The sequence below is a fragment of the Pelobates fuscus genome, chromosome 8 (genome assembly GCF_036172605.1).
Source record: "Pelobates fuscus isolate aPelFus1 chromosome 8, aPelFus1.pri, whole genome shotgun sequence".
NCBI lineage: Eukaryota > Metazoa > Chordata > Amphibia > Anura > Pelobatidae > Pelobates > Pelobates fuscus.
In genome coordinates, this window is record NC_086324.1 from 36,990,524 (window position 1) to 37,278,881 (window position 288,358).

General features: G+C 38.7%; 1 protein-coding gene across 1 annotated transcript; it reads right to left on the reverse strand.

The window, feature by feature from the left end:
- Positions 1-9,780: 9,780 nt before the first annotated feature.
- On the reverse strand, positions 9,781-164,636 carry LOC134571440 (sodium channel protein type 2 subunit alpha-like). The gene is made up of 27 exons (XM_063429692.1): positions 164,273-164,636; positions 88,873-89,192; positions 84,934-85,054; positions 77,394-77,481; positions 75,897-76,025; positions 72,495-72,586; positions 69,750-70,022; positions 69,368-69,431; positions 68,473-68,614; positions 66,756-66,962; positions 65,791-66,084; positions 62,616-62,963; positions 59,594-59,729; positions 59,111-59,349; positions 57,396-57,569; positions 56,357-56,713; positions 55,023-55,502; positions 43,366-43,504; positions 42,091-42,245; positions 41,069-41,242; positions 35,753-35,875; positions 30,875-31,156; positions 30,228-30,281; positions 19,167-19,304; positions 16,973-17,077; positions 15,275-15,545; positions 9,781-13,777 (listed from the first exon to the last, which is right to left on the reverse strand). The coding sequence occupies exons 2-27, from the start codon at positions 89,137-89,139 to the stop codon at positions 12,582-12,584; spliced, it is 6,048 nt and encodes a 2,015-aa protein (XP_063285762.1). The 5' UTR covers positions 89,140-89,192; positions 164,273-164,636; the 3' UTR covers positions 9,781-12,581.
- Positions 164,637-288,358: the final 123,722 nt, after the last annotated feature.

The following is a 288,358-nucleotide window of genomic DNA, read 5'->3' on the forward strand; positions in this document are numbered from 1 at the left end:
AAATTGTAAATACATACTAATATTCACTTCACTAGTTCCAACGATTATCTTTTCTTTTGCATTTAAGGAAAATAATTGCTTTCAGTTTTACAGCAGAGACTGTTTGAAGGTCACTGTTCCTATCCCCTTAAACTAATTTTCCCTTTAACAGTCAATATGGTATATTTTCACTGCATGCGTGTACCTCACATGACTATTCAATTAATTGTATTTTATTACAAATTTTAAACTAAAATAGCCAAACTGTAAAAATACTTCTATTTACCAGTGTGATGCTTAGCTATTCTGGTCTAAAATTTGCCAGGAAATATCCCTACATTTAATGGTTTACTAACAACCCCGTTAGACTGGGATGGTTGTTTCTAATTTGAGATTGACCATCATCACGGACTGTTTTTGCCTGTACTAAAGGCAAAGATAGACTCAGACCATATTCCTTCCTATGATATGTGGGATGCATTACCACTAGCCTGCAGAGGTATTAATTATTTGAGTTTAATAAATGTCTAGGCTTGATAAAAAAGTAATAGGCTTAACATTAGAACATGGAGTGCATATATTAGAATCACATTGAAAAGGGCAGGAATGTTCATATACATATATATGATTAACAAATGCGAGGCTTAAGAACAACAAGAATACTACAACTAACATCACAAAGAAAAAGACACATTAGAGCAGTTCATTGTTTGAAGTTGCTCACATTCCCACAAAGTGTAGATTGCAGATATTTTCTATTTTGCAAGCGACACTAACATCAGATTTATCGATAGCATTGCATTTTGGTAAATTCTATAGCTGTGTTATGCGAAGCTGTGCTGTGTGAAATAGCTGGCTTTAGCCAACATGCAACAATCACCAATAGTTTTGCATTTTTACTACATTTTCTTTAAAAAAATGATTTCTAAGCTTTTGCTTTTTTCAATTAAAATGCATGAGCCACCACCATTTTTAACATAAAGCTCATTTTTAGACTACAACAGATATAAAATATACCCACACTATTCTCTATTATAACTCTGGCTATAGTACAGTATCTTTTTATATGTCCACATATATTTTGCATCTTTGTTTCTGTTGTGTCCGCTGTGACAATTTATCTGATATGTTATTTTATATATATATATATAAATTTGAAAATATTTAGATTTTTAACATTTCTCTCTATATCATAATTGAATGATTCGTTATTGCTGTTGCTTAGGCATCATTCAAGAAAGCTTGCTAAAGAGTAGGATTGTTGAGATTAAACCAATTTGTCTTTCACTGTAAGAGTAAAACACACAATTACATACAAAATACAATTATTGCAATTTACATCCGAAATACTATTCAATAAAATTGCCTTGCAATGTATTGTTATTGTATGTTACAGTGTCTATGCGTGGATTTGGAAAGCGCAGCTATAAAGAGACACTCTAGGTTAGATTCATCATTGCTTTATATCAATAATAAAAATATGTCTTACAATAATAATTTTAATCAACTCTTAATATCTCAGGTTTTCCCAGGGATTTGAGTTGCTTCCTCTAAAGATCACTTGAACCAGGAAATGGCTGAGATTTTTAAGCCACCCTTTGGTATCCTTAATATTCCTGTGCGCAAATAACCGAATATGCATACATTTATGACGTACATGCACATCTTCAGTAAGTGAATGTGCACACAAGTGTAATGCAGTTACTTACAGGATTTAATTCACATGGAAAAAAAATCTTCACTAGAAAGTGAAACAATGGGATTTGCACATGCAAGAAGTTTGCAAAAACAGGAATTTGTAATTTTCAATTCGTGCTTGTTCAAGTGTGCCTGGTAGTGTTTTACAATTTTTACAAATTTATTGTAAAATTATAGAGTACTGAATTTCATGTACACAATGCACTAGTGGACTTCCTAGCAGCTGTATGCATATCTTTCTATGTTGAGAAATGAGTGACAGAAGAGGATAGGAGAACACTTCTATAGTCCTTTCTCATTCATTTACAGTCACTCTGAGTCACAGCAACTACAGCAAATACACTGTGGCTACTGTGATTATTCCTCTGGAGAGTGTCTGACTTTGCTAGAGGAATATAGGGAAGGAGTGGCAGATGTCACTCAGTTCAGATATGCATAGGCCGACAATGAAATCAGCAGCGGTCATGAGCACATAGTCCCAAGAAGGGCTAATTGTATTGGAGTGGGACAGAAGGAAAAAGGAACACGGGGTACATTACACACAAATTCCACAGCAGAGGTGTGTGGACTGAAGTGAATGTAAATAATGCACTAACATCTCCTAAAATATATAATTGATATTTATGATAAATAATATATTTATTGTTTGATTTATCAATTCAAGTGAACCTGTCATGACAATATATTGTATTTATGTATACCCTGTCGCCTGCAGAAACATATATCTCTCACTTGAACAACGAATATTAATAATTTATATAGTATTCTATAATTACCTATGCTTGAGGCCCACATTTTGTATCAGAGGCACTTCAAATGCCATAATCTATGTTAGTTGCATAGAATATTGTGCATGGCATTTCTGTTGTCTTAATCGCTATTACTTATATTAATTAGATCTGCAGTGATTTGCAAACATTACTGCAGCTATATGCCCACCTCTCTCCTCTATGTCACACAGTCCTAAGTGTTTCTAATACTTTACTTGAGAAAGTCTGTAGACCAAACATTTACATCAGCAGCCATCAAAACATTATGGAAAAACATCAATGTAGCTATTCAGTAAGTTAAAAAAGCTTTAACCCCTTAAGGACACATGACATGTGTGACATGTCATGAGTCCCTTTTATTCCAGAAGTTTGGTCCTTAAGGGGTTAAAGGGACACTATAGTCACCTGAACAACTTCAGCTTAACCCCTTCCCGCCGTTACGGCGTCCTATGCCGTCCCGCTTTAAGTGGGCTTTAAAGCCATTGCGGCGGCATAGAACGCCGTAACGGCTTTGAGCCCTGGAGCGCCCGGTATACTTACCTTACTGGCGCTCCACTTCGGGAGGACTGCCTCACAGCCCAGGCAGCCACCCCACGGCAAAAGAAGCCCCCGGGGGCCATGTGATCGCTCTCAAAGAGCGATCACATGGCCCCCTATAGCTGGCTGTGGATCTGCCAGCAGGGGGACTGTCTAAAATGTCAGACAGTCCCCCTGCTGGTGGGATCTGTAAAAAAAATATATAAGACATGTGTAAAATTAAAATAAATATATTTATATATATATAATATATGTATATATATTATACATATAATATATATACATATTATATATATTTAACGTCATACATAGTGTATTTTAATACTAATATAAGTACATATATTAGTATTAAAATACACTTAGAATGACATTACATATATAAAATATACATATATTATATATATATAATAGATATAGACACATATATTATATATATAAATACGTATAATTACAATAATAAATAAATAAAATAATACAATTAATAAATAAAATATTGAAACAAAATTTAATATAAATTATATATACATATGTAATTTCATTCTAACTGTATTTTGTTATTAATATATATATATATTGGTAACAAAATACACTTAGAATGACATTCTATATATATCTATCTATATATAAAATGCAAATAACCGTAAATATATATATATAGATAAATACATATAATTACATAAAAGATTGCATTAGTATACACGTAGAATTTAAATACCTATAAATCCATATATATTAAAATTCTACGTGTATATTTAAGTAATCTTTTAACATAATTAGGTGATTTGATTAATTAAAATTTGATTGACATACCTGACAACACAGGGAGAAAGTGCAGAGAATTTAATCCGCAAGCACTATATTTGACCCTGTAACTCTCCAAGACACCATAAAACCTGTACATGGGGGGTACTGTTGTACTCGGGAGACTTCGCTGAACTCAAATATTAGTGTTTCAAACTGGTAAATTGTATTACAACAATGATATTTTAAGTAAAAGTGACGTTTTTTGCATTTTTTACAAACGAACGGCACTTTTATGGACTATATTATTGTTGTAATATGTTTTACTCTTTTAAAACACTAATATTTGTGTTTAGTGAAGTCTCCCGAGAATAACAGTACCCCCCATGTACAGGTTTCATGGTGTTTTGGAAAGTTAGAGAGTCACATATAAGGCTTGCATTTCATTTTTTTGACATTGAAATTTTCCAGATTGGTTACGTTGCCTTTGAGAGCGTATGGTAGCCCAGCAATGAGAATTACCCCCATGATGGCATACCATTTGCAAAAGTAGACAACCCAAGGTATTGCAAGTGGGGTATGTCCAGTCTTTCTTAGTAGCCACTTAGTCACCAACACTGGCCAAATTTTAGTTTTTTGCTTTTTTAACACAAAAACAAATATGAATGCTAACTTTGGCCAATGTTTGTGACTAAGTGGCTACTAAAAAAGACTAAACATACTCTACTTTCAATACCTTTTGTTGTCTACGTTTTCAAATGGTATGCCATTATGGAGGTAATTCTCATTCCTGGGCTACCACACCGTCTCAAAGGTAACATTACCAATCTGGCAAATTTCTATTTGAAAATGGAACGTTCTATATTTGACCCTGTAACTTTCCAAAACACCATAAAACCTGTTAATGGGGGGTACTGTTGTACTCGTGAGACATCGCTGATTACAAATATGTGCATTTTTGTGCAGTAAAACCTAACAGTATTATGACATTCACAGCTAAAATGTCAGACGGAAATACAAATTTAAAAAAAATCTTATTTTCTCACATTTTTTTATAATTTTATTCATAATGAATTATGTTCCATATATGAATAGTTAATGATAAATTAAAGCCCTGTTTCTCCTGAACAAAACAGACATATAGCGCAAATTCCAGTTTTTGTTTACGTTTTGTTTTGATCAGAACGTGCACTATTGACTCCGTCCTGACGGGGTTAATGAGGTTGTTCAGGTGAAAACTATAGCTCCCTGCAGCCTTTCTCATGTAAACACTGTATGTTCTGAGAAAATACAGTGTTTACATTGAAAGCTAGGGACACCTTCAGTTGCAGTCACTCAGAGTGAACCAGAGGGACTTCGGAGTTCATGGAGGCATAATATGCCTCCATCCACTCAGATCTGCTGTCAGCAGAGCACAGGGCAGCACTGTGCACAGCATCCTGTGATTCAGTATATCATCCCTCTGCATGCAGACACTGAACTTTCCTCATAGAGATTTATTGATTCAATTCATCTCTATGAGGAGATGCTGATTGGCCAGGGCTGTGTTTGAATCATGCTGGCTCTGCCCCTGATCTGCCTTCATTGTCAGTCTCAGCCAATCCTATGGGGAAGCACTGTGATTGGATCTGGCTACCACATGTCAGCAGACTGCTTGTTTTTCTAGGTCTAACAGCATGCAGATTTACAGCTTCTGGCTTAAATACAGTAAGATTTTTACTATATTTATGGAGGCATGAGGGGCCCAGGGGGGCTAGATGGTGGTGTTAACACTATAGGGTCAGGAATACATGTTTGTGTTCCTGACCCTATAGTGATCCTTTAAGGCTGTTTCTATAAGCTAGTTTCATTTATGTTTTTTAATGAATAATACTACTTTAACCAAATTATATATCCTATAGACTCCTGCTCAGCCAGTGTTAAAGAACCACTAAAGTGACCCAGGCCACTTTATCTACATGAAGTGGTCTGCGTGCTGTGATCTTGTAGGCTTAACCCTGCAATGTAAAATATTGCAGTTTTTAGAAAATGCAATGTTCAGATTGCAGGGTTAAACACTCCACCAATGGCTGTTACAGGAACAGTCACTAAAGGTGCTTAGTGCTTCAGTAACTGAGTAAAACTTGGTCACTTGACTGCAGCCCACATTGATTCTAAGTTTTTCTATGCAGCAACTTGATGCTTGCTGTGCAGGCACATTAGGTCCCCAATGCTCATCTATGCAATACCTCTGTGACACCATGGGAGGAGGAGAAGTAAGCAACGTTGAGGGTGCATCCGCGCAAAAAAAAGTTAATGCTTTTTTTTCTTGGCTTCTCATTCTAGTGGTGGGGGACACATCCTATCAAGAGACAGGACAACTAAAGCATTAGGAATACACATTTGTATGGATTATGCATTGTGGTTACAAGATCCCAGCCACTGTCGAGTCCATGCAGGACTTGTACTGGACATGGAAAATTCAGACGCATCTCTGTTATTTTGTAATTTACTTATTTGTTTTGGCCTTTCTACATTTAGCTCCAATATGTATTAAGCAGACCTTAGGGCCAGGTCTACTTCAGAGTGTCTATTTTTTTTTTTTTACATGTATATGAGAATATTGATGAGTATGTCAGTATGTATTTGAAGATTTTGAGATTTATTTACTAAACAGCTAACACGAGGGTTTCTAAAATTTGTTTATTCAGCTGTTACATAACCAAAGTAGACGGAAAAATACTTACTCTATGTTGGACCCACAAATAAAAAATAAGCAAAACTATTTGAAAAAAAGTACTGTGCTGACTACTAACACAATTGTATTTATTTTTTTAAATTTCCTTTAGTTATTTCTATTTAATTTCAGGGTTATTCACTAAAGTGACTCAAAGTGACTTTCAAATTTAAGTTACATAGTTGAAAAGAGACATGTGTCCATCAAGTACAGCCTTTCTCACAAGTGAAAATAGTGGCATAGCTAGAACTTTTGCAGCCCAGGGCAGTCCCCGAGTTGGAAAAAATAGTTTTTTTGTAATAGGCGCTCACTATAATAGTTATTTTGTAATAGGCGGCGCTGCACCAGTCACACTGTAAGGAATCCAGAGCCGGCGGGCTACACGGAGGTGCTGGCATAGCTCGGCCACGCTATATAAATTGACTGGCAGGAGATGAGCGATGTGTGCTCCTCTCCTGCTGGTCACTTGGACATTGGGCATTAGGGCACACCATCTGAGGTACACAATGTCCAAAATGACTGGCAGGAGGGGAATGCACATCACTCCTCTCCTGCAAGTCAATTCATGCAGTGTGGTCAGCACTTCCATCCATCCCAACAGCTCTGGAGCATGTTCGGCTCGGTCCTGTGCTGTCTGGGGCGGACCTCCTCCTCCAGCTTTGTCACTGACTCAACTGTGTTTCCAATTCAGCTACTTTGGCCTTATGTTTGAAATCCACATTCAATTCTCACTTTAGTGAATAACTCTGGTAATGTTGAATGCTGTTTTCTTTGTTATTGTGACAAGATATAAAGAAAATTAGTAAATGGTGTTTGGAGATTATTAAAGGTCCATTTACTCCAACCATTCAACGAAAAAAAATGTCTTTATGAAAAACATTTGTTTTAGTTAGAGTAACCCTTCCTATCCTGTTTTTCCCCGTTCAAAGTTTTTTTGTTTAGTTTTTTTTTTAAAAAGCATAAACTTACTTCTGTTCCAGTGCTGAGACAAAGTTCTCCCTGCGTCCTGATCCTTCTCTGGTGACGTCACTCCTAGCTGCTTGGGGGGGAAGAGCTGATGCACATATTTCAAATGTAAGGCCAGAGTAGCTGAAGTGAAAGCAGAGCTGATATAGAGACATTTTCCAGTTCAGCTATTTTGATCTTAAATTTGAAATTCACTTTCAGCTCACTTCGAATGAACAATTTAGCAAATAAACCTGTGTAATAAAATGGACTGTCATCGTACCATCTGACAAGACCAATACACTCCTGGAGCAATAGCCACTAAATTAGGCAGTAGTCGTTATGATCCTTAGAGTGTTCCTTTAAGCTATAAATGTGGAGATGATTTTGCCAGCAGTGTTATAAGTTGTGGATAATAGTCTAACTTCAACAATTCATATAATAGAAAACACATTCATACTTGTATAGAATATGGGGGAACCAGAATGTTGAGCCACGAAGAGTGCATCTTTTCTTTCAGAGTCATATTTAACTTTTCAGAGAGAAAATGTTATGTATTACACATATTAGGGAAACATATAAACCAGAAGAGGTGCAAAACAATAGACACAACATTTTGTACAGAATAACTGATTGGAAGACTATAATCAAATGTGTCTACAGTGGTTTCTTTTTCTTCAATCCTATATATGGTAGGATATGATTTCAAGTAGACCTGTCACCAACGCAGTTTACAGCACCACAAGTTAGTTATCAGAATGTTTTATAGCTTGGGCTTTTGTTTTTCTATCTGTATACTATGTTTTTAGAAATATTTATTGCCTATGTTATTTCACCAGGGTCCAGAACAGAGTTCTCCTTTAACCACTAGTCACAAGACAAAAATGATAATCTCTCCTTTTCATATGGTGCAAGCTGATCTGTTTCGGCAAACTTAAACTCATAAATGAGATTAAGAGCAGTAGTCCCATTTTAAACCAAATTTAATTTTAGCAAAAGTCGGTGATTTACCAGAAATCGCAAACAATAAGTAACTTGTAATCATACAAAAGATGTTCTCATCCTTGTAAAAACAGAACAATCACAGATGCCTGGAAACCTAAAAGAGTTAATAATTAAGCAGGTATTCAACACATAGTTAAAATATACATATTTAGTTACTTTAAACCATGATGCTCAATACATGGGTTTATTGAACTGTAAATGAACAAACTGAGTTTTAAAGGATGATTTATGGACTATAGCAAAGTAATACTTTATGTTCTAGTAATTCTAAAACATGCAACATTTTTTCATTTGCTTTATTTAAGAGGAAAACAAATAATATAGTATCCATTGGCATTTTTCTAGATAAAGAAAACCGATTTAACAAATACATATTGCATGTTTTTCTTAGTTATTCTTATCCACTTCAACAACAAGCTAATGCAATATGTTTTAATTGGAAAAGGGTCAGCTGTAAGAATCCACTGAATCTCCCAGCTCTAAAAGCTTCCTAAGATATACATCAATCATCCTCGCACTCCTATTGGCTGCCGGATTTACCATCATGTTACTATTGGCAACTGTATCACAGACAACACATTAACTGCCTGCAGAGATAACTTGGGTTTCTCGGCAACCTTTCTGTAGAGCAGATTTGATGTATCTTATCTATACTGATTTTGTTTCCAGAAGCAGCACAAACAATAGTTTACGTAGAAACACTTTAACCCCTTAAGGACACATGACACGTGTGACATGTCATGATTCCCTTTTATCCCAGAAGTTTGGTCCTTAAGGGGTTAAGATAGACATAATTATTCTATATTTCATTTGTCATAGACAAGAATTTTGCAATCGCAATTATATAGTTGTAACCATGAATTAAAATCCCTGCCCACAACATGAAAATTGAAATATATTGTATTTAAAAGACACTCTAAGCACCAAAACCACTACATCCTAATGTAGTGGCTTTGGTGCATAGATACTTTACCTGGGCAAAGTAAAACAGTGTTGTTTCTGGGAACATTTGTATGAAAACATGCCCGTTATGGTCCCACAGCATGATGACACTGAACACGTCTAATGCTTTGGAATAAAGGCTTCTCTATGGGAAGCACTGATTAATGGATTGCGACAATTGGCACACGTCCTCAATATTTCACTGTGAGAAGCATCTGATTGGATAAAAGTAATCAGAATCACCGACTTCACAGGAGGCGGATAGGCTACAGCTATGGGTCTGTTCTGGCGTTAGAAGAACGGTAGGTTTTAATACATTTTATTGATTTAAAATAAAAAATAAGGGGTGAAGTAATCTAATATTTCTTAATATCCAAGTGTTCTCCTGTGGTGCATTCATTGCACTGGTTGTATTCTTTATACCAATATGAAGTTTCTCTGGCAAATTGCAATAATAGTGTTGCAAACAATGATGAACAGCAATGCTCTCTGAAGTTTGCTGGGAGTAGGAGTGAAGGCTTCTACAACAACAAAAATACATAATATTTATTATGGCACAGTACTTTGTCAAGCCAGCTCTAAGCCTGCTGTAGATGGGTGAATAATCCAGAACTGATCATTTTAAAATCTGAAGTATCTGTTACTTCTGCAACATGATGATAATGTTTTAAGTGAAATTGTATTACACATGTCCAATGACAAAACAGATATGAAACAAAAGGACTGAAATCCCTGTAGCTATAATGGTTTGGATTTTGTAAATTAATTTAATCTGTCTAGCAATACATATTGTGAATAAAAGACAAACAAATGTGCATTATATATCTGCAAATAAGGTTAAAGCAAGGTTCAATCTGTACTTAATGTTAATCCCAATGGAAGGTAACAAATTTAAAATACATTAATGATGATATTATAAAATGTTTGTGTAATAACAGTGCATCAACACTTACCTAGAATTCATGAAAATCTATTCGAATCCCTAGGATGAACCATTAGTTTACGGATGTCATTTTACCAATTGTTTGGTCAAGTATATGAGACCAACTTTGTCATACGTTAAATATTAACATTATATGAACTAATGTGGCATGTACAGTTAGATATGACATTATATAAACTACTGTGGCATACACAATTAGAAAGAACTAGATAGATGTCCCAGAACACAAAATAAAAAAATGAAATCCTATACACAATGTTAAGACTGAGAAGATAAACTATGAGAATGATTGTACATTATTTTTTAAATATATATTGATAGCTGTAATATGAAATCTTATAACTATTTTAAAGGTCAAACTGTATTCATTAGGTTTGTATCAACCTGTATATACACTGAACGAGAATAAAACAATTTGTACAAGTGTGGCGTATAGTGTATGTCCAAAGGAATATGATTGATATTGTATCTACATTCAAAACTTTTTTTTGTTACATTAAATGAAAACAGACACTGTCATTTATCATAGAGTAGTTAACATTTTCAAGATACTATCACTTCTCTTTTTTTTTATCACAGAAATGTAACAATATTTGGTAACATGTTAACATTTGGAATTATGTTAGGTTTGTTCCTTAGCCAACCAACAGTTCTTGTGCATGATTCCCGATGTCCAAATAATTGCAATCATATAGGGAAGACACCAATTTATTGGTAACATTTTTCTCACTGGTGATGTGAATAAATAATGTATTTGTTAAAGCATAATCGTCTATCATAAAATCTCCATGGAATACAGAATCAAGTATCAGTCTGTGATCAACATAATAAACATTATCTTAAGGAACAGAAACTATTTCCTGTGTGTCCTTTTGATTTTAATTCATCAGTCCATATGATAGCAGACTTGCTGCAAAGTGACTACCATATATGTCAATAAATGGGATCCGATTGGTGGCACATGTTATGTGCTTGCTTGATATTAGTCAAGAGCTAGGGTTGCAACTTTATGCACACCTTTGCTGAGAAGATCTGACATTTCATTCTCCAAATTGTTTTTTCACTTTTAACAGTTGCAGGGCATGTTTATAGACTTTCCCATTAAAATACAATAATTTTCATATTATAAGGATTTTAGTCATATAACACCATACATTTACCATCCATTAGACCCATATCTGTGTCAATAAATTTACATATAAAAAATACAAGAACTTCTTGTTAGGATAAATTGTTTATCATAAGTTCAACCATTAAATATCTTTCGCATTCCTGTGTACAGTATACTTAAAGTGATCTCATCTTAATATATGCACTCCATTATTATTTAACCTTCTCTATTGCCTCATACGTATATTTATTATTATTTTACAGTAACCTTCGTTTACTTTGATATATAATTTCTCTTTTGTACAACTTGAACTTGTAAGATGTGGCTTCATTATAATAGCAACTTGGCATACTGGACAAACATATGTGACCTAGTGCTTTCCCATTCCCCAGTCATTTAACAGTAACAAAACAAACAAACAAACAAACTAAAAAAAAATGGATGTAAGCACACCATCCAATCTGTTGCTATTAGTGGCATGTTGATCATGTGAATATTTTCTTTTAGTGACTGAAATTAAGGGTTGCTGAAGGGAATGATGATGCAGAGACATTTTTTTTTTTCATCACGCACACACAGATTTATAACCTTAAACTAGGTTGGATGTGACTCTTTGCTTCCGGCAAGTGACATTGGCTGAATGAACTGATGTAATTTACATCGTCGCATATACAGTGTGTGGTCGTCTCTGTATTTCTTTGACTTTTAATATTTCCTTTCAAAATTTGTACTACATCCCCAACATACTGTAAAACCCATTTACAAAAATAGTCACATATATATAAATAAACAACCTACAAATGAAATAAAAATGGTTATTCCACTAACACATTTTTTGTAAACATATGGTGGTTGAAATGCAAACAGTGGACACAATTATTGTACTACAGTGTTTTATGTGAAACACACAAACATTATAGGTTTGCATTCCTTGACTGGTCCCAACAAACTGAGAAGCCATTATGGCTCTCTGGTTAAGAAGTGTCAACTGATTATGAAAACAGTAACCACCAGTCAAGGTTGTTATACCATCACTTGACAAGAGGTCACTGTCTTATTATAGGCACTGACCTTGAGTACACATATGCAAGAACTGTCAGTTTGGCATAGATCTCCTAGAGGAGTCCTGTTGACACAAACGGGTCATCTTCACAGGTTGTAAACAATTTATCACACAAATGAAAATGTGCAGTTTTATTTTTTGTTCTCCCTGGCATCTTTGCTTTTGTCCTCTTTTTCCGCTTTGTCCTTTTCATGTTTCTCTTTTTCAGGCTTTGTTACACTATCATAAGATGGAGGTGAAGTCGTTGAAGGAGTCATGTCTGTCTTCTCTGTGGTTGAGTTTCCATTAAGCTTGTCAATACCCATGTCTTCTTTTATAGGCAAGCTATTTACTTCTTTTAGTTTCTCTTTCCTATATAAATATGAGGCTTTTTTAATTGTTTTTCTTAAAAGATAGTTTCTGAAACAACGCTGAATAATAAGGGCAGATAATTCCTCTTGCTTTCGCCGTAAAGTGGAAGTAATCGGCTCATAGGAGACTTTGGAAGGGTTGGATGCCATAAACCGTTCTTCCATTGGCTGCCGCAGAGCATCCATTTCATCACCTTCACCCAAAACACGCTTTGTAAATGCGAATAGGATGTCAAGGCAGTGAATTCTGTCACCACTTACCATAGGGAGATCCATCGCAATAAGCTGGACTTTGTTTGGTTTTGCTATACGAAGGGGTGGATCAAGTGCATCAGCAAAATCAGATAACTTGCTGTACTCTATAAACTGGGTTGCGTCTGGGTCAAACTTTTCCCAAACCTCGTAGAACATTTCAAAGTCATCCTCTCCCAATGGTTCTGCACTTTCTTCAGTAGCAACACTGAAGTTTTCTAAAATAACTGCAATATACATGTTTACCACGACCAGGAAAGATATTATAATATAACTAACAAAAAAGAAAATCCCGACTGATGGATTACCACAATCTCCTTTTACAGAGCTCCCCGGGTTATCTAAGTATGGATCACAGTCTGGCGCCCCACTATTGAGAATTGGTGCCAATAAACCATCCCACCCAGCAGATGTTGTAATCTGGAACAAACAGATCATACTATTTCCAAACGTCTCAAAGTTGAACATATCATCAATTCCAGCTTCCTTCTTAACATAGGCGAAGTTAGACATTCCAAATATGGCATAAATGAACATCACCAAGAAGAGCAGGAGGCCAATGTTGAACAAAGCTGGGAGTGACATCATCAAGGCAAATAGCAATGTACGAATCCCCTTTGCTCCTTTAATCAGACGCAGGATACGACCAATCCTAGCAAGTCTTATAACTCTGAATAATGTTGGTGAAACAAAATAATTTTCAATCATATCCGCAAGAAACATACCTGTAATAAATGAGAAAAACACGTTAAAGTAGCATAAAATGTAATGCAATGTACATAATGCAGATTTAACAATGTATACATACATTCATATATTTTAGATTAATCCAGGTAATAGGTTTAAAACATCCACCCATGTTTGTGCAAACTATTTTTCTTATTTTACCTTAGAATTTTACAATTGCACAGGAATCTATGATTCTGTTCTGCACGGGTCTTGTTTTGTCTCATAGAGCTTTGACCAGCAAGATTTTGTTGGATAAGATGTATATCCTCAATATCAGTTCTACTCATTATTTGGGATTAGTGTATGTGCCCTATATTGTCTTATCAGTGCTTTTTAAGGTATTTTTCTTTTTGTAACGTAGACTTGCATACTTACTTTTACGTGGACGCAAACATTCATAAATTGATTATTATGTGTTGCAATTGTCAGAATAAATTGATATATGAACAAACTGACCAAACAACAAATTGTAAGGCCAACAAACTTCAGTCATGCAATTTATTCCTCAGTAAATTTTTAATTCTTTTGATCAGAGTTGTACCTAAGTCATATGTATATTGGCAGCACCTTCAATGTTGAACTTTTGTTTACACAGTTAGTTGTAAAAAGACACATGCACACACACAGACAGACGCATGCAGTCACATGCATACCCTATGTCACATACAGTCACAAGCACACCCTATGTCACAAACAGTAACAAGCAGTCAGTAACACATACAAAAACACACTGTGAAACACAAAGTCATGCACACAGCGACAAGCACACAGTCACAGGCTCATAGTCACACTCAGCCACAGGCGCAGACAGTCACATAGTCAAACATGCAGTCTCAGGCACACACACAGAATCACACACGGTTACATGGCACAAAGGCAGGTCAGCAAATCTCCAAGGAGGCGGGGAGGGCATGACCAGAATTAAAGTCCCTGGATTCTAGTAGTTTGGGAAACAGGGATTCTATCCTGCTTGCCTATAAGCATGGTTATCAGCCAGCGGGTGTTGGTAGCATATAACTCCATCCCCTGCCTGTATAATTGTTGCAGCTGGGCTCCATTCCTTTTAGACCTGAGTAAAGAAAAATGAAATCCTCTACTTGAGTCCTGGGCTGCCACCTTACAAAAAGTGGCCTGCGGGACAAGGTTCTGTGTTCACCCAACTCTTGCTCGTGTACTTTGTCACCACCGCCCCCCCACTTGGTACACTACTGCCCTCGATAATCAGGAGGGTATCTCAAATTTAGCTGAAATATTTGTCCTGATAGTGGCAATATATACGTATATTTAGGTTCCAGGAAGCAGGGCATATGAGAGCCCACAGTAGGGTACAAAGTCATATGCTTTACATTCCAGGATGATAAAGTAAGGAAGAGAGTTGCTTTTGGCATTTTGATATCAACTCCCCTAGACAACCTTACTCCTTGCTCTAGAAGGTCTTTGCAGTGTTGAAAACACTATTGTATGACAATGTTAACATTGTATGTTATACATACCCACAATAGAGAGAATTACAACCACAAAGTCAAATATGTTCCAGCCAATGGTGAAGTAGTAGTGGCGGAGCGAAATCAGTTTTAGAAGAAATTCACCAGTGAAAAGAATAATGAATACCAAGTTTATCCAGTACAGGTTGTTTTCCATCTCGTCGCTTTGCTCATCAGTTTCAATCATCATGGTTACCATGTTAAGGCAGATTAGGATCATGATAGTGATGTCAAAAGCTTGTTTTGTCACAAAGTCAAAAACTATGCCTTGATATTTGTTCTAGCAAACAAACAAAATAAAATAGAGGTAATGTTGTTAGTGTTTATTCCAAAAGTAATGAGGATAGTTAACCAATATAAACATAAACCACACAATATCATTTATTTTCAGAGTTTGATCTCAACAATATATTTTAAAGATAAGCAAAATAAAAAGGATTAAAATGCAGCTAAACCAACGTAGAAATGTTTAGTTTTATTTTATCTACATGTAAATTGATCACTAAAAACAGTGAGTGCAAGCCTTGGAACAACAGATTCGTCAATCTTACTGGTCCTAAGATTCACTTGAAGTGACTGAATGGTGGAGGTCCTCCTTTAGCACTCATTATTTAATCCTTCACAGTACACATTTTACTTGTAATATAGAGGAGCAATATGTCTTATTCCAGCTGACCAATTTACACTACTGAGCTACCATTTCCCTTAAATACTTTGACAATTTACAGAAAAATAAATGTAAACATTTATTTTCATTCCTTATGGTTGTGTTTATTTTAGGATTAAAGTTGAATTTGTGTCTCATACCTTTACAAGTCCACTAATGGCTTAAAACAGGTAACACAAAAGCTATCCAAATGAGTGTAATTCTAATATTAGGGATCTACTATAATATTTTTGCCGACATTTTTCACATATGGACTAAAACATTTAGTGTACTTTGTCTCGTGGTTAATTGTTTTGTGTAAAGAAGTGCTGCGAATATGTGTGTGTAGGGAAGTCTGAGTTTGGGTGAATGTTGTGTGTGTTTGTAGGATCTAAGTGTGTCTGTTTTGCCCCCCACCCCCCCACCCCCTCCTGATTACCTTTAGTAGTGAGTGTAATCCCTGGAGGGTCCAGAAGCACCAGGGGGAATGCAGGGGAACTCTTCATGTGACCTGTACTCTATAAAGGGGGCATAGGACTGAACAGGGAGATATTTTGACCTCCCTGCTGACTCAATGAGGACCCCTCAGAGCCAGAGCTCTATGCCCAGACTGGGGCACAACTGACGTGTATGTTGCCTTATGGGTAATCTGGCTCTGAATGTATCTCTACTAAAGTAGAGCTTGGAAAAAATTGATAGGAAGGAGTTTCAGAGTTCTTAGAACTATGGGATTGGTAGACCAGCTTGATACTAAATCACTCGCAAACCCCCAATTCCATCCGAGTCCATCATTATGAGCTTTATTGGCATCAGACCAAGTTCAAATTTCCAGTCTAGCAGAATCATAGCTATGTTATAATTATGTTAATAATGATGTCTATCCAGCAGTTACCAACATGTGCGGAAACATAGCCTATGTTTAGTAAATGTAACTCAAATATGTCTGGGCTTAAAATCCTGTATCGGGATCAGGATCTGAATCAATGTAGTATCAGCATGTTTGGAGAAATTTTACTCCTGCATTAGATGGAACAATATTACTATTAAGATAATATACTTACTGGTGGTCTTGGAATTGGTTTTTGTGGTTTTTTAGACCCAAGTTTTTTCATTGCGTTGTAGTATTTTTTCTGTTCCTCTGTCATAAAGATGTCTTGACCTCCAAAGTAAAGGATAAAAAGAAATACAGATCAAAATCTTGTAAAGGTACTAGATATATCAATAATCACAACATATTTTCCTTTTCAAAGGTTACTTATATCATTAACATATAAGAATATTATCATTCATAAGGGCAGCCCTGAGCTGAAATGCCAAGCTAGTTTCCTCTGGAGGGAGGACAATTTAGAAAAGAAATACAATAATCACTTTGATTTCTAATATGGCACTCTCATTCCCCAAGATCCCCTATAGTGATATGTCTGCTCACTATATGGCATCCAAAGGAATGAACACAGGTAAGTATATCTGTTATTTCCTGACACCTACACTTGTCAATAGTGCCTCCATCACTATTGTACGTTTGTGTGTGCACAAAAGCACAAGGTATAGTGGGGAGTTGCCATAGGCTCACAAAATGATGATGTCTGTTTTGATCAGCCAAGGTAACTGGTGGGAAATGGTGAGAATGTGATGCCCATTGCCACATTTCAACAGAATGTCATTGTAATCATTGAGTTTTCTATAATGAATCCATTTTTAATGAAATCTCACAAGGCAAAGCATTACTTTAAAACCTTTCATAGGCTTTATCAGTTTGATGCACTTGATATCGCAAGATATCTCAAATACATTCTAGGTCACTAATGCCTCTACAAAGGGAAATGAGTAAAACCCATTGGCAAGCTCTTATGAATTTGTCCATTCTTGTTGTGTGCACTCTGGGTATTTTATTAGAAAATTATAAGCATCATTAAAAGTATAATCTAGACACCCAGTATAATCTCCCTCATGCAAAAGTGACCAATCTTGAATTTTGGTTACAGACTACTTAAATGGGTGGTGCAAGGGTCCTGTGTTTATGGTATTGGTTCCTTTTGTAATGGCAAATGTATATTGAAACTTATGTGAGACCTCCTGAGTCAGAAATACTCACAGGACAAGATATTAAACTTATGTTCATGTTTTTTTTATGTTTCAATAAAGAATTTGAAGCACACCTGCTTTATCTTTTTTGCCTTCATCAACAGCTTATAAATGACACATTTACATAAGGCTATACTAGAGAGGTATGCACATTTTTTTGACAAATTGACTACTTCATTAAAAATGATAATCCAAAGTTTAATGCTGGCACTTATTAAAACCATATCTTAAGGACTACATTCAATCTACTATAGCCCTAAAGTTAATAAGCTTGTGGCACCCACTCAAGTGACATAAAGTACACTTCTCTTTCCTCCATCTTAATGCTTCTTCCAGACTACTTTCCTCTCCAAAAACTTGCATCACTCGCCACATAGTACAGTTTCACTCTCTGTTATAGTCTGGACATGTCACAAAATTATTTTATCTCATACCATCGCCCTGTCTCTTATCTTTGCCACTCTTCTCTAAACTACGTGTTTTCACATTCCACTCTATGTACCTTCATTTTAAAAGCTTGACGTAGTTGTTCTGGTGAGTATGGTCAGTCCCTGTAGGCTTTTTTCAGAAAAAAAGCAGCGTTTACATTACAACCTAGGGACGCCTCCAGTGGCTACTCCTCACATGGCTACTAAAGATGCTTTCTGGGGCAGTGCTGCTCAGTGTGCCGGACTTACATTCAGTGTCTCCACCCTCTGCATGGATTCAATGCATCTCTATGAGGAGATGCTGATTGGCCAGACTGGCGTTTGTCTCTGCCCTTGGCCTGCCTTCTTGGCTGAGATCATCACTTCTGATAATGTCAGTAAAGGAGGCAGATCAGGGGCAGAGCCAGCACCAGCACCAGCACCAGCAGACTGGAATAAATATAAGATTTTACTATATTTAGGGGGGCAAGGTGGGTTAGATAGTGATTTTAACACTATAGGGTCAGGAATATATGTTTGTGTTCCTGACCTTTTAGTGTTCCTTTAATACTTAGCTTTATTATATTCTCTCTACCTTGAAGAAAAAAAAAAAACACTTATTAAAGTAAATCTATAAGTCTCACAAGGCATAAGAACCATTAAGTATCCACCTTATTTGTCATCTGTCTCCAAACTTAGTTTAGATCTTTAGAATAGAAACTCTCAAAACAATATGTTATAGCTGATAGAATAGAATACTTATCTTCTTTTTCTGCTGGTTGAAATTATCAATAATGACACCAATGAAGAGGTTTAATGTAAAAAAGGAGCCGAATATAATGAAGATGACAAAATATAAGTACATGTAGAGGTTGTCCTCATACTGGGGCTGCTCTTCTAACTGGAAGACAGGTTAGAACACACACATTAGAGATTTATGGAATGTATTTACTGCAGGTGTTAAACATACACTTTATAAACATTCTATTCTGCTGTAATTTTATTAGAAATTATTTTTTATAAAGGATGGTATGTACTAAGACTATGTAAAAGATTACTCCAAAAATGCATGCATTTTTACTATAGAAAAATCTGGGTGAAATTAATTAAATCATTAATTAAGATGATAAATTCTAGACCATTTCTTTGCCAATTTTCTAGAATTTCAAGTTTAATCTAACAGTCAAAAAGCCAACAGTTATCAGTATGACAGGCATGTTCATTGTGTGTTCACAGTGTGAACTGTCACCTACTCAAAGTTAAATTAAAATTCTAGGCCAAATTAGCCAAGGTAAGAACAAAGCTGATTTGGAGAATATTTCCAATTTTTACCTTCTTGGCTTTAAATAAAACAAATATGCGTGCTCCATGGAGAATCCAAGTACACTTCAATAATAACTGCACTAAAGCCTTCTTAATAAAATACAACATTTTTATTATATTCATAAACAGAATCACAGCATAAGGGGGTAACATGACCTACGGCATTTTATGCGCTCTTAATCATAGGCCCATAGACAATGTGCATGTTGGACAATGCCACATGGAGTAGACATTCCAGTAGGAAACACTGACAGTGTGAGCTAAATTTGAATTATGGTGAGACAGTGTGAGTCTCCTTAAATTATTTTGCTGTTTTTCCTTTCATGCCACGTCAATTTTTAACCTCTTGCTCACCGGTAATGAGTGAGTGGTTAAAATTTAAACCGGTTCGCCTGAATTTTGTATGAAATGAAGTCCAAATATATTTTTATTTACTGATGAACTTATTCAGATGAACCAAAACTTCTGTTTGTGCAGAAGTCTAATATTTATTGTAAACATCCACAGGTATCACATTAGCATAGAGAAGAAAAACACAAATTTTGGGTACAGATTGCTGTTCAAGAATGAAATAAAGGGGGGCGTGGCCTGGACGCTGAAGAAGATGGCAGCATAGACCTAGAGCTCCCTGTAAGGCTCCGCTAAATCACCGCCTAAAGCACACTTTCACCCTGAAAATGGGCAAAACAAATCGACCCTCTCAACCCCCTAAACAAGCGGACACCCCCAGGAGGTCTCAAAACCCCTCCATGAGGCACTTCTTGACCGCACAAGCGGACGCAGAACCTCAGGCCTACACGAGCCAAACGGCCCCAGAGGACCCGCTCCCACTTACACCAAGCGGAGACGGGATCATGGCGGACAACCTGCCTACCGATCCAGCCGCCCACCACCCAGACTGGATGGAAATGCTACGCAACTTGCCCACAAAAGCCGACTTAAAAGCGGCCAACTCGGAACTCCGCACCTCCATCTCAACGGAGCTCCAAACGCTCAAGGAGGAAATCCGAGGCCTACACCAGCGGGTCGCCCAAGTGGAGGCGGACTGCGACCACATGTCAGCGGCGCAGTCTGCGAACACGGACACGCTACGACTCCACACCCTCCAACTACAGCAAATGGCGGGCCATATGGAAGACCTGGACAATCGCGGCAGGAGGCAGAATATCAGAGTCCGGGGGATCCCGGAGGAAGCGGACAACTCCGCCCCAGTACAGACCACGCTGACCGGTCTTTTCAATTCCATACTGGGCCGCACACACAATGATCCCATTGACTTTATACGGGCACATAGGGCTCTACGGCCCAAAGGTCCGGAAGGGACCCCACCGCACGACATCATATGCTGTTTGATGAGCTACCAACTCAAGGAGGACATACTCAGAAAGGCCAGGGACGCAGGAACGGTACACCTTGGTGATACCGAGGTACAACTCTTTCCCGACTTGGCACCAGCCACGCTGGCTTACAGGCGAGCATTACGCCCCTTCACCAAACAACTACAAGCAAATAAGCTGCGCTACCGCTGGTGCTTCCCCACGGGGCTACAAGTACAGACACCAAACGGCCCCTTCCTGATGAAGGACAGACAAGACCTAAATGCCCTAGCAGCAGAACTCCATATCACGCCGGCACCCTTACAGTGGCCGGACCCGTTAGCACCATACACGCCTGCTCGAGGGGCTCCACCCCAACCACAGAGTACGCAGACCCGGAGAACTACGCGGCAACAGGCGCTGAGGCCCTCGGGGGCCCAACTTTGAGGGGATCGACGACACGCGCCAAGATGGCGGACGACACCGGCCGACCACCACCAGTAGAGACTCCCCTGACACAATAGCAGAACTCTAACCAGACACGGACTATCACAACTCACACGGGCTCCCCATACCTGGACACAAGGAATGCCCACCTTGTAGATTATACCTCATGTTCTATCTAGAACTTTGACACCCCTCCTCCGGAGACACCCGCCTTCGGAACTACGAAACCCCGGGTGCGGCCCGGACTTTGCAAATCATTCGATATATCACAGGACTGCCGCCCCCGGCCACAACCGAGACGGCGCCCATGCCGAAAGACTCGCAAGTATATGCTGGACTCTTAGCACGGGACTGGCTCAACCACCTGGGGAGGGGGCGAGGGTTGAAGGGTAGGAAGGCACAGCCCAAAGGTAACAGATAACGCAAGGGCCGAGAGGGAGACGGGCACAAGATGGGGCCGACTGGGCTGGGCAAACGCTTCTCCTACACCGACCCGTGATGACCCCAGCAGGAGCGGGCGGGAGAGGAGAGGTGTGAGCCCGGTTCACTCGGGAGCTGACAGGGCCGCTATCGACCCGTAGAGGAGGAGGATAGAGGAGGGAGGAGGGGGGGACATTCCGTAAAGCCTAGAGAGCAGATGCACAGGAAAGGGGACCGCATGTCACCCCATGCGGACCACCTCACACATAGGCTCCAACACATGCCCAGACCACTCAAGATACCCATCCAGAGCACGGAAGAGCTGGCAGGGCACAGGGACACCTCTCACCACGAGCTAGGGTTACTGGGAACAACTGGAGGCAGGGGGTGATATATAACCAACTTTGTAGGTATTAGCATTAGCAACACTAATGTATTACGGCACCATCATCTTACTGTGGAAGGGGAGGGTGAGCGGGGGGGTCGGCCGGCCCATAAAGCCGCGCAGAAATAACTTGAATGTTTATGAAGGTTTACTTGTGTTATCTGTCTTCTCCAATCACTTCAGAACTTGCCGCCTCTCTGACCAACCTCTAAAGCTTTGTATAGGCATAATTCTATAGCGCGGCATTGGTTTTACTTATTGAACAGACATTGCAAGCTTGAGGGTAAATAGAATCGTTTAATGTATGATTTATTGTTTCTTGTTCTTGTGTTACTTGAAGATATGCCCAGGGTGACGATTCGACTGCAGAGACGTCCATAGGCGGAGACAGCCACCTACGATCACGACTTGAGCCACTGAACAGGGAGGCATGGGAGGCAGACGTCCCCAGACCACCCAGACTAGGAAAAGATCGAGAACCGGACCACCTGGGGGAGGAGTTTCCCACGTGGTCACGACACTTCTCGGTGTTCCTCCCACACCCCGACGGGATAGGCGCCACATTCAGGTGAGAGGGGCACTGGGCGCGCAAAACGGCCCAGGCCCACGCATACAACTAGACGCCATAACCCTAACGTCACCCAGGTGACGGTTATTTCCTACACCTACTTATCCCCTCACTCCCCAACACCCTCCCCACCTTCCCCACCCCCCTCCCATCCTACGCCCCGAGACCAACCGACTGAAGACATAGACACACACACAACCACACACCAAACATGTCACTCACACCAGCAAACCTCACATTAGTGTCCATCAATGCCAAAGGGCTTAATAAACCTGAAAAGAGGTCGACTACACTACGCGAACTCCACACTCTAAAAGCGTCCATAGCCTACATACAGGAGACCCACTTTAGAGAAGGGGCACGACCCCGCTTCCACGACCACAGGTTCCCGAAGGGGTTTTATAGCGATTTCCAGGGGGGAAAGGCACGGGGGGTCGCGATCCTAATGCACAAAAGAGTCCCCTTCATAGAAGAAGAGATACTGACGGACAGGGAAGGCAGGTACTTATTCGTGAAAGGGAAGATAGTAGGCCAAACTTACACTTTTGCCAACATCTACGCCCCCAACCAGAGACACTATAGGTTCCTATCCCACACGTTGCGCAAACTCCAGAAATTTGCGGAAGGGGTACTCATCCTAGGGGGCGATTTCAACGTAGCTATGGACCCAAGATGGGACTCCTCATCGGGGACATCTCATATCCCGACCCAACACTTAACAGCACTTAAAACTCTCCTATCTAAACAAAAACTGATTGACTGCTGGAGGGCTCACCACCCTGATGAAAGAGATTATACTTTCTTCTCCCACCCCCACAACACCTACACCAGGATTGACTACTTCTTTATGACTCACTTCCACCTCCCATTAGTGGAGCGAGCGGAGCTAGGCACAGTGACGTGGTCGGACCATGCACCAATCTCCATCACGATAACATCCCCGATGCACAGACCAAGGGTGACCAAATGGCGCCTGAATGAACACTTGCTAACACAACCGGACATTAAGGCGGACATTGGCACCGTACTAAGAGAATACTTCACCTTAAACACACCCGAACAAACGACACCGACTATACTATGGGAGGCTCACAAGAGCGTAGCGAGAGGTCACTTCCTCCAAAAAGGAGCCTTGCTGAAAAAGCGAAGGGAAGCGGAGATATCCGCAATACTCACCGAAATCCAGGAGATAGACACACAAAACAAGGGCACCCAAACACACGCACTACAGGACAAACTTCTTACACTCCGCAGGGCACTGACCCAACTCCTACTGAAGAGACATCTCAGGGACGCATTGCGACACAAAGCGTTTTTTGCACTACATGGTGACAAGAGTGGCAAACTACTCGCTAGGATGCTAGCAAAACGCAGACAGCAGACATACATAGAGCGCATTAGAGACGATAAAGGCACACTACACCGACTACCCACGAAGATCCAAGACATAATTAGAACATACTATGCCAACCTATACGATCTGCCCCGCCCACCGACACAGGCTGCCGACGAACGCCTGACGAACAAAATAAATGACTATCTCACTACACAAGACCTACCCTCACTAGACAAAAACACCGCAGACCTCCTAGAGGAGGAGATCACGCTGGAGGAATTGGCCCTCGCAATAAAACAGACGAAACCGGGCAAAAGCCCAGGCCCCGACGGCTTACCCCGGAGCTACTACAAAACATTTGCGGACATACTTTACACCCCACTAGTAGACACATACAACGCTATCAGGGCGGGACACCACTTCCCCAAACAATCACTCGCAGCTCACATCACCATCCTCCTGAAAGAAGGTAGAGATGGGGACCACTGCGGAAACTACCGACCCATCTCTCTCATCAACTGTGACCTTAAATTTCTGGCCAAAATACTGGCCAACAGACTGCAACCACACGTGCCCCACCTGGTACACCCGGACCAGGTGGGATTCGTGTCAGGGAGAGAGGCACGGGACAACACTATGCGCACCCTCACTCTGATACACAGCCAGAAACACGCTCACAGGGGCCTCCTCCTGCTGTCCACGGACGCGGAGAAGGCCTTCGACAGAGTCGGATGGTCATACATGTTTAGAACACTAGCACGAAATGGCATGGGCCCCAGAATTAGAGGCTGGATAGAGGCCCTATACACGCAACCATCCGCACAGGTAGTGGTGAACGGGGCACTGACAACGGCATTCGATATTCGAAATGGCACCCGCCAAGGATGCCCCCTATCCCCATTACTTTTCGTCCTCGCACTGGAACCACTCTTACAGGCCATCAGGACAAACCCAGACATCACAGGGGTGACGGTGGGAAAGACCCACCACAAAATCGCGGCATATGCAGACGACATGCTGTTTTATGTATCGAACCCGGAGGTCTCTCTCCCCAACATCTTGAAGGCACTACATGACTTCGGGGCCATATCTAATTTAAAAATCAACAACACAAAATCATCCATACTTAACATCAGCATACCGGAACACAGGACAACACACATGCGACAAAACTACACCTTAAGGTGGGCAGCACACAAGATCCGCTATCTGGGCATCTGGCTAACCAGAAAGGCAGGGGACATGTACGGGGAGAACTTCACACCGATGCACGCACAGCTACACGCAGACATGAGGGAATGGGCATACCCACACATCTCCTGGCTGGGCAGAATACAGGTGGTCAAGATGAACTTCTTGCCACGCCTGCTGTACCTGTTCCAGACCATCCCCATAACAATTCCTCGCACATTCTTCACCACATTACGCTCCGCTCTGGGCAGATACGTGTGGGACGGGAAAAGACCCAGGATAAGCCACAACACACTTACACTTCCCAAAAACAGAGGCGGTCTAGCTCTCCCGGATTTCCACTTATATTATAGAGCCTGCCACCTCCTGCGGATACTGGAATGGTCCAAGGAGGGGGTGCACAAGCTCTGGAAGCAAGCAGAGGAGGGGGAGGCAGGGATACCGACAGCGATAATACCATGGATACCACCAGGATCAGGGAGTAAGACGCTCACCCAATCACAATATATGAGGGCCACCATCCAGGAATGGCAGAGGGCGAAGGGTAAACACAACCTGTCAACGCACCCCTCACCCATGCTGCCTCTGACATACAACCCTGAGTTCCCCCCAGGCCAAGACCCGAAAGCTTTCAGGGACATAATTCCAAACCCCTTACCCAGGCTCAGACATATCTCTAGACACGACGGCATTAAAACCCTGAGGGAGCTTAGAGGAGAGGCACCAATCACATTCCTGACGCAATTCAAATACCGACAGCTACGCCATTACATAGCCACACTCCCTCAGGGCACATCGCTCACGAGAACCCCCACAGCATTCGAAAGGGAATGCCTGGAGCCCCAACCATTAGCACATGGAGTCTCTTTTCTATACAATCTACTACTGACTCACACACCAACGACCACACCAGGCTTCATGGGAAAATGGGAGGAGGCACTAGGGCACACACTTGACGAAGTGGCATGGGGAAAAATCTGCTACCTCACACACCACTGCGCTAGCTATAGCAAGACTCAGGACACGGCATACAAAATCATGACACACTGGTACCGCACGCCAACGACTCTACACGCGATCTCCCCGACACACTCTCCACAATGCTGGAGATGTGAAGCGGCGAGGGGCACACACATGCACATTTGGTGGGAATGCAAGGGAATCATCCCGTTCTGGCAGGGAATCCACAAAATGCTGCAACTGTTCTCAGATGACCCACCCCCCTTTAAACCTGCAGAAATGCTCCTGCACCATACTAAGATACCAAGATCCGCATACAAAAAATCACTGTCCATACGAATACTGAACACGGCCAAATCCATTATCCCAAAATATTGGAAACAAACCACAACTCCACCACTGACCACTTGGTTCGCCCATATGGAAGACCTCCGAATCCTAGAGGAATTCCAACACACAGCAGCAAACACACAACAGACATATTTTAACACGTGGACACACTGGATATTACAGACCTCGAAACCAGACTTTATGGACCGCTTGAGACTGATAGACAGTAACGAACCATAAGGGACTACAGACGCACCCGACACCCCCCCTAATTCCACGACCCCAACCTTCTATCCTCGACCTCTCCCACACACCCCGACCAAGAAGGACCAAGTCTACGACCTGGAAATAACAGACAGGCCTGACGGGAGTAGCGGACCGACCTAGAAGCTAGCACAGGTAACGGTTGCCATAGGCAGGCTGGCGCTAACCGACACCCCTAACCAGACACTCTGAGAGAGCACAGAGGGGACTGGGACAGGCACGGCCAAGCCGCGCGAAAATAGCTGTTCCACGAGCATCTTGGAACAGAGTGTTTACCAAGCCAGGGGTGGTAAAGGTTTTCCTATGTGCTGCCGTTCCAGAGATTTGAAATGTCTAGATATGTTGAACATAATAGCATCTTAATGAGATCGGTCTGTCTCTCTCTTAACACTTTACTTATGGAGATCACTTGAGGCCTGCGAGCCAAAATTAAGAACAGACGATAAACGGGCCTGCGTGCCCATGTATACATGTGTGAGCTAGAGACCTGCGAGTCTCCATGTTGAATTTCTACGTTTGACATTACTTATTCCAAAAATAATAAAAATTATATTTACAAAAAAAAAAAGAATGAAATAAAAATGATGTAAATTAACGCATGTATTTACAATAATATTTTGTGGGGATAAAAAAGTGTTTGAGATTATATCTAGACATATTGCAGATAAGATCTGAAATATTAGAAAATCAACAGAAATGTAATTATTGTCAGATACAGCGGGTGTGACGCAAATAGATAAATAAAAATGGTAAAATATCAAGAACTAAATTACATTTCTTGCAATGCAATTTTCTAAAAAGTTCTCCTGAATGCACAAAAAATATATCTGATTATTATTATTATTACTGGTATTTATATAGCACCACCATATTTTGTAGTGATTTACAATATTATTAAAAGGGGGAGATTTAACAATAAATTAGACAATTACAAAAACTTACAGGAACAATAGGTTGAAGAGGGCCCTGGTCAAACGACCTTACAGTCTATAGGAAGTGGGGTGTAAAACCAAACAGGACAGGAGGTAACAATCAAACAAGGTGGAGTAAAGCAGACCTGGAGGGGAGAATAGAGTGTTGCCCTTTAGGAGAGAGCAAGGGACAGGTATGTGAGGTAGTGGATACACTGGGAGGCTATAAGCTTTCCTAAAGAGATGGGGTTTGAGGCACTTTTTAAATGATTGAAGACTAGGGAGAGCTTGATGGTCGTAGGCAGGCTATTCCAAAGGAAAGGAGCCACCCGCGAGAAGTCCTGCAAGCGTGAGTTGGCTGTACAGGTGCGAGTAGCAGACAGGAGAAGGTCATGGGCATAGCGGAGAGACCGAGAATGGGCATACCTGTGGATCAATTAAGAAATATAGGAGGGGCTAGAAATGGTTAGTCCTTTTTAGGTGTGGGTTAGTTCTTTGAATTGACTCCTACAGGATACAGGAAGCCAATGTAAGGACTGACAGAGGGGAGAGGTGTGAGAGGAGCGACAGGAGAGGAAAATCCATCTAGCTGCAGCATTCATTACAGACTGTAGCGGGGCAATACCACTTGTGGGAAGACCTATTAGGAGAGAGTAACAATAATCCATGCGAGAGTTTACTAGAGCATGAACAAGCTCCTTAGTAGCATCTTCTGTGAGAAAAGGGCAGATGCGGGCTATGTTTTTAAGGTGGAATCTACAGGATTTGGTAACAGACTGAATGTGAGGCTCAAATGTGAGGCCAGAATCAAGTATAACAGTGCACTTGCAACGAGGGACTGATGTGGGTACCCCTCACTTGAAGGGAGAGTGAAAGAGGGGGATCAGTATTAGGAGGAGGAAAGACAAGGAGTTCAGTTTTAGAAAGATTGAGTTTCAAAAAGCGGGAGGACATCCAATCAGAGATGGAAGAAAGGCAAGCAGTGACATGTTGCAGGACGACAGGGGAGAGGTCCAGGGAGGGGAGGTATATCTGAGTGTCATCAGCGTACAGGTGGTATTGGAATCCAAATGAGGTAATAAGTTTGCCAAGAGAGGCAGTATGAAGAGAAAATAGAAGGGGATCAAGTACAGAGTCTTGGGGGACTCCAACAGAGACAGGACGAAGGGAAGAGGTTTCATTGGAAAAGGAGACACTGAATGAACATTGGGAGAGATAGGAGGAAAACCAAGAGAGGACAGTGTCACAGAGACCAAGTGAGTGAAGAGTTTGGAGAAGTAGAACATGGTCAACAGTGTCAAAGGCAGCAGAGATGTCAAGAACAATTGGTATGGAGTAGTGACCTTTGGATTTAGCTGCGATTAGTGACTTTAATAAGAGCAGTCTCAGTAGAGTGGAGGGGACAGAAGCCAGACTGAAGAGGTTCAAGGAGAGAGTTGGAATTGAGGAAGCAAGTCAGACGAGTAAAGACAAGTCTTTCCAGAAGCTTTGAGGAAAAAGGGAGCAGGGATATGGGACGATAGTTATAAGGGGAGGATGGGTCAAGAGATGTTTTTTAAGATGGGCACTACAGTAGCATGTTTAAGGGCAGCAGGGACAACACCAGAAGAGAGAGAACAGTTGAAGATATGTGTTAAGGAAGGCACAAGACAAGAGGAGAGAGATCTGATAAGGTGAGAGGGGACAGAATCTAATGTCACTCAGGCTGCGCGTGGTCAAATCACAGACTTCTCATAGCGAAGACTGTGATTGGACCATTTTGCTGGCTCATAGTGCATGCGTGTGTGCACTCTGGGCTGGTGAGGGGAGTGAGGCGGATTTTAAAAAACAAAGCAATTTTGAACAGAGGGAGGGGAGTGCTCCCTTACTTTATGCACAAATTTGACATTGCCAAGGTTTCTGAGGTGCAACTAGCCCCCAGCACACAATTACAAATATCTCTGTATGTGCACTGCATCCAGTCAACTTCATCTCAATGCATTGCCTCTGTTGTTTTAACCCTGCAATGTTTACATTGCAGGTTAAATACACCTCTAGTGGCTGTCAGTATGAAAGCCACTAGAGGTGCTTCCACATGTGCCATGAAAGCCCACGAAAGCATTGAATACTTGTGCATGCACATCGGGTCACCAATGCTCCTCTATTAGGAGCACTGGATTGGACCATCGCTGAGCTCGACAACATTGCTGGATGTGGAGAAGTGAGCAGCTCAGAGGGAGCCTCGCTGCTGGAAAATTAAGTAAATCATATAATTTTCTTCATTTTTATGGCAATTGGAGGGTGCAGAATAACTTGTATTTAACTCTGGACTCGGGTTTGTAATCCTGACAATATACTGTTCCTTTAAATTCTATAATAAAAAAATGTACTAACCTTTCGAGAATCAACTGCTGCATACATAATGTCCATCCAACCTTTAAATGTAGCCTGTACAAAAATAAATCGAATTTAAATAAAAATTAAACTACAGACAATTTGTTATAGGGACACTCAACATCCCAAATACAAACAAATAAAAATCACTGTTTAGTATATACATACCGTGATTTTTATTTGTTTGTATTTGCATATATATACACATTTTTTTTTCCCATTGGGGGTATATCTCTTGTCTGAATCCTTGGCTGTCCAATCACAAACTTCGAATCACAAACAAGCTTTGAGCAATTAAATTTAGCTCCACTGATGCACTGTAGGTTCTGACACCTGTCATTCACTTCACCTGTCAGTAGTTTTAATATTTTATCTAAACAGTGTAAATCACTTCAGAAAGCTGAAGTGCTTAAGGGATTTGAAGTGTCCCTTTAAAGGAGTGCCCTAAAATTGAAAATAAATATTTTTATTAAATAAAATGTTAATATAACAATAATAGTATTAGAATTTTCTCTCATCTTGTGATCGTAAGCCTGCAGTCAAAATACCAGGAAATTTGTATAACCCTGGTCACATAAAGGCTAAAGCGGTTTGCTGCCTTTTGGTGTGCTACATTTAGCAGTTTAGGAGGTGCAGTTTGTACTTACCACTTGTAGCAACGCAAGATACCCAGCTCCAACATTATCGAAATTAACTTTGACGTTCTTCCAACGGGCCGATAAATTTGCTTTCATCAGCCGCTCGCAATCTGTTTTGTTGTTCACTATGCTTAGAGGCAGAATTTCACCAGATGTAGTGTTTACGCAGTGATAATATTTTCCAGCAAACAGGTTTACTCCCATTATGCTGAAAATTAGCCAAAATATAAGGCAAACGAGAAGCACGTTCATGATAGATGGAATGGCTCCAATTAGGGCATTCACAACCACCTAGTATAATAGATAAGGCATAAAGACATTAGATCCATCCAGTATGCATATTGTTGTGTTCATTCTGAATGAAACACAGATACATGATACGAATGGGTTAAAAAAAAAAGACAGTTTTGCAAACGAAACAGAAATCATAAGGATATAAAAAAATTAAAGACCTGATAGTGGAAATATGAAGTCACAGAAAGTAAACTGTAGAAAAAAAGAGAAAATAATAATGTTAAAATAAATCAAACAAACAAACAATGTAATTCAACTGAAAATCCATTAAAAACTCATAAAATGATTGATGATTGAACAAATAAACTGTAACAAAATAATATAAAATATAATAATGGAAGAACAATATTTATCTTGCAAACAGATATTTTTATATAGCAACATATAAACCAATTTCATTCCAAGTCATGCACAGTAATGGTATATAAAATTGCACATGCATTACTCTAAGTGTTTTTGTCTATTTCTATAGTGTAAGAAGATGCCATAGTCCTACTATGTAAACTACCTTAAAAAGTCCATCTACCGATGTTATTTCTAAATTCAAGGGACACCAAAGCAGAAAAACACATTAAAAGTAAACACGTTTAATCAGATTTGCCAATTTTTCACAAAAAAAGCTTTTTTTTTTTACCAGTAATCCTAACTTTATTATCAGGATTTTGTTTTTCTGAACAAACACGGACTAGGAGCATCCTGGGAGGGATGAGAGCCCACGCCAAGGATTCAGGGATATACAATATGTTTCCCACGTTACACTATGCACATGTCTTGAACACTTGGGGGAGGAGGGAAGAAGTTGGGGACGGGGAGGGGAGGAGGAAGGGGTGGCTAATGTGGTACATAAGAAGTTTAGGGCTGAATCCCATGTCTCTCTAGAAATGTTTCTCATGTAATTTGAATTCATCCTTATGTGGTTTAATTTCATGTTACAAACCCATCCCGTTTCTGCTAGATTAATGCCTTGCTTTTTACTTATCTTTTTTTAGAGGATTACCTATGGGTACCTCACATGCAAGTCTGGCTCTATTAACCACTGAATAAGATGATACTGTGTCTTCAGGGAATACGGAGTCTGCTGTTATCTATTATACATTGTGACGCTGCAGGAACTCCTCAAGAAAGACCTGGGAGAATCTTAATTTTTGATTTTTTTTAACCCCTTAAGGACACATGACGTGTGTGACATGTCATGATTCCCTTTTATTCCAGAAGTTTGGTCGTTAAGGGGTTAAAGCAGTCCTACAGTGCCATTGGCAGAAAATTACAGGCATAAAAGACTTTAAAAATGTTATGAAACTGTCATCAATACATCGATGCATAGGGGTAATGTAAGCAGGCATAAAATAGGGAGACTATGATCAGATTCAAAAAGCAAACTCCAATAAAAATGGTGCTCTGAGTGAATGCTTAGTTTGTTTGTTTTTTTATGAAAAATGTAATTCTCAAGTTACACATCCTAGTAGTCTTTTGAGATACTATTTACATAATTTTCTAACAGCTGTGATAAACATAAATGTCTTTCCACAAAACAGCTGAAATTTATCTAAACAAAAAAACAAAAAAAACAAAAAACAACGTGTTTACATATATTATTAAATGCATTGTTCTGCTTTAGCAACACTTTATAGTTAAGAAGAAAACATAGATACCAAACTTATATTTAGATTTCAACATTTCTAATTTGGAAAAAAGTTAAATATAATATTAAACATTTTTCACTTTATTTCTTTCCTTTCAACAGCACTGAATAGGATGGTTGTACATTGTACTTCTCTAATATATCTAAATATAAGACTGGCTCTTATAGTGTATTCTTTTATGTGACTTATTAAATGTATTTGAATGTTGGCATCGGGTTAAAATTGGTTATGAAATACATTTCAAAATACTTATTGGGGAAAAGTGTAAAATGTTACTAATGGTTCTGCATCTCTATTTCAGAAGACTCTTGCACATTATTTTTAATTCTTACACATCCTCGAATTTAACTATTTAGTCTCAAGGAGTGTATGTACATATATGAAGTATATCTTATGCAGTGCTGTGATGTGATTTCTTTTAGATAGCATTATGAATATATTTGTGCTTCTCATTTATCAAGTTTAATATTTATCGTATATGTAATATTTAGTTGAATTCAAAGGTGTTTTATGATGTTTGCAGTACATATCTTGCCATGCTATTATTCTGTATATTAATAGCTTATACAGATTATAATAACTTAATTATTATACAAGTAGAATGCCTGGTTCCAAATTGGCTGTGTAAATCTTGCCCCTATTGTGCATGCTGTAATCTGGGCTGTTTATGACCGGAGAGCAGCTATCCCCAAAAAGCAGATCCGTTAATCACATATGGTCTGGTGATAAAAACAAAGCCCATTTACTAGAATGAGATGCTATCAATTGAATTGTCTCATCTTGGTATGAGAGAGGTCCCCCTCTCCCAACTACAGACAGATCCACTAAGCATAGGGACATTTAAAAGGTCAATAACCTTTTGTATTTTATTTAATTTATTCCACATTTTTATATTATGCATTAAATATATGTTTACATTTTAAGGAGACTTTGACAATCCCTTTAATTCAGGTTCAAAGCTTATTTTTCAAGTTGGCACCCAAACCATTACTGAATAGTCTTAACAACACAAAATATAAATAAAAATATCTAATTATTGGGTGTTTTCAAATATCCTCTGGACTTAATAAGAATGCAAGTTTTCCAAATTCCAGTGCAAGGTAAACATAGTGTCTGCATGTCTAGATACTGCAGACTGTAATTGTAGCTTTCCAATAGGCTTTGAAATAATATTCTACCACCAACCTCATCACTTTCTTCCTGTACAGTATGGGTACATAAAACATATAACATAGGACTACTGACTGACTACACCACTAACAGAGCAATATGTTTCTCCTTTGTGTGTTGTCCTGTTATTCTGTCACAAAAATACTTGTCCTTGTTGAAAATATATATGGCAAACTGTTTTAGTTATAAATATGAGTTTATATTGCAAAACTGAACAAACATCTTTTGCATTACAATCGGATTTTTAATGTTTAGCTGAAAGAATGATGAGAAGCCCAATATATATATATATATACGTATGCGGCAAATAATTGTAGGTTGTACAATAATTATAAGTAAAGAAAACATTTTCATATTAAAGTTAAATATTGTGTTATGTACAACTGTTTGAAAGCAGAATTTATTCAACAAAATGCTGACTAAATGCTACTGAGGGTAAAGGAGATTGGCATGTGTATGTTGTGGCATAATGCACGTTGATTTTGGCAATCAGGCTGGCAAAGTGTAACATAGGGATCAACATAAACGGGTATGTATCAAAAAAGACTTTAGAAAAAAGTACATAAAAATGCCAGTTATCAGGTAAGAAAACTAGGTACAGTGCTGGATGCATCTTCTACAACAATGGTTCCCAACCCAGTCCTCAAGTACCTCCTAACAGTCCAGGATTTAGGGATTACCCAGTTGTGTCTAAGATGTTTTTAGAAAAAAAGAAAAAACACTTTAGACACAACAGGGTTATCCCTAAATCCTGGACCACTAGAAGATACTTGATTACTGGGTTGGGAACCCCTGTTCTACAATATGGTCTATGATGTTATATAAGAAATTTCAAGTATAAAAAATAAAGTTGTTTAAATTATCTAAATCAGAATATCATACTGGGTTACTGTTCATATGCTCATTTTGACAGCCTCACTTTTGGTGTACCTTGTATACGTAAGTGTAGTCTAAACGTTCACATGCACTTAGAAGATCCCATTAAAAGTTCCAAGATTGGCCCCCTCTGCAGTTGATGCTCAGTCAAGTTATCAAGAATGTCTACATTGTTTTAAAAAGTCAATGAGATAAACCAGTTACCATGCTAATGCATGCACCACTCATCTAATTGTGTTCTTTCCAAAGGTGGTAAAACCACTATTTTGTATATATGGGCCATACATTCAACATTTAAGTTGGTGCTGTTTTTATCAGCAAATTCAGTTCTATTTTTAGGTATTGTGATATGGACCGAAAATCATGGACACAAGAACAATTTTTTTTTTTAAGTGAATGAATATGAGGATAATTTGTCCATGTATTGGGTTCTAGTAGGAAATCCAGTACTGAGTGAACATGGTTTATCTGTGCATGCCAGACATCTTGGGTAACTTTGTTAAACGTTGAAGAGTATTTCACTGTTTTAGTCCTTACAAATACAGAATATAATTAACAATAAGAAAATTAATTGAAACCTCTTTAATGTAATTTTACATCTGAAGTGTACTAAAGCTCCATATTTTGGAAATGTAATCCCCTGCTTACAGTTACTGTAAACTCTTCAGTTATTTAACCCCTTAAGGACACATGACGGAAATATTCCTTCATGATTCCTTTTTATTCCAGAAGTTGTGTCCTTAACGGGTTAATACTGAAAGGCAAGCTGTATTGAGTTTCAGGTGACGTGCTTGATGTTTTTGGTTTGTTAGGCAATCTTGCAGCATTGGTGCATCATTCCTTAAAGCATTTCGCATGCATGTCTTCTACACATGCATTAATAGAAACTCCTAATTCATCTTACCCTCATCCCTTCAAACCGTGAGAGGGCCCTCAGTGGTCTCAATGCCCTCAGTGTTCTAAGGGACTTTATAGCCCCTAATTCTGAATATCCCAAGGCATTAGCTACTAAGCTAACGAGAGATACCTAAACAAAGACACAAAAGCAAGAATTCTCATTGGTCTCCAACATTTTACCATACATTCATTTAGGGTACTTTGGTTTTCAGAAAGAGAAAATTAATTCCATTTCAGCAATACACCTGAAAGCCAAATCATGTTAAGCCTAGAAAAAGAAAATATGTTAAAATCCACCTGCTGACACTGACTCGCATCCTACCAGAGTCTTACCCTTTCTCATATTTTGTTGATGATCCAACAAGAAAAAATAAGCCTACTATGAAGAAAACATATAAATCTGTGTTGTTTGACACCGCATTTCTTAGCCTTACCCTTATGCCTTCAAATCTTGATAATGCACGAAGAGGTCTCAATGCTCTCAAGGTCCTTAGAGATTTAATAGCAGCTAGTTGATCATACCCGAGGGCCACGGCCAACAGGGAAATTATTGAAATCTGTTTAGAGCCAACAGTATGTTTAATGAATAAATCTAAAACTGGTTAAAAAATAAAAGATGATTTTCTATTTTTATAATAATTCAAGGGTAGTTTATCCTTTTATTTGATATAGAAAATATGATATGCCATTTTAATTGACAAAATTATTATGTTGAAGCCTTGTTGTCCTTGATTCTCTATCAGAGTAACTCACCTTTAAGTACAGTAATTCTCTTCACAGAGTAAAAATAAAATAAAGTTAACTGTACTATAGTCTAGATATTCCATGGCAAATGAAATGAAGTCCATGAAACCTGTTGGGGGCCTCCATTTGCTTTGGATAGATAATTTGGGAAGACCTTTTTATAGTCAAAGAACAACTAGACAACCTTATTTTTTTCTATAGGAACTATTTAGACAGTGGGTCCAATTATCTGGGCAAAGGAGGCAGAAACTCTAAAGAAAATTAGTGTTTCATTATAATGATTGATCAATGCTATAGGAAACACAAAATATTAGTAAGACACCCTAAAATACCTTATTAACTACAAAAGTAGATAAAGATATAAAAATCATTAAGCTTTAGGCCATAAGTGACAATTAGTATTGCCTAATGACAGAATGTCTGTAACACTGCCTTGTCCATCCAGAGATTCATCGATGATGTATGTTGTATTGGAAAGAAAAATAGAGACAAATAGTTAACATTATAATTTTTGGATACAGCAATTTAAGCAGGATAACCTATACATAAAAGTATGTTTGCACAGAAACTCCACATTTTGTTGCTCTCTTTAAATCAATCTTTAATGCTGTTCAGAACGGTGACACAGGTACTATAATTTTACCAAGTCATATCCTGAGTAAGTAAGGAAGGAGGCATGTCAAAGTTGGGGCATGCTTGTTATTTGGCCTTGCAAGTCCCTCAAACTCATGGCAAATGTATATATGTGCTGTATCATTATACTAGAGAACAGTAGCAGAATACAAATATGGGATTTCTACAGTAGTGGGACACACATGATCTCTGAAATTCACCATGAAAATAAAACTTGTGGAAAACACACAAAAAAATAACTATAACCAGCAGGTTGAAACAGAGTAGGTGATACAATGGTTGAACAAAAATACACTACTAGTTAAAGGGACACTATAGGCACCCAGACTACTTCATCTCATTGAAGTGGTCTGGGTGCAGTGTCCCTGTCCCCTTAACCCACCAATGTAAAACATTGCAGTTTTAAGACTGCCTCTAGTGGCTGTTTTTGAGGCACTTCCTACCCTCACAGCGTTTAACTAGAGATTAGATGGGGAGCTGGCGATGATAAAACATAATAGTATATAATAATAAGAGCAAAGTATATAATAATAAAAGCAATAAAAAAAACCACACAGGATATAAAAAGAGTCCACAATAAAACTTGAAAGAATAAAAAATACCAAATGGTACGGCATAGTCTCAAAGGTGGCAATAGATCTTCTAATACTGGTATGGGACTTTTTTGGTTGCTTCGCTTAATAGCAGAAAATGAAAAGGAAGCAAAAACAGAGGGAAACCAATAGTGCAATATGGTAATACGTAGCAGGACAAATGACACTTAGATAAGAGGTCAACTCACATATGGTAGTGCTATAACCAGCTGTAGGTAAAACAGCATGCAGTGGTATGCAATCCCCACTTGCAGGATATCCCTCTGGTTTTGGTACACAGTAGAATGATAGTAATTCACAACAGGATAACGAAGAGGTAGATCATATGGAATGACAAAAAAGCAGCCAATAGTGCTCTCTCTATAGATAGGTAAATGTCAATAAGGGTGAGCGAACTAACCGCTCTATGTATCAAGCCTGGGTGGTATAACTCACACCAAGGATTTCTTTGATTGGTTGTCCGCAGTAGGTGATGGGTCCAAATGTCAGGTAAAATTATAAAAATAAATAATAATACATTAAAAAAATATATGGCTAAAAGGCAGGTAGTGAGGTAGCCAAAATACTTTATTTAACAACAGCATAAAAACCACAAGGCGTTTCTCCCTTTGAGAAAGCTCTAAACCCAACATATGTAAGTTGACATCTTATCTAAGTGTTGTTTATCCTACTAAATATTACCATGTTGCACTATTGGTTTTTGCTTCCTTTTCATATACTGCTATTATGCAAAGCTACCACAAAAGTCCCATACCAGTACCATCTTTGAGACTGTGCCGTACCATTTGGTATTTTTTATTCTTTCAAGTTTTATTGTGGACTCTTTTTTTAATATCCTATGTGTTTTTTATTGCTCTTATTGCTTTTATTGCTTTTATTAGTATATACAATTGGGTTTGGAGTATTTTTCTTGGCGCTACCTGTATATTTTTGTTTGACTTGTTCTAGTTTTCTTGGGGGGGTTGGAGAGATTCCACTATTATCAGGTGTTCTTCCTCGCATCCTAGTGTTCTTAGTTTGTTTAGCACTGATCTATTCCTTGTTCAGTTTTGATTATAAAGCATAGTGTGATGGGATGATGGGATTCAGCTGGTATTATTGCATTCTATAATTGAACTATAGGAGCCTGAGATGGAGGAAATACTGATGCTTTAGTAGAGGAAATGAGACTGGAGCATTCAGGATTTGGGAGTAAACATTGTTATGTCAGTTCTCTATAGGACAGACATTTATCTCTAACAAGGTAGTTTGACCGTAAGATATACTTGAACCTCCCCTGGCTTCACTTTTAATCTGTGAGTCTTTACCAACTTTATGGGCAGCTCAGTTTTCTTTTGTGCCAAGGATGCCATAAAACTGGCAATATAGAAGGCAAAAGTTTGGATTTTCTGACTTGGTTGTCTTTATCTCCTAATTTGGCACACTACCTTATATTCACATGTCTGTTGATTTTGTACACAAATCAGTTCTACGTACTCCAAAATTCGCTCTCTACACCACCACCCTTACCTTATAACAATGATTGGATTTTTCAATACCACCAATATGCATCTGGTCTTTGATGGCCTACTGCTATCTAAAACTCAGCTATGAAAAGTAGACATGTGCACCAATTAAATTTTCGTTTCATACAAATAATTTCGTACTAGATAAAAATGTAATTCGTCAATCCTGAATTTCGTCAGCAAACCATTCATTTTTCAATGAAATTCATTAAAAACACTGAGTCAGTGTTGAACTCAATGCACCACTATATATCACCAGGTAACCTATGGTAACCTATTAGGGTGGGAAATATTTATGGTATTTTTATTGGGGGGGGGGAGGAGAGGGGAGTGACTAGGGGCTTGTAAATATCTTCAGTGGCTAACTATCCCATCCTAAAATAAAATGAAAACTCTTTATCCTGTGATTAGCAACAGCTACATTTACTGCTGTAAAACACTCTTCCTACTCTCTGAAATCTGACTTTTCTTCACCCTTTTTAACTTCCTCAAAACTCAATGTATGATTAATTTCTACTCACCCCTTGCACTAGTTTAATAATGATTATCTCCCATATCTATAGGACAGTTGGTTTCCCACTTTGCGCAATGCCGAGGTAAAAACATATATCCTAGAAATGCAATAAAGATATACACTAGTGTAGTTGCTTAATATTCATGTTTCTCAAACTTTAACAATCTATATTATACACTAAATCAAGTACTGCTACAGTTACACTGAGGAGAGGTACCAAGTGAATCTATTGTCCGTGAATTCTATTGCATTATATATTTAACTGTTTCATTTGGAATAAAATGCATTTGAAGTTGGAATGGAAAATTGTCTAGTTATGCCACACTCTGCAAGAGTTTTTTTTTTTTTTTTTTTATCAAGCAGCATAATATTTGATAGAAAGATAATAAGAAAATCTGTTTTATGCCAAACAATATTGAATCTGTAATAAAAGGGTAAGTAGAATATCATAAAATGCACATTTCACACATGGCTAAAATAAGAAACATATTAAACAAAGTTCTACAGTGTTTCCAAGAACATTTATGCCAAATGAGTGGCCTACCTGCTTCATGTAGAAACCTGTTTCCTGTTGACTAATTGATGTGTGTCAATTAAGACTGTCTGCGCTTCGAATTATAATGAAAAGTTAAAGTATTTGTCACTATTAAAAAGTTATGAGGGATATTACTAACACACCGAACCTCACTTAAAGGGACACTCTAAGCACCATATTCACTATAGTGCACTGTACTGGTTATAGTGCCAGGTGTGCCCCTTCCCTTCCCCACATGTAAGTAGTCAAATCATTTAGTAAGGGATTGACGTCTTACCACACTTCCTCTTATTGGTTGAAAAGCCTGCTGCTCTTAGCTAAGCAATAAGTCAAACCATTGCCAAATCCTTGGAGGGTGCCAGGGCACTGCTGGCACCATAACTACTACCATAGTGGTTATGGAGCTTCGAATGTTCCTTTAACGTCAATGAAAATTTTAGGTTTTTACACCTGGTGACCAGGCGTGTCTCACACACGCACACTAAGGGCTACATCCATATAACAGAACACTGTGATTGACGAACTATGATCATTTGGAAGTTGTAATTGCTAACAAGAGACTCTATTTTGAACAATGATATATCAAGATACTACTTTGGACTTTGCTAAAATGCAAATCTAAACTTTTATAATTTATAAAAAATATGTTAGGGACTTTTTATGTAGTTTAAAAACAATAATTTTGTTTTAAGATAATTATGTAGATATAACACATATAGTACATATGTATTCTAATGTGAGCAAGTCATTTATATTAACACCAAAGAAAGCAGTCATATGAAGAAAAAAAAATACCTACATCAACAATCAAGAAGTCCAGCCAACACCAGGCATTGGTGAAATATTTCACAAATCCATAAGCCACCCATTTCAGAAGCATTTCCAGGATAAAGATGTAGGTAAAAACTTTATCAGCATATTCTAACATGGTCTTTATGGTTTTTCTTTGCTCAATGTAGATGTCTTCAAATGCCTGCAATTGGAAATAATATTCGAAGAATATAAAGTAACATCTGCCTGAAACAATATTGTTTGTAAATGTGAGTGTTTTGTTAGAAAACTAGTACATATTAAATTGTAAAAAGTAACACTGAGCTCATACGAGCAACTCCTTAAAGCTCCTATACATCTAATGTAAATGGAATACATGTATACATAAAAAGCATCAAAGCATCTCACTCTGAGATTTTGTCACAAAATCAGCGAGTTTCTGGGGATCTAACAACAGCAGAATGTTGGAGGGGGAGTCTGTGCCCCCATTGGTTGTTTCTCAAAAATCATGCAATATCATGTTAACCATTTTGTAAAGAATGGTTAACATAGCAGAAATATTCAAAATTAGTCTTTATTAGTACACTGACACTAATATTTATTTAATCTATTATAATATACAAAAATGTAGATAAGGAATCATAAAGAAGAAATGTGTTCATAATATTTAAAATGGATCTGTCTCTAAATTTGATTATGGCAAATTTTATTTTTTTTTTATTTTTTTTTTATATAGTTATCGCTTTAGACATTACGAAGGAAACTTTTGGAATTACTGTACCCAATGGAGATTCTTGCTGAAGCTTATCTAAGGCAAAATCTGATTTACAATTAGTTTCTATATCAAAGTGATTTAATATACAAAAAATGTTAATGGGAAATGTAGTCATAATTTTAAGCAACCCATATATTTATATAATAACTTTAAAAATGATGCAAGTAAAATAAATTAAACAATTTAAAAATAAGGAAATAAAAAATATATATCTAAATATCCTCTATAATGCACAAATTACTACACTGCTACATATACCATTAATCATTACTTACCAAAGCTCCACTACTCAGAAGAATCATAAAGATTATAAATGTTTCAAACCAGTTGTGCTCGACAATTGTGTAGCAGGTCTTCCTGAAGGTCCACCATAATTTTCCTTTGTTTTCATCAATGTTGACATAGCAAATTGGGAAGCTCTTTACACAACCTGCAGAAATATTATCATGTTAAAACACAAATTGTATCTGATGTGATTTAAAAAAAAAATGTTTTTTAGTTCTTGAGGTTTGGAATTGTAAATAAATATTATATTACATACTGATTAATATGAAGGTGTAAAAATAAACAATATTAAAAAGCATCTTATAAATAGTGTACCTAATCATACTGTAATTTAGAAAAAATGCACAAAAATAAAATCTATAAGTAGAGTCCAGGGCTTCGAAATGCTGTTTCCTTCTGAACATTAAACTATACAGTTTAGTCTACGAAGCGGAGGTAGACCGATAGAAAACAAATGCAACCATAATAACTCTCTTGGAAACAGTTAAATTGTTAATTGTTTGTGTTACCGGTTTAAAAGAATCGAGAACGAATTAAACCGAAGTCGTCAGTACGCAAGCTACCTCTCCCAGGGTCAAAGCAACACAACACAGTGAATGTTTATGATGACCTTCTTATTGTATGTATTGCGTATGTGATCATAACAAATGTATAATGTACCACACCGACTTACCAAAAATAAAGAATTAAAAAAAAACAAAAAAAAAACTATACAGTTTAGAAGTTGAAATAGAAGGTGGGTTATTTTACATATGCAAGTATAAAAGATAGGAACACACTAAATTCTATATAAACTGGAAACAAATACTAACTGAAACCACAACAAGATCCTTTCTTAATTAATTACAACATTTTACCATTTAAATCTTTGTACCTTGTGTAAATAACCTTCTGAAGGGCAGATGGCAGACAAAACAATGCATTTGTGCTCAATAAGTTAGCTGTCGTGTTATTTTAACATACCACTGTATATACAAACAAACAATATTTTAAAACACACACACATGCAAGCAAAGTGCACAGATTGCTATAATAATTGTTGGATTAGGAGGAAAAAAAAAACAATAATTAAAAAACAAAATCTACTATCGATTTTTTGTCTAATTTTTTTGAAGAAAGACAATGCGTTTTTTCACAACATGTGTGCTTTTGCGATTTACTTGGAGATTTTAAAGTTCATATTATTACATAATCTTGCTGTATAGGCTTACTGCCAAGTAAAAGCCACACACGCAGGCTTTAATGAACTGTGTTCTCCCACTCACCTTCTGTGAAACAGGCATCTGGCTCGAGAGCCTCCTCGCTAGGGTCGACTTCTATGATTTCCCCCTCTCCTTCTGCTGCTAATCCTGGAGGTCTGATGTCTACGGTGCTCCCTTCAGACGAGCTGGTCATGTTAATTTTCTGTAAGCGGATGTACAGTTAAACTACTTTAAAAACACACCTTGTGCATTATACCTGTATAAGTCATGCTATCATATGTTGGTAACTTAAAACATTACTGTTGTTTGTAGATTGTTTTAATATTCTCGACTAAAAGTGTTGTTTGTAGATTTTGTTTTATATTCTCTACTAAACGTGTTAAATCACACACAATCTTTTTAAAGCAATATACATAGTCCCCTTCTGTAAAAAAAAAGAAAAACACATTGCAAAGCAATGTGCTACCAAGACTTCAAATTCCACCATCAAAGAACATCATCATAGCACATTTGTCAGTAGTTGCATGTTTGTACTGTTTAATACCTCTAATCATATGATTACCTGTATATAATTTGCCACAAATATTTAAATATACAACAATAATACAAAGATATAAAAAAGTGCAGTATATCTGTTTTCAAGCAATTGCATTCATTTAAGTAAGTCAATGCACCCAAATTATATTTACTGTGCATTTTAAACTACTTGTCATCCTGATATTCATACTTATTCACTGAAATGCTAAATATATCTTCGAAGATCTTATCACTTTAGAAGTTTTTTTTTGTGTACCCCTCTTTTGTATTCTCATACATATAGAAATATATGAAGCAATACAATTTAAATTGTCAAATTAAAATTGGAACAAGTATGAGTACCAATCTATATCACAGTAGTTTCACTTGTAGCATTCACAATCCGCATTCTCTGATCAAGTGTAATGTTTGTAATGTTATCACTGTGTAATGTATAACATCATTAATGGGAGCACTGAAAATAGCAAATGTACATAAGTAATGATGGAAGCATTTAATATATTACAAATTACATATAAAGTACTGTAACAGCTAACAGTGTAATGTGGAATATCATCTGATAATAACTGAGCAACAGTTTAGTGTTTTATTCTGTAAAATTGATAAAATACTATGTCTTTAAAGCTATAGAGAAATATTCAACAATTTGAAAGATACTGAATGCAATACATTTTACAATACAGAATTTCAGCTCCTTTTAAACAAGTAAACAGAGCTTTTTAAGAAGTCAGCAAGTATGTTACAAATTGACTTCTAAAGAATTCTAGACCTGAAAGTGTATCAGTTCTGTTAATTGATTTAAGATGGCTAGTTTTATTAAAAAATGTTTGTTTGTTTTTTAAAACACCTAAAGCAATACCTGATTTCCTAACAAATATTGGAAACTAATATTATTACATACAAATACAATTTATGTCTCTCATGAACATCTACAGCATTGGCATAAACAAACAATGTATGTGTGTAAACTTTTGTGTTGTTCTTTAATTCTTAATAACATACAAAGGGTCCCAAATTACTGTGAAGGGGACTCAGCTATTTCTATAACTCTTTTGCATACTGTATGATATTTGAAGGGAGATCTCCACACCACCCCTATTAACTTACCATCATTTATGGAATTGTCACAGGAACATTTAGATAGATGTAAGTGTATGTCTATGACCTTTCTAAATACATTCCTTGCAATTACACCTATGAAAGTTTTTTTTTTTGCTTTTTTTTTTTTTTTTACAAATTTGGTGTTTGCATACTTTTATGGGGACTGTACACATACTTCTATGTTATATATAAATAGCTAAATCTGCACATTTACATGCAGCTGACCTATTTTTTTTTTTAGATATTTTGCAATATTATATTTCAGTCTGTTGATAAATAGTGTTGATTCTGTGCAGATACTGATCTTGTGACGCTATATCCTATTGGAACATTTTCTCCTCTATCTCACTTTAGTTTGTGAGCTGAATTTATGAAAGACTTTATCAAATGGAGAAGCATACCATTTTTTTCTAAAACTGGATTTGCTCATTAAAGTAATACAGAAAAGCTATTTATTAGTGTATTTATTATGGCAACAATGTTTTCTTTTACATCTGAAGCACTGATGATTTTTGCTTTATGGTCTCTCTCTCTCTCTCTAGCAATCTATCCACCTCTCTCTATCTACCTCTCTCTAGCAATCTATCCACCTCTCTCTATCTACCTCTCTCTAGCAATCTATCCACCTCTCTCTATCTACCTCTCTCTAGCAATCTATCCACCTCTCTCTATCTACCTCTCTCTAGCAATCTATCCACCTCTCTCTATCTACCTCTCTCTAGCAATCTATCCACCTCTCTCTATCTACCTCTCTCTAGCAATCTATCCACCTCTCTCTATCTACCTCTCTCTAGCAATCTATCCACCTCTCTCTATCTACCTCTCTCTAGCAATCTATCCACCTCTCTCTAGCAATCTATCTACCTCTCTCTAGCAATCTATCTACCTCTCTCTAGCAATCTATCTACCTCTCTCTAGTAATCTCTACCTCTCTCTAGCAATATCTATCCATCCATCCATCCATCCATCTACCTATCTATCTATCTATCTATCTATCTATCTATCTATCTATCTATCTATCTATCTATATATCTCTCTATCTCTCTAGCAACATATCTATCTCTCTAGCAATCTATTGAGTGATCTATCCATCTTTCTGCCTGTCTATATTGGCATAACAACTTTAAAATGCAGATGTTTATTAAAGGGTTAAAATAAGCCATTTTTTAACTCAATTCTGTACTAATGTATTTTCGTATCATTTTGCACCCTCACTATATATAGTCAATGCTTCCATCATTCCCATGTTAATACAGATTCTGGCAAAATGCTGTAGCAAAAAACAAATGCAAAAAATAAAACAAATTAGGGGAGATTTTACTCCACATTTTCCTAAAACAAGTACAAGAAAACAATGCTGGTTAAATGTTACATGAGATAGAAGGAATAAATAATGACTATAGAAAAAAAAAATCACATTTACCAAGGCATCATGGGGAACATAGTTCACAAACATCTGCAGTGCCAACCATCACTGCTCTATGCTATGTAAGTCTTGAGATTTCAATAACATGTACATTGGTCAAATGAAAGTACGCTGATGTAGAATGCACATAAAAAGGTCAGTTTTGGGGATTTTAATTAGTTTATTCTCATATATTTGAAAACTACTACTAATATTTTTTTCACTAAATATTATGCCATGGTGACATTGCCATTGATATGCCAAATTACAGTCAAAAAAGCCAAGTTGAAGAACTTATCTCTATCTCAACCAAGGTGGATCTATCTCTCCACTACTCTCTACTGGTATTTTGCTCAAAGGTTAATGGTTCCCCTGAACTCATTGTTTTTAGGGAATTAACTACTAACAATAAATTCTGTGCAACATTTTTTTTTCTTTTTCACTAATTTAAGGCAGATTTTCCATAAATTACATTGCATGAAACAGAAAAGGACAAAGTGTATTTTTCAATTTAGAAAACTGCACGAGTTGTGAAAATTAGTGGTTTACACAAAACATTATCAATATAATAATGTATGCATTTCCTACATATTATGCATTTCCTAATTTTCACAATAGTAAACATATGAGTTAGATATCCCACGCTTAATTTTTAAGCAAGTGAAAAAAACCTCACTAAAATATATATTTGACTTAGAAAACCTTCCGTGGCACAAAGGTAGCATTGAAACAATTGCACTAAAATTTAGAATCTCATTTTAAAGGGACATGCATCACTTTGAGACAGCTTTACCTTTGAACAATATAGCTATCTCACTCTGTAGGCTGAAAAATAAGTAAATATGTTTTTTTTTTCCATTGTTAACTCTCTATTTTTTTAATTTCCTCTTCTTTATTTTCTTTCCATATCCACACCAAGAGAGACACTCATTTAACCTGTGTCCTATCCCTAGGAATGCTGAAAAAGTTTATTGGGCAAACCTGACTGATTTAGCAGATCCTCTCACGGCACACAGTCACAGCATGGGGGATGGGGGCCGGGAAGCTGCACTGGCTAAGTGGAGAAAGCTGAATTTATATTTCAAACTCTTTTTTAGCACAGATTAGAAAACCACAATTTAACTGCTGATACAGAACACATTTACAAACAGATTTACAGGCCACTGGGCTACATCCGTTATTCTAAGTTGAAAAATGAATTAACAGTTTTATTTCCAATGAGTGTCCACAGTGACTGGGCTATATTGGTTCTCAGTTAAAACAATGTAGCAACAAATGCTACTTTCCCTATTCACAAGCTTCCTGTCCCAAAAACCTCATTATTTGACCTTGATCTGTGCAGAGAACAACTTACAGTCACTTGAAAACGAAATACAAAACAACATAGTATTTTCATTAACTGTTCATGTTACTGTTAATTTGGTTATTAGTGTTAGTATTTGTACAATACACAGAGTATTTCCATGGAGATATATTTAATCCAGGGAGATATTTTTAAGCCACTGAGTGGAAGAGACATTCAAAGACTAAAAATGTACAAATGTCACAGAATAGTTAAGCCACACTAATTTGAAACACATTCTTATCCAGGATTTCACATCAAAAAGTTATCCGCTTCATTAAAAATATAATCACTTCATATGCACATCAAAAGGGTGAATGCAGACAGTGTTCCTTCCTTGATACATTAAAGATACATTTACAAGAGGCATTCATCTCAACCTGATTGAACTGATTATTTCTTTCAATTAATTTGTCACACCCTTTGGGCAGAAGCTGGTCTGTGCCCTGGTAGAAGCAGGAACCAAGGTGTATAAAGAGAGTGCTAAGCTCATGATATATATATATGTATTTATATTTTCATGTGTATATACATATACAGGGCTTGCTCATAATGGGTCTAGGTGGGTCCTTGGGCCAAGTCAGCACTATGGGGGGTGGCGGTTTAGGCACAGTGATGGGATGTTTGATCCTACTTCAAAAGCCCCAATGAGGCAGCCACCATGGCCCTTTAACAATTTTCCCTTTATTGGCACTGGTAAGTGCCAATTTCTGCCACTTAGTAACCCCAACCCCTTCCAGAGAGATGATGTGTTCCACCTTTTTTTGTGGCTAGGGTTTTCCAATGTTATGTGACCAAACTCGGCTGACTCAAGGAAAATAGGGAGGTACTCACTTCCAGGATACCACAATGTGAATTTATAGATTTAATTTTGTTTTTCAGATCTCAAAAGTACATATTTGTTAAGGGCCGGATTTCCAGTTGGGCAAAATGGGCACCTATACTGGAATCTGTTGTGTAGGGAATGCCTTTTTTCCAGCATTTATAATGTGCCTTTTTTGAGTTTTTGGTGAGTTGACAGCCACTGTAGCCTTGCCAACCTTCTATGCTTGACAGTGGAGCTAAAATAACAGATGTAGATGGTGTAAAACGTAGTGCTGTCCCAACTCCTCCAGTGTCTGTGTTTGAGGCTGGACAGGAAGTGGAAGGGATCACTTCCCATCTGCCAGACTCTCATACAGGAAATGCCTTGCAGGAGGAGCAGGGATCTCACTGAGTGATACAGATTGTATAACAGCTGAAGCGGCTTCACAAGCAAACTATAAAAGTTATAAAAGTAAATATTTTGAAATTAACTCTTCAGACTCCACATTCCCTAACATCTCATTTTCCCTAACCATAAATTTAACCCTTCTGAAAACTTGAATAAAGCCTAAATCATTAAAATACCTTAATCATAGGTTTAACTTCTCTCAAAAACTAAACAACACATGTACCCTAATATTAAATTTAAACAAATGCTAACTGTAGCCCTGAAAATCCCAAACATCCCAGTACCGAAATGCTAAATTAAATTTCTAACCCTAAGCCCAGTAATTCTACACATCCCTTATACCACAATTACAACCCATCTAAAGCTTTGAAAACACTAAACATCCTATGTATTAAACTCTTAAATTTACCCCTCTCAAACCTTGAACCCCCTATACCAGGCATAGGCAACCTTTGGCACTCCTGATGTTTTGGACTACACCTCCCATGATGCTTTGCCAGCATTATGGGTGTAAGAGCATTATGGGGGATGTAGTCCACAACATCTGGAGTGCCAAAGGTTGCCTATCCCTGCCCTATACCATAACCACCTCTAATTTTAAAACTGCATATGTTTACACAGCTGCACACATGCCTTATACTCACAGATATACACCTCAGAATGCTGTACCTACAGGCACCTAACATGTAAATCTGGCCCTGTATTTGCTAAATGTAGGGAATTAGTAAACATAATTTCCACCATCCTGGTAAGTAACAGTTCCCCTTTAAACTACCTCTTTTTACACCTCTATTTGAGGTATTATTGATATTTTCAGATGATATTGTTGAGAAACCAATGCTATGAGGGATATTGTACACTTCATGTGGTATTAAGCTGCCCAGACCATTCATCATATATGTCTTCTGTTTTGATACATTTTTCTATTGTAAACTATAAGTTATTAATATAACATATTGTATCATTTTTTTCAACTATCACTCAGCACACATTGTATTTATTACAGTCTGAATTATGTGTCTGCTTTACGTTAATCATTCTATTTTTTTTTTCTCACAGCTTTACAAAGACATAACTGTGATCTTGAGTAATCGAGAAATGTGGACATTCCCTAACATTTTTCCATCTTTCTAAAAAATAAATAAATAAATAAAAACCAGTAAAGACTTTCCACATAGAAAACATGGGTTTATAAATATAATTAGTTAATTGTTCACCCAAGATGTTTGTAGATTACATTTCCCATAATGCTGTACCAGATAAAAATCGGTCTGTGTATCATGGGAAATGTATATTAAATGAATCAGAGGTGCGAAGGGCTGTCAACTCGATACTGGTAGAAAAAAAGCTTATAATGATTGGGAAAAAACACAAACTATATTCAATATTATTGCATTACTGGTTAAATACAGTACATTTCAGTTGGCTACCCAATGGTAAATTTAGTAATCATAGTAAAAAGATATATATATATATATATATATTCTCTTGTTCAAAATCAAAATGATGCATGCTCTTAAACTTCTGTAAAATTGTGATTATTTAAGCAAGGTCTAACACATGCATTATATGCAGAGAAAGAACAATACATTACATATCTAAGTAAAACATTATTGTCAAGTGACAAAATAGAAAAACAAACTGTATTAGAATTATCATTGCCACATCTTAAGACCATGCTGTGACTAGAGTCACATGACTCAGCCTAAGCCTATTAGCTGTGCATGTTTTCTATTGGTTTGCAATGTACAGGCAAGGGACACAGCTCAGGTGCATGCAAGCCAATCAAAATTCATTATAATCAGATATTATCGTGGTTAACCTTAGTAAATGTGGTTGAAACGGTGCTCTGCCTTGTTTAAAAGCACAAGAGCTGCATTCTTGATTATTCCTGCTTGATTTTACCCCTGTGAGAAGTAAAAAAAAAAAGGGCAAGCAAAAACAAAACAAAACAAAAAAAGATAAAATTAACAATATCCCTAACATTCTAGTTTAAGAATAATCATTTAAATCACAGAGTCTCAAACATGATTCTCTGCATATCCAGACACTGGCAATGTTTATATGGGTGTGGAGTATCACCATATTGGCTGTGGGAAAAAAAATGGCAAATTTGGTAAAGTTGGTATTTTTTGATTACCTATAGATATTGATAGATCATATTTACATAATCTGCCATTTCTCATATGAGTGCAAATCCATCAGTCAGTGGCTCACACACATCCATATCTTACCCTACACCATATTAACAAATCTCAACAAACTTCACTGTTTGGGTCATGTGCTTCAAGTTTGAAAATCTATGGTGTTATGATCGACTTTACTCTAAACATAAAACACAGTTGTCTACAAGTTCTTTTCCCGAAGGCATGTCTTAACTAAAACATACAAGTAGTAAAAAGGATTCAGTTATACAATCCAGCATATCGAAATAACCAGATTATTAATTCATCCAGTCGAAAAAACGGAATTACATCATCTCGGTTTAGAAAAATAATCCTTCATTGACATTTATATTTGTAAAACATATATTTATACAACATGGTTCCTACATGTGATGAATCTCATTTCAAGTAATTTATTTTGCATATTCATAGTTAATCATTCTGCACCTTAACTTCTGTTTAAACAATGAATGAAGTCAAACTGAAGATAATTTGTATCTCTTCCACTGTCTGCAGAATGTGGAGGTAACTTTACACTTTACTGCAATGCATGCATTCTCTATTAATTGTACAGTTAACTATGTATAAGATGTGGTTAATTTACAAGCTCTGAAAACCCAAGATGATATCTAAACCTCTTAATTCAGTTCACAGTCATACTTATAATATCTTACTTTTTACAGTATGTCCACTACTTTAAATCGTGGTTTTATGTTTATAAACATTCACTGTGTGCCAGTGGTATTTCCTCAGTTCTGGACAAAATGATGCGCAGTGTCATCAGTCTGTCTGCTAAGGAGAGACAGTGTACTCTATGATTCTCTATGGCAGTATCACAAGTGTACTGTGACATGGGCCTCTGCTCCTCTACCTCCAGCATGACACCAGAAGAGGAGTAGGCCATGGAGGCACCCATGACTCAATGTACCATAAGCTCTCCAATATGCTGCAGCTAATTCAGCAAATAAAAAGATCAATTTTATTTACATATAAACATAATACTGTGTATATTTTCTTACTTACTATTTTCTTATGTGCTTTGGTTTTTATAATTTAACCGTACATTTTTCTCTCCAAATTGCAAAAAAAGGACAACATATATTTTTTACTTTTACTTTTAAGCTTTTACTTTTAAGCTAAGAGCAAATGAACTACTTTAATAAAATAAAATAAAAATACCTCAGTCTCTTTTTAAGACACACTTGGTGATCACCTAAATTGGATTTCTATTACTTTTGGACCAATAGCAAATAACAGTGATATGATTGTTAATGTCTTGAAGCAGTTTTTTCAAACCTGTGTAAAATTTTAGCCCAACTGATAATGTAACCGGGTAGCATCAACAATACAAAACGTCCGTCTCCTGAGCTATAACTGATTGCAGTAATGAACGGTTATGACCAGAGTTTGTTTCCCTCATCTCACTCCAAAATTCTGATAAACACTAAACACACAGGTTACCGTTAAAAAGCAAAACAAAGATATATATGACAAACCAGAAATTGTGTAGAATTGACAAGGGAGTTCCAAATGTTAGTCCAAAAAAGCTACATTAAAAAGAATCTTCAAACAAAAACAGTTTACAGTATAGTCAACACACCTCTAAATGTATCTTTTTTTAGTATTAGAGGAATCTATGCTACAAGGTAAGGGTTAAATCTAAGTTAGAACAAATGGTATGAAATATGTTTAAAAATGTCTGCCGTTATTTTGTTTTGCTACTTTTATATACATTTTCCAGCTGTTTGCTGCAAGAGATGTGTGCAACAGAATGGAACATTTATTTTAAATGGTGATGGTGGCTGACTGGTTGTAAATAACATTGTTTCCATTAATTCTTAAAGGGACACTCCAGTGCCAAAGTAAAAAACAAAAACAAAAACAAAAAAACCACAAACAGAAATCACTTTTTAGCAGAAATACCCATAAATAAAACTTGCATCTTTTGTCTGGAGATTTAGCAAGTCATCCCCTTCTAACCCCACCAAGACTTTCCGTGGCTGTCCAATCACAGACTTCCCATTGCAGCTCAACGAGAAGTCTTTGCAAGGCAGATGCTCTGGGCAATTGCTGGCTATTGAGTTTATCTCCACTGAGCTAACTGAACCAGGAAGTCAAAGGACTGGGTGTCTGATAGCCAGGGGGGAGGGGGGATGTGCAACAAGGTTAATATATAAAAGTGACAATTTCTATTGAAATATGCACTTTTTGTAAAATAAAAAAAAAGATAACACAATCTTCATGTATAAAGCACTTTAGCAAGTGTCCCTTTAACTCTGAATGGATTGAATTCCATTAAAGCATTTTAGTTGACTAGAAATTGAATTAAGACTTCCTACAGCAATCACGATTTTTATTGGTTCACTTAATTGAATTCAAATAATAATTTATTATTAAGTAATATTCCATTTAGAGTTCTACCACATTGTTGACAATTTGCAACCAGACAACAGGCACATTATATTTCTTCTAAGTAAATTGTTTCCTCTGAGAAAAATCAACTTCTTAATAATTGTGTTTTTTTTTTTACTTTTATGATAATTCAAATCTGCGAAATGTGTTTGTGAACAGAATAATGAGCATGAATAGCAAGAACGCACTGCATTTTACTGAGTGTTCTTGGCCAGTGTCATAGCTTCCTAGATTCTCTTATTTCATGGAAAGGATTTCAAACTGGTGACATGATCTTGCTTTTCTTTTTGAAATTCTCCTATGTGATTCACCTGCTCTTTATACAATTACAGTGTTTGCACTGTAGTTGCTGTGATTAACCTTCTGGCAAGCTGGGTCAGGCTCCTCCCACGCTCCTCCCCAGCCAGCTGGGGAGACTTAATGCGCATGCGCGGCAATGGCCATGCTCACATTAGGATTTCTCCCATAGGAAAGTATTATTCAATGCTTTCCTATGGGGAAAAATCTGACGCTGGAAGTCTTCATGCAGAGCGTGAGGACGTCCACCATCAGAAACCGGACCAAAGGTCCATTTCAATTCAGAAAGTCCCTCTAGTGGCTGTCTGGTCTGAGTGCCTATAGTGTCCCTTCAAGCACCTCATAACAGTTCAGGATTTAGGGATCACCCAGTTGTGTCTAAGGTGTTTTTAGAAAGGAAAACAAAACACTTTAGACACAACAGGTTAATCCATAAACCCTGAACTGGTAGGTGGTACTTGAGGACTGGGCAATATGCTGGCAATGTAGTCATCATATGAGCATCATGGGGGCGCTACACTCTGTTTGAAAAAGTACCCAAGTAGGGCCAGTTGATACAGAGGTAATCAGGATGTATTATTTTTTGATATTTTGTATCACATGTAAAAGAAGCAAACTTGTTAGAAAAAGGTTCTTTACCTTTTATTGTCAGAGACCAACAGTATATAATGTGCATGGTATTAGCCTTCAGATCCATTCTATAATTAAAAAAAATTCTACAAATTGCTTAAGTAAGTCTTTATTAAGCAATCATTCAGTGATCAGTGGAAACCCACGCGTTTTTTTTATCACTGACTCTCAGTACTGTGTGTGGGGTGAGGAATGGGGAAGAAGCACGAAGTTAGCTTCTTCTTGAGTGGAGATCCTGGGGACTGACTTTGGTGTTCTAAGCTATTTGCAGTGAACGACCAAAGACAACTGCCAGTTGGATCTTTGTGAATTTATTTCAAATGATATGAAAGGACAAGAAGACTCTAAGGAATCACTTTTTAGTGCTCTTGAGTAATAAATTCCATGTAAACTAATATCATCATTGTCAACGAGATGTGATTTGAAGTTGTCATCCACAATTCCAGTTTAAAACGGTTGTTTAGTTTGATTCTAGAGTGAGCGTGAATGAAAGAAACATGTATGTTACAAATAACTAAGGTGCTTTGATTAACCATTGCTGAGCAGATACAAATGCAACAACAGACACAACAAATCCAAATACATTTACAAACTAAGTAAATACAGATTAAAGCCTACCTCTTTGCTTTCCTCCAAGTCGGATTCACTGCTAAAATCTTCTGTGTTTAGATTTTCGAAATCAGATTCCCCAACAGCAATAGGCACAGTTACAGTGAGGCTTGGGTTATGTATGAATGACATGTAATCATTCTCATCGATAATGTATTTTTCGACACTGCTGCCTACGCCACTGGTTGTACCATTCCCACCTTTGTGATAATCGAGGTCCTTATGTATATCCACTGCATTGTGGTTAAAAAGACAGCTTTCTTTTCTGTTGTGCAGCTCTTCAAGCGGTTTGATTTCATCTAGACCTTTTTGTTTCCGAGTAAAGGCATTTTGACAGCATTCACCTACTGTTATTTTAACAAAATCTATTCCTTTTTGTATCCTTCCCACAGCAATTTGAAGATTGTTCATTTCATTGTCATCGTCTGTAGCAGTGAGATTGTCTGAACTAAATGAGCTGAGCAACAAGGCCAGGAACAAATTCAAAACCTATGTAGTGTATAAAAATATGCGTTATTTTATCTCCAAATATTCCTATGAGCCATGCATAGATTACAAAATAATAAATTATTTGTAGTCAAACAACATACATTGTAGTAATAACTGGACATTATTATATTTAGGTTTGTGTTGGGGTTGTCCTGGGGATTAAAAAAAGGACCATCAGGCCATTTTTACCAAGGCAAAAGAGTGGTATTGAGCTCTACCATCTGGATAGTGTTCATCCTATTTCATAGACTGTCCTTTTTAAGTAATTATATTGCTTTTTTTTCTGCCAACTCTTGTTTCATGCATGGTCTAGTTCTGTTTTACCTGACAGCTGAATCTGGTAACCCCTGGTCAAGATCTCCAAGGAAACATATCTAAGAAATTGAGATTCAAAGCTTCCACATGCACAATTTAGGTGGCAGTATATATTGTTACTATTCTCCAGATAAAACAAAAATCTAAGAAATATCAGATTTATGACCTAGTGACCACTACCCAGAAAGACTACAGGTATCACACCCACAGCAAAAAAAAAGCATCTGAAAAATAATGTAGTACCCATTTTTGTTGATGCCCACAGAGGTTGGCAAGAAAAAATGCAGAATATGCCCAATAAGTAAGTGAGGCACCATTTGAAATGAAAGAAGTTAACTCAAAAGTGGAGTTAGCTACTGCTAAACTGTGAGCCTTTTGAATTTCCATAACCTTCATTACAAAAGTGTTAAACTATGCACTTAGTACTGTATTTCTCTCACTAGCATATTTAAATGTCTAAAAGCCAGATGTCCTGGAGTTCTACTTAGTGGCCACACATTAACAATAATTTGAATGAAACAAACTTGCTCTGCACTTACCACCAGGTTTCCAATGACCATTACTAGCATGAACACAAGGAGGCACATAGATTGTCCTGCAACCTCCATACAGTCCCACATGGTCTCTATCCATTCTCCGCAGAGCACTCGGAACACAATAAGGAATGAATGGAAGAAGTCGTGCATATGCCAGCGAGGAAGCGTGCAGTCTTCAGCTATTTTACAGACGCATTCCTTGTAGCTTTTCCCAAATAACTGCATTCCAACCACGGCAAAAATGAAAACAATGATTGCCAACACCAAAGTCAAGTTCCCCAAGGCTCCCACAGAGTTGCCGATGATCTTTATCAGCATGTTGAGAGTAGGCCATGATTTAGCCAACTTGAAAACACGAAGCTGGTGAAAAATGTTAAAAAGATTCTGTAAGTATTAACAGTTTAGAAATTCTTGAAATTTTTTGGTGCAGCTATCAATATAACCTCTATTTTTTCTCTTTCCACCTACATGCGCTAAGGACATTCCAGACTGAAAGCGACCACAGTTTTTAATGCATTATAAGACTTAAATACGACAATGGGATATACATAGATTGTCCTTTTAATTTCTACTAGCAAAATGCATAAATTATTATATTCCATATGTTGTTCATACTGTTAAGGACAATTTCGACATGTTTCCCAAGTGTTCATGATTCTTTCATAATAATGGCAACCTACATAACATAGTTGTCACCATGGTCTTGTAAATGATAGACAAAGTTATTTTCTAAAGTGAGAATTGAAAATGAATTCCAAATCAAAGATCAAAGCAGATAAACTGAAAAGAGAATTGACCTTTATAACAGTTACAAATGCATGATGCCAAATTTGAGAGTGGAAGATGGAGGAAGATATTCAATTACAAAACAAAGAAGTAAAAGCAGTGAAGGAACCCAGGGTTGCATAGATGTCTTTATGGTAGAATGCTAAAACACAACCGATATTGGATGCATTTTGTACAATCTCATAAGCTACCTTTAACACAGTAAACATTGTATGTATTATTCAAAACACTACATAAATGTAATACATTTTCTTACCAATCTGAATGACCTCAAAACTGATAAACCTTCAACATCAGCCAGGCCTAATTCCATCAAACTTAGACTTACAATAATACCATCAAAAATATTCCAGCCTTCTTGAAAATAATAGTATGGGTCCAGAGCAATTAGTTTAAAAACCATCTCCGCTGTAAAGATGCCCGTAAAGACCTGTAGTAAAATGGAAATATAAGCCATTAGTCTGATTTCTCTCTAATGGTTTGCCATCATATTTAGACTTTAAAGCATTTATGAATTACCACTGAAGACATGAAGAAGCCCCTGTGCATTATGTAAGTTCAGTAACCTCAGCGATAAAAAATATGACTTTCTTTGTATTCATCCTTCTATGTATCACAATGCTACAACATGCAGAGTTACAGCTTCAGGCTTGAATACAGTAAGATTTTGCTATATTTATGGAGGCATGAGGGATCCAGGGGGGCTAGATGGTGGTGTTAACACTATAGGGTCAGGAATACATGTTTGTGTTCCTGCCCCTATAGTGATCCTTTAACTTAAGTAAACTATATATGACAGAACATTTCTGATGCCCCAAAAAAACAACAGATTCTGAAGAACTCAATATCAGGTCCTAGACCCTACTACTGCTTTGGAATGAATAGATGCTGCCTGGAAATCTTGGGCCAAGCCAAGACCTCAATTGAATATTTTTCACAATGATCACAATTTGTTAGAAACTGTTTGTTTTAATTTGTTAAAACTTTTCAAATGATTTATGTGCACAAATGCCCAAGAAATCACTTACAATTTTTTTTAAACATATTTTCACAATTTTAAAAGCTTATACATGAATAGTAAATCGAAGGACAAAGAACGCAAATTAAAGATGAACACATCTGTCCAATAGCTTCATTACCAACTTTGGCTATTTTTATTTTATTTGAAAAAAAAACCAAAAAACATAAGAACTTCAAACGTTTATGTTATGTGCTAATCATGTTGCAAATGTATAAACAAATAATAGAAGAGAATAGTCTAGTTCAATTTTTCAGACATGAAATACATATTTGTACCACTTGCACCATTTATGGATATGCTTTTACTGTTTACTGTGTGACAGTGTAGAAGATGCAATCTGTTAATGGATTCAACTTTACAGACAGATGTGATAATAGAAATTGAATAATGACCACAGAGTTTATTTCTGGTGCTCTTATAAGCGTACAATTATACTCAGATGCATATTATTCAGCTTGGCCAACCAAGTCACAAGTGAGTATCCTTAGGCCAGGGGTAGGCAATCTTTGACACTCCAGATTTTGTGGACTGCACCTCCCATAATACTCTTAGAGACATAATGCTGGCAAAGAATCTGGGGAGATGTAATCTGCAACATCTGGAATGGACGGTTGCCTACCTCTGCCCTAAGCTTTAGCTTTGATCTGGAAAATTCATTAAACTTGAGTTTATGGTCAGTTTTACAGATTTTACACCATATAAGCTAGTTTGCCAAGTTTAGTCCTAAAAAGCTGGCTGCATAAAGTAGAACAACAATATTTTCACCAAAAACCTTTTTGCAAAGTGAGTAAGACACAAGCTCTTCTATAATAGCACATTTTCTTGAGCTGTTTAAGTTTAGCATACATTTATTTATAGATATATAGACATTCAACAAATTAAATATGCATACATCTACTTTTTTTGCATAATTATAATTTAACTGTTATATGAATTAATTTTGAACTTACCAGGTTTCCAGCAGAGAGAACGTAGGAGAATTCCTCGGTCATGGGGTAGTGTTCCATTGCCATGAACAAAGTGTTTAGTACGATGCAGATTGTGATTGCCAGATCCACAAATGGGTCCATAACAATTAATTTCACAACCTGTTTTATTCTCAACCACGTGTCGCTACAGTCCCAGATTAAAAAGGTGTTTGCAAATTTATACCAACATGGCGGGCACTTCTGTCTGGATTCTTCGAGCTCTGTTTAATAGTTGTAGGAAACAATTAATTTTCATAGTTAGATCAGCCGACAAAAGAGTCATTAACATTTCATTATCTTTCTGAATTTATGGAGGGTTTATTTACTAAAGTTAGAATACAAAGTGTATTCAAATGAATTTCAAATTTAAGGCCAGAGTAGCTGAATTAAAAGCAGAGCTGACTTTTTCGTTTGGCTATTTTGACCTTAATTTGGAAATTGGAAACGATATTTTATGCAGCATACCTTCCATTGTGTTCGTCAAAATACTGGCGACACTTAGTGCTCTCTGTCTTGTGGTTGCTGGGTCTTCCAACAGATCTGCCGACAACTGGAAAAAACTTGGACGTCTTTTTCTAACTTCTGTCTCCGTGGTAGTACCCTAAACATCCATAAAATTTAGAATTGTAATTCAGGCAAATGTTACTTTGTTATCTAATGATAAATAAACTTTATCTTGATAATACAAATATAGTATCTCAGTTATTGCACTATAAAGAAGTATAGAATGAAAAAAAAAAGAAAGAACTCATACACAGGATTAAGGGAGCATTGTTGTGATTTCAAAGTGAATTCACTAAGAGTTTCATATGTATGCCAAATATTTGAAATGGAAAAGATCTTCAAGTCTGCTATGCTTCCAGGTCAGCTTTTTGGATTTAAACTCGAAATTTACTTTAGATTCCCGACGATTATCAGTTTAGTAAATGCATTATGTATGTAAAGGGCCAGAAATATGAAAGCAAAGTGCAGAAATATTAATATTTGTGCATTCAGTTTCAAACAAATAGCATTTTTTCCGAATTTTGGGTGAGCGCTCGCTTGTCTGAATTCCGTAACTGAATTGCCATATTGACCAAATCATGAAAAATACGAAATGGACAATGGACAAACAGTTTCATTGTATTCGTGATTCAGAGTTCCGTCCAAAAAAGATTATTGATTGGAGAAATACGATTGATGGTTAGGGGACAGCCTCTAAATGTTATTCACAGGCCAAGTGACAAGTCACTAATAGAAGGCAAAAAAGGAGGAGCAGTGATAAAAATCGATATATTTCTGAAATATTTAATATATGAAGATAGATTAGTTTTAATTACTGCCCCTCCTCTTTCTCCTTTTATTGGTTATTTTTTGTCACTTGTCTGTAAACCAAATAGCAGGAAAAAACGCTTATTAGTGTATTATTTTTGTGCCCTTTTGGTTCATCGAAATTGTTTTCCCAAAATGATTACAAGGGCAAACTGAAACACCATATAGACGAACTGGTAACTGCCCACAACAAAAGTTTTTTTTTTTACCGAATTGATTGAGCCAAACCCCATTTTTCTGCCTGCCCGGCATAAGTCTAAAATGCTTCCTTCTTCTTCAGGACAACATTCGACAAATCTGCTACTAAGAAAAGGGCAAGAAGAGTGTGGAATGCATGCTCAAACAAGAAGCATGGAGCTATTGACACAAATTTAGACAGATATGCTTCCAACAGCGATACTGCATGGATGGTGACATCATCCATGCCATTATTCTATATAATGAAGGCAAATAATAATGGTGACTTGCCTCCATGCAGATTAGTGGGAGTTACACTCCCTAATTTCATCTATGCCATGTCCTTACCCTTTAATCCCTACACTACATATTAACCCAAAAACTACTCTATGCTATACATTAATATCTCCACTACACTATAAATAAACATTAAACCCTACACTACACATTACCACCTGCAGTGCCCAACGGTAACTATTATCTATAAAAAATACATAACAACTAAGTGCGTATTATGGGAAAATAATACCATCTTCGAGTTCTACAGATATTCAGTTCTTGCCATTCAGATTATAATTAGCACAATTCAGTATGTTGTGAATTACACAGAAAATGGTGTTGATTCCAGTTCCACATGTGGTATATAAGAACTAGGGCAGTGAAATTGGAATAAAAAGGGTAAATGATAAGAGTATAACAAAGAGGAAATTCATAAAACTGAATATATATATATATATATATATATATATATATATATACATACACACACACACATTTAAAGTTGACATACCTCCCAACATTTACAATGTCAGCAGGTGGCATTGTGATAATGAGCTTGGCACTAGGATTGGTTTCAGATGACAGACTGATATGTAATAAGGAAAGAGTTTAAAAACATCTCAAAATATATAATATTTTTAAACTTATTTAGTATCACATATAAACACAGTAAGAAGGGAAAAGGGGGTTGTGCCTCCTTAAATAGGATGCTTGGGAGGTATGCTTTAATAAATGAAGCAAGCATAATATAAAAACATAAGAATGTAAAGCAAAGAAATACAAAATGATAAAAGAACAGTGGATTATAAAACTACAGCACATGGCAAAAAAACAAAATGTTTTCTGATATTATGACAGCTCTGCTACATTAACCCCTTAAGGACACATGACATGTGTGACATGTAATGATTCCCTTTTATTCCAGAAGTTTGGTCCTTAAGGGGTTAAGCAGTTGATTGCAGTGAATTGAAAAAACAAATGTGTGACTTTAGCTGAATTTGAAATAATTTTTATTGGCATATATCAAAAAATGTAATTTAATTGCATAACAATTCACTGTTTCGCGCATAAACCTGTTTGTGTGTTTAATTGTTTTCTCAACAATCTATGAGACCGGAGATCAATGCTGATTAATCAAGCCAGATAAATTACTTTTTAATAAATTATAAATTGTGGTAGAAAATTATTTAATTTACCTATTTGTATTACGGTATCATGGGATTATGGCCTAATAGTACAGTCAACCATAATGTAATCTTTAATAAATAAATCAGTACATTTATAAAATAAAAATTATAGTAAAATGGATAATTAGTATAATACAATAGTTAATGAAAACTTCTTAGTTGGATGTGATTTTTAAAATGATAAGCGAACACTAGCCTATTTGTTTGCCAAAATCACATTGATTCAAATGTATAATTATTCTAATTTACATTAATTAATGGGATTCTGCTGAATATATAGCCATGGGGTTGAGGATTATGGGAAATGTAATTCAAAAGTGTCTAGAGTGCTATGATTACTCATCATTGACACATTTAAATGCTAAAAATGGCAGCATGGTTGTATCTCCTTAATATATATATTCAACCGTTCTGAATGCTCTTGGATCCAGTTCTGGAGAGAGAAGTTTGGATGTGGTAAGAAGACACCACCATGCCTAAACTAATGAAAACATCCTTACATTGTCATCAGAAGTTGGTTTATCTATTATCACCTCTGGCAGAAGTAGTCCAGCAGGCGAAGTCGGACCAGACGGACCACCAAACAGCGAGACCACTCCATTGCAATCCACTGTGCTGTGCTTCATCCCATTTGCTGGAAGGACAGGTAGGATCTTAGATGTCTTACTGGTTTGACTAATGTTACTGTTCCGTCGTTCCCCGTGTCTGTGCGGAACAAACAATGAACCCCTTCTGCTTTCATTGTCCTCAAAGGTGCTGTGTTCATCATCTGCAAAGTCATTTTCTGAACCCATGTCCTTTGCACGATTTCGAAAACTAAACAAGCTGGCTCTACTATTACGCCTCGGGGAAAAGAGAGATCCACGAATGCTGAGCAAAGACTGCAAGGAAAAGAGAGAAACATTTATTTAACACCTGTACTATTCTCATGATAATTAAACATACAGCAAAGAAACAAAAAATATACATCATTCTCTAGGGGAAGTGTATGTGTAGATGATATATACCTAAATCACATCAAAGGTGCTCAACTGAGAATTATCCCCTCTATATATTTTTAGTATTGGATTTAAGTTTTATAAAAGCTTCAGGCTTGTGGAAGAGATGTATTGTAATGCACTGTAATAAGTGGAGGACCTGGAGGGGGCAACGGGGAAACTCCCTCCCCTCCCCCCCGATAATATAGTAAAGCGCAGAGGCTCTTCCTTGCCAGCCCATGCAGAGCCGACGCTATCCAAGTGACGTCCCTGCTATGTGACTTCACAGACTGGAGGGGAGATCAGAGACCTCCCTCACTGGCCCTCTGGCTCCACTGGGTTCTCCTCTCATGAGCTTGAAGTGTTGCCATGGTTACCTTGAAAACACTCTGGATCTCGCAAGAGTAAACTCTAGCCCCAGGAGCTGTAGGCTAGACTTCACTCCCCACCAGGACCACCAGGGCTTGTAAGTTATATTTCCCCTCCCTGGGCTAAGGTAAGAAGGGACAGGGTATATGATATATTTATTTTAATTAAAACATTATATATTTGCTTTAAATCTGCCCACCTACCCCTTCACACACACAATAATTCCCTATACATTCACACACTTCATCCCCCCCACACACTGCCCACATACACACACACTGCCCCCCCCCAAACAAACTGCCCCCTCACACACACACTGTCCCCACATACATACTGCACCCCTCACACACACTGCACCCTCACACACACACACACACACACAAACACTGCCCTATACAAACTGCACCCCTCACACACACTCCACCCCTAATACACACAGACTGCCCCCCACGCACTCACTGCATCCCTCCCTCACACTGCACCCCTCACATACAGCACCCCTCACATACATAGATACTGTACCCATCACACACACATTGCACCCCTCACACACAAACTGAACCCCTCACACACATTGCACCCCTCACACACACACTGAACCCCTCAGACACACACTCTGCACACCTCACATACACTACACCCCTCACACACACTCACTGCACTTCACACACACACTGCACCCCTCACACACACTGCACCCCACACATACTGCACCCCACACACAGACACGGCACTCCTCACACAAACTTCAACCCTTACAAACACACATACACTTCACCCCTCACACACATTGCTCCCCTAGCACACATACACGCACACAAACACACACACACACACTGCACACTTCACCCCCACACATTGCACTCCTCATACACACACACACACATACTATTACCCATCTAGAGGCCCTATCCCTTACTACAGCCCCTAGCCCAGCACACCCCAAGTAAGTTGTCAAACTGTTCTTAAACGGTTTGACTACTTACTCTGGGAGGGCGCCATGGCACTGCTTGCACCATAATTGCTACAGAGAGTTGTAGTGGTTATTGTGCCTGGATTGTTCCTTAAAAAATAATCTACCAGTGCCCCTCCTGAGATTAGGTTCTGGATCCACCCCGACTGTAATGCTGAAATTATGCCACACAATTTAGCTAGGATTTATTGTTCTAGTTAGTGTGGACACAGAGCTTTCTAGTTTACAGGCAAAATAGCCAAACAGACTTTTTGCACCTGGACAGGTAATTAAATAGCCACTTCGACCACTGCCTTTTCTGATGGCACATGATGGCATAATCAATCGGGCAGAAGAAAGAAGGCATTATCAACTTATGGATGATTGGCAATACTGCTGCAAAAAAAATTAAAATTTTCCTCTATAAATTCTCTCAAGCAATAAAATCTCTGTTCTTATAGACATGCCCTACACGCATACTTGCACACAAATAAATAATGTATAAAATAAAACAGTGTGTCTTAATGGGCATGCAGGCTTCAGTGATGTTATTTTCAAATATGGAATGCAATCTTTTTCTCCCTGATGGATATTAGATCCATTATTTTGAACAGTTGCTATTTTCAATGAATTTAAATTTTTTGTTTCAACGCAAACTAAAACCACAAGGATATACAAGGAAATTCTTTGCACAAAACATCAACTATGATTTTGTTAGTCTACTAGTCAGCTCACACTAACTTCATTTTGCCAAACATTTTGCATTAGAAAAATGAATAATAAATCCTTACACTGACTCTGTAATATGTGTTTGTAAAATATCTCAAATTAGAACAGCAGCATAACGTGCTGCTGAACCATGTATGATCATCATGGATCATCATGCATCTATAGCGTTATCTATATTCTCTAGAATTGTGTGTATCTTCTATTGCATGTTTCTATCATGCTGTAGGTGAAATGTATAATAGTGGTAGAAGGGAAGCTAAGGTATGGAAAAGGGTGCAGTTGTTTGCAGTCCTGAGCATATGGTAAAATAGACTGTGGAGACTGGAATATTGCACACTTAGTACTGCTACAAAGAAGCATAAATATAAATGAACGATTTGTGTTATTACTGCTCCTTCACACTAGACTGTATGGCAACTGTAATACTGGAAGGTATGTAAAGAAGGGGTGTTACAGGGCATAGTGGAGGACCACAGGAATATACAGATCTATGCACTTATCATACAGAAACATTAAGATGTTTGTACTTATATGACAATATTTTTTGTGTGTCATTTTCCTTTAGTTGGCAATTTACATCAGGCTGAATTTATGCACAAAAATACATAAGGATAAAGATTGACACTGAAAGGGATCACCTATTCTTGTATCACACTCAACCAGCATCATTATGGTACCTACCTGGTGTGGAGAAGAAAACTTGTTTTCATATGTCAGACGGTTTCCTTCGATAGAGAAACGGAACCCTTTCCTTTTGATGCTTGTTTCTGATTCAGACTTAGGAAATTTTTCATCATCTCCCTTTTCATCGCCTTCTCCTAATTCTTTTTGTTTCTTTTTCTTTTTCCGGTTCCTTCTGTCTTTGGCACTTTTTGAGCTCAGTTTGGAAGCTTCCGAGGAGCTTTCTGATAGTGGACCAAACTCACCTTCTTCACTGTATTCTCTGGATAAGTTCAAAGCTGCAGCGGCTGCCGCCTACAAATGTTAACATAGGTCAAACACTTAATATAATCATAAGAAACGGGAATCTAACATCAAGATAAGATTAATATAAAGTAACATATGCATATTCAGTTGATGCCTTGCCACTGCCTGCATTCCTTGGTATTATATCAATACATTTCTTGATTACAAAGCTTTGCGTATACTCCTTTCACCTTCAGAATAATGCATGTGCTTAGCTAAAAAAACTATTCCAGGTCTGGTTTATTATACAGCTTGAGTTCATCAGCACATTATTAAAAATAAGCATGCCTTTAATGAGGTTTGTACCAAACTAAAACTCTGGTTCAGTGACTTGTGCATAGGTGGTGTTTTCTCATGATCAAACTATCGTTGAGTGATCCACAGTAGTGGCTTGAGACCTATTTGCTCCTTGAAGAAATACAACTAGATGTAGGTATTCAGAAAAAATGTTCAGTTACCACTTTCATAATGAAATTAAGTCTAACCATCTTCACTCAAAAGATGTGTTTTACTGATAGTGAAGGTGGTAGTATTGTAGTATTCCACACTTAGAAGACCTTAAATGTAAATTAGTTCCTGAGAAATAGAACATTTTAACAATATATATTAACACAAAGTGCATTGCCCAATGCCACAGACATTCCTGGAAAGAATCTATAAACATCTGGTTTCCAGTGTACCTGAGCTTCTTCCTGTTGCTTCTTTAGTTGTTCGAGCATCTGCTGAAATTCGGCTTCTTTCTGCTCGGCTTCTTCTAAAGTTGCCTGGTTTTGTTCCTCATATGCCATAGCAACCACAGCCAGGATCAAGTTTACCAAATAGAAGGAGCCCAAGAATATCACCAAAACAAAAAAGATCATGTAGGTTTTGCCCGCAGCTCTCAGGGTCTACAAGAATGTATATATAGATTGGTGGTCTGTATCGAGCAAAGTTTCAAAATGGATTTTGCATAAAACAGCATACACTTAGGAAATATCAAAATACAGAGTTGTTGCTGTATTACTACCATATTGTTGATGGTTAACATCCGACTCTAGAACCAGTGATCGTGGATCAGCCATATCTTCAGATAAATAACTTACTTGCTCTCTCCTGGGAAACACATATTGCTATTAATACTCTGGAGCAGAGCTGTATCATTTTATCAATTTTGAGGACAAAGGGCCTTTATAGTATTCTATCCTGACATCCACCATCTGTAAGCATTTTTTATATAATATACATTATATGATTGCCACACATTATGTGCTGATTTATTCACATTTCAGTTACTGTGATTAGCTACATCTTGTTGCCATGACACGGAATGTTTTTTCAATCACTTATTTTCATTACATACTTGTGGATGAACATTCAGGCTTGAGAGAGGTCTTTGTTGGTTCTAAACAGAATCTGTGCCCGGTGGTGGATACTGGATAGTGTTACTTCTTGTTAATTTTTGCCTGGTTCCTAGTTGTCATGTAGGGAGTAGTTAAGCCCTGCCCTGTGAACACAGCTATACAGGAGATATACTGAAGTGCAGACATGCACATTTCTATTTTATTATCTAGAACAAACTGCACACCAGTGATATTGCCAGGGCAGAGGTGGAGCTTTAGGTACTGAAGGAATTGGGCCTGTAATCTTTGATAATACAACTGAAACCATCAACTCTGGACCGAATTCTTGCTCCTTTAAGTTATGTTTTTATTTATGTATTAAAAACTACATATATCCATTGCCAAGGCTCAACACAGATTTCTGTAGCTGTCTCTACAACATTTTTCAGCCTACTTGCATGTCATAGATCTCGTTTATGTGACTGCAGTAGACTAAGCTAATCAGCAGTGACATTGTGAAACAGGAGTTTCACAATGCAAGACATGAGATGGAGTCTAGGACAGGTAAGTACTTTCTTGTCCCCTCCACCCTATATTCCCATCTTGGACCCTTCATCATCATCATCAGGAAACTGTTGGGTAATGATTGGAGGTAGAGGCACTGATTTAGAGTGGTTAGGTTACAGAGTAGAATTAGAAGCATTAGATTTATGAAAAACGGTTGCAGGTATTCCTTTCCTAATAACTCTCATTAGTCATGCTCATGCTAAAATGGCAATTCAGAAACAGTGGTGCCATAGCAGCATCTCCAAAATATCCTAGACACCACGTATCGTAGTTTATGTTTGTGGAAAAAAGTGGGGGAAATAGTTTTTCACCCATCCCTAATTCAATCAATCCACTGGCACCGCCCAGCTTGGCGTGAAACTACACAAAACTGTACATGGGATGAAAAGTCTGTTTTACCACCATCATTCTCTCAATACAAAAATATTTTCTGTATTGAAGTAAAAGAACATTATAAGACTTCTCCAGGTAATGCTAACAATTTTTACGTTTAATCTTCAAGACTACTCACCAGTTGATATAAATTCTCCCAGTAATCTTGTGTCATTAACCGAAAGAGGGATAAGAATGCCCAGCTGAATGTATCAAAACTTGTATAACCGTAATTTGGATTTTTTCCAGTTTTTACGCACATATATCCTTCTGGACACTGACTAGATAAAACCAATGAGAAATTATAGGATTATTACAACCATCTTCAGTCTAATGAACATGTTTTTTATACGTAAGATCAGAAGATTTACTTGTACAACTTGCATAAACATTCAATGGTTTACCGATTAAAAATTATTTCTGAAGCCTAGAAAACATCTATAGATTTGGATATGTTGGAAACATTGCTATTTTGGTCCTAATTTAGCAATTCAGTTCTAAAGTTACAACTCATTTTATAGTGAAAATGCTCATTAGCATTTTACTGTTGATGAAAATTAAGATTCTCGTTATGACTGGCTACACAGTAGGATACATTGGTGCCCAAGGATAATTTAAAACATACACAAATTTGTGTACAGTTTTATTTTGTTGTCGTCCATTACACTGATCAATGTAAAAGATAAAGGGGAGTGTGACTTAATTAAAATAAATTAATCTAAACAAGCATTAAAAATAAAAAGTTTAATCCTTTTCTGTATTATACAGGACTTGATGAGTAATTAAATTACGGATCATGGTTATGCTAATACACTGAAAAGAATTAACGATATCCATAATGTTAACATCTCACAAATCCTATAATTCTGTTGCAACTCATCACAAAACAAGAAAGGTCAATCGTGGAATTCCTTATATCAACACAAGGGAATAAGCATGGCTTGAATTACACTATGTTGCATCAGATTGCATCATGTAAATATCCCCAGTTCTCATTTGTAGCAATGGACACAAGTAAAAATGAATAATCTTACCCAGAATCTGAAGAGTTGCCACACAACAAAAAGTCTCTTTGACCTTCCAACTTGTACATGTGCTCTGTATAGAAAAAAAACATTATAATAAACAAAATCCAGACATAAACACGTATTACATTACAGGCATTGCTATTTAATTTAGTAATCGGTGTAAAACATTATTTACAAAGAATATGCAGAAAATACCTAAGAAGAACATTTGATAAGAAAGGATGAGTGGTCAAGTGACAGGTGAAAAATTTGGCTGTAAACAAAAAACTGTTCAAAGCTATTTTCTCCAAATCTTCAGATACATTTTGTTTCAGAAAATTCTACTGACGACATCATAAGTCTCTCATCTTTGCGTTACAAAGGTAAAAATTCAAAAGATTTTGCTCACCTTCATTTGCAACATATTCGTCCCAATTAACTGAGATAACTGTTGAGTTAAAAAATGTACCATTCGTTTCCATGGTGCCATTAAAGTAAGATGAATTATGAATTTCATAGGTTGGATTAAGAGGGGGCCAAAGTAAACATTTATTCCTTAAATGTCCCATGAAAAGTTGGAGCCCTATAAGTGCAAATACGCTCAGACAGAACACTGTAAGAATCATGACATCCGAAAGCTTCTTAACCGACTGTATCAGAGCCCCCACAATGGTCTTGAGACCTGTGATGAAAAATAAGCATGCTCTCATTCGTATTACCATCTCACCATAGCTTGAGTAAATCACATAATATACAAATATAAATTAAATTACAGTGATGAGTTAGTTGCATGCAGAAAGCTCAGACAAACACAGTAACATTGACACAAAGCAGTTAACATAATGGACAGCCTGAAGCTGGTGAAAAACAGTGAAATGAGTTGAAGAGACGTAAACAATTTTGTGACTGTGGTTTTCCGGTGCATCACCACAAGCGATGCATTTTATTGGTACTTGTGAAAACAAGTAGGTGGGACACTAATTAAAAACTGCCTTTACAGTCACCCACACAATGGGAGGGAGACCTAGTTTCAGTGAATTCCACCTGCCATAGAATTCTAATGCAGTCTCTTGTATCACATCACATTAATAACTTTGCATAGATAGATTTAAGCTCGCCAGTTGTTGAGTTTCCATAAATGGTTATTTTACCCTTTGGAGTGCAAACAACTTGTGCTCGATGGTTTAAATGAGATCCACGAGAATTACCGTTTTTAATGCTAATCAGTGTAACTATACAGCATCAGTGTACAGCTACATCATTAGCGAGTTGCATGTAGTCTTTCCTTCACCACCCTTTTCATACATTATTTTGTAGTACTGCGTTTACTGTATTTGAGATAACTAAATGTGTTTAATATTTAAGTTTTACACTTTTGGATCCAGGGTATTGAAAATCACTGCTTGCTGGAAGGTTTAATTAGCTCAAATATATATTATTTTATAGAGAGGAATATGTATGTGTAGGAGTGTGAGTGTTTGTGTACAATGTGGATAGCAGTATGTGTGTGTGTGTGTGTGTGTGTGTGTGTGTGTGTGTAACAGTGTGGCTAGTAGCAGTATGTGCAGCAGTGTGTATAGTAGTGCATGTGTGTTGACAGTGTGGGTAGCAGTATGTGTGTATAACAGTGTTGTGAGCAGTATGTGTAGCAGTGTGTGTTTGTGTGTATATGTGTAGGAAGCAGAATGCTTAGCTCTGTGTCTGTGTGTGTGTAACAGTGTGGGAAGCAGTATGTATAGTTTTGTCACTGTGTACAAACTGAGGGGCAGGGGCCATGCACATATCTGGCTCCCCCAGATAGTGATCCCAGAGTCCTGGGGCATCTGTTCTAGTCAGCAAACAGCAGACACTGGGCAGGGAGGGAGCAGGCTTAGGGCTGGATTTCATATCAGGCAGTGTAGGAAACTGCCTACAGGAGTTTGACCACTAGGGGGCGTGAAAATGGACCACTCCTATATTAAACTTTTTTTTTTTTAAACTAAACACCTTATGTGCCCCAAAACAAAATTTCCCTAAATCTCAAAAATTAGGCAACGTTTTGACTTGAACAGATTTTTTTCACGTCCCATATTAAAAATGCATCTGCATTAAAAGTTGCATTTGTTATTTTAAGGTGATGAAATACACCAGTAAATCATTTTACCATATTAATACTGATTCATGTCCTGTATGAAATAGTCCTTTGTTGATGTATGAAATAAGTGACATTTTGTTTTTTTTTTGCTTTATCTTAAAATATTGTAGTCAATGCAACTGAAAAAAAGTTGGTGACAAGAGACAATACATATTTTGGAAATAAAATGGTGCTCTGTTTTTATGAGTGCATAATTTCTCCATAAAACAACCAATTATGGAAGACCCAACCACATTGTCAAAGTTTTCTGTGAAAACAGACTTTATCTATATTGGAAAGGATGTGAGTTTCCAAATAGAATTCACATGCAGCTACCATGCAATTGTCTTTAGCTATAGTGCTTCTATATTTGAAAGTAAATTCTAGAATGTTTGAGCCGCGTGCAAATTGACACACTCACTTTCAATAATGTATAGATTTGTTATAATTGTATGCGACACTTCAACGAGAGCGTCAAATAACTAGTGTTACCTATTTTTTTAAAATAAAGTTCAACTACTTTGAATGTAGGAAAAAAATAAATCTTAAAATGCAAATTACACAGACCAACTATACAGCAGAGTCTCATGCAAGAAAGTGGGTCAAACTTGAAAAACTGAGGTAAATTAAAAACGGAAAAAAAATAAAGAAAAAAAATTTAAATGCTAAAAAGCCAGGAATCTTTATGAACTTGCTTGCGTTGTCTCATGATTCCTGCTTTTTTATTATTAGAATTTTTTTTTTTTTAATTAGCAGCATGAGAGGCAAACGACAAGGCTTGATGCTCAAAAGATGTGACTTGGACTTCAATGGAGCCAAAAAAATCAGCCTGCGTGTTTAACCTAGCTCTCACCTGGAATGACTGAAATTGTTTTCAATGCTCGGAGAACTCTGAATGTTCTCAGTGCTGAGACATTGCCCAGGTCCACAAACTCTGTCACATATCTGCAATAGGGGAGTTCACACACAAACACAATGACAGACACAAAGAAACAGTTGGATGTACAAGGGGCCTAACACCTAACATCAATTACCACCTACCTGGAATTACAGAAATAGTTTTCAAAGCTCTTAATACTCTGAAAGTTCGAAGAGCTGAAACATTGCCTAGGTTTACAAATTCTGTTACATACCTGTAGGATTAAACCAGAGTTATTCAGGAATTAAGAGTATTTAATTCAATCAATGTTCTTGTATAAAGAACATTTTGGTGATATTGGTTTGATACGTGCAAATCTACAGCTCAGAAGGAAGATGTGCGAAAAGTTCTGGGAGAAATCAAAACTGTATTTGAATATGATGTTAGACTAGCACAGACTGAAAACCATGGCTAAAATAAATTTCTATTCTGGATGTAGAAGTTATTTGACTTTCAAGAGGTGGGATTTAGGTGCAAAGGTGACATCCACTGTAGGGAGATACAAAAACTACTTACAGTTGAATGAAAATTTAGGGCCATAATGTTTGGAAATCCTTTCTTAAAAAGTATTGCATATACATAGAGTGTTCCAGCAAATGTTAGAGAGACTGTTTGCTGGAACACCCCATGTATATATACAGTGAAAGAGTTCTAAAAGGCTTAAAATAGACATCCAACTATCCTTGCCAGACTAGATGATTATGTTGCTTTTTTGGTTTTTTTTTTAGAGCTGTTTAAACATTTGTAAATTTTATTTACGATATATTAACTTTGCAGAATCTGTTTGCGTTTCATATTTCTGTTCCTATGAGACATTCTATAAAATTCTGTTTTGTTCATAAGCGAAAGTACAAAAGTGAAGAGGTCTTCTGAAGCATACAGTGTCAGGAGCTGAAGATGAGTTCATTATGAACCCCAGAAGGGCTTCTCCTCTGGATCTCAGGTGAACATGCCATTTTGGGGGTATTTGCAATTTATCTAGGCCCCAACAGGGACAAAACCCCATTACGTAATTGTCAAACTGGGAAGTAAAACAAAAGTTGTAATCAATGGAGATGTTTGCCTTAAGCATGATGAATTAAGTTACTATAAATCTAAAATGATCACCATCGTTAGTTTTATATTTTAAGGAAAAGTGTTGTGATATTAAATTATTTCCTCTTCCATTGTATTTACGTGTTCATAGAAATATTTATCTCACTTTTATATAGAAAATAAACACAGCGATAATGGAAGTTGCCATGTAGGTTAGCAATGCAAAATGGGAGAAAACCCACACATATAACATATTTTTTTTGCTATGTAGTTGGACCTAATCCAAGTACAAGTACATTTTTATACACTCTATATACACTTTATACTTGCTGAGTGTACACATGTATATATTTGGGGTGGTTATAAAATATTTCTCCATATTCACTAATCCCCATATCTACATTCTGTAAGAGACTTAGGGCTCAATTTAACATGGTTGGAAAAGTTATTTACATTATATAATATCTTTGGATAATATTTTAAAATTATGTTATAGTATCAAAAATATATTAAAGTTTTTATATAATATTTTAAATATTGATATATTTTTCTAGATACGATATATAATTTATATTTTAATTTAAAAAAAACATTTAAAAGCCTATCCAAAAATATTTAATAGTTTGAACATGTATCCAACAATATTAAATTGAGGCCCCACAAATTAATTTTATGAAATCATTGAAAATAAAAACAATTGAGCCTTTAAGCATATTAATAGGAAGTATTTTATGTTAAATTTTTGAGAATATCAAGAATTGAGCCTTTAAGCATATTCATCTAAAATAATTTCTTTCCAGTCTATGTAACACCCAGAAGACATTGAACCAGGAACCTTCACAAAGGTAAGTGCACTGATTTGTTAATGGGACACTCTAAACCACTACAACGGGGCTCATTATTTATTTGATTAATAAACTTCACTACAAATTGCCTGTGAGACCAATCCCTTCTTTTATTAACATGACCCAAATTAACTGTGTACGATTTTTTATTATTGCTGGTAATTAACGCTTTCTTTTTGATTATAGGAAATTTTAATAAAAGGAAAAATATGGCCCTGAAATAATACTTTTTAAGACCCCCGATCTCTTTTTCTCATTATATCTGAAATTTTCGCACACTTCAGTTCTGTAAAACTCCAGCTGTAGTTTTCCGTATTCTTTATTCTGGTTGTATTTGTTTAACTCTTAAGCAAATTTAATGACTAATTTTTATTAGAATGATTAGAGCTAAAAAATTTGGACCTCTAAAATGATCTAAAGCTCTTTAAATATTGACTGTAAATATTTTTTTGTTTTATTTCTGGCTGCTTTGCATGACAAAAAAATTAATCTACCTTTAGCTGGTTGAGACAATTCTACAACTTTGAATATGACTGTATAGCTTTACATAAGCAAATAATTACATTTAAATATTTAAATATATATATATTGGAATTTGCAGGCTATTCATATATGTAGAATCAATTATTAAAAAATTAAAATTTGCTAGTGGCATATTACTTACTATTAAGTCATGGTATGAATAGGGTTTCTATCGCATTAGCAATGTTTGAAAATTCTAATACAAAACTTCTCTCTTTCCATTAGCACAGCCACAGTAATGGTTTCTTCAGATGTGACAGAACAAATTTTTGATGCCTTTCTTGGTACAATTGGCAAGTTAAGTAATAACTGCTTAGTTATGAAGAGATCCCACTTACTTCTCAGAAAACTTGGAAATGTCAGACTTGATAGCGACATGCAAAGAAGTAGCAAGTTGGTTTTGAATTAAACCTAGATTAATGGGCAATTTGTCATATCAATTGGCAATTGGACACTCTAAAATCTGAATAGACAAAAGTATATTTAAAGGTACGCTCTTAGCAACATAACTACTACAGCCAATTTTTACTATTTTTTATTTGTGTAGTGAGTCTTTGAGTGGTATCCCTTCAATTATTGGCATTACAGTTTTGCTACTATAAAAAGATAACTGTCTCTCTCTGCACCTAGAGGTGGCTACCTCTGCTGTTGCCAAGATATTATGGAATTTCCCTTTCTGATTATTCCTGTAAATTTGGGTGTTCATGGTAAGTAGTTTTGATGTCGCCTCTCAGTCCATCATTGCTGTCCAATTTTGAACATATAAGTATAATGTGAGGTTCCTCATCATCTCAGCAACAGCAGAGAGTGTGGGCTTTTTGTACCAGGAGTGACCCAATTTCTGGCAATCCACTTGAAATTAGAGGATCTGCATTCAAAGGCCCTTTGTACCATAACAACTAAAAGTGCTGATGGTGTTGAGTGTTGCCCTTCAAAAGTTATTCAACAGGAGGCTTGGACCCACTTGGTATTAAGTAAATAGACTGAAGTTGTAGACTCCAAAATGAAATATGGGGGAATGTGCAGCCACTGTATTAAGCAATATAAATTATGCAGTTGAGGGGGCTTAGTACATAACTACACATTATTAATTTGTTAAAAATAGTTTAGTAAAATACTTACGCCATAACAATTACACTAAAATCGAGCCAGTTCCATGGGTCTCGCAGGAAGGTAAAGTGTTCTAAACAAAAACCTCTTGCAAGAATTTTTATTAGCGATTCAAATGTGTAAATTCCAGTGAATGTGTACCTGTTAAGAAGAATCACAAACAAGCATCATTTATCAGTTCCTTAATCTTCTGTGATTTTCTGTACATATTATATAGCTTCGGAACATGGCATGATTTTGGTTTGACGCAAAATTGTAAATTGTAATTGCGACTGCTTAACCCCTTAAGGACCAAACTTCTGGAATAAAAGGGAATCATGACATGTCAAACGTCATGTGTCCTTAAGGGGTTAAAAGTAAAATTTTCAAAAGCATTTATTCAGTTGAGATTTGTGGCCAAAGAGTAAATTCCTTAATGTAAAGTACAATTTCACTAATGCTTTACCAGCTCCCCTGATGCTTTGCCATACTTAAAAGGACACTCCAGGCACCCATAGACATATAATTTCACAGAATTAAACAATGTGAAACTGCAGGAAGCACCCCTAGTGGATGTCTGGTAGACAGCCAATAGAATGAGTCCTAACAATGCAATGTAAACATTGCCGTTTCTCTAAAATTGTTTTAGATTGCAGGGTTAAAGGAACAGGGACACTGCACCCAGACCACTTCAATAAGATGAAGTGGGTTGGCTGCCTATAATGTCCCTTTAATAGATTATGGAGCAAATGCAAAAAAAAAAAAAAAAAAAAAGGATGCAAGATAAATAAATGTTTTATACAAAAAAAAAAAAGAAATCTCCAATTTCAATGTCTGCCTGTAGCTTTTGAAACTTCTATAGTCTAACAACATTTATTTTCTGAATAAACATATACATAATAATGACATGAGTAATTTGTGATATTTACACGAATGGACCCATGCAGTATTTCTGATATAATTATTCACACACTGAACAGTTAATATTGCCATTTTAACACAAATAAATAACAGAAATAAACAATTATTAAAATTACATGCAACCTGTATTATCAAAAGAGTTTTAGATTGTGGCCTTCAGCCTTCAGCATTGAGTGAGTCTGGTGTTCCCTACATCTGTCTGCCACTCTCCCTAATCCCGCCCTGTGTCTGTGAATTTTGTATCAGAAGAATTTTAAATGAATCACTTTAACTGCTTGCTTAATGTACTGTGCTTCCACAAAATTGCCATTTGCCATTGAAGTGGCTTTGAAGGGCAACAAACTTTATTGAATCACACACCACACATTTCCTCACAGTTGCCTCGTGAAATGACAGAGTGCGGAAAGCCAGTTAAATTAAACGGACAAAAGCACTTACAGAATTCTCTAGGGAATCTCCTCTTGATATATCACTAAGCAACTGGTGTAATTATCTGGCAGTGTACAATGCTTGAAGGCTTTAGAAGCACTCTTGTTAAGACTATGGAAGCAATACAGAAACATACATGTCTTTCAAACCAGAAGAAGAGTATAGAATTAACATACTTACTCTACATTCTTTGCCCAATCGGGAGGATTGCTCATGGTCATGAACACGCAATTGGTCAAAATAGTGCACATAATGAGCATGCTGAATAATGTATATTGTAGTTAAGGAAAATATACATACAGAACTTTTTACACCTTAATGTATCAGAGTAACTCACAAGAACAGCATGAATCCATGCGCAGGCGCTGGCAGTTAAATAGTTACTATATTGCTATTTTATTTAATCCATGCACATTTCTAATAAACAGTTATTTTATTTTGTCTATATTATTATTATTATTATTATTGCGGTTTATATAGCGCCAACAGATTCCGTAGCGCTTTATACTTTAATTGAGTATCTAATTTAATGTAAATCCCCTGCTCTCAATGTGTGATGCCATAGAATATTTCACCCGTAAAGTACTGCGTAACATGTACATAAAAACATAGTAAAGTACACTTGTTTGAAAATGTGTAAAAAAATTCAGGTGGCATTAAGTGCATTAAACTAATTAATTTCTTGAATCCAATACAGTTGTAATGATCCAAACACACTACACTCCAGGCAAATCCATTCCCTTGAGACTTGGAGCCTAGACATACCCTAGGGCAGGTTTATTGTCCTCTTTTTCAAATGTCTATGTCTCTTTGGACAGTTTTGGGTGGGCTTGGGTGGGCCTATTATATTTTTTAAATCTGACTAAACACCTTGTTATCACTGGAACAAAGGTGTGTATTTGGCATCTCTGTTTTTTTTTTTAATCATGTTTTTGGGGTGCATTAAACAATATTATCTGACTTCCGTAGATGTGGATGGCATAATACCTGTTTACGTAGCTGAAAAAGGTTAAACTGTAGGTTGTTAAATCTCATCTTAAAGAAATCAATACACTTCTGAAATATCTTGAACTATGCTTTTAGATGTCAGTCAGTGTAGGAGTTAGACCTTCTACTTTTTAATATTGGCTAATAATCCTTCAGTAGAAACCCTGAGATTGGTCCTAATCTCTGTCTTAATCTCTGTCTAATCACAAGATTTTTCTGAAGATCTATGTTGAAGCTAATCAGGATTATATGTAATTAGCAGCTAAACAACCACACGATAACTACTCTTAATTCTAACTTGGACCTGGGAAAGCTGGCTGGCAGTAAATAGGTTAATTTATTGATATTTGGATTCTTTAAACAAGTGATATTCAGGAAATACGTAGAACAGTCTGATACTCATACAAAAATGTGAGGATTTATTGACTAAACAGTGGGTTGTGGAGAGATGACAAATGCCATGCATAATTTAATGGTTCTACATTGACAGTCAGCACACAAGAACTCAATGGGGTTAATTCCTAAAACCTAGAATTGTTTAGAATAGACAATGGATCTGCAAATTGTACACAAAAGCAGAGATATTCTCCAGTTCAGCTATCTTCTCAATTTAGTGAATAAAACTCATTGTCAGTCAATAATGTTCATTTCAAAGATATTTTGCTTTGCAAAGCTGGTAAAGAGAACCTTTTCAGCATTTATCTAAAAGACAGGAAGGAGTTCTTCAAAGAGGACAATAATCTCCAGTGACATATTGTATGTAAGTGATATGCTTTTCTATTATATAGTACCAACTGTATAACAGTGACCTCTGGTCCATTGTGTGACATTAGTTCCCTGTAGGAGTTATATTTTGATTGCTAGCAAACTTATATCTTTTCACAATATCAGGCTTTATCATGGTTTAGGAAAATATTATTTTAAAAATATTGCATTAACAGTGGCACATATTTATTAGACATATTTAACTATGTTTTAAATGACTTTGTAAAGTCATGCTGCTTTACAATGATACAGACAGAAGGAGTGACATTACATGGGTGTAATGTTTAAGTTTTACAGTGATTTAACATGTTACCTGGGTCCCCCAGGTGACAAGGCTGCATTCGGTCTCCTCCTTCAGGTGAAGCTGGATGACCGATCAAGGACTGTGCTCATTAGCTGAGAGTGTTCTGCTGACAGAAGTGGGCAATGTGGTAGTACATGCCAGGTAAGTTTTCAAACCATATGACAATTGTATTACTAATTAAATTTGGATGGTGCCAGGGCACGCATAGCACATTAGCCACTATAACAGGTTTTAATGGTTATGTTGCTTGGAGTGTTCTGTTAAAGGGACACTATAGTCACCATAACAACTACAGCTTATTGAATTTGTTCTGGTGAGTAGAATCATTACCTTCAGGCTTTTTGCTGTAAACACTGTCTTTTCAGAGAAAAATGCAGTGTTTACATTACAGCCTAGTGATAACTTCACTGGCCACTCCTCAGATGGCTGTTAGAGATCCTTCCTGGGTCATGGCTGCCTAAAATGCATCCACACATTCAGTGTCTCCTCCCTCTGCATGCAGACACTGAACTTTCCTCATAGAGATTCATTGATTCAATTCATCTCTATGAGGAGATGCTGATTGTCCAGGGCTATGTTTGAATCATGCTGGCTCTGCCCCTGATCTGCCTCTTTGTCAGTCTCAGCCAATCCTATGGCGAAGCATTGTGATTGGATCGGGCTACCACTTCTGATGATGTCAGCAGACTGCTTGTTTTTCTGAGTCAAACATCATGCAGAGTTACAGCTTCAGGCTTGAATACAGTAAGATTTTACTATATTTATGGAGACATGAGTGGCCCAGGGGGGCTAGATGGTGTTTTTAACACTATAGGGTCAGGAATACATGTTTGTGTTCCTGACCCTATAGTGATCCTTTAAGAATAAAGCATGGTCTACTTAGAAAAGAATGGAACTGTTATGTGATGTTGATAATTAACTGATACTAAAAAGTATTTAGAGCAACCAATAGAAAAATTTATTGGTTTCCAGGGTGATTGCTCACTGGTGAAAGCTATGTATCTGAGGAAGTTCCTAAAGCAGAAGAAACACGTTGGATGACTAGTGGTGATTCTGAATTACTAAACCTGCTGTTTTAAACTTGAATGTAAGTCTAATAAATTGTTTTAAAATGGCATTGCCTATTTGCACTACAATTCCATTTTTTTCTTTTGAGTGGATGACCACCTTATACCAGTGTGAACCTTGGTGATTTAGGCAAGAATATATTTAACCCTTTGGGGAAATTCTATACAAGGCATTATTACAACTTCTAAATTGTGAGTGGTCAATTGGAACACACATTTCTGGCGTTTTATAAACACAGTTAAACGCTATGTTGTTTTGCATTCTGTTTTTTTTAGCAGAATATTTCGCTACTTTTGTATATACAAGATTTAGCACTGCTATTTATACATAACCCACTGTAAGTATATTTTGCATCCTTGAACACAGCAATATTCTGAAATAGAACGCTCTCTGGCCACATAATGGTACTTTATACTTATAGATTGCACTATATCAAATCTTTCACTCTTTCAAAATTCTGAACATATTTAGAATACTCATTGATAGGATACATCTATCTCTGTTCTGAAGCTTGACAGGTCTCATCAGCCCAGACTGCATAGGAGCACATTTGACTAGTAATGCCAGTTTATCCTGCTAATCTGTGTCATAGCTTACAAATCTTGGGTCCCCAGCAAATTTCTGCCACACAGCCAACTTCTGTGCAGCTATTTATTATATCATTTTAACCTGGGCACATCCCTTTCATAAGGTGTTTACGATGGGAATAATTAGCTTTAAAATGTCAAATCTGCACTTGGGGATTACACGGCCTCAGATGATCACTGTGCATGGCCTATGTTAATGAAATAAAATGAACACGTGCTGGGAAGAAGATATTATTTTTGAACCAAAAGAAGTGTGATACTTCAAGTTTTCTAGTTAAACGGAATAGAAATGCTTATTTTTTTCCGGGGAGAACTTCTGTGAGGCTGCTCAGAAATATTGTGGAATTATGTTTCTTCCCTTCAGTAAGCAAATGGACGTAGTGTAATAGGGATTGGTGCTAGAGGAAGTACAGATCTTCATTTGTTTTCTGCTAACCTACCAGTAATGTGATATTCTCCAACTATCCCTTGTGGCTGGACAGATGTTAGGGGATCCCATTTTACAGTGTCATATTCTTACAAAATATATATTATTTAACACTTTAGGTTCCGTCTTAAGCACCAGTGGACCTACATTTAGGGGATTTTACAGTTGTTTCAGGGGTAATGTCAATGAAACGTGTCCCCTTAAAGGACCACTACAGGCACCCAGACTACTTCAGCTCAATAAAGTGGTCTGGGTGCCAGGTCCCTCTAGTTTTACTCCTGCAGCTGTAAACATGGCAGTTTCAGAGAAACTGCTATGTTTCACTGAGGGTTAATCAGTGAGACAGCCACTAGAGATCGCTTCCGTGATTCTCACTGTGAAAATCACAGTGAGAAGACGCTGTTGTACATAGGAAAGCATTGAGTAATGGTTTCCTATGGGCGGTTTGAATGCGTGCATGGCTCTTGTCGCGCATGCGCATTCGGATCTGACATCGGCAGGGGGAGGAGAGGTCACCAGCACCGAGGAAACCCGGCCCTGGAGAAAGGTAAGTGGCTAAATGGGGTTTTAACCCCTTCAGCCCTCGGGAGGGGAGCCCTGAGGGTGGGGTGGGGGGGGGGGGGAGGACGACGACGACCTAATAACCCTATTGTGCCAGGAAAACAAGTTCCTTTAATGATACTTGTGAAATTATTAAAAGTACCATAGTAACTTTGTATCCACTCTGAGATCTGCAAGTGGATTATAACTGCCTCACTTTGTAAAATCACAGCATTTACAGTCACGGTAAAAAGAAAGTACGCCCTCTTTGAATTATATGGTTTTGCATATAAAGAGATAAAAACAATCATTCCTTAGCAGGTCTTAAAATTAGGTAAATACAACCTCAGATGAACAACAACAAATTACATATTGCACCATGTCAAAAATGGAGAAGACAAATGTGTGAAAAACAAAGTACACCATTACTGCTTCCATGGGGATTCAGAGGTTAAGTAGCAGACAGGTGCTGCTAATTAAATGCCCTTTATTAATTAATCATGACCCAGTGTGACCACTTCTAGAAAAGCCGAGGTTTTAGCAGTTTGCTGGTCTGCAGAATTTTGGTGTGTTTTAATGCAATGCCAAGGAAGAAAGACACCATCAATTATCCCAGAGAAGCAATTGTTGCTGCTTATCAAACTAGGAAGGGTTATAAGGCCATTTCCAAACAAGTCCATCATTCTACAATCAGAAATATTATTTAAAAGTAAAAAAACATTTAATACATTTGACAATATTCCCAGGAATGTATGTCCCAGCAAATTCACCCCAAAGGTAAGACCATGCAATGCTCAAAGAAATCTTAGATCTTAGACTCTACAGGTCTCAGTTAGTATGTTAAAGTAAAATAAGTACGGTTTGTTTGAAAGCGTTGTCAGGAAAAAGGCGCTTCTCTCTTAAAAGAAAATGGCAGCATGGCTTAGGTTTGCAAAGTTGCATTTGAACAAACCACAGGACTTCTGGAACAATTGTCTTTTGGACAGATAAGAGATGTTTAGCCATAATGTGCCACGTTTGGCAAAAAACAAACACACTATATCAGCACAAACACCTTTTACTAACTGTCAAGCAGGGTGGTGGAGAGGTAATAATTTGGGCTTGTTTTGCAGCCACATAACCAGGGAACCTTGCAGCCATTGAGTCGACCATGAACTCATCTGTCTTATAAAGTATTTTAGAGTCAAATGTGAGGCCATCTGACCGATAGCTAAAACTTGGCCTATTGTCGGTCATGCAACAGGACAATGATCTCAAACACACCAGCAAATTTAAAACAGAATGGCTGAAAAAGAAAAGAATCAAGGTGTTGCAATGGTCCGGCCAAAGTCCAGACCTCAACTTGATTGAAATTCCATGGCGAGACCTTAAGAGAGCTGTGCCACAAACAAATGCCAGCAAACCCTTAATGAACTGAAGTAACTTTGTAAAAAAGAGTGGGCCAAAAGTCCTCTACAATGGTGTGAGAGACTAATAAAGTTATACACAAAACGATTACTTCAAGTTATTGGTGCTAAAGGTGTTTCTACAAGCAACTGAATCATAACGTGTACTTAGTTTTTCACACATGGCTTCTCCATTTTTGTTAAATAAATCATGACACGGTGTAATATGTCATGTGTTGTTGTTCATCTGAGGTTGTATTTACCTACTTTTAAGACCTACTAAGGAACAGCTGATTGTTATCATATCCTGATATGTAAAACTATAGAATTCAAAGAGGGTGCTCTCTCTTTTTCCATGACTGTAAAAGACAGAGCAACAGAGAAATAGAGAAATACCCTTAATCCAAGAACAGGATCATTATTGCTTTAAATTAAACGGTTTATTCACAATCAAGGTTATTCCATGAATTGGCAGTGGAACATATGAATCTGAAAAATGTGGAGTTAGAATATTGTTCTATTTTCAATATTTTGCCTCAAAATGTTCAATCTCTGTGTCAGTACTCCATAATTCCAATGTTAATGAAGAACCCTGAGAATGTGTTTTAAAGGGAACTCTTTGCACGCTATCAGAAATAATGACAACGCACTCATTTGGCAGGATATACAGACTCCAAAAATAGATCACTTTAATACACTGAATTCTTTGCAAATTGGTACCTCTGAAGAACAGAAGATTACCCTACCCTACATTAGGGCTGTATTTAAACATGAAAATGTATTTTACAAATGTGATTAATAGCTTTTGTTTCACATCTATCTTGCTAACCATCTAAAGATGTTAGATAACTGCCATATCTCCAGAGAGGCACAGGATGTTGAGACTCACAGTTTCAACAGCATCTAAAGAATGATAGTACTTGGATCAAAGCAGTTGATACCAACTCAGGCCTCAAGGCACACACATGGTATAGCATTTGTCAGTATTCCAATGACAAACCTCTCAAGTGTCCATAGTTAAGAGAGACAGTCCTTATTTTCGTCCCAAATCACGCTGTCCCTCTTTTCTAGGAGCTCGATATTGTTGGTTCGTTTGAGTCTATAATAGAGCTCCACAGCAATAATAATTACAGTAATGTGTCTTTAAATTACAATTCATTTGTTAAGAAACCAGTCTGTGTAAATAAGATACACAACAAGTCTTGTTCTAAATTAAATTTAGTTACATTGATTGTTATTAGTAAGTCACCTACCATTGCTCAGAACAGCTCCACCACTGGCCACATCCCCACTAACACCACTAAAATTATAGTGTCCCTTTTTGTCCATTTGAAATGTTGGGAGGTTGGAACAGGATTTGGAACAGGAATTGCCTAAATCCTGGACTATTTGATTCACTTGAAGATTCATTGAGGATTCGGTTGGGAACCACTTCTGGGCATCCATTTAATAAGCATTCCAAATGATTCAATACTGTTAGAAAACTTTAAAAATGATTTATCTACATGACTCCCTTTTAACGTCTATGGTAGTTTTTGCAGATGAATCATTCGGAGAGTTTTTCAACAGCATTGAATCATTTGGAAAGGTAATAAAACGTATAAACAATATATTACAGTTAAACAGGATTCAATGTTAGTAACACATTGTAAAGGATATGAATGTACCAAAACCTTAATAGCTACTTTTCTAACAGGATTGAAAGGGGTTAAAATGTACAAGGCAGATGTGGCACTGAAACGGAAGATTGCCTTCCCTCTGTTCAATACTATAAAAGTCTGAAAGAAAAAAAAAAAAAAAAAAGAGAATTAGACAACAATAGTAATTAGAAATACCATAACTATATGCCTGTTTAACACTTTTCTTCCTTCAATTTATAATGCTTTGTACTCTGTTTGATTTATTAGCTAAACATGGAATTGCAATGAAGTGAAAACAGTGAAGTGAAGGGACACTATAGTCACCAAAACAACGTTAGCTTAATGAAGCGGTTTTGGTGTATAGATCATGCCTCTGCAGTCTCATTGCTCAATTCTTTGCCATTTAGCAATAAATCATTGTTTATGCAGCCCTAGTCACACCTCCTTGCATGTGACTTATGCAGCTTTCCTAAACACTTCATGTAAAGAGTCATCTAATGTTTGTACTTCCTTTCTTGCAAATTCTGTTTATTCAGAATGTCCTATCTCCTGCTCTGTTAAGAACTTGCTAGACCCTGCTACACTTTTAAAGTAAGTTACATCTGATTAAATAGGAAACCATTTTGTCATGCAGGATGTGTTAGTCACAGCCAGGGGAGGTGTGGCTAGGCCTGCATGGACAGAAACACAAGTGATTTAATTCCTAGACTGCAGAGAATTAACAAGTCAGACTGTAGGGGCATGATCTATACACCAAAACTGCTTCATTAAAGGGACACTATAGTCACCAGAACAACTACAGCTTATTGCATTTGTTCTAGTGAGTAGAATTGTTACCTTCAGGCTTTTTGCTGTAAACACTGTCTTTTCAGAGAAAATGCAATGTTTACATTACAGCCTAGTGATAACGTCACTGGCCGCTCCTCAGATGGCTGTTACAGATCCTTCCTGGGTCCAAACATTCAGTGTCTCCTCCCTCTGCATGCAGACACTGAACTTTCCTCATAGAGATTCATTGATTCAATTCATCTCTATGAGGAGATGCTGATTGGCCAGGACTGTGTTTGAATCATGCTGGCTCTGCCCCTGATCTGCCTCTTTGTCAGTCTCAGCCAATCCTATGGGGAAGCACTGTGACTGGATCAGGCCACCACTTTTGATGATGTCAGCAGACAGCTTGTTTTTCTGAGTCAAACAACATGCAGAGTTACAGCTTCATGCTTGAATACAGTAAGATTTTGCTATATTTATGGAGGCATGAGGGGCCTGGGGGGTGGGGGCTAGATGGTGGTTTTAACACTATAGGGTCAGGAATACATGTTTGTGTTCCTGACCCTATAGTGATCCTTTAAGCTAAAGTTGTTTTGATGACTATAGTGTCCCTTTAATAACTGTGTGGAGAATTTTACAAAGTCATTACCTTTTAAATTACATTTGCAATGTACAGGGTTATTAATTGAAGTGGGAATAGTCAGGCATTCTAATTGAATTTCAAATCTAAAAGCAAATAGCTGCACTGAAAAAAAATCCAAATCAACTATGTTTCCAGTTTTGCAACTCTACTTTTAAATTTGAAATTCACTTTGAATTCCTCACAGTTCTAACTTTAGTAAATAAGCTTGTTAGTTTTCAACTCATTGCAATTTGGCATTCTGTGAATAAAGAGGTATCATCCACAAATGCTACAAAAATCCATTACTTATCAACGAGGTGTGACGATAACAATTATTAAATGGTGTTAAACACTTTAAAACTATACTATGGGTGCATTACCAATAACTGCAAAAATAATTCCAAGTTTTAGACCAAAAAATGTAAATAGATTCCCTGTCTCAGCAATTTTTCTAGCTAGTTTTTTTTTTTTTTTTGCCATTCCCCAGTTTCCATTTTATTAAGTACTCCCTGTGTACAATGTTGTGTTCTGTTACAAAGAATGGATTGATTCCAACGTGTAATGCCCATTTAATGTTTGTTATTGATTGTTTCTTGGTCTTCTCGGACTTGCAATCATTTGCTAGGCACAACATGGAAGCCAGTGCAAGGGTTCGACCTGCTTCGAACTGTTTAACTGATCCTGAGCTCCAGTTACCATTATTTAATGCCCGGCAGGGTTATTTGTATTACCGTAAATTCTCAATTTAGCAAAGTGAATTGAAAGTGAATATTACATTTAGGTCATTATGGCCAATATAGAACATTTCTCCAAGTAAATTCTGTGTTCAGTTTGGTTATTTTGTCCTTACATTTGAAAATCACTTTGAATTCCCTGCAATTCTCAATTTACTGCATAACCCTGACAGATTTTCATCACATCTTACCTTCTGATGTTATAGCATGCTAATTTGCCACTACTCTATCTAAACCGAGTCTCCATACCTCCTTAGTGGCCTTTATCAATTCCGGTAATCCCCCAATTATTATCAAAACCCCAGTGGCTACAAACTCGTGAGCTCAACCATATGTTGACAATGGCCTTTGAAATAAAGACTCTACTGAGTATCTATCTCTATAGTTGACCTGCCACGTTTGGAATTCGGCATATATGAGATCGGGAGAGGCAGGAGGGTGTTTATGTAACTTTGCCTTGTTGGGGACCCTGAGGACTATATGAAGCTTGAGTCTGCTGGTTTGACTGGATTAATAAACTACACTAATACAGCAGTCAGCATATGGATGTATGAACAGAAGGACTCTCCCCATTCTGTGAAATTACATGCAAAATATATGCATTGGGGATTGCCGCTAAGATACTTCTCATTTAACAAGAGACAAAGTCGTTTGATTAAACCACCTGTGCCAAAACAGTTATATCCTTTACAACCTGGCTTGCTGGGCTACCCCAAGGAACACTTAGAAGAAGAACAACCAGAAATTACTCTTCTGGAGAATCCTCTCTAGAATATGTGTTCAACTCTATGTCTGCACAAATGAAGACACAAACAGCTCATCGATTCTCAAAGGAAATAATTATCCTTTTCCTCATTTTGTTATTTTAAGAGTTGATACCTTGAACACACAACTATGTCTTCTGTTGTTTGATAGAGGAACTGAGACATGATTAGTTTATTATTTAATGACTTTTTTTTGCTCTGAATTTTGTAAGACAGTGGCTAAAACGCAATAGTTATCACTGCTTTTTAACTACTGTGATCGGGGATCATGACAAGTAAAGTACCCATTCACACTACGTGGGAACACCCATGAGAACTGCATAAAATCCAAGAGTAGAGATTTTCAGAGGATGTTTTGATTTTTTTTTTTTATTGAAATGTTTTAGTTTATGATGCATGGGAAATCAAAAAAGGGAGTTCACATACATCCTATGTGGTAGCTGAAGTGGTAGAAGTTAACACAGTAAGGAAGTTAAGCATGCGTGGGCTAGGCATAAGGCTATCCTAACTATAAGATAATGCCAGGGACTAATGAAAGTATTTAGAAAATTGGGCAGACTAGATGGGCCGAATGGTTCTTATCTGCCGTCACATTCTAGGTTTCTATGTTTATCCTCAATAAGATGGACAGTGGGTCAACGATGTCCAATCAGATTATAAGTGAGAATTCTGGATACAAAATCTTGATCCTAATAGTATGAATGGCTGACTTCTAACAACATAAAAATTGTTCTCTTTTAGGAGGGGTGTTGCAATCAGGGGTAAAACTGGGCAGGGAGTGGAAAGAGGTAAATTGCAATAACTAAACCTGGAGACTAGACTGCTCTGGAAACCTGTCAACAAGCTGTCGACTCTGGAATCTCTGTAGACAACACGTCATATTTACAGGAATGAAATTCAGAAGTGTCTCATTCTACTAACAGTCTCTCTGTACACTTGTTCTAAAGTATTTTGTTTAGTTCACTTGAAAATGTTACAATTTGTCACCTAACAGTAAAATATTACACAGTCTTCAGACTAACACATCTGTATGTGCAAAATATAGTTTTTAAAGGTGAACCTTACTTTCTTATTCATGTAATAGGGATCTAGGTCCTCCAATGGTGTTGACACCATTCCTGGTGGGATGTCGCCATATATAAATGGCAGACTTTTGCCTGCTTCCAAGTCACTGCTCGGTTTTGGGCCATTATCATCGTCGTCATCCCTCTGTTCTTGTTTGGGTTTCTTAGCTTTTTCCTCTGCAATGCGTTGCTCGATAGCCTCAAGAGATTCCCTGGTGAAATAGTGGAAGCTGTCAGGTCCTGGTGGTACAAGTCGTGCCTGTGCCATCTTTTCATCCTGCAACTTTGAATTCACTGCTTAGCACCTTTCATAATGGAAGTCTAAAAAGAGAGGAAGGAAGATAACAATATTGAAGTAATTGCATTTTCTCTTCTTTTTTTAAATCATTTTTGTTTCACTTTGGATGGATGAGAAGCAGAATTTTGAAATAAAAATAATATAAATTATGATATGCTCTACTTTCTATTATTCGTGGGGTTTCAATAACAAACACTATTCTAAAAGGTACAAATAAATGAACTGGGTCAGTCTCAAAATATAGGTTTAAGAATTGGGCACTATTATGCCATAACATGAAAGCTCACACCTTTAGTCAATTTAGAATGTTATAAAGCAAAAACTGAAAGAACTACTCCCCTTTCAGAGTATTATATAGATTAGATGTCGGCAACCTATAGTACAGACATAAAACACCACAGACATCCCAGACACAAACATATACCTACAGCCCACACGTATGCACACAAATACATATAAACAACCTCACACTACTCATGGGTTGCTTTCACAAAGCATCTGTCACACCCACAGATAACGCAAGCCGAATTCTTCAACATACATAAATGTTACTTATAAAGAGAGACAGCACCGTAAAGTACTTCAGAGTTTTACTTTGGCCCAGCACCGCCAAATATTGACTACCCCCAAAATAAATAAAAATTTGAAAAGTATTAATATCTCTCCCTTCCCTCAACTGTATACATTTTGACTTTTCCTGTCAGAGACACACGGAGTCCCTAAGCTTAAAAGTTGTCACATAAACATGTATCTTAAACAAATTACCAGACCACAGGCCATAGACAATATCATCGTTGGGTACTATCCCAAAACTCCTGACAGTATGTTCCTTTTTAATGTACATTTTCTACCTTTTCGTTTTGCTATTTGTGTTTATGTATTATCATTATACAACAAATATGTGTAATGTAATGTATTCTGTAAAGTGCATATATCTGTTGATCCATCCTTAAATAAAGAATGAAAAATAATATGCATATTATAATAATATAGATGTGTGTGATATATTAAGTTGCATTTTTAGCTATCCATGAGAGTACTCAGCTACCACAGCTGTGAATGCCCACAATAAATTGTGACAAAATCATAGATGTTGTACCACGAAATCTTTTACCGTGCACTAATAACTTAATTCATGTTTTTCGAATTCGAAAAACATGAATTAAGTTATTAGTGCACGGTAAAAGATTTCGTGGTACAACATCTATGATTTTGTCACAATTTATTGTGGGCATTCACAGCTGTGGTAGCTGAGTACTCTCATGGATAGCTAAAAATGCAACTTAATATATCACACACATCTATATTAAAACAAGTTAAAAACAAAACACAACAGAATGAGAGTAAGCAATAGAAAAAAACACATTATGTTAAAAAAAATATTTCTAAATAAACATTATCTCGCCTGTTTTAAACATTCAGGACAATTAGCAATTCAAGTTCCAATGTTTAAGTTAAAATAGCCAAATCTGAACAAATCTGGTAACACGTTTGTAAGTCTCCATCAAGGTGGAAGTGTTTAACAACCACTATCAGCAGGAGACTGCAATGAGGTTGAAAGCCTATGAAACAGATTTAGTGTGCATGCAAAATTATGTTGGTACCCCACTCACATGTTCTGGGGTTTTGAACCATCTCACGCTGTTTTGGTTTTGCATAGAAATTGCTTAGTAAAAACTTTAAGTTAAAGTGAAGTAAAATAAAACTTCAAACTCCTTAAGCATTTTAGCTTGGTGGAGGTATTTAAGGGTTTTAAGAGAACGCAGCACTTTTATGAAACCTTTGGGTTGTCCCTCCCAGCTGGCCAGGGGGCTCTCTTTCTCACTTGCATTCTGTCCTAGTGCAAGGCGATTGTGAGGGCTTCTATGAAAAGCATTGCAGACTAGCACAGAGACTGCTGTGCGTGCACCCTGTGCCAGGAGATTGCCAGTGCTGATTATTTCTCAGAAGCAAGAGACCATCTCATTGCTGGATTGCAAGCACGTTAATGCTTTTTTTTTAGAAAAACTGGGTGAGGACAGTCATTTAACCCCTTAAGGACACATGACGTGTGTGACACGTCATGATTCCCTTTTATTCCAGAAGTTTGGTCCTTAAGGGGTTAAATAGGATTTTAAACTCTGCAACATTATAAATAGCGCTGCAGTTGTCCTTTAAAGGGACACTATAGGCATCCAGACCACTTCATGTCATTGAAGTTGTCTGGGTGCATTGTCCCTGTCCCCCTTAGTCCTGCAATGGTAAACGTTGCAGTTTTAGAGAAAATGCAATGTTTACATTGCAGTACTAAGATTGCCTCTACTAGACAACCACTAGAGGCACTTCATGGAGTTTTGCAAAGTTTGACTCCGTTAGATGATGCTAGATGTCCTCTCGCTAGAGGCAATGATTTTCTATAGGGAAGGCCTAATGCGCTCACAGTGCTTTCCATGCATGCAGATTAGGTCCCCCCATCAGATGACATCGAAGGCAGCGGAAGTGAATAAAGGGTTATGTAACATGTTACAACACGGGAGGTGTGTGTGTGTGGCGGGGGGGGATAGGGGGGTGAGGGGGAGTACAGGGACTGAGGAGGCTGAGGAACACAAAAAACAAAGCAGTAAAACATTGATTGTTTCTGTAATAATTTATGTAAGATGTATACCCTCTCAGGTTTTGTAGGAAATTATTAAATAAGCTGCTATATTACATATAAAGAGCTTCTAATATTGAACTTGAATCTTTCTATTGAAACAAAAAAGCTTCACAAAGGAACGGCTCAGTGACTTCCTATGGCATAAAAAAACACAACAAAAAACATTAGGCAAATATTTAAAAATACAGAGAACACACTTCACATTGCTATAGTGAAACCAGATTCCAACATTGGACCCATTCCAAAAGTCCCGATCCCGATAAATCAATTAGTTAAGTTAGATTTCAAATATATAAAAAAAATTTAAGAGTTGTAACGAAAAACACAAAAACACAAAAAATGTTATTATTTTAACACCCTTGTGACATGACACATGGAAATCCGACACTAAAATCGAATGCGTGCTCCAGATAGCAAACTCGCTGTTGCTGCACAGATTCACAGGTTGCTGCCCTGCAGCAGTTTCTATCATGCATATACTAATGCACCTCACTGCTCAGTCTTGAAGCTTTAATTCAGTCTTGGACCAGATAGCCCCCTTCTCCCCCCTACAGAGTTAGGAAACCCTGGCAGGCAAAGTGATGCTAACTACTATCCCCACAATGCTGAATGACACTCATAAAAATATTAGTCAACCGCGTCTATACTGATGATACTTTAAACACTTGAATTTATTTACGAACTCTCAACATATGGAAAAATGACAGAGGTGTAGCATATTTAGGCCAAAATAAATGAAGTGAAAAAAATTCTTTACCTCGACAATCTTTCTGGCTCAGGCATTTTGACCTGAATTCTCCAATTCCTTTATAAATTTTCCAAAAAAATCATAGTTTACAGAATTGACCCTCTGCCTTCTATATGTCACTGTGCTGGAAAACTAATCATAAGCCAATAGCAGTTAGCTGATACTAATGGGAGTTGCACTGCATTCTGTAGGATTCATTTTTTCATTAGTTGTCCACCAGCAAGAATTTGTAAGTCTTCATTGTGGACTTGCCACACTACGAGTTAGAAACATAGAATGTGACGGCAGATTAGAACCATTCGGCCCATCTAGTCTTCCCAGTTTTCTAAATACTTTCATTAGTCTCTTATATCTACGACAGCCTTATGCCTATCACATGCATGCTTAAACTCCTTCGCTGTGTTAACCTCTACCTCTTCAGCTGGAAGGCTATTCCATGCATTCACTACCCTCTCAGTAAAGTAATTCTTCCTGATATTTTTAACCTTTGCCCATCCAATTTAAGACTCTCTCCACTTGTTGTGGTTGTTTTTCTTCCCTTCTTTTAAACATACTCTCCTCCTTTATAGAAACATAGAATGTATAGCTATTTAATAAATGCCAAATTATAGGGAATGACTTCTAAATTGCCAAATCTTGGCAAAAATATTTGCTCTGAAAAATACTCCAACTCAGCTCTACTCACAATTTACCTGTTTTACAGTGTTAACCACTTAAGTAATAATTCAAAGTGAATTTCAAATTTAAGGATTTTCCAATCTGAAAACAATCATCTCAGTCAGCTAGTTTGGCTACACTGGCATTACATTTTAAATTCACTTTCAATTCTCAATTGGATACAATGTAGAGATTTACTCACCAAACTATAAAATGCAGTAAAATAAAGACTATATTGTCAAATTTAAAATAGGGTAAAAAATCCTCTACTCCCCAGTGTGGCATTTTGTTTTATAGACACAGCTATTTCAGCTTTATATTTTTCAATTTAGACCATACATACTTAACTCACAAGAACACGCTTTTTAGTACACAGTACATTACTCTCCTATGCATCTAAAATAATTTACTGTTATCAACTGAAAGACGTGGAGATGTTTGTTCACTGTGATGTTATACAACTTATTGCGTGAGACTCTTCGATGTAAACCAACTTTCATGCACTGTCCTACAGCGTGTTGAAGTGATGATCATCCAGGAAAAAACATGGTAGGTCTGGGAATATTAAATTTGGATTTCAAACAGGAAATGTTTATAAAGAAGAGCAATTTTGACTGAGAGGAACAATTTGTACTTACATTTGTATATACTTTCATTTACTTTCGCTAATACCAATTTTGTGTATATACTCATGCACAGAATTGCATTCATTGGTTGAGAGCAGTAATGAAGGGTCGTGGGATTGCAGGGTCAGGGTACTCCTGGCATCACATTTTGCATTTTTCCATTGAGGTATATCTAAAAACAGTTTGCAAAAGTTGCAGTTCTCTTGTCTGCTGCCTTTGCACTCCCTCCCCTTCTAACCCCGCCCAGACTTTCTGTGGCTGTCCAATCACATACTTCCCAATGCAACTCAATGCATTGCAAATCAGATGCTCTGAGCTTCTGCTGCTCCACTGAGCTAACCAAACCAGGAAGTAACAGGGCCGGTTGTCTGCTTGAAAGCCAGGAGGGTGTAACCAGTATAATTTATAAAAGTGTCAATTTCTATTGAAATCTGCACATTTTGCAAAAAAAAAAAAAAAAGGACACACTCTTCACACATAAAGCTTTTCAGCAAACTAAAGTGCTTTAGGAGCCTGCAGTGTCACTTTAAGTACTAGATTTGTATTGTATTCGGTGCATCATATTCTAACATTAGGCAGCAAAGGGTTAAATCATAATTTGAGCTCTATTCTTACTACAGTCATTTGCTGGTGGGTTCTTTGTGATAAAGTATCCCTTGCCCACACAAAAGGAGATTACATCCACTTTCTTCCACTTCAAATGATTTGTCTGCTCACCAATGCAGAAAATTAAACTGTCGTTTTGGGTTGCCATAAGTTATGTCCCTTAAAAAGAGGCATAAAACGAGGTAAAATACAGGGAAATTATGCTGTACATTCCTGGATTATCATTTTCAGATGACAAAGGCCATTGTATCCATTGTGCGATTAGTAACTTTCATAATGACAGCCAGCAATTCCCTCTCTTGTTGTCTCTTTTTCCTATCTGCTTTTTTTTTTTTTAACCCAATCTCTCCTCTACGCTCTTCTAATGATATTCTTATCAAATGCTGTGAACTGACTTTACTGGACTGCAACTCTGATTATCCGGCTAAAGTTTTAAGTAAAAAGGAAGAAAATGAAACACTTTGAGGCAATTTCTAATTGTGCAGAAAATAAATAAAAATATTGACTACAATGTGGCCATCAATTTTCTCCTTGGATCAACAAGCTGTTAAAACTCCAAGTATTATCAATTATAGTCCTGAATGTCTTGCTTTTCCAACAATTATTCCATTATCTATTATACCGTATATGATAAAGCAACCTCTCAAGGCACAGAGTTCAATATCTTAAGTGCTCTAACTGTGAAAAACCTTTTCATTGCTGTAGGTGAAATCTCCATGTATCATGTTGCACTGGAAGTCATCCTTTGCACAGTAGTCTTAAAGAAAAGGTGGAAGGTTGAGTGAGTAGAACGTTGTATTTACAGCTAGATACTTTTTATGCTCCTGCTATGTTCATATTCAGTAATTGAGTTTGTCAGATTACCGTTGGATAGTTTCTTCTTCCAAAGTATCGTCCAAGATATTTTGGGGGTTTAAAATCCCCTTTAGAAATACTGTAAGGATTTTATGTCATCTTGATTTACCCTAAAAATGAATAAGCTCAGTGAGAGCCTATCGGCATTGATTGGAGCTTGCAAGGTGGGTCCAGGCTAATATGCTAATAGTATAGGCAACCAACCTCTTGAGTTAGTGACTACAGATATGTAACACTATTAAATGAACACTAAAGGGGCAGGGATACAAACATATATTCCTGAACCTATTGTGTTAAATCTCTCTCCCCCAATGCACCCTTAAATACAGTAAAAACACACATTTGTTCAAGCGAAGCACAGGTCGACATTATCAGAATTGATGATGACAGCCAATCCAATGCTTTCCCATAGGAAAGTATTTGATTGTGTGAGAGCATCAATTCTGATAATCTCAGCCAAGCAGGATGGGTCGGAGAGGAGGTAAACAAATCAATGCATCTCTATGAAGAATGGTCAGTGCCTCCATGCAGAGCGTGGAGACGCTGAATGTCAGTGCTGCACGTTGAGCAGCACTGACTCAGGTAGCACCTCTACTAGCCATCTGAGTAACTGCCACTGGAGGTGTCCCAATGCAGCAATGTAAACACTGCATTCTATCTGAAAAGGCAGTGTTTTTACATGAAAAAGCCTGCAGGGACTGACTATACTCACCAGAAAACTATATTAATCTGTCTATAGTGTTCCTTTAAGCTTTTTGTCTATTCTCAATGTCTGACAATATTTTTGACTGCCAAAATGTTTAAGCATAACACAAAGTTATTTTCTTATTTATGATTAATAAAATGGATCATGGATTGTGATACTTCATTTTTAAATGTTGCTACTTTTTTTAAAAAAAATAAACAAACCTTTCACAGAATTTCTCAGAATGCCTCTATACTGTCCCATGGTTCTCTGTCAAACCTTTGTTCTGCAGATTAACAAAAATCAATGGACTCCAAGGCATCCCTCTGGGCTGGCAACTTGATTGCATACTGCAGCAAGTTATACTTCCATATGATCATTATCACGCTTGACCAAGTTTGAATGAGATTGATTGACTGAGCATTTTAGCTGATGCATTCAACCAATGAATGCTTACGTGGCAGAATGTATACTGTCGTAGTGGTTATGGTGCATAAAGTGCCCTTTTAAGGAGGCAGTACATTTTGTTTTTCACTTATTTTTTACCAGATGACACAAGAATCATAAAACAATTTAAAATGGCATTCTATGCATTTTCAACAGGTTGTTGAGATATCAGAGAATAATCTGAATCATTTTTCAAAGTGTAACTTCTGTAGTAACTATGTTTATGTCTTTACTCAAATACAACCAATCTGCTTTAACTCTTTCAGTTCCAGATCTGTGACAATAATGTTACAGAAAGTTAGAACTGATTGAAGAGCTACATTGCCCAAATTGTATTAATTGGGCAAATAACCTTTTTTTTTTTTTTTTTAAATATGGGTAAATACATTTGGCCAGTCATCTTTATGATGCATTTTGTGCCTTTAGCGAGCAGAGAGAAGGGATTTCACAGACTGCTGAATAGTAGCCGTTTATAAACATTTCGCCTAAGGCTTTACTTTGCTCGCTATTACAGGACTTTTTCTAAATCACTGTAGCACATAATTAGCAATAGAAAATCACTTGGGCATTTATGCAAATACAGCCCTGTTGCATACATAATAAAACAATGTTGGACACTGTACAAAAACGGCAGATATAAGTAAGATATCCATCCCACCGTGCATAAGAAAGCAACATTTTTTTTAATTATCTACCAGGAATTAATCATTGATATTGCATGTCTTTATCAAGCATTAGTGATGTCCCGAACAGTTAGCCGGGAACCGTTTGCCAGCGAACATAGCGTGTTCGGTCCACCCCCTATTCGTCATCATTGAGTAAACTTTGACCCTGTACCTCACAGTCAGCAGACACATTCCAGCCAATCAGCAGCAGACCCTCCCTCTCAGACCCTCCCACCTCCATGACGAATAGGGGGCGGACCGAACATTGCGCGTGTTCGCGACCGCGAACACGCTATGTTCGCCAGCGAACGGTTCCTGGGGAACTGTTCGGGACATCACTATCAAGCATGTTTTGATATAAAGACGTTAATATTTCCAAACTCAGTAGTATTCATTTTATTAACTTAGGAAGACAAAAGCCTTAGATGATGCTGTAGGGATGGACCATTCAAATTCAAGGAATACAGGTGAAAAATCAATGCAAACATCATTGACAAACGTATGTTTATTGCCTCCTGTACCTACTCATAACTGACACTTGCAATCCTAGACCTGGTATAGTGATAGTAACACTGCCTTTTTTCCATGTAGAACTTTCTGTGAAATCTATATCGCAAAAAAAATTTAAAACAGTTAATATAATTCAAAGCGGAACAGAAGGGCGCGCCTGAGAGGTAGGGTCACAGGTGACTTGACTGGGTGAAAAAAGGGTCTGGTCCCCATTAGATCACTCTGAAAAGGTGTTGAAATTCACCTTTTCTATCATGTCGCGCCAGTCTCACCACGGCTGGCTCCACCTTCATGACTGAGATCATCAAACTTAAAAGAGTTTTTAGTGTTCCTTTGGGTCTGGGTTGAGGACCACTGAGATAGAAAGGATCATCCTAGAGCAGAATAAATATTATGGAAACATTATGGAACGTTCTAAAAAATTAATGATGCGTGCATTCCAGTCCTCCTGGGACACATGGAGTGTGATCATACCAGGAACAATGCTCCGTCAGGAAGAATGACTCAGATAAAATATAAAAGTTTTGGTTTGCCAGCCAGTTTAAGGTCAGTCAATGAGAGTTAAGAATACAGATTATGTTTCGGTTTCACAGATCACCCAGGAAGAGTGCAAGGAAAAAAGCCAGAGGGTCATCAGTTTCAACTGAACTGAAAATGTATATCAGAGATTTAACCCAGGAAAAATAGTTCAGCAGCAAAATATTTTTTCTTCAATTATTTCTGCAATGCTGTTTTTATGAGCATCATTCAATTTATTAAATGAGAGAAGTGGAAATAACATGGAACTATAGGAATAACCTAGAAGCAGTGCAGTAATCCCAGAGTACAGCTGCTGTTGCTACACTCAGCTCACTATTATAAATAATTGACAAGATTTTCCAGGCAAATGGACAAGTAATCACCAGTGTCAGTCCTTATTTTATGTGCCTGACAACCTCTTGCTGTTTGATTTACATTTAGCACTTACAGATACGATTGTGACATGTAGGACACCATCTTTCAAGGAAGACTCTTTATCGTCATTATGGAATATTTTTGAATCAGTCATTTTAGCTTTTCATATTTTTTTCTTAAGATACACGCTATTTATATTTTAAGGTTGATTAAAATAATACAGAAACTATATGTGTAAAAAAAAAATGGGTGGATTTTATTTGGGTTAAATTTATGGGTTCAAAACCTAAACGAAAACTTGACTACTCTTACAATTACAGAGAGTTTGGAATGTCCCATGGTATATCTGAATTTCTCCCCTCCGTCCTGCCTATAGACAGTGTGATGCTTGTGATCACCAATCTCTCAATGCAAGCATATCCAGAAACATGCATATGATGTATTTAATGTTATCCTTGGTACTGGGCAAGTTCCTGATGTAAAATTGAAAATAATAATAATAATAATAAAAAAAAATACTAATATATTCCTCCTGCCCCATCCACAAACTTTAGAAATCCAGGGCTAAAGAGCCCTATATCTGGGGCGTTATTTCCCAGCAAAATCTATGGATAAAATCATAGCGATGTTAGATATTGTTCCATTGTTCCATTGAAGTTGTTCCTTGTTCCATTGAAGTTGCATAACTGATCAATAACCAAATACACAACTAACAATGCAAGTATGCTGTATAAAGAAATCTGAATAGACAAGATAAGAAAATGTTGTGATAATCCAATTTTCAAAAGCAAACATATTGGGGAAACATGTTGATCCAGCTGTTCATTTGTTTTGAGAAACTGATTTTTTTTTTGCCAAATTCCACATACGTATGCCAAAAAAGTTGGCTAATATTTATTTTTTTGCTTGTCAGTAAAAAACAGCCGCATTTGTAAATACCAACAGCAGGTACATGGTTGTAACTAACAATAATCTTCTTCCAGTGATACTAACAACTATTTAAAGTTCATCATTTTACAAAAGTACGTCAAAGTACGCTAAGACAAAAAGAGATTTTGAACTCCACTGAAAGAGTAAGTTCACCAGGACATTACAAAATAATCACTAGGAGTGTACGCACTACAACTGCATCATCTGAACAACGTGCTTTTTCAGGCCTTCACAGGTTTTCTGCAGCACAGTACCAATTTTGGGGTCCTGTCTCATTTCAGTTCCCTGGTATCTTACATCTGGAAGCACTAGAGGACTATCCCCAGGCAGTACAATACTAGTGCACAAGTGCTTTGGAGCCTGTCAGTGGACAGACCCTTCCCTTTCTGTGTGGACCCGCTCATTATGGGCTTCATCTCTGGTGGCATGCATTACATCATTGTGATGTCCTCTCATGGTCCCACTCCATCCCAACTGTCCTCTCCTACTTGTTGGTATGCTTTTTTCTTTTTTTTTTTTTTTTTTACTCCTGACTTGCGTACATCATGCTTGTACATATAATTTAATTCTCAAATTATGCATTGAAATGTTGCAGTTAATAACTTTTTTTTTACAACTGAATGAGTTAGGTATAATTTTCAGTAAAATAGAGACAGGTGACAGGTTTGCCATGGAAACCGGATGTTTAGCACCTTTTATTAATCCCTGCGAGACAATCATTGCAGAGATTACCGTCTCGTTGTTGAATAGTTGCAAGAATCTTGGAAACGAGTTCCACGTAGGAGAACAACATAGGCATCTAGGGCACTAAGGCATAACTTTAGTGCAACTTGCAGGTCAAGAACACCAAATGAAATTTAAAAAAAACAAAACAAAACATGGCATACTATGTAGCACATGACAGATTGCTTTGCTATATAAATGTATCTGAAATACAAAATTATATATCATATATTTGTTTAAGGGCACCATCAAAAGGACCCACTTGGCTACATAATGCAAACATGAAAAAGAAAATTCCATCTAAATTCACTAAAAAAAATTGCCATTTTGGTTATTTATTCATTGTATTTCTTTCTACAACTGCTAACAGAAGAAGTTCAACAGATATTTTTTTTAATGAATTTCAGTTTCTCTGATAATTCACTTTTTAACTATTTAATTGCAATCTCCTTTCCATCATATTTACATGCTGTTTAAATGCTGTTATACATATGGCAATTTGTTATATTCCCCCCAATCATCTTTATGTTTAATCTACTCACTTAATCGGCTTGTGCCCTTTTAAAATAACACTCCTGGGTAAATTTGTTTTGCATGATTTAATGGTAAAGTTGAATTTTTTCTCTATGTAGATGACTGTCAGCATGGCTGTAAAATGCAGGGAGAAATGTATAATTGAAAACCAGCTCTGGTAACATGCTTGAATGAACTGCATAATTCCCTTAGCTATTCCGGCCAAAACACTTCAGAAATAAATATATAAAGTAAGTTCCATTGAATGAATGCCCCTCTTATCCAACCTATGTCTTCGCTGATTACCAATACATAAGACAGAAAGTACTGTCTCCCTCTATATGTTTAAAAACTGTTTTGGTTTTAAAGGTTATGTAAACAGCAATGGAAATCTGTCAATCAATACACAAAAATCTTAATCACTAGTTTATTGGGTTTTTTTTTAGACTTTATATAGGCTGGTAAAACAGTACACTTCGTAAACAATAAATACGCAAAAAATAGGCACATCGGGCCACCAGTTAAAAATGACATCTACATACTATAAAGGGGAAGAGATTTGAGAAAAAGCAGAAATAAAGGTGTAAGGGAGTAACGATGAGTAACGATGTGACCCACAGCTTGCTAGCTCTAAATTATACATATGTTTTTTAACAACAGTTGGATACATTCTTGCAATAACATACTATTCAGGAATATATTTTTTTTTAATTAGTGGGCTAATAGCTTCTTGATCCAAAGAGATATCTGACTGCCATTCTGGGGTTAAGAAGAATTTGTTGACTAGTTTGTTGCAAATTGGAAGTGTTTCAAACTGTTTTGTTTGCCTTCTTTTGAATCAACGGCAAAAACAGATGTGAGAAAGGCTAAACTGTATGGACGCATTTCTCTTTTCAGCTATGTAACTATGTAACACATCTTTTCAAGGCTTTCTTATTTGTATAATATAATATATAATCTATTTATACATTAATGTGTGTGTATCTGTCTGTGTATGAGTAAGTGTGGAGGTAAAATATGTGGACTAGACAACCAGGACCAATTAAAAAAAAATAAAAAAAAAATCTCCAAATGATGCAAAGTATCCATTTTTTTTTTTAGAAAAGACAATAGAAAATACAGCATAAATTGAATTAACAGATCCATCAGTCTTTTCAGGGAAATCATAATCCTTTATTGTGTTTTCATACTTAGTAGTTTTTCAAACCCAAAACAGGATCTTTATCATGCTGGTGAGATAGCTTAGTGGGCTAATGCATCAACAATAGAATGTGTTCAACCCTTGGTGATTGGAATTTTAAAAATACTGGCAGTGTTGACTCAGCCCTCCATCCTTCTGAGGCAGATAAAATGTTAACCATTAAATTGGGTAATAGTAACATCCCCTAGACGTTGGGCAAAAGTAACATCCCCAGTACGTACTTTGAAACCAGAGTAATCTGAATGTACCTTTCCTGGCTAAGTATAAGGCTCGGTGAAGACCCTCCTGTAGGGTTGAAACATTGTTGTGTGTGTGTGACAATATAATAAAGAGATCTTGATTTGATTAAAAAGTACTGGTGACACATTCTTTCAATTTCTGATGAAATTTGGACTTTCTGTTAAATACACTATTTTAATCCCTACAATAGTGAAATATTATAATAATATTAAAAGGGTCAGGATAAACTATATATTTGGCATGGGGTGTATTTGTATAGTAATTATAATAATGGTCAAATAGGAATTGTCAGCTGCTTCGAAATAGAGATGTCCTGTGGAGTTTTGTAAAGTAATAAGTATTTTTTCAATATAAATAATCCGTTTTAATGTAATATGTTCTCAATTTACAACAATAGGAATCCTTTCTTCGGATTTCTTTCTACAAAGCTATCGCTTCTACAGGCTTCTACTAATTCCTAAATTGATCCTGCTCTGTTGGCGTAGTGTATATGCTAATTATAGCAGTGGGATTTCCTATTAATCCACGTTTCAATGAAATAATACTTAGGGGAGAGTTACAAATAAATAATGTTTTGCTGGCTGCATGTAATTGCTTAAATCTTTAAGAGTTAAAAAAAAAAAAAGCAACATATTTTGATGAATAAGAACAAGTCATCATGCCAAGTCAGCTAACTGAACTCATAGAACCTTCCTGCTGGTCAAAGATGTATGGGATACGTTCAGGGTTGCCACAGAAATTTATGGAAGGCTCAGTCACTTTTAAGCCTGGCCAAAATTTACTGTGGAAGCTGCAAAGTCTGTGGATTTACATCAAGACTAGGAACTTCAAAGGCGAATATCTTTTTTTATATTTATGATTTTTTGTTTTCTCATTTACTTTAATATTGGAATGGCCCTTAACCCCTTAAGGACGCAGCTTCAAAAACTGGACTTACCCTTAAGGACACAAGCATTTTTTGCATTTTTTGCTGTTTGTGTTCAACCTCTGTTTGCATTTTTCTTATTTATTAAACCAACACATGTTATATATCGTTTTTTAAAGGACAAAAAGGGCTTTAATCTGATGTGACATATACATATATAAATTCTTATTTATTATTAAAAAAAATCCAAAAAAATGAAAAAAAAATGAAATAAATTGTTTTTTTTCACAGTTTAGGCAATAATAACGTGTGTATAATAAGTGCAGCTTAAGGAAAGTAATTTAAAAAATATTCAATTAGTTGTTCTGATTTTCAGAGTACATAATATGTCTAGGATTTCAGCTTATTTTGAAAGTTACAGGTCACAAAATACAAGGAGTAAAAACTTTTTTTAATGTGGAGCAATTTTAGAATTTGGCATGTTTGTCTTGTAAGCTTAATAGCCATCACAGAAAGCAAAATTGCTGCACAAAAGTATATATTTATATAAAGCACACATCACAGGCTATTTACCAAAGGGTATTCTGACACTTTTTATGTAGCCATTTCGCTGCCAATCTCTGCTAAATCGTGTAGTAAAATTGTGTTTTTTTCAGATTTCTAACATACACACATAAAACAAGGATTTTTAATGTGTATTTCATAAAGTTGATATATACTACTGCTGTAGAAAACCCCATATTGTTTTCAGCCATATCAACAGAGTAAAATGATACCCCCAATCTATGTCCTTGCCACTATCCTGTGAAGTTATAGTGCCATAAAAGAGACCTGACCATTTCAGTTTTCACAGTGATAATTTTGATAGATGAATTTGATGGAGCAAGTCTCATTTTGGGGCATTGTAGCAGTTTAACTGTTGAATTTATCCCTCAATGACCTACCATTGGTGAAAGTAGACACTACAGTGTATCTCATATGGTATATATTGTGCCTTAGCGTGATGCCATTTTTTCACCAGTTTATGTCAAACTTTGTGGTAAAATATTTTTTTTTGCATTTTTTACATACACATTACATTTTTTGGGGTAATTTTTCAAGTCTGGTATGTGCCACTGTGATCAAAACCCCATAATTATGCTCAGCAAACTCTTCTGAATAAAACAATACCCCCAATGTATGTCTTTGACACTATCCTGTGAAGCTACAGTGCCTTAAACGAGTCCTGACCATTACAGTTTTTACAATGAGAATTTTGATAAATGGATTTGGTGTGTCTATATCACATTTTAGGGCATTGTAGCAGTTTGACAGTTAAAATTACTCCATAAATGCATACCATTTGTGAAAGTAGACACCACGGGCTATGTCATATGGTATATTTTGAGTTTTATTATACAGTTATGTTAGCACCAATTACTTTCAAATGTTATCATATTGTTTTATTTTTGCATTTTTATACACACATGTTGTATTTTAGTAGTTAATTTTGGAATCTTGATATATGTTACTGTAAATTAAATCACGAAATTATTCTCAGCTATATTTCCTGAGTACAAAATTACCCCTTTGTACACCTTAGCCAGGTTTTTGTGAAAAAAATACAGGGCTAAAATCATACCCGGCCCATTACAGTTTTTTTTAAATGGCAAATTGACGAATGGTCATCGTTTCATTTTGGGGCATTTTAGTCGCTCATATATTTAAATAACGCCACCAATGCATACCATTTACAAAAGTGGACAACATGGGGACCCTCATATAAAATATTATAAGCTTTATTGAAATGACATTTTGTTACCATTTTGTTTCAAAGTTTGTGGTATTCATTTTTATTTTAACATTTTTACATACACATAGTATTTCTGATGATTATTTTTTAAATATCCTGTTTCCCACTGTCATAAAATTATCTTAGCTGTACTCAGCAACATCTTCTCAGTACAAATATACCCCATATGCATATCTTTGGAAAGTAGCGATCTTAATATTAATCTAAATCTCTAATCCCAAACCAAGCCCTAATTCTAAACCAAATCCTAATCCTAAATCTAACCCTCAATCTAATAATAAACCATTACCACAATCCTAACCCATAACGTAATCCCATGTGTAACCCTAATTATAACCTTAATCCAAATCTCAATCCTACCTTTAGCAATAGTGTTAAAATGATTCCCCCTGCTGGTGTCAGCCGAGGAATTCCCTTGCTATATTCAGCAAGGGATGCCCGTGCTGACCCTAATCCTAATCTGAACCATAATCTGAATCCTAATCTGAAACATAATCCCAATACTACAATTAATTATAAACCTAATCTCAAACATAAATTTAATAATAAACCCAGTAATAAACCTGATAATAAATCTAGTACTTATGCTAAACCGAATAATAATCCTTAATTGTAATCCTTAATTTAATTTTAATCCCAAAGGTTTCCCTCTACTAATATCAGTGCTGATATTAGTAAAGGGATTTTAAACTAAAACACAGTGGTATGTTGCTGCCATTTACTGGCTATTTTCAGTATTGCAGTCTCCCATCTCTTACATTGAAGACATTATTCCCAATGCAATGCGATCTGTGCTGGGCAACTAAAAATGCCCAGCACTGATCAGAATGGCATTTGGGCATAGAGGGTGATCCTCCAGGGTTTGTTCAGACCCTGGGGGTCTCCCAAGCACCAGATCACTTGAGAGAATGACTGTAGCTGAGCTTGATCGCTCAGCTGCAGTGTTCTTTGTGGATTTAAATGGCTACATGCAGTGCTAACTTTCAGCACTGCATGCAGCTCATCAAAAAGTCTGGGGCCACTAAAAATGGCCCCAACTGACAGAGGGGACCCCCAGGTTTCTAATGATACCTGGGTTTCCTAGTGTGAGCAGGGATTTAACCCTGCTCACACTACATTACTGTCTATGGGGATTTAAATCCCCATTAAAAGAGCTGCTTGCCGACCTCACTTTGAGCTCTGCATGCAGCTCATCAAAAAACCTGGGGCCACTAAAAATGGCCCCAGCTGACAGAGGGGACACCCAGGTTTCTAATAATACCTGGGTTTCCTAGTGTGAGCAGGGATTTAACCCTGCTCACACTGCATTGTGCTCTATGGGGATTTAAATCCCCATTTAAACAGCTGCATGCCGATCTCATTTTGAGCTCTGCATGCAGCTCAGCTGTCAGTCTGTGGACATTAAAAATGGCCCCAACTGACAGAGGGGAGACCCAGGTTTCTAATGATACCTGGGTTTCCTGGTGTGAGCAGGGATTTAACCCTGCTTACACCACAATCTAGATATAGGCATTTAAATGCCTATTTAAGCAGATACATGCCGCGCTGACCATACATGCCGCGCTGACTTCCAGCACTGCATGTAACTCATCAAAAAGGCTGGGGTCACTAAAAATGTCCCCAGCTGATAGAGGGGAGCCCCAGGTTTCCAATGATACCTGGAACTCCCTTGTGTTAGCAGGGATTTAACCCTGATCACACCAAATTGTAATAGTGGGGATTTAAATCCCCATTTAAATGCTTGTTTGCAGCGCTCACTTTGAGCTCTGCAAACAGAGCATCAGTCAGTCTGGGGACACTAATTCTGGCCCCAGGTGAGAGAGGGGAGCCCCAGGAATCAAATGATACCTGGGGCTCATAGTTACCAGCAAGGTAATAGACCCTGCTGGAAAAATACTGCATGACGGAAATGTTCCGTCATGCGTCCTTAAGGGGTTATGAATAAGAACAAGTCATCATGCCAAGTCAGCTAACTGAACTCATAGAACCTTCCTGCTGGTCAAAGATGTATGGGATACGTTCAGGGTTGCCACAGAAATTTATGGAAGGCTCAGTCACTTTTAGGCCTGGCCAAAATTTACTGTGGAAGCTGCAAAGTCTGTGGATTTACATCAAGACTAGGAACTTCAAAGGCGAATATCTTTTTTTATATTTATGATTTTTTGTTTTCTCATTTACTTTAATATTGGAATGGCCCTTAATCCAAGCAGTAATATTGCTATATTTTTTTTTTATAATTGATAGATTCCATAACATCCCCTATTATAAACGACATTTTGAAGCCAACATTTAGAAGCTGTTTACACAATATGTGGTTTATTTTTACGCAGTGAATTGTAATCAATTGAAAGCCAAACTACAGCAGAAATTAACCAAAATAAGACGTGTAGACTAATACCAAGAGAATATTCTTTTGCCAAAAATAGAAATGTGATTTGTAAATCACTGCAATTATTTGAATAGTATTAAAGGGATACTATAGTGCTAGAAATACAAAGTTATATTCAAAGTTATTGTGCCACCCCCGTAGTGTAAGGGTTAATATACCCATACTGTACTTACCTGATTCCAGCGCCAGTGCCCCTTCGACATCAACTGACGTCACCCAACAGGCCGACATTAGGCCTTTCCCTTAGAAAAGCATTGTTGCAGAAACTTAGAAACCATTGTAGGGTTGAGGGGACAGGGTCGCTGCACCCAGACGACTTCAATGAGCTGAAGTGGTCTGGGTGCCTATAGGGTCCCTTTAAGGCAAATGTCCATATGTGCTCAGTTCAAAATGTATTCAGCATTTTGATGAAGGATGATATGATAATGAAAGCGTTGGGTTATCAAGTGTTTAAATATATGGCCTCTAGATGTTTTTGGACTGCTATCAATTTGCGCTCTACAAGCCTATTTGTTGACAGAGAATTATAGGAACTGTAGTTTACCAACATCTAAAGGACACAGTTCAAAACCCTATTATGGAATTTTATGGAGTAGAGGGGAAAATGTATTTTAATCCTTGGGTTCCATAACCTAGATTAGGCTCCGAATTATTTTTCTGTAGGTCATCAGTGGTTTAAAATAGGCACATAATATAATATCCATAATATAATATGCCTCATGTAACTGCCCACTATAATGTGATTACTTTCTATATATATCCAATATATTAGACAATTAAGATATTTTGTTGAATTTATTATATGAAATATTGTAATATAATTGAGCTAATTTAAACATTTAAGAAAGAGTCATCAAACTAATGCTATGTATCTAGCTTGCTCTCTGTCAACAAGGTTAAGAACGCTTGGTGTTGTTTATTTTATTTTTTTACATACAGTGCATTTAAATACACCTTAGCTTTTGTACTGGCCGATTATCATTCATGACTAGGATTATTGGTAAATTACTATACAGAATCCATGTGATGGACTAACAAAAAGCTACGTATCCCCAAGGTCAATGTCTGATCATTTAGAATGTTCCCTTGTATGGTGATAATTGGACTCTACGTGCAAAACAAAATCAAGCACAAGGCAAGTAATGACTCAATCATAATGTAAGAGTACTTTGTATTATTTGGGGCCTACAATGAGGAACAACCCACACAACCAAGGCACTTTTTATTGTATCTCCTTGACTGCTTCTTTTTAAAGCATCATCACCCACTCAGGAAAAGATAGTGACACAGCCTTTAAACAAGCCCTAATGAATTACATAAAAGCATTTGATCTTGTTAATCTTCTGCTGATAGAATAACTGTTTAAACTATGGATTATTTTAAAAATTAACTGTTCAGTTTCTTTACATAAAAAAACATGTATGAGCTTCTGCAGCATAGAATTTCCATCTAAAAGGAACAGTTAGTTAAAGATGGGAAATGGCATGGGTTGGAAAATAATTCCTCTTCCAAAAACAATCAAATAAGGGAACAATGTCTTCAAAAACCACTAGCACTTTTCTAATACAATTATAATATGCCTATATTATCACACAAATTTAAAATAGATAATTAAATCACTCTTTGAGAATCCAGCTTGGGAAGGGAAAGTCCTCTCGGACTCTTATGTAATGTTGGTTAAGTATGTGTAATGTCTAATAAGGATGTATGTTGGATGTAATAACTGTATTGTTTGTATATTTATGCAATATGAAACATTTATTTAAAAAAATAAAATAAAAGAAACATTTAGGACAAACAGAAAAACAGAGAAAAATACAAACAGAAAACAAAAATAAAATATATATTTCCCTACAGCCATATCCTTTATTAGCGAAAATATTTCGATTAATTAGACTTCAATGTATATTTCTTTTATACGAGGATGTGAAAATCGTTATTTAAGGGTTACTACGAGCATCATAATCACTATTACCCACTGTAGTGGTTATGATGCCAGGAGTACCCTGACACGGTTTACTGTTAAAGGGGCAGAGCACTTACTACAGAAGCCGTAAGCAAGGTGAATACGCATTCATTGGCTTATAGCTTCAGCTGACTGATCTCAGCCAATGATCGTCATTTTGTAAAACAAAAGTTGCACAGATCTGACATTAGCCAGCCCGGAACTGTAATGCAGGTCTGGCTGATGACACCCCTATGACACTACTGTAGGTGGAGTTACATATATATATATATATATATATATATATTACAGTACACTGATTGGCCCATTTTCACAAACCTTTTGGTTTGTTTGATTTGTATACCCAAATCTTTTTTTTGTTTACAAAATGCAGACGGGCCAAATCTCCGTATGTCCAACTTTTTTATGATTTTTGGATAAAGTGATTCAGCCAAAACCAATTTTTCCACGATGCACAAGTCTATTGTACAGCTGTTTTAGATTACTGGGCCCCTCCTTTTACCTAAAATAAAGAATTACTTACTTAAAATTCAGAACTGAGAAGACCTTCTTGTCACAGCTCCACTCTGCCCACTGGAACATCATCACAATTTCCTGGCCTATTTTCTAGGAGTAGCATGGTTTCATATTTCCCTCTTTTATCGGTGGCACGAAGTGATCAATAAGAGTCTACCTGATAGCCCAGAGGGGACACGTTAACATCTTTATGAAAGTGTTCTCTCGGAAGTGCTTTAGGGATGTGGATAATTCCTGTGTTTGTAATAAACCAGCAGGCATTAGCAGGTCCACAACAAGGTCTTATCAGACCAGAAAGTGTTAGAAACATTCTTCTCAAGGGGAGTGCGGAACATGTTCCACATACAGCTGCCCTACACTTGGCACAAATAAAATGGTACGAAAAAGGCTACACATATAAAAGGCCACAATGACACGGGTTCTAACTGTCTCCTGAATAGATCAGTTCATGCTTTTCATGAATTGAACAATAACTTAAAGGAACACTATAGTCACCTAAATTACTTTAGCTAAATAAAGCAGTTTTAATGTATAGATCATTCCCCTTGCAATTTCACTGCTCAATTCACTGTCATTTAGGAGTTAAATCACTTTGTTTCTGTTTATGCCGCCCTAGCCACACCTCCCCTGGCTATGATAGACAGAGCCTGCATGAAAAAAAAATTGTTTTCACTTTCAAACAGATGTAATTTACCTTAAATAATTGTATCTCAATCTCTAAATTGAACTTTAATCACATACAGGAGGCTCTTGCAGGGTCTAGCAAGCTATTAACATAGCAGGGGATAAGAAAATCTTAATTAAACAGAACTTGCAATAAAGAAAGCCTAAATAGGGCTCTCTTTACAGGAAGTGTTTATGGAAGGCTGTGCAAGTCACAAGCAGGGAGGTGTGACTAGGGTTCATAAACAAAGGGATTTAACTCCTAAATGGCAGAGGATTGAGCAGTGAGGCTGCAGAGGAATTTTCTATACACCAAAACTGCTTCGTTAAGCTAAAGTTGTTCAGGTAACTATAGTGTCCCTTTAAACTATAACAATAAACAGAACACATTACAAGGAACCTATACGTTTATTCCAGAAGAAGAAAAATATTATCAGTTTAAACAAAAGAGAATACTATAAGTGTTAGAGGAAAAACACTCAGGGATTGATTTGCTAATCTCATAACTGGGTTTACCGTAGCTTAGTATGAGATATTTTTCCTTAGTAACTAATTTTAGCATCAATATTTCCACTCAAATTTCAATTTGATGTTTAGTAAATAAATCTCTTACTGCTACTAAAAGTGTTAAGTAAATATGACCACCAGTAACAAAAAGGATAACACAGTGAGCTTTTATTACATAATGTGTGCTTTATTGAGTATATTTCACTGTGCCCTATCTTGTCGAGTTTCAGATTCATAGAGTGACACTCATTGTGAAGGGATCTCACAGCACTGACTATAAACTAATAGGAAAATCTGAAGAATGTGCACAGTTATTTCTAGATCAACTCTTTAATAATGATCTAACATGATGTGCTGCAAAATCAGCACAAGTGAGAAACTGCACAGTGGGCACTGTTTAAACCGTGTTTGGTGGTGTCACGGATTGAAAATGTCACACGCGACATTGTAAGGTCGTGTCAGATTGTCAAGTTTTCAGTGCTGAAATAAAGGCAGATTATTTTTTTCATGAATTAGATTCTGGATACAAAGTAGAGGGAGTGAAAATATCAAATGGAAAAATCACGTGAAAATAAGGTGTAAATTAACCCCAAGTAGTGCTTCACTGGTTGTGATGTCACTGCGCACCTTTCTAATGCCACTGTGTATACGTCAAGTGACATTAGTGAGAAGTTGTTATCACGGACTGACTCTTACATTTACAAAAAAATTACAGAAGGAGTTTAGCGGAAGCAGGTGTTTCTCCAAGGCATTTACTGACTATGCGTACACCACTGATATGAAGGGGGTAGAATAACTGGGGCAGTGATTATTATAATAGCTAGATTACAAACCTCACAACAAGGGGACATGGGTTGGGAGGTCGGATAGAGGAATGTCGGTGATGTAACTTTGAGTGCCCAGAGTTTCTTGCTACAAATTATCCGCTGTTTACTTGCCCTTCCTTCCTGGCTACATTTTAATAGATTTGTCCCCTTGAAAAATCTCCTTTTTGTTTTTTTGCACGGACACCATTTACATCACTGGCGATGACTCAAATATGTGATCCTGCCCAAAAAACGAGCGGGGCTTTCCATATATGCAAGGCTGACTGACAGCATCCATGGCCAAGCCCACTGACAGCAGAAGTGCTCTCTGCATGGTCCTAGTGTCTGATGACGTGCTCATACTGAAGACAATTCCCTCATGTCCTCAGATGCAAGACATCAGGGAACAAACACAAATTTGTGGCACTGGAGGCCAAAATAAGGATGACCCTGCTAGATCCTGGACTTTGTGAGCTATGCAGCTATAAGCCAAACTAAGCTAGAAGACTTAAAGGAACACTATAGGGTCATGAACACAAACATATTCCTGACCAAGTAGTGAAAACCCACCATTTAAGTGGCTCCCCCCCCCCCTTAGCCCCTTTAGAATGGGTTAAAACTCACCTTATTTTTCTCTACAGGTCTGCCAATTGGCAATTCTGATGATGTCACAAAGGGGGCGTGGCCATCACTGGCAGACCCGTAGAGAGCTGAAAATAAGGAAAATTGAGGAAAATTCAGCTTCCCCATGCAAAGAGTGGAGACGCTGAATGGCACTGCTGTCTTCTTTGCAGCACTGAGCCAGGAAGCATCTCAAGTGGCCATCTGAGGAGTGGCCAATTGGAGGTGTCTCTAGGGGGCAATGTAAACACTGCCTATTCTCTGAAAAGGCAGTGTTTGCATATAAATGCCTGAAGGCAATGATTATACTCACCAGAACAACTACATTAAGCTGTAGTTGTTCTGGTGACTATAGTGTCCCTTTAAGCCTGCTGCATAATTTATGCATTAAGCACAGCTTGTTACTGTGCTTAGAATGATCATTAAAATAAAATACGAGTCATTAATTTAAAAAATAAATTACATCTGAAGAATTGTATGTGTTTCTATTATTCTTGACATATTTAAATACCAGCGTTTTGAACATTGCTTTATTACATCTAGACACTTAGCTTCTTCTGTCACTGTGACTAATATCAAATTCTTGTTACCCTATTGATGATTCAACATTGGACAGATGGTTCATGGTTTTGGGAAAAAAAACAACAAGATCAGCAGCAGAAAAGAAGGAAAATGATATGTGAACATTTCATATCTAGAAATATCCAATCATGTCTGAAAATCATAGGAAATGTTTTACTCTGCTAGGCAATGACTTATTCTGATATCTCATAATGAAGTGTCATAAACTCATAAGTTCTAATGTGAACCTTTCTCCAGAATCAAGACATCACTGTCCAAATTGAGACATCTACAGAATAACTGAATGTTTATCAACAGTAATGTCACAGACAGACTGAAGGTCAGAGGTTTAAGACTAAAACCAGACGTCTCTTAAAATTGGAGAAAAATTGCATATTTGATATTGCATGGACCTGTAGACCCATCACTTTTTTTTTTTGTAAATATGTTTTTATTGAAGATTTTTCAACATAAAACGTTTTAACATGGACTCGCAGGTCCCTTTGTTTATGTGTAGTCGCATATACGTTGTAAGGTACAGTCTTTTAGATGTGCATTGGCGACTCGCAGGTTGCATTATGAGATATATGACATGTTCATAGTGGACCCGCAGGTCCGGTAGTACATAGTTGTAGGCAGTACTCTTTTATGTCTGATGGGTACCATTTTTACATTGGGTTGGGTTTTATCTCCCGCAAGTTTTCTTCTGTACCTTATTTTTCACTTTCCCAGTGCCCACCTTATAGCCATTAAGCATTAGTGAGACTTGCAGGTCTCCTTTTGTTTAGGATCCCTTCAGGGTATGCAGGTCCCCAGTGACATTGTGTCTAGTGTCCTATGTGACAGTGTAATGATGTGTTGCCTCCCCACACTGGTTCTATTAGTCAATGCTTTGCGCTACATATATTGTTGATGGAGATAACCTTGGGGACGTCCTGCGATTCCATCTGAACTGATAAACTTTGTAACTAACTACACTGATGGGCTTCCGCCCCATTTACTATGGTGTTTAAGTTTCTGTCCGCCGGCCAGGGCCATCTCCCCGGTTCAGGCCGTCTCCCCTGTTCGGGGGATGAACCGAGGGCCAGCGGTACCCTGCGTGTTTCGGGAGGGCACCCTCGTGTCCCCACATAGTCGGTGTAGGTGCATGTGGCCATGAGCCATTTTGCGTATGGCAGCCGACTGCACCCTGACGAGTATAATGGTGTGACCACAGCAATCTGGCTGGGCATTCATTCTGCCTCTTGCGCGCCCTGATATGCCTTCACAGGGTCAGTTTCCGGGCCATGCCCCAGGCTCCAGGGCCCACGCTCCGGCCCGGGGGAGGGGGGAGAGGGTGGGGTGAGACGGTGCAGTGGGTTGCCGTGCTTTGAAAGCGGATGTGGGTCAGGGTAGCTGGTGACAGGCCTGGGAAGAGTTGCAGGTCTTGATTCCGGTAGGTGAGCGTCTGCTGTTCTCTTGCTTGTTTAACCCCTTAAGGACACATGACGTGTCTGACACGTCATGATTCCCTTTTATTCCAGAAGTTTGGTCCTTAAGGGGTTAAGGATGGTCTCCTTTAAGGCAAAATTCACCAGGCAGCAAATGGCATCCCTGGGTGGGCTATCTGGTGGTCCCTTTGGGCGGAGGGCTCTATGTGCTCTCACAAATTCTATTGGTGCCTGGTGAGGCCGCGCAGCCTTATGTTGTTGTGGTGCCCCCTGTTTTCCAAATCCTCAATGTGTAGGGCCATGCCACGTACCTGTTCAGAGCAGGTGTCTGCAGCCTCTGCCAGTGTGTTCTTGGCCGCTCTCAGGCTGTCACAGGCTGCCTCCACGTGGCTCACGCAGTCTGACAGGCCCTGCATGTCAGCTCTCAGTGCCTGGATGTCCTGCCTGATTGTGGCTCCCAACTCTTAGGTGGCAGAGCGGAGGTCTTCTTTCGTGGGCAAGGCTCTCAGGAGGTCAAGCCATGGAGGCCTCTCAGTGCCTCCCGTTTGCAGGTCGAATGCCGGAGATGAAGGGGCAGAATCCTCCAACGCCATTGATCCGTTGGCGCCATGCGGCTGTGTCGCGAGGTCCGCGAGGGTCACCAGGAACTGGCGCAGGGACGGGGTAAGCTGTCCCTTTTTTGGCTCTAGGGTCTTCCCGGTTTGTGGGGCTCTGTGTGATCTCCCCATTTCGGTAGGGTATGCAGTCGGTTAAGTGTTGACTTGTCGGGACCCGGGCGGAGGAAAGAATTATGCAGCCATTTTCTTCGGCTGCCAAGCCACGCCCCTTCAGACCCATCATTTTTATTTCTATGTCTTTCTTGTGGGAATCATCATGGGGCATGGGAAATTACCAGTGCTATAGGAATCAAAGAAAATCTAGGGGGGACAACATATAGAGTAAAAGAAAAAAACAATGTTTTACACCTCAAAGGAACATTTGCACCATAAACACTATAGTGGTCTTTAGTGGTTATGGTGCTCAGAGTGCCCTGACACCCCTCACTGTAAGTATTGAAACCTTTTCTAATGGTTTGTATTCTTACCTGGGGTCTGCTAGGCACTGATTACTTCCTAGTTGAAAGTAGAGAGTGTTAGGCTCTCATTATTGTTTTAAAATTTATTTGGCTATCCCCCAGCATTCATCTGGCTTTTTGCCTCGCCATATTGTGACGCAAAATGTAATCCAAAAACAGATGGAGAAATGTGGAATGACCATCACAATCCAATAATATATAATTTGTCACCACATATGTATCCACCGAAAATGACATCCAAGTCAAATGACAATTTGACAGTCTATCACAAATTATCATGTTCAGAAGTTTGCTGTTGGTAGTCGCTTTTATTACAAGTAGAATGCATTAATACCTGAATCTTTAATGCTTCAACAGGAAATGGTTGTGGGAGGTTGAGAACCTGGAGGAGGACAGAATAGTTATGATAGCTTGAACACATATTCCACTTAGTGATAACTCTGCTGTGAAATTGCATTTCTATCATACTGTAAGAAATTGAGAAAATACGGACATATCAGTCTTCACGACCTTCAACACAACAGGTTTAACACACAAGTCAGTCCACATCTTACAAACCTGACCTTCCCAAAATTTGCAACTCACTTCACAGATTAGATTGCTGAAAGTAAGCATAATGTCTCAAAACTCTCTCTTTTCCCCACTCATAATCCCTTAAAGGGACATTTTAATTTAAGTGGTAATAGTGTCTGAAGTATCCTGGCACCATCTTTAAATTCAGTGTTAAACTATTATAGTTTTAATTACATATGAGAGTCCACAGCAGCTCTGCTGTTCAGGCTAATAAGGGAGCATTGGCTTGGGCACCTGTGATTGTGTGAGAGTGTCAGCTGACCGCTTTTGGCCTATCACGGTGCCTATTTAGCTACAAATTGGTATGGCTCCAAGGAAGTGCATACTTTCTGCCTTAGCCATACCTCCAGTGGGGTGGAGCTATGAGAAGCCAGGGACCAGCATTCAGTATTAAACTGCTCAAAATGGTTGACTTGGGGGCAGTGCCTCAGGACTTCAAACACTATTACCAATTCAAGTTGAAATGGTTATAATGCCTAGAGTGTCTCTTTAGACCATTAAGTCCTCTATCTTGGCAACTGATGTCTCTCGCCAGATAACTTAAACACAGAAATTTTTTCTAAAGTCCATATTGAATATAGCTCTTACAAAGAATGACTTTTGTATTAAGACAATACTCTAACAATACTATGGCTTTACCATGTATTATTGCTGTTGTAAGGTGTCCATATTGCTGGGCTCTATGTAAACCAAGACACTCACTACATACTATGCCTTGGAAACCATATGCATTCCCAGGAGGAAGCAGAACCATAGTACACAATAAACACAGTTACCAAAGGATAGCCAACAGTGGTAGAAACATATTCTAGAAAAGTGGTCATGTCAGACACTATGTAAAAAAAATAGGATTAGGGTTTGTTTAATCTTAAAGTAGCACCATCTCTGTCTGCCTGAAATCGGTGCTAATTAAACTCTTGGGCAGTCACTGCTATTTAGGTATGCTATCCTTAATTCGGCCTCTGTCCTGATAACGATTTGCCAGAGACACAGTCTCTGTCTCCCCAGGCCCTCTTATGGAACATCAGGCTGAATTCAGCAGCAGCTGCAGAGATCATTTAAATCAGGGGCCATCATATTGTGCAGCAAAGAATATGAAAGCACCGTCTGCCTACTAAAATAATAAGCAATATCTCCCAACATTTTACATGGACAAAAAAGGGCACTTTAATTTTAGGTCTGTGAGTGGGGGTATGGCCAGGGGCCGAACTGTTCTGAGAAACTTACTAATAATAATTGTAGTAACTAAAATATAATTTAGAAGAACAATGTATCTTATATGCACAGACTGATTTATAAACTTAGTTATTGTAGTTTAAAAACATAAATTATTATTGCTGTGGTGCTCTATTAAACACCGAGACACACCAATATGAAGTTCATAGAGAAGAGGGACATTAGGAGAAAAAAAGAGGGACAAATGGATTTTGGCAGAAATATTGACTGTCCCTCCTAAATATGGGATCCTGTATCTGTATAATGATTATCTGTGTTTTATTTTCTTATATTCTCATATTTGGATATTTCACTGGTTCCTGAACAGATGTATATACAGTGACTGCTCCATAAGAAACATGTCTCTTAGTGTTAGTAAGCACAGAAAACATTGACCTGAGCTGGCTCATGATCAGCCTAGGTCAAAATTCTATGAAAATTATGTCATGGTTCAACGTAGGTGGTAAACCCAGAGTCTGTTGCTGTGATTGCTCTGTGTGTACCTGGATCAGTAGGGAAGTTAGGTTGACCAGCAGATAACAGTAAACCCAACATGGCTGAGAAAAATTTCTAATAGAAAAAAATAATTAGAGGGACACTCCACTGCCCAAATAAAAAAGAATACACAACTATCAATGTTTAGTTTTTACTAAAATGACACATTTGTTTGCATTAATTTTCATTTGGGGTACATCTAAACACAGCTTGCAAAAGCTTCAAATCTCTTGTCTAAAGCCTTTGCAAGCCCTCCCCTTCGAGCCCCGCCCAGACTTTATGTGGCTGTCCAATCACAGACTTTCCAATGCAGCTCAGTGAGGTGTATTTGCAAAGCAGGTGCTCTGGGCGATTGCTGTCTCTTGAGTTTCACTCTGTCTGATTGCAAACCTAGGGATGTAACATGGTTAATTTATAAAAGTGCCAATTTCTATTGAAAGCTAAAGTGTTTTAGGTGTGTGGAGTCCCTTTAAGTAATCTCCATGCTACCTGCAATGTTTAGTCAACTAACTCACTGGTCTGAGAGTAACAGAATTGTTCTTTATTACAGAGGCATTTGAAAACAATGTAACGCCTTTCACTAGTCAACAATCAAATTAGAAACATTAAGGACATCATTTAATTTGTTCTAGTGCTAGATTTCCTTGAAAGCGTTATTTCACTATAATCTTGTCACTAGCTAATATTTACTGATTGATCTGTCAGTAATGAAATTGAACAGCATCTGAGCTATTCTCTTTGGCTGTATTTTGAAAGCATTTAGCACGAAGTGTCAGAAGTTTAATTAAACAAATAATGTAATGAAATGTCATGTTTTACCAAATATTTTCATTAAGTCTACAAAAGGGGATCTACTAGCATTGTTGTATAAAATGAGGATGAGTCAAACTTCTGAAACCTCTCTTAAAGGGAAACTCCAGTGCCAGAAAAACGATCCGTTTTTCTGGCACTGGAGGGTCCCTCTCCCTCCCACCCACCAATCCCCGGTTACTGAAGGAGTGAAAACCCCTTCAGTCACTTACCTGGGACAGCGGCGATGTCCCTCGCCGCTGTCTCCGCCTCCGCGACGCTCCTCCTAGTGATTACGTCGGCCGGTGGGCGAGACTAATCTCGCTCACCGGCCGAGGAGACCTAATGCGCATGCGCGGAAATGCCGCACATGCGCATTACGTCTCCCCCATAGGAAAGCATTGAAAAATCATTTCAATGCTTTCCTATGGGGTTTTGAGCGACGCTGGAGGTCCTCACACAGTGTGAGGACGTCCAGCGACGCTCTAGCACAGGAAACCTGTGCTAGAACCCAGGAAGTGACCTCTAGTGGCTGTCTAATAGACAGCCACTAGAGGTGGAGTTAACCCTGCAATGTAAATATTGCAGTTTATGAAAAACTGCAATAATTACACTTGCAGGGTTAAGGGTAGTGGGAGTTGGCACCCAGACCACTCCAATGAGCAGAAGTGGTCTGGGTGCCTGGAGTGTCCCTTTAATCAGGACATATTAAAGAGATACCGTATATACTCGAGTATAAGCCGACCCGAATATAAGCCAAGGCCCCTAATTTTACCCAAGAAAACTGGGAAAACTTATTGACTCGAGTATAAGACTAGGGTGGGAAATGCAGCAGCTACTGGTAAATTTCTAAATAAAATTAGATCCTAAAAAAATTATATTAATTGAATATTTATTTACAGTGTGTGTATATAATGAATGCAGTGTGTGTGTATGAATGCAGTGTGTGTATGAATGCAGTGTGTGTATGAGTGCAGTGTGTGTGTATAAATGCAGTGTGTATATTATGAGTGCAGTGTGTATGAATGCAGTGTGAGTGTGTATGAGTGCAATGTGTATGAGTGCAGCGTGTGTGTATGAGTGCAGTGTGTGTGTATGCAGTGTGTGTATGAGTGCAGTGTGTATGAGTGCAGTGTGTGTGTATGAATGCAGTGTGTGTATAAATGCAGTGTGTGTGTGTGTATGCAGTGTGTGTATGAATGCAGTGTGTGTATGAGTGCAGTGTGTGTGTATGAGTGCAGTGTGTATGAGTGCGGTGTGTATGAGTGCAGTGTGTATGAGTGCAGTGTGTGTGTATGAATGCAGTGTGTGTGTATGAATGCAGTGTGTGTATGAGTGCAGTGTGTGTATGAGTGCAGTTTGTATGAGTGCAGTTTGTATGAGTGCAGTGTGTGTATGAGAACAGTGTGTGTGTGTGTGTGTGATGCAGAGCATTGGTGGGGGGTGGGCATTTTTTATTATTATTTAATTATTATTATTTTAATATTATTTTTTTTTCTTATATTATTATTTTTTTATTTTATTATAATTTTTTGATTATTTTTTTTGTCCCCCCTCCCCGCTTAGCTGGCCAGGGAGGGGGGCTCTCACTCCCTGGTGGTCCAGTGGATGGGCTGTAGGAGGGGGGCTGGCAGAGAGCTGTTACTTACCTTTCCTGCAGCTCCTGTCAGCTCCCTTCTCTCTCCTCCGGTCCGTGCAGCTCCCAGGTCAGCTCCCTCTGCAAGTCTTGCGGCCGCGCCATGGTAACCCGTGGCAACGCTCTGACCCCACGGCTCTCGCGAGACTTGCAGAGGGAGCTGACCTGGGAGCTGCACGGACCGGAGGAGAGAGAAGGGACCTGACAGGAGCTGCAGGAAAGGTAAGTAACAGCTCTCTGCCAGCCCCCCTCCTACAGCTTCCTGTCAACCCCCGGTCCTTGTCTGTATTATGGCAATGTACATTGCCATAATACAGACAATTGACTCGAGTATAAGACGAGTGGGGGGTTTTCAGCACAAAACGAAAAACGAAAAACTTGTCTTATACTCGAGTATATACGGTAGTTAAAATAGATTATAGCTTAATATGGTATCTTGACTATCTGTTAATGGTTAATGAAGGACCCACTATTCTGGTTCAACCTAACTTACCCATGTGTTCCCCTAACCTTAAAGTTTCACCAATATAAGTATTTTTGCCAGACAGTGATTGCATATGCCTGTGTATTCATCTTGGGTACAGTGGATACTTCATACATACCATTATATCTTCCCCAAGCCTAAAGTCCTTCAAGAGATCCCTCTCTACATACCTCAAAACAGAATGCACGTGTTATGGTTGATATTTCCTACCTGTTCTATGTTAAAATGTGTGTATATTGTGTATTAATATTGTTTTTGTATTTTATTGTACCCTAATGTATCAATGCAATGTTTTATGGACCCAGGACATACTTGAAAACGAGAGAAATCTCAATGTATCTTTCCTGGTAAAATATTTTATAAATAAATAAAATATTTTATAAATAAATAAATTATACATGCAAGTTTAAAACCAACAAGCTACATGGCAGAAAAAGACAATTAAAATGAAGATATTGAAGATAGCAACAACAATCAAGTTATATACATTTATTCACTAAATGGAGAACAAGGTGAGCTGACAAGGAAATTATACAATTTAATTCTTCTCTCAATTTTCCATAATCCCACAACTGAAGTGAATAACCTCATGATTATCTAACTAGGTAATACAGATCCTGCAGCCATATATTTACATCTGCATATCTCTCTCTCCCTTCTTCCCTGCACATCTCCTGTACGAACCCAAAATTCCTGTTCTGCCAAACCTCTTTTGCCTGAAAACTCCTTTCTTTTACCTTCTACTCCTGCCTCTGTGGACTTCCTTATCCAACCATTTGCACCAGTGAATTAATTGACCTTGTTTCTTTATGGTCTGTACATTCTCTCTTAAAGTCTCTGTTATGACAAAATTAACGTACCTAATATCGCTTCCATGAACACTGAATACACTTTATATCACAGAGATAAATGGTGTATCAATGTAAAATATAAAAATGTACACACTTTTCCTCCATTCCAGCGCTCCTTTGTGTATGTTACTCTGCATGTAACACTCACTGGTAATTCTCCATTCCACCTGCACTTATTCCAAGGTCTTCTTTGATTTTTTCTGCTTGGGACGCATCCCAAGCAAGGCATATCTTGTCTGGGATGTCGGCACGCTGGCTTTGTCACGTCACTCCATTCCTATACTCCTTAGCCGGCACTAGAAGTGCTAGCTAGGGAGTTTCCATTGTAACTGCAGTGCATGTGCTGTGGTTGCTACGAGTGAAGAGTAGAGGGACCTCCTGTGGGAGGTCTTTTTTGTTCTCCCATGTCAATCAATGCTTCGGCAGCACGTCAAGGCATAGACTGACAGCTGGGAGCTGGGAGAAAAAAACAATTTATAAAGCAAAACTGCTAGCACAATGTATAAATAAAATCTTATGCTCAATCTAAAGAGCATAAGTTGTATGGGGCATGACAGGTGCCCTTTACCTTCCCTATTCTTCCCTCTTTCTAACACAACTTCTAGAATCTTTTAAAGCCTATCCAAAAATGTATCTCAAATGTACACAGACCTCCATGATGTTACCCACAATAACTTAGTAAAATAAATGTTGCGTTAATGGTACCCCTTTATTTTCCGTTCAGTCACCTGTAACCTTCCTTATAGTTTACCTTAAAAGCCTTCTAGGCTTGCCACCTTGGTGTTGCATTTGCTTTCTCACTTTAATTTGTCTTTAACATCCAAACACGGAATAAATCCTGGGACTTTAATTTAGCGAACCATAATATTAGATACAATTAAACGTTACAGAAATTACACCTTAATATGATGCCTATATCCTCTAAAATCAACTCAAATAAGTGCATTTATCTTATATATTCATTGTATGCATCTAACTCATGACTACAGAGAGCTAAGAGCCACTTCTACGTATCTGCGTTCTTATTTCTAAATACTTTTCCAACCTCTTTCATCTTCTACCCACAACATACATCCCTCTTCTTCTTTCATCCAGGATTCCTCTGGAATTCCTTACTTTGTACTGTCCTTCTCTCCCACACATTCCACACTATAAGTGATATCACACAATTTAAATGCTCAACGAAAACCCAACTATAAGTATTCTTACTATTTAGTCTTACTGATTACTGAAAGTTATCAGTTTCATAATTTGGTTTCCACTTGGCAAGTCTGTATCTCCAATTAATTTTCCATAACATTTTCTATGCAGTCCCTCACATATTGTGGCATCTATTAACCCATCTCATCTTACATTGTCAATTTGCACTAGAGTGGCCCTTAAATCTTCTGAATCAGTATGTATACTGATCAGCCTCAACATTAAAACCACCGGCATCATACTTTGTAGTTCTCCCTCCCTGCACTCCACATAACCTCGGAATGTGTCCGGTGGTAACTGACACCAAGACATTAGCAGCAGATCACTTGCCAGGTGGGGCCTCCATGGATCAGATTTGTTATTCCAGGACATTCCACAGATGCTTAATCAGATTGAACTGTGGGGTATTTGGAGGCCAAGACAACTCTTTGTCATGTTTACCAAACTATTCCTGCAGTTTGGCAGGGAGCATTATCCTGCTGGCAGAGGCCAATTATACCAGGGAGCACCATTGCCATGAAAAGATTTAAATGGCTTGCAACAGTCTCTAGGTAGGTGCGTGTCAAAATTACATCCACTCTTTTCGCTTGCCCATTTTTACTGCTTCACTTGCTGCACAATATAAGATGTCATTGTAACAATATAATCAATGTTATTCACTTCAAATGTCAGTGGTTTTAATGTTGTGGTTGATCATTGTAGCTTTCTTGTTGATATGCTTGGTTGTAAGCCTGTTATTTTGAACAGTGGTCTAGCACAATAAAGAATAATTGTTTATTAATTTATTTATCAAGGAAGAAAATTATGCAATTTTTTTTACCTACTGTCAACTTCAGGAATCGGCATACGTATTGACCTACTGACCATTTACGTAACTGCATATGTAATGTAGAATAGGACTAAGGAATGTCATCACATGCTAATTACATTTATTGTAGCTCACAGGCACACTACTGTGAGTTTTATTACTGGTAAGCTGATATACACTCTCCTATTCTGACCATAAGGAGCACCTAGAAAATAAGGACATTAGGACATTAAAGACAGACAGGATTTAGCTCCCCTTAAAAAGAGGTGTATATATAAAGAGTATACTCTTTAGTTTTCGAAAGCAAATGTTAGTACTGTGTACTCTTGAAAAATGGGAGAAAGAGCTGACAATATTGCAGTTCAATGTAATGCTAGAAAGAGCACAGCTTTCAAAAGCATCTATATTAAAAAGCCTATCTGAATATGTCGAAATAAAAATTATAAATATGGATGATACTGCTCTGGGTTGTCCGAAAGCTTGACTAGGTTTCCTTGAAAGCTGTACTTTAAGCTAATCTAGGCAGTAGTGACTATTTTCTGATTGATCTGTCATGTAATGAAAACAGAAAAGGATATAAATGATTCTCTTTTGGTGTATCTAGGCAGACGCATTTGCAGTAAAGTGCCACACGCTTCAATTAAAAGAATCGGCTACATGAAAACATGCACGCACTTTTTGCAAAACTGCTATTTCATACAGCAAATGTATTTTCATCTATTTTACAAATGTTTATGTGCCAGGACTGTGAATAGTTCATTCCTTAATACATTTATACTTTTGACACCCGCTTTGCTTTGGTCTGTAGAGTGTTGTAAACTGGCATACTTCCCAAGTGGCCCTACATACTCTGGACATTCTGTAGTGTGTTCCAGAAACCTTCTGTCACTTTTTTACCGTAATATTTCTCTTTCTAGGACATCGTTTTGCAAAAAATAGCTTCACATTAATAAAACTTACACAATTGGTCTTGCACTAAGTTATATTTTCAGTAACAGAAATAGAAATTAGTAGGTCATATAGCCTTTTGAAATGTCCCAGAATAGCAACATGTTGGCCAGAAGTGCACTTAGATTAAATGGCACAGTGAGTGGAATTGTGTGTTGGACAACCCCTCTAGAATTGCATTTTTTGTATGTGTGCAGCACCACTCTCCTTTGTGCCTCTTCCGATCCCTAATTTGACCCCATGTGTCTCCTACCCCCTGCCCACCCCTTACCACTAGTTGACAGAGTGGGCTCAACTAATAGCCACAGAAACTACACCAACTAATGAATTAAAACATACATTCATCTTGGTAATTTCTCCAAAATCTTTTTTAATTTAATGCATTGTGCTTGGTTTGTATTGTTGTTCTGCATGGGCTTTTGTTTATTTTCTTCTGTTTGTGTTTCATTTTCGCAGGTTTTTCACTAAACCGAAAACTGAAGAGAGAGAGGTCAACTGTGAAGCCCGCCTAACGAGAAAACTGATAGGTTAGCACAAAGTCTTCTCGGTAGGTGGGCTTTACAGATGTGGTGAGTGAGTGACACAACGCTCTTCCTGATTGGTCTCTCTTTGAAAGAGTGACCATTCAGGACATGCACTGTGTCACTCTCTCACCATGTTTGTCACTCACTTGCTCAGTTTACTACAGTCTGTAATCTATTAGGACTGTAATAGGTGAATTGGGGCTGCAGTGGGGGAATAGGGTGTAAAAGGTGGCTGTAGTAGGGGATAAGGGCTGCAAGTGAGGGGATAGAGGCTTTAGTGGGAGGGATAAGGGCTGTATTGGGAAGGATAGGAGCTGTAGTAGAGGAACTGGGGGCAGCAGTAGGGTAGTTCGGTGCTGTTGTACTGTAGTAGGGGAGTAAGGGGCTGTATAGCATAGGGAAGAAAGGGACTGCAATTGGAGGGAAGGTACTGTAGGGAAGTATAGGGGCTGAAATTGGGAGATGGGACTCTTGTGGGGCATAGGGGTTGAAAAGGTTAATTACTTTCTCAGTAGTAATGCCACTGTCGGGAGGGTTCACCACACTCGCTTCTACTGCAAACTGCAGTCTCAGCCAGGTAGGTAAGGTGTAGTCGCACTGTCTACTTCACTAACCCCTTGTCCCTCTGCAATCTCCAGGCAGAGTAAAGTGTGGCTGCACTGTCTGCTGCATTTGGTTCTACGCCCCTACCATCCATGTCTCTTCTCCACCACTTCACCCATGTCTTTTCCACCCTCCCTTTCATCCATGTCTCTGTTCCCCCTCCATCCATGTATCTCCCTCCCCTTCCGTCCATGCCTCCACCCTCAACCCATGCCTTCCCTTCCCTCCTATCCATGCTTCTTCCCCCTTCCATCCATGTCTCTCTCCCCCGTTCCATCCCTGCCTCTCCACCCATACCTGCCTCCTCCTCTTCCATCCTTGTCCCCCCCTCCCCCTTCCATCCATATCTCTCACCCTTCCATCCATATATCTCCCTTCACTCCCTCTCCTTCACCGCCTAGGTAAAGGTAGCACTGGCTCTGCTCACATACAGATTGATGCCCCCCTCCTTGCTGTTTTACCTGTCATGGTCCAGTGGTATGCTGTTAGACTGAGCGCCGGTTAGTCATGTGAAACCTGGCCCTCCTACGCAGAGCATGATGAGGAGGAGTTCAAGCTGGTATAATGTGCGTGGTTTCCTTATGGAGCCGCACCATAATACCCTGGAAAAAATCAGTTTCCGGGATAGTTTATACAATTTGCAGGCATCCAGGAACCACAATTAAAGCTTCCAGGAGAGTTGGGATGTCCGAGTACTACCACTATTCTCCCATTCAGGTGTAAGGTATATGTACTGATTCATTCATAACAAAGGAGAGAATTGAACCAAGTCTAGATCATGCTGGCAGTCTCGAAGAAGGATAAGAAGAGAATATTTAAACAAACATAGCTTTTTATAAAGAAAAATACTTTTTTCATAAAAATCCCAAAACATTTCATAAAGATGATGTTTTGAATGGTAGTGTAATTTCTAATACAGACAGTACGAAGCAATCTCCAATGCCAAACATGAGCAGCACGAATTTGTCCTCTGAGTCACCTTCTCAACTGCTGATTTACATGAAACGTGTTCTTTTTATCTTGCGTGGCATATTTCAGAATTTGTCTTCACGTATTCAAGAAGTGAGCTTGTTATCTAAACTCAGGATTGGGTAAATATTTAAATAATAACGATAAATATATAATTTACATGGTTTAATAAATGCTTAATCAAAATGTTGCATTATTTTCCCATTATACAGACGTAAATGTACTGTCTCACTCTCTCTCTTACTGTTTTTTTAAAATGAATCAAGTAACGGCAAAACTCCTCTCCAAACCACGCAAAATCAGTGCATTCCTGACAAAAGCAGGGTATTAACAATGACAGCTTTGCATTTGTTTTTAAACAATTCCTACAAAGCACAACAAGTAATCAACTAATTTAAATATATACAATAAATAACCAGCCATTAAAAAAACAGAGATGACGTAGAAAATGCATTAAATTTTTTTTTTATTTTTTAAATACAAACTTTATGTTATTAGTTTAACCTGATGACTGAAGCAGATATGACCAGAACATTGCAAAGAATTGTGAGAAGCACACTCCAGGTGCAGAAAGGGTTAAAACATGTTATGTATTACTTAGTATGCAGAAAATTATTACAATTGTCAACACAGAAATATCCAGTTTAAAAAGAAAAGAAGACTCGAGGGCACAGGACGATACAATAATGGAACTGTAGCTGGAAACCTGGGATAGTCTGGCAGCATGCTTCAACAGACACACACTGTGTGGTGGGTCTAGGGGAAACATTTCCAGAACGCAGACAGTGCTGGGATTTGCAGAACACATTTTCATCAGACACACACAGAGCTGACATCAGGGAGACATTTCTAGAAGGCACACAATGTTCCTACTGGATGAGACGATATCAACAGACACACACAGGACTAGTATTGAAAATGAGCTTTGCTACATAATGTCTTCACTGTAAACCTAGTGGTTAATAAAGTCTTTGTCCTTTATGCTACTGACCTGAGTTCTAATCTTGTTATTGACAAAAAAAATAAAAAATTAAAATGTTTGCTAAATGAGTTAAAAACATACATTGTTTGCGGTATTACATACAGAAACACAGATCAACACATGATATGAATAGTAAAACTATTTACTTTGCATGTTAACACCACATAAACTCAATAAGTGAAATTAATGTAGCTTGTTCAATTTTCAATAAGGATATTCATAAACATATAAAGATAATATAACTACGTGAAACTTTTGAAAACATAATGAGCTGAGCAAAAAAAAAATCACAATGCAGTGATTGAAATCACAACCCCTGAAATTGATGGGCACAGAATGAGCAGAAAAAAAAAAAACTTCTCCCGGTGCAGCAATTTAATTCACATCCTTTGGATTGTAAACTCAGTACACAACCTCTAGGCTATCTTGTACAAATTAAGATTTTAAAACTTTGTTCACTTTGTTCATGCACTGGGCACCCTGACGATTACATGAGACCTGTCAAAAACTACAACTGAGCATGCCTGAGGTCCTCTCAGATTGGACAGATTTAAAAAACGGCCAGAATTCTACACATGCCCATTTACCGTCAACAACTTATCCAAATAGACATCATTCATTATCTGTATGTGACTGCAGTGCTGTATGGTGTATGTTTACCATTCATAATGGGAATTTGCAAGTTCATCATTTTCCAAAGGGAAACAATGTTAGTAATACACTCTTTTCCAACTGGCAATATTTCGGGGATCTGGTTGGGGCTCTGTTCCACTGCCTGCCCCTATGTACGAGTCTCCACTTTCATAAAGTAAAAAGAGATGTCTAGCTAAAATTGAGCATATTGCATTTAGTCTTCACTTCTTACCTTATTCTGTTGCATAATCAGTAAAATGACACTTATCTCTGCAAAGCTAAGATGTCGTTAGTAAAATAATAACAAAGTATTTAACCAAGAAAAGACACATTCAGATTACTCTGGTTTTCAAGTACGTCCTGGGGATGTTGCTTTCACCCAATTTAATGGTACTCATTTTATCTACCTTGGAAGGATGAAGGGCTGAGTCAACCCTGCTGGGATGATGCATTAGCCCACTGAGCTATCTCACCAGCATATGAAAATGAAAGTAAATACAGGAAAACCTTACCTTTATGCTACTCAAATAATAAAACAGAATTGTTAGTATACCTAGAATTTTGTTTTGGTCTTAAATGCAATTTGTCCGAATTTGGGCCATTCGGGAGATTGGTCAAATTCCTAAACTCTGAGCTGAAATGTACCTGAATCCCAAACCAAACGAGCCACGGAATTTTCAAACATGTTTGTATTGATTTGTGATTCTGAATGGCACCAAAAAAAGAAGACCTTGTTTTTTTGTTTTTAAGTACTTAGGAATCCATGTATTAGGTGTATAGCAGTACCCTGGAGACTGTAAAGGTGGCGCTGGATGTGAGTGACCATTAATCCCAATTTTCTCCATTATTCCTGAATTATTTTCTGATATCTACAGTTAGATTGTACATGAGACACTCACTGTGACCATTCATACCCCTTATGTGTTTGCTTCTTTGTTGTTAGCAGTGAAATGTAGATCAATTCTGGACTGCTAGTGTTGTTATTATTGATGTTATGCATCATATACATTAATTCCTTTTTTTTCTATTAACACAAGATATAGATACAGATAATACAACTGGTCCTAGTCCATTTTCTTAATTCTGGTCAATGTAAATTCTTAATGCGTGATCTGTGTAGTGATTAATTAAGTGATTATTAATCAAGAATCAGAAAACTACAGATATTTTTACTATTTATTATTATTCTGCTAGATAGGCAGAAATGTTAACAGTGCTGCAATTCTCATGATTAACCCCTTAAGGGCCAAACTTCTGGAATAAAAGGGAATCATGACATGTCACACATGTCATGTGTCCTTAAGGGGTTAAAGGAACACTTTTGGGACAGGAACACTAACATGTATTCCTATCCATATAGTAATAAAAACACTATCTAGTCCCCCTGATCACCTTGCCTTACTAAATATAGCAAATTCTTACCTTTATTCCAGTCTGTTGCTGCTGCTGGCTTTGCCACTGATCTGCCTGCTTGGCTGACATCAGAAGTAATGATCTGAGCCAATCACAATGCTTTCCCATAGGAAAGCATTGGAGTGTCTGAACTTGTCAAGGAGGCAGATCAGGGGCATAGCCAGCACAAGCCAAACACAGCCCTGGCCAATCAGCATCTCCTTATAGAGATGCATTGAGTCATGATGTCCCGGCTCACAGAGATCCTAATCTATAGTGTTCGTTTGAGATTATTTGATAATGTTTAAAATTAATTTAAGGGACACGCCATTGCCCAAATGTTTTTTTTATTACTATTTAATACATATACCCCCATTGAAAAGACACATGCGTTTAAATATGCATTTTTTCCATTGGGGTATATTTAAACACAGCTTGCAAAAGCTGCAGATCTCTTGTCTATAGCCGTTGCAAGTCCTCCCCTTCTTCCCCCGCCCAGATTTTCTGTTGCTGTCCAATCACTGACATCACAATGCAGCTCAAGGCAGGTGCTCTGGGGAATTGCCTGTTAGACTTGGGCATGCATTTCGGAAAATAATTGACTCTTTTGTCCATGCATCTGAATTTTAAATTGCACAATGAAAGAATGAACTAATGAACAAATCACACAAAACAAAAATTTTCATTTGATTAGTTCATTAATTCATTCTTGTGAATAATTAATTAAATTGGTACCCTTATGTGGAATTACCATACTTACCACTACCCAATTAGGGAGCTGTGTTTAGTTGGTAGCTTCCTAACTTGGTGTCCTTACAAATGGCAATCCCACATATGGGTCGTAAATTAGGAAGCTATCTACTAAACAAGTCACACTTTATCACACTTTATCACCCATAGGAAAAATACACAAGACAAAGCTGTCCCTGATTTGTCTTATGATATTTGTTGACTTTATTAGAATTTCAGAGCCACGTTAAACTTTTTCTGAGCGTGTTGAAATGTTTATCTTTATAAAAATACACTTCTTTAAAGCTTGTTGTAAACACTATTTTTCATGGTTTCCTCAGAGATGAAGACTGAATATAAAACAAGCTGACTATTAAATCCCCTACACTGAATGAAGAAGCAAAGATGAGCTGGAAAGCTGGAGATAACTATTCTATTAATGTCATCAACCTGTCATACCTGTGTTATGATGTCACAAATGGCCATGTCACCAACAGTTTTGCATTGTGAATTGGGCTGAAAAATCTCTACATCTCGAGTTCAAACCTTTTTTTTTTTTTTTTTATCGATCCATATAAAGGGATCATCAAACAGAATGAAAATAAGTAAACAAAGAAAAAATATTTCATTTGCATTATTTCCCTTAAATGGACACTACAGTCACCCAGACCGTTATCTCATTGAAGTGGCCTGGGTGCACTGTCCCTGTCCCCTATATCCTGTAATCTACAAAACTGCAGTTTCAGTTAAATTGCAATGTGTACATTGCAGTGTTAAAACTGACTCCTATGGCTGTTTACCACAATATCACTCAGTGCCACCGTCAGGGGGTGACAACCACGTCTAGCATTTAGGGCTACCCGATGGGTCCTATATCTTCAGGGGCCCGTTCAGATCTGCGGCCATGTAATAGCGCAACCGGGTCCCTTTAAAATGTTAGCCGCAAGTTGTGCTGGGAGGAAGGGACAGCCAGTCACTTCCTCCCAGCTCACTCCGCACGGGAGGTAGGAGAGATAGCCAGTCCATGAAGAGGGTGAGCCACGCCGACTCCCATCACCCCCTTTCAACCTCCTGCAACAAAAAGGCAAGAAACAGGAGGGTGGCTGAAAAATAAGCTGTGTGTGTTTCTGTATGTCAGTATGTATGTATGTGTCTGTATGTCAGTCAGTATGTCTTTATGTATGTCAGTATGTATGTATGTGTGTATGTTAGTATGTATGTATGTCTGAGTGTATGTCAGTATGTCTGTCTGTATGTATGTCAGTATGTATGTTTCTGTATGTATGTCTGTGTGTATGTCTGTATGTCAGTATGTATGTGTCTGTATGTATGTCAGTATGTATGTATGTGTCTGTATTTCTGTCAATGTTTATGTATGTCAGTATGTGTGTGTCGTTATCTCCTTATGCATGTGTGTGTGGATGTATGTATGTTAGTATGTCTCTGTGCGCAAACAATATAGGAGATAACAGTGTAAGGTAAGTGACAATCAGAAAATACAAATCGCCCAGTTATACAAACACAATAATATATGGGTGAGGAAGAAACTTTCCCAGCAAGAATGAAAACCACACTGTGGCAAAGTATGAGACGTTAAGTGGCAAACAAACATATATACTTGCACTCTCCCTTAGTAGTAGGTCTCAATGATCTAGAGAACTGGTCTGGTAATTATTGTTAGACCCCTGTATAGATTCTTCTCTTCTTGATTTAAACAGTCCCACTCGTCCTCGGAGAAGTCAACAACAAATTCCTCAACTAAAATTGTCCCCTCCACTCCCAGCGACTCAGCCAGCTCTGCACAGCGCACACTGATGACGTCATGGAGACCCGGTCATAGAAGGAGGCGGAGCATAGTTATGTTTCAGTGACGTTCGTTATCCTCCGCACCCTTCTATTACCAGACCCTCCGTTCTCTAGGAACAATTTCAGTTGAGGAATTAGTCGTTGACTTCTCTGAGGACGAGTGGGACTGTTTAAATCAAGAGGAGAATAATTTTTACAGGTTTCTAACAATAATTACCAGAAATATTAAATCATTTGAGAAGCTTATCCAAGAAACATTAAATCAAGTATTACATTTTATAAAAACAGTGTGTCCAGTTAATTATCCTGGGTGATCATCTAAATTTCAATTTATAGCTCCTCTGGACTTTTAAAATTACTTGATTTTTCCCTAGAATAAATTTCTTTCCCCTTTTCCTTATCAGAAATGTTAAAGAGAACCTGCCATGGGTTATCAAAGTTATGTTATAAAAGGCTTAATTCCCCCAAAATACTTTGAATACATCAAAAAACAAATAGTTACATGATGTAATCAATGTAAAATCTGCAGATATCCCTCACCATACCTCTGTTACAGTGCCACAATTTCCTTGTCTTTGTGAGTGCTACTCTTCATGTAATACCCACCTTTGGTCTCCCAAGCTCCACTTGCTCTCTTATTTAATTTCACCTGCTTGGGGACACTTTACCAAGCAGGGAATCCTCTAGTGTGACGTTGACATTCTGGCTTCATTGCCAGCATTCTGGAAACTGAACGGAGTGTGTCACTTTCCATAGCAACCACAGCTCATGCACTGTGGTTGCTATGCTTGGAAGAGCAAAAGGACCTCCTATAGGAAGTCTTTTCTCCTCTTCCTTGTCAGTCAAATTGTCAGAATAGTATGTATGCAGAAAATTTGACAGAGAAATGGGAAAAAAAACTATTTTAAATGGGTTTTCTCCCAATCTATATATTTGCTAGCACAACTGCTAGGACAATGTATAGATGAATTCATATGCTCTTTAAAAATAGCATAAGTTGTAGGTTACAGGTACATTTTAAGCAATGTTATACATAAAACTACATGACTTAAATATCTAACCTACTAATCTAACCCCCTATTTATTGAGAACATTTTTGGTATTTAGTCTTGCAAGTACAAGGATCAATATAATAATTTTGTAGAAAACAGAGCAGAGGGATGTGTATATTGTTAAGGCTGCCAATGGACTGTTTTGCAATTGGCTAGAGCACACTAGAATGTGATTTATGTTCTTGAGAAGACTTAAAGGGACACTCTAGTCACCAGAACAGCTTAATGTAGTTTTTCTGGTGAGTATAATCATTGCCTTCAGACATTTCCATGCAAACACTGCCTTTTCAGAGAAAACGCAGTGCTTACATTGCCCTTAGGGACACCTCCAAGTGGCCACTCTTTAGTTGGCCACTGGAGGTGTTTCCTGCCTCAGTGCTGCACAGTAGGCAGCAGTGCCGTTCAGCGTCTCCGCGCTCAGCATGGGGACGCTGAATTTTCCTCATAGAGATGCATTGATTCAATGCATCTCTACGAGGAGGTGCTGATTTTCCAAAACTGTGTTTGGCCCCGCCCCTTGCCAATTTTAGCCAATCCAATGCTTTCCCCATGGGAAAGCATTCGATTGGCAAAAAATCTGCAATTCTGATGATGTCACTAAGTGGGCGGGGCTAGCACTGGAAATAAGGTGAGTTTTATTAACTTTTAAAGGAGCTAAGGGGAGAGGGGTTAGCACTATAGGGTTAGGAATACATGTTTGTGTTCCTGACCCTATAGTGTTCCTTTAATTAAAAAAAAATAAAGAAGGCCAAGAGCATTGTTAGGATAAAAAAAAATATAACTAGGGCATCACTCCTAGGGAACTGTTAACTAGCTCACAGCTGGAGGACACAAAATGATCTAACCTACTAAAATCTAACCTACTAAAATCTAACCTACTAAAAACAGATTTTAAACAATCACTATTGAGAATCAATTATTTATTGGATTGCTGAAGATGGCACACAGTAACTCATATAATGATGCTAACAATGTAGATGCTTACATAAAATTAATTTCAGAAGTATATTTAAGTCATTTTAATTTCTGTGCTACTCATAAATGAACAATAGGGTCTATGCCATTCATAAATAAAGGTTACATCAATCCTTATTTCCATCCATATGTCAGGGGATAACTAATGGCAGTCTGCACAATCAAAGAGAGTACAGGGATCTATATACTTGTATTGCAGAACTGGACAAAATAGATTGGACAAAACACTTCCACTGACCAATCCCAGCTGCTAAGATCATGAACGGTATTATATCAAATTCACTGTATTATACTCTACCGTGGTACCATCATGTTAGAACATTACATAGCAGGTACAGTTTGAAGAAAACAGATTTAGAGATCTACCATGTAGTGTTGTCAGTTTGCAAAAACTTACAAAACTGGAGAAATTCTGGAACAAAAATGTAGATGAATGATTAAAAATGTCAAAATACTCTGGCGGTTTGCGACCAAGTCAATCACCACAACAAGAAGAAAAGCCTCAACAAAATAACTCTCGACTTTCCTTTTCTTTCTGTAATACATAATCGACATATGTACTATAATATGGCTTTGGCACAAGCCTAACAATGTTACTTTACCATGCGATCTGCCATTGCAAAAATAAAAGAATAAATAAAAATAAATGTCAAAATACACTAGAGAGGGGGGCGGAGCCTGACAACCAACCTGTATAGACGCCATTTTCCACAGCTCCCGGACCGCCGCCCGCAATCTTGTTAATATCACCCGAAAGAGGGACCATCCGACCAAACAAGGCACATAGCCAGACTCACAGCGACGGGGCGAACAGGCAGATGCCCTTCTTCCAAGCCGTCAAGCAACCTAGGCAGCAGCGCAAAACCGCGGCCTACCACGTGGCGCCAATCCTCAACCTAGAGGCGCTTTTCATCAGACAGGGGGAAGGCCGCGACTACCAGGCATTCTCCCCGCTGGACACACCAAACATGGGCCGCCGCACACCCAAACCTGCAGCCGGAACCAGCTCCCAAGGTAGGGACATAGGGGAAATGCTGCTCAGACCGGGGCCGGCCGCGCCAATACATGCGGACCCCCCACCAAACATGGCCCCCACCCCGGAGACAGAGGGTAGAGGGACCCCAACTATACAGAACCCCCAGGAGGGACAAGCCATACCCCCAACCTCACCAGAGGACTCAGCCCCCACCACCAAAGGGGACCTGAAAGCACTCCTGGCAGACATCCAGAAGCTTTTAGCTGCTGATGTAGCCCTGATCAAAAGGGACATGCAACAGGTTACAGATAGAATCACTAACACAGAACTGGACATAGCAAGAGTCCACAACAACATAACCACCTTGCAAGACTCGGTCCAACAGCTGCAAACGGAACAACATGTACTAGCATCACAAATAATGTCCCTAGAAGACAAACAATGCCGCACACACATTAAGATCCGCGGCATACCCAACACCATCACCACTGAAGAACTGCCGCACTACACGCGGCGCCTCCTGTCAACAATTCTGACACACCCACTGGTGAAGAAAATTACACTGGATGGAATATACAGAGTAACCAACTCCGTCCGCATTTCACCTAACACCTCTAGGGACGTTATCTTAAGATGTGTCACCATGCACGACAAGATTCACATAATGACTGCCCTGAAAGGCAAAACGCCACTAGAATTCGAAAAAAAAAAAAACTATTGTTTTTCCAAGACTTAACCAGGGCCACATTACTCAGACGCAAATCTTTTGGCACAGTGACGACTGCCCTGCGCAAAGCCAACATACTATACAGATGGGTTAACACCGGCTCCCTACTTGTCCATCACGCGGGGACCACCCACAACCTCACCTCCCTGATGGGAGCTCCGGCCTTCTTGAGTGCACTGGGACTTCACCCGAGACAACATCACACTGCAGAAGACACACAAACCACTACCTGGGACACAATAGCCAACACCTCAACTGGCCAAATGGCGAAGAACCAGTAACCTCAGAATACCTGAACCTGCTCCGGACTTTGATACAACAAATGAGAGTCTACAGCCGAGAGTTACTCTGCTATTTCGCTATTGTATTACTTTGTTATTCTGTTCACGTTATTTTGCTTACATATCGCTACCACATCAAACTCACACATGCAAGGTATCCCACACAAGAATGCAACCACACCCCCCGACCACAAGGGGTCCACACATTTACTCCCACTTACCCAACAAACAAAAGGCCTGCAACAAACAAAAGGCACTACGAAGACAAAAGGTGTCCCAAAGGCCCCCACTCAGACCAGGGGTCACATTATGCATGACAGATCGCACCTAGAATACAATCCAGACCAACACATATGCACACCACGCACAGTACCTAGGAGATACACGCACCCTGGCACCACCTAAGCACCAAAGGAACAAACATAAGAATGCACATGCGTAGACCCTTAGGCAGCATGGTACCCTCCTGCACCACAAAGGAGCGTACACCACACACCTGTAGTATCCCGGGAAAGAATTACATACCATTTACCAGCCTGCTACAAACCAGCCAGACCCGGGCTTGTCCCTTAACATGGTCACGACACAAATGTGCTCACCACAAGCATTTCACTGTACAGCTTGAAACAAACCACAAATGTTGCGTAAATAATTGAAACCAATCTATACGTGAAAAATGTAAACCCACGAAATGCCTAAATTACCTTTCTTGTACAAATGAGCACGAAAAATAATAATAAATAAATAATTTTAAAAAAATACACTAGAGAGGTAAGATATCTAAAACTAAAACGTTATGTATATGAATAAGGACAGGGAAAAGGGCTTGCCAGGTGCCAGAAGACAACATTCTTCAAAATATAAAAAATCCACTTCACAGATGTTAGAAAAGGTAACCTGCGAGGTAATATAAAATCACATGACAGATGCAGTAGAGTAGACAATCAAGAGCATTTCTTCTAATACAAATGTATTTGCAGTATAGCAGAGATAAACAACCTTTGGCACTCTAGATGTTGTGGACTACATCTTCCATAATGCTGGCAGATCATCAGGGAGATGTAGTCCACAACATCTAGAGTGCCGAAGGTTGCCTACCCCTGCATTACAGTTTTACCGAATCAATTATTCTTTCCATGAAAAAAAAAAAAAAATCCTAGTAAAAAATGTTAAAACTCAACTTAAGAAAAATGTTGTAGAATGCCAAAATTATGACCATAGAAAATAATTAAGGAAAAAAGGTTCCGGTTCCATTTTAACACTCAAAAAAAAAGTAAGCTATTCATTATGGTAATCCAACTTTACCAAGACTAAGGCACTGATCACAGCAACTCACTGAGAATGATCCAGAACAAGACACAGATGTGTATGCTGTCGATCGATATCAGAATGGGAAATGTCTAGAGTAGCTCAGTCTTAGACAATATCAGGAAAACATCCTAAAGAGACGAAAGTGGGTGGATGATAAAATTAGCAATGCAGCCCAACCTCTTTTGGAAAGCCAATTCCATGTACATGGTTTGCATTGCTGCACCTTGTATGCATTCACTACGATGCAGGACGTCAGTCAGGGCCGGATTTTCCTATAGGCTAACTAGGCTTCAGCCTAGGGCCTCAAGATCAAGAGGGGCCTACTTTCAAATTGCTAGCAAAATTAAAATTACACTATTCTAAAAACAGTGAACACTAAAACACTGAACCGAAAATAAGGAGAAATTCTACACATATGATATGACCAGTGGCGTACTAAGGAGGGGTGGGGGGGCGGTCCGCCCCGGGTGCCACTTACTAGGGGGGTGCCCGGGGCAGACTGCAATGCCCCTCCTGCCGCGATCGCCGAGACCGGCGTTCTGCAGCTCCGCAATGTGCAGAGCTGCAGACCATGGACCTAACGTGCACTGCCCAATCAGAGTGTTGCCGCGGGTTACCACAATCCTCTTATTGGGTCTCGCGAGATCCATGGTCTGCAGCTCTGCGGAGCTGCAGACCGGAAATAAGGGCCACCGGACCACCAGGGACCCCACCGGACCACCAGGCAGCCCCCACTGGACCACCAGGGATTTAAGGTAATTTTTTTAGTCACCCCCCTCTCCTCATCACTCCCCTCCCTCTCACAATCACCCCCCTCTCCTCATCACCCACCTCCCTCTCATCTCGACTTTTTTTTTAATTTATTATCCGTGCCACATTTTTTATAAAGGTTAGTACCAATCACAACATGTTTTCATTTAACATATTGATATATATCACAGTAATTATGTATTTTATTGTCTCTCATGTAATTTACAAACTTAAAAATGGGAGGTGAAAGGGCCTCATAAGTGGAATAGCCTAGGGCCTCTTTTCATCTAAATCCGGCCCTGACGTCAGTACTGGTTTACATCATGTTTCTGATGAGACAGAGAAAAAAAACTCTGACTGTATAAAACCATCATACCTCTTGTATTGAGCCTACAGGCCAATGAAAGAATACCATAACAAAGAAGTTTAAGACCCACTAAAACGTTTGCAAATATAAAGTGTGGACCAACAAAACAACTATGAATGTGACATTTAGCCTGTTGTATATAACTTATAGCTAACTTTTTAAACTTATTAAGCAGCAGAGATACCAGTTATAGGTATAGTAGATGGAAAATAAGAAATAACTTGTTTGGAAAATACACCACATTACCAAAGTGATATTAACCCCTTAAGGACCAAACCTCTGGAATAAAAGGGAATCATGACATGTCACACATGTCATGTGTCCTTAATTAAAGAACAACTTTTCCATAGAAACATAGAATGTGACGGCAGATAAGAACCATTCGGCCCATTTAGTCTGCCCAATTTTCTAAATACTTTAATTAGTCCCTGGCCTTATCCTATAGTTAGGATAGCCTTATGCCTATCCCACGCATGCTTAAACTCCTTTACTGTGTTCACCTCTACCACTTCAGCTGGAAGGCTATTCCATGTGTCCACTACTCTCTCTGTAAAGTAATACTTACTGAAATTATTTTTAAACAGCATTACTGCTAAAAAATATATATATATATATATATATATATATATATATATATATATATATATATATATAGGACCTTTCCATTAACCTGCATTACATCAAATGAGTCTCTTTTCACATATCAACCTACCCTTTCTGACATTAATGGAGATCACTACAAAAGTTGCAAGAAAAACCCAATTCTTAGTGTTGCCAATAGCTCTACATAGCTGGCGAAAATTAGCACAGTTTTCATAGAAAATAAAAATAATGTTGAATATTTGTGGACATTGTCATCTTAAAGGACCACTCTAGGCACCCGGACCTCTTCAGCTTAATGAGGTGGTCTGGGTGCCAGGTCCTTCTAGGGTTAACCCATTTTTTCATAAACATAGCAGTTTCAGAGAAACTGCTATGTTTATGAATGGGTTAAGCCTTCCCCCTATGTCCTCTAGTGGCTGTCTCATTGACAGCCACTAGAGGCGCTTGCGTGCTTCTCACTGTGATTTTCATTATGAATGCTTTCCTATGTGACCGGCTGAATGCGCGCGCAGCTCTTGCCGCGCGTGCGCATTCAGCCGACGGGGAGGAGAAGAGGAGGATCGGAGGAGGAGAGCAGGTGGAGATCTCTCCGCCCAGCGCTGGAAAAAGGTAAGATTTAACCCCTTTCCCCTTTCCAGAGCCGGGCGGGAGGGGGTCCCTGAGGGTGGGGGCACCCTCAGGGCACTCTAGTGCCAGGAAAACGAGTATGCTTTCCTGGCACTAGAGTGGTCCTTTAAGTATGTAGATACTGACGGGTTCATTTGATCATTGGGCAGCCCAATAATAATAATTTGTTGTTACTATGGGCTGTAGCATTTCAATACAACAATGTCTGTGTCACATATTGACACATATTTGATATTGTAAGACTGAGTTCTCTAGTACATTCAGTCATAAACAACCTAGCAGAGAAATTTGCAAAGAAACGCTATGAAATATTATCGAAAAATAGGAATTACACTTTAAAACCATTAACAGAAGACCAACATTGGGAACACACAAAGCAGAGTTTGACGGGCACCAGAAGCAATTAAGCCCTCAGCAGAGGCTGGTCCAATGGGGCAGGTGGGAAGTCACCCATAAGCTTTTATTGCAATAAAAACAAAACAATTGGCAGTCTGATTAAGTGCTTTTTAAAAACCAATATAAGTATTGTCAGGCAATCATTTCTGCAATTCTTGCTCCCTTTTGATTGAATGCTGGAATTGCTGCTGAGAAACTCGGCATCCAGTCATGTGAAAATTGTGTGGCATTTATTTAAATACCCCATTTTCTCTGTATGGAACCCTCACACATGCTAAGTCTTCTTTTACAGGATTTTCTGACATTGCCTATTGTCTTTGCACTGGGCAGTTAGAACCTGGACACTCTTAAAGTCTTGCCTCTGTGTTATCCTGTGTTCTGGGGCTGTCATGGACAAGCAGCAATAGGTAGTGGAGTTGAATTTCTTCAAAGTGGTTGTTGTATCTTAAATATGCATATCTATAGGTTTATGTTGCTCAACTGGGAATGACATCTTATGGGTCAGGCACTTGGTACATGGGTTGAAGTAGGTCGAACAAGTCAGAGTACAGAGCCACTAAATCCTCATTCTTCACTACTACATACTACTTATATGTGTAAAGTGAAACAAGATTTTAAGTAATAGCATTGCTGTTAAAGAAACCTAGTGTCAATGTCAAGTTTCTAAGTGCCCTGCCCTCACTTTGCTAAAAATACATTCTACAATGTTTATTTAATAAGTGAAAGGTTTACTGCCAAGAGATTTGTTTCTGTACATCTTAGTTCTCCAAGCCATTTATTTTGTTCTATTACAAATACCAGTGATTAGATCACACTAAGGTTACTTGCAAGCTATTTTAAATAGTATAAAAGATCCAGTGTGCTAGGGCAGGACAAACTTTTATCATTCATTCAATAAAAATCTTAATGCATTTATGCCATAAATATTTTTTTTCATTGAGGGTTATTATTGCCATTCGTACATTATCCACCATTATTTGCTTTAACCCACCTATTTATAGTCACCGTTTTTTCCTTGTATATTTTCCCATTGTAAACATATGCAATTATCCTTGGATCATATTATAAATTATCCATTAAAAATAGGAAATAAACACTTACATGTGATTGTAATGTATGTGCATTGCACCAAGAAATACATTTGAGGAACAATGAGTTATCTAAGATCTAAATTCATTTTTTCATTTTTATTGCGTTTATATAATAAAAATGAGTTTAGTAACATGGTCCTACCAAAAATTGGAAACATTATTTTTTTTATAGGTTTATGGGAAAACAATACAGCATCTGGCTTGCCTATGTCTATAAAAAAACTTGTCATCACTTCATTTTATATTTAAATGACTTACATATATCATACAATATAGAGATTTTAATCAATGTATGCTAGTTAGAAACTGTATTTGGGAGGAATTGTAATAAAGACTCAATTGCAGATTGAATATTTACTCATTCACACTTTTACCCTAAAAGTGCAATGTAGACCCAGAGATTTTGGGGTCAAGCCCTGAGAGTTATCATTTTGTACTATATTTATTTATATTTTTGATGCCAAAAAACATTTTTATGCAATGAATTGTTGGCATATTATGGAAATAATTCTACAGAAAATAAATTAATAAAGAAAGAAAACAACAACCTATTTTTATGTTTACGTGATCTAATGTTTCTAACTTTCTCCATGAACTTAATTTACAGTATGAAGCCGATAAGGTACAAGTTATAAGAAATTTGAAATTCTACCCAATAAGAAGCCAATTAAAAAAAGGAAAGGTGCCAAGTGTTCCCAGATAACTATTATTTTCTAAGCACATGAGACAGATAATTGGGGAATTCTGAACTGCTAAGCTGATATGCTACATATATCATATTTTGCTTATTTGGCAGAAACGTATGGGAATTTTAGATAAACAACCAATTGAAGGCCAAGGGTGGGCATCCCATTTGCTAAACCATACAAAATAAAATGACAAAAGAACAACAAATCGCTATGCTCCACTTAACAATAAGAAACAAATTATGAAATAATATTTGCATGAACTGTAGCTCAATGCTGTTTTCTTCTCAAACACTGAAGACACTAAATTAATAAGATAGATTTATCTTGGCAGTCATCCGAAAATGCCTGAATCAGTTGTATTAAGCATGAGACTTCTAGGTTTTGGGAAGGAAATATTTTCATTTGTAACCTGAATTTGAATGCATTTTTTTAGTCTTATTGAATGAAAAGATCTCTTTTTGACAATTGTCTGAATTGAAGAATCGTAACTCAGAAAATAGCAAAGACTGTTAAAATGTAGCATTTTTCAAGGCAAATAATGACTAACATGTCATATTTTAAAGCAAAATACATACATATAATTATATTTCAGGATTTACAAGACTCGGAAGATAGAAATCATTGTCACCTTTCAGAATGTATTTTTCTATATGTCCCTACACATTCCCAGTTTGCAGTTTTTTTGTGATAAAATAAACAACTTCTGCGTTTTGTGCTTATACATATGGTACAGAGGCATTATTTTAACATCTTAACAGTGCTGTTTCTCAGAAAGCACTGTTTTCATTTGCAGGGGCACCATCTATGCCTCAAATAACTTAATTAAGATAAAGTAATTTTGGTGCTTAGTCTGTCTCTTTAATATAATTAATTGAATTACTTGCTCTGAAAAAAATGAGAAAGCTACACTCTTCTGATTTAGATCATTTCATCTTGCCCAAAGAGAATCCAGTTGAATATGTTACCAAAGGTATTTAGTTATCATTTTTTAGTATAATGTTTTAATATAAGAAAATTGTATCATCTCACAAAGGAGTCATTGCAAGGTGATTAAAAAAAAAAAAAAAAAAAGAATTAACATTTAAGTGGGCAATGTTAAATATCACATACCCAAAGAGACTTATGACCTGGAGCCCTAGCAGTTGGGTTTCATGCCTGGAGCATCAAATGAAAATTCTGGGTGTGCTTAAAAATATTGTTTGTTATTTCTACAAACACGTTATACTTAGTTCTGAACCTACTTTACACTTCGAAATATCATTACAATTTCAATGTAATGGCACTGCATGGGACCACTCTGTAATTAAACCACAGACCTTTAGAATTCTGTTCATTCAAATAAAAATGAGGTTTATAGTAGAATGTTGAAGATACTACTAATGTAAATGTACTCGTATTTTGGAACAATAGACAGAGGCATGGCAAGGACATGAGAAGCCTGGATGCAAGTTCTTTGTGAATGAATGAAAAAAAAAAATAGTCCACTATACGCTATAAATATTTTTTGTATTGAGGGTGATTGTCATTCGTACATTATCCACCATTATTATTATTCTTTTATTCTCAACACACCTTTTTATAACCACAGTTTTTTCTTGTATGTTTTCCCAATGTAAATATATGCAATTACCTTGGATCATATTATAAAATAATCCTTGAACTATGAATATAACCAGTCCATCTGATTGTAATCTGTGCACACTGCACAAAAAATTTATTTGATAAACAATTAGTTATCTAGGCTAAACTATATTTTTTATCAGATTTTGGGACAACAAACAGAGACATAGCAAGGACACTAGAAGCCTGGATGCAAGTCCTTTGTGAATGAATGAAAAAAAAGAAATAGTCCGCTTTTCTCACTTCCTTTATCTCAGTCCTCACTTTTTTCTATCCCAGACCTTTTCCTTTCTATCTGTCCCATATTATGTCCCATCCCCTTCTTTCCTCTTTTATTCTTCTTTCCAGTATGTGTCCAGTTGGGATATAGGTGCTCATATACTCCTCACAGGAGACTGTGCTGCAGTTCCTACACATTCCCATATTAGTGTGTGGAGGAATGGGGCTATGATATATCATACTATCCCCATCTCTATCCACACACGGTACTATGCAGGAGCTCTGTGGCTGCCAATTAGGTTTCCACCAAGGGACAACTAACCCCCTTTGGTTTCCACCAGGGAACAACTGACCCTCTTCCCTACACTACTGACAATAAACACAGTTGTAACAGATTATCGGTGAACACTACATCAAGTTAAATGGCACCTGTCGCTCACCTCAAACTACTTGTGCTCTTTTGATAGAAATTTTTATAGAAATTTCATCTATACATTGTGCTAACAGTTTTGCTAGCAAATGCATAGATTGGGAGAAAAACCTATATGTATATATATATTTATTGTCACACTGTCAATCAATTTTTCAGCATAAACTCTATGCCAAAGAATTGAGGTCTTCCACATTGAGAAGGTCCTTCTGCTTTCGGCACATAGCAACCACAGTGCATGCTCTGTGGTTGCTATGGTAACTCCCTAGGAGTATAATAACAGAGTGACAGTAAGTGACTAATGTCACTCTGTTCAGATGCTGGCATGCAGGACAAATTAGTGAGGAGTATGGGTGGACCAGAGGTGGGTGTTAGAGAAGTGTAACACTCACCTCTATAAAGAGATTGCAGCTTGGTAGCGGAGGGTCAGTTAATGTCAGTTAACGCATGGCAGGTTCAGTTTAACTATTACCTCTTTATAAATGAATAGTAAGACCACACATTGAAGTAGACTTTTTTTTAAAGGGATACTAAATGGCAAAGAATTGAGCAGTGAGGCTGCAGGGGCTTGATCCATACACCCAAACTGCTTCATTAAGCTGAAGTTGTTTTGATGCCTATAGAATCCCTTTAAGTTGAGTTGTAAAATAAGATAGGGGAAGATGTTACATATAAAGACAAAGGATCAAACTTCTGGAATAAAAGGGAATCATGACATGTCACACATGTCATGTGTCCTTAAGGGGTTAAAAAACAAACAAACAAAATGCAGAACAATTAACACAAAAGTTATTTTGTGGGATACCTGCTTGTTGATCCAAGGAGAAATCAGAGTGCCATATTGAAGAAAGATTTTTTTCCCAATTTGGGCAACATGTTAACTTGCTTCAAAGTTAGGCTTTCGCTTTCTTTTGGATCAACATGAATAACATATATGTGTGAAAGACTGAACGTGATCGTCTTGACTGCTATTGCAGCCTATATTACTGCGTACCTACATTTCCAGTGATTTAGTTGTTCTCAGCAGTATAAGTTCACAATTCTGATAAAAATGTCTATCTGTTCAATATAATGTGATACACTGACCAGACACAATGGGACACTTCTCTAAAATTGGTTTATGTACCAAAAACATTTAAATTGACTGATTTAAACAAACAAAAAAGTGAGTAATTAGAGTAGGGGACCAGAGAAAAAGCAGATGATGATGTCTTTACTCTAGTTATATTTTTTCCATTTATATTATATTTTTTATTATTTCTTGGAACGAATGTACATTTTCCAAAAACATACACCTCCTATGGGATCGTTCGGGATTGTCAGTGGTCATTCCATGGATAAAGTCCTAATTTATTAGAATTTTGTTATTTGCTGCAGAAGATATGCTTGCATTTATCTGTATAATGCATTAAAATGTTTGATTAATCCACCAGATGTGTCCATTTGTAAAAGTGTTGCTTGTAAACAATCACCAAGTATTGATTTTAACACAAAAAACCTCAAGGTGTGAAATTAATGTCACTGGACTAAAAATGCACAGAAATGACTCAGTTTTGACTAATTCAGGCAACTAACATTCTACCACACACCGAACTCCGGAAACACATTCACTGTACGTGGCTGTGCTCTCGTATTTGGATAAAAGTGTTTTAAAGCAAGTGACTCATTAAACGATTAGACACTATTTACTCAGCAGTTGCAGAACTTCCCCAATGTATCCACAAATGTTTTGCCTGCAAATGGGATGATAAAAAAATATATTTTATACTTTCAAAGTTGTTAAATTGTATATTTCAAAACTGTTCAAGTCTGGAAAGCAACAAACAAGTAGTTATAAAAATTTTAATAATAACAAAAAAATCAAAACTGAGAAAAAAATGATTTTCAGATTTTCGGTGTTTTGCAGCAAACTGACTTATTTTTTATGTGCACTGTCTATCCACTTTCACTGTTCTTATATGGCAATTTGACTGTTCATGGTATGTTAAATCTTCCTGCTAAGTAATAATTATTGGACAAGTTTGGACCCCTGCAATTACCTTAATGAAATAATTACAAATGCTACTATCGTCATTAGCCAATCAAAGTGCTCTATTTCTTCCAGATGTTTGATAATATTGCATAAGAGCACAACAAAAGAGGAACATTGAGATATTATTCTTAACCCCTTAAGGACCAAACTTCTGGAATAAAAGGGAATCATGACATGTCACACATGTCATGTGTCCTAAAGGGGTTAAAATGTTACACTAACAATCATCACATATAAGATAACTCAAATATAATTCCGGTGAGTTATTGGAACAGTTAATTTTGACACCTAATGTCATATTATGACCGTAATGCTGAGGTAGGAATTCCTGTAACTATATTTTTTCCAAGATGACTAATATTTATTCATAAAAATCAAAAGCGCAAATAGGATACTGATAAATATATACATACAAATATATTTTGATGTCCCTGAACATATAAACTGTGGACATATTTATATCCAAGCCGTAATGCTAATATATTGTAATAAAAATAAGCATTGGCAAAAATCTCACTGATCCTGATATCAGAACCAAACAAGAACCATAGGGTTCTATTTCCAAATTGCAAGGAGGGGGGCTTGATGGTGTTTTTAAAACTATAGGGTCAGGAATAAATGTTTGTGCTCCTGACCCTAAAGTGTTCCTTTACGAATCAGCATCATGGATGCATCTCCATTTTTATTTATCTGAATATTATAATAATAACACTTTTTTTTTTTTTTTATATATTTCAAGTCAGCATTGTAACAACTAACATTCCTTCACTGTTTTCCCTTTTTACGTAGGAAACTGAAACATTCAAACATTGATGGTGTATCATACTGCATTCCAAGTACTACATCTCATATAGAACGGAAATATGTTGCTCTGGATCTCTCTTAGACAGGGATTCTTGACAAGTTGAATTCTTATGATGGTGGTTTTCATTCCAGTATATTATAGACAAATGTAAATTAGAAGAAATTGTATTTTAGGGATAAACGTTATGCAAATATATGCAGGGCCAGTACAAAAGTCATTTTTTTGCCATGTATTACTTATGTATGTTAGAATGTGGTTTTTAAGCATCATTTTTTTTAAACCTGTTTTTTAAGATCAGTTGAGAGACGTGCCCCCACAACGGGAGATTTTTACACTTTTTGTTCAAGTTTTTTCAGCTCATTTTCCAATTTCTACCAGGAAAGCCAACAAAATATCTGGCAGATGCCCAAATGCCATTACATATGAAAAACTATGTATTGCACATGCAGTTGCTGAATGACTGTGTTGTAAAGTAAAGGTGTTCTACATCATACTGGTTTGTTTGTACCTACAAGTCATCTCTGCGGAATGGGTTTTACGAAGAGAACAATTAATACATTCGGACAGTTAGAATTTTGCTTCTTTTTTAATCTGGTTTATATTTACTTTATATTGTGGAAATGCCAATAGAATAGAGAATAAACCATCTTTGTACACAGATGCGTTGCTGTGGTGAGTGATCTCACAAAAGTAATCCTCGAACACCAGTGGTTTCCTTGGCAACACTTATATGTCAGGGGAAAAAATCCAACACATCTCTGTTTTCCAAAATAGATAACTTCTGTAATCGATGGGCCCTTGGTTAACAATAATAATAATAAAAATGCTCTGGGCTAGACTGTTTAGTTATATAAATCTCACATTTCAATAACCCTTGAAATGCCAGAGCAAAGGGCTTAAGTAATGCATATCACACGTGACTTCATGGTTGCAAATGATTATTAAGTATGAGAATGGCTTCATATAATGTTTATATTTGTACATGTATGTACAAATAAAGAATAGAACACAATTTCACAATTTAACAGTTTCTGGATTGCTCACGATTATATAAAAATATCTAAGATGAAGAAGTGTTTTATGTCACACATTATAGCTATGTAAATGCTTAGCCTGTCAACTACATCAAAGCACCCTAGTTCTAGCAGGTCCTAACCTAATTTAATAACATTCGTCAGAATTTGTAAGTCTCCCGGGATTCTACAGTTCCACCGGAGATTAAGTGACACATTGAGACACTCCTGTGATCTATAGTGCCCTTTGGACACCATTAATTAAGTTAACGATTCTTTTTAAGTTTCCAGTGCAACATATTACTTATACATTTGGAACATTTCACTTATTGCTATACAGAAAGCAAAGCATTGTAGTGCAATAAAATGGTCCATAACACTCAACGATTTTGAATCCATTTACGCACTGCTAGTAGGAGAAGGAATCAGACAAACACCTTCAGACCCTTTACTGTTAGATGCATTTTATCATTACTTTTATTTATTAAATGAATGTGTTAAACAATGAGCTATGGTATCCTAGTACAGTCCTGATATAATGCTCTATGTTCACTAATACTTCCAATGGACATCCGTTTCAACTCAGTTGCCTAGAACTAGCATCTCCCACTACGTTTCACACATCCTTGAGTTGGGGTCTATGTCAGCCCATGTTGCTGGAACGACACTAGAGTTTAATTACGTTATCTGAGTGCAGTGGCCCTGTAGTTTTAACTCTGCAATGTGAAACATTGCAGTTTACAAACCGAAATGTTTACATTGAAGGGTTAAACTGCAATGACAGAGTGACCAAATGCAGCTCATAGGAAAGCACTGAATTAATTTGGAAGCATGCGCGTCAGTCCACAGTTCTCCACAAATGAGACAAAACTTAATTTTATTTAAATTATGTAGAGAGTACACGCAACTCAAAATGGGGTGCATAAATGAATTAGTGCATTTATTTGCACAAAACATGTTTTTTTTAATTAGATTTTTGTTGTGGTTTATTTTTCTTTATTTATTTTCTCCTGTTCTGTGATACCTGAACTCTTTTGAAATATATAGGGAAAAAAGTGAAGTTGTGCTTTGGTTGAATCAGTTTTGGTCTTTAGAGCAGTTTATCTTTTATCTCTTATGGTACTCTAGCTTTCTGCCATCTCGAAAGACACCATTTTGAATGCCTTAACATTTATAATTGTTGTTACCACTACTATGACTCATTCTAATTGCATTTAGTAAATGGAATGTTGGCAATTAATCTATATTGATCCACAGCCTGTTCTGACAGGGGACAAGGAAGAGTCTGGCTTCATACATTGGAGGGCTGAGATGTCATGTCAAATTGATAAATAACAAGATGTACATAGGGATAGTTGAATAAATGTTAAATCTAATTTAAAAAAAGAAAGGATGCAAGATTATCATACGGGACAACACAAAACAAACAAGGGAACACAGGCCTCTTTCTTTGTCTTCTCCAACTTATGTTTTTACCTCACTTATTTGTGTCTCTCCCCTGTTTCTCAGTCACCCCTAACTTGTCTCCCATCACCAATCTTTACATCTCACCACTGTTATCTCCCATCTTACTCACTTGTGTCTCCACTTCCCATTTGTCTGATCCCAACTCCCAACATGTCTCTGCTCTATTGCACCCACATCATTCTCACTTCAGGCTAACCCACCCCCTTCACATTTGTCTTGGCTCAACATTTTGTATACAGGGCCTGACTGGCCCACCAGGGTACCAGGAAATTTCCCGGTGGGCCGCGGCACCTGGGCTTGGACAGACAGCTGGTGTGCTGGCGGCCGGAGGGAGACCTGTGCTGTCTCTGCTCTGCTCCCCCGCCCTAGCGCGCTACTTAATGAGACCGGGGCCGAGATATGACATCATATTCCGGCCCCGGTCTCATTAAGCTGCGCGCTGGGGAGCAGAGACAGCAGAGCTCCCTATTCGCGCCACCAGTCGCCTACCCTGCACGACCACCGAGCATGTCGCCAGCCTGCACAATACCCTGACCAGTCGCCCACTGAACCCCTAGGTAGCAATAATGTGTGAGTCATGGTGTGTCTATGTGTGTGTGCCTGTCTGTCTGTGTCATGGTGTGTGTGTCTGTCTGTGTTATGGTGTGTGTGTCAGCCATGGTGTGTGTAAGTGTGTGTCATGGTGTGTGTATGTGTGTGTCATGGTGTATGTGTCTGTCAAGGTGTGTGTGTCTGTCAAGGTGTGTGTGTGTGTGTGTGTGTGTCTGTCATGGTGTGTGTGTGTCATGGTGTCTCTGTGTGTGTCATGGTATATGTGTGTGTCATGGTGTGTCTGTGTGTCTGTCATGTTATATGTGTGTGTCATGGTGTGTGTGTGTGTGTCTGTGTGTGTGTGTTTAGGTTACCAGACCCCTTCCATTGGCAAGGGAATAGTGTTTTTACTCACCTTTTTCCCCCCACACCGTGCAGTTCTTCCCTCTACTGGCCCTGCCGCTATGGCTGAGATCATCAAGCTTGAGGATCTCAGCCAATCCAATGTTTTGCCATAGGATTGGCTGCAAAAAGCTACACCAATCAGCATCTCCTCATAGAGATGCATTGAATCAATGTATCTCTATGGGGAGCATTCAGCGCCTCCATGCAGAGCGTGGAGGAGCTGAATGTAGATGTTGCACACTGTGCAGCACTGACTCAAGATGCACCTCTAGTGACCGTCTGAGTGACAGTCACTAGAGGTGTCACTAAGAAGCAATGTAAACACTGCCTTTTCTCTGAAAAGACAGTGTTTGCATTGAAAAGCCTGCAGGGACAAGCTATCGACACCAGAAACACTACATTAAGCTGTGTGTGGGCCTGCTAGTGAGTGAGCAGTATATGCAGTGGAGAACCTCAGGCTTTATCAAACTGTTGTATGTTTGTGTGTGTGTGTGTGCCTGCTAGTGAGTGAGCTTGTGTGTGTGTCTGCTAGTGAGTGAGCTTGAGTGTGTACGTGTGTCATTGGTTATAGCTCTACAAATCGGTGCATACCGCTCATGAATTCTGTCAGATTGTTTTAGAACAGTTTGATAAAGCCTGAGGATCTCCACTGCATATATAACCAGATCCCTCTAAAGAGAGTTTTAGAAGCATATCATCATGTCTGTTCCATTGTAGGTGTGACATTGTGCCACAGAATATATAGAATATGTTTATTACAAACTTTTCTGTAGGGAGCATGTGTGTGTCAGTGGGCTTTTCTGTATGGAGCATGTGTGTGTCAGTGAACTTGTCTGTAGTGAGCATTTGTGTGACAATGAGCTTGTCTGTAGTGATCTTGTGTGTGTCAGTGAGCTTGTCTGTAGGAAGCATGTGTGTATCAGTGAGCTTTTCTGTAGTGAGCGTGTGTGACAGTGAGCTTGTCTGTAGAAAGCTTGTGTGTGTCAGAGTTTGTCTGTACTACGTTTGTGTGTATACCAAGTAAGCTTGCCTGTGTGTGTCAGTGAGATTGTCTGTCAGTGAGCCTATGTGTGTGCATCTGTGAGCTTGTGTTTTTATGTCAATGAGCTTATATACATCAGGGAGATTGTTTGTCTATGAGGCTGTGTTTCAATGAGCTTGTGTGTGTCAGTGAGATTATCTGTGTCTGCATGTGAGTATGCTTACTGTATAATTAAATGTTTTATCTGAAAGGACCAATATTTTATATTAGAAAAATATATATTACTCAATCATCTGGGGTGGCAAGACATAGCCTTACATATTACATGTGACAATATATGGCGCAATGACTTATGGGGCTGGCATAGATTTTTTTCCACGGCTGCTTTGTATCCCCAGTCTGGCCCTGTTTGTACATGTCTCTCTCTAATACCGGGCACTCGGTATCTAAGTCCCATCTAAACCTATATCTCTCTTTTCCAATCATCCCACATGAACCTCTGCCCATTTCACTTTCTTTGCGTACTCCCACCAGCCTCTGTCATCTTCCACAAGCAACATCCTTGGAAGAGATCCTTTTTATTTGCCAGACTTCTGCTTCTTCACCATTCATTCATCATTCACAAGCACAGCACGAGTGCTCTGTTTGTGTGGAAATCTCAAGGAACATGATGTCACTTCCAATCTCCACCTCTAATCTCCACAGATAGAGCTGATAGGTCTCAAGCAGCAGGAGGAGGTAGGTACCACAGCTGTTGTAAGAATAAATAACTCAAAATGATGCAAAGTCAGTTGGGGAGATCAGACCACCTGTAATAACTAGATCTTGACCACCCTTTGACACTCGATCCACAACTGATGTGCCAGCACACTCCTAAATAAAACAAATCAAAACCTTATGTGAAATAGAGAGATTGCTGCAATTCACATTTTATTAACAACTTGTATTTACAAATCATAAAAGGCATTGAACCAATTAATTAGAAAATGGTGTTTAGCAGATATAGCTGTAATGGGGGATGGAGAAGATTGGATGGGCTCACTTCCCATTAGCAATTTAGATGTAGCTTCACATGATACTAATGTCCATCCAAACAGAATATATGTAAAAATAATTAAAATGCTCAGATTCACTGAATAAAAAATTGGAAATAATCTTTAATGTTGTTTCATGTGTTACTCTGTTATATTTTAAATGTATATTAAATATTTGCTGTAGTCATCCCAATCCAGTTCAGAAATTTGGAAGAGGACATGTAGAAAAATTGTTACATTTTTCCTTTTATATTATATTCAATGACTTGAAAGGGCAGACCTTTTAATGATGACTACCAGGGAGCCAAGACGGCGCCAGTAAAGAAAATATTAATAATCATGGAAAGTGACTCTTCCTTTTAAAAAAAGGTTACAAATCCTTCTATATCCCGTTTCTAATATTCTATTCTATGACCATTTGTGATGCACTAGGGTTGGCAGAAGATAATGGGGGAGATTTATCAAAGTGTCTAAATTTTGGCAAATAATTATTTTTGCAATATTAATTATTAAAGTAACACTATAGGCAAGACAACAACTTTAGCTTAATGAAGCAGTTTTGGTGTATGGATCATGTCCATGTAGTCCCACTACTCAATTCTCTGCCATTTAGAAGCAAAATCCCTCTGTTTATGCATCCATAGTCACACCTCTATGCATCTGACTTGCACATCCTTCATAAACACTTCCTGTAAAGTTTAAACTTCCTTTATTGCACATTCTGTTTAATTTAAAATGTCATATCCCTTGCTCTGTTGATAGCCTTCTAGACCATACATGAGCATTCTGTGTGTGATTAAATATCAATTTAGAGAGCAGGAGATAAAAACTGTTAAAACAAGTTAACATCTGATTGAAAATGAAACCAATTTTTTTTTCATGCAGGCTGTGTAAGTCACAGCCAAGGGAGGTGTGGCTAAAGCTGCATAAACAGAAACAAGAGTGATTTAACTCCTAAATGGCAGAAAATTGAGCAGTAAGACTACAGGGGCTTGATATATACACTAAACCTGCTTTATTAAGTTTTGATGACTATACCATCCTTTTAAATCTGTCTGATTCTTTCTTCTTTTTGTGTGCACAAACTGTCACATTTGAATATCCCCCAAATTTTGGAAATTCAATGGATCTATGAATTTTTTCTCCACTTTTTCTAAAACAAAAATGGCAGAATTTATAACCACTACAAATTTGGTGGTATTCATAAATAGGAATTTCTGAAAAAAATTGTCAGAATTTACTAGATTTTTATTTAATTAGATCACAATAATGACGGAATCTAAGTGACATTTTTTATAACACTTTAATATTTATATATTAATATATATATATATATATATATATATATATACCCAAAAGTGTCATGGTCATATGGATGACTCTTGCATACATTTGACCCCTAGATATGGTTTGGCGTTGTCATATATCAAGAAACTAATGGTGATATACCAGATGCAGTCTAACTCAAGTAAAACGCAGACTAGTTCTGTTAAAAACATGTTGCTTGTGCACTGGCAGCTGCTAACAAGTGAATGCTTTAACTGGAACACAATGAGCTAAAAGATAAAAAAGCAATTAAAATATAATGGCGGCATTGCGGACACTTGATGTAAATTACAAAATGAATTTGCCAGGTCTATTGTGAGCCAAAATGCTTTTTATCATTGTAAGATTCTAAATTCAATATGACACAGTAAAAAAAAGGCACAGTCCAAACTAATAACCAACATCATGTTCAATTAAAAAATGACACACACACAGAACAAGGCAATACAAATTAACCAATAGTCTTACGATTAAGACTATTAAGCACAATAATGCCAAAACCACTTATCCAGAATAAACGCTAACATAGCATACATAATAGTTATTCATATAAATATGCAGAACAATACATTCTAGAGTATAGATCAGGACTTAAAGGGACACTGTAGTCGGCCAGACCACTTCATCTCAATTTGTCCCTGTCCTTTAAACCCTTGTATGTAAAACATAGCAGGGTTAAGTCCACCTCTAGTGGCTATCATACTGAAAGCCACTAGAGGCACTTCTGCGGCACTGGCTGAGTAAAACTCACATGTCACGTGATGCGGAAACCCCCCATGTGTGTCAGTGTATAAATGTATATGTGTGTCAGTGTGTTTGGGTGTCTGTATGTGTGTATGTGTGACAGTGTATTCCCATATGTGCATACATCCCAACATTCAAATGCCAACACTGTACACAAACACACCCCTGAAATTAAATACCAATACTACATACAAACCCACCCCTACACTCAAAACACTATGGGCCAACGCTCTCCTGCAACCAAACACTAGCACTACATACAAACACACCACTGTATTCAAATTCCAACATTATTAACAAACCCATACCAGCATTTAAACACCAACACTGTATACAAACACACCCCTGTACTCAAATGCCAACACTGCACACAAATACACCCCTTCATTCACACACACATACTCCATACAAAAACATGCTCGCATTCAAACACCCAAACACAGCTCACACATAAAGCACTGCAAGTATGGACAAATAGTAGATCCCGCGTGGGCAAAGCATTGTGAAAGATGTATGACAGTTTAGATCTCCCTTGTGCTAGGGGGGCCTAGACAAAGGGCTCGAGTCCTGCAGGAACGCGTGGGACGCGTGGGAAAAATGGCGCCCCCAAATGCCCTGTGTTCCACCTGATTGTGCCCACCCCTCCCCCCCCCCCCCTCCCCCCCCCCCGGCAGGCGGCTCTCTCCCTGTCACACGCGGCGAGGGAGCTGTGTCCTCTCTGCTCACTCTCGCTGCGCGCCGTTTCCTGATGCAGGAAGCCGGAATATGACGTCATATTCCGGCTCCCTGCATCAGCAGACAACCCATGCGGCGAGAGGGAGCAGAGAGGACACAGCTCCCTCGCCATGTGTGTGTGTATGTATGTAAGTTTATGTCTTTTAGTGTATTAGTGTGTTTGTGTCAGTGTGTGTGTGTGTATGAGTGTATTTACGTCTGTTAGCGTATGTACGTGTGTGTGTATGAGTGTATGTGCTTCTGTTAGTGTATGCATGTATGAGTGTATGTGCTTCTGTTAGTGTATGCATGTGTATGTTTGCGTGTATGTGCTTCTGTTAGTGTATGCACGTGTGTGTGCGTATGAGTGTATGTGCTTCTGTTAGTGTATGCACATGTGTGTGTATGTGCTTCTGTTAGCGCATGTTTGTGTGTATGTGCTTCTGTTAGTGCATGTTTGTAAGTGTCTGTCAAATCAGTGAGAGTCTGTTTGTCATTTAGTGTGTGTGTGACTATTAGTGTGTGTCTGTCAGTGTGTTTGTGTGTGTCTCTCTGTCAATGAATGCCTGTGTGTCAGTGAATGTGTGTGTGTCAAATCAGTGACGTCTGTGTGTTTGTCACTGAGTGTGTGTGTTACTGTCAGTGTGTATCTGCCAGTGTGGGTGTCTGTCAGAGAGTGTGCTTAGAGGGACACTATAGGCACCCAGACAACTCCAGCTCATTGAAGTGGTCTGGGTGCAGTGTCCCAGTCCCCTTAAACCTGCAAGTGTAATTATTGCGGTTTCTCAGAAACTGCAATAATTACCTTGAGGGGTAACTCCACCTCTAGTGGCTATCTAACAGACAGCCACTAGAGGGACGTTCGGGTGGTTAGGTGACCAAAAGTCGCCTAACTGATGCTGGACGTCCTCACCCTGTGCATGAGGACATCCAGCATCTGCTTAATACCCATAGGATTTTAACCCTATCAGTGTCGAGTGGGGGAGGGCATGAGGGAGGGGGGCACTATAGGGAATTATAGTGCCAGGAAAACAGCGTTGTTTTCTGGGCACTACAGTATTTCTTTAAAAGGAGCAGGAAAAGGTGGAGTCTAAAGAGGAAGGGGTGGGTTCTTAATCAGGAAGCGGTGCGCCCTTGACAGGAAGGGGTGGTAAATTTAGATTAGGGGGTGCTCAGGTATAGTCATGCCTAGGGCAGCACAAAATTAAAATACACCACTGTGTGAGTGTCTGAGTATGTGTGTGCGTCTGTGAGTGTATGTGTGTGCACGCGTTTATATATACATACGGGTGTTTTTTCTTGGGGGGGGGGGGAGTTCCCACACTTTTTTTCCCCAGGACTTGACCCCTGCCTATACATATTCTTACAACAGGGCCCTGCCTGCATCTGGAGTAATCAATGCTTTTTCTTCACTTAGTAAAGTCTAGTAAAGCCTAACGCAGTGATCGTGAAATGTGGCACAGACTTCATTACTTAGCCTAAAGTTTTCCATCACGGAAAATGTAGTCCTGTGACAAAGCTAAGCATCATTACACGGGGTTTTGTTTACCCCCATGTTAGTTAAATGTGTTAAGTGTTATCTTCAATAACAGATTCATATTGGAAATGTGCTCTGACGTTATCTGCTGACTTTTCTGTTTTGGTTTCCAGTGACGCAAACAAGACTGCTCATCCTCTTTTATTAAACAGATTAATCTCCATCAGCGCATATGAGTAACAGATTCAATTGTACTTTGCTTACTTTACGTTAAATAGATGTCACGTCCTGCACAGTCTAGGTAAACAGGCAGCATAATAGCGATTCATGCTGATACAGCTTCATAGTCAGAGTTGGATTTTAAAGGACCACTATAGTGCCAGGAAAACATACTCGTTTTCCTGGCACTATAGTGCCCTGAGGGTGCCCCCACCCTCAGGGTCCCACTCCCGTGGTGCTGAAGGGGGAGGAAGGGGTTAATCCCTTACCTTTTTTCCAACGCCGGGCTCCCTCGGCGCTGGGGACTCTCCTCCCTCTTCTTCCATCACCGGCTGAATGCGCATGCACGGCAAGAGCCGCGCGCATTCAGCCAGTCCACAGGAAAGCATTCTCAATGCTTTCCTATGGACGCTGGCGCCTTCTCACTGTGAAAATCACAGTGAGAAGCGCGGAAGCGCCTCTAGCGGCTGTCAATGAGGCAGCCACTAGAGGCTGCATTAACACATAGGTAAACATAGCAGTTTCTCTGAACTGCTATGTTTACTGCAAAAAGGGTTAAACCTAGCTGGATCTGGCACCCAGACCACTTCATTAAGCTGAAGTGGTCTGGGTGCCTATAGTGGTCCTTTAATGTCCTGTCACTGTGTTGCACAATATATACAGAGAGTACTGACATACAATTTATTATATCCCCCCTTAATGCCAGCACCTCAATGTGACCTCGCTGCATGTGATGATTGTTAGCAGGCCGAATCCAAATAATTCAAACTAGTATATCGAAATATGATTTTCCTTGTTGTGTATTTGAGACAAGGGCTGACTAAATAGTACCAATGGCTGTGATGACTAACTTTGGAAAATGTTTGTGAACTACATTTCCCATAATGCTCTGCCAACCTAACAGGCTAAAGGCTGGTGGTATGTCACAAGAAATGAAGGGCACAATCCTCTGTAAGGAAAGATGATACTGGTACTGGTAGCCTTGCCTGTGCTGATTTCATCACAGCTCATACACATAATTTTAATTTCTGCAACATGTGTATGTTCTATGTTCTATTATAGGTTCCTGTCCCAATGTGTTTTACACCCCACCTCCTATAGAATGTAAGCTCGATTGAGCAGGGTCCTCTTCAACCTATTGTTCCTTTAAGTTTATTTGTAATTGTCCTATTTATAGTTAAATCCCCTCTCATAATATTGTAAAGCGCTACGGAATCTGTTGGCGCTATATAAATGGCAATAATAATAATAATAATAATAATTTGGCGGGGGCGGACATTATCAGACTTTATCATTACTCCAATAGCCATTGCAGGACTGAGATGGCAGCATGACAGATCCAACAAAATGTTGGGGCAAAGTTGACCTGTGCCATTGTTATGTTAAAGAATTATGTGCTTACAGAGACACTCCACTCCCTCACCAAAAAAAAATAAAAAAATAACAGTCATTGTTTAGTAGCTATGCCCCAAAGAAAACAACCCTCCCCTTTTAACCCAGGCTTGCATTTTTTTGTCGCTGTCCAACCGCAAACTTCACAGCTCATTGAGCAGTCTTTGTAAGGTAGATGCTCTAGGCAATTGCTGCCTCGAGTTTAGCTCCACTGAGCTAACCAAACCAGGAAGTAAAAGGACCGGCTGGGTGTCAATGTGACAAAAGTTAATTTGTAAAAGTATCAACTTCTATTGAAATCTGCACTTTTTGTTAAAGGAAAAAAGAGGACATATTCTTCACACACAAAACAATCTGACGTATTTTAGGGGTCTGGAGTGTCCTTTAAAAGTAGTAGGTCAGTAAGATCTGTGCAGTAGGTAGAGTTCATATATGGAATTTGTGCTGCTAATTGTGTGGGTTGGACTGTATGTTAGCTGTGTGAGGACTGCAGGTATTGCATTAGTGTGAGATGTTTAGTTAGTGAGATATTTAGCTAGTAAATAGTGTATTAGTGAGTGTTGTATAGCAAATTGGTAATAAGTTATTTGTAATGTGTTCTTTCTAACGAGTAAGCAGTTAACTGTTCTAATATTGTGAGATATTCCTGTCCAGCGGATACATGTCTTGACTGCCAGATGTCCTGGCCAACAGACCTTTATCCCAACAGGACCATGCAGTCACAAGCAGACATAACTAGTAGTGATTTTAGTATTCACTATACAGGATAATATATTCTGAATTTGGGTTGCTAATAGCCTGCTATTATCCTGGCAGGCCAGTATGTAATTTACTTTAAAAAAAAAATAAAAATAAAAAAATCAACATAGTATTAATTCAGTATAAGATGTAGACCTAATTTGATTTCTTTAACTGGCCATCCAGATAAGGGAGGATTTTAGGAATCACCTTTTCCTCTGTGGACGCAGACACAATTATCGTCACATTATCTTTGATGACAAGTAAAATGTACGAGAACCCTCAGGCAAAACTGAGGAAAAAAAAAATCTGCAAACCGCAGGCTTGGCTTACAATTCCTTTGAATCAATATGTGGAATAAGAAATGACTCATTTGTGGAAGGCTAGTAAGGAATTAAAGAAACCCAGTTGCTGAACAATTAACAAATGTATTTAGTTAAAGAAAAACATGTTTTGTATTAATTGAACGAGCGCTCTATTATCTCAGGTCAATAATGGTAACATTATCAGACAATCGGAATTATTCAAATATACCTCTTTTAACCAAGCTGTATTAGTAAATAAAAAAAATGAATGACTACTACTCTGTTGAAATAGATGGGGCCTATCTTGTCCATCACTGATATCAGAACAAATTAAAGGAGACTGGTCACCTGAAATATAATGAACGTATGTCTTCGTAAAACAATACTACACCATTATTACCAGCTTGGTGTTATTTGTATTATTTTTTTTAATACTGCCAGTTTATATCTGTCAGTTTGTCTATGTTGGTAGCTGTTTAGGAATTGTATCTCAGTGTTTAAAACTATCACCAATGTTTGCTATTTTGAAACAATTGGTTACTGAGAACATGTGACATTAGCAGTCAATCTAATTTAGTGTCTGCATGCAGAGGGAGGAGATACTGAATGTGTGGATGCATTTTAGGCAGCCATGACCCAGGAAGGATCTCTAACAGCCATGTGAGGAGTGGCCAGTGAAGTTATCTCTGAAAAGACATTGTTTACAGCAAAAAGCCTGAAGGTAATGATTCTACTCACCAGAACAAATTCAATAAACTGTAGTTGTTCTGGTGTTCTGACTATAGTGTACCTTTAATGATTAATTACAAAACAAAATCTGGTAGACAGATTTAAAAAAACAAACAAAAAAACAACAACAAAATATGTCACCATTTCTAAAATAAAAAATATACACTATATAGTGAAAAAAAATCTTATTATTATTTAGAATATATTTAATTATCTTTATTTGAATTACTCACTATTAACACTCTATAGTAGTATAAATATGTACTTTGAGATTATTGCTCTTCCTGTTTTGAGACATGGATGTTAAGAGTTAATGTTTTTAATTGTTTCTCTGTTGATTGATGTGAACATGTGATGTGAGCTCTGCTTTCCTATTTTCTTTGTGCTCGGACTATGTTTTAGTTCTATATGAAATGAACTATGGATTTTCCGTGTGTGCTTTCAGTTAGTGTTGGTTCAATCTGTGCTGCCCTTTGGGTGGGATAAGCAGGACTCTGGCTCAGGGCCCCAAACTTCTGGGGGACCTGCAAGTGTAAGAACCAAAATCGTGTGGATCTCACACAAGATATCTTGAGTACTGCCCAATGCGGTACAGTATGTGTAGGGCACAACAAATTGTTTGTACCTGTTGTACCACAATTGGTAATGGTGACATTAGGTTTGAAAGAAAACTCTTCTAAAATCATAATAGGTGATATAAGAGAGTACCAGAACTTGTCTTTCTTTTAGAATAGGAAAATACCATTTATTTTCGTGAATACAATGCTAAAGTAATCTTTATAAGAAAAAATGAGAGACAGTTTTAATGTTGTGTATTTTTTACTCGCTAAGCATGTATGTGTGCCAAATGTCTTATATGTATGTGAAAAAAAGATGATTGAGGTTGTTGTAATACACAGATATCTGGAATGATGCATGCCCCTGTAGTAGAACTGTAAAGAACCCATGCATTTTGTGTTAGTTCACAGGCAAAACACACCTACTCTGAACTACCTGGATTCTCATCCATTTTAAAGTACTGAACTGATTGCAAGAAAACTCTGGACTTTGACAGAACGAAAACACTGTATACAATGCTGTACCAGTTATTACTATTATGTTTTGGAACAATGTACTAATCTAATTATCAAAACATGAAACCATGGTCTGAAAGCAACCCGTGCCTTTGGGAAAAATTAGGTACTTTATCTCCTGTCTAACTGTATCCTACTTACAATTCATTGTGTTTCTATATATAGTGGTAAATCAGGATTGTGGGTTGTGGTGCTGGTAAGCTTTACGTCTCCAATGCTCATTGTACAGTCATAACATGATATTTGGCCTTGGTATAGTTTGTTTGATTAAGTTATCACTAGACATTTGGGTAGATAGACAGATAGAACAAACAATATTATGATACTTTACTGTACATATCAATATTATACTATGCAGTTATTACTTGTGAAAATGAATTAAGTCAACACATAAGTCCTGTTTTTCGTGATATTATGCAGGGGAAGGCTGGCAAGGCGAGGGGCATTTGCCCTCTGCGCTACTAGCATAGAGAGGTTTGTGGGCTGATGCCTCACAGCATAATACTAAATAAATTGTTATTATTGTAGTTTATTTATTGTAGTCTAGTTATTGCAGTATAAGTACAAAAAAAAAAATAAACATTTCAAGGGACACCCAGAGCACTTTATCTCAATGAAGTGGTTTGAGTGCAGTGGCCCAATCCTTTTAACCATTGAAAATAAAACATTGCAGTGTTAAACCACTTTAGTGGCTGTCTTTCTGACAGCTATTCAAACTAGTTCTTGACTACCAGCCTGGTTTTTGGCAACATAACCTAAGCTTCTGGACAAAGAGGTTTAAAGACGGCCTCCTCCATAGGGTACTCCAGGAAATGTACTGAAAATAATAACAGTTGATTATTATTATATGTGTTGCAGGAATACTGAAAATATCCCAATAGGGTAGATTGAAATGAAATATTAATGTAGAAATCTGACCTAGATACGCTAAATGATTTGTGCCAGACAATCACATCAATATTTCATTTAAATTCTTCCAATGCATATAGGTAGTCACCTTTCAAAGCGTTAAAATATATTATCAGAAAATAAAAAAATTGGATTAAATTTAGTCTGTCATCATTTACTCGACCCCATAACATCATTGATTCAGTATTCTATTTTTTTTTTGTAAAATCAGCAGTTACTTATACACATATATATATATATTAATATGTTTTTTTTTAATAAACTGATTTTCTGGCCTCAATATCAGATGTCTGCTTTGACACCACATGATATGCTGTTAGAAGTGATAAACTACAAACAGGATACGATTACTTTTCTAGTCTGTAAATGATTGTTATCATTTAAACTGTCCATTTTTTTTCTTATTTAATTAGAAAGACTCTTAAAGAAAAAAAATCCATTATGCGGAAGACGAGCACTGAGTCAGATACAGCTCTGTACTATGTACATGCTCCATTTGACTCCCTAGGAAATTGTGAGGCATGGTTGCCCTAGTTATGCCAGGCCTCATGTCTAACTTACAGGCATGCCATAACTCCTCTGTTAAAAAAAAAATATACATAAAAAAAACCCGCCCAGATTAACCCCGTTAGAACAAGGATTGTCACATCCTTTGTTATTGTAATGCTACCGTTAAAAATTTAATTATTCCTAATTTATTTAATTGGTTTCAAAATAGCTGGAACATTTAAACATTCTCTTTAGAAGCAAATACAGTAATTAAATTATTTATTACATTTACTGCTCGCTATAAAAACACATTTCGGTTTCTCATATACAGTACTTAAAGCTAGGAATGATAGGTGGGGTGTGACAGAATATTCCCACACCCACCAGGCACTCTCCTTAACCCATTAGACTGAATATGCCTCAGCCCCCTGGCACTTAATGGGTTAAGCAGTCAGTGCAATGATGTCAAACCTTAACCCTCCAGCTGTTGCTGGGGATACATTTCCCACAATTCACTGCCAGCAGATGTTTGAGAATACAGACAAAACACGTCCAATATTAAACTGAAGGGCCTTAGTTGGACTTGCCTGCTCAATGCAATAGACAATTGCAACATTTCATTATTGGAGGAATGGGTATTAGGCATACAATTAAAATGTAGAAAAGGTTGAATGATTTTATTTCACCATTTTGAAAACAAGGCCTACCAGTTCTCCTTCAGAAAACATCATTAATTGTAAATATCACTATATCGTGTTAGTAAATTGTGTTGTTTCAATTATAACACATTACTTCAGCTATAAACCTGGGGGGTGCGGAGCAAACAATGTGTATCCAATAACAGGTTCCTTATCTGGCTAGATGCAGCCCTACTTACACTGAAAAAAACAGGTCTTTTGGTATAATAAAGTAATATTTAAGAAAAATTAGTCATAAAATACATATATATTTTCTGACCATAGTGTTTATCGTTGGAAAGGAACCATTTATTCATAATGTAGTAATAATGTTGTAAAATGGGAGATAAGATCTATTCTAGAGATATTGTTGCAAATAAACCAATACATTTTGATTAACACATTCCATATAAACTGTGTGACGTTTTGACCTTCAAAATCTCTGTGAATGTATGCGATATATAAGCATAAAGAAGCACACTGAGGTCAATCCATCACTCTGCATCTTTTTCTAGACTAGTCATTTCTAGAAATGATCTGACACCCATTCTGAAAGCTAAAAAGCACAGCACATTGCGTAGAGTGGGGGAGGAGTGACCAAAGCAAGCCATAAATGCAAATCCACTGCCAAATATGAGACCCTATCTCATCTTATGGAGAGGCCTGCCTTGAAATCCAATGCATTCTCTTGGATTTGCATCACCAAATCAGTTAATTCATTAGGGCAACATAATCACTACACCCCTATACAGGCAATTCCCCTTTATCAAGATCCATCCCCCTACAGCACAGAACACAGCTATGAATATTTAATAGATTCCCAGTGTCTATATATCTGTATGTGGATATATGTATCTGTATGTATGTATGTATATGTGTGTGTATATATATATATATACATACACACACACACACACATATATATTAACATTTGTGGATACTATATATATATATATATATATGTATGTATGTATATATAGACAAGCCTTGTATTTATACATATATACATTGAATATAAAAACACAGCTACAGATCGACACTTTGCTATAAAAAAACATCTCTTTTACAGAGGAATGAAATCACAATAGCAGCTGATTACAGAGAAAAGGTGGTTAAAGGAAAGCGAGAAGCCATGAATGTGTATGTAGGTTCACCATGGACTTACCCAAGCAGACGAACAATATTGTCTCTCCTCCAAGCTGTGTGATCGCGATATAACCTCCCACAGGGTCTAGGAATAACCTTGGCTATTTTCCGTCCATCAGAATGGGACCCACGAGCAGGATGCTAGTTTATTGTTCTATTTGTGTCTGTCCTCCCCGTGTAGCTGGCTGGGTGTCTGCGTTCCTCCTGGCTCAGAGAGGGAGATCCTTTCTGTTCTATGCTGCCCCCCTGTACCAGGCGTGTCCCAGAGGATGCTGATCACAACGTTCTAGCTCTGGAAGGGAGGAGGAAGGATGCTATTGCTAAGGAGCAGGTGCACATCCATAAGCATGGATCAGACACCTTCCTAGAGGCTGCAAAGGAGAATTGAATGAAAACAATGGCAGGGAGGGCAGGGAAGGAGCCTCCCAAACAAGTGGATGCCTTCGAGAGAGAGGAGCCCCAGCCCCCCTCTATGTACAATCCACACCCCTAAAAAATTATTGGTTTCGTTTGAGCTGTGTAAGAGAAACTGGGGGCTCAGTAAAAAAACAAAAACAAAAAAAACACCCATTCCTGATGTCACTAGAACCACCTCTCTGTGTAAATACAGTGGGTGCATTTGCAGGAGTTAATATGATATGGAAAATTATTATTATATTTGAGGCTACCTGAGACTATCCATAAATCTAATGAAAACCACAAAAAACAGCAGACATTAATACAACAACTATGGACAAAGCTGTGATAAAAGCTCTGGACTATCATGTGCCATGATTTGGGTCAGAATGGAAGGTTAGGTATCCAGTATAAGCTATATAGGGCGATAGTTAACCCTTTGAGTGCTAATGAGGTATATCTCACTCTACATTTACTTTTGCCATAATCACAGGTGGGGTATTTACAAACACTCCTGTTCCTCTTAGAGGGGACAAGTGCATTTCAGTAACCCACATAAAGGATGGGCTACAGCTGTTTCATGTCTAGGATGCAGTTTGTAATAGTGCCTGTGTTTATTTAATTTCTCCCCCCAAAGGGTTAATTATATTTCTGCCTTCTTGAACAGCTCTTGGGATCACAGCTGACAATCTCTGTTCGGTTTCATTAAGTTGATTTTCCAATAACTTATATAGTGGCTAGAAGCTTTATTTTTGTTTATATATCCCAAGAGGTTGTGCAGCAGCCATTTTCGTACATTTCCAGCCCTGTGAATCATGTTTGTATTTAAACATGATCATGCATGATGCAACAATGCAAATGTAACAAAATATTGTGGAAAATGGGAAACATTTATCTAAACAAACACATATTAAAGGGACGGTATAAACATCATAAGGCACCATAACAACATCACATAAATTAAGTTGGTATGGTGCCAGGAGGCCCCTGGGTGCATTCTTACTTTTGAGAATGGTTTATCCCTGGAATACAAGAATGCTCCCAAGGACCTACTGGCACCATAACAACTTAATTTAGATGAAGTTGTTTTGGTGGCAGGAGTCTTCCTTAAAGAGACATTCCCGCTTGAAATTCACTCTCTTAGTACATTATATGCATTATATGCATAATCCATTAATTCCAAAATGTAAATGCAATGTTCTTTCCCATTTAAATTCCTTCGGTTTTTAGTTGCTAAAGTAAGCTTTTCCCATATATGCCAGTACAGCAGGACATTATGGACACAGCAGGTTTGTTTTTTTTTTTTAAAGATATATACCAGACTGCACTATATATATATTTTTTTAAAAGCAACACACGATGGAAAGAGCAGGGTTTGCTGAGAGTGGCAGTTCACTTTGCAGCTTTCTGCCGTAGAGCAGTGGAGGCTGTCCATAGGGGCAGCTGGGGCAATGCCCCCCTCATCCACGCTCAGTTGTTTTTTTTTTTTTTTGCAAGGACAAATAATGACTGTGTACTAGAAAACCATATCGAGAGTAATTTACTAAAGTGAAAATTCAAAGTGAATGTGTGATATAAGGCCAAAGTAAATTTGAAATTCACTCTAAATTCTCACTTTAGAGAATAACCTTGCCAGTGTCCGTTGTGATTTTCTCTTCAGTTTCAATTCTCCCTTTTGTTGATGGATGAAAATGTTGCTGAGAGCCTGAGAAACTATTTAAGCAAATATTTTAGGACGCTCTTTTAAAGGAACACTATAAGCACCAAGACTCAGACCACTTCATCTCATTGAAGTGGTCTGGGTGCAGTGTCCCTGTTCCCGTAACCCTGCAGTGTAAAACATTGCAGTTTTAGAGAAACGGCAATGTATATATTGTAGGGTTAAGACTTCCTCAAGTAGCTGTGTTCACCCAGCCACTCGGAGCGGTATCCTGCAGTATCACGGACTTTGATAGGTAGACAGATAGACAGCCACTAGATGCATATTTAACCCTGCAATGTAAGCATTTCCAAATATACTAAATGACAATGCCTTACATGGCAGGGTTAAAAGTAAAGGACCTCTGCACCCATACCACTTTATTGAGATGAAATGGCCTGGATGTCTTAATTAGACCTTTAAACTTCACTAGCAGCCTTTTCTGTAGAGTACTTGTGTCTGTCAAGGAACGAATAGCTTCCTCCGTCACTAGAAGTGCCAGATCAACCACGTGTTCCTGAATACATATACATTCTGATGGGTTGCACATAAAAAGTGCTGCCCTGCTGTATCTAATTCGCCTGCTGCAGAAAGAATATCAGTTCATTAATAAAGGAGAGATCTCCAAAAACGAACGCTCACTGCTCCTCCACATTTACCGTCTATTGGTTACTTTTTCTAACTTGATCTGTAAACCAAATGATGGGAAAATATGCCTATTAGTGTATTGCAATATATATATATATACATGATATAATATTAGGTACATATTTTGCAGTACGCTCATTGCCTATTTGTGCGCTCTTTATCTGATTAGTGTACCTGAATGTTTTTTTTTTTGTTAATGAAAATTTCACAAGCCAAACCACTATGGACAAAGTTTTGCCATCCAGAATTTTTTTTTTCTGCAAAAGTCTGCTGGGTATGTGACTGCATGGATATAGGAATAATAGTGTATATGTGATAGGGTGGACGTGTGACAATTTGTGGTGCTGGGTATGTGACTGTATGGATATATGAATAATACTGTATATGTGATAGGGTGGACGTGTGACAATTTGTGGTGCTTGGTATGTGACTGTATGGATATATGAATAATACTGTATATGTGATAGGGTGGACGTGTGACAATTTGTGGTGCTGGGTATGTGACTGTATGGATATATGAATAATACTGTATATGTGATAGGGTGGACGTGTGACAATTTGTGGTGCTGGGTATGTGACTGTATGGATATATAAATAATACTGTATATGTGATAGAGTGGACGTGTGACAATTTGTGGTGCTGGGTATGTGACTGTATGGATATATGAATAATACTGTATATGTGATAGGGTGGACACGTGACAATTTGTGGTGCTGGGTATGTGACTGTATGGATATATGAATAATACTGCATATGTGATAGGGTGGACGTGTGACAATTTGTGGTGCTGGGTATGTGACTGTATGGATATATGAATAATACTGTATATGTGATAGGGTGGACGTGTGACAATTTGTGGTGCTGGGTATGTGACTATGGATATATGAATAATACTGTATATGTGATAGGGTGGACGTGTGACAATTTGTGGTGCTGGGTATGGGACTGTATGGATATATGAATAATACTGTATATGGGATAGGGTGGATGTGTGACAATTTGTGGTGCTGGGTATGTGACTGTATGGATATATGAATAATACTGCATATGTGATAGGGTGGACGTGTGACAATTTGTGGTGCTGGGTATGTGACTGTATGGATATATGAATAATACTGTATGTGATAGGGTGGACGTGTGACAATTTGTGGTGCTGGGTATGTGACTGTATGGATATATAAATAATACTGTATATGTGATAGGGTGGACGTGTGACAATTTGTGGTGCTGGGTATGTGACTATGGATATATGAATAATACTGTATATGTGATAGGGGGGACGTGTGACAATTTGTGGTGCTGGGCATGGGACTGTATGGATATATGAATAATACTGTATATGTGATAGGGTGGACGTGTGACAATTTGTGGTGCTGGGTATGTGACTGTATGGATATATGAATAATACTGTATATGTGATAGGGTGGACGTGTGACAATTTGTGGTGCTGGGTATGGGACTGTATGGATATATGAATAATACTGTATATGTGATAGGGTGGACGTGTGACAATTTGTGGTGCTGGGTATGTGACTGTATGGATATATGAATAATACTGTATATGTGATAGGGTGGACGTGTGACAATTTGTGGTGCTGGGTATGTGACTGTATGGATATATGAATAATACTGTATATGTGATAGGGTGGATGTGTGACAATTTGTGGTGCTGGGTATGTGACTGTATGGATATATAAATAATACTGTATATGTGATAGGGTGGACGTGTGACAATTTGTGGTGCTGGGTATGGGACTGTATGGATATATAAATAATACTGTATATGTGATAGGGTGGACGTGTGACAATTTGTGGTGCTGGGTATGTGACTATGGATATATGAATAATACTGTATATGTGATAGGGTGGACGTGTGACAATTTGTGGTGCTGGGTATGTGACTATGGATATATGAATAATACTGTATATGTGATAGGGTGGACGTGTGAAAATTTGTGGTGCTGGGTATGTGACAGGGAATCGGTGTGTAAACTATTCTCTGTCACAAACACACATCCCATGATGGATATGTGACATGGCATGTGTGTGTATGTGACAGATGGTGGGTTTAAATTGCTGGGGCTGGATATGTGACAGAGTGAGTCAATGGAGTCAAGGAGTGGTCCGGTGTAAATTACTGGAGGGTGACAGTGGAGTTGGTACCTAAAAATATGTCAATTGTGATCTGTGTGTATGTTTCAGTATGTGTAGATTTGTGAACCTATGTGTGTATATGATATCAGTGTGTATATGTACTACCTGTGTGTATATGTGTATATATATGTCAGTGTGGGTGCACTCTGTGTGTGTATATGTGTGTATGTGTTAGTGTTTGTGCGTATGTGTTATTTGTGTGTAAATGTGTGCATCTGTGTGTGTCGGTGTGTGTATATCTGTGTGTATATGTGTCAGTATATATATATGTGTGTTTCAGTGTGTGCTTATATGTATGTGTATGTGTCAGTGTATGTGTTTCAATGTGTATGTACGGGTCAGTGTATGTGTATATGTGCATACATCACATACATCGTAGCAATCAAATGCAAACTCTGCATAAAAACACTTTCAAACACAAATACTACACACACGCACACTACTGCTTTCAAATAGCAACAGTACATACAAACATACTACTGCATTCAAATACCAACACTACACACACATACATATATACATAGATTCAAACACACAAGAATACGATTACATTAAAACACAAACATAGCTATTAAACAGAGCTCTGCAAGGATTGTAAATCCCTACCTGGCAAAGCATTATGGGAGTTGTACGACAGATTGGGCTCTACTATTTGGCCATGCTTGTGCTAGTGGGAGACCCCCAAAAATTCTTGCATCAGGGCCCTTTCTACATTAGTTCCGCCACTGAGTTTACATTACTGGCGTGGGTATGTGATAAGGTAGATTGTGTGAATATTACTGGCGGTGGGTATGTGATAAGGTAGATTGTGTGAATATTACTGGCGTGGGTATGTGATAAGGTAGATTGTGTGAATATTACTGGCGTGGGTATGTGATAAGGTAGATTGTGTGAATATTACTGGCGTGGGTATGTGATAAGGTAGATTGTGTGAATATTACTGGCGGTGGGTATGTGATAAGGTAGATTGTGTGAATATTACTGGCGGTGGGTATGTGATAAGGTAGATTGTGTGAATATTACTGGCGGTGGGTATGTGATAAGGTAGATTGTGTGAATATTACTGGCGTGGGTATGTGATAAGGTAGATTGTGTGAATATTACTGGCGGTGGGTATGTGATAAGGTAGATTGTGTGAATATTACTGGCGGTGGGTATGTGATAAGGTAGATTGTGTGAATATTACTGGAGTTGGATATTTGCATCGGAAAGTAGATGTATGTTACGTATATTGGGCCATGCTCTTTTAAGGAAAATGTTTGCTGAAATGTGGCTGGGAAGGATAGCGTAATTTGGGGAAATATTGCTGGGGAGATGAATTAGGGGAAAATGGTTTCGGGCTGACTAATGATACTGCCATAGGTGGAGTTAAATCTATTGCAGCAAAGTGCTTTAACTCTGTATGTGCAGCATTTCTTAGTGAACATAGATACTCGAAGAAGAGGTCTTGGTGTTTGATGTAACCCTTTAATTATGGTAATTATGGTTGCACAATAAAACAGCAAAAAATTAAAATATGCTATAATCTTATAGTGAAAAATGGCTTCAGTCCATAAGGGATTAAAACCTTGGAAAGCAGAGTTTTAGGTATAGACACAATAGTTGCCACTGAGTCCAGTAATACGATAGTAACTGGCTGAGAAATTCCAGCCACTGGTCCCTACTAAAACTGCAGATTTACAAAACAAACAAGGGATTTTACAATATCTGTTGTTGTTCTGTTTTGGGCTTCATAGTTTATACAGTCACTACTTTCATAATGTTCCAAAATTAGGTCAACTCCAGCCTGGAGTGTCTCTTTAAATGAAAAGCCAAGGCTAAAAAAAGTCGTTCTTATTTTTACAACACTAGTGAGATTAAATTGGTTCTAAACTCAATAATTATCTTTGTTTTGCCATTTCATGCATATGATTCTCAAGGCAATAATGGGCCTTTGGCAAAGTATAAATTAGTGGGCCTCATTAAATAACATTTTCTTGCTATATTTAATTTTTCTCCCATTCGTTTATTTATTAGCAACCAGTATATATATTCCGAAACCCCTCCTCCCCTGCAACCACATTCCTTTAAATAGACAAAATTGCCAAGAATTGACACTCAATTTTTAATATATTAAATCAATAATGCATTTAGAGCTATGCAAAAAAAAAGCAAAATGAAAAATAAGTGAGTTTAGAAGAATGTCTGTTACTAAGGTTACAATTCACTACCACTTATTTTATATTAAATATAATTAAATATTTTATTTTAAGTACCATAACTACAACTGGTGCCTATGCCCTGGCACATTTGCCAGCCGTATTGCTAATGCAACAGCTAAATAAATTGTGATACTATCATTTTCTTAGCATGACACATTAGCTAATTAAAGTTGGGGCCCGGGGACCCTTATTTATTTATTATTATTATTTTTGTCGAACATGGCTAAATGACTGAGAGGATTCAGGAAATGAGAGTTGGGTTTGATCAGTAAGATATGGCAAGGTAATTAAGTATTTAAACCTCTATCTATTGATAAAGTCCAGTTGTAATATCTTGGGTACCATGGAAACACAAACTGGACTACCAACTTGAAGTCTCAGTGTATTGAATCAGATGATCCGATGGTTGCATTAGAGCTTGGTGCATGAACTCTCTGTTACCTGTGTCATCTACAGAAGAAACACTTATGGATGATTATTCAGGGGACTGAAACCTAGACAGTAGCCTTGGAGTAACATTTTAGAATATATAAAAACACTGACTTAATAAATTGTTCACTAAACTCTTGAGGACTTAATTAACCAACAACATATCTATTTGGGGGAAATATGTCAATTTTTTGAATCTTCAAAACATAATGATAGGGAAAAGGGGTAAAGTATACCTTCAGAAAAGATGTTAGAGGCACCTTGCATGCATTTTTGTAGAGGACCTTAATACGTTTTCTGTGGTAAATGTGGTAAACATATGTTTTGTTAATTTATGTTAATAAACTTACCAAATTTTCTAAGTAATTTGGAGTCACCAAACCAATATCAACATTGGCCAGACCACAAGTCACAGCTCCACTTACTATTCTAAAACAAAGTGTGACATTTTGAGAAATGTGCAATGAGTTATCCATCACTTTTTTCGTAACTCCTTACCAACTCTTGAGGCTGCTCAGTTTGAAAGGTGTCACATTCTTTTCCAAGATATCTCCATGGACTTAGCCTTTTCCGAATGTCTATTTTTCATAGTTGCATGTTAAGGTCACACCTCCCAGTCGTCTATCAAGAGCTGGCTGTAGCTCTGGTCTATTTGCTTAAAGATGTTAGCGGACTGGCAGGTGATCAATCAGGATTCGAGGATGGATGGTAACTAGTTGCTAGCAACAGATTGTTCATGTCAGTCTGCTTTTGATAGATATTAGTGTTTAACACACCACCTGAATTGTAAATAAGGACATCCGCTCTGTAATCAACTGATTTGTGAATCTAGTAATGTATTGTTTGTTTGGATAAATACCCATAAATTCTACTTCATATGAAAAGTGACCTTAAACTGGGTCCCTGTGTTTTAAAGAAAATCTGTCAAATGGCCATCTTAAATAAAGATTTATTCCTTATTAAAAACTGTTCATGTTTGCTTTAAAATCATTATAGTTTTAATAACAATAATCAATGCAAAGTACTTTTTCCACAGTAATGCTCTTAAGAAGGAGCAGAGAGAAGTAGCCAGGATCAACTCTGAAAAGCCTACCAATGGAAACCAGCTGTTAATCATGACAGCTTACACCATATACATAATTTTGAGGAATAGAATAGATGCTATGATATCTCTGTGTAAGGCTACAGGAATATTTTGGAAGCCAGCATCATCGGCCCTGTGGATTCTTCCTTAGAACCCCATTTTGTATACGTGAAAATACAGGGACTCGGTAGGTAATAGCAACGAGGATAGTGCCTCTGGCTCAAGATCAGGGCAGATATTAACCCTCTTCTCCACCTTGTACGATGAAGATGTAACCGGCGTATGTTTGTATTGGTTAACTAGAGGTAAAATAAGTTCAGGCTCAATAGCTCTCTGTGTTTCCTGACACTCTTTATTCACTCTTCAAAAATCCAAAAGCAATAGACACATAGAGGGAAGAGCTCTCGATAATTGGGAATGGAGACACATAATTTCACTTGTCTTAGAATTGTAGCTTTCAAATGGTTTATCTCTGGAAAAAAAAAAAAATCAATTAAAATTTGTCCAGCAAATTTTCTGCATCAGTGATTTCTTTCAAATACTTGTTTATTCAATTTTACGTTTAAATTTGTGTAATGCAATACATATTGTATTAATATACCATATACGATACATTGCATTAAACAAGATATACAAACTAAGGCAAAATAGTAATAAGGGGAAATTGGTTATAAAGAAAAAGGGGAAAGGGAGAAAAAAACAATAGTGTGTAAAATGTGCACATAACATATATTTAGTTGTTGATAAATATATTAAATGTATATAATTTTTTTTTAAACTGTTTATAATACTTACTTAAATCTAGGTATTAAAATGAATAATGGACAATAGTACATGTTATCTGTTAAATCTTATCCTTTGAACCCAATCATCCCACACCTGTCCCAATTGGTCATATATAAAGGATGATTGTCGTAGAGTTAGTTTGAAGTCTCAATACTCCAATACCATTGCAATGATTTCCTTTCTTGGAGGAATCTCAAGAGATTTCCAATAACGTGGCGATTTTGAAATGGTTTTCACAGTGTGATGCACATTGTAATGTGATGTGTATTTCCTTGTAATACATTTGCTATTGTGTGCCAATCTGATTAGTCTAATGAGATTTACAATTCTTTCTACCACTTTAACATATAGTCTAACTTAATATTCGGGGTCGATAAAGATAATGAATAACATAGTGAAATGTTATGTTGTTGAAGTGGATTATGTATATAAACATTTTCTACGTCCGTTAATGTCACAGATATCATTTACTGGTCAAAATCTCTGCTATTAAAGGCCAATTTTAGCTGATCTGATATCTCTATATTGGTTTAGTAAAGTATTGTGTAAATTAAATATAAGTTTCAACTTATCAAAGGACAGTAAGGCATTTTTAAATAAAGAAAATAATTAACATATTTGATATTAAATTTATGCCAGGTATCTTATGTTACTGAGAGATGTCTGTTCACCTGTCCTAAGAGGGACTAGGCAATTAAGTCCAATCTATTAGTAAGAGGGGTACTTGAAAATACAGTCCAGTCTATTAAGAAGTAATATATCAAATTAAATATCAAATTTTTTTAGTTGAATCCATTCTCCAATTATTTTGCCTGAATTTTCCAATTCTGTTTCCAAAGTTTTTGTTTTTTTCTGTTTAGTAAACAAGCACTTGAAGAAAGAAAACATCTACTGTCCCAACATTGGAAGATAAGAAATTGTAATGAAAGTGCCCGGTGATGGAGTACATGAGTGTTCCTAGTGGTGTAGGTAGCAATAAAGTAGCCTTGCCAGATTGAGTCCCATATATGTTTGGTTGGCAGACAGCACTACAAACAGCCAACCAAGGCATCCCTTTTACAGGGTATAAATGCTCTGGATTGACTTTAGAAATTGGACAGAATTGAATTGTAGGACAGGTGTCTCCTGACCTGTACTCTACCAGCAGAGTAGGGGCACGTTGTATGACAATGCTTAGAGTAGAGTCTCATATATAAAGCTGTCAGCCCATAGCCACACTTTTCTATGCTTTGCTACCCTAGGTACATCTACTATTTAACTGGTATGTCCCTTCTCGGTCTCTCCGCTCTGCCCGTGACCACCTCCTGTCCGTTGTCCGCACTCGTACGGCCAACTCGCGCTTGCAGGACTTCTCGCGGGCGGCTCCCTTCCTATGGAATAGCCTGCCTACCGCCATCAGACTCTCCCCTAGTCTTGCATCTTTTAAGAAGTGCCTTAAAACCCATCTCTTTAGGAAAGCTTATGGCCTCCAAGACTAACCAATACCTCACATACCTGTCTCTTGCCCTCTCCTAAAGGGCAGTCCACCTTATTTGACTGCAAATTCCTGTCCTAATGTGTTTTACACCCCACCTCCTATAGAATGTAAGCTCGATGGAGCAGGGTCCTCTTCAACCTATTGTTCCTGTAAGTTTATTTGTAATTGTCCTATTTATAGTTAAATCCCCTCTCATAATATTGTAAAGCGCTACAGAATCTGTTGGCGCTATATAAATTGCAATAATAAATAATAATAACTGTAAGCAAACATTTGATAACCCTCCAACACTAGAAGTTCCATCCTACCACCTGGGAATGGTGTAAGCTGCTGACTTTATTCTCTCATATTTAGAAATGGGAAATCAGTGAACTATTGAACGCTTGCAACAATGCAGCAAAGAACCACATTTTTCATTGTAAAGTATGATCATTAACATGGTTTACCTGAAAGGACATATTAAACATTCATCAGTATCCGACGTAATGATAGGCTTTGTGTGCTTTATTTATGAGCATGTAAAAAGAGCAATTGAAAGCATCAATATCTGAAAAAACTGTATTTTAACTGTTCTTGACTAAATGTTTTATATTAATGGAAACTTGATGGAAGATGTGGTTTTCTTTGCCCTGTGAGGTTTACGGAAACTCAAATAATACTAATTTATTAAAGTTTATGGACTCCAGGCCCTCTTTGTTCTGGATGCATGATAGCTATTGCTATCATCTTTTTTTTGTATATAGACTATATGAGAATGCTGTAACATTTTGGATATTTTCCCATATTGATTATTTTTGGCATGAATTGTCTGTTCAGAAAAGAAGTAAAGAACCTCCTCTCATATTAAGATCCTCCTTTCTCTTTTAAGATGATACGTTTTCGTCAAACTGAGGAGATATCAATTCAGACCATTATACGACCCGGGTTCCCAAGAGGCAGATCAGTGGAATAAACAGCTGGTAATTACACAGATAGCTAACTCTTTGAGTACTAATATTTAGCTGATGCTACATTCGTTTATTTTGAAATCGGGGACGCATTTTCAAAGAAGCAAGTGTTTTATAAATATATATTTCAATGTATGCTTTACCTGATATGGCTATCAGCAGCCACTGAGTTAAATCAAGATTTATTATTTTCACAGTCATTACATAGCACTTCTAACCAGAATGCTTTACAAATTAAGTTTAAATAACATAAGGCAGAGGGCTACATAATTAGACAGAATGATACAAAAATGATCAGAGGACCATGCCCATGAGATTGAGTCCAGTGCCTGCAGCATCTTCAACAAAGTGCTGTGGAAGACACCCCATGATCTTACAATCAAGAAGGATAGTGTGCTTTCTGACTATAGGGTCAAGGGATCAATCTTTTAGAAATGGAAAAATAACTGCTGTTTTGAAAGCACTAGGATAACATCCAGAAGAAAAGTGATTGGTAAGGTAGAATGCCTTTAAGACGTGGAGTGTACGTTATTGGATCAACACTGCAGGTGGTAGGGTGGGATCTCTTTATAATGGGGCAATCATTGTCATTGTTTGGTAAGAAAGGAGGACAGGGTGAGAGTAATAGTGGGGGAGATACAAATCAAATGTGGGTTCTGATATTAGATTTGTTTTGAGAAATGAGATGCAAGTGAGTGCAGTGAAAATTAGGTAACTGTGGGATAAGAGGGAAAGGTTGGAGATAATTGTTTATGGTGCTAAAAAAGTGCAATGGGTGGGAGACTGTGACATAACTAATAATTTGAAGTTGGTTGCTTTGCTGACTTCTTGGTTAGTGGTGCACCAATTGAAAAGGGGATTGAAGGTCGGTAAGGTGGATGAGGAGGTGATGAGTGACAAATATAAGCTTGGGTTGAGATGTCTAGGGTCTAGACTGGACAGGGAGTCAAGGGATAATTATAACAAGGGAGGAGGAAAGGGCAGCACTTACAGAAGAGATATAATCATTGGGAAGTAGAGCAGAGAATGTTGGGGAGGAAGAAATAAAACCATGGAAGTTAAAGAAGATATTTTAATGAATCAAAGGTTCTGCAAAAAATAGGGGGAGTGTATGCGAGTGAACAGCAGGTATAAGGGTATGTAGTGACAGATGAGAGAAAAGTAGGAAGAGGTCACCAGTTGGAATGAGGAGGCTAGAAGGGGCAGCAGCAAGATAGACACTAAAAAGAAGGAAGCTAAGGTTACCACCATGAACATGTCTTGGGGACGCTGTGTGAGAGACATGCCAAAAGAAAAAAATAAGTGGGAGGAAATAAATAATGTGGTAAGACTTGTTAAGGTGCACATTGAAGTAACCAAGAATACCAAGGGTGAGGGATGGGGGGGGGGGGGGGGGGGGTGGAGAGTAGATAGACAAGAAGGAGGATGGGGGAGGTTTGGGCAGTATATGATGTTGACAATGATAGGGAGTGGAGAAAAGTAGGATATATAGGTTTCCAAGAATGAAAAGGGGAGAAAGGTGATAGTGGAATGGTTGGATGCAGGTATATAGTAATATAGTCTCCTTGGAGGTTCTCATTCATCAAAAATATCTATTTGCATTAGAATATAGTATTTTAAATATTCTGTATCTTGTCATTATATTTTTTATAAAAAATATATATATTTTTAAAACTGAATAAATTATTTGTAGCTATCCTTTTATTATGTATGAAACAGATGGCACACGTTAGTGGAGAGGTCAAATATCCCTACGAAATGTAATCCTGGGAGCGTAATGGCTCATTTGTTCTGATTGATCTGTTGGTATCATATGTTCTCAGGAACATTTTTTTTTGTAAATCTCACGGAAAGCTAGATACGTTTTCAGCATTGTTGATCAACTGAAAAACCTGCTATAAACATAAAATAGTATGACAAAATAAAAACAATATTATGTTGAAATTATTGATTCAAATTAATTTAAGTGAAGAATTCATGAGGCAAGTTTACTTTAACTTTTCCTCTCCGACTTCTAGATAAAAACTCCCCACAGTGTCTTCCCGCTCTAGCACAGCCTTTACCTGGTAGAACCACATTGCATTCATATAGAAACATAGCAAAGTAACAAAGGCAGACTCTGAGTGCTCTATAGAGCATCTTTGCAGACTGCAATAAAAACCTGTTCTCTCATATAAACTATTTTTCATATGTATATATGTTTGAAAAGACTTCTACAAGTCTGTGAATGGACAGCCTCAGAAAGTCTGGGCGGGATTAAAAGAGGAGGGTTTGCAAAAGCTGTAGACAAGAATTTTGCAAGTGGTTTTTAGATGTAACCCCAATAAAAAAGTCCATAATTAAATGCATGCAAGTTTTCATTGGTTTGGGTATATCTACTAAACAGTGATTTTTATTTATTTTTGTATTTGGGTAATAAAGTGCCCCTTTAAAAATATACAATGCTTTATTTTCTATGGATTTGACAGCTCCATACCAATAAGATATGCTGCTGTTTTATGTTGTGTTAATCCCCAGCTACACACTGGCAATTAAAGGGCTGCTGGAAACACCATGGCCACTTCAGTGTTTTGAAGTGGTTATGGTGCTTGGAGTCTAGATGTGCAGCATTTCATACTGAAATTATGCACATAAAGAGATATTTAATGTTCCTGCAGGAGGTGTAACTCCACCTCTGACAGCATTACCAGCCTGCCCAGTACAAGAGTTCCAGGTTGGACAAAGTCAATTCTGTGCATATTGCTTTGCACATAAGTTAATTCATTGACTGTGCTTAGCTGATGCTCTCAACCATTAAATTACTTATGGGACCAGCATAAACTTCTGCAACTATACAGAAGCTGGATGCTGGTCAGAAGTCATTCCATAAGGTTTTGCACCTGATGGGACCCAGACATGCAAATCATCCTCATAATTGGAGATATTTTAATTAAAATATTAAATTTACAGGCAGTGGCGTACACACAACCCATGGGGCCCCGGTGCGAAAACTGATCCGTGGCCCCCCCCGCGCGCTTACTCTGTGCAGGCTGGGGCCGCAACACATGGCGGCGGGCACCGGGTCACAGGGCTGCGACCTGTGTGACCGCGGTATGTACGCCAGTGCATGCATAAACACATACACTTAAAGGACCACTACAGACACCCAGATCACATCAGCTCAATGAAGTGGTCTGGGTGCCAGGTCTCTAGTTTTAACCCTGCAGCTGAAAACATAGCCGTTTCAGAGAAACGGCTATGTTTCACTGAGGGTTAATCCAGCCTCTAGCGGCTGTCTCATTGACAGCCGCTAGAGGATTTTCTGCGATTCTCACTGTGAAAATCACAGTGAGAAGACGCTGAACGTCCATAGGAAAGCATTGAATAATGCTTTCTTATGGGCGGTTTGAATGCGCGCGTGGCTCTTGCCACGCATGCGCATTCGGAGCTGAGAGGCGGATCGGGGCGGAGAGATTCCCAGCGCCAAGGGAGTCCGGCGCTGGAGAAAGGTAAGTGCTTAAGACACACACACTCTCATGAACAGACGCACACATTTACTGACAGACACACACTCAGTGACAGACATACATACACACTCACTAACAGATGCACACAAACATACTCAATAACAGACACACACACTAACACACACACACACATTAACATACACTCACACACACACTCTAAGACTAACACACTAACACACACACTAACACACACAATCTAACACTAACACACATTCACACTCACAAACACACACTAACATACACTCACACACTAACACACTCACACTATAACACACTCTAACACACTCACACACACTAACATACACTCACACACACTAACACTCACAAACACACACTAACATACAAACACACACTAACATACACTCACACACACTCACACTCACAAACATACACTCACACTCACAAACACACACTCACACACACTAACACACTCACTAACACACACTCACACACACTAACATACACACACACACTAACATACACTCACACTCACAAACACACACTCACACACACTCACACTCACAAACACACACTCACACTCACAAACACACACTAACACACTCACTAACACACACTCACACACACTAACATACACTCACACACACTAACATACACTCACACTCACAAACACACACTAACATACACTCACACACACTAACATACACTCACACTCACAAACACACACTAACATACACACACACTCACTAACACTAACATACACTAACACTCACAAACACATTTTTTTTAAAATCCCCCCAGCCTCCTTACCTGTGGGAGAGCTGAGGGGATTCCCTGGGGTCCAGTGGTGCTGCTGGGCTCCTGGGGGGCCGGTCACCCGGCGGGCAGTCAGGCTGGCCGGTCCTGCAGGCGCGCGAGGGAGCACTGTCTCCTGTGTGCTTCCTCTTCAGCTCCCTCGCGCGCCGCACTGATACCGGAGCCGGAAGATGACGTCATCTTCCGGCTCCGGTATCAGTGCGGTGCGCGAGGGAGCTGAAGAGGAAGCACACAGGAGACAGTGCTCCCTTGCGCGCCTGCAGGACCGGCCAGCCGGGTGACAGCAGGGCCAGCCTCGGGGGGCCCTGAGGTGGCCGGCTCTTGGGCCCCCCAGGAGAAGAGGCTGGCCCAGTGACATACATACCGGGGTCGCAGGGCGGCCGGGCCCCCTGGTGGGCCGGGCCCGGTCGCAGCCGCGACCCCTGCGACCCCGGTATGTACGCCACTGTTTACAGGGCATATACTTGAGAACAGTTTGTTGATTAATTAGCCTGTTAATGGGGCTATAGTCTAAGATAAATCTAGGTCTCCTGTCAAGTATTCATCTATATTCATTTGGAGATGTATTTACTAATCAGAATATTGAAAACTGAACATAAAAAGCTTAAATAGAATAGTTGGGTTATTTGGTTAATTCAGCAATTTTTGTTGGAATTTTTCAGTTGGGTTTTAACAATTCATGGTTTACAAAATTATACTTTGAATCACTGACTTCTTGCTCTGTGCACACTTTAAATCACTCATCCTGACATCTTTAATGGTTCCAAAGGGCTCAAAAGTATGATGAACACACTGACGGTTTTATTTGTCAAATAGCATTCTGAAGCGTAACCATAAATAATACAGAAGTCATAATTAATGTCTTTATAGGCCTGATTGTGTTAGTGTATAAATATTTCCAGCTTAGCCTTGTAGGTTCTAGGTTTTGGAGCTAAATAATTACTTTCCCTGGAGAGATCAGATGCATTTCTTGTTAATGTTTAGTTCCCTACTTTTTCCTTTTATCCTATCTCCCAACATTGTGTGGTAAACAATCAGGACTGGTGTGGGCCCCAAGGGTGTGTTACAAGTGACAGGACTTGCTTAACCAGTAAAACAAATAACAGACAGGTCCTCCTTGAGAAAGTGGCAGGCCTATCAGGCTCTTACTGACAGGACCATGCAGAGAAGACTGCTGTAGATCTCTCTGCAGGGTCCTAGTGTCTGTTTCACAATGCAAGTGTGTCTAATGATGCACTCACTCTGTGCTGCCCGGTGTCATGATATTCAACACCAGGGAACGAAAGCGGAATGGTGGTTCAGGATACGGAAATAGGGACTGTTCTGCTGAAAGCGGCACTGTTGGGAGGCATGCTTAATGTGCAAGACAACCCCACTTTATTTTAATGGCTTTAGTTAGGGATTTTTTTTATTTGTGCCTATGTTATAATATGTCTGTATTAGATCATACCACTTTGCACCCAAAGTCTCATCACCTTTTCCTTGGAAGAAGTTTGGCATTGTCAAATGTAATAAAAAGTAGGGTAAAATGACTGCTTGTTCCTGGCAAAATTTAGTATAACTGTTACAGACAGAAAATAGTGCGGAGGTGGAGCTTAGCACCAGAGTTGAACGGACGCCATTCCTAGGTGCTCCAGGACAACCTTGTAAAATCAGCTTAGTATGATCCAGGTGCCAACACACACAATAGGCCACCAATCCCATGGGCAACCTACTGCTGTACTAAATGACAACAGCAATACTGGCACCATATTTCAACGCCCTGTGGCCCACAAGATGGCCACCTAGGCGGAAATTGAGACCTCAAAATCCACTCCCAGAGAGCAAGCTTTGAAACCAGACCCTCTCCCTAAGACTGACCAGAAACACCAGCAGTGCCCAGTGCCTTCCACACCATCCACAAAACAAGACATGGCCAATTTGCTGCAAAATATCAAGCAACTGTTTGCTGCTGATCTGGACCTTGTCAAGCTGGAGGTCCAAGTGATGACAGCTAGGACCCAGGCCTCCAAAGAGGATACTATCGACTTACACCAGGAGATCACTTCAATAAAGGAATACATACATTATATGAGCTGAGTAGCTCTCAAACTCCCGGGGGGTTTGCTTGTGTGGAGTGGCATACTGACTATCCTCTCTGACTGAGGCTCTGACCTACCTTCAATCCATGGGCATCCAGACTGGGCAGGTTGGCCCACACATCTCACCTAGACCACGTGAGTGAGACATTGAATGCATAATCCCTTTCGTACCGAGAAACGGCGGAGAGCCGAGCACAGTAACTTGAACTCAGAGAAGAATAAGAAGACATTTTATTGACAGTTTAACACCTTAACCAGGTATTACTATACTCTTAAGTTATGCCACACATTTTATTTATCTTTTCTCCTCTCATATACCATAAAGAGGATGCTTACATTACCCATAGAGTGCACTTCGCTCTTGTATGTTTCACTCCTCTTTACACCCAGGGCCCTCCTAGGTTAGGGGTCACATGTATTCTACTTGAGCTCAACTACCACAAGACTTAAGATGCCCACATGGTGTTGTCATGTTTCTCCCATAAGTGCCCAGCACAATCTCAATCAGAGGCCCATATCACAGATGCTCACTACCACCCTCGACTTTATACCTATATACATAACAAATGTCGTATTATTATTATTGCAATTTATATAGCGCCAACAGATTCTGTAGCGATTTAACTATAAATAGGACAGTAGATTGGGAGAAGGTCAGAAGGGTTGGAGAGGCATGAAGGTCGGAAGGGTTGGAGAGGCATGATCCAGTTGAGGTTGAGAAAGTGAGGGGTAAGGTGGTGAGAATTCTTTCCTTAGCTGTTCAATCTTGTCAGTAAAGTAGCATGCAAAACAATCAGCTGTAAGGTTAGTTTGGGGGGTGGCCGCAGCAGGGCAAAGAAGAGAGTTAAAGGTATCAAAGAGATGCCTGGACATGAACAAATAAGAGAAGAAAAGTATGACTGTTTAGCAAGGGCAATGTCTGTGCTGTATGAACGCAATATGAATTTGTAGTGTAGAAAGTCTGACTCGGTGTGAGACTTCCTCCAGCAGCATTCAGCAGAACGAGAACATCTTTGCAGGTAGCGTGTTGATTTAGTGTGCCACGGTTGTAGGCGTATTCACCTCGAGGTGCGAATTTGGAGAGGGGTGCAGCGTCCAGGGCTGAGGTGAGGGTAGAGTTATATGAGGCGATAGCCAGTGAGGGACATCAGTGAGCAGGAATGGATAATAGTTGCGAATTGATATCAGCTGACAGCTGCTGGAGGTTTATAGAACTCAGATTCCTTCTGAGTTGAGGGGGGGTTAGGCTGAGGTTGTTGGGGGAGGGGCTATTGGGAGCAAATGATAGGAAATTATTAGAGTTGAGCGAAACCGAACTGAAAAGTTCAGATTCGTACCGAACATTACATTTTTTGGACTCCGGACCCGAACACGGACATATCACTGTATGTTCGGGTTGGAGTTCGGAGTTCGGTGATTTAATGATGCATTTTAAAAGGCTGCAGGGCAGCCAATCAACCAGCGTTTGACTCGTGTGCCCTTAGAAGCCATCACAGCCATGCCTACTAATGGCATGGCTGTGATTGACCAGGGCAGCAAGTGACCCGGCCTCTATAGAAGCTGGTCACTTAGTATTAGTAAATTAAGCCCCTACGCGCTATACCGCAAGTAGGGGCGTGTCTATTAAATAAAGAGCAGCCTGTGGCTGCTCACTGTTTAAAAAAAAACCTATTGTCCCCCCCTGGCCCCCACCCCTGAGCGGTGGGTGGGGACCCTTAATAACAATAAGGGGGGGACCTATTGTCCTCCCCCTCACCCCCACCCTTGAGTGGTGGATGGGGGCCATAACTAAAAATTGGGGGGGGACCTAATGTCCTCCCCCCGGCCCCCACCCCTGCGCGGCTGATGGGGGCCCTAAATAACAATAAGGGGGGACCTAATGTCTTCCCCCTGGCACCCACCCCTGAGCAGTGGGTGGGGGCCATAAATAAAAATTGGGGGGGACCTAATGTCTAAACCCCTACCTACCCCCCTCATCCTAAAAATAAGAGAGGGAGGACCCTTGTCTAAATACCTGTAAAAAAAAAAAAAATAGTCTTACCATTTGATGTCTTCTTTCCTCTAAAATCTTCTTTTTTCAGCCCCCAAAAAAGGGCAAATAAAAATCCAGAATAACCGACGCGCTTAAAAAAAAAAAAGTCCAAAAAAAAAATCCTTCTTCACCCATGGAGGGCTCCACGCAGACTGAGCTCTCATTATTTTTAGTATTAGTAAATGTGGCTGAAAGACCAATTTAGGTGACCAATTTAGGTCTTTCAGCCTTTTGGTAGATAGCGTGTGAATTAGGTAGTTATCTACTAAATGGCTGCTTTTTATGTTATTTTAAGTGATTTTCCTATCCACATTTGTTTGCAGGGCACTACTCTTACCCCCATTTACTTCCTTTTGCAGCCCTCTAGCCCTTTCCAGGAGTTTTTTAGAGCCATTTTTGTGGCCAAAAGTTCGGGTCCCCATTGACTTCAATGGTGTTCAGGTTCAGGGTCAAGTTCGGGTTCAAGTTCGAGCCCGAACCTGGACTTTTTTTCAAAGTTCGGCCAAACCCGCCAGACCCGAACATCCAGGTGTCCGTTCAACTCTAGAAATGATGATCTGAGAGAGGAAATTGAGTGTTGCAGATGGTAGAGACTGTACCTTCATGAGTGAAAATAAGGTCTAGAGTATTGCCTGATACATGCATGGGGGAATTAGCCCACTGTGATAGCCCATGGGAGGAGGTAATAGCAAGTAGTTTTGAGGCTGCTGGGGTTAAGGGTGGGTTAATGGGAATGTTGAAGTCTCAGAGAATTACAGATGGAATGTTAGAGGAGAGGAGGTAAGGAAGCCAGGCAGCAAAGTGGTCAAGGAAGAGAAGTGGGGAACCTGGGGGACAATAGATAACATTAATGTTAGATGGGTTTGAAAAGGTGGATTAAATGAATCTCAAATGATGAGAAAGAGAGGGGGTGTGGGTAGAGGTTGGACGGAGAGTTTTTTGGGTTGTGGGAAAATTAAAGACCACCAAAGGATAAAGAGGCAGGGGTAGCAGTGTAAGAGGGAGAGAGCCATGTTTCAGTTAATGCTAGTAATGGTAGGCGTAGTGCTCTATAGCTGTTACTAAGTTTAAGTTTGTTCTTTCCTCCGGGCTCCGCATAGACGCACTGGAGTTTCACTTGACTATTTACCAATTAAAAATAGGCATACTGTCCTCATTAGTGACAAAACACACAACCATTTGCTTTTTGACTAGTCTATAACAATCGCCATATAGAAGTGCTCTGACCTGCTAACATAACATATTCGCTTATGTCTTTGCCACTAACTTATGCACAATGTGTGTTTAAGATAAATATGCCTAAATAAAAACTAGTGCATACAAAACTGCCCACTCTCAATGAATAATTCTCATTCCGTTGAAAAATAAAAGGCTATTTGTTATCCAGTAAATGATGGGGACTAAGATGAGGTACAAACGTAGAGGATCATTTACTAAAGAAATTCAAGCCAATAGTTCTAAGGGATACACTAGTAGCAGCGGGTAACCCCATAGGAGAAACTGAACAAAATGAACCAAAAATAATGTGCCTCTAAGGGAAACTAGTCATAGAAAAAATAAATCAATATGTTTATCTGATCTCGTAAGGCGCCGTCGATGATCCAGACGAAATAGGTTTAAAAATTAGAAAAAAAGATATACATTTTATTGAAAATGAACACCTAATAAAAAGATAGAAAAAAAAGATTACATTTTATAAAACACACAAATTGCTAAAAGTACTCCTGTACATTGCTTGTGGTGTATCTCTGCAGTAATGTGATAGATATATGAAATATTCTTATTATGGCCACTAGAAGGTGTGAACAACACAACTCTTCTAAAGTCAGATTCAAACATCTTAACTAAGTGGCTACACAATTGTTAGTACAGAAAAAATTACATCCACAATCCCTGCATAGGGTTCATATAGTGTTAGCTGATATTCAGAATAATATAAACAGGGAGATAAGATCTACAGTACTATGGATCCAAAATAAACGGTATTCAATTTTCTATTACTTTGTCTAATCTGAAATAAATGCTAAAAAATCCCCCACCCCACGTGCCTTCAAGGGCACCTATCTCTGCTTCCCAGACTAAGCTGAATATACTTTGAATGAACCCTAGATAAGCGTGATCACTTTAGTGAAGAAAGTGCATTAAAAATAACGCGGTAGAGTCCTCATAACTGTATATCAGAGTGCTGTCTACTAAAGTATACTAAGATGCAGATAGGACCCCTGACGAGTGTATTTCATCGACCTGGCTCATCAGAGGGGCCTCAGGTTGACGGAACGCTTTTTTTAAATGAAAAAGCTTGAAATTAGTCCTATACTCAAACTTCTACTAGCAAGCAGCAATGACTATAGTATTTATCTGCCTACATATAAAAAACAATACAAAACCAAAATGGTTACCTGCACACTATCCAGAACTCTATGTGTCAAGTCCTGTTCCATTCTGTGGATCATTTCTGGCTATGACTTCTGGCATCCAGTACTCTTTTTACAATTCTTGTTTAGTTTTTCTTGTTTTTTCTGGTTATCTATTCTATGTCTGGTTTTCATTATTCTGGGTTTTCTGGGTTCATTCCTTTCTTCCATTCCTGGCATCTGCAGAAGCTGCATCAGGACCCTGGTATCTGGCCGCACAAACCCTGATACTCAACACCAGGGGGCATGTGGTTACCCTGCACCAGACCCTGACTGTTCATTTTCACACTGTAACTCCTACCATCCTACCATTCAGGCATACTGGGTCCTGGTCTCTGGAATACCACCCCTGACACTATGTATCTTAAAATAAAAGAGTTTGCTTGGTATCACTGCAATAAGGTACCTGTCAATGTCAAGGCAAACTTCTTAGGTGAGACCTACTCTAATAATTCATCTTGCTAAAATTTAGTAAAAAAGGCAAAATCTCAACTGAGATTTGAGGTAGTATGTAGGTTTTTTTTTTTTATCTTGTATTGATCTGGAAACTGTACATTAACCCTAGCCTTGTTGGTTATTTATAATCTGAATTTTAACATTGATAGGAGGTATGGTACAAGGCTAAAGAGCATCTGGGTTACAAACTTGACTGGGCAGTAGCTACCCCATTATATAGTTTGAACCTAGTCAATACCAACTATGATTATCGCCCTTGGACACAGGGAGTATGCACACACGTATATCATTTATTCAACCAGAACGCCTTGTTACAGTTCCCCGTCCTCCAAGTGAAGTGCCACAAAATGAGGACTGCATGAAAGGTAATAGAACAAATCCCAAGAAGTAAAACAAGACCCCACACAATGAATAAAACTACAATTAGCATACATAGGCAGAAAAAAACAAAACAATACTGTGACCTGGAGGCTGAGCAGCACAGAAAGAGGAAGTACGTGTTTCAGGACTGCCTTTTGTGATCTGTACTGCTTTTGGAGGTTTTCAATTAAGTGAGTTATTTTTTCTTTTTAAAATATGAAGCCTCCCGTCATGTCTTAAAATCTACTATTGCATCAAATTTAGAATTTTATTATTTTTTAATAAAATGTGAAATTCCCTTGTAATTTTTTCTGCAATTCTCAGTTTAATGAATAAACCGTAAAGTTAAATAAAATATCAAACTGAAATGAATAGATGTGAGACTTGTATGGCTTTTAATCCTCTGTCATTTGCTTTACATTTCTAAATGTTTAATGGAATAATTTGAGCATGATTCTCTTTTATTCTTACTTTTTTTTTTAGAAACAAGATCAAATATTCTCCTGGCATATCATAGCAAAAGTTATTTTGAATCTTCAAAGCGTAATTTACAAAGACATAAGCTGTCACACCTTTAAAAGTCACAACTGAGAAAGCTGTAGCACTTACGTTGCTATGGTGATTCTATGACAGTTCATAGAAAGGATGAAGAATTATTGTCTCGTAGGTGAGCTCAATATGTTCTATGCTTAGAAAATAATCTTAAGAAAATGTGCATATGTTGCAGTGTGTTTCCTTTATTCAGTGACATTTCAAATATTGTACAATAATTTGTAGATTCATTTCAGACAGGTATTATTTTGTCAAAAGACAACTGTTACCTAAAATAAAGTTTAACTCATTACAATGCTTTCCCTACCTATTGAAAGAAAAGCAATTTTGTTTTCAAACAGGTCTTAAAGGACCACTATAGGCACCCAGACCACTTCAGTTTAATGAAGTGGTCTGGCTGCCAGGTCCAGCTAGGATTAACCCTTTTTGCAGTAAACATAGCAGTTTTAGAGAAACTGCTATGTTAACCTATGGGTTAATCCAGCCTCTAGTGGCTGTCTCATTGACAGCTGCTAGAGGCGCTTCCGCGCTTCTCACTGTGATTTTCTGAGGGCACCCTCAGGGCACTATAGTGCCAGGAAAACGAGTTTGTTTTCCTGGAACTATAGTGGGTCCTTTGATAAAATGTGAGAAATTACTTCCTGTTTTATTCATATCTATTTCCTGTGGCCATGCAGGTCTTCCATTGGTCAGGGAGTCCCATCATAACTGGTGCATCTCCATGATATTTTCTGCCTCATGCTACACAGTACATGGCATGAGGCAGAAATACTATAGAGGTGCAGTAGTCATGAACAGAACTCTCTGACTGTTGGAGGACCAACATGGAGGCAGAAAAATATAAAATGACGAGATCGGTAAGTATTTTTCATAATATGTTACACTGGCATGATAAAAACCCCAGGTTATGTTTCTAAAGTTTGGTTAAGTATTATAATGATCACAACTCAAATTTTGGGTGACAGTTGTCCTGTAAGCTCTGATGTTGCCAATTAATAGTTGTCTATAATGAATGTTATAATTCTGCAATCTAAACCTTCTATTTTATCTACATCTGGGGTGCAGGATCTCTACCTTCTAACTCTACTCATGGTATATACCCCTTTCTAAATTATTTAAAGACATAGGGCATGTGCATGTGTCCAGGTAGTCAGGTGATGTCTTGGGGATGTCATTGTAAGTTCTTGTAATGCTATTTACAAAGGCTCTGTCAAGTTTTTGTCTTAAATTTGGCTAATTGAGTGTCAGTTCACTATGACTCAATACTATGACTCAAGTTACAAATTTCTTTACAAATTTAAGTTACATCTGTTAAATTTCACATATAACGTATATTTGTAGGAAGTGGTTGCTGTTATTTGTAGATAACTATTGTATTATTGGTTGATATTTGGAATAATACATCACTAGTGGTACTTGACAGAAAAAAAAGGTTGTGAACAGAAGCTTAACTAGAAATGACTGGGCCCCGATGCGAAGATTCTGAGTGTGTGTGCACAGGATGCATTGTGTGTTTCTGTGCGTGTATGTATGTAGGGATGCATTGTGTGTGTGTGTGTGTATGTAAGGATGCATTGTGTGTGTGAGAGCATGTTTGCTTGGTAGGAAAAGGGCTGTGGAGGCTAAAAAGGTAGCATCTTTTTTTCCCAAAATTTATTTTCTAATGTAATTTAAAAAAAATAATTTAATATATCTCCCCCTCTCTGTGTCCTACCAGCATCCAGAGAGGGGGTAGCATATTCCTTGGTAGTCCGGTGGTGCTGCAGAGGGTCTCTGCCTTCACCTATGCCTAGTGAAGGCTCTTTCCGGCGAGTCCTACATGGAAATGAGCGTTGCCGTGGTTACCGCAGCAACGCTCAAAAAGCTGGAACTCAGCGCGGAGGTGAAGGCAGAAAGCATCCTCCCCTACCTGCTGTGCAAACCTTGCAAAGACCCAGGAGGGTGATCAAAAGATTGTGCACTTGTAAGGGGTCCAGGCTCGCGGGGCCCTCAGATGGCCTTGGTCCTGACAAGTGAAGTGGCTGTACGACTGGCCCACGGTCGTAGAATTGCAGCTGCGGCCAGGCCACCTGAAGTGACGGATCCGGTCGCAGCTGCGACCCCTGCAACCGTGGTAGGTACGCCACTGGTTGTGAAATAGTGCTCAGTAATAAAATGAAAAATATCTTATTCATAAAAATCTGTTCTTGTACACCAGATAGTAGAATTAATAAGACTTTACCAAAGTAAGTGCATCATAAACATTCAGTGTAAGTGTTTTGTTAAAGTGGTTTTAATAATGCATTTAAGCCTTTCTGCTGTGTAACTCATTAAGTTGTGAGCTTTACAGTTGTTCAATGTTCATACAACTAGCAAAATCATTTATAAAACATGGTCCAAAGATTTAAAGTGGGGCTTTCACCTACACAGCACTCACGCAATTAGAGAGGATTATTAAAATAATCTATAGCTTATGCTCATAAATGTTAATGCAGTATTCAGTAAATTTAGAATGGGGACCACCTGAGGACAGGCCTTCCATAACAAAGTGATTTCATTTTATGACACCTCTTTCTAAGGCTGACCATACCAACTGGACCAACCTTCACCAAAACAGAGGCATAGAGGCATCACTGAATGTGATAACTAATTATGCATATCCTGTGACAAGGATACGTAAGATACATTCAATGAGGCTGCTTTCAATGAAAACAAAATGTTCAGTTGGGATGTACAGTGTAACCAAGAAGTTGAGCATCTTCCAGCATTTTAAAACATTGCCAAAACTTTGGCTTTAATCGGGCAGCCATTACCACCTTATGTGTTTCATGCAATGGCACCTCATAACTCATAACATTTGGGTAAGTGCCCACCAAGTCACTAGTACGAAGATAAAGTAAGATATTTTTTAAGGAATATATGGTGCTGTTTCCTGATTATGACTCACTGATGTGAAATAGTCACTATGTCCCATTAAGTTCTTTAGGATGAAGACAGCAGCTGATCACTGCACAAATAAGAGTGGTACATGATACATTTTATACATTTTGATGCTATTGTTCAGTCAAAGCTGGCAATTATATTGTATCCTTGCAAACATTGTCTGATGGTTTTAGTAAGGGTTTCGGCAATGATGAGGATGTTAAAGTGAACTTGTCGTGGCAGATAGAGGTTTGATGTTTTCTAAACATCTGTCTTGACTCATGTTATGCAATTAAGTGTTTCTTCCATTAATATTATTCTAAGCTAACATTTAAATTTATTTCCATTTCCCCTGTCTCCTGCTCAGAGTATTGATAGCTTTTTAGTGGTATTACATTTGCTATAATACCCACCTCCCCCGCATACCCCTGTTTGGGAAGCACATATTTTCTTCCCATAATGGGTTAAGAGTCCCCAACACTTTACAATGGCTTTGTGTAAATAAAAAACATATCTGCTCTCTCTCTCTCTCTCTCTCCATTCTCAGATTGCATGTCCAAATCTGCTGCAATAAATCATTCTGGCTGTTTCTCTCCTCTCTTATTGCTGCTGGTGCTGCTATCACACAGAGCCTGCCTCTCATCCCTACTTACTCTTGTAGGCTTTGATTTGCATTATGCTGAATTCAAGCAGGAGAGAAGTCCAGAGAAGAGTTTCCATGATAACTAACATGCAGTGCACAGACTTCTCATCTCTGTGCTGATCGACACAGGTTCGGCAATGACTGAACTGACTAAGTTATCTGGAGGAGGGTTGTTGCGTAGGCGAGACATTTCCTAAAAATTTTGCTAGCATGTTTGAAAAAAATAGATTCTCAATCATTTAAGATTAAGTTGTATTTGTAATGACAGGTACACCATAGAGTCTGCTAAGGGCAAGGACATATTTATATGAACAGTTTTTTATCACTCCTGAATTTTCTTTAAAAGAAGCACAGTTAATCTGTGTCATTAAATATAACTGAATTGCACAAAATGTCTATATGAGAGAGTTTCAGCAGTATGTCCAATGGAGGGCTGGATAGCTTAGCTTCAAGCCATAGATGCATGCCAACCTGACCATTCTTGGGACTTGCAGGACCTGACCTCACATTACTTCAATAGTGCACTGCATCACCGTCATGCCCCCTACTGCCACTCAAGTTACAATTCTGCCTTAACATTAAATTATACGTTTAAGAGTTAGGCTTCCACCAACCAACATTACAAATGACACAAATGATTACATGCCCCAAAGCACGGATAGGTGAAGTCATTGCCAACAGTTTTTATGTATATTCCAGTCTAGAAAGGTTATTGGATAGATTCCAATGCCTATTTAGATTAATCGATTGATAGACTGACTGATGTAACAGTTCTTACACAGTTGATTTCATGACCTAAATGGCAATCAAACAATATAAAATTGAAATGAATGGTACCATAAGCATAAAGAAGTAAAACATCATTAACCCTTTATAGATCGTATTCATTAAAGGAAAAACAACACATTTCTCCAATTACATATCATTGTAACTATTATTCAGTAATATTATAAGGCATGGTTATGTTTGTTGACACTAAACTTAGAATATTTTCTTGAAGAGCATTGGATGAATCATGTTCTGAAATGTAACAAATTACACCAAGACTATTCTTAGTCATGTATCTGTAGGACTTTAAAAACAGGCTTTGGTTTGTGTTCTTCATAATTGTACAAATTTTATCCATGTATTGCATTTGTGACTTCTGCTGGCGTTTTTGTAGTCAGTTGCAAGCCATGGTTTCTTGTCAAACCTCAGGCTACAGACCTCTAAGGCCTCTACGTCAAGAGACTTGGTTTTGCTGAAAGAAACACCCTGCAGATCTGCTTTAGGAGTTTGCTCTATTTACCTTTAACTGTTTCCCTATCTTATTGCAGTTATTGAACGCGTAAAGGCAGCCGAACCTCACACTTCACCAGACATTTCAGACAAGGATGCCGGAGAGTTTGAATTGAATCAAGTATTCAAATCACTGGCAGCATATAAGTAACTCTCAAAGGCAAATAATTTAGCATTTGTCAGGCAGATAACTATAAATACAATGAATCAGAGTGACTGTAACTTAGCGTATGCTATCAACGATTGTGTGTATTATATACAAACCTATGCTACCACTGTTCAGAATAAACTGAATTAAAAAACAACAACATATTAACAGTTTGACTTTCAGGGCACCAAGAATATCTTGGCACCATAACCACTAAAACATTTCATAGTGGTTATGGTACTTGGAGTGTCCATTTAAACTCTTGTGGGAGCACATATCATGATTTAAAGTGCAGAACAAAAAAACTCCCTACAGGATGACATGTATTTATTTATTGCCCAGTCTTACCCATATACACTTTATTATATTATTATATATTAACTATAGGCTTCGGTACTAATTGATATGTTTAATATTGCTGTTTTAGTATATTTATAATGTAAATCTTAATGTATGTGTTAATATATGTTTTACAATTGTAGTCAGGATTATTATTTTTTTGCGTATAGATAGAACTGTAAAACATTTGTTGGGAGTGGGGGGGAGGGGGGGAGGTGAGTTCTGTCCACCCTCGACCCTAAAAGCATTGTTAGATACTTATTCTCTTCTGCTTCCAGATGGGAAATAAAAGAGAACATAAATTAACCTTATAAACTACACACAAATATGACTGACAGTGCTGTTGCATTGCAGCTGTCTCTGTGATTACACTATCTCTACACGAGCCAACCAGGTTTGGGAATTGGCTGTAGTTAAGGCAGCAATTGTCTGCTCTGAAGGCAGTCTCTGCAAGGGGGGTGATACATTGTGTCTGGCTTTCTTACTTGTCTTAAGAGAATGTAGCCTGATCCTTGTCTCATCCTTGTCAATGACATGAGCAGTGTTGCTCAATCCTAAACTATATGGAAAGCAGAGTGAATGCACAGGGCTGGAAGAAACAAAAAATGCACCATCATGAATGTGAACAATAGTCCCATGTGATAGCACTATCAGTAGTACCATGGACAGCACCCGTATTACAAAGGATTTTGTATTTAACAAGATAACAGCGATTATTATTATCATCATTATTATTATTGGTATTTATATAGCGCCAACTATTTCTGCAGCACTTTACAATATTGTGAAAGTGGGGGAGGGGGGAACATTTACAGTAAATGAGACAATTACACAGTGACACAGGAACAATAGGTAGATGAGGGCCCTGATTAAACCAGCTTACAGTCTAGAGGATAAATGAAAGATAGGTTAGTATTTATATAAAAATAATATAATAATCCTAAATTGGGCATCTAATTCCACATACATGTCTAAAGGCCTTTTAATAAATTTAAAGGGACACTCCACTATCAAAATGCAAAAGTATAAAAATCACTGTTTAATACATATACACCCAATGAAAACAGGCAAACATTTAATTATGCATTTTTTTTCCTTGGGGTATACCAGTGTTTAAAAATAGCTTGTAAAAGCTGCAGATCTCTTGCCAGCAGCCTTTGCAAGCCCTCCCTTCTAACACACTCAGACCTTCTGTGGCTGTCCAATCACAGACTTCCCAATGCAAATCAATGAGAGGTATTTGCAAGGCGGGTGTTACTCTATACATTTGCTGACGATATTTAATTTAAGATGTATAAATTACAAGCACCCTTATCTTAAAGTAAAGCTGTCATAATTTTTAGGACTAATTACAGTTAAAGAGGGCATGTTAATATTTCTCTTTGTATTATTTTGCAATGCATACATTTAAATAAAATGCTGTGTGACGTTTTAAGCCTACCCCTGCTCTTCAACATACACTTGTCATTAACATAACTTGTGACAGTTTTTGATAATTTCTGACAATTTAATGACAGGTTCGCATTATGCTTTTGACTAATCTTTGTTTTTCTGTATACCATATTTTGGTATCTGCTAATAGTAGCACATTTGTTTAAGCTTGTATAACTATGTCAATGTATAATTTCATATTAAATTTACATAACATTTCATTAAAACCATTTTTATTAAGGCAATAGTGACTACTTATACATGGTGGGCTAAAATTCAGATTAGGATTTGACAGGTAAATAACTTATTTGTTAGCAGTTCAATTGTTATGTTGCATGTACATATTAGAACTGAGTCTTGTGCGATTCATCATGTGAATTTCGTGAAGGACCAATGAGTAAAAATTGTAGAATTTTACTGTCAAAATGGCAGGTCTATTATTTTGACATAAAGAAATTAAATGTAAATAAAAACTGTGGTTTCAACAGGATGGGGATACTGCCCATACAGCCAGGAATACAATGGACCTCCTCAGACAACTGTTAGGTGAGCAGATAATTTCATGAAATTCCCAGATTAATTGGCCACCACATTTAATGGACCTTTCAGTACCCGATTACGTCCTGAAGGGACATCTGAAGAAGCGGGTGGATGTGAACAAGCCAGAGGAGAATATCTATGCAGAATTTCGAGCACTTGAGCCTCAAAAAACAAACAAATGTTGTGAACGATGCAATTGAAAGAGTCCAACTATGCAAGGCAGCTTTAAAAGATGTCACCTTCCATACCTAGTCAAACAAATCTCTATACCCCAAGCATTCAATGTATAGAACATCATTGAAATTGGTTCATTAATAAAAAATATATTGCCTCCTCAAACCCTACTCTGAATTATGGCCCTCCAGTATAACTGATTAAAAAAATAGAATACTTAAATATATGTTTAAAAGTAACAACAAATCATGATCACTGATCATGAGTAACACATATTTTATCAGAAATATTATCAACAATTTATCAGATATTATCAACATATTGTGTAAAAGGACCCATTTTTACTTGTGGAAAAAAATTAAAACCCACAAGTAAAAACTGGTGAGGATAAAACCCACGTTCTTTTATTACATGTATAAGTAAATTCTCATGTAACGTTGCTTTTCATAATGTGCATCGCACGTATGTTGACACAATTTCATGTTTGCCCATAAGCATCTCTCATGCTGCTAATCATGTGTGTGCACCATGAGGCCAAAAGAAAGAAAATATATTATTTTGCCAGCACTGATCAATGTGTCTGCAAGTGTCAGCACTAATTGGACAGGTGAAAGGCATTACTGGTGTATCATGGGAAATGTAGTGTAAACATTTTTTATAAGATACTATTGCTGTTTTATTAAGGTTTAATTGTCAGGGGAGGAGAGAGATTTTTTTTGATTGGTTCAGTTTTAAAATGTAGGACTTTCAGGGTTTCAGATATGGCTTATTTGTGCAAATGAATTAGGGATAGATGCAGAGTTTGACCTTGGAAGCAGCAAAGAAAGGTTATATTGTGACTAACAGAGGAAATGTGCTGCTTATGTTCCTTGATCAACTCACCCTGCACATTATTGTAGAGTTCTGCTATGCTTAAATCTTGCTTATTACCGCGGAGCTCCATAAATACGCACACTGCACATTACTGTGAACCTCTATAATACACTCTTACACACTGCACATTACTGTGAACCTCTATAATACACTCATACACACTGCACATTACTGTGGAATTTTATAATACACTCATACACACTGCACATTACTGTGAACCTCTATAATACACTCTTACACACTGCACATTACTGTGGAATTTTATAATACACTCATACACACTGCAGATTACAGTGAAATTCTGTAATACACTTACACACTGCACATTATTGTGAAACTTTATAATACACTCATACACACTGCACATTACTGTGAAACTCTGTAATACCCTCATACACATTGCACATTACTGTGAAACTTTATAGTACATTCATACACACTGCACATTACTGTGAAACTCTATAATACCCTCATACACACTGCACATTACTGTAAAACTTTATACTACACTCATGCTCACTGCACATTACTGTAAAACTCTTTAATGCACTCATCCGCACTGCACATTACTGTGAAACTTTATAATACTTATACACACTGCACATTATTGTGAAACTTTTTTTTATATAATTCTTTATTTTTGTTGTGCACGGATTACATAACAAGTTTAGCTTGCCACAAAAGCAGTAGTACGCAACAGAATACTATAGCATTGCAAACATTGTGGTTCTGCACAATTTTTAAATGTAGTTTTAGCATAAGGTAAGAGAAACATGCTAGTAGTTAGGTAGAGAACTGTGTGTCGGTCGATAGGCAAGAGCATAGGCTGCTACAGGATAAATGTGTGTCAAAGATTGGTTGTCAGGCAGCGCTGTGAGACTAAGAAAGCTTAATTAGCCATTTTTTCAGATCAGGGTCTACCCAAGTGTCAAGAGCTAGTAAACCACTGGGTTGCTTGAAATCACATGAGCTTCGACATATAAGGTTAAACTAAGGCATAACTAATTGGAAACAAAAAGTTAACAAGTTAACATTGCCTTTTATGTTGTGAGAAGTCATATAGGAGCCACGAGCTAGGTATGAACTGTCAGTGTTCCCATGAGGTTTGTTTTAAATCAGTCCGTTTGCCAGGCAACATGAGAGGCGCAGAGGGAGGCAGTGTTAGCTGTCTTCAGCCAATACCCCGTGCATGCCGTAGTGGACAGTCCATCCCATGCTTGGATGTATCGGTCCCCCTATCCAGCATGGGGAAGTCAAGCTGTGCTGCAAATGTTGCGAGGTGGTTGTCGGCGCCTCGCAGTGTGGCAAGTCCCTTGCTCTGCAGCTCCGTGCTGTAAAGGGCGCCAGTGCCTTTGGACCGTGGATCTCCCCTCTCCGATTGACGGAATCTTGGGTCCTCGGGGTTTCCGGGTGGCGGTCTTCCCCGCAGGTTTGTGGGTTACGGCGTGGAGAGGTCTCCTGTTGGGCCCCCCGCCCGCCAGAGGTACAGGCATCAGCCGCTGTTTGGCAGACAGTCTTCATCTCGGGAGGGGTGAGAAAGGGCCCGCGCTTGGCAAGGCGGTCCCAGAAGGCCTGACATATTCCCTCGAACCGTGCATCAAAGGCCTCACTCCAGCTCTGGCCTGACAGGCTTATTTGGCTGTGATTGGGTTTCAATGCGGCAGCCATCTTGAGGGTGCCGCGTGGCTAGCAGGTTTTCTAGGTACAGGCTTGGTGCAGTCTTAATGGGCCCAGTGGGGACCGGGATAACCCCCACCGGTCCGGGGGGGGGGTAACGGGGTAGATAGCCTCCACGTCTTGCAACGCCGCGCTGAGCGGGTGATCGGCCGCCTCACCCGCCCTGCAGCGACGATAGGCTGCAGTGGGGTCTCTGTGTGGAGTTTGGGCTGATGAGTTGTGTAAGGTCCCCTATTGTGAAACTTTATCATACACTCATACACACTGCACATTATTGTGAAACTTTATCATACACTCATACACACTGCACATTACTGTGAAACTCTATAATACACTCATACACACTGCACATTACTGTGAAACCTTATAATACACTCACACACACTACACATTACTGTCAAACTATATAATACACTCATACACACTGCACATTACTGTGAAACTTTATCATACACTCATACACACTGCACATTACTGTAAAACGTTATAGTAAATTCATACACACTGCACATTACTGTGAAACGTTATAATACACTCATACACACTACACATTACTGTGAAACTTTATAATACACTCATACACACTACACATTACTGTGAAACTTTATAATACACTCATACACACGGCACATTATTGTGAAACTTTATCATACACTCATACACACTGCACATTACTGTAAAACTTTATAGTAAATTCATACACACTGCACATTACTGTGAAACTTTATAATACACTCATACACACTACACATTACTGTCAAACTCTATAATACCCTCATCCACACCGTGCATTACTGTGAAACTTTATAGTACACTTATACACACTGCAAATTACTGTAAAACTTTATAGTAAATTCATACACACTGCACATTACTGTGAAACTCAACAATACATTTATACACACTGAAAGCTACAGTGGATCTCTTTGATACTCATTCACATTACATATTACTGTGAAACTCACAAGTACATTCATATACACTTTACATCACAGTGAAACTCCTTAATTCACCAATGTACAGTGCGCATTACAATAAACTCTACAATATACTCATATAAACTGGACATTACTGTGAAGCTCTACAATACACCAATACACATAGATCATGTGTCTGTAATACACTTATACAGACTGCATATTACACCCCTCCATTTATATTTCTACGCTAATTATCAACCTATTTCATCTACTTTGTCACTCTGTCATACCCCCTTCATCTTCACTTTTATGTGATATGTGTCCCTCTGTTCATAGCCCCACTGTTTCTTCATCTCTTATTTACATATCAACACCCAGGGCCGGACTGGGAATGAAATGCAGTACTGTTATGTGCAGCTCCTCTGTGTGTCTCATTCTCCCCTTCCCCAGCCCTCCTATGAGTCTCTTTCCCAGGCCCCAGCATCTGTGTTTCTCTTTCCCCACAGCTCCTCTGTCTGTCTCATTCTCCCCTTCCCCAGCCCCTCTGTGTGTCTCCTGTTCCCCTTTCCCAGCCCCTCTGTCTCTTTCTTCCCAGATCCCTCAATGTCTTTTTTTCTCCCCAGCCTCTCTGTGCTTCTTTTTACTTTCCTGATTCTCCACGTGTCTCATTTCACCCCCTCCAGCCTTACATGTGTATCATTACCCCCGCCACCCCTCCATGCTTCTAAATCCATCCCCCAGACATCCATGTGTCTCAATCCATCCCCCCAGACCTACATGTGTCTCATTAGCTCCCTCAGCCCTCCATGTGTCTCATTCCACCACCTCCAGCCTTACATGTATCTCATTAGCCCCCCATCCCTCCATGTTTCTCAATCCATCCCCCAGCCCTCTATATGTCTCAGTCCATTCCCCAAGCCCTCCATGTCTCATTACCCCCCACAGACCTCCATGTACCTTATTATCTCCCTCAGTCCCTCCATAGGTCCCTATAGCCCCTTTCAGCCCTCCATGCATTTCTATACCCCCCCTCCCAGCCCTTCATGTGTCCCTATACCCCCTCCCAGCCCTTCATGTATCCCTATAGCCCCCCAGCCCCATGTGTCCCATTAGTTCCCCCCGTGTGTACCATTTTTTCCCTCCCCCCATTCCCCATGTGTCCCACTAGTTCCCCCCTAACCCACATGTGTCCTATTAGTTCCCAGCCCCTATGCGTCCCATTAGTTCCCCCCAGCACTCTCTGTACCTTGCTGTAGCATGGCCGAGTGGGCAGACCGCGGTGAAGGAGCTCCTATTCACTGTACCCGGTCTGACAGGAAGCAGTTCTGTGCTCTCTGTAAACACTTCCTGTCAGACCAGGTAGGGGAACAGAAGCTCCTCTACCGCAGTCTGCCCGCTCAGCCATGCTACATTCTGTGACCGGCAGGAGGGGAGCGCTTCCTCTCCTGCAAGTTACTCTGTAATTGCGCCTTGCGGGCCATGAGCCGGCGTGCACTAAGTGGCCGCGCACTGGCCCGAGAGTGTGCCGACCCACCGGGAAATTTCCCAGTATCCCGGTGGGCCAGTCTGGCCCTGTCAACACCTTCTGTAAATTTCTCCCTAGTATTCTCATGCCAACATTACCCTGCCATTTAACCTTGTTCTATCCCAATTTACATCCTCACAGTCTCCTCCTCACTGAACAATATAGATCCCATTTCTCCCTCTCTCCAAGGTAAATCCACACTTTGCCTGACAATTCATCCTTCATTCTCTAATTCATTCCCCATGTTTCCTTGGCTATTTAACCCCTCCAGCTAGTGACTACAAATCCCAAAATAGTTTTTGGCCTTTTTTGTCTATGAATACATTTCACCATTGCACTCCCACACACCATTGTTGTTTCCATAAAATACTACTTGTACAGTTTGATTTGGGTTTCTGGGGTACCGAGGGCTTGTTGTAGAGGTTGTAAAGACTGAGACTTTACATCAAATTATTTTTAAATTATTTTTTATTAACCCCTTAAGACCGGAGGGCGTACTATTACGTCCTTTTAAAAGCGGCTCTAAACGCCGCCGGACGTAATAGTACGCCCTCCGGTTTTTAGTAACTTACCCGGTCGCTGGCGGTCCCACGCCGGCGATCGCGGTTCGGGGGACTCCCAGGGAGCCCCCCGCGGCACGTCCGCCCTCCAGGAGCCCTCCCGGCCATGTGAGAGTGAGGTCCTTGCGAGGACCTCACAATCACATGGCCGGTATAGCTGCCTGCTGCATTGCCAGCAGGGGGACCAACTGTAATGACAGTTGGTCCCCCTGCTGGCTGAAAATCAAATAATAAAATGTTAAAACAGTGTTAAAAAAAAAAAATTATATACTTAGATCATATATATTATATATATATGATCTAAGTATATATATACACATATACACACATACACATACACCGTCTAGGTGTATTTTAATATTAATATATATATAATTATATATATATATTAATATCAAATTACACGTAGAGTGATACTGATTAAATATATATATAATTATTGTTATATATATATATTTATAAATAATATAAAAAAAATTAATATGTAAATACGTAAAAAAATTAAATAAAAAAAATAATTAAAAATAAAATATTAAAAAATATATAGATGTGTTTTATTTCGTTCTAACTGTATTCTGATATTAATATATATATATTTATATCAAAATACACTTATAACGAAATAATATATATATCTATATACATAAATATATACGTATATATCACTATATATATACCTATATATAAATAAAAATATTAAAAAAAAAATATATATATATACGTATATATACACATATGTATATATATACATATATTAATTCTACACATATATTTATGTAATCATTTTACATAATTAGGTATCCTAATTAATTACAATTAGCGGGACCTGCCTGACCACCCATGCCGAAAGTATAGGGAATTTAATTTGCTAGCACTATATTTAACCCTATAACTTTCCAAGACACCATAAAACCTGTACATGGGGGGTACTGTTTTACTCGGGAGACTTCGCTGAACACAAATATTAGTGTTTCAAAACAGTAAAATGTATTACAACCATGATATCGCCAGTAAAAGTGACGTTTTTTGCATTTTTCACGCACAAACAGCACTTACAGGGACGATATTATTGCTGCAATACTTTTTACTGTTTTGAAACACAAATATTTGTGTTCAGCGAAGTCTCCTGAGTACAACAGTACCCCTCATGTACAGGTTTTATGGTGTTTTCAAAAATTACAGCGTCAAATATAAGGCTTGTGTTTAATTTTTTTCACATTAAAATTCGCCAGATTGCTTATGTTGCCTTTATGACCCTATGGTAGCCCAAGAATGAAAATTACCCCTATGATGGCATACCATTTGCAATAGTAGACAACCAAAGGTATTGCAAATGGGGTATGTCCAGTCTTTTTTAGTAGCCACTTAGTCACAAACACTGGCCAAAATTGGCGGTTTTTGCATTTTTCACACACAAACAAATACAAACGCTAACTTTGGCCAGTGTTTGTGACCAAATGGCTACTAAAAAAGACTGGACATCGCTTATTTGCAATACCTTGGGTCGTCTACTATTTCAAATGGTATGCCATTATGGGTGTAAATTTATTTCCTGGGCTACTATACAGTCTCAAAGGCAACGTAACCAATCTGGCGAATTTCAATTTCAAATGTAACACGCTATATTTGACCCTGTAACTCCCCAAAACACCATAAAACCTGTACATAGGGGGTACTGTTTTACACGTGAGACTTTGCTGAATACAAATATGTGTATTTTATTGCAGTAAAAGCAAACAGTATTATGACATTGACAGTTCAAATGTCATGAAGAACAAAAAAAATCAAAAAAAATCTTATTTTCTCCCATTTTTTTCATATTAAATTATGTTTCATAGCTAAATATTTGATATTAAATGAAAGCCCTGTTTCCCCTGAATAAAATGATATATAATAAGGGGGGGTGCATTTAATATGAAAGAGGTGAATTACGGTTGGACAGACATATAGCGCAAATGCCAGGTTTTGTTTACGTTTTGTTTCGTTCACAACTTGTACATTTGGCTGCGGTGTTAAGGGGTTAATTGATTTTATATTTGTGAAAAAAAAGTTCACATTTTCTTTTGTTTTTCCAAAGTACTTTATACATTGTTAGTTTAGAGATGGTGAACATATTCGAATTTTAAATCAATTACATGATATATATTATTTTGCTAATGTATCATTAACATTAATTAATTTGTACCACATTAACACATTCAGCATCGTTCCTACTTTGTGTTTGCTTCTAGTTTGTTGAAAGAATCCATTTACTACTATTCCTTAGAAACTGACATTTATTTAAAAAATCATAAACTTCCTAATAAATTATGCATTTTAGCTTGAGTATAAGCTTGAGAGGAGATAAAAGGGTCAGATATTAGTTTTATTTTCCAACATTGGGCTAAATTGGAAATATAACCATATGGAAGAATTTTTCAAGAATAGCTATTTTGTACCACATTTACCAATTTAGTTATCAATTCACCACAATTTGCTTGTTAGTGCATATATTTCTTAACGTCTAGAATAATGGATACAATAGAGAAATCCACCTTTAATCCATGTTTATAATATGAGCAAGGTCATGAACATATAGATGGGGATTGAGCATACACTATTGGTCTGTCCAAATAATAGATTCTAGCTGGTTTAAAAACTATTATTCTAAAAATAACCAATTTGTGGAAATTGAATGTGTTTTTTTTTTTTTTGTGGTGATTGCAATTCTGAGGTTGATCATGTCTGATAATAAGCACACTTTATATGAACAAGCCTGTCACTAATTTAAACAGGAAAAAGGTGTTATGAAATGTGAGGGTGGCAACTGCCGAAAAATTTAGAAAAATATTAATTATTGGGCATATATACTGATCAGCCACAACATTAAAACCCCATGCCTAATATTATATAGGTCTCACTCATACTGCCAAAACAGCTCTGATGCACCGAGGCATGGATTCCACAATATCTATCTGTCCTGTGATATCTGGCACCAAGACATTAGAAGCATATACTTTAAATCCTGCGATGAGGTTATGATGAGGGCCTCCATGAATTTGATTTGTTGTTCCAGGACATCTCACAGATTCTTGCAGCATAGCAGAGTGCATTATCCTACTGAAAGAGGCCACCTCCATCAGGGAACATCATTGCCAAGAAAGGGTGTACATGGTCTGCAACAATCTCTAGTTAGGTGGTATGCGTCAAAGTAACATCCAGATGAATGTCAGGGCAATTCAGTCCAGTAGAACATTGTTCAGGACATTAGACTGCCTCCAGCAGCCTGCCTTTTTCACAGAGTGCATCCTGTTGCCATCTCTGCCCCAGGAAAATGACACACTCACCCAGCCTGATCTGAAAGAACACTAGACAACCTGCTTCCATTGCTCCATGGTCCAGTTTTGATGCTCATGTCCCCATCAAAGGTACTTTTGGCAGTGGACAGAGGTCATCATGGGCACTCTGACTCGTCTGTGGCCACGCAGCCCTATACTCAGCAAACTGTGGTGCACTGTCACCTTTCTATCATGGCCAGCATTATGTTTTATAGCAACTTAAGTACAGTAGCTTTTCTGTGTGATTGGATCAGACAGGCTAATCTTTATTCCCTATGTGCATCAATGAGCCTTTGGCGACCATGACCCGGACTTCAGTTCTTCCAGTTGTCCTTCCTTGCACCACTTTTGGTAGGTACTAATCTCTGCATACCATGAATACCCCACAAGACTTGCCATTTTGGAGATGCTCTGACCCAGTTGTCTAGCCATCATTACTGGACCCTTGTCAAAGTCATTCAAATCTTTTTGCTTGCCCATTTTTCCTGCATCCAACACATGAAATGCAAGAAGTGACTGTTCACTTGAGGTCTAATAAACCTCACCCCTTGACAGGTGTCAATGTAATGATATAATCGATGTCATTCACATTACCTGTCTGTGGTTTTAATGTTGTGGCTGATCAGTGTAATGTCCAGTAGTGTCAATTTCCCATTGAGTCCCACTTCAATAATGAATCATTTCTTGTTTCAAAGACTGTTCATTCTAAAAGTGGCTCTGTCACCTCAACCTTACCATTCTCCTATTCTTTCCTTTCACAATCTGTTCCTTTTCTTAATTTCTGATCTATTTCTCTTTAAAACATAAAACAAAGTAGGAACTACTTTGTTTTATGTATTTTCCTACACTTGCCCTAAGTTCCACCCTTTGTCAATATTAGTACAATCATGCCATAATCAAAGAAATTGGGGTCATCCTTTATATACTGACTTCTCATGATAATCTGTTCCTCACATTTTGGTATCAAATAGCATGTTTTTTTTTGTAATGTAATTTCTTATCTTGGCTTTTGTCACAGCCATAATAGGCATTTGCAATATATTACAGATAGAATTATGTGTCATTTATCTGCTCCTCTATGTCTGTCTGTTCACCCTTCTATTATTTATTAAGACTTTTTGTCTTGACGCCAGAAATTCAGCTTAGATTAAAAGGAAGTTCTCAAAAAATTGCAGCTTTTCCAGTGACTGTTTCAAACACTGATGTTTTCATCCATACAGACAATGCATTCCAGGTCACAGCAAATAGCTCTTTGGCACTCTCTAGTGCTTATGTTGCATATTGCTTTGTTCATTTTTTATTTTATTGTTCCATTGAAATCACCAATCACCCTAAAATTATCATTTAAATGCCATCTGTACTAACATCAGTATTCGTAGACTGGAACAGCATTGAGTGCAACAGAGGTTGAGCTAGCTATGTGATTGCTATCTTCTTAATATTTGCTCTCGTCACTTAGTACCTACTAAAGAGGGAAGTTAAAATATTTTACATACAAAAAATTGACTATAAAATAAGAGGTAAAAAAGAAAATTAGAAACTGAAAATTATTCATAAAGTAATAGTAATGGGTTCAAGGAACATATTAAAACATGCACACGTGTATAATTTAAGAAATCTGTATTGAATGCACAATATAAAAACACAAATGGAAAATGTAAAAAAAAAATATTGATCCCATTTTATTAATACACATACATATTCTTTAATACAGGCAGGGTTATTCTCTAAAGTAAAAATTGTTGGGAATGGAAAGAGAATTCAAAGCGAATTTCAAATGGCTGCTCCAACCAAAAAAACTGTGATATAATAAAACACAGTTTTCAGATGGAGTAACCCATGATGGCATGTTACACACCTAAAATAAAGAAAGAAATAAGGGTAAGCTCACTTTCTATCCCACGTCAAAGTCAATTCCTCTATCAGCCCAGTCCTCCTTAGGTCACATAACTCTAGGGTGGCATGGAAGGGGAGGACCTGTGCCACCATTGGTCTTTTGATGCCAGCATGCTGTCTATATTTACAATAAATGCCAAATATGAACTCTTGTTCTGAATTGGCTAATGACATTGCTGGAGGTGGAGTTACACCTCCAGTATCAATGTGCTATATATCAGACTTAAATACTGCACATACAGACTACATGCACCAAGATCCCTGTAAATCACTGAATTCATCATAGTACTTGGAGTAACCCTTTAAGGTCAAAAGTCAATTTTGCATTCAATTTGGCTATTTCTGCATTAAATTAAAAATTACCATTGGATTCACTATGAATTTCCTTAATTATTGCTTTACTGAATTAATCTAACAATGCTATAAATAAAACCATACCTACTAACTATTGCTTAAAACAAAAAATAACAAAAAAGCATAACATGTGAAAAGGGGAAGCTGGATCCTGTGATTAATCAAAGGCTCTGCAAGGTGTGAGAATCTACACTTGAAAAACCTGAATGTCTGGCTTTAGCCATATGGCCTGCACTTCTTAATTGATGAGTCAATCTCTTTGATATGTTAATGGCCATTAGCCTTGTTCCAGTATCATGTCCAAAAGAAATAACATTAATATTTACCCACAAAATAATAATTAAGCCTAATTTTTGTTATATTTGGAATGTGACAAGCGTCATCTTCTAAACAAGCCCAAACATGTTTGGCATAACTTTACCACAGGGGAATTGATTGTGATGTCCGCTATATTGGGTCGCAAGTATGGAATGTGACATATCTATGGAATTTAAAAATAATAACAATTTCGTAGATGCAATTATTTCTGTGGAAGGTACATAAGAGAAGATAGAACCAAATGTTTCCATTCAGATTGATGTGTGTCTGGACACAAGGGGGTTGTCACTTAGTGTCTCCATAGATACACCTTAACACCACCTCTGGGTGAGGCGTGGTAATCCAGAGGGTATATCTCTAATGATACTGAAGTGTGCATTGTACTTGCTTGGGGCCAAAATCAAATTTTGGGTAAGTCACCATCTTCCTTGCCAGAGACCCCCTGGACAGAAGGTTTACTTTGAAAGCTAAGTGAGTACGTGTTTAGGACTTCTATTATGTTATCCCTTTGGTTTTTTATCTGTTGGTTGTGTAAATAATTTTGATTGTCATCTATATTTTTGGTCATAATAAATATTACTTTAAAGTTCTGCATTTGTCTGGTAAAGAATCACCTTACCTGAAGAGACTAATTAGTGTTTGCAATTGCTTAAATATTGTGTTACATTTACATTTGGTGGGTTTTTATTATTAAGTTACCTGGGGGACCAAGGCACCCCATTTATAAATTGTCTTGGTGGTGGCAGTGTTAAAAGAGCAATATTTATATTATTATGCTTAACCCCTTCAGGACGGAGTCAATAGTGCACGTTCTGATCAAAACAAAACTTAAACAAAAACTGGAATTTGCGCTATGTGTCTGTTCACCCGTAGTTCCTCTCTTTCAAATTATATGCACCCACACTTATTATATATCATTTTGTTCAGGAGAAACAGGGCTTTAATCTATCATTAACTATTCATATATGGAACATCATTTATTATGAATAAAAGTAAAAAAAATGTGAGAAAATAAGATTTTTTTTTAAATTTGCATTTCCGTCTGACATTTTAACTGTGAATGTCATAATACTGTTAGGTTTTACTGCAAAAAAAATGCACATATTTGTAATCAGCGATGTCTCACGAGTACAACAGTACCCCCCATTAACAGGTTTTATGTTGTTTTGGAAAGTTACAGGGTCAAATATAGAACATTACATTTTCAAATTGAAATTTGCCAGTTTGGTAATGTTACCTTTGAGACGGTGTGGTAGCCCAGGAATGAGAATTACCCCCATAATGGCATACCATTTGAAAAAGTAGACAAGCCAAGGTATTGAAAGTGGGGTATGTTTAGTCTTTTTTAGTAGCCACTTAGTCACAAACACTGGCCAAAGTTAGCGTTCATATTTGTTTTTGTGTGAAAAAAGCAAAAAACGAATATTTGGCCAGTGTTTGTGACTAAGTGGCTACTAAGAAAGACTGGACATACCCCACTTGCAATACCTCGGGTTGTCTACTTTTGCAAATGGTATGCCATCATGGGGGTAATTCTCATTCCTGGGCTACCATACGCTCTCAAAGGCAACATAACCAATCTGGCAAATTTCAATGTGAAAAAAATGAAATGCAAGCCTTATATGTGACTCTCTAACGTTCCAAAACACCATAAAACCTGTACATGGGGGGTACTGTTATTCTCGGGAGACTTCACTAAACACAAATATTAGTGTTTTAAAACAGTAAAACATATTACAACAATAATATAGACCATAAAAGTGCAGTTCGCTTGTAAAAAATGCAAAAAACGTCACTTTTACTTAAAATATCATCGTTGTAATACAATTTACCAGTTTGAAACACGAATATTTGAGTTCAGCGAAGTCTCCCGGGTAAAACAGTACCCCCTATGTACAGGTTTTATGGTGTCTTGGAGAGTTACAGGGTCAAATATAGTGCTTGCAAATTAATTTCTCTGCACTTTCTCCCTGTGTTGTCATGCATGTCAATCAAATTTTAATTAATCAAATCACATAATTACGTTAAAAGATTATTTAAATATACATGTAGAATTTTAATATATATGCATTTATAGGTATTTAAATTCTACGTGTATACTAATGTAATCTTTTATGTAATTATATGTATTTATCTATATATATATATATTTGCGGTTATTTGCATTTTATATATAGATAGATATATATAGAATGTCATTCTAAGTGTATTTTGTTACCGATATATATATATTAATAACAAAATACAGTTAGAATGAAATTACATATGCATATATAATTTATATTAAATTTTGTTTCAATATTTTATTTATTTATTTTATTATTTAATTTATTTATTATTTTAATTATACGTATTTATATATAATATATATATGTACATCTATTATATATATAATATATATACATATTATATATATGTAATGTCATTCTAAGTGTATTTTAATATTAATATATATACTTATATTAATATTAAAATACACTTTGTATGACGTTACATATATATAATATGTATATATATTATATATATAATATATATACATATTATATATATATAAAAATGCATTTATTTTATTTTTACACATGTCTAATTATTTGTTTTAATTCTTCCCACCAGCAGGGGGACTGTCTGATATTTCAAACAGTCCCCCTGCTGGCATATCCACAGCCAGCTATAGAGGGCCATGTGATCGCTCTTTGAGAGCGATCACATGGCCCCCGGGGGCCTCATTTGCCATGGGAGGGCTGCCTGGGCTGTGAGGCAGTCCTCCCGAAGCGGATCGCGGCGGAGGTAAGTATAACTTACCTCCTGGGGCTGCAAGCCGTTACGGCGTGCTATGCCGTCATAACGGCGTTAAAGCCCACTTAACCCGTGACGGCATAGCACGCCGTAACGGCGTTAAGGGGTTAAGTGTGAGTGGTGTTAAGGGGGATGTTGTCATTATTACCGGTCTAATGCAGACAAGTAGTGAACTTTAACCCTTTCACCACCACAACTACGTCACGCACACTCTTGAAGTAGGGTGCGTTTGTGACAGTGACCACATAGTTTCTCCAACAATTCACACTTTAGTACATAATCTAGATGGTATCCCTAGTAAATAAAAACTAAATAAAACTATTCTATTTAACACCGCCTAGTACTCTAGCTGGCTCCAACATACTGCCCTTCTGGGCAATTTTAGTGATGTCAAGAAGCACATATTTAAATGGGTTTTCTGTGCAAATACATTTTTATTTCTCTTTATTTCAATGTTTTGATAAATTTGAATAACATTTTATTATTAGATTAGGGTATTCCTCTTTTCTGTATTAGAAGATCTCTTTCTGTGAATTATATTTTCCATAGAGTAATCTACAACATATTACAAACTGATTATTAACTCCAATATCAATCAGTCACATCTTCTAAAGAGACTAAACATCTTCTAAAGAGAGTAATCTCCACCAAGCCATGCAAAATGCATATAGAATAAACTTAGAATTAACCCCTTGACAACCGATGACGGTTCAGGACCATCATCGGAAACATCCCCTTGGGGAGCGATGACGGTCCTGAACCGTCATGACGGTCTGGGGGTAGTTACCTGATCGCCGTCGGTCCCCCGGTGGAGATCAGTGCTCCTCCCGGTCCAGGGGGACTGCCTGTCTGCCCAGGCAGTATCCCCGTGGCATATCAGGACCCCATGGCCACGTGATCATTCGATCACGTGGCCGCAATAGGTGCCTGTGTATCTGCCTGCAGGGGGACTGTCTGTGCTGACAGGCAGTCTCCCTGCAAGTGTAAAATCTGAAATAAAGTTTTAAAATAAAGTAATAAGTATAAAAAAATAATATATATATATATATATATATATATATGAGATATATATACATGTATTATATTTATATATAATATATGTATATATATCATATATATAATGTCATGCTAAGTGTATTTTTATATTTATATATACGTATAATAACTATATATATATATATATATATTATTATAAAATACAAATATGTTAATAAAAATAAATTAAAAAAGTAAAAATAATTTTTAATAATTACAAAAAAATTATATTAATATATATATTTTATTCTAACAGTATTTTGATATTAATATATATATAATGGAAAATGTATTCAGACTTACCGTAATTTTCTTTTCCTGGTCATATGCCATGGCAGCACAACATTGGGTAGCTCCTCCCTATCCCCATTGGACAGGAATAATAATTAAGCCGTATAAGTACCACCTCCTACCCATCCTTCCCCAGTCATGTTTTCCAGCAATAGCCGCGGGTGGGACCCTTGTGCTGCAATGGCATAAGACCAGGAAAATTACGGTAAGTATGAATACATTTTCCATTTTCCTGGCCATATCCATGGTAGCACAACATTGGGTAATACCCATGCAATAAAACAGGGAGGGAAGAAGACACAGACTCAAAAATTTTGAATGCAAAGTGTATTAACACTATTAACAAGTGACAAACAAAGAAATCACGCATCGGATACAGACAAAACTGAATTAGCAAATTGATCTGATAGACCTGCTCTGACATCAATTTGGTAGCTCCTAATGAAAGTGTTGGTGGAAGACCATGTGGCCGCCTTACAAATGAGTTCAGGAGAGACATTAGCTGCGGCTGCCCTGGAAGATGAGAGAGCCCTAGTGGAATGGGCTTTAAGACCCACAGGGGCCGGATATCCAGAAGATTGATAAGCCAGTATAATAGCTGCCACTATCCACCTGCTAATGGTAGATTTAGGAGCTTGTGAGCCTTTTTTACAACCGCTATGAAGGACCAAGAGACTTTGAGAAGTGCGCCAAGCAGTAGTCCTCTCAATATATATATGAAGGCATCTCACTAGGTCCAGAGAAGACAGGTCAGTTGAATTGGGCAAAAAAAGGTTATGGATCAGCGCTGAGTGATCTAGAGGGAAATAAACAAGTAGAGAGCTGCAACCTATGGGTATGAGGTTCCCTCCAACGTCCTCAAAAAAGAAATAGCAAAAACACAATAATAGGTTGCGCTGTACAGCAAATATTACAATAAATATTTATTTATTATTTATTGTAATATTTTCTGTACAGCGCAACCTATTATTGTGTTTTTGCTAGGTCAGTTGAATTCCCACTTTCTTGGGATTCAGGCCTCAGAGATGGAAGAACAATATCTTTGTTGATGTGAAAGGCGGAGGTGACTTTAGGTCTAAATTCAGGAACAGTACGGAGGATAACTCTGTCTTTGTGAAAGACCGTAAAGGGTTCCTTAATGGATAGGGCGTGGAGCTCCGAAACTCTCCTGCCGGAAGCTAGGGCGATCAGCAAAGCCATCTTAATAGAAAGAACATGTAGAGGAATAGATTCAAAGGGTTCAAAGGGCTCCAATTTTAAAAGCATTCAGAACCAAAGGGAGATTCCAGGATGGAACAAATGGAGGTTTTTTTTTTTTTTTTAATTCTTTATTTTGATCGTGCAGTGGTTTGACAAGCAGAGTTATCGGTATAGAGTACAAGTGTTTCACATGAGATATCTTAGTAGCATATAAAAAATAAAACTGCACTTTTTTTTTTTTGAAAAGGTAGCATACAAGTAGGAACATATTATGTCAGACAATGAGAGGGAAACAAGTACATTAGAATTCAAGCATATAGGCTGACAATAATTACAACGCGGGAAAAACTGTTTGTAGCATGCTAAAGAATTATATTAATGATGCTTCTGAAGGTTAGTAGCCGCTAGGTACTTTTCGGCCGATTGAAGCCGGGATTGGAGTGATGTGGGGTATAGCCATTGTGTGTGCTAATCCGACGTGGTGACTATCTATGCATTCTCACCGAAAAGGTTACCAATGCGGGCTAGCTCAGTGCCCCTAACCTAGGGGGGCTACGGGGGGGAAGGTGCTGACGCCCTTTAACGGCTGGGCCCTTGGTCAAACCCTTGTAAGGGTGGTTGTTTAGTCGTTAGGCCTTGGGTTTTGTGTTTGTTCCTCCTGTTCCCCCTCCATGGTCATGTAGGGTAAGTGCCTCTATGTGCGGGGGGCGGGGGGGGGGGGAGGGTGTCCTCATAGCAGGAGGGGTACATTAGCCTAAAAAATGTAAAAAGAAAAAAGAAAAAACATAAGAAAAACATGTGAACATAAACATGAAGCGTTTACAGCTCGGGCAGTGTGGGCCAGTCCAGAGAGTGTTCGTCTAAAGTTCCAACAGAGTCTATACGGTGTGTGTAGCTGGGACCTGCCAACATGGCCTAGTAACAGCTCTCAGTACGGCGTCTCACGGGTCTGGTGTCGGTGCGGCTCTGGAACGCGGCATGAAGGGTGTCGCTGTGGTCGGGTCCCGGGTGTCTGTAGATAGTCCAGGGGTTGTGGTCTTATCCGGCAGTCCCAGGGTTCGGAGGAACGATGTAGCTTCTCCCATGGCTTGCAAGATATGCGTGGTCCCCGCTCGTGTGACCTGAATACAGTTGTCTGCTCCCCACCGGTATGATATGCCTGCGGCTCGTAGTTGAGCGGTGACGGGGCTGCAGGATTTTCTCCACAGCAGCGTCGCCTTGGATAGATCCTGGAAGAACAGCAGTGCTGAATTCTCAAAGGTAAGTGGCGTCTTGTCCCTCACGGCTTGCATGACCTGAATCTTTTCCTGAACGTTGCGGCATCTCAGGATGACATCCCGGATCAGGTTAGGTTTCGTGTGGGTCGTCGAGGGGAGACGGTATACCCCCTCAGGGGTCATTTTGCGGGCTGCTGCTGGAGGTAATATGGCTGCGAGGAGGCGTCTTGTGTAGTGGGGCAGGTCCTCTGTGGACACTGTGGTCGGGACTCCCCTGATTTTTATGTTAAGCCGGCGGTGTCGGTCCTCCATAATTGCGAGCCTGCCCATCAGGATTCTTTGGGTCTGTTGCAGCTGGAGGACCGTGTCTTGCACCGCGTGGATCTTGTCGTGTGCTTCCGTTACCCCATCTTCCATCGCTCCCACCTTCTCTCTGACCTCTTTGAGTTCGGTTTTCAGTTTTGCTGAGTCCGCCTCAAGCAGTTTATGTATGTCTGCAAGAAGAATTTTCAGGTCGCCCTTAGTGGACGGAGCGGTGTCGTCTGAGGCATCTGCGTTTGGTATCATTGGTGCCCGGGAGGCTGGCAACGCTTCTGACTCTCGGCCTCGTGGCTTGGTTTCGGCCTCATTTTGTGGTTCCTCCGAGGGTGCATGGGTCTGGTGTTGTGCCGGCCGTTGGAACAAGGACCCGATATCCCTGGTGTCGGAACCTGCAGTCGGTTTCTGTGACCGTCGGCCCATAGCTGTGTCGTGTGTCGGCTCTGCCTCCTCCGGGTGGCCTGCGTAGCTGCTCCTCAGGAGTGCCTCAAGGTCCGAGGTTGTCAGCGGGCGGTAGGCCTCAATTCGGCGGCGCCGCTTCTGTTGCTTTTGTGGCTGGAAAAAAGGCATCAGCCGGTTCAGCCCCGCTTGCTTGTTCAGGTTCTTCGGGTTACAAAGTCGGATCGGCAGTAATTTGGGCGATATCGGGCAGATTAAGGATCACTCAGGGAGAGCTCTGGAATATGGCGTCCATTCAGGTTTGAGTTCAAGCTCCGCCCCCACAAATGGAGGTTTAATTTTAAGGACTCCTTTAATGAATCTGATCACATTTGAGTCTAATGACCATCTATGATTGGTTAGAGCGGACAAGGCCGAGACGTGCACCTTAAGAGTATTATAACTCAGACCTTTAGCAAGTCCAGACTGCAGGAACTCCAAAATATCCATGGAAGAGGTCAATGTTTTTAGGAAGAGCCCAGGTGGAAAAAAACTTCCCACACTCTATAATAGGTGGCTGAAGTGGAATGCTTACGTGCCTTCAGCATAGTGTCTTTTACGGCCTGAGAGAATCCTTTGTTCCCAAGCCTGTTCCTTTCAGTCTCCATGCCATGAGATTGAGTGAAACAGGATTTGGATGCAACACTGGACCCTGGAACAGTAGATCCGGAGCTCTGGGGAGTGGGAGAGGAGGTTCCCCAGAAAGACTTTGAAGCAGGGGAAACCAAGGTCTTCGAGGCCAATAAGGCGCTATCAGGATGAGAGATACTTGCTCTGTTCTCATCCTCCTCTGGATTGGGAGAATCAGTGGAAATGGGCGGAAGGCATACCTCATCTTGAATCTCCAGGGACTTGATACAGCATCTCTTCCCAGTGCCAAACAACCTTCTTCTTTCGTGAAGAAGTGTTTCACTTTTCTGTTGGCCCAAGTAGCTAGTAGGTCCACTTGTGGGAGACCCCACTTGTCTACAATCGTGCGAAATACTCTGTCCGATAGGCACCATTCCCCTGGGTCTATCCTGGATCTGCTGAGGAAATCTGCTAGATGATTCCATTTCCCTGGTAGATGGATGGCTGTAAGGCCTGCCAGGTTCCTCTGAACCCACCACATCAGTTGTTTCATAATTTCCATCATCTTGCAGCTCCTGGTACCTCCTTGGTGATTGACATAGGATACCACGGTGGTGTTGTCTGTTCTTATCTTCACCCATTGACCCTTGAGATGTACCGAAAAGTGTTTCAACACTTTGAGGACTGAAAGAAGTTCTAGTAGATTGAAATGTACATTGTTTGTCATGAAACTCTATTCTTCCTGTCCAAAGTCATGGAGACAATGGGCGCCCCATCCCCATTGGCTGGCATCTGTTGTCACTGCTATCCATGCGATGTCTCCTAGCGGAAAACCCCTGGATAGGTGTTCTTTGTTTAGCCACCAGATCAGAGAATGGCGCACAGCCAGGGGTAACTTGATGGGTTGGAGCAGATTCCTGGAGGAGAATTGCATCACGAAATTGGCTTGAAATGGTCTCATTCTCCACTGTGCCCATCTGGTCAGTCCTATTGTGGAGGACATAGATCCGAGGCGGCTCATTACTGCCTTTGCAGGAGCAACACTGGACTTCAACATCTTTCTCAATTGTTTCCTGAGTTTCAATATTCTTGCCGATGAAAGTTGGACAGTACCCATCAGAGTGTCAAAGTGAGCACCTAAATAAATCATAGATTGCGTTGGGTGGAGGTGGCTCTTCTTGGTGTTGATCTTCCAGCCGTGGGCTTGCAGGAACTGAATGCTGGTAATAGCATGGGATGTCAGTGAATCTTCGTTGTTTCCTATGATCAAGATGTCGTCCAAATAATGGTAGATAGCGATGTTCTGCTTTCTTAGTTCTGCAATTAGAACAACCAAAACTTTCGTAAACGTCCTCGGGGCTGTGCTCAGTCCAAACGGGAGGGCTCTTAACTGAAATGACCTTCTTCCAAAGCAAACCTCAGAAACCTTTGATGGGTTTAGGCAATGGGTATGTGAAAATAGGCGTCTAACAGATCTATAGACAACATCCATTGGTTGGGTGACACTACTTTTATTATAGACTGCAGGGATTCCATCTTGAATCTGCAAATGTGCAGATGCTTGTTCAATCTGTGCAGATCCAGAATGGGTCTCCATCCCCCTGAGGATTTCTTCATTAAGAAAATGTGGGAGTAAAACCCTTGAGCTCTTTCGTCTGCTGGTACTTTTATGATGACCTTCTCCTTCTGCAAGGATAGAATTAAGTTTCGTAGGGCTATGCGCTTCTCTTTGTCCCCTGGCCACCTTGTGAGATGAAAGGACCTGTTGGGAGGATGCTTGAAGAATTCCAGAAGGTATCCTCTCCGAATAATATCCAGCACCCAACTGTCGCTTGTGGATTCGTCCCATACGGGTAAATATTGAAGAAGACAAGCCCCGACCCCTTCGGATTTGGGAATTATATAGTCATAAATTCTTAGGGTTTTTGGAGGAAGAAGCACCTCATAACTTGCCTCCTCTTTCTCCAGATTGGGCTCCTCTCCCAGGTTGAAATCTGGAATATTCTCTACCAGGCTTGTATGACCTACTATCTCGAAAGGAATGGTACTCTTTTCGGGCTGCTTCGGACTAAAAATCAATGGCTAAACGCATATCTCTTAGGCCATCCACAATGGAGGAACGGCTTTTGCCACTCCTGATGTCCTCCTTCAGTTCCTGTAGCCATACCTTCATAGCTCTTGTAACTGACGTGAGAGCAACAGCAGGGTGGAGACTCGTGCCTGAGACTACATAGGTTTTGGAAAGGTAGTACTCCATCTTATGATCCATTGGATCCCTGAAGGAACCTGCATCATCCACAGGTAGGGTAGTGTGTTTGGCTAATCTGACAACTGCAGCATCAACCAAGATCCCATGCTTCTGCATCTTTGGGATCAAACGGATATTACCTGGAGAATTTCCCTTTGGCCGATGATCTCCTATCAGATCTGGACCTTAATAAGATCACTGATTGTGCCATGCACCAGGAAAGCCGCTCTTTTTCTCCTAAGATCAGAGAAATAGTGATTAGATGTAGAGGGTTCCTCTTCCGAGGGTTTCTTCAAAGTGAGGGTTTCTCTAACCCGGTCAATTAAATTATACATTTCCGCTGGTACCAGGAAGTCAGGATCTGGCATAGCATCCTCCTTCGAGGAAAAAGCTAGGTCTCTCAGCGAAGCTGAATCCATAAACTCATCTTCAGAGTTTCCTGGATAAAAATCTGAGGGCTCAGAATATCTAGGTCGCTTGTGGGTCTTTCCAACCTTTCTGATGCCCTGGGCAACTGCATGCTTAATAAGTTGCATAATGTCTGGTGTTGGATGACAAGGTCCTGCAGCTGCTGAGAGACAATCTGAACAGAGACGTTTCCCTTCTATGGCTCTGTTGTCACAGGATATGCATAGCGTCCTTTTGGGCGACTTCCCTTTGGACGATCCTGTACTTTTAGCAGTACAATACACAAAACGTGCTTATGAGTACATTCCCACTCTTTTTTTTTTATATTATTTATGAAAAGATGACTTACGTATATTGATTAGATTGTGACCTATTATGGTGAGAAGAATCCGATTCCCTGGATCTTGAACGAGAATCCATCTGGAAATAAATTGATGGAACAGCGAAACTTAAACCAAGAAGAGAAAGGATAAGAAAAAGGAAATAATAAGGAATAAACTTACTTTTTGTCCTAGAAAGAAAAGGAACCTCGAAAGGTGAAGAACCGACAGTCCCGTGGAAGCTTTATAGTACAGGAATACTTTCCAGTAGGTTGAAAATTCAGCCTGCACTAAAATGAGGTTTGGCGCTTTAAAAAGGGCGTCTGACGTCATCGCGTATGCTCAAATAACCGAAAAAACGCGCGAACGGCTTAAAATGGTTTTACAGGAACGGTTTTAGCGCGAGAACGTGCTTATTCGCGTCCGTGCGCTTATCCGTATAATACCGCGCAAACGCTCAGAAATTCCCGAACACCACACATGCGTCTCGGAACTCCCGAACGCTGCGCAGGTGCACAGGAAGCTCCTGAACGCCGCGCAGGCGCACAGGAAGCTCCCGAACGCCGCGCAGGCGCACCGGAACCCCAGAACGCCGCTCGGAATACACTACAGGCGGTCAGAAAGCTCCCTAGAGTGGGAGAAGCAGACATCTTACCGGCCAAATGATTCTGGCAGTACGTTTGAATCCACATCAGCCTCTTACCTTGTTACTGGTGGGAAGATTCCAATCATATAACCAGTTTGATAGCAATGTTAATGGTCCTTTACTTGCTACCCCTGGGGTCATTGCAAGATAATAGAAAGGAAAAAAAAACGGTCACTAAAGGGGTTTTCTCCAGGGGGACACCTTTGTGCAGGGCCGTATACTGGAGACTTCCCAGGGGAGAGAGGGTGAACTCCCCAGGGGCTGGAGGAACTAATCCTCAGGTAAGCCATTAAAGAAAATTTTTACAGTCCTAAAGAACAACATGTCCTAGGGATGGGACAGGAAAAAAAGACTGGGGAAGGAGGGGTAGGAGGTGGTACTTATACAGCTTGATTATTATTCCTGTCCAATGGGGATAGGGAGGAGCTACCCAATGTTGTGCTGCCATGGATATGGCCAGGAAATATATTTATATCAAAATACACTTAGAATGTAATGATATATATATATATATATCTATGTATAAATAAATAAATAAAAATAATACGAAATATACATATGTCCATATAAATTATTACATAAATAATTTCATAAATATACACGTAGACGTCAAATATATAAATACGTATATATTTTAAAATTCTACGTGCATATTTATGTGATATTTTTACCTAATTAAGTAATTTTAATGATTGCAATTTGAGGGACATGCCTGACAACCCAGGCAGAAAGTCCAGAGAATTTAATTTGCTAGCACTATGTTTAACCCTGTAACTTTCTATGACACCCTAAAACCTGTACATGGGGGTACTGTTTTACTCGGGAGACTTTGCTGAACACAAATATTAGTGTTTCAAAACAGTAAAACATATCACAGCGATGATATTGTCAGTGAAAGTGAAGTTTTGTGCATTTTTCACACACAAACGGCACTTTCACTGATGATATTATTGCTGTGATAAATTTTACTGTTCTGATACACTAATATTTGTGTTCAGCAAAGTCTCCTGAGTATAACAGTACCCCACATGTAGAGGTTTTATAGTGTTTGTGAAAGTTACAGGGTCAAATATAAGGCTTGATTTTACTCTTTTTTTTAATTGAAATTTGTCAGATTGGTTAGGTTGCCTTTGAGAGCGTATGGTAGCCAAGGAATGAGAATTACCCCCATGATGGCATACCATTTGCAAAAGAAGACAACGCAAGGTATTGCAAATGGGGTATGTTCAGCCTTTTTTAGTAGCCACTTAGTCACAAACACTGGCCAAAGTTAGCGGTTTTTGCATTTTTAACACACAAACAAATATAAATGCTAACTTTAGCCAGTGTTTGTGACTAGGTGGCTACTAAAAAAGACTGGACAACCCCATATTGAATACCCTGGGTTGTCTACTTTAAAAAAAATATGTACATGTGAGGTGTGATTTGGGGACTTATGACAGTGTCAGGGTACCTGAGGTCTCTACCTCCGAGAGAGGCAGAGACTTAGACGTTTATCCGTCCGGACGCCATGTTTCTCCTGTTCCTCGCGGTCGACCCGTTCACATAGACGCCGGCCGCGAGGGAGTTACTTCCTTATGTAGCATGGTGCCCGGAGACCGACGTCATGACGCCAATCCGGAACGACCTGTCACTCAATCCATTGGAGACCAATCAGGACTCGTCGGAGGCGTGTCTATCCTCTCTAGCCAGGGTATTTAAACATACTTCGCCCTGTTGCTCATTGCCCTGTCGTGGTTCTAGCTTGCTAGTCACTCAGTGCTCGTGTTTTCTAGTTATCCCTTTTGGTTTTGACCCGGCTTGTTTGCTCTACTCTGCTTATCTCTGTCTCCCTTGATTCGGCTTGTCTCTCGCTTACCTGTCTTCTGTTACCCTCGACCTCGGCTTGTCTTTGATCATTCTCTACGGTACTACTTACGTTAGTCCGGCCATTCTAAGGTCCGGTATACGTATCTGGCTACTGTTTGTACTCTGCGTGTTGGATCCCTGTCCCGATCCTGACAGACAGATAACGGTGTTACAATGTCACTATTGATAAATGTAAAATATATATATATATATATATATATTGAAACAGAAATTTCCTACTTGTATTTATAGGCCTATAACTTGCAAAAAAAAAAAGCAAATAGGAAGGATGTAAACACTGGGTGTTTTTAAACTCGGGACAACATTTTTAATCTATTTAGCAGTTTTTTTCATTAGCTTTTGTAGATATGTAAAAGATTTTTCAAGTAAAAGTCCAAAAACCTTTTTGGTTTTTCATTTTTTCACCATATTTTATTTTTTTTTTTAAATACAATATATGAAATGATACAAATAATGGTATGTAAAGAAATCCCTTGTCCTGAAAAAAACAATATATAACTTGAATGGGAACCGTAAATGAGAGAGAGGAAAATTACAGCTAAACACAAACACCACAAAAGTGTCAAAACTGCTCTGGTCCTTAACGTACAACATCGCAAAAACAGGCAGGTCCTTAAGGGGTTAAACAAAATTTGTCTCTAAATAAGAATATATGTGCTGTGCTCTGGTCCAAAATGAAAGAAAGCAGGTGCAAATTGTCCATTATCAATTCCTGAACACAGAAATATATGTTTATTGTAGGCAAAGTACCTACAGGCCATAGTACACCTAAACTTACAGAGCTGGAACCGTAACCTTTCACCATCGTGGCTTGGATGCTTCTTCTGAATCCTCATTATCATTGCTAGCATTTGAACCCCTACTTTCCACCTCTCCATTAACCCTAAGTACAAATGAAACCCATTAAACTGCTACTTTTAGTTATTTTAGACCTTACATTTAAAATGTTAATATATAGCCATTCTTATTCTTTTATAGTTTACATTTTTCATTAGCTTCATACCTTTAAACAAATTGGGGAATTTTTGTTTTGAAATGAAAGAGAGTGTATAGCAGAACAATGTCTACAACGGACCACAGTAAGTTACGCTATAAAATGGCTGTTAGCTTCAATCAAAAGGAGAAAATACATCTCTAAGTTTGTAATAGATTGTTTGGCTGGCTTTCATGATCTTTAATCAATTTTTAACAATAGAATGTTTCTTTTCTAAAACTAATTTATGAAAATTTTAGAATAAAAACAAATCACTAAAATGTTTATGTTTGACTTTGTTTCTTTATTTTTCACAAAGAAACCGACTCAAAATTAATTTCTTATAACTTGTCAAGGAAGTTAATCGTAACAGTGTGCTCTAGGAAGGAATATTTTATGGAAAGGTAACCATTTATCCAAGATCCACTTAGATCTAAATCAATATTTTATGCTTTGTACTAATGGTCGCATTAGTTCTAAATGAGTGTTGACTTCACCCAGGGGGCCATCAGTGATTTTCTTGTAAGTGACCACAAATGTTTCTTGAAAAGTTCATAGAGTCTTGTTTCCTAGAAATAGAGTGTGAGGCTAAAGTGGAGCTAATGAACTCCCAAGTCCAGTAGTAGAAAATGCTGATGCAAAAAGTAAGATTCTTGAGAGAAAGATGAAAAAATGTAAAGCATCTGAAGAAGGAAACAATAAAAACTCCAGACTGTCAGATATAATGGAAAAAACAGAAGTGGTGTATACCGCGCCTAGTGATTTATATATATGCAGAAAAATACATACATGTATCCTTGAATATTCTGATAAATCATAACCTCGAAAAAAAATTAAGATAAAAAATCATAGTGCAATACAGTACATGTTATTTTAAAGACAGGTAGTTATATGGCTTTGTACAGTCCACTCACATTTAAATGAGTGATAACAGAGCTCTACTGTGAAGCGCTTGGACGGTACAATCCCCGTCTCTGGATTTGTAGTGGTTGTCACAGATGTTTTCAAAGTGCAATGTGACTATCTAGAGCAAATGACCTGCTCTAGTATAAACAGCAAAGGTGGTATGATCCCCACCAAGGATATACAGGATCCAGGAAACCAAAAAATTTTATTGAAACTATAAAAAGTAACTTAAAAAAGTATACTTTAATATTACAAACAAAATAGTGAAGGATAAAATATATAAAATATATAATATTTTATATATTTTATCCTTCACTATTTTGTTTGTAATATTAAAGTATACTTTTTTAAGTTACTTTTTATAGTTTCAACATTTTTTTTGGTTTCCTGGATCCTGTATATCCTTGGTGGGGATCATACCACCTATGCTGTTTATACTAGAGCAGGTCATTTGCTCTAGATAGTCACATTGAACTTTGAAAACATCTGTGACAACCACTACAAATCCAGAGATGGGGATTGTACCGTCCAAGCGCTTCACAGTAGAGCTCTGTTATAGCTCATTTAAATGTGAGTGGACTGTACAAAGCCATATAACTACCTGTCTTTAAAATAACATGTACTGTATTGCACTATGATTTTTTATCTTAATTTTTTTTCGAGGTTATGATTTATCAGAATATTCAAGGATACATGTATGTATTTTTCTGCATATATATAAATCACTAGGCGCGGTATACGCCACTTCTGTTTTTTCTATTACTCATTCACAAGGTTGGGGAATCCTTGTCTGGTATACTGCTGCCCGATCACTATAGTGAGCGCCTATTATTTCTCTTGTCAGATATAATGGGTTGAAGCATTTAAGATGATCAATGGCAGAGTGTTTCCATATGATATTATTCTGATGTTTGAAGTATAGTCTCTTTGGGATTTTATGGTAGTTATTACTATAATTGTAACTGCAGAGGACCTCTTTTGCGATGGTTGTCCATTCATACTATTCTTTGAATTGCAGTATGATCCTACTTTCTGCCGGTTGCAGTACATTTACTAAGGCATTCTGCCTTGACCAACTTGCCCCAGTTTTCAACTTAATTTCTTAGATGTTTCGAAAGCTTGGTAGGACAGTCCACATCTAACTAGTCTTCTAGTCTCTCACATCTCCAGAAGAGCAGGGAGAGTTTGCTAAGGAGAAGATCAGTTAAAGGAACTCTTTAACATTAGGAATACAAACCTGTAGTCCTAACGCTATAGTACCCTAGTCCATAATTAGATTTAGGCCCAATCTCATGCACTATAAAATTTAGTTAAAGATCATTTTACTTACCTTTTTCCAGCACTGAGACTCCATTGGTGTTGCTTTCTATTCTGCCTCTAGTGATGTCATCTAGCAAGAGTTTTTCTCGAGCCGATGATCCAATCCAATGGAAAGCATGGGGGACTGATGCAAATGTGTGCTGAATGTTATGCCCACATCAAATCAAATGCTTCTCATAGAAAAAACCATGAATTCAATGCTTCACTATGAGCAACACTTATCACCAGACTGAGCTTTGCTTAATAACGCCTCTTGTGTCTATAAGGAAGACAGCCACTAAGGTGTGTTTAACCTTACAATGGAAACCTTTTCAGAAACAGTTTCTACAAAACAGCAAATTTTGATGTTTAAACCACAGGGCTACTGCACACAGACCGCTTAATTGAGATGACATGGACTGGGTGTATTTAGTGGTCATTTAACGCGTGCTGTTTTTGGCTCTAGTTTTTGTTGTGTTTTAATTTATTTTGTTTGTGTTGTCATTTCAGTGCTGTCTTTTTGCCACTCTTATTTTAGTATAGCTAAACATAAAGGGTCATAAGATAAACAATTAATCCTTAATCTTAACTGTAACACAAATGCCTAACTCTAAAGCAAGTGGTTAAATATCATAACCAACCATGAAACCTAACCCACATTTTCAAACTCTAACTGCTATTATGGATGTATTTAACTTTCTTCATACATGTGTAGCAAATTACCTTTTAGCTAGAGTGCCTTCCAGGAAATACCCTTTATCCTGGAACTATTTATGCCCCCTTTTAAGAAGTGTACCAGAGTGATAGACAGTGCCCATGCTTTTATTGGCATATCACCATGTCTATGAAATGGCAATTAGCATAGTAGAAATAATGTCTAGAAACAAAAGTTATATCTGATGTACAAAATAAAGGGTGACTGAAAACCTAAAGAAAAATGCTTGTCTACGGTAAGTAAAAATATCTTTGTACAGCTCTGCCCAAGTAAAAACGTGAAACAATGTTAAATGCCCAGAATGAGCCTGAACTTGGTCTGAATTTCATCCCAGATGGCTAATATCCAGGCTGAATGCAACAACTCTAGCCTGGATTAAAAAAAAAAAAAAGAAGGCCAAACTATTTGCCCGGGGGCAGAATTCACAGCTAGCAGGCAAATAGAAAAATCTTCTGCACGCAAATTAATCACGTGGCAGTGTGGTGTATTACCAAACTCTATAAATTATTATGTATGCATACACATACAAACTCTGGTCCGTCTACTTTAACAAATATTTATTCAGAGACAAAACAACAACAACATACAAATAATGACACACAATCTAACTATCCCAACAACAACAACAACAACAGCAACAAAAACCTAACTAACAATAACAACTAAATCTTATAAAATCACCAGATCCCACTCACAGTTCACCATGATAAAAATTAGCCCATGTCTGCTTAAGGGTCTGCTCAGTAGCACAACCAAGAAGGAACAGGGAGGAATGGAGATAGGGGGAAGTGGTTATCTCTTTCCTGACTTGTAAAGGTATTGAATTAACTAATTGCCATATCAAAGGGTAAAGCTTATCCCCCTGTAAGAAAGGCATACATGAGCTTGGTCACATGACCCCTGGTCACCATATTAGTTTGATGACAGAATGTCACCACAGGCAGCTGGCCAGCGCTGGAAAGAAAAAAGGCCCACTTGGGGGGCCAAATTATTATTATTTGGTGGGGGGTGGACAATGGCATGTAATTATAATTAATTATGGCCCCCAAACACTGGCGTAGGTGGGGGCCATGGGAGGGGAACACTAAGTCCTCACTTAGTATAAGTATTTGGGCCCCTACTCACCGGTGATCTCAGCCAATCCTATGAATTTCCATCAGAACGCAATGGGAAGCTAGAGTGCATGACAGTCTTTTAACCTTGCAATGTAAACATTACCATTCATGGGGGATAAAATTAGAGGGGCATTGCACCCAGACAAATTCATTGACATTAAGTAGCCTGGGTGCCCGTAGAGTCCCTTTATGCCTTTATTGCTTTTTTGCCTAATTTTAGCTCAGGTACTGATTAGCAACTTAACTATAAAATATAAAATTGTTCTGCTAAAATGTATATTAAACGGTTACAGTTAGATATCCTGGTTGAGTTTTATTATTAACTTTCTTTAGTTTTTTTTAAGCAAACCTACCATTTCTGTCCTTATCTACCAACCATCTGTATTTATCTTCGTGCCTCAGTTTTACTGCGATGCTGAATGAACAAGGTTTATGGGATGTTTTTCTACAGAAGAAAGCTGACAACTGAACTGCAATGCCCATGAACTCTCGATGTATCCACAAAACCCTGCTAATGGATTAAACTCAGCAGTGCAGTAAAACGTTACGATTATATCATGCTTGAGTCTGAGACTGGTCAGTGTTTACAGCAGAAACTACAAATTGCTGCAAATATAGGAACATCAGCAACAATCATTTTTTATATTTTTTTATTGTGCTGTATTTGCACACATTTTTAATGCATTATTGAGATAATTAATTTAAAAGATTAGTTTGACCATATGATAGAAAGTAATTTAAATGTATTTAACAAAGCTGTAATCATTGGACACACCACTAGATGGTAGCCTTGTATAACAAATAGTCTAGCAGCTGAAACAGTCCAGATAAGGAACATCTCAGTGGCATTAATGTATCTATTCACCATGATGTAACAGATTATAGATAGTGATGTCCCGAACAGTTCGCCGGGAACCGTTCGCTGGCGAACATAGCGTGTTCGCGGTCGTGAACACGCGCAATGTTCGGTCCGCCCCCTATTCGTCATCATTGAGTAAACTTTGACTCTGTACCTCACAGTCAGCAGACACATTCCAGCCAATCAGCAGCAGACCCTCCATCCCAGACCCTACCACCTCCATGACGAATAGGGGGCGGACCGAACATTGCACGTGTTCGCAACCGCGAACACGCTATGTTCGCTGGCGAACGGTTCCTGGCGAACTGTTCGGGACATCACTAATTATAGATGACTGTATTCTTTATAGTTTCATAAAAATGTTGAATAATGATTTTATTACAGCCTTACAGGACCTTGAAAAATATATGTATGTTTTTGTAATATTCCTTGAGCAGAGCTCTAGTTACAAATAGAAAACCTTTAGATGCAAATATTTTTTATTATCCTACTCAAACTTATGGCCCTGTCTCCTCTCTTTAGATATATTTATTGCAAGGATAGTCTGACCAATGTAAATAAATGACTAGTTTCTGTAATTTTATATTTCTCTCAAATGTTCTCTTATCATTGGCTATTTAATCTCACTAGACTCTCTCACCCAGACTAGACTGGCTCTATGAATAAAATCCACATTTCGTGAACCCTAACAATTAATCATGTTTTTTCCCCACCAATCATTTTTTTTTTTTTGTTGTTCCACGGGTGGAATTCTGAATTACAAAACGTGTTTGTCCGTTGCACGAGCAGTTTTTTTTTCCCGTTATATGTCCATTTGGCGTTACGGATTAACATAATTCCAATGACCATCCATACTGTCTAAATTTGTAGAATTTGCAACTCAGCCAAAAACTAATGCACACATCTATTTTTATCACATTTTTAGATTGTATGCCATGAAGGATATCAATAATGTAATTTAATTTAGTGCAGTGTCATCATGCTATTCTATTGTGTTTATTATTACCTATTTAACTCACATTATTATTCACTAAAGTGTGATAAAATAGCTAAACAGTAGTGATGCCCCAAACGGTTCACAGGCGAATAGTTCCTGGCGAACATCGCTTGTTCGCGTTCGCCACGGATGGCGAACATATGCGCTGTTCGGTCCGCCCCCTATTCGTCATCATTGGATAAACTTTGACCCTGTACCTCACAGTCAGCAGACACATTCCAGTCAATCAGCAGCAGACCCTCCCTCCCAGACCCTCCCACCTCCTGGACAGCATCCATTTTACATTCATTGTGAAGCTGCATTCTTAGTGAGAGGAGGGACAGTGTAGCTGCTGCTGATTTGATAGGGAAATTTATAGCTAGGCTAGTGTATTCAGTGTCCACTACAGTCCTGAAGGACTCATCTGATCTCTGCTGTAAGGACAGCACCCCAAAAAGACCTTTTTAGGGCTAGAACATCAGTCTGCTTTTTTTTTTTCTGTGTAATGTAATTGCAGTTGCCTGTCTGCCAGCCTGTGTGTCAGGCTCACAGCATATACTGTGCCCACTTGTCCAGTGCCACCACTGGTGTCACAATAGCTTGCATTTAAAAAATAAAAACTTTTTTGACTGTAATATAATAGCAGTCAGTTTCCTTCACGCGTGTGCGTTTCAGGGCCTGCCAGGGCACAGTGTCACACCAGTGCAACTCATATCTGGTGTAACAGTAGTGTACATTTAAAAAAAAAAATTTTTTTGACTGTAATAGATTGAATAGCAGTTAGTTGTCTGCCAGCGTGTGTGTCAGGCTCACAGCGTATACTGTGCCCACATGCCCAGTGCCACCACTCATATCTGGTGTCACAATAGCTTGCATTTAATAAAAAAATAACTTTTTGGACTGTAATATAATGGCAGTCAGTTTCCTTCACTAGTGTGCGTTTCAGGGCCTGCCCAGTGCCACCACTCACTCACTGGTGTCACAATAGCTTGCATTTAAAAAAAACAAAACTTTTTTGACTGTAATATAATAGCAATCAGATTCCTTCACTTGTGTGCGTTTCAGGCCTGCCCAGTGCCACCACTCACTCACTGGTGTCACAATAGCTTGCATTTAAAAAAAAACAAAAAAAAACACTTTTTGGACTGTAATATAATAGCAGTCAGTTTCCTTCACTAGTGTGCATTTCAGGGCCTGCCCAGTGCCACCACTCACTCACTGGTGTCACAATAGCTTGCATTTTTAAAAAAAATAAACTTTTTTGACTGTAATATAATAGCAGTCAGTTTCCTTCACGTGTGTGCGTTTCAGGGCCTGCCAGGGCACAGTGTCACACCAGTGCAACTCATATCTTGTGTAACAGTAGTGTACATTAAAAAAATACAATTTTGACTGTAATAGATTGAATAGCAGTTAGTTGTCTGCCAGCGTGTGTGTCAGGCTCACAGCGTATACTGTGCCCACATGCCCAGTGCCACCACTCATATCTGGTGTCACAATAGCTTGCATTTAATAAAAAAATAACTTTTTGGACTGTAATATAATGGCAGTCAGTTTCCTTCACTAGTGTGCGTTTCAGGGCCTGCCCAGTGCCACCACTCACTCACTGGTGTCACAATAGCTTGCATTTAAAAAAACAAAACTTTTTTGACTGTAATATAATAGCAATCAGTTTCCTTCACTTGTGTGCGTTTCAGGCCTGCCCAGTGCCACCACTCACTCACTGGTGTCACAATAGCTTGCATTTAAAAAAAAAAAAAAAAACACTTTTTGGACTGTAATATAATAGCAGTCAGTTTCCTTCACTAGTGTGCATTTCAGGGCCTGCCCAGTGCCACCACTCACTCACTGGTGTCACAATAGCTTGCATTTTTAAAAAAATAAACTTTTTGGACTGTAATATAATAGCAGTCAGTTTCCTTCACGCGTGTGCGTTTCAGGGCCTGCCAGGGCACAGTGTCACACCAGTGCAACTCATATCTTGTGTAACAGTAGTGTACATTAAAAAAAATACAATTTTGACTGTAATAGATTGAATAGCAGTTAGTTGTCTGCCAGCGTGTGTGTCAGGCTCACACCTATACTGTGCCCACTTGCACAGTGCCACCACTCATATCTGGTGTCACAATAGCTTACATTTAACAAAAAAACTACTTTTTGGACTGTAATATAATAGCAGTCAGTTTCCTTCACGCGTGTGCGTTTCAGGGCCTGCCCAGTGCCACCACTCACTCACTGGTGTTACAATAGCTTGCATTTAAAAAAAACATAACGTTTTTGACTGTAATATAATAGCAGTCAGTTTCCTTCACGCGTGTGCGTTTCAGGGCCTGCCAGGGCACAGTGTCACACCAGTGCAACTCATATCTGGTGTAACAGTAGTGTACATTTTAAAAATAAAATACAATTTTGACTGTAATAGATTGAATAGCAGTTAGTTGTCTGCCAGCGTTTGTGTCAGGCTCACAGCATATACTGTGCCCACTTGCCCAGTGCCACCACTCATATCTGGTGTCACAATAGCTTGCATTTAAAAAAAACTAAACTTTTTGGACTGTAATAGAATAGCAGTCAGTTTCCTTCACGAGTGTGCGTTTAAGGGCCTGCCCAGTGCCACCACTCACTCATATCTGGTGTCCCAATAGCTTGCATTTAAAAACAACTAATCTTTTTTGACTGTAATATAATAGCAGTCAGTTACCTTCACGAGTGTGAGTTTCAGGGCCTGCCCAGTGCCCCCACTCACTCACTGGTGTCACAATAGCTTGCATTTAAAAAAAACTAAACTTTTTGGACTGTAATATAATAGCAGTCAGTTTCCTTCACGAGTGTGCGTTTCAGGGCCTGCCCAGTGCCACCACTCACTCACTGGTGTCCCAATAGCTTGCATTTTAAAAAAAACTAAACTTTTTGGACTGTAATATAATAGCAGTCAGTTTCCTTCATGAGTGTGCGTTTAAGGGCCTGCAAGGGCACAGTGCCACACCAGTGCAACTCATATCTGGTGTAACAGTAGTGTACATTTAAAAAAATAAATAAAAAAATTTGACTGTAATAGATTGAATAGCAGTTAGTTGTCTGCCAGTGTGTGTGTCAGGCTCACAGCGTATACTGTGCCCACTTGCCCAGTGCCACCACTCATATCTGGTGTCACAATAGCTTGCATTTAAAAAAAACTAAACTATTTGGACTGTAATATAATAGCAGTCAGTTTCCTTCACGAGTGTGCGTTTCAGGGCCTGCCCAGTGCCACCACTCACTCACTTGTGTCTCAATAGCTTGTATTTAAAAAAGACAAAACTTTTTTGACTGTAATATAATAGCAGTCAGTTTCCTTCATGAGTGTGCCTTTCAGGGCCTGCCCAGTGCCACCACTCACTCATATCTGGTGTCCCAATAGCTTGTATTTAAAAAAGACAAAACTTTTTTGACTGTAATATAATAGCAGTCAGTTTCCTTCACTAGTGTGCGTTTCAGGGCCTGCCCAGTGCCACCACTCATTCATGTCTGGTGTCCCAATAGCTTGCATTTAAAAAAAACAAAACTTTTTGACTGTAATATAATAGCAGTCAGTTTCCTTCATGCGTGTGCATTTCAGGGACTGCCCAGTGCCACCACTCACTCATATCTGGTGTCCCAATAGCTTGCATTTAAAAAAAAACAAAACTTTTTTGACTGTAATATAATAGCAGTCAGTTTCCTTCACGCGTGTGCGTTTCAGGGCCTGCCAGGGCACAGTGTCACACCAGTGCAACTCATATCTGGTGTAACAGTAGTGTACATTTAAAAAAAATAAAAAAAATTTGACTGTAATAGATTGAATAGCAGTTAGTTGTCTGCAAGCGTGTGTGTCAGGCCTACCGTGTCTACTCTGCCAACTTCTGCCACTGCACAGTGCCACTCATATTTGTTGTCACAGTAGCTTGCACGCATAGTACCACTAATCAGAAAAAAAATGACAGGCAGAGGCAGGCCACCCCGCAGGGGCCGTCGTGGTCATGGTGCTGTGATTCCCTTTGGCCCTAGAATAATGCCCAGTGTTCAGAGGCCACGTACCCTGAACTTGAAAAGTTCTGAGGACATAGTTGACTGGCTAACACAGGACACCCAATCTTCTACAGCTTCCGCTCGGAACCTTGACGCACCATCCTCCTCTAGCTTAGCTTCGGGCACCTCTCAAGTTACCACTCGCCCGCCTGCCGCCACCACCAACACTAGCACCACAGCCGCTTCACTTGGTATGTCAGAGGAGTTATTTACACATCAGTTGGAAGAAATGAGTGATGCGCAACCATTATTGCCAAAGGATGTAGATAACAGGGATATGTCTCAGTCAGGCAGCATTACACACGTACGGTGTGATGATGATGATGTTGTACCTGCTGCTGCTTCCTTTGCTGAGTTGTCAGATACAAGTGAAGCGGTTGATGATAACGATACATCCGTGGATGTCACGTGGGTGCCCGCTAGTAGAGAAGAAGAACAGGGGGAAAGTTCAGATGGGGAGACAGAGAGGAGGAGGAGGAGACGAGTTGGAAGCAGGGGGAGGTCGTCGCAAGGAGCTAGTGGCACAGTCAGACAGCATGCATCGGCACCAGGGGTCAGCCAGACAGCACGCCAATCAACGTATGCTGTTGCCACCACCAGAATCCATCATTGCAGAGCTCAGCAGTGTGGCATTTTTTTTGTGTGTCTGCCTCTGACAACAGCGATGCCATTTGCAACCTGTGCCAAAAGAAACTGAGTCGTGGGAAGTCCAACACCCACCTAGGTACAACTGCTTTGCGAAGGCACATGATCACACAACACAAACGCCTATGGGATCAACACATGAGCACAAGCAGCACACAAACTCAAAGCCGCCATCCTCCTCCTGGTCCAGCATCTTCAGCCACGTTAACCACTGCTGTCCTCCTTGCCCCCTCTCAACCATCCGCCCCTCCATCTCTCGCCTTGAGCAGTTCATGCTCATCTGCCCACAGTCAAGTGTCTGTCAAGGACATGTTTGAGCGTAAGAAGCCAATGTCACAAAGTCACCCCCTTGCCCGGCGTCTGACAGCTGGCTTGACTGAACTCTTAGCCCGCCAGCTTTTACCATAAAAGCTGGTGGAGTCTGAGGTGTTCAAAAAATGTGTAGCTATTGGGACACCGCAGTGGAAGGTACCCGGCCGAAATTTCTTTGCACAAAAGGCAATCCCCAACCTGTACTCAATTGTGTACTCAATATATACACACACTGCACTCCATTCATTATATACACACTGCATTCATACACACACACTGCACTCATACATACACACTGCACTCATACATACACACTGCATTCACACTGCACTGCATTCATTATATACACACTGCACTCACACACTGCATTCATTATATACACACTGCATTCATACACACACTGCATACACACACAGCATTCATATACACACTGCATTCATACACACACACACACACTGCATTCATACACACACACACACTGCATTCATTATATACACACACTGTAAATAAATATTCAGTTAATATAACTTTTTTAGGATCTAATTTTATTTAGAAATTTACCAGTAGCTGCTGCATTTCCCACCCTAGTCTTATACTCGAGTCAATAAGTTTTCCCAGTTTTTCGGGGTAAAATTAGGGGCCTCGGCTTATATTCGGGTCGGCTTATACTCGAGTATATACGGTATATTAATATTAAAATACACCTAGACGGTGTATGTGTGTGTGTGTATATGTGTATATATATACTTAGATCATATATATATAATATATATATGTGATCTAAGTATATATATTTTTTTCACTTATTTTAATTCATTTTTATTTTATTTTCAGCCAGCAGGGGGACTAACTGTCATTACAGTTAGTCCCCCTGCTGGCATTGCTGCAGCCAGCTATCCCGGCCATGTGATTGTGAGGTCTTCGCAAGGACCTCACTCTCACATGGCCCGGGGGGCTGAAGAGAGCAGACGTGCTACGGGGGGCTCTCTGGGAGTCCCCCCAACCGCGATCGCCGGCGTGGGATCACCGGCGACCGGGTAAGTTACTAAAAACCGGAGGGCGTACTATTACGTCCTGCGGCGTTTAGAGCCACTTTTAAAAGGACGTAATAGTACGCCCTCCGGTCTTAAGGGGTTAAACAAAACTCACCAGTTAAAACAGGCTCACAATTATCCCTACTATTTACTTCTTCTACTCTACTATTAATATCTTGTCTGCAGCCTTTGCAAGCCCTGCCCTACTAACCCCACAAAGACTTTCTGTGACTGTCCAATCACAGACTTGCCAGTGCAGATCAACAAAGCTAAACAAGCCAGTAAGTAACAGGACATTTTGCATGGAAGCCAGCTAACAATGTATAAAAGATATTGAAATCAGGGCTCGAGTCCTGCAGGAACGCATGGGAACGGCGTTCCTGCACTTTTTCCAAAGCAGGAACGCCGTTCCCGTTCCCAGTCCTGCAGGACCTGCCCTGCTACCTGCACACAGGGCCCATCACACGCTGTGAGTGTGTTCCCTCTCCAGCACTAACTCTCGCGAGACCCGCGGCTGTCAGAGCGTTGCCATGGGTTACCATGGCAATGCTCCGCACAGGCGAGTCTCGCGAGAGTTAGAGCTGGAGAGGGAACACAGCGTGTGATGGGCCCTGTGTGCAGCGGCTGCCTCCCTCCACCGGACCACCAGGCGATCTCCCCCCTCCCTGACAAGGTAAGAAGCAGGGAGGGGGGAATAAACTAAAAAAAATATACACACACACGAATTAAAAAAAATGCTTCTCCCCTATAATCCTGCACACACACACAAACCAACACACATCATCCAGCACACACACACACACACACACATCATCCAGCACACACACACACATCATCCAGCACACACACACACACACACATCATCCAGCACACACACACACACACACACACATCATCCAGCACACACACACACACATCATCCAGCACACACACACACACATCATCCAGCACACACACACACACACACACATCATCCAGCACACACACACACACACATCATCCAGCACACACACACACACACATCATCCAGCACACACACACACATAATCCAGCACACACACATCATCCAGCACACACACACACACATCATCCCCCACACACACACAAATCATCCAGCACACACACACATCATCCAGCACACACACACACACACACACATCATCCAACACACACATCATCCCACACACACACACACACATCATCCCACACACACACACACACACACATCATCCCCCCACACACACACACACATCACCCCCCCACACACACACACACATCATCCAGCACACACACACACACACACATCATCCAGCGCACACACACACACACACCATCAAGCACACACACACACACACACATCATCCAGCACACACACACACACACATCATCCCACACACACACACACACATCATCCAGCACACACACACACACACACACACATCATCCAGCACACACACACATCATCCAGCACACACACACACACACACACACACACACACACACACATCATCCAGCACACACACACACACACACACACACATCATCCAGCACACACACACATCATCTAGCACACACACACATCATCCCACACAAACACACACATCATCCCACACACACACACACACATCATCCCACACACACTCACATCATCCAGCACGCACGCACACACACACACACACACACACATCATCATCCCACACACACACACACACATCATCCAGCGCACACACACACACACACACACACACATCATCCAGCGCACACACACACACACACACATCATCCAGCACACACACACACACATCATCCAACACACACACCATCCAGCACACACACCATCCAACACACACACACACACACACCATCCATCACACATAATCCAACACACACATACATAATCCAACACACACACACACACACACACACACATAATCCAACACACACACACACCATTCAGCACACACACACACACACACACACACCATCCAGCACACACACACCATCCAGCACACACTGCATTCATTATACACAATCTGCACTTACTACAAACACACTACATTCATTATACACACTATGCACTCATTACAAACACACTACATTCACTATACACACTCTGCATTCATTATACACACTCTGCACTCACTATACACACTCTGAACTCACTACAAACACACTCACACTACCTACACTGCATTCATTATACACACTCTGCACTCACTACAAATACACTGCATTCATTATACACACTCTGCACTCACTACAAACTGCATTCATTATACACACTCTGCACTCACTAGAAACACACTACATTCATTATACACACTGCACTCACTACAAACACACTACATTCATTATACACACTGCACTCACTACAAACACACTACATTCATTATACACACTCTGCACTCACTACAAACACATTACATTCACTATACACACTCTGCACTCACTACAAACACACTACATTCACTATACACACTTTGCACTCACTACAAACACACTACATTTATTATACACACTGCACTCACTACACACACTACATTCATTATACACATTCTGCACTCACTACAAACACACTACATTTATTATACACACTGCACTCACTACACACACTACATTCATTATACACACTCTGCACTCACTACAAACACATTACATTCACTATACACACTCTGCACTCACTACAAACACACTACATTCACTATACACACTTTGCACTCACTACAAACACACTACATTCATTATACACACTGCACTCACTACACACACTACATTCATTATACACATTCTGCACTCACTACAAACACACTACATTTATTATACACACTGCACTCACTACACACACTACATTCATTATACACATTCTGCACTCACCACAAACACACTACATTTATTATACACACTGCACTCACTACAAATAGACTACATTCATTATACACACTCTGCACTCACTACAAACACATTACATTCACTATACACACTCTGCACTCACTACAAACACACTACATTCACTATACACACTTTGCACTCACTACAAACACACTACATTCATTATACACACTGCACTCACTACACACACTACATTCATTATACACATTCTGCACTCACTACAAACACACTACATTTATTATACACACTGCACTCACTACACACACTACATTCATTATACACATTCTGCACTCACCACAAACACACTACATTTATTATACACACTGCACTCACTACAAATAGACTACATTCATTATACACACTCTGCACTCACTACAAACACACTACATTCATTATACACAATCTGCACTCACTACAAACACACTGCATTCATTATACACACTCTGCACTCACTACAAACACACTTCATTCATTATACACACTGCACTCACTACACACACTACATTCATTATACACATTCTGCACTCACCACAAACACACTACATTTATTATACACACTGCACTCACTACAAATAGACTACATTCATTATACACACTCTGCACTCACTACAAACACACTACATTCATTATACACAATCTGCACTCACTACAAACACACTGCATTCATTATACACCCTCTGCACTCACTACAAACACACTTCATTCATTATACACACTGCACTCACTACACACACTACATTCATTATACACATTCTGCGCTCACTACAAACACACTACATTTGTTATACACACTGCGCTCACTACAAATAGACTACATTCATTATACACACTCTGCACTCACTACAAACACACTACATTTATTATACACAATCTACACTCACTACAAACACACTGCATTCATTATACACACTCTGCACTCACTACAAACACACTACATTTATTATGCACATTGCACTCACTACAAACACACTACATTCATTATACACCCCCTGCACTGCACTATATGCATAGGAGTGTATTTTAATGTATTTTTTTTTTTAGGGGGGGGGGGAATCTTGGGTGAGTTCCCACACTTTTTTCCCCAGGACTTGACCCCTGATTGAAATCCACACTTCACAGCAAGCTAAAGAGCTTTCAGAGTTCAGAGTATCAACTTTAAGGCACAGATGTCAAATGCAAGGCATTGATGGTTTTGATCTACAGTTTCCATGCTTCTCTGTCACTTGAAGCTAATTATGAGAGTTAGTCTGAAAACATCTCGAGAGACTCAGTTTGACACTTCAACCCTATGGACATTGATTAAATCTTCTCAATGTTCAATCAAGATAAGTCACAAATTCTCATTTGTTTGTCCTAATAAGAGAGTCTTTTATCTACATCTACATGTACATGCCGATACACTTATGCTGTCTGTTGGCATGGATTAATCTCTACCATCATTAGATGAGAATAGGTTAATTTACATCCACTATCTCTAGTCTGGTAGCTCCTGTTAATAGGGATATTTTGAATGATAAATTACACAACATTCTGGCCGTATATTTTATAGTTCACTTGTACCAAGATCACGAGACAACGTGCCAACATCTATGTTTTTCTTTTTTTTCTCAGCTTTTTTGCATTAAACATAAAGCAAAAAAAATCAGGTTTATAATTAGTACTGGTTAAAGTTTGCATTCATTACACAGTGCATTCATTGCCCTGTTTATGCCCATTGTTGCTTAAAAGTCCCCCGATTTGGTGTATCGTACACTAAATGGCTCTTTTATAAATTTACTTGATTACAGTTTTCTGGCTGTCAATCAAGCAGCCGGGAGGGTGGGTTTCCTCACTGACTATGAGCACTCACTCATAGCAAAAGGTTAAATGTATTTTTCATTTTTTTAAATTTAATTTTAAGTTTAGAGTCCTCATCGGATGCGTTTTTGGGTTGAGCATCCAAGCCGTCCACTGCAGGTGATCCATTAGAACCGACCACAGGAAAGTATATATTTCAGGAGAATACCTGAAGAGCTTTCAGCAGTCAATATTGTATTTCGCATGTTTGTCTTCTGTGTTAAGGTTAGTGTAGGATCCACCAATACTGGAATACTTTGAAGTAGTGGTGGGCTTAAACATGGTATGGTCACATGGTGTAACTAAATCCCCTTTTTTTATTTGCCAAGATAGGTGGTTTTAAATAGCCTTGTAAAATATAACATTGCCTTTTTGTGTGTGCTCTGCTCCTTTCATGTGTATTCACCATGGAGAAGAAAACTAGAAAGTACAGAAAATTAGGGCAGAATTTGGGATAAGCCAGTAAGCTGTTTCGCACTAATTTAAATCAGATCTTCGTGGCTCGCGGAACATATTTAATGATACACCCAGCTTTTTAAACAGCTTTAAGCCATTGACAACATTTTTGGAATTTCTGCTTAACTGATAAGCTTAATGCACAAAAAAACAATTCCTTTACCCAACTTATATTACCCTGTCTGTTTGCAACATACTTACCTAAAAGTGTCGTGGTCGGTGTCCATGAATTCCAGGATTCTATATTTACTCAAAACTGTCTGCATTTACAGCACATAGGTATTTTATGAATAGTGCTAGGGATTAATTCAGCTTCATGACATGTATTTTATTGTGTCAGTTTAATAATCAATTACAATGTAAAAAAAATAGACAGAATGACAATTTATTACAGTAAGTGCTAACACATTTACAGTATATTTCTTGATTTTCCCCCATTTTTGATGTTTGTCTCTGTATCTGTATTTTTGTGCAACAATACAATAGAATTTTCTCATCGTTAATATCATTCGAACACATAGAAGACGACTAGTTAAGGTAATTTAGACACACAACCTGCCCCATGCCTAAATTGGCTACTTTTATTTTTTTAAGGTGGTAAGATAATCCTTTCACTGTACCTTATGTATTTTGTTTAATTCCTGAAGTTTAATGCAATTTCCCTTGAGCTGTCAAGTTTGCATTGTTTATCAAAACTTCTATAATCGGTGCTTTGTCAGGCATAGGGGAAGTATTTTATACTGTAATATTTATTTGTCCTAAAAATTGGATGAGTAATATATACTGAGACGCCACATATGCACAGCTGTGGTTTTTAGACTCAGAACCACAGACCTGTGGCTTCAGTTAAATTCTGTGACCTTCATAGGCGTGCGCAGCCTATTGCATTAGGGTGTGCACCCTCAAGCACAAGCACACGCGGCGTGTATATATATATATATATGTATATGTATGTATATATATATACACATATATACACACACACACAAAGCTGTGTGTGTGCTGTGTGAGGGTGCTGTTAGTGTGATGTGTGTGTGCTGGTAGTGTACTATGTGGGTGAGGGTGTTTGTGTGTGCGTGCTTGTGAGGGTGCTGTGAATGTACTGTGTGTCAGGGTGCTGTTTGTGTGTGAGGGTACTGGTAGTGTTTTGTGTGTGTGTGTTTGTTAGGGTCCTGTTTGTGTTTGTGAGGGTGCTGTGTGTGTGGGTGCTGTATGTGTGTGTGGGTGCTGTATGTGTGTGTGGGTGCTGTATGTGTGTGGGTGCTGTATGTGTGTGGGTGCTGTGTGTCTGTGGGTGCTGTATGTGTGTAGGTGCTGTATGTCTGTGGGTGCTGTGTATGTCTGTGGGTGTTGTGTATGTCTGTGGGTGCTGTGTATGTCTGTGGGTGCTGTGTATGTCTGTGGATGCTGTGTATGTCTGTGGGTGTGCTGTGTATGTCTGTGGGTGTGCTGTGTTTGTCTGTGGGTGTGCTGTGTATGTGTGTGGGTGCTGTGTATGTGTGTGGGTGCTGTGTATGTGTGTGGGTGCTGTGTATGTCTGTGGGTGCTGTGTGTGGGTGCTGTGTATGTCTGTGGGTGCTGTGTATGTCTGTGGGTGCTGTGTGTGGGTGCTGTGTATGTCTGTGGGTGCTGTGTGTGGGTGCTGTGTATGTCTGTGGGTGCTGTGTATGTCTGTGGGTGTTGTGTATGTGTGTGGGTGCTGTGTATGTGTGTGTGTGTGTGCTGTGTATGTGTGTGTGTGCTGTGTATGTGTGTGTGCTGTGTATGTGTGTGTGTGTGCTGTGTATGTGTGTATATGTGTGGGTGATTGTGGGGGGTGGAGGTGGGGGTACATTACTAAATATCCCCCCTCCCTAAATATCTCCCCTGCCGGTCTCAATGCATAGGCGTGTCGCGGGGATTAGGGTGTGCCCAGGCACACCTGGCACACCCCGTGCGCACGCCTATGGTGACCTTCATAGTTCATGTATGAAGTTTTTCTTTAAAATAGGTAGTGTCGTTTTTGTTGACCTTATATGGTCACAAGGTATGAAAACACAGACGTAGCAAATCCCACCCCAAAAATGGCAAAATAATAGACAAAAAAGACAAAACATGCATGTATGTTAACAGCTCCCATCCAAACCTTATTTTACATTGTATTCTGTAAGAAAAATTTCACAGCAGTGTGTTTATCTCAGCAATGAATGTAGCTGTGCTTGGAGTCAGCTTTATTCACTGATATATAAGAGCAATTAACAAAATATATTAATCTAATGAACATTTGATTAAACATAAACTATTCATGTGACTATATGCTTGAATTGTAGAGGAGGAATGAGTGTGCTTTTATTAATTGTGAAAAAACATTGATGAGATTTAAACTGTACGATTAATGTTTATTGGTGTAATGTCTGCCATGCTGAAAGTCCTGTTGCTGATCAGGTAGACTTGCTCTTGTAAAGATAAGTACCCTAGTGCTATGCCACTTACCTGGTGCCCCAAGTAGGCACCACATCAGTTTCACACCCTCAGACACCTCTGCCAGAGTTTCTGATGCTAGACACTTTAGTACTGCACCTATTTATGATATTGTGAAATCACACCCACGTCATTACATCATCAGTGCAAAGTTGTGTCATTGCAGACACCCACTCACATTTTGGGGACGTGATTATGACAGAAACACCCCTGAACTATAAAAACTTGAGCTTTACATCTGTTCAGTGTGCCATATTGTGGCTTCCTTGTGATCCCAGTAGCATAGTCCTGATTATCTGTGATTTCCTTGTTATATTTTGTTACGACACTCACAGCTCAAATAGATGAAACCGCTGTTTAGCCGATAATCCCCCTTTCCAGAGACACAGGCTCTGCACGGCCGACCGCCAAACTCCCGAACGGAGTGCAAGGGAATGCGGTAAATCCACGAACATAGAATCAGCCGAACTCCTTCCACGGCTAAAACAGGCTAAATAAATCCTTCCAAGTAGCAATCCCCCCAAACACGAGACCAAGCTCCGTCTTGAGGGTAAAACAGGAATCTGTTTAATGAGGGCTACCTGCCCGGTATTGGACACTCCCCTAGGGGACTAGATGGGAGACTGGGACATATATTGTACAGTAGCCAATCGCAGTGGCCCAGGTTTAAACACTCCCCTTTATACAAGTAAATCCCTCCTCTCTATCCTGGAGATAATTGGGAAGGAATCCAATTATCTCCAGGGATAGAGGCAAACTGCCATTTTATACAAGACAGTAAAAACACATAAAAATATATAACTACACAAATACCGAATACATGGGCTCCGTGCAACGTATCCCCAGATAGCCTGGATCTGAATGCATATTTCTAGCGCTCAGATCCAATGCGCACAGTTAAATCGCCATGGAGTCTTTCACATGTCTTTCGGTATACGATTGACTCCATGGGATGGCTATCTGGGTTAAGTCCATGCATATGATCCAAACTCCCGAACGGACCGGTGTTCGTATACCTTGACAAAAAAGAAGGGCGATCGGTAGTTTCAGCGGTGTTAGGTAGGTAAAGTGTCCGTTTATAGTTCCATAGAATCTTCGCCGAACACCGCTGGTCTTTCGCGTGTTTAAAATGTCCGCCGCCTCATGGTCGGCATACGAACAACGACCACCCTGCAAACGGTATGGAGAGGTGTCTGCGGTTAACCACAACGTTCAATTGGGGCCAGCAGCACACTTCTCTCCTGGGTGGACGTCCGTTCAGTAGTTTTAATCGGTATATTCTGAAACAAACGAACAGGGGCATACAGACAGGCAATTACACGAAAAGGGGCAAACTGACGAACCAACAGTATCAGTTTATACAGATGGATCTGTCACATATTTCTTGACTTGTTGTACTACTCTCTGTACACCTTGACCCAGCTTGGCTTTTTGGGATCCCTGACCTCCCTTGTGTTCCTTAACTCTTATATATTTCCTGCTAAAGAAATTACTTTATGTCCAGTAATACATTCCTATCCTTTGTTCCTCTCAACATAGATCAACATAGATTTAAGCACTGCATGTATGGTTTGCATACTTACCTTCACATTTCCTTGGTGGACCAGTGGTCAGGAAGCCAAGAAATGCCAGAGGCAATTGAGTGGCGAGTGAGATTAGAGACATTGCAGAGAATCCTGGTAACCATTGGACAAACTATTAGCTGCTCTGTGGAGAGGTAAGGGACTGAAAGGCTGGGAAATCTGGGGGTTCTTATGACTGGCCTTTACACGAAAAGGGGCAAACAGACGAACCAACAGTATCAGTTTATACAGATGGATCTGTCACATATTTCTTGACTTGTTGTACTACTCTCTGTACACCTTGACCCAGCTTGGCTTTTTGGGATCCCTGACCTCCCTTGTGTTCCTTAACTCTTATATATTTCCTGCTAAAGAAATTACTTTATGTCCAGTAATACATTCCTATCCTTTGTTCCTCTCAACATAGATCAACATAGATTTAAGCACTGCATGTATGGTTTGCATACTTACCTTCACATTTCCTTGGTGGACCAGTGGTCAGGAAGCCAAGAAATGCCAGAGGCAATTGAGTGGCGGGTGAGATTAGAGACATTGCAGAGAATCCTGGTAACCATTGGACAAACTATTAGCTGTTCTGTGGAGAGGTAAGGGACTGAAAGGCTGGGAAATCTGGGGATTCTTATGACTGGCCTTTTGCTTTTCACCCCTACTGGGTAGCTGAGCCTGACTAAATATAACCATTTAGCGGCCCACTGAGCCGTGTTATGTGTTATTTTTGTTTGGCTACTGGGATGCATGATGAGCAGGATGCCTTGAATCCTTTACATGAATACCCTATTGTCACATCCTGTTCCTAGCTGCGGATCATTCTGGCAATAGCTTCTGGTATCCAGGAGCAGGATTCTCAAATTAACACAGATCATCCGTCCTTCTGAATGCATCGTGTAAAGAGCCCTGTGGGTTTAATTTCACTTGATTAAGAAGGAGATGAACAAGGAACGAAGTGCAATAATATAAACTGCAACATGTAAGTGTATCGACTAGTTTTTGTTACATGCATTTGCTTTACGAGCTTGTGAACATCACCCCCAACCTGTCCTTTGTTAAAGCTGTTGTTATATCAACATTCAATTAAAAAGTCCCCCGATTTGGTGTATCCTACACTAAATGGCTATTTTATACATCTACTTGTTCATGCCTTTCTGGCTGTCAATCAAGCAGCCATTAGGGTGGGGTTCCTCGCTAAATATGAGCACTTACTCATAGCAAAAGGTTAAATGTATGTTTTATTTTTTTTAAATTTAATTTTAAGTTTCCTCATCGGATGCCTTTTTGGATTGAGCATCCAAGCCGTCCACTGCAGGTGATCCATTAGAGCAGGTGTTTTCTGGGTTCATTCCTGTATTCTGTTCCTGGAATTCCCAGTCTCTTGGATTCCTTTAAATGTTTGCTTTATGTTGCCACACCCGTTCCTTTTCCATGATTCCTTTTGTTTCAGTTGGTCCCTGCAGGCAGTTGCTCAAGTTCTCTGACTTTTCTTGCAGGTAAGTGCTGTATGTGTGTTATTATGGTTCATTTAGTCCTGTCCTGCCCATGTTATGTTAATGTTTCCCTTATGTATTGTGTACATGTTCTGGGTTTAGCTTCCTATCCTTCTCTGGTTCTTGGTTCTACTAGTTCTGTCTTGTTTTCATGTTTGGTGTCTGTTCTAGTCTTGCCTTGTTTCTGTACTGGATACATTCCTGCTGCAGAGCCTCCCTATTCAGCTCCTGGGAGGTCTGCTTATTTCCAAGCTCCTAGTTCCTGGGATCCGCTGAAGCTGCATCAGGGTCCTGGTATGTGGCTGCACTAACGCAGGTGCTCAACACCAGGGGGCGTGCGGTTACCCTGCACCAGACCCTGCTAATCCACTTCCACACTGTGACTCCTACTTAAACATCAGGCATACTGGGTCCCGGTCATCTGACCGCCGCCCAGACAGTGTCTTGGTCCCGGTCACCAGATCGCCACCCTGACACCTATCTTTTGAAAATCTCTGCCTGTTGGCTTTTTTACTATTTTGTTCCCTAGGGATTGCTCTGTTTGTTACAATGTGTTTTCTTATTTCTCACTTTGTTTCTAGACTTACCCCTCTTGTACCATTCTTGTTGCTCTTTCCTAAATGGTTTTTTTTTCTAGAACAGTGGTCCCCAACCCTGTCCTCATGGACCACCAACAGTCTATGATTTATGTATTTCCCTATTTTATTCAAATGGAGATATTTAGCGGCACACTGAGCCGTGTTATATGTGATTTTTGTTTGGCTACTGGGATGCACTTGGCAGCTGCTTCTAAGTGCTGCTATAAAGAGTGTGATTGGAGATATTCTGGAGGTAATCTGAGGTATTCAGGAGGACAAAATATAATTCAGATTTGTTTGGTTTAAATTATTCACCTCATTAAAAGGGCAGACTTAATTCAGTGTAATAGTTGTTATGCATTTGTTTCACGTTCCACTTTTTGGAGATTTGGATACTGTCTAATCTGTAGACAGTTCTCTATATTGTGGCAGGAGATTGTATTTTTGAAGTCTGAGATTTGTAAATCATCTGGTAAACAAACTCAGGCTGGAACTGCTGCAAAGCCACTGCCGCAGAGACGTACTAGGAATGGCAGATGGATTACTGTATCTGGTAGAGTTGTGGATAAAAGGCATATTGCGCAGTCTGTTGCTCTACATAATTCATTTTCTGCACCTTCAGAGTGTAATGGTGTTATGGAGACAGGCTCAGGTTCTGAGGGTAGTTGTGTTGTGGAGACAGGCTCAGGCACTGAGGGTAGTGGTTTTGTGGAGACAGGCTCAGGCACTGAGGGTAGTGGTGTTGTGGAGACAGGTTCAGGTACTGAGGGTAGTGGTGTTGTGGAGACAGGCTCAGGTACTGATGATAGTGGTGTTGTGGAGACAGGCTCAGGCACTGAGGATAGTGGTGTTGTGGAGACAGGCTAGGGCACTGAGGATAGTGGTGCTGTGGAGACAGGCTAGGGCACTGAGGGTAGTGGTGTTGTGGAGACAGGCTCAGGTACTGAGGGCAGTGGTGTTGTGGAGACAGACTCAGTCACCAAGTGTAGTGGTGTTGTGGAGACAGGCTTAATGTGGCCTTCGGGCCGCAAGTTTGACATGCTTGGCTTACACCATGACAATTTGAATTTACTAACAGTCAATAGGGGAAAAACGCTTCCATGAATCACGTAGCAAAGTCAACAGAAATAGCATGATACTAAAATAAATAGTTTTAATTGAATGTTGATATAACAACAGCTTTAACAAAGGACTGGTTGGTGGTGATGTTCACAAGCTCGTAAAGCAAATGCATGTAACAAAAACTAGTCGATACACTTACATGTTGCAGTTTATAATATTTCACTTCGTTCCTTGTTCATCTCCTTCTTAATCAAGTGAAATTAAACCCACAGGGCTCTTTACACGATGCATTCCGAAGGACGGATGATCTGTGTTAATTTGAGAATCCTGCTTTTAACACTCCTGTTTTACTACAGATGCTTGATTTGTCAAGGCTGCAGAGGATGTATAACTGGAAGTGAGAGATCGTTAATGCAGATAAGACCATGCTAAATTAAAAGTGAAAACATGAAAATCATATTATATTAAATTAAAAACAACAGTTCTGTTGAATCTGCATTGATGAATTATCTTAATCATGTTTCTGCGGATATCCTATAAAACCAATGTTCAACCATATGTAAAGGAACTGTGGTACCGTAACAATGTCACAGATAGTGATACTGAAACGCTTGTCACCTAATTAGGCGAGTACTAGATAATGTATTCAGTTAAAGAGCTTATCTCAATTGTAGACCATAGTAGATTTCCCTTAAAGCAGTAATATATTTTGAATTAGTGCAGCCTTTAAAGTATTCTGAGGCCTTTGCTGACAGAGTGGCAAGAAATGAATAACCTACTGATATACTACACTCTTTTCTAGTGTGATGGGGTTAAAATAAGTAAGTACAAGGCTGTAATTTTCTTGTAAGGTTGTACATCAGAGTATCCTGCTTTTGTCTGCAGTCAACAAAGATGACTCAACCTGCGACCAAAATATAAAATGCTACTGCTACGTGCTATATTTTCTAAATAAGACTTTTATTTGCTACTTTTATCATCCATTCCTATTAAATTAACCCTTACATATTACAATTAAACACTGATGAGAAGGATATAGTTTGTCCAACACAATATCAGAATGAACTTTTTGTGCCTAAACATTGGTCAAAAAACAGTATCGTCGAGTGGATCTTTACCATTCGATGCAGAGTATATAAGGATCTTTTCTCTTTTACTCCCTTATATTTTATGTTATCTTTCATGTCCTCTGAACTATCATCTTTTATCTGACCTTTGATTTTCCTTGCAGGCAGAGATGGATTAAGATTCCACAGGGCCTTAACCCCTTAAGGACACGTGACATGTGTGACATGTCATGATTCCCTTTTATTCCAGAAGTTTGGTCCTTAAGGGGTTAAGCAGGTTACCATTTTGCCCCCCCCCCCCCCCCTTCATTCTTCACTTAAGAATTATTGACATGTTAAAGTAAATTCATGACTCTAGGCAAATGCCTCTGGTCACCTTATGGTTACTCCTGCTCTTCCTGTAGGGCATCATGTGCCATGTTACTTTATAGCAGACCTGTTCTGTGGCTACTGTATTTCAAAACTCCAGGAATCTGGACAGCATAATATTGTGTGTATTCCTGGCATCCATTCATAATGTAGTATTTGTAACTTTGGTGCCACTAATGTGAACAGAAAAAACATGTTATGAAAAGAAAGGGTAGTAACTTCACCTAAAAAGTAAGAAAATATAAATTTGTGCATATATACTGATTAGTCACAATATTAAAACTACCTACCTAATATCATGTAGGTCTCCCTCGTGCTGCTAAAACAGCTCTGATGTGTTAAGGCATGGACTCCACAAGACATTTTAATATGCCCTGTGGTATCTGCAATCAAGACATTAGAGGCAGATCCTTTAAGTCCTGCAAGTTGGATTGGATTTTTTTGTTCCAGCACATTCCACGGATGCCTAATATAATTGATATTTGGGGAATTTGAAGGCCAAGGCAACACCTTGAACTCTTTGTCTTGTTCCGCAAACCATTTCTGAATCATTTTTGCAGTGCTGCAAGGTGTATTACCACTGCCATCAGGGAACACCATTGCCATGAAGTGGTGTACGTGGTTTGCAACAATCTCAAAGTAACATCCAGATAAATGCCCGAGCACAAGGTTTCCCAGTAGAACATTGATCAGGTCATTAAACTGCCTACACTGGCCTGCCTTCTTACCAGAGTGCATCCTACTATTATCTCTTCCCCAGGAAAACGATGCACACGCACCTGACCATCCACCTGATCTGAAAAAAAACATGATTAATCAGACCAGGCAACCTTCTTCCATTGCTCAATGGTTCAATTTTGATGCTCACGTCCCCATTGAAGACGCTTTCGCCAATGTACCGATTTCATCATGGGCACTCTGACCAATCTGTGACTATGCAGCCCCATACACAGCAAACTGTGATACACTGTGTGTTCTGAGACCTTTCTTTCATGACCAACATTATTTAAGAAAAAAGGAAGCTACAGTTGCTCTTCGTTGAGATCGGTTGTCCTTCCTTGCACCACTTTTGGTAGGTACTAACCACTGTACACCAGGAATACCCCACAAGACTTGCCATTTTGGAGATGCTGTGTCACAGTTCTCTGGACATCGCTAATGGGCCCTTGTCAAAGTCACTCAGATCTATTCGCTTGCCCATTTTACCTGTCTCCAACACATGGAATTCAAGAACTGGCTATTCACTTTCTGCCTAATATATCCCACCCATTGACAGATGCCATTGTAACGATATAATGCTATTAGTTTGGTATTCACCTATCTGTGGTTCTAATGTTGTGACTGATCAGTGTACACATATACACAGAAAGAGAGAAATAAACATTTGGCACTTAATCAGTATCAAGATGGCTTTAAAGATTTAATTCAAACAGGTTTCACTTGACTTTTTATAATTGGATTAAGTGTGCTTATGTCACTGTTCTTACGATTGAGCATGTATGAGTTAGCTAAGTCACACGATTGATTGCAGATTATACCATAATATAGAAATCTGTATTACTAGCCTTTATTGAGTTTTAGTTGAAACAAGATAATTAGTCAGAGCTTCAAGTGCAAACTTTAATAGAATCAAACTGCCATGACAACGTTTTGGCCACTGACTGTGGCGTTTGTCAAGTTTCATTATTGAGTTTTAGTGCATTTAACATGTTGAGCTATTTTATAGTAGGTTATATTAATTCATGAATTTTAATATTATTTTTATATATATTTTTTTAAATCTAAGTGACTTACTAGATTTTCTTTAAAATTACAGCACATTTTATTTTTATCACTCAATCAAATACAGTCAATTTAAAACTTTCCTTTTATTGTTGTCTGTCAGACATCATGCATTTTTTTTCTTCTGAGATGCTCCTTAAATTGTCCAACCTTAACGCTGAGCCTGTTTTATATCCTCCAAAATCAGATCTCGCAGAGTGAGGCTAGTGTGTTGCTGAATAGAACAGTGGAAACTAACTTGCAAAAGAGACATTCATTTTTCATTTTCAGATTCCCATTCTAAAAGCATTTAAGGATTAGGTACAACAGCTTTTATCTGAAAATATGAAACAGAAACAGACATATTAACAAAGATGTTATATATCACCATAAAGTAGTCTAGGTTGCTATCCTGAAATACAGAGATGCAGTTTCTAACAATCTGAAATATAATTCTGATTGTATATAATCTTGACCTGTTGTGCCATAATTATGTGTTATATCTTATGTCCGCTGCACAATTGTAAACTTTACAAATCTGCCGTCTTTATTTTTCCATGTAGCTATGTTTGATGACTCAAGATATTACGGGAGGTTTTTGACAGTATATTATCGGTTTATCCTTTCAACCTTAGAGATTAAACATTCTACAATGTGATTCTGATACTTAACTGTACTTTTCTTGGTACAAAATAAGAAAACATACATTAATATCTCTTGATTATTGGTTTAGACTCTAACATTAAACATTTAATAAACTATTAAATCTTTTTTTCTTTTAAGCAGTGAGTATTGAGTATATATCCATTCACCCACCTACCCACCCATCCATCTCTGTTTAATTAACCAACTTTATATATATATATAACCCATTTTTATATATAATTGCAGTTTGTGTTATCAAAAAGCAACATTCAATTTATAGCATTTTTATAGCCTTATTTTACCTCTTATATGTGGCAATACACCTGTAGATTTTGCCATACCATATTAAATAAAATCAAGGTTATGTGTGGTTCAGTGTGGGTCTGAGACTAAAACGGAATGTGGTTCTTTCCGAATCGGTTATAACTAGGTATAGAAATGTTCTCCAACTGGAATAAATGTCATAAAGTCATTTGGAAACACATTTTATAGATCATAAAGCAAACAATGGCTTACATTTCCTTAATTTTGTACCAGCTGGTTGGAAATACAAATGATTTGAAAATGAAAGGTGGCCACATTATAATCAGTTATATAGTTCCCTCACTAAAATAATAATAAAAAAATATGTGCAGATTGTTTTGTAATATGTAAATATGAAATAATTACATCATAAAAACAAGGTACATGTACAGCAATTATATATTCTTTATCCATGCAGCAATAAATTGAGTTTTTTTCTCACGTTACCTTGGAAAAAGTTAGATTTAAGTATACTTTTAGGGCAAACACTAAGAATGATCATGTAAAAATATATCAAACTCTAACTAACATGTCTTGCGTTTGCTTGACTGAAAATTAGTAAATTTTACCACATGACAGGAAGCTTTGCATCTCCGCCTCTATGGAGAAAGCGCTTTCCAGAGTTATGTCAGCATCAGCTGATCAAACCGAGAGAGCCACACAAGCCCACCTACAGGACGATGATTCTGAGGCTTCCGAATCACACGCACAAGCAGACTCACGACCTACCAAACGCCACTGGGGGGACACAAAGGGAGCGATAATCCAGTCAAAGGCAAGGCACCATCTAAACGCCACAAGCCAGCCCCACCTACCCCCGCCCACTACTCCTCGGATGAGGAGGAGGAACACACACATTCCATGGCCGTGTAGGACGAGTGGCAAGCCGCGGATTCTGTTTCGCAGGACGACGACTGGGACTCGGACACTGGCTCCCATACTGGGTTTTTACGAGGCACTTTCCTGGATGACATCCAGTTGCCGGACGACCTCACACCTACCCAAGAAGGGGATACCATCCTAGATCCCACAGGGCAACGTCTCTTCAACCCTCGTAATATCCGCCACCCACGCTCTGGGGACTGGACTCCCCCTGAACACCTCTCTAAATGTATGCACCGATGACTCCGCAAACCGCTAGACAAAACGGTGCGCAACCGCCTACGCTCCGAATGCCCATGCCCTTCGCTCCCTGACCACATAACTCAAACTCCGGAGTTCGACCAAGTCATGACCACCTTCATGTCTCGGGTGGTCGTGATCCCCGGAGAGGTGAGGAGAAAGGATTCCACGGAGTCCAGGACAAACTGCTGGACTTCATCGGCCCACTTTCCCGCATTATGTATTTGGCGGACGACGCATTTACAAGGGCTGACCAATTTGATGCCAGCATGGTAAAAGAGTGGGCGCATGACATTAGAGAATGGGCACAAAGGTGTTTTTGTTTCGTTGGCAATACCAACGTAGCCCTCTCCTCTGAGAGGCGTAAGGCAGCGTTGCTCCGCATTGACGGGAAGCTGGTGGAATTGGGCACCAAGGAGTTGGGACCAATGGTACAGGGCAAATTGTTCGGGGAAGCTTTCCTGAAAGAACTAAACAAACACGTTAACATCTTTACGTCCCTCAATAAGGCTCAGACTTCCATGAAACGAGTCTTCGGGGGCTACCCCAGTAAGGGTTTTTTTTGGACGGGCTGGCCACCACAGGGGCTGAGCAGCCAGCCGATTTTGGCCCTCTGGCCCCCGCTCACATAGACCTCAACCCTTCTACCCGGAAGTGGGCTTCAGGCAACCCTTCTCCTACACCAGAGGAGCCGACCGAGGCAAAGGATCTTGCAACTGTGGCAGAGCACGCTTCCCCACAGGTAAGCGATCTTGTGTCTCAAGTTCCACTTACCCCATACCCTGCAGGTCGTATCGCTCTGTCTTTTCAGAACTGGGCAACCATCTCCGCGGATGCATGGATCCTCCAGACGGTTCGGGGATACGTCATCGACTTCGTAGAACCCCCATACCAGACCGTCCCTCTGCACCCCATACAGTGCTCCAGAGAGGACCACGGCCTAATCGACAACGAGCTACGGGAGCTCAAGTCGAAAGGAGTGATCGAACCCGCTTACGACCAAAGGGGTTTCTTCAGCAACATCTTTCTGGTAAAAAAGAAATCCGGGGATTTCCGCCCGGTCATAAATCTGAGGAGGCTCAATGCTTACGTAATGTACAGGCATTTCAATATGGAGGGCATTCACCTCCTGAGAGACCTCCTCCAAGACGGGGACTGGTTCACGAGATTGGACCTCAAGGACGCTTATTTGTCAGTACCCGTCCACTTCTCCTGCCGCCAATTCCTCAGGTTCCGATGGCAAGGCTGACCCTGGCAGTTCACATGCCTCCCCTTCGGCCTCAGCTCAGCCCCGTGGTGCTTCACCAAGCTGCTGAAGCCAGTAGTTGCACATCTACGTGCACAAGGAATTCGGTGCATTATCTACCTGGACGACCTGCTACTGTTTTGCTCCGACAGGTCCAGACTGACACAACACACACACTATACCACACAATTCCTGTCATCCCTAGGCTTTGTGGTGAACTATCAGAAGTTGGCAATATCTCCGGCCCAGACGGTACAATTCCTGGGCTTCGAGATAGACTCCAAGTCCAGCACACTACGGCTACCGACACCAAAGATCGCAGCCATCAAGAATGAACTACGCAGAGTCATCCGCTGCTGTACCATTCCACTCCGCAACCTAGCTCGGATTGTTGGCCTGCTCTCCGTGTCTATCCAGGCAATCTTTCTGGGACTGCTCCACTACAGAGCGATGCAACGCCTGAAGGCCTCCTTCCTCCGCCAGAACCCGTCCTACGACCAAACCATTCCAGTAACGGAGGAAGTCAAGGAAGAACTCGGATGGTGGTTGGACAGCATGGCGGCTTGGAACGGCTGGGCCATCTTCGGGACCACACCCGACATCGTCCTGGAGTCGGACGCCAGCCTATGGGGCTGGGGCGCCACGGGCGAAGGCAGATCGACAGGTGGCACCTGGACTTCTCAAGAAATCGACCTTCACATAACTGCTTAGAACTCCTAGTGGGATCGTTCGCGATCCACAGCCTGGCAAGGGACAGGACGGACTGCTGCATTCTTCTCCGGATGGACAACATCTCCGCGGTCCACTACATCAACCGCTTGGGAGGAGCACGGTCCAGACTCCTCTCAGAAATTACGAAGGAGATCTTTGATTTTTGCCTACCACTCACTCATGGCAGAATATCTCCCGGGAGAGACGAACCTGACAGCGGACTGGTTCTCGCGCCACTGGCAGGACAGCAGCGACTGGAGACTAGACCCACTGATCTTCCAGCACCTCTCGGTCAGGAGAGGTCCCCTCTACCTGGACCTGTTCGCATCTCGCAACAACAAACAGACTCCCGAATACTTCAGCTGGCTCCCAGACCCGGAGAGCAAGGCAGTAGATGCGTTTCTCCAACCATGGCCGCCCGCGGGAGCATACGCCTTTCCCCCGTTTGCCATGATTGCGAGGATGGCTCAGTACCCGAAGACTCAACGCGGGTCTCTGCTCCTCATCACTCCTCTAACTTTTGCTAACTTTTGGCAGTTGCTCTATAAAGAGGGGCAAACTATTTTTCCTTATGCGTTCCTGAAACTATTTTGCTTCCACTATTTACAAAAACTACTAATGTAGTTTTACTTCCATATAAGTACTATGGAATTGTCCTGTGAGTACAATGGGACTTTAAAGGCTGTATGACCCACACTGGGAGTGTAAGAAACATGTTATGTCAACATACCTCCCAACTGTCCCTATATAGCAGAGAAGGTCTCAATTAGAGCCTAAATCCAAACGTCACTAATTTCTGTCCTGATATCTCTCTTTTCTTGGAGCTCATTGTGTTGGTGTGCATGACTGTATAACATAGCTGAGTAATAAATATCACTGTAATGTATCTTTAAACTACAATAAATGTATTTAGAAATCATTCTGTGTAAATGAGAGGTTTGCTCACAATTGTTCATCCTCACGAAATCCTAACAGATTTTCAACTTTCAAACTGAACTCTTGTAGATGGTCATATTCATTTCTGATAAAATATGTATTTTTTTTTACTGCAGCTGTACCTAAGTAACTTAGTGACAGGTGACGAGTAGATTTCCTTGTGCTATCACAAATTGGGCTATTATCACAAAAGAATGGGAAGGAACATTATCTAAAATTTTCTTGCTGAGTTTTAAATATTATAAACTGGATGGGGTATGGAAGCATTTTTAACAAAATGCATCGAGTTACACATATTTCAAAATGAGAGAATTTATCTAGTTCTTAAGAACTATTTGATACAAATGTATGTTACCATGGTCAGTGAATCTTCTCTAAATTAGTCTCCAATCCTGTTCTCAAGGAACCCCATGATTTAAACGGTTAATCTAAGTACCATGACTACTTCAGTGATTTAAAGTGGTCATGGTGCCTGAAGTCTTTATGTGCAGCATTTCACTGTGAAACGCTGCACATGCAGAGTTTAGCCCCTTGGCTGTTGAATGTGTAACTCCACTTTCAGCAGCGTCATGGGGTTTAAAACTAGAGTTTCTATCTGGCTAATGACAATTCTGTACAATTTTGTTTTCATTGAAGAATTGAGAATAGTCAGCTGGCGCTCTTTGCCAAATGAATGGTGACGGCATCAGCTTCAGGCCCGCCATTCCAGGCCACCTTTAAGATTGTCCCCCACTCCAGTTCGGAGATCCAGGGCAGCGCCAGCATCTGCAGACAGTCCAGGGCCAAGTGAGGCTGGCTCCCTGGGGCAGAATGCAGGCATCAGGAGAAGGAGGAGCAGCAGCCGGAGTGGCAGGCGTCGAAAGGCCCAGTCGGGTCCCAAGATGGTGCAGCTGGGGAGGTGAGGTCCCGGAGTCCTCACCCTTCTTTTCCAGCGTCGGCGGAAGTAATGTCATGGCGTGCGGCTGCACTCCGGAAAAGGCAGAGCACAGCGCGCCGGAACCCGGGTGGCACGTACGTGACGTCTGCGTGTCGTGGAATGCAGACGTCACAAGCCACTAAAGAACCCAGAAGTCCGGAGGCGGGATTCCAGGGAAGAACACCGCTGTCCGAAAGTGGTGCTGGCCAGCGGGTGCAAGCAGACCGGCGGAGGAGCTCAACAGTGCCGGAATGGTCAGCCCCGGAAGATCTGGAGCACGTATGGGGGTGAGCCGCCGTGCCCCTGGAGGGGCAGCAGGGAGGCCGTAGCACCATTGCTGCAAGGAGGATCGGATGTGGAGCAGATTGAGAGACCCCTGCTCCTGAACCATGAGTTGGAGTGAGCTTGCAATTGCTGGGCTTAGTATTAGATCGCTTCGGTAGGTGGTGCAATTGCTGGGCTTAGTATTAGATCGCTTGGTGCTGGTAGGGACGTAATGGGCAACGTGCAGGATTCAACGCTTCCCGCGGGGACTCCTCCATTGGGTACACAGGGTGGTACTTCAGGGGGGCCAGTGTGTGACATCACCCAAGAGGGTTGCATGTGGCTTTGGAGGTGAGGGACAAGATGCTTAAGGGTGAGTATGTGGACCTGATTTCGTTGGACCCATTTGATAGGGAATCGGCTGATAGACCGCAACGCGGTGAGGTGGCGGAGGGTGTGAAAGTTAAGCAGCTCTCCCGTACCTTCTGGAATAGTTTGCTAGGATTTGCAACCTATACCAGCATTATGTCAGCGAGGTTTCCGGAGCGGGCCTCATCGTTGTTTACGTATTTGGATTTGATTTGAGGGGCTTATAATGTGTACGGGTAGGGCAGTGCTGGTTTAAAGGACCACTCTTGTGCCAGGCTCTGGAAAGGGGAAAGTGTTTAAAACTTACCTTTTTCCAGCGGGGGGCGGAGAGCTCTCTTCCTCCGATCCTCCTCTTCTCCTCCCCGTCGGCTGAATGCGCACGCGCGGCAAGAGCTGCGCGCGCATTCAGCCGGTCACATAGGAAAGCATTCATAATGCTTTCCTATGGACGCTTGCGTGCTCTCACTGTGATTTTCACAGTGAGAATCATGCAAGCGCCTCTAGCGGCTGTCAATGAGACAGCCACTAGAGGAAATAGGGGAAGGCTTAACCCATTCACAAACATAGCAGTTTCTCTGAAACTGCTATGTTTATGAAAAAATGGGTTAACCCTAGAAGGACCTGGCACCCAGACCACTTCATTAAGCTGAAGTGGTCTGGGTGCCTAGAGTGGTCCTTTAAGTACGACCAGCAGTTTAGGCAGAAGATGGTGGTGCAGCCGCACCTGGATTTTGGAGTGCAGGATGGCATCCTTGGGTTGCATCTAATCACTCCCTGTCATCCATCTTCATCGTCCTTTCCTTCAGCTGCCAGCGCTTCTGGAGGAGTGTAGGCTTGGTGCAAAAAAGTAATCTGTTGGCTCTTTAACAAGAGCAGTTGTTGGTTCAAACATGAGGGCTTCCACTGTGGCGGGGCTCACCTAGCGGTTCGTTGTTTTAGGAGTGAAGCCCCTCCCGAGGGGCATTGCGCTGTTCAGTGATGTCACGCTGGTGTGGTCTGAAGTCATTACTAGTCCAGTTTGGGGGGAGCTGACAACTGGAAAGGCAGTGGAGCGCGGTGGCGGGGGTTCACATGGCGATTCGACTGTTTGTGCAGAGGTTGGGTGGAGTTGTGGCTCATCATGTGGAGCTGGAAGGGAACAACATAAACCTGATGAGGATCGATGGGGCCCACCTGAATAAAATTGGGTTGGATATTTTCAATTTGGGATTGCAGTCGGCCGTTGAACAGGCGCTGGCATCGGGGGGGATGCAGTCTTCTCCAAGGATAGGGGAGAGGCTGCGGTGGCGGTTTGTCCTTCGCCAGCAAGTGAGACTGAGAACATTGTCCAAATGGGCTTGGGGAGTTGCCGCCTAGTCCGGTTGAGGACGGACTTCAGGCTGAAGAGGCTCAGGAAGAATAAAGTTATGGTTAGCTGTCTGCTGGCAAATACCAGCAGCTGACAGTTGTTTATGTTATGCTGGATTGTTAATAAAAGCTGTTGCCGTTGCCCTTACCCACAAAGTTGGTTGTCTGTGAGTTATAGGGAGGAAGGATAATGGAGGGAATAAATGGAGAGGGTCAGGAGTCAAGGCCAACCCCCGGAGTGGATAAGGAGGGGGGAGCATGACTGCTTCCCAGAGAGGTTAGCATGGCAACAATGGATACAATGTTGGAGATGCACGTGGACTGGGGACATTAACAAGTAGCCACATTTATACTGATAGATAGACTGTTCTAATTGCTAATTGTATTGCATTTTATTCATGTTTTAATATATTTTATATATATTTCTTCACTGTTGACTGTCTAATTTGTATGTGTTTTATGTGTGGGCTATTTATTGTCACAGTTCTGCAGGTTGTCTGTAAAATAGTTAGTCAAGGTGTCCCAGACTCCCTGCTCCAGCAGAGACCCTTACCTAAGGTGGGTAAGCAAGGTGTTTATATATATAATATATATATATATATATATATATATATATATATATATATATATATATTTCTATCTCTCCACACATACACACATCTCTTAAGAGAGTATGGGTTTGCTCTTTTTACCAAATGGGAATTCCTCCATTGAAACATGCTATACAGTAAGCAGTGTAAACCTTGCTAAGAGTCAGCCCTTAGTGCCTAATAGAAGATCATGATTTTAACATCACCAATCTGTTTAAAGGTTCATTTATGTGGTCTTGTACTCCTGAAAAAATGCACTGCAAACATTTTGCCGTTAACTGACGAGTTAAATAAAACTCACCATGCAGGTAAGAACAATAGCAGAGACCTTTCAGTAAATACAATAGCTAGATTGAAGATAAACTGAACTCATTGTTGTGTTTATATTGAGAATTGCCTTTCAAAATACAATACATTTCATTACACGAAGAGATACCGTAAATAATTATACAGACATGCAGTCACACACAGGGCAATTCACTAAGCTGAGAACTCAAAGTGAATTCAAAATTTTACGCCAAAGTACCAAAACTAGAAGCATAGCTGATTTAGGGATTTTTTGTAATTCGACTACTTTGACCTTAAAGTAAAAATTTACTTTGAATAATCCTGTTAATATTTACATTCTGTCATTGTGGTAATTTGCACTCCAAAAAGTGCCAGCAGATTCCGTACACATAACTATAACTAGAGTATTTGACCAAATACATCCCTTTCATGACAAACTATGTTCCAGGGTTGTCATAGCCCTCTAACCCCCTGGTTCTAATAGGGTTGTTTCTATTTTTGTAACTTTTTCTCCCGATATGGTTTAGAACCTGTATTAGAACTGTGATCACCAAGAAATCTTAATCTCAAGTGGTCCGGGTGAAGTGGTCCTTTCATGCCACTAAACTTGGTCATCTTACACGGAAACCTACAGGAAACCTTGAGTGTGCTCCTCTATGAGAAGTATTAGTTTAGACCATTGCAGAGAAGGCAATGCCACCTCAATGACACTGCAGGAGTTGGAGAGGTAAGCAGCTCCATGGGAGTCTTGTTGAAAGGCAAAAAGTAGATCATTCATTTTATTAATTTTTAAGGGATTGGAGACCTGTATTTAACTAGGGTGCTATACCATTAGGAACACAATCCTAGGTGGGGATTGTACCACCAAAGCTTGATTCACAGAGCGGTTAGTCTGCTCTTTTTATTGTAAGTATATTTCATTTTAGTGTTTATACTAACCTGTATGGAGAGAACTATTGGCTTTTCTTTTCTGTTTCATACTGTCTACCTCACCATTGTCCTGAATAACCATCAGAGGAATATCATGAAAATGGGGATATAAATCCACTGCATGCCGTTTTACCGAGAGATGGGTTTAACTCCAGCATATGTGATTTGGCATTTTTTAGACTAAGTGTTGTATGTTGTCTATTTTATTTACCATATTGCACTATTGGTTCCTTCTGTTGTTTTTTTTTTTTTTCATATGCTGCCACAAATCAAAGCTGCCCTAGAAAAAGCCACAAATATCTGAATAAGGATTGGCAATTTAGGAATGTTCTTTTCATTTTCTGGTACCTTTTGCTTTTTTCACCATTTGACTTGAGTTGAATTTTGTTGTTTATTTTTGAGTCAGTTCTATAAGGGTTTATTGCATTCCATTTTATTGTCTGGTGTTTTATATTTTGATGCATTCTGTATCCTTGTACTGTACTTTCAGTTATCCTAGGGGTGAGATGTATACCCCTATTTTCGTGAGTGCTGCCTTTTATTCTTTATTTTCTTTGTTTTATTTGTTGTTCGTTATTTACCGCTGCTCCATTTCCCTCATTAAGAATACAAGTTTGTATTCTTCACGCTTTAGGGATTGCAAAACAGTAATATAATCTCGAGCACTTTACACCCCTCAAAGGATGAATATTATTTTTTTATTTTGTATAATTAATGTTTTTGGTTAACCTTAGTTTAGGTGCTAGCCACACATTCCACCTATGAAAATGTAAAAAAAAAAATTAAAGTGGTCATGGAGGGTTTAATCACTGCAAAGAGATCCCTGCACTTTCTATTAATTTCTGTCAATTCCAGCCTGTTCAGTTTGATAACTTGAAAGGTCGAGCAAATGTTTGAATGTGTTCAAGTGCCCTCTGGAGAATGTACATAATGCAAAGCTGAAAGATATGTCATTGATGTGGCAAATAATAACACTTATAATAGTATCAACAACTCGTGTTAGAATTGCCAACGATGAGCTGTTTACAATAGTAACTTGCTGTAGAAACTGACATGAGAAATTACAAATATGGATTAACTGCTAAAATATTACTATTCTCTTAAAAAAATGCAATTATTTTGTTCAGTAATTATATGAATTTAAAATAGAGGAAATTTGTAGTGGTGTAATTAATGCATTGTTAGTTTGCTTCGACGGCAGCTAATTGTAGAGCATAATTTGTCTATTCAGATGTACTGTAATTAGAACATCGCTAAAATACATACTTTTGCTATTATCATACATACAGCCAACGTTTGCCTGCCAAGTGATTGCAGCATTAAAAAAAAAAAACCTTGGCCACCTAAAAGTATGACAGCATTGGTCCTTTCCTGACCATCCTTGTATAAAATAAAATATACATTTTTGAGAAAACATTAAAAAAATTTTATTTTAAAAGAAAATTATATTTATGATTAAAGTTTATTGTATACAATACATTATTGTAGCAGTATTATGGAGAAATTGAGTTATAGAACACTTTCGGTTGGGCATACTGCTTATTTATCATAGTGTCTGAAACATAATGCACGGAAAACCCAAATTCTTAAGACAAAATATTACTCTAAATGCTTTTCTTTTTCTATTTTTCTCTGCTATCTGAACCACCTTCAGTGACAGCCATTACTATTACAAGAACATTCTGAGCACTATAACCACTGCAGCTTGCAATCAAATGATTGCATTTATAACATTAATCCACTCTATGGGAACTCTGTTCTCTAGGATTCATCTCAATTTATAGTGCTATCAAGGGCTTTTAATGTAGCATCAAAAGGGGTAGTTGCAGGTTTAAATGTATACTCCAAATACCATAACCACTACAACTCTCTTTAGTCCTCTCTAGCAGGAAAACCTGGATGACTCTATAGGGAAGAGTGAGCTAATGGAGGGCCATGATCATTGGCTGAGAATACCCAGCTGATATTTCCAGCCAATGATTGCAGTCCTGTTTTACTCCTTCTGGGGTGTCCCTTTAACCCCTTAAGGACCAAGCTTCTGGAATTAAAGAGAATCATGACATGTCACACACGTTGTGTGTCCTTAAGGGGTTAAGCATTGTATTACTAGATTTGTCTTTAAAACTATTTGTTAGATGCAAGGTCAGGCTAAAACAGCAGACTTTAGAGTTTTCAGGAAACATCCGACTTGATTGATGACTTGAACCAGTTTAATTTAATTCATGTAGATGTTCAGGCCAGTTCTTGTTTACAGAAAGCTCAATGGCTTAAACTAAAAAGCAAATAGTTTTTCTAAAGGTGTGAACCAGAAACCAAGATATTGTTTGCATGATCGGTGCATTATATGCACTTGTAGAAATCTCACAATCTAACCTCATGTACTAATATGCAGTTTAAACTTCTTAAAAATGTTATAGTACTTTTAAAAAAAAAAAATAAACATATGTAATTTTTTATAATTACCCTGAATAATACAATTAATCAGTATGCATGTACACTATGAAGGATGCATCATATACAGAGCCTCAGAATTTGTAATTTTTTCATTCAGCATCTCTTAATTGACCTTGGGTGAGTACTTTCGTTGACACAGGAAATTAAGTTGACTTAAGCTCCTTCTTTGGTCAAAAAAAGTCAAGTGTTGGAAAAATACATAAGACAAAGTTGTCCCTACTATGTCCTATCTTTTTTTTTTTTTTTTTTTTTTTTAAAGAAAACTAGATCAGCAATGAAGAAAAGAAGAACAGATCATGAGAGAGGAAGAGAATAGGAAACAATAGGAGAAAGGTAAGTTTGGGATGACAGTGCTGCTTTAAGAGTGAAAGTTAAAGGATCACTATAGGGTCAGGAACACACACACACACACATATATATATATATATATATATATACATATATATATATATATATATATATATATATATATATATAAACATATATTCTGACCCTATAGTGTTGAAACCACCATCTAGCCCCCCTTGCCCTCTCCCCTGGCCCTCTCTTGCCTCCCTAAATATAGTAAAATCTTACTTGTATTCAAGCGTGAAGCCGATGGCTCTGTCCCTGTCTGCCTGTCTGTCTCTGTCTGCAAGCTGCATGCTATCATCAGAAGTATTGTTCTGAGCCAATAACAATGCTTCCACATAGGATTGGCTGAGACTGTGAAGGAGGCAGATCAGAGGCAGAGCTAGCACAAGTCAAACACAGCCCTGGCAAATCAGCATCTCCTCATCGAGATAAATTGAATCAATTAATCTCTATGAGGTTCAGTGTCTGAAAGCTGAGGGAGGAGATACTGATATGTTGTGATGCACACTAGGCAAGACTGAGAAAATGCTGTAGTTGTTCTGGTGACTATAGTGTCCCTTTAATATTTGTATAGGGAACATTGAAATCAGGGGTTTTGGGAATACTTGAAAGCAAGGAGACATCCGCTAGTGCCACCTCATTCCATGTGCCACATGGTGTGAGTTAACATGCCAAACAAGGGCTTATAGAGTCCCTCCTGTCCTTTATCCATTCCTTGAGATTTCGGACGGAGACTGTTACAACACAAGGAATTTCCCTGTCCCCTGATTTATAATTTCACTTCTGATGCCCTGATTATTAGAGAGATATCCAAGTCAACATGCAATACTATATTTTCAATAGAGTACACAATGCATATCATATGAATTAACTCCCAAAACTATTGAAAATATATGACATGCAAGCAATTGTCAAAAAATCCTCCGAAGATTGCAATGAACTACTTAATTGGGTATCTAGAAAAGGGAATATGGTATGAGTTTTGAGTACTGAAAAGTTGAACTTGCCTTGACCCGCTGATAGCTTTTACTGTGCGGAACTCGAAGTCTTTGAAAGTTGCACAGTATAAAATTAGATTCTGAATTTTCAACCAGCTCAGCTTTAACGTTTGGCTGAAAGTAATACCTTTCAAATTAGTAAACCTCTCTAGATGTTATCTTCTGCATAGCATTTACTGAAATATTAGAATCATTTTTGAGTTGAAGCTAGCCATGTAACTAAGTATTTGTCATCCGGATATTTTTTATAATAAACCCAGTATATATAAAAAAAAAGCTTATATTGTTATATAACAAGTATATAGGAAGTAAAAGCACAGAAAAGTTATTTCTTCCTGTACAACTATGTAAAATTGAGAACACAAAATACTAAACGAGACATTCCCCTCCTTATTGTGGCGCAACAGGTATTGCTAAGGTCGCAAGTGCGACCAGGCCCTATGTGTTCTGCTTTTTCAAAATTTTCAAACCCTCAGTGGTCTTTATTGCTAAAATAAATAAATTAATGAACAAACAAGCCACCAGATCAATAGCCAGTCAGTCCTTAAGATTTAAACAGGGGAGCTGTTTAACTTGCAATATTCTACTTTCAATAACTAATAAATGGCTGTTTGAAATGCTTGATGGCATGAAAAAAACGGTGTTACCTATAAATGCTTTATTTGTTCAAAAAAATTAAACAACGAAAATGTTGGTTAGATTTAAAAAACAAACAAATATTATCGCAAAACACACACTACTATTAATTAAACTTTCTGATGACAATGTTATAACTTTTCTAACTGTATTTAATTGAAAAAAATCTAGGTGTGAAGATAACATGACAACTGACAAGTTTATCACTGCCAACTCTCAATATGTCTTTGTTATAAAAACACATGCAACGCTAACGCGTTTTCAATAAGCATGGTATCTGTACTTTGCTATAAATAACAGTGAACTTCTGGAGTCTGTTGTTTTTTTTTTCAATTGTTTATAAGAGTGCAGATATCAATTAAAATTTATAATAGAGGCAGAAACACGTCCCTCACTGTCACTCAGGTATCCAGGGAGGTTTACTTATTCTTCTGTTAACTTCACAGAGCTAGAGTACCCCCATGTTCTTGCTTTCTCAAGAAGTCTTACTGCAGCTCATTGAGAAGCGTTGGAAAACTCTATTCATATACCCCCAATGAAAACATTCTAAAAAGCACATGCATCAGGGGTTATATCTATAAAATAGATAAACTATATAAGGAGTGTGCCTTTAACTGTATGGAATCCAACTTAAAATTCTGAGGAATTATTTTCTGAAATGAGTTAGGAACTGAACTCAATCCCATAACTATAAGCCAGGGTGCAACTAAACCTAGAACCAGCACCAGGTCCCAGGTACAATATGCAAATAACAGAGAGAGGTTTAGGCACTCCAAGGTTCAAGCAGGCAATTTTTTTTTTTTTTAATCAAATGTCAAACAGCAACATTTCAACCAGTGAGTTTTTTTTATCAAATAATAATGAAGGCAGATTGGGGTTTAGTAATCTTTTATTTCAATAAAGATATTGGACATTTTACATTAGATGAAATAATAATGAGGTCTGACCTTTATGTAGTTCATTCTAAAAGAAAAACATGTTAGTGGGAATAATTAGTGCATGATGACATCATAGACACTTCTCGCTGCAGAAATCATTTTAATTAAGGAAGCATCCCTCAACAAAAGCCACATGAAACATACGGATTATCATATCAAGCTTGATAAAGTCCTCACTGGTCGAAACGTTGCTGTTTGACATTTGGTTCAAATAAAATTGCTTGCTTAAGGCGAGGAGGAATTTACCCCAGGCCGGCCTCAGTCATCACCTGCCCGAACACAACCCCCGCCACCCGCCTTGGCCCCCACGCCTGTGAGCATGGAAGCCATCAGGGAGCTAATGGCGGAACATCATAAAAAAATATCGGCGGATGTCGCCTCCATCAGGGACACACTGCAGGGCCTAACTGGTCGAATCGGGACAGTGGAAATTACCACGAACACCCAAAGCAGCCAAATACAAACACTACAACAAGAGGTCCAAGAGCTTAAACAGTTAGCTGGGCAGAATGCTCTACGATTTGCCGCACTTGAGGACAAACGCCGCCTAAAGCACCTTAAGGTCAGGGGCATTAGCGATGACGTTCCGGATGCTGAACTACCCCATTTTACTAGGCGGCTCCTCACAGCTCTACTGACCCCGAGGGTTGCCAAAGTGGTGACAATGGACGGAATATTTCGAGTCCCAAAGCCTGCCAGGGCCCCAGCCACAGCTACAAGAGATGTTATCCTGCAGTTCCAGACTTACCAAGATAGAACTGCAGTCCTGTCAGCTACCAGAGATCAATCACCTTACCTTTTCGAGGACATGTCTCTCACGTTCTTCCCTGATCTCTCGGGAGCAACATTGACCTGGAGGAAGTCTTTGCAACAACTAACAACCCTCCTGCGAGCACAACACATCAGGTACCGCTGGGGGCCAGCTCACACTCTACTGGTCACCAGGGGCGACGACACACTCACAGTGCGTAGCATGCAGGAGGCACCGGCGACACTGGGACAGCTGAACCTCCCAACAGACTCACTGGCCCTACCGACACCAACCGCCAAGCAAGCGAACCCACCGAATTGGAACATGGCCAGCGCCGCAGAATTCATCCCCAGAAAATACACCAGTGCACCTAAAGCTGCAGCAACCACCTGAAAATATCAGGTCTATAACTGGACTTACCGGGACTCTACTCTATGATGCTGAATCCTGTTTAGACGGCTGCTCTCTGGCGATATATACGTACTTACATTATACTTTCATTTTTTTTTTTTTTTTTTTTTATTTTCTTTTCTTTTTCCTTTTCCTTTATTATTTTCTTTCTTTTTAGTTTAAGAAATGTGGAACTCTCTGCAGCATCTTTATTGGGGCCTGATTCTCCCCGCTCTCCTCTGCCGCCCCGCAATGCTCTTAATTGTTACAATAATTGGTGTTGCAACATACAGCGAGGTGTACTTTGATCCTATCCTCCTGCCCAATGTCGTTTATGGCAGCGAGGAGGTTGGGGTAATTGACCTACCCTTTTCTTAAAAACGAATACCACAGTTACACTCCACCACACCACATTATCTGCCCTTTGCAAAACTGCATTTAATTACACTTATTACGCTCTAAAAGCACATTCAAAATCCTCATACACCTACTCAGCCCTAGAGGGTTCACTCATCACGTGGGCGCTTAATCTTCAATTGTTTTTGAGATCATTTAAACTGTATATTTTACCCCCCGTTGCTAAACTAATGTTACTAACTTTTATAATGTTCCTGCACTGTCGGTGCCCACTTAACTAACTAAATTGTTTAGTCAGAGTGTCAAACCTTTACATAACTGAATATCAGCAACCAGTCATACCGAATATTTTATACAGGTTTTAATGCTTGATTTATACGCATGTTTCCACAATGTTTTGTTACGCTACATTTCTCATACTACTGAAAATCATTACTAGATTATCTATTGATTTAAACACGTGCAGTAGCTCGAATTGTATATGCATGATTACCATTCAACTTATTACATAACTTGACTTTAAAAATATAAAAAGTGCTATGATATTGATGCCATACCAATGTTATAAATGTTTACGAACCTGTATGCATCAGCTGTCGTGGTGGTGCAAACATATGTTACTCTTATTATGCACAAATAAAATAAAGAATTTAAAAAAAAAAAAAAAAAAATTGCTTGCTTGAACCTTGGCAATTTTATTATCAAGCTTGATAAAGACCTCACTGGTCAAAACGTTGCTGTTTGACATTTGGTTCAAATAAAATTGCCTGTTTGAACCTTGGAGTACCTAAACCTCTCTCTGTTATTAAAATTCAGAGGAACATGTCTGTTTAGTTGGAACATACACTGGCTACATTTCCTTTATTTCTTGGAGCAATTAAGGAATCAATCCATATTTTAAGAACATAAAACCATTTCGAATTTATGTTTCATCGCAAACTGGAAGGTAATCACAAAAAAATTGAAATGAATTCAGTAACGTAACATTTGTTGTATGTGTTTATACACTATTTATAAAAAGATGCCTCTCATAAAAAAAAAAATCAGGCGTTGGAGCAAATACCGCATTCATTTCTGGACTCTGCATTCTAAAATACATAAATGTCACCACGCAGATCCCATTTGACAAATTACTTGTTGTCCAGCGATATATTTTCAAAAAGAACACAAGCATTTTCTTGGCATATCTGTCTTGATGTAGTTGGAAATGGAGAGAACATTTGCTTATTAAATCAATCTTATAATATTTGGAAAGAGAGATAGCATTTTGTTATTTCAACCATCGTGATAGTTAGGGCTGGGAAGAGATAAAAGATAGATGACTTCGCAGATAAAAAATTGGGCAACGACTAGTCTATTTTGCATGGCCTGTTGAAATTATGCTCTTTAATCAGCAGATAGGAGACTTGTTTATTAGTCAGATTGTTGTTGGCATATGCAGATTGTTGACTTCAAAACCCCCCAAGTGATTGTATTTGGAAATAAAAGTAAGTCGTGGTTAAATTAGCATTGCAATGCTTTCTGTTCCCAAACTTTGTATGGATTGTGCAAAGTATTACATAGTATTACATAGATCATTTAATGCATTTGTTTCTCAAGTTAAGACGTGCATTAATAATTCATTTTGCAAGCTGTATTGCATGAAGCAGTTCTGCATGAAGGTGACTTGTCTGCATTTAGGTCATGTCATGGAATTTATGCGGCTTGTCGAATGCATTTTAAGCTTAAAAGGAAGACAATGTAAATGGATTTTTAGGAACTGTTAGCGATTTTTGTTCTATGTTGTATTTTAAAATCTCGGAAATGCAAATTATGAATGGTACATTAACTTCAACTTTAAAAGTCTTCTTTAGAATACAAAATAACCTAAACAAGATTCAGATGTCACACTAATATAACGTGCCACATCTAGTCACGCTTAGTACGTTGAGTTATTAGATGCCATTAGGGTAGTATGCTGCAATAAAATTGTTCTGTAGCTTCGTCTTAAATGTTGGAAAATAATAATGAAGGCAGATTGGGGTTTAGTAATCGGTTATTTCAATAAAGATATTGGACATTTTACATTACATGAAATAATAATGAGGTCTGACCTTTCTGTAGTTCATTCTAAAAGAAAAACATGTTAGTGGGCATAATTAGTGCATGATGACATCACAGCCACTGCTCAGTGCAGAAATCATTTTAATTAAGGAAGCTTCCTTTAACAAAAGCCCCATGAAACATACGGATTATCATATCAAGACATTGAAATAATCATATGTCTCACCTTTTCTCCCACATTGTGATGCTCTCTTTGATGATTGATGATCTTAGACAATCCAATAGTAAAGCATTAGAGGGCTAGTGTGGATGCCACCATCTTATTAAGTGTTCTTGGGCTGTCATTGCCTAACAGCTTTACTCTGCAGTTTCGTTGGAAGCACCTCTAGTGGCTGTCTGAGTCACAGCTACTAATCCCTGCTGTTCTGCACAGCGACAGAGCTAGAGGGACATGGCATCCAAAACCATTGCATAAAGATGGAAAGAGGTCTATAGTGTCCCTTTAATTTTGCTGACCAAATGGCAAGGCTCCTTTAACCTACAATGGAGAAATTGCTGTTAAGTAGAGTAGAGTATATCCTTATTGCGCTAAGAGAATCCAGCCAATACGCTTTTTTTTTTTTAATAAAAGACAGAAACCAACAATTTGCAGCATCAAATACCGGACAGTAACAGATGCTTTTTGGAATTTTTAACCTGTTGAGTGATAAAACAATTTAATTGTACAACCTTCTGACACCCAAGGCTTTAAATCTTGTAAATATGCAGTGCAGTATGTTCAAAAAAGGGGAAAAAAAATTTAACAGATGGTGGCGTGTCAAAAAAATCTGAACGTATTAACTGAAACCTTTAGGTTTCCATATGACTTTGATGTCGCTGTGAATTCCCTTAAGGATTTCTGGCCTCTTTACAGGTTACGGAGCATATTTGCCAGCATTCGCCTTATTGAATCAAAATGACTGGGAATACCCGTGAGAATAGGCATGGTGTAAAAACTGCCTTAGGAACTGTATCAAGTGAGTAATTTATTATTTTAGGAATTAAGTTTAGAAACCAAATGCAAAATAGAAATTCATTTTGGAGAACAAAAAGCAAGGCATTTAAAGACCTTGAATAACATTGACTTGAGGACATGATCTAGATCAGGCATGTCCAAAGTCCGGCCCACGTTCCGGTTTAATACGGCCCCACAGGTAGTTTGGCTAATCTACCTGTTGTGGCCCCCAGTGAATCCCCGAGCCCTGCTCAGGACCCCTGGGATTTTTGAACACCGCGGTCCTGATCGGCGCTCGGGGTTTCATTGGGGGGCCAAGATTTTGTGAAAACGCAGATGGACGTGCAGTAAACTCAGTCTGTGTTCTCACAATCTCTTGGACGTCGTGGGATCTCGTGGACGTCATGGGATTCACAGGATTTGGTTCCTTCTCCCTGCTGGGACAGGAAAACAGAATCGACAGAATAAAAAGGTACAGAATAAATAGAGGCAGAATAAATAGGGGCATAATAAATAGGGCCGAATACAGACAGGCAGAATACAGAGGGGCAGAATACAGAGGGGCAGAATACAGACTGAGGTGCAGACTGGCAGAATATTGAGGGGCAGAATAAAGAGGGGCAGAATACAGACTGGCAGAATACAGAGGGGCAGAATACAGAAGGACAGAATAGAGAGGGACAGAAGGACAGAATAAAGAGAAGGGACAGAATAAAGAGGGACAAAAGGACAGAATACAGAAGGACAGAATGAAGAGAGAAGGGACAGACTAAAGAGGGATTGAATAAAGAGAGAAGAGACAGAATAAAGAGATACTGAATAAAGAGAGAATGGACAGAATAAAGAGAGAATGGACAGAACCAAGGGAGAAGAGACAGAATAAAGAGAGAAGAGACAGAATAAAGAGAGACCGAATAAAGAGAGAATGGACAGAATAAAGAGAGAATGGACAGAACCAAGGGAGAAGAGACAGAATAAAGAGACAAAATAAAGAGATCTCAGACAGAATAAAGAGATGAAATGAAAAGTATGCCGATTGCAATAAACTTTGCATAAAATAGTTGATTTGCATTAAATTTTAATGGTTCAAAGGATGTCAGGCAAAATGGCTGGCCCTAACACATGTTCACTTAATCAAATCTGGCCCTCTTTGAAAAAAGTTTTGAACACCCCTGATCTAGATCAATAACATTGTAAAAATATTTTCCTTGTTTTAAAACATTTATTGGAAGGCGTCACATAACCGACCTATCGATACTCAAACTACTGGAGGTCAAGAGAACAGAGTTTTGTTAAAATAGAATTTGTAAGTTGCAAGTATCAAATTTGATTTTGGAAAATAAATACAAATCTTTAAACTACAGTGTCAGGCTGAAGCCATGTAAATTATGCATTTGTCTTGGTGTTCACAAAGTCATTCAATAAAGTGTGAATTGTTATGAATTGAAAGTGAATTCAAAGTGATTATTTAAATAATAGACCTAAATGAAAACATAGCTGATGTTGTCTTAGAGTATCATCAAGTGAAAAGATCTGTCATAACGACATACATTTGTTAGACTCACATATATATATTTACGAAAACACTATACATCTAAACATGTTTCTGTCATGATTAGTTATTAGATCCTAATTATGTCAGGATTTTAAGTATTTTTAAAAAATATGCCCACTTCCTGGGGATAAACCACTCAGACATGCTTAGTTTGCGCTAACGTGATTTTTACATCAACTATTGGCTTTGCATTGGTCCATCTGGACTCCCAAAAAGACTTACAAATTGCCCAGTGTTCTTGGGCTGTCATTGCCTAACAGCATCAGAGGGTGCAGTCACATCAGGTGTGGAGGCTAACGCACCACTATCTTTTAACTTCACCAGACACCAATGCTCTCGAGTTTATCACTGTGGTCAGGGGCGATATCTCTGCAAATGCTTGTGTAGGTTAAAGTACATTGCATCAGTTTGCTAAGTGAAACGTTTATTTTCAATAAATGTTTTATCTTACAAATGTGTGATGAATGCAGGACCTGTTTGTTTTTTTTTTTTTTTTTATCATGAAGCCGACATAGTAATGTTTTATTGAAAACACTGCAATCCTTGGATCGGGTATGCTGAGACAGATAAGGTTGTGATCTAGAAGTACTGAGGATTACATGCCACATAGTAAAAATAATGCAAAATTCATCCAGCCCTAAATAATATATTTTAGGGCAAATTGATTAATAGACTAAAAAAATCCTGGGAATTAACAAAAGCAATCCTTATAGGAATATAGACTATTTGAAACAAGTGACATACAAAAAATATACATTTTAATATTGAAATTGGTTAACTGAACTAATTGCAATACATTTACAATACATTTTACAATACAAGACCCTCTAGATGTCAAATTAATGATCTGAAAAAAAATGAAATTCATTTTTTTTACCATTCATTCTGGATTACTCACAAACAAGGTAGTTCATTAATGTGTAACTGGTTACAATTTAATGTAAAATAACAAAAGGAAAACAGATTTAGAATTTTTTTCTGATTCACCGTTTTGCCTTTAAATGACCATATTTTTTTAGAAAAAAAAATAAAATTACTGTTTAGTACATATATCCCCAGTGAACACATGCATGAGTTTTTCCATACATGCATTCACTGGGGGCACACATTAAAAGAGCTGGCAAAAGTTGCATATTTTATGAACCGCATCCTTAGCAAGCCCTCCCCTTTTTTCCTTGTAAATTTAGAAGTCTCTGATTTGGTACTCATGTGCACACATCTGAAGTTGAGGAGCTGGTCTGAGGTCTGTGAGGGAGGGAAAGGGCTGGCACACTCAAGTAGGAGTTTTTATTTATTAAATATTTTTAGATTATAACTAGATTTTTTTTTACAATAAAAAAAATCGTTTTGGCTGAACCACTGTTTTGTTTTTTTTTAGTGGAAAAACAAGTCAAAATGAACAAGCATGTTACGTGATTGAAATAAGGTTAGTCTGGTATGCCTAATGCAACACACAGGGATGAGGGAGTCTGACTGGTAAATGGAGACGCTCAAGACTGGATGTAGGCAGAGATTTCACCAAAACTGTCTAAAAATGTGAAATATTGAGATTAACACCGTGGGATCAGTGTGATGAATCCAGGAGCTGGTCCATTAAAAAGACTTTGGTTAAATTTTTAGGATGGAGGGCAGTACTTGTATTTATGGGGTGTGTACCTTTAAATCTGCTATAGACAGAATCAATTTGATACACGTCAAATGCTATACTTTATATGGCAAAGATGTTGACCATTTCATGTATAGGACAACAGTATGAGAAACGGTTTCCTCAATTGTGCTGAAATTGGGTGTGAAAATTAGTGTATACTAACACGGTAATTTATGGTGTATACACCTTTAAATCCGTATGCACATAGTGAGTGGAGTGTATACCGAATAGCTTACTTTGTGATCCAAAGATCTTATAAGGTAGAAATGCAGTGCGATTAGCTGTATTCTATGATATAGTGCGATCAATAAAATCCAATATATTGAAAAATAACATCCATTATATTGAAAAAAGATAATAGATGAGAATTGCAAAAATACAACTTTTTATTTAGGCAAAAGTGACTGTGCCAAAGGTATACAAAGTACTAAAATCAATGAGAATTATAAAAATATAAAAATAACAGCCAGGGATGGTTTGCAAGAGTGTTACCAGCACATTTGTATTGGTGATTCCGATCTAACCACAGGGACCGACCTGGATGGATGTGGATAGTATGTTGCAGAAACAATTACTATCTGCCGGCTTTTCGTGAGGTTGGCGTGCGTCCCAGACCTCACTCTGGGTGCTGCACGCTGTTTGCCGGTCGGTCTCAAAGTGCTCTGTGCTTGGTGGAAGAAACAGCTGCTGGTTCTACAATCTGCGTCCGTACCCTGCTGGTTGTGATGTGGTCTAACGCGTTTCGTGGGTGTCAGCCCCACTTCATCAGAGACAAGATCTAGATGAAGTGGGGCTGACACCCACGAAACGCGTTAGACCACATCACACCCAGCAGGGTACGGACGCAGATTGTAGAACCAGCAGCTGTTTCTTCCACCAAGCACAGAGCACTTTGAGACCGACCGGCAAACAGCGTGCAGCACCCAGAGTGAGGTCTGGGACGCACGCCAACCTCACGAAAAGCCGGCAGATAGTAATTGTTTCTGCAACATACTATCCACATCCATCCAGGTCGGTCCCTGTGGTTAGATCGGAATCACCAATACAGATGTGCTGGTAACACTCTTGCAAACCATCCCTGGCTGTTATTTTTATATTTTTATAATTCTCATTGATTTAATACCTTTGGCACAGTCACTTTTGCCTAAATAAAAAGTTGTATTTTTGCAATTTTCATTTATTATCATTTTTCAATATAATGGATGTTATTTTTCAATATATTGGATTTTATTGATCGCACTATATCATAGAATACAGCTAATCGCACTGCATTTCTACCTTATAAGATCTTTGGATCACAAAGTAAGCTATTCGGTATACACTCCACTCACTATGTGCATACGGATTTAAAGGTGTATACACCATAAATTACCGTGTTAGTATACACTATTTTTCACACCCAATTTCAGCACAATTGAGGAAACCGTTTCTCATACTGTTGTCCTATACATGAAATGGTCAACATCTTTGCCATATAAAGTATAGCATTTGACGTGTATCAAATTGATTCTGTCTATAGCAGATTTAAAGGTACACACCCCATAAATACAAGTACCGCCCTCCATCCTAAAAATTTAACCAAAGCCTTTTTAATGGACCAGCTCCTGGATTCATCACACTGATCCCACGGTGTTAATCTCAATATTTCACATGTTACGTGATTGGTTCGTGCTTTGGTTAAATTTTTTCACATAGTTTAAGAATTCATAGGCTTGCTTGATTATCCAAAATACGACAACCTTATGCTTGTAATGAGGTGAATCTCCAAGTCTAATTAAAACATCCACATTTTGTTGATTCATGGAAGGTGTATTTCTAGCATTTGTCCATATTGTGCTACTCTGCTTTTTATTCTGTTTAATTATCATATTGTTTTGCTATAATTATTTGATTATTAGTAATACTATTGTTTCCTTCTTGTGTTCTGCTTCTATTTACTTAAAAAATATAGCCATGGACTCTGAAGCAATGATTCTGACAGCTGTAGCCCAACAGCGTCTAGAGGTTGCAGTTATGAGCTACTTTATATTCTACAGAGTGCAATATATGGTTATGTAATTATTTTAGCTTTCATCTACATATGAAATAGACTGTCGTATTATCAGATGATTTAGGCTCTTTGAAATAATTGAGAATTTAAAAGTGCAGCTGAATAGGTTAAAGCCACAAGGGACTCGTTTCTTGAAAGGAATTATCAACTAGGTTTCCAGACAGATCTGTAGAGTCATGTATCGGAATGGTAATATAAACCCAACAAGAAAAAGAAAGTCTACAAATCATAGAGTGGAGATATTTATAAAAAGAAAAACACGATGTTTCTTAAAAAGGCTCTCATTACGAATGACCTTTTGACAGTGACAGTGCCTAATTGCTTTTTTTTTGTTCATTCCGTTACATCACTGATAACATTTTGGTTTATTCCTTAATAATGAAATAAAAATTGTAGTACAAATCTTGAGAAAAACTGCCAAGCTGTGACTATTGTTTCGATGTAAGATCAGCTTTTTCAAATCAGGTTTTAAAGGGTTTTTTGCAACCAAAAACAATGTTTTAAGAAAGCACTGTTTATGGTTAGAGTAACCCTTGCCCTGATGGTCCGCCCAAACTTAAAAAATAAAAATTGAAAAATTAAACAGCTAAAATGTACCTTACTCTCCAGTGCTGAGTTCAAGTTCTCACTGAGCCCAATTTACCTCCACTGATGTCACTCACCCTCACTGGAGGGGATGGAAGGTCTGAAAGGACAGGGTCAGCACAGATGGGGATTGTACCACCATTGGCTGGCTGGTGCCAACATGCTGTGTGTACTGGCGTCGGACACCAATTTTGGCCAGAGTTAATAACAGCCATCCGGAACTCTAGTTTTGGGTTGACTATTGATACCCTTTAACACCTCTGATAGCAGAGTGGTTAATCCCCATATATTTAATATATTCCTCTCTTGCAACTGTCATTAGTCTAATACTATCCTTACCTTTTGTGTCACTTTACCCCACTCCCTCTAGCATGTAAGCTCATTGAGCAGGGCCCTCAACCCCTCTGTTCCTGTGTGTCCAACTTGTCTGGTTACAACTACATGTTTGTTCCTCCACCCACTGTAAAGCGCTGCGGAATTTGTTGGCGCTACATAGATAATAACATCATAATAATAAATAAATAAATCATTAAAATCCTACACTGAAAAGTAACTGTATATAGTTATTAAGGAAATATGGTAAAAATTAGGAACCTATAACTATGTATAGAAAATTGTCTTATTAATTCAGTTGACAGACATGACAAATGTGCTTTATTATGCCTTTACTGTTGAATAGCTTGACATTGCAAATGATGGTTGTATTGTGTTATTGGCTCTCGATTGTAAAAATATATTCACAAAATGTTCATAAAGTGTCCATAGGCAACATTTTCCAGCCTGGGTAATGTGTGCAACATTTGAAAGGTAGCTTAATCAAAACAATAGCAAGCTTTAGTTGTCACAACGAACATGTTTTTGACAGCATACACTTTTTCATTCCGTGTCAGTGTAAAATATAAGGCTGAAGGATGCCATCACTCAAAATCAGAAATAATATATGAAGTCTCGAAAAAGAACATCGGATGTGTTAACCTTGTCATTCTCAAGTATATTTTTGTCACAATAACATAATTATATTATCCGCAGAAAACATCTTTTAATAATGTTAAAAGTTCTTAATAAGTGATAGTCTTTAGTTTGACAGTTCAGTTTCACACTAATATGTGTTAAAAAAAAAAACAAGCAAAGTATTCTATTTTTATAAAAGAGCAGCTAAATTAATAACACTTTGTTTCACATGCTGGTTTATATTTATTTAATTTGGATTTGCTAGGGAAAGGTGAATGATTAGGGATTTGCAAACATTGTTAAATATAAAAGTTTTGAGAGAATTAATGTATCTTAAAGCATTTGCCAGTTTTGATATCTGAGTATAATATGATCGACTGTGCTGAAATTCTAAAACATTTGACAACTCCAAACAAACATCATCTTCATCTTAAATCTGAGGATTAACCTTTTGGACAAGCAGGGATACTCTGTGCCCTGGTAACAAGGAATTGCCCAATGTTTGTTCTCACTCCAGGGAATTGTCATTAAAAAATGTCTTCCTTTATTTCTACCTACATACCTCAAGAATAATATTAAAGGAGTTGAGGACCCCTGGGCATTCATATTATTATTATTATTATTACTGTCGTTTCCTCATCCCAAAGTCTCCACGAATGGAGAAACAAGACAGGGACTACAACTACATAACCTCCTGGTGAGGGTAAAGGAAGTTCAAACTTTTCAGGCCATCCTCTGTTACTAGAAAGTCCAGTACCTTCAACATAATCAAACAGTGGGTGGGAAAGAGAAGACAATCCTCAATCATCATTAAATTCAAATAAATATTTTCATATTTTTTTACCTGTAGGGAAATGGGGATAGATGTTCGCCATCAACTACATATTGACATCCTGTCTTTTATAGCTAATTACTGGGTTGTGAGAAGTTGCATTAAGTAGAGGGATCAAATGCACATATGGACAAAACCTATCAATATCTCCCTTTGGTAAAGGTTCTCAGGCCCCCTTTATAACAGTGAAGAGACTGGCAACTCCCATCTTTTACAAAATCCCAGGTGTAGAGGAAGAGTGTGTGTAGCAAGTAGCAAGATGAAGCTTCAAGTTAAAAATAAGCCTGATGCGTAAATACCAGAGGGGTCTGTAACTCTAAAAACACAGGCCCTAATTTGAAGAATGTTTAAAGGAGAGGTCATTATTTCACATTAAATTATACAAACTCAGGCCAATCATTAGAACACACATGTAATAAATACCAAAATAGTTTTTCGCTTGGAATACTTGATGCAATAATCTTCCAAAAAAATTAAACCTGAAAATAATAATATAAATACAAAATAGTGCAGACAAACTGATATCCCTATAAAGCACTAGTGTAATGAAAAAGCATATACCTGGGGGTTCCAACTCACATTTCCCAGAGCCCTGCCCTGGCTCTGGGTATGAATAACTCAACTGGAGAGGGAAATATACAACACTGAAAATGATCCTCTGCCCCACACGGTCACATCTTGAACTTGGATCTTGACTAGGGAGAAACCAGAAGCAGAAAAGCCCATGATTAGCACATGCAACAAACTATGAAAATATTTTCTAGATGGATGCTATGCCATCATCTTAATTAATGCTATGGATAATGTATGAAATGGATTAACAAACCAACTTCTCCAATGCAAACCATGTATAACACTAATAAAAACACTTTATTTCAACTATAAACAACTATGCAATCAACTACAAACCTTGTCTTCAAAGAGTATCTGTTAACACTAGACTATACGAAACCATGTCCTTCCAATCAATACTTTCTACCATATCGATACTTTTTAGTCAAGAAGTGATACTTTGGGTTTCTCAGAGCACCAGGATCACTTCAGTGATTTGAAGTGATCATGGTGCCTAGAGACGGTATGCACAGCATTCTGCTTTGAAAAGCTGCATCTGAAGTTTAACACCTTTGCTATTACAGTTGTGGCTGAGAATGTTAGAAAGGCTAGACAGATTGTGGTGGTAGGGACTCTATAATTAAGAGAGTAGGTAGGATAGTCTGCCGCTCTGATCGTCTGAACCGGACAGTGTGCTGTCTCCCTGGTGTTTGAGCCGGCACATTGCTGACAGGGTGCATGCGTTATTGGGAGGGGCTGGGGATGAGGATGACCATACCCGGCTGTCGTTGTCCATATTGGTAAAAATAACAAAGTCAGATGAAAGTGGAGGTACCCGAAAGATTGCGTTCAGAAAATTAGGAAGTAAATTGCAGAAAAGGACCTCCAAGGAAGTATTTACCTGTGCCATGTGCTGCAATAGAAATGCAGTGGGAGAGGTTAACGAGTGGCTAAAGTCATGGTGTAGGAAAGAACATTTGGGCTTTTTAGAGCACAGGGCTGATTTTGCGCTTGGGTGCAATCTTTATAGCCATGATGGACAGCACCTAAATGGAAAAGGTCTGCTGTGCTGGGGAACAGGATGGGTAAAAGGTTGGAGCAGATCTTAAACTAGTGATAGGGGGTAGGGACACAGAAATCTACAAAATCTATTAATGTTTCTTAGTTTTTTGCCTTCTTTTGATCAACAGCAAATAAAGATGTGAGAAAGACTGAACTTAAAGGATGCATGTCTCTTTCAGCCTATGTAACTATGCTGTAACTCCACCACTAGCAGGATCATTGAGTGTCATTAGCCAGCTTGGTAACAGAATTTAAGAATGGCTATTGCCAATTCTGAGCATATTCCTATGCACAGAATAGCATTCACTGACTGAGAACAGTCAGCTGACATGCTCAGCTTATAATCAATATCCAGCTTCTGCAGCTCTGGAGGTCCCTTGGCACCCGGCAGTGACCCACATAAGTGTGCACACCTAGGCCCATTACTGGGAAACGAAGGATGAAGTGATTATGGTGCTTTGAGTAACCATTCTATGTACATGGCATTATGTTAACGAGCAAAAATAATTTTCACATTCTGCTGGCGTTTTTGGAAATCTACATTACCAAAAATATCATCAGATTCCTTACAGTATTTTTATCTTCTTTATGATGAATCCATTGTATTAATGATGTATTTATTTTGTAAGGTATTTGATGTTACTATACTAATTTTAATTACTCTTCATTGAGGGTAAAAAGACAAACCCACATATATATATGTATATGTATGTATGTATTACTACACTTAGGATTATCCCTTATGAACTGAAAATTTGTATTTCAGTGAAAATACTTAGAGCTGGATTATCATAGCAGGATAACGATTTACTCTGTTTACTGAATAGCATTTACCTCGTAGGCTTCAATGGAGGAATTGCTATTCAATTTGCAGTGTACAAACTTACTCTGCTAAGAGAATCCTGTCTGTTGTGTGTATGTATATATATATATATATATATATATATATATATATATATATATATACGTATATATATATATATATATATATATATATATACATATATATATATATATACATATATATATATATATATATATATATATATATATATATATATATGTGAAGTTTGCAATTGTAAAGAATAGCAGTAAAAAACAACATCTAAAAGTATAACAATGCTTCCCAAAAAATGAAAACAACAGAAGCACATTTAACTCCTTAAGGACACATGACATGTGTGACATGTCATGATTCCCTTTTATTCCAGAAGTTTGGTCCTTAAGGGGTTATAAACTAAAAACACTAAATAGCTGATCATTGCAAAAATGCATTCTTTTGAACTAGAATTTAAAAAAAGAAGGAATAACCTTTCTGTAATAAAAATATGCCTTGGGTTTTGAACAACAACATAATGAGGAGTCTCTAGGTTATAAAATGTAAAACATCTATAATGATTGTAAGGAAGGAAAAACATGAAACATCTGACATTTAGCAAATAAAACTTGCAGACAAATTGATAACAATTTTTTTTGTTACTATGAAATGGCTTTACATTGGCTTTTTCATACCTACCTGTTTTATATAAGCATGACTTTTAAGTGCTTTACAGCTTGTGCCAATTTACTAGTTTATTTTAAAATATAATGCTGTGCAGACAAAGAAAAAATAAAATGATAAAATGTAAAAATTCCTCTTTTTTTTCTCAGAAAGGTAAATTAGAATCAGAGAAAATGCAAATACTCTCGCAATAGGGGAATTTTCTGAGGTTGTGTGATAAAGGCTTCACAATAAGAAACAAATGACAATAGATAAAGGCAGGATTTTCAATACACTGATTTGATGTAACATTTGTGTGCAATATTGACAAAGACAGCAGGAATCACAATGAAACACATGGCTAAATGTGAGAAATCTATATATACATTATATTTTGTATGTAGCTATTGAGATTTTTAGTTATGCTAGCTCCCTAGAAAATGGTTTTGAGAAAAGATTATTCCAATAATTATTTTCAAGTGGGCTATCTAGACAATATGTTAGCTACAAACTAATACCCTTCTACCACCCAAGAAATGGGAATAAAGTCAGCCAAGGTGCTCCAGAACTTAACCACACTGCAATCCACCCCAAAAGGGGATGCTAGAAAATGCATTCCAGCAACCACACTCTTTTCAGGGTTCTGATTTGGCTTCCTCCTAACTTCATTTCTCACACTTATGTACCTGAAGGCATAGACCCGACAGGCATTCCACTTGTTGTCTCAGGCATTAAGCCTCTCTATCAGTGCTTTAATGCTTTAATGCCTAATCCCAGATTACCTCCTGCGGACCTGGAGCATGGCAGGAGTGAGCAATGTGGCACAGCTGTCTAACGGAGGCTATGATACCCTTTCTGACCCAGGCATCTACTTACAACCTACACCGCAGAGCATTATTTACCCACCTACGACTCAAACATATCCCACAGACCCATTGGCTCTGAACATCAGAAAAATCCACCCTCACCAACCATAATCCAAAGGATTTTCATGGGTCTCGCTCCCACTGTTAATACATTTTCCATCTGCTACATGTCACTTTCCACTGTTGCTAACTCTGCCCCACCAAAGTACCTAGTGCAATGGGAAAATGACCATAAGAGAAAGAATCCACAAGAAGACTGGTTAAGAGCATTTCCTAACATGTCAGGAGTTTTCCCATGTACTTCCCACTAGCAGGAAAGTGCTGTTTAGCTGTTACATGGTGCCAGCACGGCTGGCTCGCATCTTTCCCGGCATATCTGACATTTGCTGGAGATGCAATATTCAAAGGGGTACCATCCAGTGGCATACCTACCATGGTCGCAGGGGTCGCAGCTGTGACGGGCCCGTCACTCCAGGGGGCCCAGCCGCAGGTGTGATCCCTGCGACCGTGTGCCAGTCGGGAGGTACAGCCACTTCACTGGTAAGAGGTCCAGGCCACCTGAGAGCCCCATGAGCCCAGGCCCCTTACAAGCACACAGACCCGGTCAGAGAGATCTTTTGATATCCCTCCCCGGTCTTTGCAGAGTTTGCACAGCAGGAAGGGAAGGAGGCTCTCTGCCTTCAATCTCCATGCTGAGTCCCGGCTTTCCGAGCATTGCCGCGGTAACCACGGCAATGCTCGATTACAAGTGGTGCCGGGACTCGCACACGAGAGCCTGCAAACAGCAGAGGTGAAGGCAGATAGCTTCTGCAGCACCACTGGAGCACCAGAGAATATGCTGCCCCATCCCTTGATGCTGGTAGGACACAGGGAGGGGGAGATATAAAAAAGGGGGAGATATCAAGTGTGGGGAAAAACAGGAGAGTTGTATATAACCATCAGATGTGACAGAAGGTGATGGTAAAATGCTAAAATAAAAAGCATCAAAATGCCTAAATTAAATTTCTTAGGAAGTCTAGTTTCTACAAATATGTAATATTGTGCAACAGACCATAGGAAAGCATTGGATTGGCTGAGCTGAGCTAGTCAAGGAGGTAGATCGGGGCAGAGCCAGCACAAGCCAAACACAGCCCTGGCCAATCAGCATCTCCTCATAGAAGCCATCTGAGGGGGGGTCACTGGAGGTGTCACTAGGCTTTCATGTAAACACTTCTCTAAAAAGACAGTGTTTACTGCAAAAAGCCTGAAGGATTGATTATTGATTATTATCAAAAAGCCTGATGGATTGAATGATTATACTCATCAGAACAAATACAACAAGCTGTAGTTGATTTCGTGACTAAAGTGTCAATTTAAGTAATTTCTTGTTGTTGTTGTTGTTGTTGTGGTAATTGTATAAAAATTATTATAGGTAACACTGTGCAATTTTGTTTTCATTGTATTTTAATTATTTTTTTTTATATATATTTTGTTCAAATTTTATATTCCGCTATATATACATACAGGGTATCAGAAAAAGTCCTTTAAAAATGACTTATAATAGTTATAGGTACACTTAAAGTGAAGGTTTTAAATTATGGTGGAACAAACACAACAAACGTATCGAAAAGGCTTCAGTTACAAATACATGCAATTTCTGTTCAGGATTTGTCATGAAGAGGTTGAACTAAATCAAAATCCATGATAAGTGTTACCTCTTTCTTGTCAGCCAGTCGAATAGAACTGCTGTCACTTTCCTTATTTTCCCTGAAGGCTTGTTTCACTATACTGGTCAAGTTAAACCCTCTGTGGATATTTGAATACCATGTTCGCAGTACTTGATACAAGCTTCAATACATGCAGTCAAAGGCAATAAAAATTACAGCAAAAAAAGTCATAACCTAAACAAAGTTTGTGTTAATTTTTCAGTTGAAAAAGGATATACACTTAGCGGAGAAAATAAATTGGACCTGAGCTCCTGTGCAAAATTACTAAAGTCCAACTCCATTAAAATATATGAAGTATAGTGTAGTACAGGCATAGACAGCGTTCGGCACTGCAGATGTTTTGGACTACACCTCCCATGATGCTTTGCCAGCATTATGGGTGTAAGAGCATTATGGGGGATGTAGTCCACAACATCTGGAGTGCTGAAGTCAGGGCCAGATTAACATAGGGGCTGATGGAGCTGCAGCTCCAGGCCCAGGCCCAGGCCCATGGAATAGGCCCATTTAAAAAAAAAAAAAGTTTTTTTTACACACACTACTCGTAGGTTTGCCACCTGACTGGTATTTTACCGGCACAGCCGGTATTTGAGGCTGCCTGGCCATGCAGGTATTGCAGTAATACAGGCAATACAAATGCAGGTATTTTTCTTAGTATAAACGGAGATTACTCTGCAATACCAGCACCAGCCAGTAGGGATCACTGTGTGTGGAGAGAGGCAGGGATAGGAAGTTACAGCATATCCCTCCATGCCTCTCTCTACTCACTCATCTGCGGGGGAGCAGCTACACAGCACAGAGAGTCCAGACAGCAGCTCCCAACCTGCAGAGACAGCCTTCAGCTCAGGTAAGTGAATGATGGGGGGAAAGGCAGCAGGGAGACATGGGGACACTGAGACACTAGGGGACACTGAGACACTAGGGGACACTGGGAGACAGTAGTAAACATGGGGACACTGAAACACTAGGGGACACTGAGAGATATGGGGATGCTGAGACACATGGGGACATTGGGAGACACACTGGGACACGGAGACACATGGGACACAGTGTCCCCATGCCTCCAAGCACTATTGTCTCAGTGTCCCCTAGTCTCCCAGTGTCCCCTAGTCTCCCAGTGTCTATGTCCCCATGTCTCTCAGTGTACCGATGTCTCCCAGTGTCCCCAAATGTCTGTGTCCACATGTCTCCCAGCCAGTTCCCCTAGTGTCTCAGTGTCCCCATGTCTCCCAGTGTCCCTATGTTTCTCAGCCAGTGTCTGTAGTGTCTGTGTCCCCATGTCTCCCAGTGTCTGTGCCCCATGTCTCTCAGTGTCCCTAGTGTCCCCAATTCTCCCAGTGTCCCCAAGTGTTTCCATGCCTCCCAACCAGTGTCCCTAGTGTCCCCAAATGTCCCCATGTCTCCCAGTGTCCCTTTTGTCTTATTGTCTCCATGTCTCCCAGTGTCTGTGTCTCCATGTCTCTGTGTCCCTAGTGTATGTGTCCCCATTTCTCCCAGTGTCCCCATTGACTTCCTGCTTCACTGGACACTGCTGTTAGGGAGTATGGATTTACTTGAAAGATTAAAGCATAAATTAGAGAAAGATTAGCATTGAGTATGTGTTTTCTTAAAGCTGCATCCTTTGAGTTTCCCTCCAACACCATCTTCATTAGATACTTGACGCTTGAGAGGTATGACTGTTTTAGTGTCTATGGTCGATAAGATTCTTGTCATGACTGCTAGTGTGGTCCAGCATGCAGAACTATGTAACATCTACATAGACAGAACAGAAAATGATAAAACGTAAACCGGTCCTTAGAATGGCCGGTCTAATACATTAAAAACAGAGAATGGTCAAGGGAGCCAGAAATATACAATACCATTTAACAAGCCAAGTCAGGGAAGCCAGGAATCAGAATAGTCAGGAATAGCCAAGGTCAAAATACTGGGAATATCAAAAACAGGACAAGAAAACGCACTCTCAGGATTCAGGATTCAGGAACCAGGAATGAAAACCACGACAGGGCAATAACCTAGGTTAAATATCCCTCTGGCCTATGACTGCAGAATGTGCGTGTGTGTGTGTGACCCTGGGGGGCAGAGATATATCTGGCAGAGCGGCTCCCGACTCGCCGCTGAGCAGGTAAGCTCAGTTTGTTGGCGCGGTCGCACCGGTCCATTGTGACTGCACCTCCGGCAAGCCGGGGGCTGTGACAATTCTGTAATTAGGCCCCATCATAATTGTCAGCACCAGGCCCACTGGGTTCTTAATCTGGCCCTGCCTGTAGTATATGGTACATGCATCCAACACTACATAAATGACCCACAGGGACCAACACTTCTAGTCACTAATGACACCAACAGATGGATTTCCCCTGCTTTCACAGTATGGAGTGCTGCACTGTGATCACTCTGTGATTTGTGATCACAACACGAGAGGGAGCTAATATTTCAGATCTTCATGTTGTTCCTGCCAATCACAGCATTGATCTATTTTTACTGGTGGCTTGCAGGGAGGCCTGATTAAAAATGTATCATACTACATTGGTCAGTGTGGGAAAATAAATAAAGGCGCCAGCTGACAGAGGGCAGCAGCAGTTGTTGAGTACTGGGTCTTCCAGGTACCAGCAGGGATTTATATCTGTTATTACTTTTAAGACATGATGTTCCATGCCATCCTTGGATATTAATCGTCTTTAAACGTCACACAGTGCTTAAGGGATTAAGCAATAAACACAAAATATTTGTTTAGGTTTCAATAAACGCATATAATTAAAAATAATGTTTTCACAAATTCACCTTCAATTAGATAATGCAGGTAACCTTCTTCTTACATTTTATGCAACTGAGTGATCCATCATCACAATCTACATTATCATCACACAATTTGTTTTAATTAATACATGTATACGACTAGCATTTGAAAACTCCACCAGTTCATTAATATTTGTACTTGTACCAATAAAATGAAAAAAATCTATTAAAAAAAAATCAGGAAGCAATGAGACACGCTGTTTCAGTATTATTATTTCATTATATTACCAGACTAGGACCAATAAAGGGCAAAAAATCCATTGGCAATATTAAAGTCTCTAGGATTTCATTATGTTCTTCTTTTGTCATTCCTCTTCCTTCAATGTTCCTAGCTTAAAATTTATCTTATTTTATCAACATTCTTTTACTATCTCTTGTCCCATAAGTTACATAATGGAATGTAATGAATGATCTACGAAGACCTCCATGTCCACTCTGCAAAGCCTGAAAACATGTTGAGATGTTGATGTTTACGAGATGTAAGACTCTAGTATAAGCAGATTAAGTTGTCAGTTTTCTAAAATCCCCAATTGTCGATAGATCACAGGTCTGCTGCAGTCTATGTGACTAACTCATGTGCTTGATTTCTTTTTTTTTTTCCTGTCTCAAGTAAGTGTGTCAGTAGTAGAGATTAATGGGTCACATTCAGGAAATTATTGGTGAGCATCTATGTAAGCCTTCTTCGCCCTGTTTTGACGGTCTAACAACAAAGAGTGCTGCTAATTGCTAACAAATATAACTTATGAAGGATTGCTTGCAAATAAACAAGATATCTAATGTCTGAAAGACTGGTGAATTACCCTCCCATTGTGGACAGAGTCCTGATATCCAAAATGGAGGTCAGAAGTTTGCATTTCTATACAACAAGTTGTATTTACATGAAGGAACACAATATCAGAGACTTTGAGTTTTCAAGGATAGCGATTAACCTTCCTCAGATTGATTCAAAGGGTGCGTGAATATTTGGGTTAAATTGCAGTTACACAGCTCGTGCTCTTCAAACATGAATGGTTAATGTATTAAAGTGTGGGTTTGTAGCAGGTATATGAGTACCTTCTACATTATAGCTTATTTCACCATATATTTTGAAATGCTGATTAAGAGGATTGGATTTCTCTTCCTCTTCCATGACTCTGCTAAATTGCCATTGATTTGCAGAACAGAGTGTAATAGTTTTTCAGCACATTTGTGGTTTACAATTCCTAAACTGAAATACACAATGCTTACCATGCGTTGTCTAGGTTATAGTTATAATAATATTCCGGTGGAGGCTGCTCCAAAGGCATAGGTGGGGTGGTGCTTCCCCACCAAAAAAAAATTATCTATTGGCATTATAATGGCTAATGGTAAGTGTGTGTTACAAAAAAAAACAAGCCTCATCCATGTTTATATCTGCAGTTTCCATTCTACTCTTTATCGATGACTGAAGATACATCTGGTTTGAAGACATGGAATCTCATGGGTTAAGAAGTAGAGTCCAAAATGTTGGGGTGGGCAGCATGCTACCATCTGTAAACTTCACCAACTGCCCTGTTCTATGGCTAGTACAAGGGAACCCAAATGAAAGTGATTTGCATATTTTGCCTTTCAACAATCTTACTTTTAAAACTTTGGTGAATTTACCCCTTTGTATTAAGGGAGAATATGCTCTAACTGTGCTTTCTTTTCTGTCAGTATTAGTGTATTTGAGTTATATGTAGGTATGACATTGCATCACAGATTACTTAAGTTGTCAACAGAACACCACCTCCAGAAACGGGAAAATTAGTAAAAAAATATTTATGTCCTAGTTGAGTTTTACCACTGAACATTGTCTGGCACTGATGTGAAATATCTAGATTTTACATTGCTACTCTCTAAATGGTATCATGGTCTTTTCCGATGACAACATTCTCCACCAAACTCACCTACATATGTTAGATCGTAATATTACACGGTTTGGAAATATAAAGTCTGGTGTAGGGTGTGGAAAAAGTTGGAGTTCTGGTTTTTGCAAAATCTAGTCATGTTGATGCTAGCATTTCTCATAATAATTTCTTAAAACATTACATTACACCACTGTTTGGATGGTCTTCTCATTTTATAAAGTGTGATAATTGATTGATAATTTCCTGTTTAACTGTATTACTTGTAGCTTTTGATCAATATCTTACTGGGTCAAACTTAGTGAGAATGTTAAAATACAAGCAGGCACACTCATTCGGGGTAACTATGTGCTGCTGTGTGAATTCTCAGAAAAGGAAATGGAACTAATAAGTTGATAAACCTTAAGTGTCATGTGCTTGCGTAATCAATAAACTATTCTATTTAACATTCTTTGCTTTCAGTATTAGAACTGATCTACCTTCACTGTATACTTCGCTAAAAAGTGCGTCTCATTTGGTCACTTTGTGAAATTATACGGAGACACACCAAACTGAGCAGTACTAACATAGGATAGATTATTCACATACATGTGAAGCTTCTCCTTTCTACATGCAATCATTGAAAATCCTAAGATGTTTGTTGGCCTCTCTGTCATATTGCAGCAGTATTGTAGGCTAATACCTAGCATTAGCATGACCAAATTAAACACCTGCAGAAGGCATGCACATATGTAATGTCATTTCTTACAAATGCACAGAAAAAGAATGTCATAGTGATTAATTTTGGCCTCCTATATACCTGTCTATATTGATTTGATGTGCCCTATAATTAAGCTGGAATACCAATTTTATAATTTTAGAAATGTCTACCCAGCTAAAAGCCAATGGTTACTGAAAGTCAGTTTTGTCCTTTAAATTAAAAATCTAACTTGTAATTCTACAAATATACATTAAAATAAAACCTACAGAATCATTATCATAATTGAAATATTCTTAAGTGCATTAAAATGGCGCCCACATTTTACAATGACTTAATCTTTAATGTGTGTTAATGAACTATTCAATAATATTTGCATTGCAGAATATTCATGATAAATACTAGCTCCAGCCAGAAGGTGGCAATACAGTCACAAAAAGTACTTAGAAGGATGCAATGTGGTCTACTCTGCCTTTACTCAAAATTGAGAATAGTGTCTTCTAGATGTAAACGAGACAATTAACTACCAATTTTTTTTTATTGCCTTAGAACAAAAGGACTGTAGAGACATCATACTTCGCATCTCCTCCTAGAATTCTGATTTGGATCTTGGACTGAAGGGCAGTCAAAATGCATCAAAGATCTTCCCATGGAAAAATCAAGGAGAACATACAATGTCCTCTAGATACCATTCTAAATCAAGAAAAGGATGCTAAACCATGTTTTTGTTGATTAGTTTTACATTTCAAGACTACACCTGCCTGTATGCATTTTTGAATAGGATTTACATATGTGGAAAAAAAACATGGAAAAAGTAATGAGTGAAAATGCTGTCTTGCATGTCTAATGTGCAAAGAGGCCATCTGTTTAAAGGGACAATGTAGTCACCCAGCACATCATCTTATTGAAGTGGTCTGATACAGTGTCCCAGTCCTACTTAGTTCTGCAGTGTAAATTGACTTTTGGTCGCCTAACTGACACTGGATGTCCTCACACTCTGAATGAGGACATCCAGCATCAGTAAAAATCCTAACACCTTTAAGTAGTGGTAGATTTGACCCAGACTTGAGTCAGCACAGAGAGACACTGGGAGCTACTCACCACTTACGCTTGAGAAAGCCCCGAGAGGCGGGGCGAAACGCGTTGCGTGAAACCGGAAACCGGAAGTCGGAAGTAACTGCACTGGACGGGAGAGTCGGAGTCAGAGTAAGAAA

Excerpts from the sequence above, each read along its gene's own strand:
- LOC134571440 (XM_063429692.1), bottom strand. The coding sequence starts at position 89,139 with ATGGCACAGGCACGACTTGTACCACCAGGACCTGACAGCTTCCACTAT. Across the intron at positions 57,570-59,110 it reads TTCTCTCTGCTGGAAACCTG|GTCTTTACGGGCATCTTTAC; the intron begins GTAAGTTCAAAA and ends ATTTTACTACAG. Across the intron at positions 56,714-57,395 it reads TTTTGAGGTCATTCAGATTG|CTTCGTGTTTTCAAGTTGGC; the intron begins GTAAGAAAATGT and ends ATTTTTCACCAG.